This window comes from Takifugu flavidus, chromosome 11 (genome assembly GCF_003711565.1).
Source record: "Takifugu flavidus isolate HTHZ2018 chromosome 11, ASM371156v2, whole genome shotgun sequence".
In the NCBI taxonomy this organism is placed as follows: domain Eukaryota; kingdom Metazoa; phylum Chordata; class Actinopteri; order Tetraodontiformes; family Tetraodontidae; genus Takifugu; species Takifugu flavidus.
In genome coordinates, this window is record NC_079530.1 from 2204185 (window position 1) to 2482286 (window position 278102).

At 42.6% G+C, this 278102-nt stretch overlaps 22 protein-coding genes, 6 long non-coding RNA genes, 13 other non-coding genes and 4 pseudogenes across 52 annotated transcripts; 30 read left to right on the forward strand and 15 right to left on the reverse strand.

The window, feature by feature from the left end:
* Positions 1 to 491: 491 nt before the first annotated feature.
* Positions 492 to 4864, reverse strand: zic2b (zic family member 2 (odd-paired homolog, Drosophila) b). Its single transcript, XM_057047570.1, has 2 exons — positions 4082 to 4864; positions 492 to 2859 (listed from the first exon to the last, which is right to left on the reverse strand). The coding sequence occupies exons 1-2, from the start codon at positions 4602 to 4604 to the stop codon at positions 2228 to 2230; spliced, it is 1155 nt and encodes a 384-aa protein (XP_056903550.1). The 5' UTR covers positions 4605 to 4864; the 3' UTR covers positions 492 to 2227.
* Positions 4865 to 6492: 1628 nt separating this feature from the next.
* vps8 (VPS8 subunit of CORVET complex) lies at positions 6493 to 24041 on the forward strand. 3 transcript variants are annotated; one of them, XM_057047551.1, is made up of 45 exons: positions 6493 to 6647; positions 7578 to 7646; positions 7816 to 7946; positions 8256 to 8352; positions 8761 to 8793; positions 9077 to 9131; positions 12002 to 12126; positions 12553 to 12639; positions 12724 to 12791; positions 13020 to 13173; positions 13259 to 13318; positions 13721 to 13828; positions 13950 to 14030; positions 14441 to 14611; positions 15163 to 15237; positions 15350 to 15385; positions 15486 to 15576; positions 15729 to 15775; positions 15862 to 15951; positions 16074 to 16120; positions 16270 to 16492; positions 16564 to 16653; positions 17176 to 17227; positions 17311 to 17353; positions 17617 to 17689; positions 17896 to 18015; positions 18278 to 18349; positions 18651 to 18770; positions 19229 to 19285; positions 19387 to 19469; positions 19563 to 19647; positions 19826 to 19924; positions 20214 to 20303; positions 20416 to 20462; positions 20544 to 20688; positions 20798 to 20887; positions 21054 to 21200; positions 21272 to 21353; positions 21578 to 21660; positions 21948 to 22028; positions 22549 to 22724; positions 22841 to 23003; positions 23103 to 23156; positions 23404 to 23484; positions 23682 to 24041. In XM_057047551.1, exons 1-45 carry the CDS (start codon positions 6525 to 6527, stop codon positions 23799 to 23801), a joined length of 4224 nt encoding a protein of 1407 aa, XP_056903531.1. In that variant the 5' UTR covers positions 6493 to 6524; the 3' UTR covers positions 23802 to 24041. The 3 variants fall into 3 exon arrangements, with proteins under 3 accessions (XP_056903531.1, XP_056903532.1, XP_056903533.1); XM_057047552.1 differs by having other exon boundaries at positions 14441 to 14542; XM_057047553.1 differs by lacking the exons at positions 6493 to 6647; positions 7578 to 7646; positions 7816 to 7946; ... (1 more) ...; positions 8761 to 8793; positions 9077 to 9131 and adding an exon at positions 9807 to 11679.
* LOC130533851 (DELTA-sagatoxin-Srs1a-like) lies at positions 9116 to 10062 on the reverse strand. The gene is made up of 2 exons (XM_057047573.1): positions 9977 to 10062; positions 9116 to 9813 (listed from the first exon to the last, which is right to left on the reverse strand). Exons 1-2 carry the CDS (start codon positions 10042 to 10044, stop codon positions 9387 to 9389), a joined length of 495 nt encoding a protein of 164 aa, XP_056903553.1. The 5' UTR covers positions 10045 to 10062; the 3' UTR covers positions 9116 to 9386.
* Positions 24042 to 24172: 131 nt separating the features above from the next.
* fam98a (family with sequence similarity 98 member A) lies at positions 24173 to 28019 on the reverse strand. The gene is made up of 8 exons (XM_057047568.1): positions 27862 to 28019; positions 26885 to 27033; positions 26604 to 26738; positions 26175 to 26356; positions 25993 to 26073; positions 25803 to 25919; positions 25333 to 25500; positions 24173 to 25164 (listed from the first exon to the last, which is right to left on the reverse strand). The coding sequence occupies exons 1-8, from the start codon at positions 27897 to 27899 to the stop codon at positions 24610 to 24612; spliced, it is 1425 nt and encodes a 474-aa protein (XP_056903548.1). The 5' UTR covers positions 27900 to 28019; the 3' UTR covers positions 24173 to 24609.
* Positions 28020 to 28609: 590 nt separating this feature from the next.
* ctu2 (cytosolic thiouridylase subunit 2 homolog (S. pombe)) lies at positions 28610 to 34191 on the reverse strand. Of its 2 annotated transcripts, XM_057047565.1 has the most exons (16): positions 33931 to 34190; positions 33380 to 33454; positions 33207 to 33285; positions 33056 to 33115; positions 32725 to 32785; positions 31878 to 31987; positions 31501 to 31760; positions 30937 to 31072; positions 30697 to 30828; positions 30408 to 30499; positions 30236 to 30333; positions 29898 to 29996; positions 29454 to 29547; positions 29115 to 29181; positions 28939 to 28997; positions 28610 to 28856 (listed from the first exon to the last, which is right to left on the reverse strand). In XM_057047565.1, exons 1-16 carry the CDS (start codon positions 33984 to 33986, stop codon positions 28805 to 28807), a joined length of 1530 nt encoding a protein of 509 aa, XP_056903545.1. In that variant the 5' UTR covers positions 33987 to 34190; the 3' UTR covers positions 28610 to 28804. The 2 variants fall into 2 exon arrangements, with proteins under 2 accessions (XP_056903545.1, XP_056903546.1); XM_057047566.1 differs by lacking the exons at positions 28610 to 28856; positions 28939 to 28997 and having other exon boundaries at positions 29130 to 29244; positions 33931 to 34191.
* Positions 34192 to 34745: 554 nt separating this feature from the next.
* Positions 34746 to 35712, reverse strand: LOC130534102 (uncharacterized). Its single transcript, XR_008952801.1, has 2 exons — positions 35431 to 35712; positions 34746 to 35122 (listed from the first exon to the last, which is right to left on the reverse strand). It is a non-coding gene; the product is annotated as an uncharacterized LOC130534102 (long non-coding RNA).
* Positions 35713 to 35772: 60 nt separating this feature from the next.
* Positions 35773 to 43270, forward strand: LOC130534101 (E3 ubiquitin-protein ligase RNF166). 3 transcript variants are annotated; one of them, XR_008952799.1, is made up of 7 exons: positions 35773 to 36204; positions 37869 to 38025; positions 38119 to 38231; positions 38469 to 38583; positions 38848 to 38955; positions 39272 to 39655; positions 41141 to 43270. XR_008952799.1 is itself a non-coding variant. In XM_057047995.1 (6 exons), exons 1-6 carry the CDS (start codon positions 36011 to 36013, stop codon positions 39335 to 39337), a joined length of 753 nt encoding a protein of 250 aa, XP_056903975.1. In that variant the 5' UTR covers positions 35773 to 36010; the 3' UTR covers positions 39338 to 40979. The 3 variants fall into 3 exon arrangements, 1 of the variants encoding a protein (XP_056903975.1); XR_008952800.1 differs by lacking the exon at positions 41141 to 43270 and adding an exon at positions 40954 to 40979; XM_057047995.1 differs by lacking the exon at positions 41141 to 43270 and having other exon boundaries at positions 39272 to 40979.
* Positions 43271 to 45541: 2271 nt separating this feature from the next.
* LOC130533808 (protein snail homolog Sna-like) lies at positions 45542 to 51362 on the reverse strand. The gene is made up of 3 exons (XM_057047511.1): positions 51003 to 51362; positions 48918 to 49523; positions 45542 to 47228 (listed from the first exon to the last, which is right to left on the reverse strand). The coding sequence occupies exons 1-3, from the start codon at positions 51079 to 51081 to the stop codon at positions 47050 to 47052; spliced, it is 864 nt and encodes a 287-aa protein (XP_056903491.1). The 5' UTR covers positions 51082 to 51362; the 3' UTR covers positions 45542 to 47049.
* Positions 51363 to 52987: 1625 nt separating this feature from the next.
* On the reverse strand, positions 52988 to 56683 carry LOC130533807 (steroid 17-alpha-hydroxylase/17,20 lyase). Its single transcript, XM_057047510.1, has 8 exons — positions 56311 to 56683; positions 56079 to 56217; positions 55280 to 55515; positions 54761 to 54847; positions 54412 to 54630; positions 54115 to 54284; positions 53911 to 54014; positions 52988 to 53304 (listed from the first exon to the last, which is right to left on the reverse strand). Exons 1-8 carry the CDS (start codon positions 56629 to 56631, stop codon positions 53021 to 53023), a joined length of 1560 nt encoding a protein of 519 aa, XP_056903490.1. The 5' UTR covers positions 56632 to 56683; the 3' UTR covers positions 52988 to 53020.
* A 503-nt stretch (positions 56684 to 57186) lies between these two features.
* borcs7 (BLOC-1 related complex subunit 7) lies at positions 57187 to 58299 on the forward strand. Its single transcript, XM_057047513.1, has 5 exons — positions 57187 to 57347; positions 57609 to 57671; positions 57758 to 57801; positions 57886 to 57906; positions 57974 to 58299. The coding sequence occupies exons 1-5, from the start codon at positions 57216 to 57218 to the stop codon at positions 58023 to 58025; spliced, it is 312 nt and encodes a 103-aa protein (XP_056903493.1). The 5' UTR covers positions 57187 to 57215; the 3' UTR covers positions 58026 to 58299.
* Positions 58300 to 62123: 3824 nt separating this feature from the next.
* Positions 62124 to 74999, reverse strand: LOC130533806 (cytosolic purine 5'-nucleotidase). Its single transcript, XM_057047509.1, has 18 exons — positions 74880 to 74999; positions 72835 to 72953; positions 67900 to 67973; positions 67515 to 67632; positions 67329 to 67424; positions 66921 to 67012; positions 66558 to 66615; positions 66383 to 66476; positions 66258 to 66311; positions 66070 to 66153; positions 65899 to 65940; positions 65693 to 65800; positions 65017 to 65083; positions 64731 to 64901; positions 64529 to 64580; positions 64330 to 64390; positions 64055 to 64231; positions 62124 to 63969 (listed from the first exon to the last, which is right to left on the reverse strand). The coding sequence occupies exons 2-18, from the start codon at positions 72930 to 72932 to the stop codon at positions 63730 to 63732; spliced, it is 1686 nt and encodes a 561-aa protein (XP_056903489.1). The 5' UTR covers positions 72933 to 72953; positions 74880 to 74999; the 3' UTR covers positions 62124 to 63729.
* Positions 75000 to 77885: 2886 nt separating this feature from the next.
* wbp1la (WW domain binding protein 1-like a) lies at positions 77886 to 82287 on the reverse strand. Its single transcript, XM_057048003.1, has 4 exons — positions 82085 to 82287; positions 80523 to 80625; positions 80208 to 80369; positions 77886 to 79418 (listed from the first exon to the last, which is right to left on the reverse strand). Exons 1-4 carry the CDS (start codon positions 82148 to 82150, stop codon positions 78961 to 78963), a joined length of 789 nt encoding a protein of 262 aa, XP_056903983.1. The 5' UTR covers positions 82151 to 82287; the 3' UTR covers positions 77886 to 78960.
* A 6565-nt stretch (positions 82288 to 88852) lies between these two features.
* On the reverse strand, positions 88853 to 111339 carry fbxw4 (F-box and WD repeat domain containing 4). Its single transcript, XM_057047917.1, has 9 exons — positions 110984 to 111339; positions 108452 to 108547; positions 108138 to 108323; positions 107858 to 107990; positions 107441 to 107526; positions 95836 to 95901; positions 92344 to 92484; positions 89375 to 89516; positions 88853 to 89283 (listed from the first exon to the last, which is right to left on the reverse strand). Exons 1-9 carry the CDS (start codon positions 111166 to 111168, stop codon positions 89158 to 89160), a joined length of 1161 nt encoding a protein of 386 aa, XP_056903897.1. The 5' UTR covers positions 111169 to 111339; the 3' UTR covers positions 88853 to 89157.
* Positions 111340 to 119007: 7668 nt separating this feature from the next.
* Positions 119008 to 124413, reverse strand: fgf8a (fibroblast growth factor 8a). Of its 2 annotated transcripts, none has more exons than XM_057048185.1 (5): positions 123853 to 124413; positions 123713 to 123749; positions 122864 to 123011; positions 121520 to 121626; positions 119008 to 120126 (listed from the first exon to the last, which is right to left on the reverse strand). In XM_057048185.1, exons 1-5 carry the CDS (start codon positions 123882 to 123884, stop codon positions 119842 to 119844), a joined length of 609 nt encoding a protein of 202 aa, XP_056904165.1. In that variant the 5' UTR covers positions 123885 to 124413; the 3' UTR covers positions 119008 to 119841. The 2 variants fall into 2 exon arrangements, with proteins under 2 accessions (XP_056904165.1, XP_056904164.1); XM_057048184.1 differs by having other exon boundaries at positions 122864 to 123044; positions 123853 to 124409.
* Positions 124414 to 138298: 13885 nt separating this feature from the next.
* slc2a15a (solute carrier family 2 member 15a) lies at positions 138299 to 147376 on the reverse strand. Its single transcript, XM_057048191.1, has 12 exons — positions 147197 to 147376; positions 145554 to 145652; positions 144473 to 144633; positions 144049 to 144173; positions 143808 to 143953; positions 143478 to 143610; positions 142890 to 143077; positions 142667 to 142777; positions 141808 to 141909; positions 141109 to 141184; positions 140095 to 140222; positions 138299 to 139615 (listed from the first exon to the last, which is right to left on the reverse strand). Exons 1-12 carry the CDS (start codon positions 147239 to 147241, stop codon positions 139358 to 139360), a joined length of 1572 nt encoding a protein of 523 aa, XP_056904171.1. The 5' UTR covers positions 147242 to 147376; the 3' UTR covers positions 138299 to 139357.
* On the forward strand, positions 140421 to 144465 carry LOC130534194 (uncharacterized). Its single transcript, XR_008952832.1, has 3 exons — positions 140421 to 141931; positions 143455 to 143908; positions 144052 to 144465. It is a non-coding gene; the product is annotated as an uncharacterized LOC130534194 (long non-coding RNA).
* Positions 147377 to 162291: 14915 nt separating the features above from the next.
* On the forward strand, positions 162292 to 166010 carry lbx1a (ladybird homeobox 1a). The gene is made up of 2 exons (XM_057048332.1): positions 162292 to 164483; positions 164982 to 166010. The coding sequence occupies exons 1-2, from the start codon at positions 164156 to 164158 to the stop codon at positions 165512 to 165514; spliced, it is 861 nt and encodes a 286-aa protein (XP_056904312.1). The 5' UTR covers positions 162292 to 164155; the 3' UTR covers positions 165515 to 166010.
* A 27813-nt stretch (positions 166011 to 193823) lies between these two features.
* Positions 193824 to 198891, forward strand: tlx1 (T cell leukemia homeobox 1). Of its 3 annotated transcripts, XM_057046625.1 has the most exons (4): positions 193824 to 194953; positions 195192 to 195233; positions 195515 to 195752; positions 196643 to 198891. In XM_057046625.1, the coding sequence occupies exons 1-4, from the start codon at positions 194506 to 194508 to the stop codon at positions 196851 to 196853; spliced, it is 939 nt and encodes a 312-aa protein (XP_056902605.1). In that variant the 5' UTR covers positions 193824 to 194505; the 3' UTR covers positions 196854 to 198891. The 3 variants fall into 3 exon arrangements, with proteins under 3 accessions (XP_056902605.1, XP_056902606.1, XP_056902607.1); XM_057046626.1 differs by lacking the exon at positions 195192 to 195233 and having other exon boundaries at positions 193829 to 194953; XM_057046627.1 differs by lacking the exon at positions 195192 to 195233 and having other exon boundaries at positions 193832 to 194953; positions 195551 to 195752.
* Positions 198892 to 199532: 641 nt separating this feature from the next.
* On the forward strand, positions 199533 to 201527 carry sdhaf4 (succinate dehydrogenase complex assembly factor 4). The gene is made up of 3 exons (XM_057046634.1): positions 199533 to 199696; positions 200360 to 200473; positions 201238 to 201527. Exons 1-3 carry the CDS (start codon positions 199615 to 199617, stop codon positions 201345 to 201347), a joined length of 306 nt encoding a protein of 101 aa, XP_056902614.1. The 5' UTR covers positions 199533 to 199614; the 3' UTR covers positions 201348 to 201527.
* Positions 201528 to 201744: 217 nt separating this feature from the next.
* On the forward strand, positions 201745 to 206990 carry cep68 (centrosomal protein 68). 2 transcript variants are annotated; one of them, XM_057046619.1, is made up of 8 exons: positions 201745 to 202050; positions 203331 to 203600; positions 204099 to 205040; positions 205216 to 205387; positions 205507 to 205688; positions 205779 to 205962; positions 206061 to 206149; positions 206262 to 206990. In XM_057046619.1, the coding sequence occupies exons 2-8, from the start codon at positions 203382 to 203384 to the stop codon at positions 206304 to 206306; spliced, it is 1833 nt and encodes a 610-aa protein (XP_056902599.1). In that variant the 5' UTR covers positions 201745 to 202050; positions 203331 to 203381; the 3' UTR covers positions 206307 to 206990. The 2 variants fall into 2 exon arrangements, with proteins under 2 accessions (XP_056902599.1, XP_056902598.1); XM_057046618.1 differs by having other exon boundaries at positions 201746 to 202050; positions 206061 to 206167.
* Positions 206991 to 207499: 509 nt separating this feature from the next.
* LOC130533333 (ras-related protein ORAB-1-like) lies at positions 207500 to 211910 on the forward strand. Its single transcript, XM_057046630.1, has 6 exons — positions 207500 to 207914; positions 209267 to 209339; positions 209471 to 209566; positions 209962 to 210057; positions 210396 to 210527; positions 210969 to 211910. The coding sequence occupies exons 1-6, from the start codon at positions 207901 to 207903 to the stop codon at positions 211167 to 211169; spliced, it is 612 nt and encodes a 203-aa protein (XP_056902610.1). The 5' UTR covers positions 207500 to 207900; the 3' UTR covers positions 211170 to 211910.
* Positions 211911 to 213242: 1332 nt separating this feature from the next.
* On the forward strand, positions 213243 to 220082 carry hells (helicase, lymphoid specific). The gene is made up of 23 exons (XM_057046617.1): positions 213243 to 213577; positions 214040 to 214140; positions 214325 to 214434; positions 214585 to 214707; positions 214915 to 214956; positions 215029 to 215062; positions 215181 to 215239; positions 215321 to 215362; positions 215491 to 215718; positions 215903 to 216085; positions 216184 to 216327; positions 216500 to 216696; positions 216814 to 216907; positions 217140 to 217301; positions 217562 to 217704; positions 217797 to 217941; positions 218031 to 218114; positions 218199 to 218318; positions 218502 to 218618; positions 218742 to 218901; positions 219017 to 219113; positions 219199 to 219275; positions 219666 to 220082. The coding sequence occupies exons 1-23, from the start codon at positions 213570 to 213572 to the stop codon at positions 219752 to 219754; spliced, it is 2559 nt and encodes an 852-aa protein (XP_056902597.1). The 5' UTR covers positions 213243 to 213569; the 3' UTR covers positions 219755 to 220082.
* A 1155-nt stretch (positions 220083 to 221237) lies between these two features.
* calhm3 (calcium homeostasis modulator 3) lies at positions 221238 to 223456 on the forward strand. Its single transcript, XM_057046624.1, has 4 exons — positions 221238 to 221696; positions 221795 to 221922; positions 221992 to 222119; positions 222661 to 223456. The coding sequence occupies exons 1-4, from the start codon at positions 221410 to 221412 to the stop codon at positions 223105 to 223107; spliced, it is 990 nt and encodes a 329-aa protein (XP_056902604.1). The 5' UTR covers positions 221238 to 221409; the 3' UTR covers positions 223108 to 223456.
* Positions 221451 to 222784, reverse strand: LOC130533339 (uncharacterized). Its single transcript, XR_008952547.1, has 3 exons — positions 222118 to 222784; positions 221799 to 222043; positions 221451 to 221683 (listed from the first exon to the last, which is right to left on the reverse strand). It is a non-coding gene; the product is annotated as an uncharacterized LOC130533339 (long non-coding RNA).
* Positions 223457 to 224258: 802 nt separating the features above from the next.
* LOC130533338 (uncharacterized) lies at positions 224259 to 225360 on the reverse strand. Its single transcript, XR_008952546.1, has 2 exons — positions 225143 to 225360; positions 224259 to 224531 (listed from the first exon to the last, which is right to left on the reverse strand). It is a non-coding gene; the product is annotated as an uncharacterized LOC130533338 (long non-coding RNA).
* A 569-nt stretch (positions 225361 to 225929) lies between these two features.
* Positions 225930 to 227983, forward strand: LOC130533337 (uncharacterized). Its single transcript, XR_008952545.1, has 2 exons — positions 225930 to 226005; positions 227297 to 227983. It is a non-coding gene; the product is annotated as an uncharacterized LOC130533337 (long non-coding RNA).
* Positions 227984 to 231536: 3553 nt separating this feature from the next.
* si:ch211-250c4.3 (uncharacterized protein LOC100535981 homolog) lies at positions 231537 to 252876 on the forward strand. Of its 3 annotated transcripts, none has more exons than XM_057046621.1 (6): positions 231537 to 231797; positions 238848 to 239587; positions 243723 to 243884; positions 244835 to 244994; positions 249126 to 249253; positions 250342 to 252876. In XM_057046621.1, the coding sequence occupies exons 1-6, from the start codon at positions 231632 to 231634 to the stop codon at positions 250465 to 250467; spliced, it is 1482 nt and encodes a 493-aa protein (XP_056902601.1). In that variant the 5' UTR covers positions 231537 to 231631; the 3' UTR covers positions 250468 to 252876. The 3 variants fall into 3 exon arrangements, with proteins under 3 accessions (XP_056902601.1, XP_056902600.1, XP_056902603.1); XM_057046620.1 differs by having other exon boundaries at positions 244835 to 244990; positions 249119 to 249253; XM_057046623.1 differs by having other exon boundaries at positions 244835 to 244989; positions 249124 to 249253.
* On the reverse strand, positions 251916 to 254398 carry LOC130533336 (uncharacterized). The gene is made up of 4 exons (XR_008952544.1): positions 253096 to 254398; positions 252922 to 253014; positions 252091 to 252157; positions 251916 to 252025 (listed from the first exon to the last, which is right to left on the reverse strand). It is a non-coding gene; the product is annotated as an uncharacterized LOC130533336 (long non-coding RNA).
* A 7508-nt stretch (positions 254399 to 261906) lies between these two features.
* LOC130534383 (small nucleolar RNA U3) lies at positions 261907 to 262102 on the forward strand (annotated as a pseudogene).
* A 1625-nt stretch (positions 262103 to 263727) lies between these two features.
* On the forward strand, positions 263728 to 263801 carry trnai-aau (transfer RNA isoleucine (anticodon AAU)). Its single transcript has one exon. It is a non-coding gene; the product is annotated as a tRNA-Ile (tRNA).
* Positions 263802 to 264230: 429 nt separating this feature from the next.
* LOC130534376 (small nucleolar RNA U3) lies at positions 264231 to 264435 on the forward strand. The gene has a single exon (XR_008952885.1). It is a non-coding gene; the product is annotated as a small nucleolar RNA U3 (small nucleolar RNA).
* A 1184-nt stretch (positions 264436 to 265619) lies between these two features.
* On the forward strand, positions 265620 to 265693 carry trnai-aau (transfer RNA isoleucine (anticodon AAU)). Its single transcript has one exon. It is a non-coding gene; the product is annotated as a tRNA-Ile (tRNA).
* A 429-nt stretch (positions 265694 to 266122) lies between these two features.
* On the forward strand, positions 266123 to 266327 carry LOC130534386 (small nucleolar RNA U3). Its single transcript, XR_008952891.1, has one exon. It is a non-coding gene; the product is annotated as a small nucleolar RNA U3 (small nucleolar RNA).
* Positions 266328 to 267506: 1179 nt separating this feature from the next.
* trnai-aau (transfer RNA isoleucine (anticodon AAU)) lies at positions 267507 to 267580 on the forward strand. The gene has a single exon. It is a non-coding gene; the product is annotated as a tRNA-Ile (tRNA).
* A 433-nt stretch (positions 267581 to 268013) lies between these two features.
* LOC130534378 (small nucleolar RNA U3) lies at positions 268014 to 268216 on the forward strand (annotated as a pseudogene).
* A 1180-nt stretch (positions 268217 to 269396) lies between these two features.
* Positions 269397 to 269470, forward strand: trnai-aau (transfer RNA isoleucine (anticodon AAU)). Its single transcript has one exon. It is a non-coding gene; the product is annotated as a tRNA-Ile (tRNA).
* A 431-nt stretch (positions 269471 to 269901) lies between these two features.
* On the forward strand, positions 269902 to 270105 carry LOC130534377 (small nucleolar RNA U3; annotated as a pseudogene).
* A 1181-nt stretch (positions 270106 to 271286) lies between these two features.
* On the forward strand, positions 271287 to 271360 carry trnai-aau (transfer RNA isoleucine (anticodon AAU)). The gene has a single exon. It is a non-coding gene; the product is annotated as a tRNA-Ile (tRNA).
* A 427-nt stretch (positions 271361 to 271787) lies between these two features.
* Positions 271788 to 271998, forward strand: LOC130534382 (small nucleolar RNA U3). Its single transcript, XR_008952887.1, has one exon. It is a non-coding gene; the product is annotated as a small nucleolar RNA U3 (small nucleolar RNA).
* Positions 271999 to 273179: 1181 nt separating this feature from the next.
* Positions 273180 to 273253, forward strand: trnai-aau (transfer RNA isoleucine (anticodon AAU)). The gene has a single exon. It is a non-coding gene; the product is annotated as a tRNA-Ile (tRNA).
* Positions 273254 to 273682: 429 nt separating this feature from the next.
* On the forward strand, positions 273683 to 273887 carry LOC130534389 (small nucleolar RNA U3). The gene has a single exon (XR_008952894.1). It is a non-coding gene; the product is annotated as a small nucleolar RNA U3 (small nucleolar RNA).
* Positions 273888 to 275071: 1184 nt separating this feature from the next.
* trnai-aau (transfer RNA isoleucine (anticodon AAU)) lies at positions 275072 to 275145 on the forward strand. Its single transcript has one exon. It is a non-coding gene; the product is annotated as a tRNA-Ile (tRNA).
* Positions 275146 to 275582: 437 nt separating this feature from the next.
* LOC130534380 (small nucleolar RNA U3) lies at positions 275583 to 275785 on the forward strand (annotated as a pseudogene).
* Positions 275786 to 276961: 1176 nt separating this feature from the next.
* On the forward strand, positions 276962 to 277035 carry trnai-aau (transfer RNA isoleucine (anticodon AAU)). The gene has a single exon. It is a non-coding gene; the product is annotated as a tRNA-Ile (tRNA).
* Positions 277036 to 277466: 431 nt separating this feature from the next.
* LOC130534387 (small nucleolar RNA U3) lies at positions 277467 to 277671 on the forward strand. Its single transcript, XR_008952892.1, has one exon. It is a non-coding gene; the product is annotated as a small nucleolar RNA U3 (small nucleolar RNA).
* Positions 277672 to 278102: the final 431 nt, after the last annotated feature.

Sequence of the window (278102 nt, forward strand, 5' to 3'; positions counted from 1 at the left end):
GTGTGTATTCGGTGTAAGTTCAGCCATATGTAGTGTACATAGTCTGACGGAGCTGCACTTATTCCCTTGAAATATTTATGTAATGTCCAGACATTTTAAGATCATTAAAATCTATTTTTATTATATGATCATGAATAGAGACCCCATGAAATGGAATTGGACATGTGCGTGCGTGCCTGTGTTTTTATACTGAATTTGCCCTGTAATGAAAACTACCACTTTTCAACTTATTAACATTTTGGGTCGTTGTAGAAAACCAGCCTAAGTAACTAAATAAGAAATATTGTTTTGGTTTTGTTTGCTATTAATACGCTATTGTTATTAATAGGGGCTATGTTTGTCTAATAATGTCTTATGGGTTATTTTTATTTTCTATCCATCCATCAATCATCACAGGGCCAAAAATTACATTCGCGCTTAAGAACAATTTGAAAATAACCAATCCACCTATCTTCCAAAGTAGGGGGGTTACGTACGTTATTTTCAGTATATGATAATGTATTTTAGTTTTTATTACCTTTCCATAATTTAAACAAGAACATTCAGTCAGGTTCAATTTTACATCAGTTTCAAATGCAGCGAAATGAGTGAATGGATAATGAATGTATATATTGGATTCAATCACTTCAACAGACATTTTCAAGAAGAATCAAACGTAGCATTTTTGTTTGTGTCAAATTCATTTGAAACAAGATGTTTACACAGATTTTTTCATAGCTGCATTGTTTCAAAGCAAAAATACTCAACGTTTTCTTTTAATATACATTTTTTTATGTTAAAGTAATATGAGTATGGCATACATAGACATTTCAGTAACCTCGGGGTCTGAACAAAATTGCAAATCGGGAGTGTAAACAAATCCAGAGAATGACCTCACTGACAGGTCCATTGAGGTGATGAGGTTTTGCAGACTTCAGATCATTCCCACTGCCTTCAAAGTGCAGCTTCACTGTTGACCTCCACTTTGGATTATTTCAACCTAAAATTTACTGCTGTATAAGGAAAGGCCTCAATTTCCTTGAAACAAAGTGCTTACTGGATCATTGAACAACATCTAACTTTCCTACTGTAAAATTAAGAGTTTTTCTCGTTCGATATTTCAGTTTCTGCTCTTCAAGAAACAAGTAGGTCAAAACATGCTGAAGCTATAAAGGTCCAATGTGTAGGATTTGGTGACAACAGCTAAACATCTGTGGATCATCACATTAGAAATAGCCTGGATTGTTGTCTAACGTCAACATTAAAACATGATATTTGAAAGAACTGCTAAAAATTGCCACTCGGAGGAAAAATGCTCAAGGTTAGATATCAAATGGGAAAACTGAGAAATCTGTTTTTATGCAAAGCAGGGAAAGAAAGCTCAAACGATTGGTCTAAAAAACCAATCAAAGACAGACTGAAACGACGTAGGGCTTAAAGAATGTGTTGGGGGGGGGGACCACTGCTGCCGAAATTCAACTACTGAAATGAAGTAGAATTTCCCAGTTTAGACATTTGATGTAGTTTTTAGCTACGGTATTTAACCGATAAATATGAGTCCAATCATCACTTCCTTGTCTTGTCTAAGGTTTGCAAAGCATCCCGAGGTGTTTGATATTAGCATTCATTATTATACTGAAGTTCAGCTCTCAAATCATGCACACTGGACCTTTAATCCGCCTCTGTCCTATGTGCCTGCTGTGTCGGTGCTTGTTACAAATCTGGGTGATGCTAAAGTTTGTAGCAATGCAGATTTAGCCCTTGATATTGCTTAAGGTTGCACCTTGTTGACAAACTGGTCTCTAATCTGTCTCTAAAAGGCTTGTCACAATAAGTTCCGCTCTTCAACAGTTAGGGCAGTCACCAACATTCCCTGGTCCATTGGTATAAATATATCCCCTTTATTAGTTCACGTTAGATGGCAAACACTGAGTCAAGAACTTTCAGCTGTATGCCAAACATTTTGTTTTAGAACTATAAAAATGATTGAATTCCTCTAGTCCGTTCTCCTGACTTGTAAACCATTGTTTTCGGTCCATAGATGGTGACGTCCAAACTCGGTTTGCAACTTCAGACAGAGCGAAACCTCCCAACTGATCACAGCATTGTCTTGGAAGGCTCAATGAACCATAGAAGTGCTGGCTCTGGAAAATTACAGCAACTATGATTCTGAAGAGCATCCGCTAGCCTGATCTCTCTAGCCTGCGCCTGACATCTCACGAAGACCATATCTGCCGTCCCCTCGTTTCTACGTCACGTACTCCTCGTCATCACTAGGTTCTGACTTGATGTGGTCGGGATGGAGTAGAGGAAAGTGTGGAGCTGTAGTCCTGGTACAGACATACCACTCCTTAATGTTAGAGAACTGAGGTAAGGCTGGATTTACTGAACGTTGGCTCCTCCGTGAGCTCCGGCCGCTCTGCTGCTTCTGAGTCAGCCGATTCTTCAGGCCCGATAACGACAGATCCAGAGGCATCGCCACTGGGGACGAACTTCGCAGCAACATCTTATGGTCTACTTCGCTGGCTGAGCTAATATCCAACGAGTGTTTGGACAGAAGAGGTAAATGAGTGTTTTTGTTGGCAAGTGATGGTGAGAGGTGGTTTATTTTAAGGTCAAGGGGCTCAATGATGGCCTGATGAGATGGCTGGAGTTGATGTGGGATGGTGTCGTATGGATCCTGGGGCTCAGAGGTAGGTGATGATTTGATGTGAACCTTCATGTGCTTGCGCAGAGAGCTGGGGTGGGTGTAGGACTTGGTACAGCCCATGGCCTTGCAGTCGTAGGGTTTGGATGCCGTGTGAACCTGCGAATGCTTTTTCCTGTCGCTGCTGTTGGCAAATCGTCGCTCACAAAACTCACACTGGAATGGCTTCTCACCTGCAACACAGACAACAGTTTCACCGTTACAGCATTCACTTGTAAAGTCTTGGGTAGGTGCGGTGTTTATCTATAGGAAATATTAAAGAGTTTTAGGAAATTCGCTCAGAAATTGTGCACTTCAGACTCCATTGTGTGGTATCTGCCGACCTCAACGCTTCACATTTGCTTGTTGGTATGATTGGATCGTTGCTTTGACACAGAAATAATGAGAATAAATACAAGAAGAAAGGCACCACTTCATTGAATATGGCTTATTCTGCTCATTTGACAAGGAACTAAAGGCAGTTGCTGTCCGACAAGAGCCAATAGAGATTTTCCCCACAAACTGCGGCTTCGGTCATGCATTTATTGTGGATGTGCACGTTAGATTGAGCACATTTTCACTGCAGGACATCAGTTTGGGTGTCCATCAGTGGGATGACAGAGAAACAGTCTATACTTCATATCGGTCTTGCTACAAGCTTGCTTGGAACTTTGTAGTTTTTAAGTACATAGGCAGGAAAGGGTAGTTGCTATTTCTAGTTTAGAGAAAAATAACAAAAACATTGAAACAAGAGTATTTGAGTATAACTATAAGTTTAAATAGATGTCTTGAAGAACCTTCGTTTTTACCCCACCATCATTTAATCTACTGTGTTCTCATCAGGAAAATACAAGAGTTGTATTTCATCATTAGATTTAAAAAAGAATAAAAAATTATTTTAGTTCAGAAGAGATTTGATTGACAGATTTCTTTTTCTATTTGTATTTTAACCAGTTCTCAGTCCCCAACTCTCTCAGGAGTGGCAAAGACATTTTTACAACCTGTCTCAATGATGGCAAGCTCTTAACTTGACTTTTTAATCTGCCGCATCTTTGCTTCTTTTATGGTTCTGTAGATCTCATCCTGCTAATTTCTCTCTGCTCAGTTCTGTGCATTATTTCCTCACAATCCAGCTGCTTCTGTTGCTTCCTGTCACCTTGTATGACTCCAGAGCCGCGGCTCCGAGCATTGAATGCTTAAGGAAACAAGGTGGCAGCGAAGGGCACATGTGCATCGGTAGGGAACCGAGCCTCCATAAACATGGAGGGGATTCCAATCTGACTGGGAACAATCTCTATTAACCTCTTTCTTCTCCGTCAGGGAGCCTGCTGTCTCCGTGGATGATGCGGATTTACAGATTATAATGGCTGAATCACGGGGCGCCGTGTGTGGCCGCATAAACATGAGCACCCCTACCCGTGTGCGTGCGCGTGTGGATCTTGAGGTTTTCGGAGCGTGCAAACATCTTGCCGCAGTTGGGAAACGCACACGAAAACGGCTTCTCCCCGGTGTGCACGCGAATGTGGTTGATGAGTTTGTATTTGGCTTTAAACGCCTTCCCGCCGCGCATGCACTCGTCCCACATGCAGACGTGACTCAGGGTGTCGAGACCCGCCGCGACATGTTCGGTGGTGACGTGGTCCACCAGCTCGGGCATGGAGCTGAAAGTTTGGTCGCAGACGGATGTCGCCGTCCGCCCGAGCCTCTGTCTCGAAGAAGTTCGGTCTATCCATTTGCACACCAGCTCCGTTTTGACGGCGGGGCCTTTGGAGAAATCCAACAGGCCGTCCATCTCCCCGCCGGTGCCGCCGTCCGCAGCGGCGGTGATACTACTGGCTTTCTGCTGGGGCGGCGAGACGATGCTGGAAGCCCCCGAGTTGTTGTTCCCCAGCGGAGAGACGAGGCCATTGTGCCTGGCCACTACAGCCGCCCGTTTCATGCTAAGCGCGGCGGGCTGCCCCGCTCTTGTCTCCGAGAACAGTCCTCTTTCCCCCGAAAATGAGTTGAGTCACAGTGGGCAAAGGCTAGACGCCGTCTCGCTTCCTTCCCGAGTGTTTTGGTGTAAAGGAGAGCGCATGCGGCGGTGTCTTTACCCCCCGCTGAACGGCGTTATATCCCGAGAGTCAAAGCCTCCATGCTTTTATTTACTGTGTGAATGGAGGTGAACAGACTCGAAGGAATACAGCGGGCCGCGACCCAACACTGTCGAGTGGCCTCCTCGTCTCCTTTCCTTACTCGCTCCTCTCTGCACTCGTTTGGTTTCATTCATTTCAGTTCAAATTTAAATAAAAACTAGGAAAGGAAAATCTTAATCTCGAGTTAAATATGGCGTATGAATGAATTGGCCTTCTCATTAGGCTAAGCTTAGTGAATTAATATGAGTATTTAAAGTGACATCATTGATTTGGAAAATGTGGAGTGTCATTACCATTTGAGTTTTCACTCTTTCCCGACTGTGCATTATTTCCAGTTTCAGAGTGAATCCATCCTAGCTATATTTTTTTTACACAAATATCTATCAATCTATGTGTGTGTAAGACATTTAGAAAATAATGTTCTTAATGTCAAGTGTATTTAATGTTGTGCAAACATCTATGGGTGCACTAATGACTCCTGAGCAAGGAGACGTGTCACTGTAGCCTTGTGCCTGCCTTCGTCTGGCTGACTTATTCCAGGAAAGGATATCGAAAATTTCATCCATGGCTGGCACAGACACGTAAGTCTAAAGAGAAAATACATAGTTTTTTTTTAAAATAAAAAATTATTTACATAATTTGTGCACCTATTCTATTGTATACAGTATTGCATATTTAAAGCTACAGTGTGTGTGAGATAGATAGATAGATAGATAGATAGATAGATAGATAGATAGATAGATAGATAGATAGATAGATAGATAGATAGATAAAGGAGAAAATAAAGGAAATATTCCAGAACAGGTCAAGATTCCATTCCTATTCAACTGGTCAAATATCAAATCTTAAGTCTAAAGTCTTCACTAGCAGACAGCAATTCTCAATGGTTTTTCCCATTTAGCAAAAAAAAAAAATTGTTCCTCTGTGAAACTTTTCAGACGTTTAAAAGATTGAATTGCTATTTTGTAATTGCTGTCCTCTCATGATGGCTAGGAAACCGTGTGTTGCTGCTCATTAATAGACATGCATCTTGAATGTCGATCAAGGAGGTGTTTGTAAACACCGGCGTTGGTACGTCTGTTACGAGGACCAGCCAAAAATGTCCATACATCCCAAAAATATCCTCACTTTGCTAGTAAAATTCAAATTTCAGTAGTCATTATGAAACTAGTACAGGAAAACACATATGTGGGCCCTATGTGAGCATTTGGTACCTTGCTTAAGGGTACCTCGGCAGTACTCTAAAGGTATCCTGGCCAGAACAACTCCCAAGTTTTGTCTAAACTATATCTTTTTTTTTGTCAGATTTTCAGTTGTTTTTATAACATGAAACTATTGAAGGCTTCAAATGACCCCATTGTGTTTTTTTCCTTTTCCTGCAGTGTTTCATTATTATTTGTAATACTGTACAAATGTAATACAATTTATGCAGTCATATTACATCAAGACACGAAGAATCCTACTAAATATCTAGTGGATCTAAATGTACGTAGGATGATGTAACTGTATCTGTTAAAGTTTCCTCTGTCACCTCTGTACCAATGTAATGTAATATTTGCAACATTCACCTACATTTCAAAAGGCTCCTCCTACTGATCCAACCTATACAATAGCTCCTTTAATTGAGGATCTCTTTACTTTCACTTTATTAATTACCACAGCACATTCACAAAGCGACGGACATGACTACTATTGTGAAAATAATAGACCGGAAATCGTTGGTAATGTGCTTCCTGTGCGAAAGGGCGAGCTTTCGTCCATATCAACACACAGAAATGTCAGATTCTCCAGACGCCAGAAGCTTGCTGTCTGCCTCCTCGCAGCTTAATTTGATGGAGGTGGACGCGGTGAGAGACTGTTGACCATATTGATCTGTTTCTAACCTTTTAAAGAGCGAAAATGAACAGCAACAGGAGTGTCAACAATCTATCAAGCGTTATCAAATGAGCGGCTAATTGAAACCCTGATCTTTTATTTTGTCTTGTGTCCGGGGGAAAGACACAGTTATTTTTTGTTGTGTTTTGGGTTTTTTTAAATTAGTAAAATGGTTTAACCGTCTAGTGCATCCGGATGCTGTGACCACCACGGATGACTAAAAGAATTGCAAACCCGTATCACGTGATCGCCTGATGTTGCTACTATAGCTCCTTTTAATTGATTTAAGAGTCGCCGAAATTGATCATCAATTAATGTCGGACAACGATTTTATTCTTGTTTTAACGATTTTCAGTAAGCAAAAGTCCAAATATGCCACTGGCAGATGCCACTTCCTCTCGTCAACACGATTATAAACCAGCAATACGTTTAAAAGGCAGTAAAAGTAGAGGTCTTACTGAAGAATGAAAGAGATGTTCAAGCATGTGATGACTATAATGGATTAATGTTAATGGGATTTGATGCAGTGAATAGTAAAGTTGCTGCACAGCAAAACTATTCTTGGTTAAATCCAGTTTAATTACATTTATTTAGGTTTGTCGGACTTTTCTCGAGTTTTCTCCTTGTAGCTACCTGTGGTTTGTCTTGGTCGTCCACTTTCCTTCCACAGTCCAAAGATATGTGCTGAGTTTTTAAAGTGCCCATAGGCATGAATGTTTGAGTAAATATGTTCCCAAAGAAAGAGCAACTCCGGCAACCCCCTGATCCCCAAAACAGTTTGTAACTGAAAATGATTGTATATTTCTTTGCCACCAGTCCGGTTTACCATTGTTACTCATTGTGTGTGTGTGTGTGTGTGTGTGTGTGTGTGTGTGTGTGTGTTTCTCTAAATTAATTCACAGATTGATGATAAAGAGTTTGATATTCCCCAAGTGGACACACCTCCTACACTGGAGAGTATTCTTAATGAGGTAAAGTTAGACAACAATGCTGTATAGTTTACAATATATAGATACATTTATCAAAATGATGTAAACATACTGTATAGCGAGACAAGGAGTAACAGGAGGTTGTTTTTATAGTGGTAGATACTGTAATGACGAAAGGTGAGTTCTGTTTTGTTGCTCTGTGTGTCTGCAGCTGGAAGATGAAGAGGAGCCATTTGTTCTGGAGGACACGTGTGTGCTGAACACTGATAACATGGATGCTCACTCCTGTGACACTTCCTCTCTGGCCAGTTCGGACAGTGGAGATCCTGTACACCACAAAAGGTAAACACGCACCCACAGTACATACAGCTAATATATTAGCCAGCTAATGTGTCACTTTCAAGATGACGCCTTCATTTGTTTGATTAAACTAAATCCGACATACAGTAGCTAATATCCTATAGCATTCTGTGTAATCAGGTTATTTTTTGACTGTTTCTTTTCTTGTGTATTTGGTATTAAATTGTTTTCACATTCCCTCCAAGTTGACCATTACTATGTTTTTTCCACTAATGATTGAGTGCAAGAATAAAAAAAATTCTGTGACACATTAATGCATGCATTTTTTTTAAAATGTCGCTGCTGTTGAAGGAGGAGGAGAACAGTGGACATGAAACCAACACTTCATGGCTCTGTTCTGCGCCATAGCTTGCTAAAAGGCATCTCTGCACAGATCATCTCTGCTGCTGTAAAATGCACACACACACACACACACACACACGCACACACACGCATACACATCCTCTTAATTCTATCTTTGTGAGGACTTTCATAGGCATAACACATTCCCTACAACCATATAGAAGCATCCATAACCCTGACCTAAACTCAAGTCTGAACTCAACCTTAAAACCATTCTTTACCCTCAAATAGTCCTTTGAAGTTATGAGGACCAGGAAAAATGTCCTCACTTAGCTAGTAGAATGCAAATACAAGAGCACACACAGACTTGAAATCTGAAAAAAGTATTTAGCCTTTGTTGTGGTACATTATTTCCTCAAAATAAAATGGGACAAATGAATAGGACAGGAGAAACAATTTTTCTTTGTTTTTTACTGTCGCAGCATACTAATCAATAAAATGTTTTTACCCTAAGGACAAAGTGGATGCCGGACTCCCAACTGCTATAGTGAGTATTAATGAGATCTTTAATTTTGATATTTTTTGATCACAACTACAGAATTGTTCATATCAGGTAGCATGTGACACTGGATTTTGATGGCAAAAGGAATTTCAGCATTTCCACATTTCAAAAGCTGCTAAATCCCAGTCTCGTACAAATAAATGAGACTCTAACAGGAAAAATAATGAAGAGAGAAAGAAAAATGTTTAGATTCAAGTGTATGATAATTAACTATTAATCAATATGTTCTCGAGCCTTTTAATTCTGAATTGTGTGCTTCTGCGTGTAGACAATGTCAGGTGTGATTGTTGTGGGGACGTCTCACGGTCTGGCTCTGGTCTTTGGTAAGTTCCCTTTATACTGCCGTGGTGAAATGCAGCTCACATTCAAAGGTTTTTACAAGCACGACGCATTTGTTGTGTGGTATTTCACGTTTTATATCAAGACTCTCACTCTTGTTGACAACCAGCAATCGGCACCATGAGGGATGTTGAACTGGATATTTGACATCTTTGAGCTTTGGATGTTTAGGAACCTGGAGAAACATGAAAGAGTAACCTTTCTCCCAATATTAAGTTGGTCTGTTTTCTGCTCCTGAGTTAAATCAGGCCCGTGTCACTGACCTCCACCTTCAGTATCGCTTCAGCTGAGTCTGACATGGAGGCCCGGACAATAACGTAATCGCCCTCATAAGAAATGCTGGAACCAGTAGCCTTTGCTCTCACAAAAGTAGTTTCACCACCATTATACATCATGTTATAAAGACTGAAGTCACAGTTGTTCCCCCTCTCAAAGATCCCCACAGCAAACCAGTTAGAGTAGAGCATTCTGTCAAATGGCACAGAGAACATGACGGCCAGAACGTGGTTGTAGTCATTTAGATCAGCGTTGAAAAGGTCGTAGGTGAAGACGCCAACGGCGCCAGTGGCCGCTCCAGTGGTCTTGTTGAACATGGTGATTGCTGGGGAGCAGGGGGCCACCATGGGTGGCAGGGGGTCCTCACATTGGCCACTCTCCACGAATACCCTACACACAGGTATTAGCCGCATTGAACATTCCGCAACACACACAAATCATTGATTTGTTCATAAAAACACCGTTCAGAGTAACACCAGACGTTTAAAGTAGCTCTTGGAAATAACAAGTGTCACAAAGCACTTTGGATGTGACATTAATGTGAGCGTCTCACCGTGGATTGGCAAGAGTGTAACAGTTGGACTTGTTGTCGATCTCGATGAAGCAGTGGCGATGAGGCATCGTGATGCTGTAGTGAGCAAAGGCTGTGAAGGGAGGAGAGGAGTTTGATTTGATATGTTGACAAGAAATATTTAAGTTGTAAATCTGTGGAGGTGCAGTGCATCCCATAACTTTTACAGTCTCACTGAGTGCACACAATGCAGATAAGCTTCTATTATGGATCTTTTTTCAACCTTATAATCTTAATATTCAGGATCAATACAGCTGCATTTTAAAGTTGTGAAAGAAAAGAAAGGTATTGTTTGAATGTAATTTTTTTGGTCCAGAAGTAACTTTTAAACACCAAAGTAACAAAACAAGAATCTCTGGCATTCCAGCAGCACTACAGGGTTACACGTATTGCTTTTAATTAAACATAAACTCGACTTCGAGGCTTCTTACACCATCCCTGTGTAGTGCACTAATGTCTCAGAGGAAATTAATTAAAAGCAGGAGAGATTTAATACTTCACCACGTTAACTGCATATAGAAGAAATAAGTTAAAAGGTCAATTCACTGAGAATGACAAAAGTAGAAAGCTTTAGAAGTGTCCTTACCAGGTAGCGACAGTGGTGTGACGGTGTAGGAAGTGATGGAGGCTTGTTCTCTGGGCTTTATTGGCTGTTCAGTATCAGCGTCGCCCTCATCTTATCATCAAGGCATGATTGAATCATGCTGATTGCAACAGTGGACTCTGTGTTTGGAGGTTTTTCAATGTAAATAATCATTTGATTCGTTCAGTGAAACGTGAGATTGCAGTTAAATGCCAGAAACTCAGTTATTGAACTCCATTCTATAAAATGCTGTTGTGAATCATTATTATTGAATAGCGTCTGTTACTATCAAAATTGTCTCAAGGCGCTTTACAGAATCCCGAGGCCTGACCCCCAAAAGGCAACAGTGGCAAGGAAGAAAGAGGAAGAAACCTTGAGCAGGACCAGGCTCATGTAGGGGGACCCTGATGGTGCGGTGTGCAGAGAGGGAGGAGAAGGGGGGAGGACAGGTAGAAAAGAAAATAGGCAGAGATCATGCAAATACATAAATTACAACAAGCTATAGATATAATAGCTGAGTGGGTCAGAGGTCAGCAGGTCAGCGCACAGCTATGAAGTCAGTGATACCTGTAGATGGATACAGAGAGAGGGAGTGGAAGAGGAGAGAAGCAGAAAAACTACACAAGAAAATGTGTTCATGACATCATCTAAAAGAGCTAAAGTTGTGGTTTAGTCTGTCCTTTCTGTAGGTAACACTAGTGAAGGTAAATCATTACAGTAACATACAGTACATACTTTACTGTTACTTTAGGACTTGCGTCACAGCTAATGAACATCAGAAGAGGCAAAATGGATGTGAAAGATTTGACAGAGGGAAGCAAAAAAGTTCTGTTTGATTATTGCCGCAGGTCACCGTCATGATTCTCTCCAGAAATGGTTACTGGTTTGTTTAAACAAGTCAGTTTTGAGCCTCACAGCAACAAAGTATTGAGCGCTTAAAGTGTGTCCGTCAGTATAAATGATTTTAAAGAAAGAAAAACTCTTTCAGATACAGAATAAATGTTTTCACACTGCTGTTGTATTTTGTGGTAAATATGGGCCTGATTACTGCTGATCCATGTTTCTTCATATCGCTGACATAATGATGCCTGTGCAGGAAAAGGTATGAAAACCTCTGTCCAGCTGGTTGCTCGTCCACTATCAGCACCATTTATTGTCTTTTGTTTTTTGCTGCCTTTTTTGTGCTCAGTTTGCGTGATTGTGGTTTGAGAGGATTCTTGACAGCTGCTATTTTTCTTTTACGCTGCGTCATTTTTAAGTGTTGATGTACCGTTTGGTTTATTTGAAGACTGTGGGAAAACCTATACATAACCAAACCCTGCAAAAGTTCCATCTAGTTTTAATTTCATCTCATTATCTAGACTCTCCTCAAAACTCCCAGCAAGTTTGGTAGTTAAATGCAAACATGTCATCTTTCTTTCCAGATACCAACCAGGCTCTGCGCCTCTGCCTGGGGAACAAAGCAACCGGGGCAGATTACGGAGCTGTATCTGCCCTCAGCATCAACCATGACTGCTCACGTCTGCTCTGTGGGTTTGCCAAGGGACAGGTATACGAGTCCATTTGTCTGTCCGCCTCTTAATTCAGGTTTTATTATCAAACAGCTCGTAATTTACTTTAGAAGCTTAAAATAAATGTGTTGATTTGAATCAGGAAATGTTGGTAATGGGCCGAGGAAGAGCTGATTAAATTTTGGTGATGTTCATTTTTCTGCAGGGACTTTGACCTTTGTCCTTCCAAAATTTTGGAAGATTTGGCTTTGATCTTTATGTTTACGATAAAGCAACCTTCTACGTTACGTAACCTTATATTACTTTCACAATATGTGGAGAAACGGGTTGATAAAAAATTCTCAAATAACTCTCAACTTGTTTTGTGGATTAGCAAATGCAATTACAGTCTTTAGCAACCATTTGCGTACCATACAAATCTGATTGTGATTATTCAATACAAAAATAATCTTTGTTTCGATTAGATTACAATGTGGGATCTCGCCAATGGAAAACTCCTGAGAACTATTACTGATGCACACCCCCCAGGGACGGCTATACTTCACCTGAAGGTATAAACAAAACTGCACTCTGCAAAATGTGTGAAATGTATGGACATCTTTATTATTTTAGTGTGTGTGTGTGTGTGTGTGTAGTTTACAGACGATCCAACTCTTGCAGTTTGCAATGACAGTGGAGGATCCGTGTTTGAGCTGGCGTTCAGGTAAACATGTGAAGCCAATTTATACGATCCTAAAGCCCCTCACTGTTAACAGGAGCATTTATTAATCCTTATTAAATATCTTTTTTTTAATAAAAGTTGATTTGTGAGTTAGTCATACTGCAGCACCAGTGAATCATCTCAATTCTCTGAGATTGTGAGATTAACCTCATATGGACTTCAGACTTGAGATGCGACTCTGGTGAGTGATTCGGTGGTCTCTGTTTCCAGGAGAGTGATGGGGATGCGCTCCTGTGACTCTCGATGTCTCTTCAGCGGTTCCAAAGGGGAGGTGTGCTCTGTTGAACCCCTGCATGCTCCTCCAGAGGCCAGAGATCACCCCATCACCCACTATTCTCTCCTGGCCATGGCCTCTCTCACTAAGGTCTCTCAGACAACAGCACAGCCTTCCAGCCACGAGACATACACCATATTTCCCTCCTCATTTTTACAATGTTTTCTTTCACCAGATTCTGGTTATTGGCCTGAAGCCCTCACTTAAAGTCTGGATAACGTTCCCCTACAGTAAAGTATGTATATATCTGTATCTAATTACATCTGCATAACTCCTACCTTGCCAATATTGTATGAACCGGCATGTTCTGTGGTCATTTTGGGGTTTCTAAAAAACCCAAAACACCAGGAGACAGCCTAATAGAGGCTTCATCAATGAGAGTTGTGCTTAAAATGGATGTTCCAGGCTCCAACAGAGCAAATCTTACTAAAGTTCTTCATTTTTCTTACTTAAGAAATACCTTTGAATCTAGTTTCGAAAGCAAAATAGTGATAGAAAGAAGAGATAATGAGAAAAAAATGTTAAATACAAACTGTTGAGACACGTCACTGATGTTTAAAACTGGCAACTGATGAATGGAACAATAGAGTCAAAGTGAAGTTGAAGTGACATTAATGTGTTCAATCTCTTCCATCAGTCTGATCCGTCCAGTGTTCCCCAGCTGGCCTGGCAGTTTGTTCCAGTCCAGAGAACCGTGAACCCCGTCCTGGCCTTTTCCAAAGGAGATACAGTTCACTTCCTCTTGGTACCTGCTCAAGTGTTGAATTCAGAATGACCAAATCCAGAAAGAAACATTTCAGCATACTTATGTTTCCTCTATAAAATGAATTTTCCTCTACTTTATTTAATCTGCTTTACCTTTTCAGGTAAAAAAGGAGGAAACGGGCACCATCCATGTCATCAAACAAAGGCAGCTCCATGTCAGCTGTGACATCATCAGCCTCTGTGTAAGTTGTGCCGCAGGGTTTCAGTCATCAGCATGTGTGTTGCGTTTTAGCTGCATGCGATTAAATAAATTCCCTTCTTTTACATTCTGGACAAATGTATGCAGACGCCATGGTGTGGCCAATACTGGTCCATCTAGTGAACACACACATTGTGTTTACATATACTGCCCCTCAGCTGTCTATATTACATTATAGACAAACACACAGTCAAGTCAGTCTCCCAGTTTTACATAAGATCCAGAATATTTCTAATAATGTAAATCTTGAATTCTACATCATGTATACTTAAATTGAGGTCCCATATGATCAGGTTCACAAGGAGCCATTGAGGATCCACTTTGGAGGTCTTCCTTTTATCAGTCACATGTGTAGAGGGTGACTGAAGATCTTCCTCTTTACTTCCTCCACAGTGGATCAACAGCCGCACGCTGGTCTTGGTGGACAGCCATGAAAAACTGCAGGTTGTGGACCGACCCAGTCAGGAGGTTTTGGAGACCCTCGACTTGGAACAGGTGCAGCTGGTTTATAACAGCAGACATTTCAAATCGCTGGCCACTGGAGGGAATGTCTCCCAGGCTCTGGTGAGGAAATAACAAATGGGTGGTGAAGCCCTACCTCACAGTTAGAGCTTCAGGGGCTACGTTCAGGTTTTAGGTCAATGTTTGTCAACCAATGTCTTCATCAATGCCATAGCAATCTTTGTCTTAAATCATGCCAAACTGCACATTTCTTGTGACCCAGCAGCAAGGATCCAAGAGAAATCTCCTTTATTTTTATAGGAACCATTCTAAAACCAGGTGCTTTTTCAAATGACGCTGCAACATTCAAACCCAAGCTGGAAATATCGGCTTGGGTTAACTTGGGCTTTAATATGGGTGAATATTGAGTCTGTAAGTGCTGATATGGCTGAAGCAAGAATGATTAGGAAAGTAATTCCATGTCGCCGTGCAGAACTGTGAGAAAGCAGAAACAGGAAGGCTTTTGTAGTGACTCTGTGAACCTTGTGAATACTTTTCATTTACAGTCACTACCAACATGTAAAACTTGTGGACTTTCTCCTTTAACTCTTCATCTCTGAAGTGATGATAATGCACTTTCAGTTGACAGTGTGTGTACCGTGTGTCTTTTTCAGGCTCTCGTTGGAGAAAAGGCCTGTTACCAGTCGGTCTCCAGCTACGCGGGACAGATTATATATCTGGGCACCAAGGTACTGACACGCACATTCCGGAAACCTTTTGTTCCGTTTGTGGTCCGTTTTAACTGTAACCAATGCGGGCGACATTCAAGTGATAATGTTTCTTCATTCTCTAATATTGCAGTCTGCTCACATCATGACTCTCAGGGCCTGGAGGGAGGTATGTCTGATGCTGTGTGGGCTAGATATGTAAACGCAGCCGCGTGTAAATCAGTCCCCATAAAGCAGAGTCAGTCCTGATCTAATGTGTCCCTGTCCAGCGGATCGACTGTCTGCTGAAGCTGGAACATTTTCCCGAGGCCCTGTCTCTGGCCTGGTCGTTCCACGAGGGGACAGCTAAGGCTGTGGTCGGTGAGTGTAATGCATGTTCCCGTCACCTCTCTGGCCAGGTTAATGAAGGCGTTAGTACGCATGATCTGCTTCCACACATGAAATGTAGGGTTACTGATGTGGTTGACGGTGGAAAAAACACCCTTGAATAACAAAGGTTTCCCGTACTGCAGGTCTGTTCGGAGACCCGGTGAAAAGAAAAGGAGTCGTGGCTGACAAGGTGGAAACAGAAAAGAATGACTTTGTTTAACTGAATATTTTTATTGCAAATGTGACTAATCTTATTTTTTGGTGGCGGGGGGGCAGATGGTAGAGATGATTTTCCAGTTTGCAGACTTTGCCCTAAAGAAGTGTCCAGAACAAGGAAAGATCCAAGTGCTGGAACAACACTTCCATGTAAGCCAGAGCATAAACCTGGAGATAAAGCACTGTTTCTGCCCTCAGGACAGAGTGTTTCCACCCCTCTGGGTTATCTCACTCTGTCTATTATAACATTATATGTCATTTGGTTTGTACAGGAAGTGGTTCCAGTCCTGGTTGATTACTGTTTGCTGCTGAAGAGGCTGTAAGTACACTGTGGTCATCAGAAAGACTGTCGGGAAGCTTCTGTCTGATATCTCTAACATTCCCTCTCACAAATCTTAAAAGGAGTTGGTGCTACTGTGCAGTTATATTACAGGATGTATAATTATCTATATATGCGTACGTGTGCAGTGACCTGCTGTTTAACCAGCTGTACCCTCAACTGGTGGAGAACATGGTGGCTAAAGGCATCTTCTTGGAATCCCTGGAGTCCTACATTATCGCAGACCGCCTTGGTCACCTTCCCACACCGGTCATGAAAGACCTTCTCACGCATTACCAAAGCAGCTGTATGATGGAGAGCCTGGAGAGATGCATCGTCCATCTGGACATCACCAGCCTGGACATACAGCAGGTGCGCATCCAGGAGCAAATAAGAGTGCTGCCCAAAGAACAATTGTCCTTTAAAAGTTTGTGTTTTTGAAGGTGGTTCAAGTGTGTTGGGAGAACCAACTCTACGATGCGGTGATCTACGTTTTCAATCGTGGCATGAACGACTACACTACACCTATGGAAGTGAGCGCTCGTCCATCACGTGGTGCATCTCTGCTCATTTCACACTTATAAAGAGCAACAATCCTCACAGCAGCAGATCAGCAGAAGCTAATCTGTAGCTACAATCAGGCCACTTGATGATTTAAACAAGTATACTATAATAAGTTATACAGTTATAGAATGATATAAATTCAAGATAATCTCAAACAATCCTGATGAAATTCTCTTTAATTCACATATTGCAAATGAAATTCACTTTAACGGCCAAACACGTACAGTAAATGGGTAATAAGGACCAGTGGGATGAATGCGTGTTGTCAAGATTCTGACTTATTTCTGAAGAAATGTTTGATTTTAACTTGTCTGGTTCAAATCTCAAGAAAAGTCGCTGATTAAATGCTGAACCAAACAAATATTCTTGTAATCATGTAATTTAAAATGGACTGATTCATATGTAATAATAATAATAATCATAATAATTAAAAAAGAGCAACACAGTCGACCATATTCCTCAGCTGTACCTTACTCATACTTCTGTTTTAGAAACTCTTTGCAGTAATTGTCCCACCAGTAAGGGAGGGGAAGAGTCTTACAGGTATCTGCGTCACATAAACATTTCAGAGATAGAAAAAGTTCAACCAGCTCTTACTAGAGTGTGATGATTGTCTTCTCTGACAGATGTGGAAGTGGTGATGGGAAACAAACTCCTGGTGTATATCAGGTGAGTTCACAGCCACTCCTCAATGTCCGATACATACTGATATGAAACGTGCACAATAGGTGAAAGGACAGCCCCAGAATTTCCATCCTTGGTTAATTTGGTTTTCCAGCCAGTGTGGGGACATTTTATTTTGTTCTCAATTAATTGATATGTAATTAGTAATGATTTTTAAGTGGAATAGAGAGCTGAGATATGTGATTTAAATGGTCAACTCGGTATTTAATGCTGCAATCGATACAGACGACATGAATGTTTTTCTACAGCTGCTGTCTGGCAGGACGGGCATATCCATTAGGAGACATCCCTGAAGACCTTGTGGTCCAGGTAAAGCATCAGGTATGTAGATGTAGCTACACTGACAATAACGGAGATGTTTCTTAAAATTCCGCCTCTTCATTTGGCTTTTCAACTGCACAACCTGGTCAATGTTCACCATTTAGGTGTCAGAGGACCTGAAATTTGTGCCATAACTTGTTTTATAGCTCATCGATTTGAACGAAAGTAAATATGCAGCTAAATATGTGCGCGTTTTTTGTGGCCAGGTGTTTGAATTTTTGATCCGTCGCCATTCGGCGGACTCCTCAGAGGAGGAAGAAGTGTTCCCGTTTATTCGCACTCTGCTCCACTTTGACACTCGAGAGTTCCTCAACGTCCTCGCCATGGTGAGATTGACCCACCAATAAATGCACTTTTGCTGATGTGTATTTCATTAAACACTTCACAGGAGAGCTCAGCCGTCTGGTTTAGTGGAGTTTTGGGAGGATAAAATAGATTCAGTCCGTTGGGTGTTTAATAAATGGGCCGATCTTTGTGCTGCCTTTAAGGATTTGGTTTAAAGTTGAGGAGCATTTAAAGGTGGAGATCTTTTCTCCTTCGACTTCAGCAGCTTTTGTAATGTAGGATTTTCTTAAAAACTCCTTCTAGACATTCGAAGACTTCAAGAACGACAAACAGGCCCTTGAATACCAGCAGAGGATCGTGGACATCTTACTGCAGGCACGTGAGCATGGCTTTGCTTTGTAAGAGGCAGCTCTAATATTCAGTCAGTCAAACACACACAGACACACACGGGAGCGCCCGTAGGGACGTGGCTCTCCAGCCCACGTCCCTTCAGGGACTCCTCCCAGCGTTGAGGCCCTCAACACCTCCGTTTTGGGCAAAATCTGTCTGCATTGCTGAGGTGGTAGAAACATTGTTGCCTCATTAATTTGTGTAATAAAAAGTAATTGTCATTCTTGTCCTATGTTTATTCTTTGTGTGTTTGTTTATATTTAAAGATGTGTTTCTGCCAACTCAGGTGATGGTGGACAACCCAGACTTTACTCCGTCCCAGGTGGGAGGACTCTTCACCTTTTTAGCGCGACAGTTGGCCAAACCAGACAACACACTTTTCGTAAACAGGAAGCTCTTCGATCAGGTAACAACTTCAGGGTAACGTTTGTCCTTTCTGTAGTTAAGCTTTTTGTTTTATATTAAATTACCGTCAGTTTACCTGCATTTACAATATTAAAACAACAATGTCATAGCTTAAAGTTAACAGTAGTTAATGATGTTGTGTTCAATTCAATTCAGTTTTATTTGTCTAGTATTTGTTACCATCACAACCATCTCTGGGCCCGTGTTTCTAACTCACCATGACTCTAAGATCATGACAAGATTAAAATGTTATTTATTATAGATTTTATCATATATTTATTATACATTTTCTTATATTTGACTCTAGTTTTATCTCAGCATTCTGCTCATCTCATGTTTAGTATAGTGAGAACCAAAATAGTAACTTTACATTAAATGAGCTTCCGTCAGCACAGGAATAATAGCTGAAGTTCACTCTTTGGCCGTCGATGCCCCATAAATGATGTTTAATCTTTCCAGGTCCTGGAGTTTCTGTGCTGCCCAGATGACGACTCCCGTCACACTGAGAGGCAGCAGGTTCGCAGCTCCACTGGTCTTAATGGGTCCTCATCCAGAACGGGAGCGGGTTGTCATATTGTCACTGTGGTTGTAAAAAGACAACAACTGGTTCTGTGCAGGTTCTGTTGGAGCTGCTGCAGGTTGGGAGCGTGGTCCAGTTTAATGAAGAGAGGCTTCTGATGCTGGCCGAGAAAGCCAAATTGTGCGTAGCTGGAAGCAGAAGTGTGCATCTTTTTACCGTAAATTCAAAACATTCTCGCTAAAGTGCTTTTTGTCTCACTGTCTTGTCCTTCAGCTACCAGATATGTGAATTTCTTTATGAGAAGCAACATCTCTACGACAGGATCATTGACTGTTACCTGAGAGACCCCCTCAGAAAGGTCACACGCTTCCCACCTTTACCTGAGCTGAATAACATTTGCTGCACTGTGATTGTTGGTCTGTGGTTCCCAACAGAGGAAAAATTTCCTGTGCACAAAAAAAACCTTAGCGAAAATGTCAGTTTGAAGAGATTGGGGACTTTTTCAGGTGTTTGTAACAGCAACTTGTGTCTTTTAGGGAGAGGTCTTCAGCTACGTCCACAATCTGCTGTCCATGCCTGGTTACAGCCCTGAGGAGAAGCAGTCAGTCAAGGATAAAGTTCGGCAGCATATGCATGTCAGTACATACATAACTGTTGGTTCAGTCTTTGAACTGAATGTACAGATGGAATAGACTATAGCAACCTAATAATAGCATGAACGTAGAAAGAAACCAAACATTTGTGACTGTCCAGACTGTGGAAGCCCGTGCCAGTGGTATAAAACATACATGATAATGTATTGTAAAAGGTTTTATGATGATAATATAATTGTTAGCGTTAAGGTTTTCATGGTAGTTTAGCTTTGTGAGCCTCTTTAGTTATGTCTGGAATTGTGCCAGCTAATAATCTGACATATTCCCACAGGAGCTGGTGATCTTTGACCCCAATAAATCAGCTGATTTAGTGACGTTTCACTTTGCTGAAGAGGTCCAGCAAATAATCTCTGAGCTTCAGGTAGAGTCGGAGACTATCTTGCTTTGTGATCAGGTGCTAACGGATTAGCTCTGGCCTGTAAAGTGATTGAATTAGCAACAGAATTTAAATCTTCCTCCGTCTCTCTCTGCAGGATGATCGGCTGCTCTTCAGGTTCCTCAGCTGTCTCTTGGAGCAACAGTACGGTTTTAGTCTGGTTTGAATCAGAACGCTGTGACCTTTCCTTTTGACCTCTCTTCACGGTTTCCCCTCATGTTTCAGGGACGGCCAACATTCGGGCCCCGTCCTACTGCTGCAACCTGAACTCCACGAGCTTCAGCTGGACCTGCTCAGCCGTTTTGACCCCAAACACATTTTGAATTTCCTCCAGACCTCCCAACACTATAGACTAGAAGAGGCAGTACAGGTGATGTTTGTTTTATTGCCATATATATCAGTCCAATAGTATATATCACTAGCTGGGCTCTATGGAGATTATTAGCATATGGGATGAGTCTGTGTGTGTTTCTGTGTAGATAACACAGAAGTATCACCACAACAAAGCTACAGCCTTTCTTTTGGAGAAGAGGGGCGATGTCGAAGGAGCTTTTGCTGTGCTGTTGGAGGTACTGAAGCTACGAGATCTACAGTACATGGACATTAGTATATGATCCTCTTTTTCCAACTATTACCAATCCATTGAACTTTTTTTCTTCCTTCCACGGCTGCTTGGTTGTTAGTTATGATGCTTCATGTATGTTTTTTTTTGTCCTGTTTGAAATCTATTTGAAGACGCTAAAGGAAAACCTGAGTCTTGTCACAGCTGAGAGAGCAGGAGATGATGAAGAGGAAACCCTGACAAATGTCAAGGATTCTCTAAGTGACATCATCTCCTTGTGTCACCAGAGCTCTCAGAGCCTTAACCAGCAGCAAAGAGAGGTACTGTGAGAGCACGAGGAGCGGCCCTACAATGTCGTCCATAAGTCTTAGAGTCTCTGTCCTCCTCCCAGGTCCTGTGGTTTCCACTGCTGGAGACCATGATGGCTGCACAAAAACAAGTGAAGGGACGGGACAGTAAACACACATTTGAGGGTAACTACACAACCCACACATGCAGACATTTGAACATATACATTATACATATACTGAAATACAGGTCGTGTATAAGTGTTTATATCCATGCAGGGGTCAGTCATTGTGTTATCCAGATCATGGCACTCTGTAAAGATGTGCTGTAGCTGCAGTGTTAGCGACCAATAATGGCGCCGCTCACGCAGGTGCTGCATTTGATGTCAAGATGTGTGTTTGCGCTTTAGTGCTGAAGGAGCTGACGATGAAGGTCCTCAACCGTATGAGCAGCTTCATTTCTCTTCCTGCCATCATCCAGCGGATACTCCAGGTCTGTGTTTGAGCAGCCTTTTGTCATGTTTCTGAAGTGATCCTTCAGGGTTCCGTCTGTCTTCCACTGTGAAGTTTCTTCACCGATGTTCTTTCTTGAGCCACAATCATGCATCCACCAAGGGCTGACCGTCCATCCAGTAACTGCAAAATAAATACCCCAAACTAGAAGCTCTCAGCTTATATTTATTTCTAATATGTGCATCTTTTATTCGTATATCCAGCCTTTGTTCTGTGTAGTAAGACTATAAAATAAGATTGTGACTTTTGATGTGGGATGTTCGGCAGGATCCAGTCTACGGGAAAGGAAAGCTGGCAGAAATCCAGAGCCTTATTTTGGGCATGCTCGACACTTTCAACTATGAGCAGGTAATGTGGCAGATTATGGTTTATGATCCACTGTTGCCCCTAAAATACACCGGATGCGGATTTGGTGCAGCTCCACTCTGAAATGACGGCGGAGCTGATGCAAACGCGTCCATTGAATTTGGAATGAGAACCACTGATCTGCTGATTGTTTTCACTATGAATGAATACAATATACATACCAGAATATATAATATTCAGATTGTGTTAGTGGGCGTTATGTTTATTGTGGAGTCTGACAGCAGCCGGCAGGAAAGATCTGCGATACCTCTCCTTCACACAGCGAGGGTGGAGCAGCCGCTCACTGAATGAGCTGCCCAGTGCTGTCAGGGGGTCCTGTAGGGGGGGGGGACGTGTTGTTCAGCATGGAGGACAGCTTAGCCATCATCCTCCCGTTTCCCACCACCTTCCCTCAGATACTCATATTTAAGTTATACTCACATTGCTGACTTTAAACAAAGTCCATTTTGACTTTTTTAACCCAAGCCTGCCTTCTGGGCACCCTGCACAACTTGTGTTGCAGACGCTACTTGAAACAACCACCAGTTTGTTGAACCATGACCTCCACTGGTCCCTGGCGCACTTGCGCGCAGCGGTCACTAGGGGGATCCACCCACGACAGGACTGCTGCAACATCTGCCTGCAGCAGTACAAGAGGAGGCAGGATGCAGCAGCAGCAGACGAGATCATCGTGTTCAGGTAACGGACGTCACCTGCTCAAGCTTTCCACCCCAAATCAAGTCAGAGCGTTAAAAAAAGACGGCCCCTGACGGACAGCTCGGTAGGAAATTCTTTTCTTTTTGTTGTCGCGGCAGCTGTGGGCATCTGTACCACCTCCAGTGTCTGCAGCAGAAGGACTCCGGCTGGGGTTTTACGTCAGATGTTCAGCAGCAGTGGAGCTGCTACAAATGTTCCTCCAGCAAAGGAGGCCGAGCGGCGTCGGCTGATTCGAGAGGCCGCAGCTTGTCCCTAGCGCAGGTTTGTTCCTTAAATGGAGACGCAATTCCACACTCTCAGGGCAACATGTAGTTTGTTGTGATGTTTATTCAGTTGTGTTTTGCCCTGCCTTGTTACCAGACCTGCGTTACATCATTACAACACGATGGGGCAACAGAAGCTGACGGGAAGAAGGTGAGACTCCATCTAACCTCCCTCAAATCGATCCAGATCGGATCGGTTGATCAGTAATATCTAACTTTGATATCATCTGATGTGCTGCCTTTATTATTGTGGCCGTGTTGGTTCCATCTGCCTTATTTGTTTCTTGTCTCTGGGTTAATTGGCTTTCAACCTGTGACGATTGTGTGTGAATGTGTGCAGCAACCTCAAAGCAGTGAATTTAACCTTTGACCCCGTGTCTGCTGGTTCCTCTCTCCAGGGGTTTGTCGAAGTCACCTTAGACCATCAGCAAGAACAGTCCTGGGATCAGCTACGCTGCCTTTTAAGAGGACCGTCCAGGGTAACGGACACAGACAGAAATGTCTTTTACATCAGCTACATATAGAAATGCAAGAAACTACCACCTAAATGGAGTTGTTTCATTCACTTCTATTCCAACTCTGACGGGGTTTTATTTACTGATTTGATTTATTTACTGAGCTAAATTGTGTTGGAAATGCTGGCGTATTTGCTGTAATGCTTGTTTCTTCCTGGCAGCTGTCCATCCTGTCCGAACTTTCACACAGTAACGAGAAGACGGGCCTTCTGATCGGCAGCCAGACGGGGACAGATCACTTCCAGCTGAAACTGGCCCCCCCGCCTCTGTTCGAGGAGTAGAACCATGAACATTCCGCTTCCTGAAGATTCCCTCAAAGGGGAAAATTAAGATGTCTGTTTAAAACAGTAAAGTCATGTGAGATAACTTTCTTATTTTGCTGCTTCAGTGTTTTTTAGCTTTACAAATGGCTCCTCAGCCACGATACGGAGGAAACGCTGCATTGAATAAACAAAACATACAAATAGAAGCAACTCTGGCATTTTAAATAATGTGGAAAAAGTTGCATCTACGTACTGAAACTGTGAGGATTTTGTTGTATTCTGGGGCCAGACTCACATTATTTTGATTCCATCCCATCTATGAACGTTTCATAACGTTATACGATTTATATGATCACGCAACTGTCCGATAATGAAATGAAGAAAAAGCATTCATTTCACATTTTATTGCTCACTCACACATCCATGCAAACAAACATTACCAGCATTCATATTTGTATGCACACGATCTCCCCTGGACAGTTTCAGGTGGATCTTTCCCCCCTTTTAAGTTAATAAAGTAGTTTCCACTCAAACTCGCTAAAGTAAAACACTCGAAAAAAAATATAATTATGTTTTCAAGTCAAATTCAATAAAATAAATCAATACAGTAAAACAATAACAATGGCGTGCACCATTCTAATGATGGACACGGTGTTGCTAACATTTAGAACTTTGGAAATTAAAGTCCAATATAAGGCTTTATTAGGGTGAAAACACTAATTCTAGCCGAGGATCACACCGGTGCTGCGTGGAGCAGTAACATCTGAACCTGTCGTGGGGAGAAGCCGACAGCTTGAAGGCCTTTGAACTGAAGATCTGGGTCTCGTTAGCTTGTGTAATATCTGGGCTGATTGAAGCCAGCCTGGCTGTACTGCTGCCCACCATATTGGAAGAACTGTTCAAACTGTCCGCCTTGGTTTAAATTCTGCCCCCCTCTTCCTCCCCAGCCGCCACCTCCTCCTCCACGACCGCGTCCCCTCCCTCCCCGAGATCCTCGACCCCCGCCCCTCTCGTGATGCCAGCTTCCATCCTGGTGATAGTTGTCATGGTGACCACCGCCTCCATAGTACCCAGGGTCCTGAAAGTTGCCCTGGTTGTTTCCTCTTCCTCCACTCTGATGGTAGCCCCCTCTTGCTCCTCCGCCTCTGCTTCCCCTGTCTCCTTGCCCTCCACCTCCTCTCTCGTATCCCCCTCGGCCACCTTGGTAGTGCTGCTCGTAGCCCCCTCTCCCACCCCCGTGCCCAGTTCCGCCATATTGCGCTCCGTAGTGCCCTCCCCCGTGGGGAGCATCCTGACGTTTCTGCCAGGAAGGCATCTCTGGAGGCGGAGGCTCGATCTCGCAGGGACGCCCTCCTCTGTCGGGCACGCGGCCCATCAGAACCTACAAGAGCAGCAGATTCAGACAATGATCACCAGAGATTCTAAAGCTTCCCAGTTTAGTTTGCATGAGAAGAATCTGAGAAGATCGCGGCTGAAGATGCTGCTACTACACGGCTCCCTGGCCTGTGCTGCGTCTCCACTGAAACTGGGATGAAGAGTCCTCACCAACCTTATTAATAGCACAGGCAGTCTTCTCCCTGATCTTGCCACTGCTTGTTCGGAGGATCTTGGAGAAGTCTTGCCGAGCAGCCAGAAGGTGAGCGACCGAGATTCTGCTTCTGCTGACGAGCACAGAACGCAGCGGCTGGTAAACTTTAGCCAGCTGCTCGGTGCGTGTCTGGAGAAAAGGTGAAAAGGGGACAAATTCAGTCAACCTGCAAATATTCTGTTAGGTCCTCTGGTGACCTTGGATCATAAGGTGAAGTTCCTGCTTCATAAATCAGCTCCAGCAGAGATGCACTTAGATAATTCCGTCTTTCCACCTTCCTAAAGTTGCTTTAATCTGCACGTTGTACCTATTCAGCCTGAATTCAGATTCAATTTCTGGTTGCCTGCAGCAGTTTCATGATGAGACGAAGATCTCTGAGAGGATGAGTGTAAGAGAAGAGAAATAAGATTATAATAAAGCAAAAGAGGTACCTTCGCTCTGTCAGACCAGCCAAAAGACTGAACCGTCACATCGAGACGCTTCAGCAACATTTTCCTTCTCACATCATAATCATTAATCAGTGCTTGATTTATAGCTTCGATTTTCTCCTGCAAAACAGGATACGGGCAGTCAAGTTTTGTTCACTTCTACCACATCTCTAGACTGTTTCTGTGAAATTACCAAGTGTATTGGTCCAAGGGGCTTCTTCATCAAAGGATCTCCAATATGACTGGACGGGACTCTGCTCAAAACCTCCTTTAACTAAAAAAAAAAAGAGTTAAAAATTCATAGAAGAATTCTGCAAAGCCATTCACCAGCTCGATCTCTGACAACTCATGATGAATTCGATGCGAGCAGCTGACCTTCTTCTCAATGCCGCTGAAGAACTGGAACATGGTGATGTTGGCCGGAGGCTTGGACATGCCCAGCACCAGGCACACGGCCTTCAGCTCCTGGAACACGGCGCTGCCCGACTCCTGCGCTTTCTTCTGGGGTTTATTAACCAAGATCATCCTCGACGCTTCCAACTCCGACACCAGAAAAGCTGAAATTAAAACAACATTGGATCACGCAGGATTCCGGAATGGAATAGTGGTAAATCCACAGCTACCTGGTGATTATCCGATTAGAAATTTCAGCCATTTGACAGTTTTAAAATAATACTTGGAACATGTCTGGGATTAAATATTTTCATACAACAGTACTGAAGTTTCACAAGGCAACACTTTGGTTCCAAATGAAACTGAAACTTAAACTATGACTCAGTAAATGTCTGGTGAATGATGTCCTACTGAGGAGCAGCAGACAGTCGTCCTTGTTGAGGAACCTTTGGGTGATGTCTCCAGTGACGAGGACAGGGTACGGACAGGCAAGCTCTGACAGCAGACCGCTCATCTCCAGCTGGAAGCTCTCTGCCTCGCTCGGACCTGCGATGGACGCAAGCACACCAAACATGAGCCTACACACCCACCATATGCTCAATATTACGCACAGCTATGGTAATCTAAGGAACTCTAAGAGCAGTTTGGCTCTGTGGGGTATTTTCTTTGCTGCTGCCATTTCTGTGTCTTACTGTTTGTGGCATGAACATTCTCCTCCAGCTTGCAGTACAACTTGAGCTCCGAGACAATCCAGGCGCAGAGCTTGGTGTACTCCGGAGAAGGTGCGCCTCCCATGGCGGCACACTCCAGAGCACCATCCTCTAAAAGGGGGCCTTGGTACCTATAGTAACAGACATCCCAATCACCTTAAACAACCATGAAGAGCAGCAGTCGCAACAACTGACGTTTGTGCATTTGTGTGCCCGAATTTGGGCAAAACTGAAATAATGTCAAATAAATGCTCGGGGACCTGCATTAAACTACTTAAACCTGTATTTGGGTGGGTGATTCACCCAAACTTTATGAACACAAACAATGCAGCACTGGTCAGGAGAATTCAATAGATTACTGGTAATACTGGGGAATATGACACTCTACTACAATCATCTGTACTGACTTCATGGCCCATGACTTCAAATCATGTGGAAACTGTCTGAAAGGTTTAAATCTATATAATCTGTGTGAATGGTTTGGTTTGGTCTATAATGCCCTAATATTTAGAGGGATGTAGCTACTTGAACGCGTCAACTTATGGGTGAAATCACGTTCTTCGGCCCAGTTTATGGAAACCAGTTCTTCCAAACTCTCGCTTTAACGCCAAGTATGCAGAGGAATGTTGCTATTACACATATTTTTATTCCTAGTGTGACATATTCTGCACTTATTTCATTGAGTGACAACCAGTATTGTATGGTCAGTCAAGCGCTTGGATTAAAAAAGAGACTGAGTCGATGCTGACACACGCAGGACAGTGTTAAACAACATGTCGCAGATGTATTAAAAGAATCACCATCCTAGAAATGTTACAGTTACATATTTAGTAACTGCAGACACTGAGCTGACCTGCTAAATATGCTACTGCGTTGGCTAAATTTGGTAAACGCCGGTACGGCTAATCATCCTTCCTCTCTTATATTCCTACAGCAACATATGCGGGCTTCTGACTTACCCTAAATCCTCAAGCGAGACGAGAATTTCATTGTCCATCCCAATCAGAAATGGTTGTGCTCTTAGATAACAGATTTGGAAATGAGATTTTCACATCAGCCAGCTGAGCTGATACACGTTGAACTTCCACTGCTTCTTTGGAACAACAGGCGGTTGAATAAGTAGATAACAGGTGATTCATCGCCACCTGGCGGTAGCGCCGGTCACTGCAGGCGAGCGTCACGGTAAATACTGGTTATTTTTATGGCTTTTATTATGGTTAACAAGTCACAGTGAAATTTACTCTTGTACGACAAAAATATATATGTTTTTAAAAAAAATTCACATTACTATAAAGCATTTTACAGTCATCCAAACTGTCGCAGTGATAATGTAGTAACTATGTCTTTACATTTTAGTTTGTGAAAGAAAAGCGAAATTAGACAGTTGCCGTGTTTGTTGGAAGATGCCAGAAGTGCTTCAACCATTATTATTATAATCATGCTAAAAATCAGGCATCAACTGGTCCAATTTTGCCAGCCTTCATCTCTGGACTAGACCTTCCAACAACTGTATCTGCAAAATCCAGGTCAAAACGTTTTCCTGCCCTCAATGTGACCTTCAACAAGAACAATTCAGACAGACCATAGAACACAGTCAAGACAGTGGCTTTATCAAGAACAACATTCAACGTTTGGTCTATGAGCCATGATAGCAAAACTGAAGCCTTTGTTTCAAAAGAATAAGCATCACAAACACGCAAACAACTGTTTGCAGCATTAAATATCTGAGTTTAATTTAAACCAGCTTTTGAATTATGATGAGAAAAACATTCAATAAAAATTCAATCTATGGACAGGGTGGAAAGGAAGATAAATAATTCTGATTCCCACCACTAGAGGGTGATCTGGGATGGTGGATTCATTGTGATATTATCTACATTTCATGTTCGATATAATACGTTTTTAATCGCACTCATCCAACAGAAAGTCGCCGATTTCTTCTCTCATCCTGGACCTGTAGAACATGACAGAATGGGTCAAAACCAGGAAAGGAAACATTTAAACCAGTTGTGATTGTTCTTTCTGCTCATATTCACCTCCGTTGCCTCCTCTGAGCCTCTAACAGAATGTATGGCGGCAGTCGTTCCATGGATGACTGGAAAGACGGAAATGAGAAATGAGAGACTGCGTTGGCTGCAATTGGTGCAAACGTATTATTCTAAACATTTTGTGGGGGGTGGATCAGGATGCCAGGCAGGCGTTTTAAACTCACCATGTCTTTGATGGTCAGCCGACAGCTGTAGCATAACAGACTCTTCAGATCAGTTGTCTCCGGTGTTCTGTCATAGAAAAACCACCTATTTAGGTCTGATAAAGTTCAGCCGTGCTCCTACGTCAGATGGCTGGGGAGAAATATGTTCATCTGCGTTCTCATAAACTGACAAGTGGAATTATCTGATAAAACAGATCACATTATGCTGTTTACAAGATTTGATGGGTGTGTAAACAGGTTAATCGAACTTCATATCAAACAATGATGGAGGACACCGATTCTGGTTAAAGCTGAAAATATGTTGCATCAAACTCACAACTATTTCATTTAATCTCTTACTTGGCAGAAGAGCAGCAGCCTTCACCACTCGCTACACTCCCACAATCCTTTGCTTCTTCAGATGAGCAACACTGGCCGGCAGTAGCAGCCATTTCTGGACAACAAGAAAAATTATGGCTGGTGCAGCACAACCTCAGCTGGAGGCTTCATTCACGTCTTTGCCTCCGACCGCAACGCCAATTAATAGAGCTAAAATACAGCACGATTCCAATTTAAATAAGAGAAGTTAACTTATATGTTGACAGAAATGACTCCATTACCACTTTTAACTAATAATTATATAGAAACAGTGAGTGCATTTATGTTCTAGCTCTGCCTCTAAATAATCTAACAATAATGTAACGGCATGTCTTGCTATACTCCTCAATAGATCCTAATATGAATATAGGGTTTTCCTGGTTTAACAGAGGTCATTATTGTTGGTAATGATGGAGTGTGGATCACCTGGATTTGGACTTTGAATGCTGGTGCTGGAAGCTCGTGGAGATTTGGTCCGGGAAAGCTGCTCTGAGATCAGTGTGGCTTTAAAGGCAGAGGCTTTCTCTGGAAGGATGAAAAGGCAACGATCACTTCAGGAGGATGATTATAAGTGAAGAAAAATCACATTTTATTAACGCCCAGAGAGGAGAAATAACCGTTTCCACTCAGTTTTTTATTCTTGTAGCCGTACTATGTTCCAAACAATTAGCATTTCATCCACAAACTGATGCTTTGATAACAAATCTGTCAAAGTGGAGTTGGAATATTCTAATAGGAGAGATTCTGCTCTGCTGCAAACCGACCGACATCAGTATCCAGAGTGCACACGCAGAGCAGACATCTGTCACACTGGTGACCTGTGGAAGAGCCCTTCGCCACCGTCTGCAGCTTCTCACTGGTCCTACAGGTGGCACAGCGAAGTTTTAATAACAACATTCAACCTTTCTTCAAGGCGTTTGGGATTTGATGAGAGACCTGTAGATGGTGCTGACAGTGGAGGGAAAGTCTGCCTGCAGTTTAGTCACGAAGCTCTCCGTCAGACGCTGAATACTCGCCTTTTCTGTTGTCTACAGCACAGAAACAACAAGACCATCATCAGTAGTCTGTGGATGGATGTGCGGAGTCTACGTTGGGATGACGGTACATCACCCCACACAGTAGAAGACATTCATCAAAGGAACCATTATAGAGCGCTGAGCACGATCTGTTGGGAGTCTGATTCACTCTGCAGGTAAAAGCTGGGTGTCCTGAGGTCTAAGCTCACCTTAGTTTCCAGATTTGGTGTGAACACAGTGGGGACGCTGAACATGTGGTTGTAGTAGGCTATTTCTTTAGCCGAGTAGTCTCTCATTGGTTTCACTATTATAACGTCACCAAACCTCAAGTCTGCGAAACCCTGTGGACACAAACAGGTGCAATAAAATCCTAATTTTATATCATGAGGTGGTTCATAAAAAGCAAAGGCAGACATTTCGATGATTCAGATTGACACAACTTTACACACCGTGTCCTGAGCCAGCTGTGCTCCTCTGCCCAGTGATATGCTGGTGAGCAATTTAATAGCTAGTCTGGTGCAATGATCTCCCAGCATCAGTTTACTGTAGCCCTCCGTGCGCGCTGTGTGCACCAGCAGATGCTGCCTATAAAGAAAACGCATCTCTGTCAGGGCAAAATAAACGCCGTGCTTGATGAAGACTAAACATCGATGTCTTTGTCAATGTTCCCCCAGCGGTAACATTGACAAGATAGTTGAAAGTCGGGAGCACTTGGCTGTGTGAGTTCATCTACGTACTTGTTTTATACTGGGTACCAAAATATACTGTACAGTCAGGACATTTTTGGGAAGTGAGGACATTTTAGCTGGTCCTCACAACTTGAAAAGATGTTTGAAGGATGTGGGTTTAAGGTTGAGGTTAGGTTAGAATTAGTGGGTTAGTTTGGATGGTTAGGGGTCGGGGAAGGAGCTGGGTAATAAAGTCCTCACAAAGATAGAAGTACAAGAATGTGTGTGAAGTGTACAAAGCAAAATGAAGTAAATAAGAAAACAAGTGAGAGTCGTCAGTCTAACCTTAGAGTGTTCAGAAGGTCCTGTCTTGCTGTCAGAGTCTTGGCAGATGTTATCAGTTGCTGTAGTAACTGTGTCTCGGACTCTGGAACATCTGGAAATAATGTTTCTTTCTCCTCCTGTTCTGTCGCACGGCTGTTGCTGCTCTCGCCGATGAACTTGAACTCGTTCGTGAACTTATCCACAGCTGCTTTGTAGGCACTGGCTGTTCTTTGGGAAGACGGTGGCACTGTCGTGATAACTTCACTGGGAAGGGCCAGAACCTGAGAGGCATTTAGCATATTCCGTTAATAACGCACAAGACATCCTACTTTCAAGTATCAGGGCATCATTTTAAAGGCAGATCTTGAAATTATTCAAAATACCTCACAGGCACTGACCTGTTCCAGAGGCACAATGTGAAATGGGAACCCAGTGGCTTTGAAAACAGTCTGCAGCTCGGCTACAGTCTTGCGTCTCTCCTCCACTGACTGACCAACAGCACCGCCCTCTGAGAACAAAGACAACCAACTCGTGCTGAGTGGTACTTAATACTGCTCAGAATAACCGTCCTCACAGCTGTCCACTTTCCCCTTCTTGGGTCGTGGATGGTGCTGGAGGAGAAAGACAAATAACCATTCACTCTCACATTCACACCTCAGGATAATTCAAACTAACCAAGTCACCTTTCCACCTAAATTGAGACACAAATATTAGCAGAATACATTCAACTACACCCCAGAAACACATTTTTCTACTGGGTATGAAGTAGTGTTGTCCATTGATTCTGGTCCAACTCTTTAAATTTCAGTCTAATGATTTCAATTTGCCATATTTTGTATTATAAATGTAAGAGTGACGCCCTCCGTGGGTTGGAACCCTTCTATTATAATCAAATTTTACTGTTGGCTGAGATGGGGGCCCATGACGTTTTGGTGGCAGCTTGTGTCAGGATCTGCCACTGTTTGATGCACCCCTCCTATAAAAACTAGCACCTCCTGATCTTCTCAGCACCGGCTCAAACTGGTACGGCTCTGGACCACCGTGGTCATGATAAACCCCCCCCCACCCGTGGGAAGCATGTCTGCACTACCAGTACTGATAAACTCGCTACTAAGGGCCAGCTAGTAAGTGTTCATGTTTTTTTTGTTTTGTTTATGTGCCTGGTTTCCATAAAGTGGGCCTTTTTTTTCTTCTTTTTTTTTTAAATTTCCAGCCTCACTGCACATTACACTTTCAGTAGTTTACCGTCAATGAAGACGATTCCAGGCACGAATCTTAACTTCTTGTGGGCGTTTTGACTCAGTCCCTGTAACACAAGAAAATATTTTAGTTGGATCGATATAATTATATTGACGGACAGCTGGGATGTGGCTCAAAACTACTATTATTATTCATCACAAGCTTATGTCGTAACATTTTTAAGACACACAGAAAATGTACACAATTTTTGTTTTAGGAAACTGAACAATTTCGAAATGACAAAGGTTCTTGTTTCATTCTGCCAGAACTTTGGGTAAACACTGCTACATGAAGGGTTCATAATGTCAAAACACAAAAAGGTGGAAATAGCAAAAACCTGTTGAACTTGACTGAGCATTGAACATGAAGAAGGACCTCCAGAAACAGCCAGCAATACCTACAACCATAAAAAAACAAACATTTAAGACCAGGGGTTACAGGAAGAGTTAATTTACCAATGTTTAAATGTAAGTCCAAAAACAATTTACCTTCTCACCGGGAAAAATGATCCGATTTTTACCCAGCATGGCTCTGAACTTATGAATGAAGTACTCCTTAAAACAGTCTCTAACCCAACAAAGAAAACAGACAAACAAATTCAGTTTCTGATAATCAACATTCATTTTATACAAATGCAATAAATGCTGGAGAAGCTGCGTACCTGCAGTAGGGGTCTCCAGCCCTGATGACTACAGCTGCAGTCAACTCCTTGCATTTGAGGCATTTCTTGGAAATGCTGATAAATCAAAGAAAAACACATTTTAAAAGCTAAGCTGTCTCTTAGAACTGAAAGCAATTCCACTACCTGGTAGTTAAGACTCAATATGCATATAGTGATTGTTTATTCTGAAGCCTGGTTCAAAATTTAGTGCACACACATAGACAACACACATTTACACGTATTATTAACATGTACTGTGACATTACATTACAAAATACAAGAACATTAACAGCTGATCAACCACTGGTTAAGCGTTTAACGGGATAATTCTGGGCTACAATTATCTTGTTACTTTGCAGCCGAGGTTTTTGAATGTATTTGTTGTTATTGCTGAATGAGATCGTACATCATATTATTTATCTCTCCATTCTAATGTTTGCCTGTTTTCTTTGCACGGTGGGCCATTACTCTGTTAGGCCATTACACTTTTCTGTTTTACAATAAATATTAGTTATGTGGAACATGTTAAATTAGATGGTAAATATACGTACCAGGGCACATTTTGGTGCTCCAGCGCATCGTTGTAATCTTCTTCCACCTGGCACATCAGGAAACCAACCGTTTAACACAGGTCAGGACCAACTGAAACAAAATTAAAAATTAAAAAGTTAACAAAACCTTAACCTTAAAAAAATGATTTGAACTACGAACTAGGTAGTTTTACAGCGACTTTGTACTATTTGTCAGACTGTACTGAGGCATGAGGCAGACTCCGCCTTTTTTCTATATACGTCATTTCCTGGTATCTACGGATGCCGAGCTGGGACACTTTACAATGACGTTTATGAAGCAGACACTTGTCTTGTCTCTAAACATATCACATCAAAGAGTACAAATACATTTCAATACATTTAAAATATGCAATAAACACATCCGTTAACCACCACACTGGGGTAATTGTGCTATCAGTCGGATGTGGTATAGTTCCTAACTTATGTGATCATTTTTAATAATGTATCATTTTATTCTCCATATATATATAAATTATAAATTCAAATCAGAGCTTTACCAGATTTTTTAAGGACCACACAGATCTGGTTTACTATGAGTAAGATGAAATTGTTTAAAAAAAGAATACATGTTTAAGTAAAACACGTGCAATAATAAAATACTGAAAAGATCCCAATTGCAAGCGATATAAAAAAACATGTATGGTCCAGAACTGAAGAAGCCTTCTGGATAGAAGGCGAAACGTCTTCAAAGAGAAGAAACACAGTCCAGTTGACAGAGGAAACTACCTTGGATGTATGGTTAATATTTATCCTTGGCCATTCTTGTATGGACAAGTTTCAACAGATTTCCAAGGTTTTCTATAGCAATCAGTTTTTATTTGATCATCACTACAGATTTAAGTTATTTGGGACAGTTTACACACTCCAAGCAGACCAGGTTAGGTATTGAGGCCAGTGTGGATCACGCATTCAATACGTTGCCTTTTCATACCAGTCTGTCCAGTCCATGAGACCACAGCTTTACTGCCCATGTGTTGCATTTACATATACATCTTGCACTGGATCTTGCGTATCATGTCTCTCTGGCCATCTTGGGTCTACACACTTCACGTCAGCTCTTTTTGTTGTTGATTTTGTTGCTCAAAACTTGATGACCTGCACGAGAATAACCACCATCCATGTTGTCCCAGGTTCCCTTCTTACACTGGCAGCCATGCTGTGCAGGTCATTTCTTGGGCAAAAAGAAAATTCAGGTTCAACTTTTTTCTTTTTTGACATCCATATTTCTTCCCATGCTGAGAGGCAGGTTCTGGAACAGTTAAATAACTTTTCTCTTGATGGTCTCCAGTGTCCCAATGAAGCACCTCCCCTTAATAGCGCAAGAGGCCAAATGGGTCTTTTCTTACAAAACTCTAACCAAATATTTAATACATGTGAATGAAGGCGATATATCTTTCACAATCAGACAACAGCTTTACTAAAATGGAATTCAGTGGGTGACTGGAATTTCTAAACGCATTTTATAGGTGTATATTTTACCTTGTGGTTTTGAGAAGTGTAAAATAAAACATTAATCTCCAGTAGTCGTCATCGTCATCTTCAATAGTTCGAGCCTCTGCTATACTGTACCAGTAGAGTACCTCATAACTGGCCTCTGGGACTGTAGTTTCAAAGGAAGTACTTTCTTTACATGCTTCAACTGTAGGACTTCAAGTCCCACAATGCCTTTAGCGCTGTTGTAGGCTTCCTTTGCCTTCACTGCTGCCTGTCGTGAAGCGCTGATCTCAGAACCATGTGGATGTACCACGCGCTTGTGTGTGAGCATTTGGAGATCTGCGATTTTTATCCGGGTCAGTCCATGTTGACGCTGCCTGACGTGCACTGGTCCCAATGTTTACTTCTCTGGCATGTCTTCTCCATCACGGCAAAGTAATATTTTGCTCAGCCGAAGACGACCTATGTGGTTTTATGAAACACATGTAAAGGGCACCATGTTTGACCGGCGTGTGTGTAAATGTTGACGATGCGTTAGCTATCCGCAGCAGAAAAACAGCTGGAAAGGCTCCTCTCTCCTTCACCGAGCTTGTTAGTCGACAATTGGAAGATCGTCCTCGGCTCCATGATGGCGATGTTTTGGAGCTTTGTCTCGGCGAGCGCACAACTCCGCCAGCAGCAGCAGCAGCCGCAGCAGCAGCCCGGCAGCGGCCCAGGCTCGCTGGCAGCGCCGACCGAAAGCATCGAGAGTCAGTTCTCTTGTCCCATCTGTCTGGAGGTGTATCACAAACCTGTCAGCATCGCCAGCTGCGCGCACACGTAAAGTCCCCGCTTGTGCTTTCTGTGTGTTTTACTGTGTGTTGCGACTGGACCTTTAGAAAGTTGCGCTTTCGTTGTCGAGTGCACATTTCAACATGTCTTTGGTGTTTGTTTTGTGTTGTTTATGACAGTAGATTTATCATTATTATTGTTGTTATTATATACAGAACAAATATAATGCGTTTAGGGTCATCGTTTAGAACTTTTTGTTTTACACGGTAATATTTATACTCTTATTAAATTTGCATCACATTAAGGCGATATAAATAAAACAGTGTCTAATTTCACATCTATATACAGTTTTTTATAGGTCTGTGGCTGATTTATGCTTAAATTAATAGCTAATCAGTTTAAAAGTGAAATTAATTGAGTTATTTTCATATGTATTTCTTATTTCTTTTATGCTTCACTTACTGTATATCAAAAATGTCCAGATGGAAGTGTTTTTTTTAAAATTTAAACTGTGTTTTCTAATTGTATTCATAATCTATTTCATTGTACATATACAGTATCACAGCTCACAGGTATTTTCAGTACTCATGTGCACATTAGTTATTTACTGTATGATTTAAATTGTAGAATCTGTTCCTATTCCTATACATTGATTTCTCCCGTGTTATTTGCAAAGAGGTTAAATCACAATAAAAGTTTGATATTGACAGGCAGGTGAGCTGTAGCTGAACTGGGCTTCTCTTTGATCCCCACCTTCACTTGATGTGCTGAAGGGTAAAAGTAGATTTTAGCCATTTTAAGATTACAAGCAGAGGAGAGAACAGAAGCTCTTTTAATAAATGAGTGGAACTTGTGTAGCCTTGAGTTTAATGAAGCCTGACTTTCTTGTCATTGCTCATTTTCAAACCTGTTCCTGTTTTATTTAAGTGAATTATACAGTCTTGATTGTAGTGATTATAGACTGTAGCCCTGTAAATAGTTAAATGTGTGACTGAAGGGGAATGGCATTATTTTCTCGTGCCATTAGAGGCATCTTACTATATGTGGAGTTCTGTTGGAGAGGAGTTTATTAGATCCTTTTTAATGTGTCTCAGTGGGGGAACTGAAACGAACAACAAAGAGCAGAGAACTCAGGTAGCCTCAATTCTATTTCTAGTTAAAGGAAATCTGCAGCTATTTTTACGCTGAGCTGCTGATGAGGATGGATGAAAATGTTGGAAACTCTGCCAGGAATAATGTTCACTCCTTCAACCACTACGGAAGGGACACAGTTGGCCATCTCAGTGTCTGCAATACCCACTTTATCAAAGTCAAGTGTTTTCATTTAATTCCACCTCTGCACTGTGGCCGTCGGCTTCACAGCATTGATTATACATTAGTTCGACACCCTAGAGATTCATTGGATGGCTTCTGATTTACATTCATCCCCTTTAAAGTGCATATATTTGTGTGTATTTGTCAAAGAAATAGGAAGATAATGCAACACATTTTAAAGTCTAAATTTTAAACCCACAAAACAGAGTTTGATTCAATGAATCCATTTAATGTAAAGTCTTTATTATTATTTAGATTTTCAATAGTCTTTTTGCCTTCAGTGGAATGATATAAAGTGAGTGTTTGCTCAGGAGGCTGCAGACCTGTTGGCCATGCTTGTGATTTACTGGAACATATAATCATCCTCTGCGTTCTCTACTGCTGCTCTGTTACTCCAGGTTCTGTGGCGAGTGTCTTCAGCCCTGTCTCCAGGTGACCTCCCCCCTCTGCCCACTTTGCCGCGTGCCCTTTGACCCTAAGAAAGTGGAGCGCTCCTCCAGCGTGGAGAAGCAGCTTGCCTCATTCAAAGCACCCTGCAGGGGCTGCAGCAAGAAGGTAGGTGCTCGACATCGGTTAGCCGTGCTGTCGGGTCACATGTGCAGCGCTGTCTTTGATTGGCTACAGTCGCCGTCGTGTGTCTGCTCTCAGGTGACTCTGGTGAAGATGAGATCCCACATTGTTTCTTGTTCTAAAGTACAAGAACAGATTGCCAACTGCCCCAAGTTCGTCCCTGTGGTACCCACCTCCCAACCCATACCAAGGTACGCAGGTCCCACAGATCCAGAGCAACAGAGACAGAGGTGCTGTCAAAATCTCTGTCCAAGTCCTAATGAAACCATAAAAAATAATGAAAATTGTAGCTGAACAGACACTCTAAAGTCCTACATTACACCCCCTTTATCTCTTACTAAATCATTCTACTGACGTCAGATTGAATCTTGATGTCCACCTGCGTCAGCCATGAATTCTCTTGTGTATATTTGCTTCCTTATACGCAGCAATATTCCAAACCGATCTACATTTGTGTGCCCGTTCTGTGGGGCCAGAAACCTGGACCAGCAGGAACTGGTGAAACACTGTATGGACAACCACCGTAATGACCCCAATAAAGTGGTAAGAAACAAGCAGACAATTCATTATGTGTTGTTCACCTGTAGAAAAGCGTTTAATCCTGAAGCAGATGAAGAGCTTTGTCACAATAGTCCTGGAAACAAAAAGAATTCCCTCAAAATTCTCGGTTGAATCTCCAGGTGAGACTGTCCGTTACAGCTTTAACAAGTCTGCTTCAAGCAGCATCTTCAAGCAAGCACTATCATCCACAGACAACAAACAAAACACGTGTCACCGAGCCTCATCAAACCGCGTTTGTGTTTGCAGGTGTGTCCCGTGTGTTCAGCTATGCCGTGGGGAGATCCCAGCTATAAGAGCTCCAATTTCCTCCAGCACCTACTCCATAGACACAAATTTTCATACGACACATTTGTTGTAAGTTTCATCTTGTCTTCCACCACGAGGTTTCTGGAAGGTTTCATCTACTCCCAGTTTAATTAACAATAATAATGACTCCCAGTTCCCAGTAAAACACGAGTGAACAAGAATGTGACATTTAATAATGTATAGTATGCATTTGCTATGGGCAATAGGTAGTTCCTCAACATCTGTGGAGGCATCTCTGTAGATATTTAGCCCCTGACAGCAACAAAGGGCCACACCTGAACCCATGTTTTCTAAAATACCTTTCTAAATGAATCAATTTAAGCATGTAAACCTGTGCTGATGTTAAATGTTCTTTCTTTTCCAGGACTACAGCATTGATGAAGATGCAGCCCTACAGGCAGCTCTGACGTTGTCACTGGCTGATAACTGACAACAGTTCCCGTTCTCTCACCAACAGACGACAGAATGGCTGCTGCCTCTCGGTTGCTCAGAGGGTTTCACGCAGCCGACAGACACAAACCGATCCGGGAGGATTCACATATTCTGTCACCTGCTTTCCATGCCAAGGACTGCGAGGCATATTTGCTATGTTGCGAAGCAAAAGCAGGACAGAGGTGACATTTTGAGGGTTTCAGACCACAAGAGACAAACATTGACCCAAACCATCCACTGCTTTGGCTCGCACAGAAGCCCTCATTTGGATCACCATAGCATGAAGGGCTACCTCCATTTAAAACGTCTCCACTCTGTGAGTATTAACCCTCCAAACGCTTCATCGATGGCTCAGGGCTGTGACTCCCTTTGCTTGAACGTCCTGAATGCCGTCCCTCACCGTCGGTAACCGTCTAAGGCTTTTTTATTTGCTGTACTAGCCAACTTCATGGAAATCTACATTAATCTAAATACAGATGACCCATAACTCCTCAGATATGTAATGTTGTTTTGCACTTACCTGCCCAAACGTGGATCGCTGTGAAGTTTTGACCACAGATTCCACCAAGCATGAGTTTATGCCACTCAGCTATGTCGTATTCTGACTGTACGTATGTTGGCTGAGGTGAGTGTGTGTGTGTTGCACACACTTGTATTTCTCTGTGGTCCAGCTTTGGGGCGAGTTTTGAATATTCTACCCGTTCTGTTGACCTTCTTGTTTACATGACTGTGTACACTTTGTCCAATGCCAGTGGCTGCAGCAAGGATGCTCAGAAGCGCAACGGTCACTAGAAATTACACTGCTAGCATCATCCTAGGGTCTCCAAAACATCTGGCAAAGAGAGAAATAACCTAGAATAGGATTATTGAGGACATCAACAGAGAACTTTATGTCTAAATAAAAGCACAAAGGCCAGTTGTTGAAAGTAACATTTTTCATTGTTTTTGGAAAATCTCATTTGGAACTTGATTGCAACGTCCTGTTCGAATGGTTCCAGGGTCATACCATATCTGTTGCTTAATCCAGTTCAACGCAGCGATGTTGGTTGGGTCTGCCGGCTTTAAATATGTCTAAACACGTGCTTGTGAACTGTCTTTGTTGCGTCAGACTTTCTGCTTCAGGTTCTGTGTTCACATGAAAAGTGACATTTTGTGCGTTCGACGCCTCAACCACACATGAACTAATCACACCAAAATTCAACGACAGAGCTGTTGAACCATGTGCATTATGTGGCTTGATCTTACTGAAGCAGTCCAAAAAAAACGTATTACCAAGCCACGTGCACGAATGCAAGCCCCCAGACCTGGAGCTCACAGATCCTAAGGAACGACATTCAGTGTCACGTTCACTTTTTATTTTTATTTTATCCTGTAGCCTGTATTTTTTTGGAAATTGGCCCATAGTTTTAAGAGAATATACTGATACCTCAGTAATGCGGTGCTGACAGCAGTGACATTTATATACAACAAGATTACTGTTAAAAGTGTCTGCGCCTCACATTTATCTGTGTTCAGCTTATGAGTAGGTATATACAGTAATATATCAATCTTTTAAAATGGCTGTCTGTTGGATATTTTAGATGAATTCCTCCATTTTATTGTCTATGCACACAGGAATAAACTGTACCAAGTAAAAAGAAGGCTTTTGTCCTCATTTCTTCAGCAAGACAGTGTTATTGATGGCATCAGTAACTGACAGGTAGCTCAGTCTTGGAGTGATCTCCACCCTCTCGGTCCTGTTCTTCCATCCGGGTCTAATGCTGCTGAAACTGAAGTCAATTATTTCATGTGTCATTCACAGAGAAAGTACCTGAAGCAGAAATCAGCATGGTGCGATTCTCTCCAGGAAGGACGACGGGCGCCAGTTCCTGTTTTTTTTTGGTTTCTCCGCTGGTCAACTTTGAAAGTCAGGCATTGTTAACTGGACAGTGACTAAACTCTTAAATCTCTGTCTCCGTCGCTCACAGTTGTGTCATTACATTAAGAATTATCCAATAATTCCACTGATCATATCTGTGATGTGGAGGTGTGACTTTTAAGAGCTTTTAAATTTGCACCTCGTGTCCATCAAAGACTCCAGAGGTGTCAGACAGATGTGCTGATTCTGTGACCACATGGTTAAAGATTAGATTACTCATCGCCGTCATTGTTTACCTGTTTTCTATCAATGTAAATATTTGCATCTCTCAACATTGATATATCCTCGTTTGTCGCTGAGGTTTGTCGCAGATATGAAACCAGCCTAAAGCTTTGACACACCTTCTTATTCCATGTATTTATTTTTACCAATATCTCTCCATACTGAAGACATCAAAACTATCAAGCAAGATATATGGAATTAGGCAGCAAACACAAACATGTGAAATAACTTGTCTATCTTATATTTTTAATTATTTCCCAAACTTTTGTCAAATCAAATGCTTCAAGGACAGCTTTGCAAACCCTCGGCTTTCTCTCAAGGAGCTTCGTGAAGCCTGAAATGAACCTTTTCAAGGTTAATTTTCAGTAATTCTTGCATTGTGATGTGTTGTGCAGGGGTCAGCTTGGTGCACAGCCTTATTTAAATGTTATAATCCGCAATATGGCAGGAACCAATCAGCCATTCAAAGAGAAACAACAGCCCATCATTACAGCCAGTCCGCAAAAATCCAAGTCAACAAACTCAGAAACTGCAAGTTAACGGATCCGTCCGTCCGTCCGTCCATCCATGCGTCACCTTGCAGTATAGGGAAGGAGGTGTGATGTGCAGCGGTGCTTTGCTGGTGACACTGAAGGCACGCTGAAGCGTCATGGCAACCACAGCAGCGATAAGCCAGCCTATCTGGTTTGGCTGGACCAGTATTCATTTTTCAATGACCCCAATGACACCTCCAGGCTGTGTGAGGGCGATTTATCAAAGGAGAGTGAGGAGTGTTGCCTCAGGTGACCCGGCCTCCACAGCCACCCGACCTGAACCCGACCGAGATGGTCTGCAGTGAGATGGACCGTAAAGGCAGAAGGGTCAACAAGTGCTCAGAGGCGCTGGGAACTCCTTCAAGACTGTTGAAAAACCATTTCAGGTGACTCCCCCTGGAAGCTCATGGAGAGACTGCCAAGAGTGTGTAAAGCATTCATCAAAGAGAGGCTATTTTGAAGAATCTAAAATATAAAACATGTGCTTTGGTGCCTTCCGTGAGAAGTTTAAATGGAAATAGTCAGGGAAATACAGAAAAACCATTAGATGAAAAGGTGTGTCCACATTTTTGACCAGCAGTGTATATATTCAGAAATGACCATGAAATGATATAATATCAGACATCAGCCACTTCTCCTTCTACTTCATTTGGGACAATGAAGTTGTGAAAATATAAATGACTCTTGCAGAGTGATCCACCACCAAGAGTTATATGTGGTTGCATCAGTGGAAGGCAGCTGTTCTACCCCCCCGAAGGGCCATAATGACCAGGCATGGAAATCATGTTTTTATGTGGAGGAACAGCAAAGCAGAACCAGCAATAAATGATGCTTTCATTTTTTGCACTTTGTCCCCTTTCCTAAACACGTAAATGAGGAATTTACATTCTCATCCTGCCTGTATGCTTTTAAATCCTACACTCCTTTATATGGGCATGTGCCATTATTTTTCATCTAAATTCTAGAGAGGAGGAAAACCTTGTTCTGAGGAGTTAATGTACAGATACACTGTATTATTCCAGGGTGTGCTTGCATATTATTTATACATTTTTTTTAAATGAAATTGGATTTAATAAGAGTAAATGGTGGCACAGACAGATTTAGGGGGTCACTAATATAAATTTCATGCTGTTTCTTTTCCAGATCAATGTAATAATAGCATTTTTTTAAATAAATATTTGTTACATTTTTCATGTGTAGCACCATTGTTCCTTTTTATTACTTGGATTCTTCACGATAAACAGCATCCTAAACTGTTCACTCAACTCGTTTTTCTTTCAAGAAATACAAAATAACTTTGGTCAATCCTGTTGTGAAAATTCTCCTCCTCTTTCCCATGTATGCACGCACGCAGGCACACACACACGCACACACGCACACACGCACGCACACACAGTAAAAGGTTGGAGCCTCTTTTGCCTTCCGAACTGCCTGACTACTTCATTTCATCCTTTCCACCAGGTGTTGGAAACATTTCGCAGAGATTTCCCAAAGGTGACCTATTGGACTGAGACCTGGTCACTGTGGAGGCCACGAGCTTTGTGACGTGGTGTATTATCCTGCTGGAAGTAGCCACAGGGAGGCTGCAGAGTTTAAATGATGCTTAGTTGGTACTAAGGGCCAAAGAATACATCTGTTACACCACCACAGGCGTGAACCGTTGCTACATGGCAGGATGGATTCCTGCTTGTCATGTTGTTCTGACCGACCATCTTAATGTCTCAGCTGAAATCCAGACTCATCAGACCAGGAAATGTTTTTCTGATCTTCTACGGTCAGGGTTTGGTGAGCTTGTGTGAATTGCTGCCTCACTCTCCTGTTCGTGGCTAACAGGAGGGGCACCATTGTGGTCTCCTGCTGCTGTAGCCCATCTTCTTCAAGGCTGGAGGTGTGGTGGGTTCAGAGATGGCGCATGGAAAAAGCAACAGTGAAGAGGGAAGTTCTTTGCTCCATCACCACCACGACCTTTGCCTGTTTGAGGATCCGTTCAGGCTTCTTGGTACCTTTTAGTTCCAGGTCCATGTTGCTTGGATTTTGTTGTTCTTCCTCAGATTGGGTGCTTCTTGAGCAATCTGCTCTTCTTGATGAGAGTATCATTTATGTAGACCCGAGTCGCCTTTCAGTAGTTGACAATAGTTCTGATTTGTGTTTCAGACTTACAAACCAAACCATGACGGCAGGCTGAGACTCAGAGTCTCTTCTGAGAAGGGTATGACAGGCTGAGATATTGTTTTCATCGACAAGAATGTTTCTACCATCAAAGAACCTCAGGACCTGGATCTATTCTTTCATGTTCTGAAAGAATAGATCCAGTGGTGTGGAGTATCTATATATTTCTGCCTACAATTTAATGCAACAGATGATGGAAAATCAAGTACACACACACGCGCGCGCGCGCACACACACACACACACACACAGAGGCACAGCTTAGGGTTGATGTGGAAAAAGGAGGGGGGGTATAAGAGTGTAGTGCTTTGGTTTGGCATAGTTAGAACTTTTAGCACCTGCTTTGCCACTTTGACAGCATAGACATATTGAGCTCTGTGTGTGTGTGTGTGTGCATGTATGCATGTTTTCTTTTGCATTTTCTGTGTCTAGCTCATCTACCAATTCTGTGAGTGCCCTTTCTTACAATTAGTCATCCCTGTCTTGGATCCCAAGCCTAGTTTATGCCAATTATAAATAGATTTCCCAGGTCTGCTGCACTTGTGAGGTCACTAGTGTCAGAAGCTGTACAGTGGACCTAGGAAATTTATTTATGCCAATTTTTACCAAATTTGCCAGGTCCATTGTACATAGTACTGTTACTGAAACTAGTGACCTCACAAGTGCAGCTCATTAGTGCAAACTCACATCCGTGCCAGCTGAATGTCCAGAACGTATGGCTGCAGATAAAAAGCAAAATAAATCAAAACAAAAAACCACTAAGGAGTTAGTTTGATCTACATCTTGGTGTCAAACTCAGGAATGAGCTCAGGTATCAGTGTAACCAGGAGGATTACTTGAGCCTTGTCCTTAAGCCAGGCTTCGGAACGGGGTCCTTATGAGCGCATGATAGCAGGGCTGATTGTATGAGCACAGTATCAGTCAATGGTTAAATGCACCATATGATATATCAACATGATAACAAAAACCCCCAAAAACATAATGTATAGATGTTGTTAGTTTAGCTACCCACTAAAATGCACATGGTGAATCTTTTAAAACTATGCTCCACCTGTCAATACCAGTATTTGTGTGTCATTGTGTAAGGAACATTTTATATTTGGCACTGTTCCACAGCATGGAAAATATGACATAATCTCATTGCCATTAGATCTCATTCTAGAAATTGGCCCTGATATTGTAACCTAATTATAGGCATCTTGTCTTGAAAGCAGCTAAATCTGGCAGTGGAGTCTTGTATTACTGACACACTATGAGCTGGAGATTGGCGTTCATGCCCAATATAACAACTTTCCATGTATTTATAGGCCAGCGGGGAGTCAGAATAGCATCTGTGTGGGTTGAAAATGAACCTGGCTTGGTGCTTGGGAATATATTTATTCTTGTTCCAGTGATGGTTCCTATTCATAGCATTCCATTACATCACTGCATTTCTATTCTGCTGGGCAAACAACAGGTGCCCAGACTCAGTACAGGTGTAGGGCAGGAAGTGTTTGGGACAGCAGGAAAAAAGGGTCATCCTTTCTCTTTCTATTACTTTCAGCATCACTGAAAAGATCGAGAAGTCAGTTCTGTGTCTCCATCAAATGCATTTTTAAGATTCATTGCCATTGTATAGAAAATTAAATCAAAATAGCAGAGATATTAGAACAATCACACATGTAATTCAGCTGTTCCTGACATTGATTTAACCCCCCTTTTATGAAAAATAAGTTAATAACAATAAAGGCAGCAGTAGTGGCTTTATATTGCCGTTAATTTTTGATTACACAAAATTTGTTTTTCACACAAAATAAAAATACTTCATATTTTTTATTAATGTTCATTCATCTTGAAATATATCCCTATTACTTATCCTTAATGTTGTTTCATATTGTTAAGGAAGAGTAGATGCACAATAACTAAAAGTCAAATGATATAAGTGAACAACAAAAACAGTTACATGTAATAACAGTAGTTGGGAAAATGTCACTCTGACGTTTGCAAGTACACATTTAGTTTACAAACAGCTTAATCGTGAAAAGCAAATGGAAGTTTTTCTATTACCAAGTCAAAATGATTATGACGAGGCTGAAATGAGTGCATGCTTGGTTTAACTGAAACGGTAATACAGTGGGACCTCTACTTACGAACGTCTCTACATGCAAAATTTTCAGGTTACGAAACGTCTCAACGGGAAAATATTTCATCTTGTTACGAAATAAATTTCAGGATACGAAAGTCAAAAATACGCTACCGCTGCTACTCACAGCTTGCGGAGTTTAGCGAATGCAAACATGCTTGTAGATGCTCTGCCATTGGCTATCGCCTAGCATCTTCCTGTCATCCCATTGGCTAGGAGGGACGTCAATATGTACAAGTTTGTGTGTATCCCAGCGTCGCCTTCGTTTAACTTTTATTTATTGTGGGTGTTCGTATGTTTGTCCATTAGATGGCGGTGTTACCACAAGTGTTAACGTTCGTTGCTAGTAATGAGGCTAATGTAAGATTAGCCTGTAATACAGTTCATTTTGTTCCTGGAGAAGCCTTGCACTGAATTCCTACATTTATTGTGCGGTAATCTAATTGTAACATGTATTTGTTACATCTTTTGATGCATTTTTATGATTTGTAAAAAAAATTATGTCCGAATTTTTGGGGGCTTGGAACGGATTAGGTCATTTACATGGAAAACGTATCTCTACTTACGTAATTTTCAGGTTACGAAACAACTTCTGGAACCAATTAATTTCGTAAGTAGAGGTCTCATTGTACTCTGTTTCTTTGCACGCATGCAGAAGCAACAAATCTGATGTATACCAAGTTCAAATATTCTCCTGTGGACCTGTCCCAATGCTACAACAGAGGAAAGTTTGACTCTAACAGGCGGTCAGGACACTGGACAACCTGCCTCCTGGTGCTTGGCTAACAGTGAAATCCTGGAGAAAGTCTTGAGGCAGCATGCACACTGGTACCTTTTCATTTCAGAGTGGGTCTGAAGGTGGGCCCGCAGGTTGGAGCGGTCAGCGAAGGCTCGGCTGCAATGGAAGCAGGAGAACGGTTTCTCTCCTGCAGAAGTAAAGCAGACAGATTACCAGGAGCCACTGCCTTAAATGTACACTGAAAAAGAAAAAGACTTGGAAATTCAGTGAAGTTCAGTGCATTTATTATAGACTGTATGTAGGAAACGTTGGAACTTTTGCTGGAGGTGGATCGACTTTACATCGCTAGATTGATCTTCAACACGCCAACAAAGCAAAAATCTCAAGGCAAAAGTTAAGGTTCCTGGAAGTACTGGTCGTTATAATTCCTAGTGTTTGTGCCACTTCTGATTTGGAAGTACTTGAAGAATGGCTTCTATCACCACAGGGTCCCAGGAGTCAGTGAGGGACATGTCCAGCCTCCCCATGGGGCACTTGAATGCTTCAAACAGGCCATGGTCCGTCGCTGTAGATATGAACACCGCTGAGGTGTTTGGAAGTCCAAAACTGTAGATCCCAAAAGTAGCTCTTGACCAGGTCTGTGGAATTGGCGTATCAATCACAAGATTTTGTGAGGGACTGAACCAAAGGCATTGGCAAGGTCATGCATCAATGGAATATGGAGAACCTTTGGGCCAGGACACTGCAGAAGATCTTTCCCTTTACATTTAGCAGGTCGCTCTGACAAAACAGGCTGAAGGTTGACGAGTCCTTCTCTTTGGGAATACCATTGAACACGGGAGCTGCTGCCTGCCTGCGTCACTGCCTTCTCCATCTGGCTCTGTTTGGGAGCCTTATGTTCACTTGGTGTTCTGGTGCATTAATTGGTGGCATTTCATTAGGGATGGTGACTGGCTCAAGCTTCCACTCATCAGAGTAGATCTTCCTGAGGTGCTCTACCAGAACTTTTATGTCTCCCACTCTTCTCGGTTAGAGAGGCCTTTAAGAAAGCTGTAGGGGTGCTTGTCCATTGCTTCCTCTTATGTTGTCTTCTGAGGTGCTCTGCTCTTCTCAGCTTTTTCACTCTGCTTTATTTCAGCCAGCAGATCACAGAGTACAATTTTTTTGATCTCTGTGGCCACTGCTTTCTCAGTTGACATCTTCTTTCACCACCTGTCTTTCTCCCACTGACTTCTGGACATCAGCTAACTTAAGAGGGCCTTCCTGCTGGCTCTGTATTTTGGCCTTTTGCTGACCAGGTCTGCATCATTGATCTCCCCACTCACTCTTCTAGCTGGATTTGGGCCACAGGATCTGAGGCTTCCTTCCTTACCCTTTCTTCTCTGTTGCTGGCAGCTGGATACTGCTGCTTGCTATTGCAGGCTTGGCTCAGAAAATGGTGTTGGCTATGACTGACTGGGCTTATGAAACTATCACCTGTTACCCATGTCCCCTTAACCCTAATGGAATTTCAATACGCTTCAGCTCTCTTCATAACGCATTAGTAGAAAAGTAGTAGAAAATGGATGGATGGATGGATGGATGGATGGATGGATGGATGGATGGATGGATGGATGGATGGATGGATGGATGGATATACATGTAAATCTGGGCAGATAAAAATCAAACCTCCTCCAGATCATAATTATTGCAAACTTGTAACCACATACTTAAGGTGTATCCTCTCTGAAAGTGCGCAAAGCATCAAATTGTTGGCATTTGATGGCCATAGCAGAATCTGAATATCACTCAAATGATAAGCTCTCTGGAGGTTTTGGTGCAAAACCAAAGAAGACCTTCCAGGTGGGTATTCTTGCTCAGTGTGAGTATTGCTGACCTGTGTGTGTTCGTATGTGTCCCTGAAGCAGCCAGGGCCTGGAGAAGGCCTTCCCACAGAGTTTACACACACAGGGAAGTGTGTGCGTCCTGATGTGCATCTTCAGTGCTCCCAGGCTGATGTACTCTTTCTCGCAGTACTTGCAGTTGAAGTACTTCTTGCTACTCCACTCACAACGGAGCTGCCTGCATTTGGCCAGACCCATGAAACTCAAGTGCTCATTATGACAGTCCAAACACTCAAATCTCTCCAGGCTGCTGCAGTTGGGAGGGACAGCTGGGAAGATAGTCACCAGAGGTAAGGAGGGTGGGTGGAGGCTCTCTCTCCTCCTGCTGTCCCCTGCAATGTGCTGGATCTCCAGGTTCACCTCAGCAGAGGATTGAGCAAAACTTCTGCTGTAGGGTCCTGAACAATGGCCTAAAAAGGAGAGTGTGGGTGAGTCTGAAGGAGTAGGAAGGTGCAATTCTGTTCTGATGGGATAGGAGCAGGACGAAGGCGAGATGGTCTTGGTCGCCTTTTGCAGCTGTGGGCTTGACACAGGGCAGTGTGGGTGAGGGGGGGTGGTAGTGTGTAGCAAAGAGTCTTCGTTGTTGTCGCTGTGGCTCTCTGAAGAATACACAAACACAGAATGAAACATAATGATTGGCAGCTGAAAAACCTGGGTTAGAGCAGCATGTGCAACTCAGTAGTCAATCATGTGTCCCCACTTCTGTTTACTGCAGACTGTCCACAAATGATGCTACCAGCACTAAAGGGAACAACAAAAATCCTACAATCAAGATTGACATTTCTACAATTGGACAATCTGGCATCCAGCAATGTTACACATGTGTTTGTCTCAATTATGTGTCCTAATGTACACATATGTGGTTCCCTCTTGAGATACACATATTGCAGTCAGTCCCCAAAATAACAATCGGCAGAAAATGGTGGCATGATAATCTGGAACACTTTGGTTTTAGAGATATTTTGGGCACTAATCAGAGGAAATTTTAAATTCACACAGAAAAGGCAGTTGAAATGACATTTGAAGTTGTAACATGCTACCTGCTCAATGTCAGAAAAGTCTTAAACTATCATATTCTAACATATTTTCACAGACTTTCTCACATAAAATATTTGATAAACAGTTGAATAAATGTTTTTATACCTCAACGGTATAATTTCCTTAAAACTAAGTCTGATTTTTCAGCAGCTCTTGTCTGTCGGCTCTTTTCTGATGGTAATGGTTGTTCGAAAACACAGTGGGGGGGGGGGGGGGGGGGGGGGGGGCGTTCAAGCTCACTTTAAAGGGTGTATTGCAACAAATCCAAGGGTTGAAGGAGGGATTTGTCAGAAGGGGCCGAGAAGGCTGCTACATAGGCTCTCGAGGCTGCTTAATGGGGCCCTCCTTTTTCTTAAGGATCTGGGGACAATGCTGGAACTCTCTGAGGATGGATTTTGCACCTGCTGGACACAAACTAGTTTGGTTTGTGCTTGGACAAATCTCCCGTTTCTCTCCCTGCAGCACAACTTTCTGGTAATGAGGTAGAACAAACTGAATATTTTAAATTGTTAAAGCCTGCAGAAGCTTGCTGGTTTGATATATTCAACAGAGACGGTTTCACAATAAAACTGATATGGTTCACTGAAACAGCCAAGACGTTATTGTCAATTAAAGATTCATAAGAATGTAACTTTTCTTTTCTTTTTTTAGGAATAACGTTTTTGTTTAGTTTTTTTTGTTTTTACAAATTATTTTGGTCTAAATGAAAAGTTATAATGGTGTAAATGTCCAAACCTGGATGTTCGAATTACTGAATTTGTGCCGGCATCATTGTGAGAATGACCATGTTGAAACCTGTCACATGTTTTATTCATAAATATTTTGATATAGAAATTACAACCTCCCGCTGTGCAGTCACCTATTAATAACCTGGCAATATATCAATTTCTCAGTTATTTCTATTCTTAGGTGTCCTCATCTGTTGGGACTATATATCCTAATCTAAACACCTGATTAAATTCAAGTCTCTGGAGTTTTGTGTTTTATTTATTTATTTTACTTTAATGGCTTAATCAATGAGAACAGAATAATAATCCTACCTTCTCTTTTTGGCTTTAGTTTGCTGTACTTCCATTTCCTGCCGTTGTGATGATTCTTCACCAGGAAGGACCGCGGCATGTTGGACCCGCTAAAGGGGAGCGCAGCCGCCGGTTATCGGTGTGACGGTGGTGGTGGGAGGGGTCCGGTGGCTCCGTGCGGGACTCAGACAGCCAAGCGTCTGTCCGCGCGCAGCCTCGCGCATTCTTACGCTGACGGCCTGTGGTCAGGTGTGAAGTTAGGGTCGCGAGGGGAAATTTCCATAGATCCAAATGTTGAACCAATAACAACAAGTGCAGGGGGCGGAGCCATCGTGTCAATCAGCGACCCACCAACAAAACAGGTGTATGAAGGAGCACAGACGCTCCAACCCGGGGCGAGGGAAGGGTAGAGGGTAGGGGGTGGGGGGCATCACTGCTCACCAGCAAAAGCCGACAGCTACTTCTGAAGGAGGGGGCAAACACTCCTCGTCTTTAACTTTACCCCACAATAAACAGAATAGCGTTCAAGTTATTCGAATTTTGAGTTGAAGTTATCCGAATCTTTTGTTGAAGTTATTCGAATTTTGAGTCGACGTTATCCGAATCTTGCGTTGATGTTATCCGAATTTGGATGGTCAAAATAAGTTGAGAACTTGGAGAAGAAACACTGAAGACACGGTTCCCCAAGGGGACGTTAGACTGTAAAGATCCAGGTCGGATTTGTATTTGTTCTGCGTTTGATTGATTTTTCTGCTGGTTAAAATTAGATCCAACAATTGTTTTAAAATTAAGCATCCAAAATGGAACATAACCTTTATTTGGCATAATAGCAAACAGAAACTGTGCCAATGTTTTCAAAATAGGAGTGTCTTACATTGATCATAAAGCCACAGAGATTAGGACGATGATGGAGACACAGAGGACACATCTAGACATTCAGTCCACTACTGTTTTTTACACTATACATTGAATGTTAGTTGTGATTTGTCAAAAAACAAACAACAAAACTTGTTTAAGTTAAAAAGTTAGATACTGTTTAAGGCAATTTCTACTGTATAGACATGAACATAAATGCTTATTAGCTGTGTTGGTTCATATTTCAAGTGTTGATTAGTTCTTGAATATTCTGCTGATCGGAGATAGATTTAAAACAACCAGAACCCCACTAAGAATCACTGAATTGCAAAATATTATTGTTGTCTTTTCCAAAACACACTTCAAAAACACTTTTATTACAACTATGGCTACAATAAACAGCTCTGAGAGTGTGATAAGTGCTGCTGGACATTGAATAGGTGGTGTTACATGGTGTCTGGTGACTCAAACGTGCCCAAGCTGGCTTGTTTGGCTGCCAAAGTGGTGTATTCTCAACAAAAGAAGAACTTTTTGATCAATATAATTCATATATGGAGCAAATGGAACAAACAAACATAAACAAAAGGAAACAAAATGACCCAAGAGCTTTTGATCCTTTAGATTTCCTGTTTATAAGACTTCATTACAAATGTCTTGTTACAGGTAGGCTAATAGTTCCATCAATGATGCTAAATGTGTTATTGTATGAACGTCAGTAAGCAAAAATATCTGGTTTAATGGTTTCTATTGTGAAAGAATCATTGATGATGATTGTAGACTGTAAAATAACTTTTCCTTAAGTAGATGTTTGCAGCTCATTTATAGTGTCATGGAAAGCTGATGCTGGACTTTTAAAAAAAATAATTTGATTTTTTGAATTGTGCTCAATTAAGTATAAATTATTAATTTCACTGTTGCATATACATTGAATAGAAGGTGATGCAAAATAGTGGACAAGAGTGTCATAGAACAGGTTCCTGGTATGTATCATAGGGGCATCAACCAGCATTGGGGGGACAGAAACACAACCCTGGATGCACTCTGAGCAGAAGCTCTTTATGGTCACAATAGGTGTCAAGGGATTAATAACAATAAATTAATGTCAATGTGTCCCATTCTTGCTGCATTCATGCTAATTGGTGTATGATGTATATGTAAAAAAAGACTTTTGGACTAAAACATGTTTAGTTCCAACATGCCTTGCACTTTCCCTCCCAGCCTGGTCTGGGTGTAGCATTCACCTTGTATTTGGTGGGTTGTAGCACCACACCAAACTTGCCCTCCAAACTGGGCAGAGAGTGTCCTGATGGTACAGTGAGGGTGAAGCGCTGCAGGATCCAGGACAGGAAGAGGAAAAGCTCCATCTTGGCCAGAGCCTCGCCCAGACAAACCCTGACACCGGCACCGAAGGGCAGGTAGCTGGACGATGGGATGACCAGACCGGTGCCTTCACTGTTCAAGAACCGTCCTGCGGAGAACAACAGGTTTGACTCAAACGTGCCCAAGCTGGATTGTTTGTCTGCCAAAGTGGTGTATTCTCAACAAAAGAAGAACTTTTTGATCAATATAATTCATGTCTGGAGCAAATGGAACAAACAAACATAAACAAAAGAAAACAAAATGACCCATGTTAACAGCTTTTGATCCTTTAGATGTCCTGTTTATAAGACTTCATTACAAATGTCTTGTTACAGGAAGGTTAATCGTTCCATCGATGATGCTAAATGTGTTATTGTATGAACGTCAGTAAGCAAGAATATTTTTTTTCAGTTACAGATGTTTGTAGCTCATTTATATGGAAAGATGCCAGTAACATCAAGATAGAATAAAAGACACGGAAAAGTTTATTCAGGTCAAACATAAACAGAAATGGGACCTGTGTGAGTTATTAGCAGGCAAATTATAAACAGCGATATTTCATAAATTGTCAATGATGTCATTAATATAATTGCAAACAAATTTCAAGGGGAAAATCTTCAATTGTTTTCAGTTTGGTTGTAGCTGAACTAGTGTCTGAAAAGGAAGGTGAAACAGATGTCGTGTAGAAAGGCTTCACCATGTTAGTTCCTCTCACCTGGGTCAAAGCGCTCTGGGTTTTCCCATTCTTTCTCATCATGGTGCAGAGACCACAGATTGATGACCACCCGAGTTCCTTTCTTAACAGCAAAGTCTCCAATGCTGCAGAGAAAGACATGAAGGCGCAGTGAGGAACATGTCCTCCAGCATGGAATGATGCTGGTGACAGTGGCTGCCCCCTCCATGGCACTGATGCGTGTACCTGGTGTCACTGAGGGCAACGTGGGGGATGAAAAGAGGGGCCACAGGACGGATCCGTAACACTTCCCTGATGGTGGCTTCAAGGTAGGGCAAACTGCCTCTGTCGCCGAGCTGGGGGGAGCGGTCCATCCCCACGCGACTGTCCAGCTCCTCCTGGATACGACTTTGAATCTACAAATCACAGAAATCCTGATGAATTCTCTCCAGCGAACCGTTAAAAGCTTCTGGCTTACATCATCTTAGATCGGGTGCAGTCTGACTGCCTTGGAAAACACCGCAGCACCAGCGCCGCCCTCACCTGTGGGTGGTGGATGAGATATGTGATGGCCCATTTCATTACAGTGGTTGTAGTTTCCACACCAGCCCCAAAGATGTCACCCACAGTCATGAGGAGATGGTCGTCAGTGAGGCCCACCGACTCGGCATTTATTCCCGTTGTGTTGTTGTTCTCCGCACTGCATTTGGCTCTTAGCAGAGCATCCAGCAGATCTCTCTGCACGTGGTCACTGTAGGCTGCCTGAGAAGCGAGGAATGATATATGATACACTTAAAAGTGAGTTTTAGAGGGATTGGAGAGTGCTGACGTGTCAATCTGCTAAAATCTGCTCACACTCCGAAGCTTGATGGATCCTGATGGCTGGACGTACCTTGTGTTTGTCATATTCCTTCTGAAGAAGTTTGTCTCTCACTGAAACGCACCGTTTTAAGAGACGCAGGTCTGCATTGGGAAAAATCTGCGGCAGAGAGGCAGATTTCAGATTCCTCATCAGGAACAAACATCCTATTGCTGCAAATATGCTATGGAGAGAAGCTAATGGATGCTACGGCTGTGCAGCATCTTCTGCAGATGCTCCTCAACACTGGAAACACATTTAGCCCAGAGCTTTATTGATTTTATTCATTTTAAAAACAAATTCTTGTTACATTTTCCTACCGATCTACAGATCATTGCAAAGGTGATCTTTCGTAATTGTTAGTGTTAACAGTGCAGAGGATTAGGATTATATATTAGAAATACATCATTGCTGGACAGAGGTGTGTAAAATACTGCAAACTCATGGTGTTTGTGATGTGTGTGTCACTAGTTAATAGATGAGTTGCCTGCCAGGTGGGTATTTCAAAGAGATGCCTATGCTGCCCCGATAATTGTGTGTGTGTTTTCCCACCTGTAACCAGGGGAAGATGTCCACCAGGCTGTCTTTGGCCACAGTGTCCACGATGCCCTGGCTGTAGTGCAGCATGGCCTCAAACTCTGCGTCTCCTCTGCGGTAAGATGAGCTGAAGCAGAGCGAGCAGATGACGTTGGTGACAGCCCGAGTCAGTTCTGGAGACAGATCCAGAGCCAGTCCCGCAGTCCAGGCCTCAGACAGAATGGAGCACAGAGACGCCGCCTCTGCGCAGACTGAGCAGGACACAGGTGACACACCAGCTTCAGTTGTTTAATATTGCAGCCACTGATCATCATGGCCTAAAGTAATTCATAGATAAAACTAAAAGTAACACGGCATTAATACCTTAAATAGCTGCTGTGGAATTTATTTCTGCTGTCTGTGTTAATTTCTTATAATAAATAAAACAAACACACACTTCCTTGTGCTTCTATCTTGTGGGGACTCTCCTTACCCTAACCCCATCACAACTAACCACAACCCTAATCCTTATCCCTAAACCCAATTCTAACCTCAGCCTTAAACTCCTAACCCTTAACCAGTCCTTAGAAGTTAAGAGGATTACCCTAAATGTCCTTACTCCCCAAAAATGTCCTAAATTTGCTAGTAGAATAAGGATTTTAACAAGTACACACGCACACACACAAACTCATTTGTTAATTACAGAGTCTACTGGTTAGACGGTGGTTGTTATGTTACCAGTAGAGTCATGGGAGGAAACAGCCAGCCAGCATAAAGAGTGGTTACACATTTGAACTTTTCCAGTACATACATGAAATGACACATGCAGACTTACTGATCTTCTCGATGGAAGCGGAACCCTCCCCAAACATACACAGGGCTCCATGGACAATTTTCCTATGGAATCTCCAGGTGGCACTGTAGTCTCCAAAAGCGATGTCTTTGCCGTCTCTGCTCAGCACATCTGTGGTAACCTTCATCACACACATTACAGAGATGAACAGGAGAAAAAGTAAGACAGTGCTGCCGGAACAATGTAGAAGGCGAAGAAGACTTAGACTACCCACACTTCTGGGTCTCCCGGCGAAAATCTTTCCTTTTTTTAGCAGCACTTCTTTGGCGTGTGCGTGATGGTTGACGATGATAACACGGTGGGAGCCCATCATCAGAGAATAGGTTTGGCCATACTTTCCCTGTAGCTCTTTGAACAGCACGTGGGGAGGATGTGGGCTCCTCAAACTCAGGAGACTGCCGATCAGAGGAAGTGCTGGGAGGCGGGGTGGCCCACGAGGGCCAGAAGCAGGAGTCCTGAATTTCAGATGCAGTGCTAACAAAGCCAAGCTCACAGCAGAGAACGCATACACAAAGAGAACCCAGTCCATATCCATAAGCAAAGGGACTCCAAGAGAGGGGTCAGCAGACACTGGGCATCAGAGAAGAGCAGAGGAGGAGGGCCAGGTGCTGCTGCGGAGCCATGTTTATATGGAGCGCCTTCAATGTCAAGTCCTTGACTCCAACTGTTTCAGGCAGAGCTCATGATAAGATGACACGTGGTTCACTGAATCTTTGCAAAGTAATGTGAAAGAAACCAGTAATCGGAGCAAAGTACACAACCAAAGACACTGTGGAACATAGTTCTCTAAATTCTGAAAAAGAAAATGACACAACTTCATACCTTTGATCCAATAGTGGGTTGATGTTGGTCTAATATACTGTACTACATAATCATGCATCAGGTAAAGCCCTTTTAATAAAGTGTAACTCTGACTGACTGGATTCATTCTTTGATCATTTTCCCACATCATGTATTGAGATCCGACCTTCGGTTACATTTTTATAAAAAAAATTTTTACATCCAAATTTAAATAATTCGCTTTAATCCCAGTTTCTAGTATCTACGATCGTCTGGAAACGAAGCGCGTTAACGTTTGTTTTGACCGTCGCCGCCCACCGTCGCTGATCAAAACAGAAAATGGCGTCGGCCGAGTCTCAGCCGCGGTTCGGCCAGTCTGTCAAAGGTTTATTATCCGACAAAGTGGGCTCATGTAGCGTAGATGTGATCGCTCTGACTCGCCAAGTCCTGAAGGGATCCCGCAGCCAGGAGGTAAAAGAATATGACCAGTGTTGCCACAGGAAGACGTTTTAATTCTGCCCGCGTCTCATATGTCTGAGCGGAACCGCTGCAACATAACCCCAGTCTACTATAAACAAAAGCAGTTTATCTTTTCTATTTTATGTATTGCATTTAAATCAGTAATTCATTGTTCAGGTAATTAGCAAACTAACGCTGGGGATAGATTCAGGGCGTTACTTTACTAAAGACATGTATTTAACCTGACCCATCCCCATGTGTCTCCTCTCCCAGCTTCTTGGTCATGCAGCAAGAAATATGGTGATCCAAGAGGATGCAATTCTGCACTCTGAAGATGTGAGTTTGCAAACAGAAAGCATTTCAGTGACATAATCTCTACCCTCGACTATCTCGACGCCCTCACGTGTCCTCTGTTGTTGTAGAGTCTGAGAAAAATGTCAATCATCACCACACATTTGCAGTACCAGTGAGTATTATGATGGGATGGCATCCATGAAAGCTTGTGTTTGCACTAAACCTATTTCTCTATGTGTGTGTGTTCATCACAAAGACAAGAGGCCATTCAGAAAAAGTAAGTGAACAAATGCAGACATTTATAGCTGTCACACGGAGTTTTTGACCTTTGACCTGTGTTCCAGCGTGGAGCACTCTAAAAATCTTCAAGACCAGCTTAAACACCTACTGAAGTGACCCATCGAGACAAAGGTTGCGTTCCTTTTTCAGTGATGTAAATGTGACATGGAAAACATCTATGAAATATTTTTTTGGACTTCTCATAACTAGTATGTTGTGCAGTATTTGTATAAATGTTCACATTTACCAATACATATTTATGTCATGCTGTCTATTTTGGTTGATCACATCAAACAGCCTATGTGGTGTAAATTTTGCTTTTAATTCTGTATATAATGCAAAGTAACCTGAATGTAAATGAGTAGAAATAAATATTTGCCTGAAATTTAAAGTGGTGAAATGTCTTGTGGTCTTTCGGGCAACATTGTAAAGGCTTTTAAAACAATATGTCTGTGTTTGGAAGCGAAAGAGCAGCTGCTTGTGGTCAGCATGTTGTCCAGACTCCAGCGTGAGTCGGCTCTGAGGATGCATTGGTGCTGACTCATCATAAAAAGCACCATTAATGCAGAAAACGACGCAGTAGCTTTAAAGCAACGTCCTCTTGAGTTGAAGATCTACAAGAATATACTTTTTTTTAACTGTGTGACTTATTTTAATGTGATGTTAGACACTATAAACATAACCTACAGCTCAGATTCTCTCTTTTTTTTTGTCTGCATAATTCAATTAGTGAATAATTTCAGATTTAGAAGGTTAATTATTTCCGTCACACTCTCACCAGTGTTCCCTCGGCACATGCTGAAAATGGCTGTTCCTCCACCATTAAGAGGACGCGTAACTTTAGGGCTGCGTGCACCAACGGCTCCGACTTATCAGCAGCCTGAAGGCCAGGCAGCTGCTTGACCCTGACTGCGTCCCTGGGATTTGTTACCCGAGTCTGCACGTGTTCCACAGCAGAACCGTCACTGCTTGAGCTTCCCCAGGTTATGATGCAGAGCTGCACCGAAGATGTTCTGTACCAGCTTTCAATGACACGTACAAAGTCCACTTTGTACAGCTACTGTACAAAACTGCACATTTTGGGTGAAATTCTTGCTCCAGTTATTGGTGAAAACTTAAAATCACCATCCCTCATGAATGCAAATGTTGTAAGCGTCTCTATTGTGTTAAAAGTTCATTTCCAGGAACAGATGTACATAAAAGGTGAAAGTAAAGTTAACACACTGAATATATGGAGTACAAGTGGTGTAAGAAGCCCATGAATAATTGACCCTCTGGGGTCCCGCGGGCTGGTCGGGTGCCGACTGTTTCACCTGTTGCACTACAACAGGTAGTTTTTGTAACGCACTGCGGCCCATCCACAGACTCAGGGAGACCCGCACCCTGGCTCCAGGTGCCTGTCTGGTCATGGGATGCCTGCCTGGAGGGTAATAATGGACAGCAAAGGGTCCATCTCAGCCGTTAAATGGACTTCAACTTCATTTGGTGCATCCAGCTGGAATCTTTTCCCTATTGTGTCCCGTCTTTAGCGTCCTATGTGACAGCGGATACGGATTTTTGTTTAGGGAGTCTGGTAGCACTGGTACGCTCTGCATTTTTGGAGCGTTTGGGGCATTTTTGGAGTATCTCTGAGGGGTAGTCGGGGTCCAACTGGATCCTTGGTTGCTTTTCAGCAACTGCTCCACGTAGCTGCAGCGGAGTTCCCTTCAATATTTTCAGGTAACCCAAATATGCAAATAATCGTTCTCCTTGGCCTTGCTTAGTTTAGTTGTTTTGTCTTGCATTTGAGGTGTTTCTTTTATCACCTTCTGGATCCTCGCCATCTGGAGCCTCGGTGTTCCGCTCTTCTAGTGCAGCTACACAGCTCTGAGTTTCAGGCAGACTCTTCTTCTGTTCTTCTACCTCTTCCTTGTGTTCTCCAAACTCCCGTTCCATGTCTTGTCTTAGCACGGCATGTTCTTATCTCATGTCCATGTTAAGGTTTTTGAATGTTGTCAGTTCTTTGAGGAAGTTCTGTTGGTTCTCTATCATAGCTTTGCTGATGCTAACCAGACCAGGTCCCTTCTTTCCTCGCCGTATCGTCACCAAGTTGGAAGCCAGTCAGCTCAGGACTCAATTCCGTTATATTCTCTTGCTGGTCTTGATGTGTTTTCTTGTCCTGCTGGAATTTATTTTCAACAAGCTTAAAATTAAACTGCCTTAATCTCAGCCATCTTAAAGGAAGTCCAAACTTTATGTAATCTATACGGCTAAAGCACATTATTATTTTATTCACTCAAGGGAAAGTTGATTTAAGGAAGGTAAGAAAAGTCTGTGAAGAATCGGCTCTCAAAAATGGACGAAGACTGTAAACCTATACAGTAGCTGATGCCAACATTTATGTAAGTATAATCAGTCCATAAAACCAACAGTGGAGAGTCCGGCACACTACACAAGTGATCTGGTAGAGGGGGAGCGCAAGGCTGGGTTTAAATACTGGGGAAGACACCTGTATACTGGTTTCTCCTGATTGTCACAACACAGACGAGCACCTACTCAAGTGCTCTCATGTGTGTGATTGGATGTTCCTAAATTTACATTTAGGCGTTTTCACAGTGACAACACATCGTCTGGCCTCCTGCTGAGAGGTGCTCGGCTGTTTTCTTCCTCCCTCTCATACGTCACCGTGTTGACAACGTCGCCATTGCACCTGTATCTGAGCCAGGAAACTGTGAGCCAAACAACGGGCAGAAGGAACGTCAGCGTTGTCGTTTCGTACTCTTGCTGTTTCACTAAAGTATCAGTGTAATATTTCCAGTTAATGGGTTGTTTTGCAACATCAGCGGGGATTTCCAGAGCTGGGTGACCTTCATGTCTGCGATTCCATACAAGATTGTGTAGCTACACATTTTTTTTTGATTGACACGAAAAACAGAACATTAGCGGCAGTGTCGAGAGGTAAATGGGGTAAACCTCTCAACGCTGCCATTAGCTTGAACGTGATAGAAAAGCCGTACGGATATGTTTTATCCCCTCACCATCAAGAAAGAAACGATGTTGGCTGAGATGAAATGGGGACCTGTTGTTTGTGGTGATGCCATGGTCACCATGTTCCCTCCAGAACAGGCCCTTGCAGCATTGCTCCAACTCCAAGCGGCATGTTCCCTCCGGGACCTCAGGACCACCGTGCACAGCTCTCTGGCCACTGGGAAAGCGCTCTAGAGACTAGAGGCATTTCCGGGGCGCTTTTGGTGCAGGACAAAAGAGTTTGGGTAACTCCAAGACAGGGTTAGGGTTAGGGTTGGGCATGACATGAGGGGATTCGTTAGTGGCCACGCGTGAACGGCCTCTTCTCCTCCCGGGGAGGTTTTTCACTACTGTATTGTAAACAGGTGAGAGGTGATGTCTCAGAGCCTCCTCAGGAGAAGAGGCCATTCACACGTGGCCACTAACGAACCCCTTCTGATGCTGAATTTTGTGGCGAGGACACGTGAGAGGTCCTGGAGGCCACATTTGTGCCGGTTGAACAGGAATACACGTCTCCAGATTTTGCTCCTGACTGCTCCTAACTCCCATTAGGAGTTTTCTCTGGCATTTCTTAATTACATTCAGAACTGAGGATACAGGGACCCGAAAAGACGTTGCTATCACAGCATCTCAGGATTGAAGGGTGTCCATCATTTTAATACTTTGGGAAATGAGAGCTATCTTCCTTTCTTCCACTCTAAAAACTGTACAAAACACACATTTACTCCCCCTTGACCCACATTGAAGCGCCACTGCCAAACATGTTTACGGCGCCGTTATTGCACGACAGATGAAATAAGGTGTTTTTTTGTTATCTTGTTGACACATTGCCGTCCCTATCAGTCATTTTTGTCACTTATTTCCTCCCAGACGACAGCCCATCATTTATCAGAGCCCTGTGAGGACAGTTTCAGGGACAGTGTCACAGCAGGCAAACACACCACCTTCGCATGTTTATATTTGCATAATCTCCCACATGAAATCATAAATCCTGTTTTCCAACAAATGGACCCTGGATCGCTGGAGCGATCGCGTAATTGACCTATTTAATGATCGAATCCACAGAATTTCTATATAATTTACTGAAGAGGGAGATTATAAAATCACTGGATGACATAAATCTCCTTTAAATGATGAGAAATCATCAAACGAAACCGCCAACCCGGTGAAATTGTTTGAGCTCTGTTTTTGGAAGAAAACACCCCAATCTGACATTAGAAATGTATTTATTTTTTTTAGAAAAAAATCCAGGCAAACACTTCAAGAGCAGCGTCACTGCTGTTGGCATCTTTTTCACATGAGACATGAAATGAAACGAGCTCACGTGCACGAACGACTGTGGCTAAAACAACCGAAACATTCATTCGGCTTACAGTTGATACGCTTGACAACCAGTATCAACATTAAAAACAGGAAAATATTGACAAAAAAAAAAGATTTTACAGCATTCTTGACACAATATTGCTCCCTTACTGAAGTACAAGACAGAAGATGAACAGTTGCATTTAAAAAGGCCCAAATTGTCTGTTAAGTTGAAGACAAACATCAGAAACACACTGTGGGGATGAATCCACACCTATAGATCAACACTGACAGATCCCTTTAAGTGATCAACCTCATGGTCTTTGTGGTCCTTCAACAGTGAAGTCAGTAAAACATCCCCATCGAGGCTAAAATAGACATTTGCATGGAAACCTTTGACCCTCTATTCCTAAAGGGAAACGGTGTAACAGTGATTCTCTTTCACTCTCCATCATGAGTAAGGCAGTAAGTGTTTCCCAGCCTTCTGCTGGGGAGGGGGGGGGGGGGGGGGTTCTGTAACAGTACAGACAAGATGGAGCCAAGCAGCTGTTCACGGTTTCTGGGCTTTTAGCAGGTCCGACAAATTAACAAGTATCAAATGGCTGTAATATACCACCGTCGGCTTCCAGTGACTCGGTTCCAGGATTCATTTCCATTTCCAGCATCCAGAGAGTGGACTGACAAATATTTGGGTTGGGACTTCTTAGCATTTAACGCTCACTTTAAAGGCGTCACCAGATGACTGAAATTCTTACAAACATTTTGTAGTTTCTGATATTTTGGGGCCTTTAATGTGTTGCACGATGCTATTTCTTATTCCTCATCTGCTCCCTTTCAGTTGTTTCGATTACAGTAAAAATGGATTTGTGGGCAGATTCATACTTGGACAGAAACTGTAGCTGCAGTAACGGCAGCAGCATCACAACAGGAGACCACCAACAAATATATTTGCTCTTCTGAGATCTACACTGATCTCCCAATATGATTTTTTTTTAAAAATTTTGCTCAGCATGAAGCACCATATGTATGTGAGAGTTCGCTGATAAACCCAGTATATTACTAATAATATACATGTGGTGCCTGTTGGTAAAGAGAAAAAGACATTTGACTGAGTGGAGCTAATGAGCTAGCTAGTCTAATGGAAAGGATTTTGGCAGTAAAATGTATTTCCCTAACAATCAGGGCTAATTATAGGAGAGATGAAGGTAAGAACCGCCGGGAACCAAATGACACTGTTGGAGGGGAAGAAACAATTGTAATTATTCCGAGTTTACCAGCATCTTATTCGCGTTCGCGCATTCATCCGTTTGTGTGTTACAGCAGCCGCGCACGGCTAACGTTACTCATTAAATGATGCCGACTGGTCTGAATGATGAACGGCGTCCTCCTAAATGACAAATCCAAACTTGAATCTAGATATCAGCGTGGGTCAGGTGAAGGTTCTGCCACAACAGACTCCATTATAAAAATCTGACAACATACTACCTCCAGCTCAGAATAACACAAAACAGCGCTACTCCTCCTCCTCCTCCTCCTCCTCCTCATCATCATCCTCATCGTGGCAGTGGGTAATCTCCTGTGGCGTCTGCGGGTATAAATGTGGAGGCTGGATCTCGCTGACAGACCGAGTCAGCTGGTGGCGTTTACACTCCATCTCCTTCAGGTCAACATCGTGGCGGTTCCTCGTCGCCAGCGGAGACTCGGTATCTATGAAGCTGACGTGAGCGTGCTCCACCGTGGACTCGTGAGGCATCTTGGGTCAAAGCGGGATGCAGACAAAAGTCAGCAGTTGACAGACTAGTGAAACCTTGAGGAGTGGTCGGAAGAATGACGCTCACCAGCACGTGCGCGGCTCTGAACAGGTAGCTGAACGGGTAGTACAGCAAGTTGATGAAGGAGGCGGCATACAGGTCAGCGTAGCGCATCACCTGGGAGGCAAAGAGGGTCTGTCTGGATCCACTGCGGAACAGACTCCCCATCATGCCGTAGCACATGTCCATGTCATGGGTGATTTTCTAGGAGGGAAAAAACAGACAGAAAGGATCAGTGGAAACTAAAGCAGCAGCCAGAACACTCAACACTCACTTTCGAGGAGGAAAGGAGGGAGACGCACCTTGATCCGTCTCTGCAGCGAGCTGATGTCAGGCCTCTCGTTACTGCTGCTGTCCAGATGTCTGGAAACGTGAAGACGCAATAATTAGGCAGAAAAAATGAGATGATGCTCGTCACAAAGACAGAAATCCAACATGGTTATGATGCATTGGTTTTCTTAGGTTTGCAGTTGGTTCCAGTAGAAAAAGTGAGCAACTCACTTGTAAAGTTCTGCCAGAAAACAATCCAGAGACTGAAGTTCCTCAAATATGGCTGAAAAACACAAGAAGTATTGATTGTGGCTGCCTCCCCACAGAAACAGAGGAGGTCAAAGAGGCCAAAGTATCGTCAGATGAGACACTTTCACAGGTTGGAGACATTTAATGTAGGAAAATGTGTAACTCTGTGTGTGTATGTGCTCACAGCTCTTGTCGGTCCAAACGTGCAGCTCCTGGGCAAGCTCAGGTATCACCAGGAAAGTCCTCCAGCCCTGACGCTTCTTGGATTTAAGAATGTCTCCAAAGATGTGGTCACCAATGTAGATGATGTCCTTTCCTTTGATGCCCATCAAATCGCACACAATGTCTGAAGAACCTGCAGGAACAAATATACGTCACACCCTCGTTAAATAACGCTCAATCTCTCGGGCTGAATATCTGCCAACACAATCCCAAAATTCCCAGAGAATTAAACAACTACACGTATTTACCTCCAGAGTAAACGATTCCGTGCTGCAGAGGTCCGGTGTAGGTCCCAATCTTCAGCCGACCCGTGGTCTGAAAGAGCCGCATGTTGGGAAATATTAATATATGTGACCTCAAATAGCCCAGGCTGTCCACTACGATCCAGCAGGACCCCAGTGACGTCAGCCCTGACCACCATCATGGGGGTCCCAGAACCCCTGGTCTCAAGGATGAGGTCCACTTTCTCTCTCTATACATATACACACACACACACACACACACACACATATATATATATATATATACATATACACACACACACACACATATATGTATATAGACATTATTATTAGACTTTAGCCTCCTATTGACTTGGAGGCTTTTTATGTCCACAAGACCTCGATCTCTAGCGCCCCCTCGTGTTTAAACATTTGAATCAACCTCACCCGTATATAATTGACAGTAATTAACTGTGTGCCAGACCCCGAAGACATTGGTTGATGCCTGAAGGTCTGTGTTGTTGCCTGAGTTTTGGCTTCATGAATTTGCTGTAGAGCACCTGTCCAGTTAGATTTTTGTTAATCCAAGCATTGCTTGCTTTCATCCGTCTTCTTTAGATTAATATAGCTAAACGTGGTGACCAGAACCCCGTGTTTGACCAGGAAAAGGCAGCAGAGTTTGGGAACCGCAGCACAGACTCACCGTGTCAACCTGCCGCAGGACTGTTCCCTCTGCAAAAAAGACGGGCTTCCGGGCGTCCACCAGAATCAAGTCAAAGTAGGACTGCCAGGGCCGGTGTGGCATTCCAGGCTGCAGGTTACACACATATACGTCACTTAATAATAAAGTACATCTTAATCTTAATCTTAAGCATTGATTCTAAACATTACATGATGGGGTTCCTTTACCTTTGGGCCATGAGCAAAGTCAAAGAGGTAGGTCATAATTTTCTGTGAAAGAACAAAGATGGTTAAAAATAAAAAAGAAATCCATTTGTCATTAGTCTCAATGTTTGTGCTGGTTGAAATGTGCCAGTTAACCAGCAAACACAGTAAAACAAGCGGTTCTGTGTCTCTAACCTCTGTATATTTATAATCGCTGTTCGTAGCCAGAAAGACTTTGGCGACTTCTTTCATGCGACTGAGGAGGAGAGGAAGCTTTGGCTTGTTGGAGGGGAGGAAAAAAGAAATATTAGACTTAATAACAAGAGAGTGACCACAGCTACAGATATAGAGGCTAATGTAGCACGCAGGTACACTTTACTTACATCTTTCACCACATATTTCTCCAGATTTTCAACCGTCTTTTCTTTTAAGGAGCCCTGTGTAAAGAAGCATTCTGATAGTAAATACACGTTTTCTTTTATTTGGTCTGTTTAAAGTGGAAAGTGACCTTGAAGTGAACCCAGTCCACGCCATCGCGGACATCCTGGAACATGCTCTTGTAGGACATGAAAAGGTCCCCGTCTTTGAAGCCAGTCTCACAACTGCAGAGGTGTGACAACATTAAAGGGGAGTTCTGCACATGCGTACTGTCAGAGCCTTCAACGACGATGCCACAGTCGTACCTTGTATATCTTGAACAGTTACTGAAGAAATCCACCAGACATGCAAAGAGGTATGTTTCTGAGGAGGAATTAAACAAAAAACACACACAACGCAGTACGGCTGATTAACAAATATTGCAATAAAAGTAGAAAACATTAAGCCTAGATGGCAAACTTCAGCATAAATGATGCCTGATTGCAGCTCTATTCTTAAATCTATAGGTTTTATTTTGGCGCAATCCCGTAAAAATGAAACTGGAAGGAGTTTATCAGTTAGATATTTACAATTTTTATGTTACTAAATTAAATGGAAATGACCAAATAACAATCAATGTCACACAAGGTTCAAGTAGTCTTTTCCACTGGACTGTTTTGATTTGTTACCAGGCAGGTTGAAAAGCGTGTTGAGGATGTAGAAGCGCTCCGTATCTCCTCGCTGAATGAACTTGTTGGGGTACTTTTCTCTGATCTCGGGTCTGTAGACACACCGTGAGAATCCCGGTTTAGACAGATGCGACGCTTCCGTCCAAGAAGCCTTATGAATCCTAAATGCTTTTGAACTCCTGCACTGACAGTTTTATTCTGTAATGTTCTGAAGGTTCATCATTTCACTGTGAACACAGGAACACGTTCTAAATCATGTTAGTGGTAAACAACCCTATTCTGAATCGACCCCAAACTCTAACCAGCATTTCCCACGTCCCTTGGATGAAGCGTCGTCTCAGAGGTCCGAACGCTTAACAACAACAACAACAATAATAATAATTTGCTGAACTATCAGATCTCTCTCACCCCCTCAGGAAGTTGAATCCGTGGACACACACCAGGATGTTCCCGTAGGTATCGACCTTGAGAAGGTTTCCATACAACGTGTCGAACACCAGGCCTCTGAGGAGAATGCACATGCACGTCAACAGTAACAACAAATGAGCTGCGTTAGTCTTCATGGAGAGGAAGGGGAGACACTTGTGAACCGACCTGGTTGGGAAGGACGGGTCGTAGACAAAGTTAAGCAGCTCTTGTGGATATCCGATCGACACCAGACGCTCCACCGTCAGGTCAAAGCCCAGCGACTCGTACTCAGGAGACTTGTACACTAAACCCACACACAGAATCATGTCAGCCCCATCTGTCAGGACGTTACAGAGTCCATGGGACACGAGTTGAAACCTTTAGCATGTTTCCTTCTGTGTTTCCAGTGCTGCTAACAAGATTATCGCATCATAATAGAGAAAGTGTTTGATATTTGATTCACAGAGCGAGAGAAAGCAAAGCTGAGCAAAACGTGCTTAGAAATGGAAATCTGTGGACAGAAAACTATTTTCGGAGGACGGCACGAATGGTGAACACACAAACCACTCACCTGCCAGAGTGTAATCCATATCAAAACCAAAGCACTTGATCTTCTCCATGGCCAGACTTCGGTTGACAAACACTCTGGAGGGGGGAACAACACCAACACGGTCAATAAGGTGGAGACAGCTGGGGCTGATGGGAGGCTTCTCTGTACAACTCCCCGTTTATTAGAGGGGGAAACACGTCACAGCAGCGATGGCAAACACACCACCAGGTCACGATTTGATGCATTTGAGCACTACTGATTCAACCAAAGATAAGAGGCACACTGTGAGCATGCATGTATCTGAAAGGAATCCTCTTCACCCTTGCAGAGGAACGAAAACAGCACGCAACAAAAGGAAAACCAATTATTTCAAACTCGATTAATGCCGTCTACCACCGGAACAAACCGACATTAATTTGGAACGCTGGGATTGGAGAGTGCCACCAACTACAGTCCACACAACCAACAAATCAAAGGATCCGGACTTTAGGAACTATTTTCCTGTTGTGAGCAGCCAGTGTGACATAAAATGAAAGGAGTTATGAGGGAAACATTTGACAAATGTTAGAAACAGATCACAGTATTTAAAGCATTACAGACATTTTTGCTCAAAGCCCCTCCTCAATTTCTGCGACAAGCAAAAATAAGCATTTTAATAGACTGCTATAAAACAAACGATAGGACAAAATGGTCAATGTAGGGTCTCGTATGAAGTTTCAAAGCACTGGGTTGTTAGCACCAGTCCCACCAGAGATTGGGGGGTTCTCTGGACCTAATAAACCTCTCTCTAAAAACAAAGATATGGCGCGATGTGGCAGGGTCACTGCTTTGACCTCAAGCTACCAGTCGAGTCAAGGACAAACTGGAATAAGAAAAGGGCAACTTTCTGTTGCCACCACATTGAAAATCAGTCCCTTTTGTGGTGGCTGGTGGCTTTTTCTTTGCATTTGTTGTCAGGTTCAACTCACTAATGCAGGAACAAGAGAAAGTGTGGCCTCCTCACTCTTCTCCTATCGTGGTAACACCGCTGGGTCTTCCCTTCATGTGCCCTGTTCACAAAGGTTTCCTGTAGTTTCCACGTTGCCTTTATGTTTAAGAATGTATCATTTGATTTGATGACACTCTTTCCTTGTCCAGAGTCTTCTGAACTTGACCAGAAGTTGCTCGTTCCTATAGGTTTCAGCATAGCTTCACTTGAGTCAACCAATAAAGTCAAGTTTAACAACAACAGGTCAAAATATCTTAGGTAGCACGCAAATAAACCACATCTGTTTTGGTAGAAACGATGGAATGGGAAATTGGTGAAAAATGTCTGTAATTCCTGAAAGGTTAAAATTCACACGAGAATTCCTACTTTATTTAAATGTACTACTATTTTCCCTGCTACAATATGTGTGCCAGATTATTTTAAATATACAGCTCAGCCCCGAAAGAAAGCTGAAAACAGAATAGTAGAAAATGTTGGAAAGAAAACGGAAGTATTTCAGTGGCAGGAACATTCAGAACCTGTAAACGGTACAGAAATTACAGCTGCTGATGTTCGTGGATCTGATTCCACAGGCTTTGCACAGCTGGGAATATTCTGCCATTCCTCTCAAACCTTGTCAGGCTGGATGAGGAACCATTTTCAGGACCTAATTGTATAGTTTGAACTGAAATGTTGGAACCTATAGAGACAGATGTCGTTCCAAATGAGGTCTTTTAATACTTCTATTTCCTTTCTGTTTTCACCGTGTCCATCTGGCACACCAAGAATACTTGCCTCTTTTCACACAAGATTTCAACCTAAGGAACTATTTATATTATATATTATATATATATAACTATTTATAACTTACATTTTCAGGTGCCATCAGACTGTGGAAACAGCTACTCAGCATCTTCACAGTCACCTAATTCCATCAGCTGTTATTTCAAAAATGGCTTTAAGTTTCTAATCGGACGGCATGAAAGATGATATCAGCTTCACTCCAGCAAGATGAGGATTAAAGGATAGATGCAGGAGAAACACGCGGCGAAATCACCAGCTGCTATTTCCCACAATCAGTGTCAGTATTGATGGAGATCCGTGAGGGTTGGATGAAGGCTCATTTTATATCATGGACGTAAAAAGGGAATGTCAGAGTCAGTATTCGCAGGCTGCGTTAACAACAAAAAGATACCATACCTCAGTGCAGGTTGGCTTTGAGCCTGATCCCTTGGACAGCTTTGTAATAGAGAATACATGGGATATTACCACCGATGGTTGGTTGGCATATCAGTCAGATACTTGTTTCTGATGCTAAAGGATTACTGTGTATTGTTTATAAGGGCTCCTGGGTCATGAACTCTATCCTTTACTCAAAATAAATCAAAATAAGCACATGGCAGGACCCTATGTGAACATTTGAGGGAGGTGTGCTGGCACCCCAACTACCAGAAGACCACACTGGGACTGGAAAACCCCTCCGCTTCTCAGCCCAGTCTCCTCCAGACTGAGCTACCACCAGCCATGTGGGTGACATGCAAGTGTTTATAGGAGGATTGAATCAGTCCTCTGGTCTGAAAGGTGATGAGAATGGTGGGAGACAGACAGAAAACTGGAACTAACAAAAGAAAGAAAGAAATGTTAGTGAATGATTTTATACTATTCTCTATTTAGACCAGGGGTGGGGAACCCCGGGCCTCCGGGCCGTATACGGCCTGCGAGACCATTTCTACCGGCAATACGATTTTTATATTTTATATGTGCACTTATACAGTTGGACCGTTCACTAAACTCCGCGGTAGCGTATTTTTGCCTTTCGTATCCTGAAATTTCTGTTGTAACAAGAGGAAATATTTTCCCGTTTTCTGAGATAAAACAGACGGTTTTGTTATGTCCGAGTCAAGGTCAGGGTCAGTGAACACAGCATGTGATGTACGTAGTGGGCTGGACTGATTGACACGGACGAAAAATTGATGCATCATGGTGACTGTCAAGAAAAGGAAGGTGGATGCAGAATGCCGTGTATTCCAGGAGAAATGGACAAGTGATTTTTTCTTTGTTGAAGTAAAAGGCAAGCCAGTGTGCCTAGTTTGTGGTGAGGTGCTGGCAGCGATGAAAAAGGCAAATCTCGAGCGCCATTACAGCTGGAAACACGCTAAACTCGACGAGTTGAAAGGACAGATGCGTTTGGATAAAATTAATGCTCTTCGTCGGAGTTTGGAGGCTCAACAAGCAGCTTTCACACGACCATGTACTGACAGAGAGAATATTACGCGTGCAAGTTTTGTGGTGAGTGAATTAATAGCCACGAAGCTGAAACCTCACGCCAAAGGAGAGTTCGTGAAGGAGTGCCTCGTAGCCGCCGCTGAGGTGCTCGCGCCGGACAAAGTAAAATTGTTTCAAAGCGTGAATTTTTTTTCGTGAATAACTATTGAACTAAGACATATATTGTTATGATTCCAGTGGCTAACGGTATGTTTTTATGGTCAAGGAATCTGAATATGTAGTCAAAGTATATGTGGGACTAATATTTATGGTGGAAATCACAATATGCCAGGAATTGTTGCGCTTGGCGGAGGTCTGCGCTCTCCGGGTGCTTTCTAGTTGTTATTATTATTGTCTTTATCTTTCTTTCTTTCATTTATTTTCTTGATTATCTTGTTGTATTGCAGTTTTTGTGAGTAGAGGCCTCGAACAGGCCCTTACGGGTCTCTTGCCTCAACTCTGCGCCTCTTTTTTTTTATTGTTTTGTATGATCATGAAAACATATTTTACTTGTTTGTCATTTTATTCTATTTTTTTGGTGATTTTATATGCATGTGTGCTAAATAAATAATTCAAATTCAAATGCAGCAATCATGAGACTTAGTAACACAGTGGTTATAGACTCTTTTTTTTTTCCTCTTTTTTTTTTTGCATCCCTAGGTATGTGTTCATAATAGTATGGCCCTCGGAGGACTTTATAAAAATTGAAATGGCCCTCGATATGAAAAAGGTTCCCCACCCCTGTTCTACATACTGTTTATTCCCCCTGTAAATACTGATTAAGGGTCAGATTCACGTCATGCAGCTGCAACATCTGCATGTTGACAACGACTCTGACTCTCTCGCATCAAGCAGCAGAGGTAACAATAATGACATTTCACAACATTTCAAAAACTACATTTGCAAATGTCCATGTTTATAACACACACACAATTTTGTTATTCTCAAAATATCGGTGCTCAGCCCAGCGCGTGACATGAGCAACAGGCCAACACACAAAGAAATGAGTCCACAACTGTGCCAAAAGTGACTAAGAAAGCATTTGGCTGTAGGAAAATAGACATCAACAACCCAAAAGGGGGGGGGCAAAAAAAGACTTTGAACATTAGGATTTAGTTAGAAAAGACCCTCAACTACGTCCTGTAGAAAAGCAGCGCTGGCGTTGTCTCAAAAATCACATGCAAAAAATCTAAATAGCACAAACAGAAGAGAAGAACTGCAGGAGGACATCAGAAAACCTGATAGATATCTTTGATAAAACGTGGCAGGTTAAATTGTTCGCTGAGCCTTAGATCCACCTACAAAGAGGACGAAGTTAGATGCTTCAGTGGATCCCTGTTCCCTCAATACAAAACATCCACAAGAGTCCTTGTAGAAAAGCTCCCCTAGAGGATGAATTTAACTATCAGTATTTAAACAGATGTCACAAATATCTGAATGGGTAAGTCAAACAACTCTGTATGACAGGTATTTATGAAAACTGAAACTAACCCCCCCCCCCACACACACACACACACACATTACTGAAAGACGTTTATGAAGACTGAGTGGAACAAACTAACTTGTCAAGATCTTTGTCCTTAAAACATATAAAATATTATATAATTAATGTTATAAGTAAAACAAAGTAGTGCAGCCATACAGTCAGTGTCACACTGATATCTTGTTAGGACTGCCCAAGATTTGGCTTCGATTAATTTTGGAACGGTCTGAAGAAAACAAACCTGTGGTGAGCTTCACGTCGGTACTTTTTCAAAGCCAAACCATCCATGTTGACTGGAAGGTCAGCATAATTCTGCAGACGGTCACTCCATGAAGTCATCTTGAACTGTAATAACCGTTTCTGAGAAGAAAAAAGAGGCTAGCAATTATTCCAGAATTCCCTTTATTTGCGTGTTGCTATATCCTCAGTCATTTTTGGCAGGACAAATTAAAAATTGCCATAAATTATTTCTCACAATGCTTGCCATGCAATCTTTTTGTACTTTCTAAAAAAGGACATGTTAAGAGAGTGTTGATATTGAAAACATCATCACATTTAACCTCATGTTTGGTTACAGAATGAACAGGTCAATGTCAAAGCACAGAAAAAACATCAAAGCAATAGTCAAATATTTTCTTTCCTAATTTAAAAAAAAAAAAAGACCAATAAGAGAAAAAAAATACTAATTAACGTTTGAGTGAAATTAGACAAAACTGAATAATATAAGTCAAATTCCACAAGTCTGATAAACCTGCAATCCAGTCATTTCAATGGCAAATTTGATCCCTGTGATCTCTGATAAACCATTTATTGGTAGCCAATCAAGATGATTGATGACCCTTGCCCTTAAAACACAACTAGTTTCTAAATAAGTAGCAGAAGCAAAATTTGACAAGCAAGAAGAAATTGAGGAAAAAAAATAGCAGTTGAATTCGACAGGTAACCGGAAGTACAAAAATAAAAGCCCTAAAACCTTGCACTATGTTTACAGGACCAAACAACGAATTAAACCCAGGATTTAGCGGGAAACGTACATTTTTACATTTACTATCAGAATAATAACTACTTTAAATAATCCTGTTTATTCTCCCGTTGTTTTCTACATTTCTGCGTTCGCCTTTTCTGTTTTGCTTGTCTTGGTAGTATCGCGTCAACTACGCAGGCGTATCAAAGCAACAGTGACAGCACTTCCTATTGGTCAAGAGAGCCGCACTACCGCAGCACCATCACGTGGTTTTATTGGTCAATGAGAAGCCTAATTTAGCCAGTCAGAAGTTTCGCGTTTCAGTACAACAGAAATGGCCCAATGTGGATTTTCCGTAAGTTTTAAAAAGGGGCCGCATCTTTTCTTTTCAGACCAACAACTGCCGTCAGCCAACGAGATGAGCCGCATTGGTCAAACTCGTGTCAGAGAGCAGAAGAGAGCTGATACTAAATAAAGCGCCGCATCTTTAATCCCAGTGACATTTTACGGGCTATTTCTGATTATCACGATAAAATAAAGTGAGTCATACGGGAGGATTACGTCCCCCCCTCCCCCCTCAAAGTACTGTTGGGAACCCAACAACAGTGTCACCGGGAGGGGGTAGGAGAGCGCAGACCCTCGGGAAAACAGGCAGGATAGGCCGGACACAGCTCCTCATAGCTGGCTGCTCACGAGTCGGGCACCCACTCGGGAAGGGACAGGAAAACATCCGAGTGGGCTACATGTCACACAAAATCCTCCAAACTCGGTTTTGTTGATATTATCGTGAGTTATTAGTTGTTATCATCATAATAAATGTACAAGTGTTCATTCCCCCCGATAAATTGAGTTTAATTTAGACGCATATAATTCAGTAAACACAGCGCAAAATGTTGCTGTTATTTCCACCGTGACCCGCTTTGCAAACCCCTATGTTCGACTTGTTGGCCATCCATTACATCTTTTCCACAATGGATAAAATGCACTATTTGTCTTAAAGGACATAGAGCACCTATATACGCACATATGTCGCGCAAAATAATTTTCTAAAGAGCTCTAAAAAAATAGCAATTTGTGTCCAATTAATGCTTCACGTAAACAAGGGGTAAAGTTAGCTAAAGGAAGTCTAGCATACAGACTCAAGTGACACTCAGTGTATTTTTATGTTAATTTTCATGGCTTAAACAGCCTTCATATGTATGTGACAAGCCAGGCAAATCGAACCCTCTCTTTTAGTAGCATAAAGCCCAACAGACGGTTCTGTGACGACTAAAACAAACTCCCAATCGTGTATAAACTACGCTCGAGTGAAGTGCAGATACCTCTTTTCACATTCGCTTCTGATTCTTCTTCTGCGACTGGTTCTTCTCTTCTTCTACCGTTTGTGTTGCTGTTAATGGCGCCACCGTCTGGCCTGGTAGGGAAGTACAAGCAAGCGCCGGATAAGTTAGAGCGATCGTTGGTAGAGCAAATTTACAGTGCACATTTCTACATAAATGTAACAGTAAAAAGAAAATATTATCGTTAAATTACGAACATTGTTTTATTAATGACCCCTTTGACATATTTCATTATTTGCCCTTAAAGCATTTTTTTTTAAAATAGGAAAACAAATAGATATCTTATATCTTTTGTTTTCTCACTACTTCTGCTTAAAGGAAATTTGCAAAATGTTTGAGTTTCCAAGGCTGGTCAGTGTGAAACGTAAAGCCGGAACTATGGAAGCACAGAGTAAATTATGGTTTATGAATTATTTGATTGGGAGGAACGGTCTGCCCGATCAGAACCAGAGTTGTGTTCAGTTATTGGACTTCTGTGCTAGTCGCAGTTTGGCCATAACTAACACTATGTTCGAGCATAAGGTTGTTCATCGGTGCTCTTGGCACCATAACAGCCTGGGCCGTAGGTCAATGATTGACTTTATAGTCGTGTCAGCTGATCTGCGGCCATATGTTTTGGACACTCGGGTGAAGAGAGGAGCAGAGCTGTCAACTGATCACTACCTGGTGGTGAGTTGGATCAGGTGGGGGGGAAGCCACCGCGCAGACCTGGCAGGCCCAAACGCTTAGTGAGGGTCTGTTGGGAACGCTTGGTGGAGGAACCCGTCAGGCTGGTCTTCAACTCCCACCTCCAACAGAGCTTTGATCATGTTCCGAGGGCGGTAGGGGACATTGAGTCTGAATGGGCCATGTTCCGCTCCGCCATTGTCGAGGCGGCTGTCGCGAGCTGTGGCTGCAAGGCCGCTGGTGCTGGTCGTGGCGGTAATCCCCGTACCCGATGGTGGACACCAGAGGTGAGGGGAGCCGTCAAGCTGAAGAAAGAGGCCTACAGGTCAGGGCTGGTCTGTGGGTCTCCAGAAGCAGCTGACCGGTACAGGTTGGCTAAGCGGGTTGCAGCCGCGACAGTCGCGGAGGCCAAAACTCGGGCATGGGAGGAGTTTGGTGAGGCTATGGAGGAAGACTTTCGGTCTGCTCCGAGAAGATTCTGGCAAACTGTCCGGCGCCTTAGGGGCGGCAGGCGGCAACTCGCACACACCGTGTTAGGTGTGCGTGGGGAGCTGCTGACGTCTCCTGGGGCAATTATCCGGCAGTGGAAGGAATACTTCGAGGAGCTCCTCAATCCTACCAACACGTATCCTCGAGGTGGAACAGAGTCGGATGACCAGGAGGTGGACCATCCAATTTCCGGAGCGGAAGTTGCCGACGTAGTGAAACAGCTGCCTGGTGGCGGAGCTCCGGGAGCGGATGAGATCTGCCCGGGGTATCTTAAGGCTCTGGATGTTGTAGGGCTGTCCTGGTTGACACGCCTCTACAACATTGCGTGGACATCGGGGGCAGTGCCCTTGGACTGGCAGACCGGGGTGGTGGTGCCTATTTTTAAGAGGGGGACCAGAGGGTGTGTTCCAACTATAGGGGGATCACACTCCTCAACCTCCCTGGGAAAGTCTATGCCAGGGTGCTGGAAAAGAGGATTGACTGATAGTCGAACCTCTGATCAAGGAGGAACAATGCGGGTTTCGCCCCGGTCGTGGAACCACGGATCAGCTCTTTACCCTTGCTGGGGTGCTTAAGGGGAGTTGGGAGTTTGCCCAACCAGTCCACATGTGTTTTGTGGACTTGGAAAAGGCTTATGACTGGGTCCCCAGGTGCACCCTGTGGGGGGTGCTCCGGGAGTATGGGGTGGAAGGTCCCTTGATAAGGGCCGTCCAGTCCCTGTACCAAAGGAGCAGGAGTTTGGTCCGGATAGCCGGTTGTAAGTCAGACTCGTTCCCAGTGAGGGTTGGACTCCGCCAGGGCTGCCCTTTGTCACTGGTTTTGTTCATAACTTTTATGGACAGAATTTCTAGGCACAGCCGGGGAGTGGAGGGTGTCGAGTTCGGTGGGCGGAAGATCTCGTCGCTGCTTTTTGCGGATGACGTAGTTCTTCTGGTGCCATCGAACAGGGACCTCCATCAAATGCTGGGATGGTTCGCAACCGAGTGTGAAGCGGCAGGGATGCGGATCAGCACCTCCAAGTCAGAGTCCATGGTCCTCGCTCGGAAAAAGGTAGAGTGCCTTCTCCGGGTTGGGGAGGAGGTCCTGCCTCAGGTGGAGGAGTTCAAGTATCTCGGGATCTTGTTCACGAGTGAGGGTAGGATGGAACGTGAGAGCAACAGGCGGATCGGAGTGGCGTCAGCAGTGATGCGGGCGCTCAACCGATCTGTCGTGGTGAAGAAGGAGCTAAGCCGGAAGGCGAAGCTCTCGATTTACCGGTCGATCTACGTCCCAGTCCTCACCTATGGCCATCAACGCTGGGTGATGACCGAAAGAACGAGATCGCAGATACAAGCAGCTGAAATGAGTTTCCTCCGCAGGGTGGCCGGGCTCAACCTTAGAGATAGGGTGAGAAGCTCGGACATCCGGGAGGAGCTCGGAGTAGAACCGCTGCTCCTCCACATCGAGAGGAGTCAGTTGGGGTGGCTCAGGCATCTGGCTAGGATGCCTTCCGGACACCTCCCTTTAGAGGTGTCTGGACATGTCCCACCGGGAGGCGGCCTCGTGGCCGGCCCAGGACTAGGTGGAGAGATTACATCTCTCGCCTGGCTTGGGAGCGGGTGGGGGTTCCCCCGGAAGAGCTGATGGAAGTGGCCGGGGAGAGGGCTGTCTGGGCATCCCTCCTGAAGCTGCTGCCCCCGCGACCGGATCCGGATAAGCGGGAGAAAACGAAACGAAACGAAACGAAACGAAACAAATTATTTGATGTTCGGTTTAGCATCTCCACTAGAAGCTGCATGTTAAAGTTTGAAATATGAAACCTTATTGTACAAAACTGTCACACAAACACATACAGGAATGTAATCAGTATATTTCGTGCAAAATTTGACAGAACAATAACATTTTCAAGATAATGCAGCAGACATTTGTGGAAAAATGATTTAAGTAGTGAACGCTCACTCACTGCTGCACCACTGCTTCCCTTTACTCAAACAGCGGGACACATGGATGTTCTTCAACAATGATATAAGTCTGAGCATGCTGGAGCTACCTCCAGAAGTCTACAAAAATACTTTGTCAAAGGCATCAGGAGGCTTCACATTATGGCACCAACACATGTAGTCAGTGTGAATCAACCATAAATGTTGTATAAGTACATGTTTGTTTTTTTAAAATGCAGTTGACCACTAATATCTATATAAAGTAGGAAAGAGCAAAAGGCACCAGAACTTACAATATATTTTATTATTCTGGGGCGGTTTTTTTAGTAATTAATGTCATTACGTCATGTGCAGCTACCATCTGTATTTTTGGGAACTGTACAAACCTGTAGATTTCTGTGATAATCTAACCTGAGTGAGTTTGCTGTGAAGCTCTGGGACGAAAACCTCAGAAAACTTCACCGGCATTCCATTATTTTTGTTTCAAAGAGGTTCAAAAAAGAAATGCTGCATATAAATGATGCCTCTACGGTGTAATAATGCTGTTGGCTCCCATTGTTGCAGTCGCTGGTCCACCCTGTCTGGGGCGCGGTGCAGAGAAGACGTCCACCCTCAGCGTTTCGCCTCCAACCTTGTGACGCTTTGATAAATGGCAGCAGAGACCCATGTGAGTGGCTGGTGGGTGTCGTAAACCTGATGTGATCCAAGTGTCAACATTCAAACGTACTTTGGCAGCAGCAGAGAGCAACAGCTTTAGCTACACGGAGCACTTAAACTCCAGAAACCATTAAATGAATTTATAGGAGAGACGCACGCTTGAAGTGTGAACTAGACTGATTCCCATGTCAGGAGAGGTTCCGAGGCCGGAGTGAAAGGCACCACACCACTACGCCCCAGCTTCTGTTAACCCCCAACAGCTGCACATAGTGTCTGAAGCCCTGAGCGCAGAGGCGTTCATATTTGTTTCCAGGCCTGCAGATACGAAGACATCATTTCATAGACTTGGAGTCAGCTTCAGTGGTGTTCTCAAGAACTGCGTCATCAGCATTGCTCTCCTCAAAGCTCTGTGAATCACAGTGATCGTACGGGTCCGTTTCCTCTTCTTGAGTTCCTTCCTCTCGTTCCGCAAATCTGTGCTGATCCAGAAGTTCCTGGCCATCGCACACTTCGATCCCAGAGTCCCCAGTGAAGCGCCGGTACCTGCCCGGTGTCAGTTCCTTGTTGGGGTTGTGAGCACTCTGAATGTGGCCGTGTGCAATATCGGGAGCAGCTGACATTGGTGAATCACCGTTGATACAAATGGAATCTGCTGAAGGGAGGCAAGGAGATTCCTCTCTTTGGTCTGTGGGTGGAGGAGCTGGGTGAAGGGAGGCGTAAGGAGGGGGAGGCATGACTGGAAGGTCAACCACTTCTTCATAAGCTGGCAGTAAGTAGGAGGGCAAGAATCCTGTAGGAAACACAAGACACGGGACAATTTAGAGCTTTAGGTGGCATTATCTCAGAACATTTGGTCTCATTTTAGCTAATGTCTAGAATTGTACTCATCAACATTAACAGCCACATGGATGATCAACAAACACTGGGCGTCTATCTGTCCCACACCAAACAGCAAAATCCCAGAAACAAGCTGAACAATAATCCAGGACGTACAATGAATACAATGTGCATGTTGCGCAATGCATGAAAACTAGCGTAAAGTTCGCACCATGAAGTTTTCTGAATTTGAATGGATATTTACGGCCACCAGGGGGCGCACAACCAGCACAAGAGCAAGACAGACAGGTTGAAGAGATAATGCGCTGAGGAAGACGCTAGTGTGGTTGTGTTTTGTCTTTTCGCACCTCATGTCCACACCCTCGTCATGGCTAACGCACAAAGAAATGCTGACAATGCAGCTTTTAAGTTAAAGGCTAAGGATCAACAGCTGGCAGACTCGTTCGTCTTTTTTTAACTGATGCGTGACCTTTACTGCTGTGTTACAGTCATTTAACGATGAAACATTTAAAAAGATCATTCTGTGTACCATACAGATCTCATGTTTCAGGGTGGCCGCCTGCGGCTCACACTCAGGTGCGCTATCTAATGTGGAATTTACAGAACACTCCTAGTGGAATTTATTCAGGCTAGCAAAGTCCACAGACACAAGGGATCCTTGTTTAACAGCATGTTTCTAATTACATCAAGACAACCTCTATTCTGGGAGGTAAGAGAGTAGGGCAGAAACTAAAAGACTTACTGAGATAAATTGGCAGCTGAGAATTGTTGTGAGCCTCTCTGTAGGCGATGAGGTTGATCTCATTCTGGCGGCGCTGCTGCTGGAAGCGCTGCTGAGAGCGCCAGTGCTGGAAAATGCAGCCGCATATCAGGACAAGGATGAGCGCCCACACCAACCAGAACCCTGCAAGTAAACCTCAGTTAGCGCGCAGGCAGGCAGCAGCAGTGACCACATGTACATGCACAGCGGACGGATCGGGTCTTGAACACATGGGTAGTTTTATGTTTGTTGCCATGACACCGAGACAGAACCATGGTGACGATGAGGAGAACTCACACCAAAGTTCATAATAGTAGCTGCAGCACTGGGTTTCCCCGCAGCAGTGACCCCAGTCACACACGTAGCTCTGGTTGTTCACACCCTGGCACACCAGCTTGCCCTGTGGACACACAAATGCATCAGCCTTTCACCCGCTGACACAGCTCGGGGTTTCTCTCCAGTCATTTCATGTGCAAAAACACTTCCTACTTTTGGTTATTCAAGGTCATCAAGAAGGTTTCAGCCATGTGTTATGGCTAAAGACCTTCTATCTTTATTTCATGGGCACACGGCGCCTGTACCAGTTGACACCATTTCCCAGTACGGCCATCCATCCTTCATGCCCACGTCTTTCATGGTTAACTTAAGTCTGGCTTTTTCTTCAAGGCTTTGATTTTTCCTAGTCCAGATCTTTTTACACAGTTATCTCTCAGCCAGGGCACAAATGTTCCCATTCTCAGCAACGTGTAAAGTTTACAGTGTGTTACAAGAGCATTTCTCTTGGTTTCTGTGAGTTCCATTATTACACAGACAGGTGGGAACTATTTCCTAGTATTTTAGATTGTGTGTCACACCCAGAGCATTTTTAAAAGCCAGATACCATCCTGAGAAATACAGTGACCTCATAGTACCGCGATAGTAGTTAGGCATGTAGGAGACGGACTTAAAAACTATGTAGAGGTAAACCTGTAATCATCTCGCAGCATATGAATCAGAGCAAAAGCTTCATTAAAAAGCTTCTACAGTCACAACATCACCTTTTCCAGTCGGTCCAAGGACGCAAACTTAAAGCCCAGCGTGGATGTGATGCGAGCCACCAAAGCTTCATTAATCATCATCCACCAATAACAATAATATACTGATTTTGTCCTTTGCTGAGCTGTCATGAAACTGTCAAAGGTTTGAGGATTGTCCATATAACTAGTTACTTGTACGCAGAAATTCTGAACTATTCATGAGGGTGGTTATTATTTCAAAGGAAAAGAAAGTAAAAGGTGAACTTCCAAGCATGAAAATGAGCTTTATTTTAAAACCATTTAAAATAAAGCTACAAGGACGTTATTTTAAAGAGGTGCAGGGATGAGGGAGGTATTGGCTAGCTGAGGCTACTAGTTTTCTTTATTTTTATTTATAACACTTACTTTCTACTGTTTCATTTCTTTTCCATATGTGCATGTGTGTTATACACGCAAGTCTGAGGATATCTATATTTTCTACTCAGCGTACAGGCTCATAAGGTTAGTTCATAGCAAAAAAAAAGACTTTAAGGGGAACCATAAATCAGATTGAGTGGTGCCAATTCCTGCTAATGGTTGTTAAATAAGTCCGATCTAAACTAATTGACTAAGCTGTCACCAACTTTGTCACTTTCGTACCGCATCAAGAGTTGAGACTTTCCAAACAGCTGGCTTTTGTAACCTAATCCACAATAATAAGAACACGATCTAGTTAACTATAAGCGCACGAGCAAAACTGAGCTAATTTGCGTATGAGTCAATATTCAGCTAGTTCTGTTCTAACAAGCTAACTGTTGGAGTACGTAATCAGGTAGCTAACGCTGGTCGCTAGGCTAACATTACCTCCGCCAATGTCGCCGCCGTAACCACATTTTCTTGGCCATCGTTGACGTGGAGTGACACCATCATCAAAAGTGTTTTCGAGGCTAAACGTTACTTTAAAAACAGCAACCTGTTAATTCTACATCACATTGCTGAACCCCCCCCGAGCCTCGGTGTCTACTGGCTAACCAAAACATAACAAGCCCGACAACTTTCACAATCGCTCCACCAGCTCGGGCTCGATTCTCGGGCAGTGATTGGCTGATTTAAATGTCAATCAAATATTCCTTTTGACGTCATTCCAAGATAGATAGTTCGACTGGTAAATGGAGAGATGATTCCATAAGTACCATAGATTCTAAGCATTGTCCTTTAGAACATAGTTCATGCTGTAGAACTTGTTCCTCATCATTGGCTTTGCCTTTCCTGACTCAGACTTGAACAGAGTGTGAATTAGATTCTCTGATTCCCCCAGAGTATTCTTTAGGTTGTTTTGTTTTGTTTTGTTTTCTTTTCTTTTTGCCAGTATCACATTAAGCATGTCAGTCAAATCTCTACGTCACATCCAGCACCAGGACGCCTTAGGCCGCAGATCGATGATCGACTTTGTGGTCGTATCATCACTATAGGGGATCACACTCATCAGCCTCCCTGGTAAGGTCTATTCAGGGGTACTGGAGAGGAGGGTCCGCGGGATAGTCGAACCTCGGATTCAGGAGGAGCAATGTGGTTTTCGCCCTGGGCGTGGAACGGTGGACCAGCTCTATACCCTCAGCTGGGTCTTCGAGGGTGCATGGGAGTTTGCCCAACCAGTCCACATGTGTTTTGTGGACTTGGAGAAGGCATTCGACCGTGTCCCTTGGGGGGTCCTGTGGGGGGTTCTCTGAGAGTATGGGGTGTCGGGCCCCCTGATATGGGCCGTCCGCTCCCTATACGATCAGTGTCAGAGTTTGGTCCGCATTGCTGGCAGTAAGTTGAACTCGTGAGGGGTGGTCTCTGCCAGGGCTGCCCTTTGTCACCGATTCTGTTCGTGACTTTTATGGACAGAATTTCTAGGTGCAGTCATGGTGTTGAGGGGGTCCAGTTTGGTGACCTCAGGATCGGGTCTCTGCTTTTTGCAGATGATGTGGTCCTGTTGGCGTCATCGGCCCGTGACCTCCAACGATCACTGGATCGGTTCGCCGCCCCATGTGAAGCGGCTGGGATGAAAATCAGCACCTCCAAATCCGAGGCCATGGTTCTCAACCGGAAAAAGGTGAAGTGCCTTCTCCGGGTCAAAGAGGAGATCCTGCCCCAAGTGGAGGAGTTCAAGTACCTCGGGGTCTTGTTCACGAGTGAGGGAAGAATGGAGCAGGAGATTGACAGGCGGATCGGTGCGGTGTCAGCAGTAATGCGGACTCTGCACCGGTCCGTAGTGGTGAAGAGAGAGGCAAAGCTCTCGATTTACCGGTCGATCTTTGTTCCTACCCTCACCTATGGTCATGAGCTTTGGGTCATGACTGAAAGAACAAGGTCACGGGTACAAGCGGCTGAAATAAGCTTCCTCCGTAGGGTGGCTGGGCTCTCCCCTAGAGAGGGTGAGAAGCTCTGCCATCCGGGAGGAGCTCGGAGTAGAGCCGCTGCTCCTCCGTGTTGAGAGGAGCCAGATGAGGTGGCTTGGGCATCTAGTTAGGACGCCCCCTGGACGCCTCCCTGGTGAGGTGTTCAGGGCATGTCCCTCCGGTAGGAGACCCCCGGGAAGACCCAGGACACGTTGGAGAGACTATGTCTCTCGACTGGCCTGGGAACGCCTGGGGATCCCCCCTGGATGAGTACCTGGGGAGAGGGAGGTCTGGGCTTCTCTTCTTAGGCTGCTGCCCCCGCGACCCGACCCCGGATAAGCGGTAGAGGATGGATGGATGGAAGGATGGATGGATGGATGGATGGATGGATGGATGGATGGATGGATGGACATCCAGCACGTGGCAGATCAACTTTATCTCCCCATTGCGTGCTTCATCTGACAGATTTGTGGTGACTTGAACAGACAGCTCATTTATTCATCACTGAAAAATCACTGAAATCTTGAAAAGGAGTTGAGCTAAAAGTACTTTACAATTTTAAAAGCAAGCCAGAAAACTTTACATTGAATGTTTGGCTGATCATGAGTGTTAGTGTAAACATACAATACGCTTTAAAAACTGTCTTACATCCTTTAAAACTGTCTTACATTCGTTGTTTCTGCGAGTGAAAGATACTTTTTTTTTTTGGTCTTGCAAATCGATTTAAATCCTTTTCAAACCTTGGGCCCATTTTCAGGGAACAAAAAGCAAACAAGAGTCATTGTTCCATCAGGAATTTTGTCCTGTTCTTTTGCCTTTCATGACCTCTTCTTTAGGTACCTCTCTGCCTATCATCATTCAAAGGTCCCCAAGAAAGTCAATGGTTCCTTACATCCCAGTTTGACAAGTCAGGAGGATACACGCTAATCCCCTTAATCTGGCCTTTCTCCCGCGCGCAGCCACAGAGAGAGAGGGACCACAGTGAGTAATCCTGTTGGAGAAACAATAGGATTAAAGGGGCGACCCGTGAGTGACAATCAGGTATCCACTGACTGATCTGCAAAGTGGGAGCCCGGGCCACTCTCACTTCACTCGGACTTTATGTGTGTTTGGCGGGCCCAAGAGGGATGGGGGGTGAGGTAGGGGAGGAACGGCTGGGTTGTGACAGGAGGAAGGCTATTTCTTTGAGGGGCTGCTGGAGGTCTTGAAAGGCCTGTCATCCTTTAAGCACCAGGAACCACGGAATGACTGACAGGTGAGGTCTGAGAACTGGGAGGTGGGAATTTTCTATCCGTGAGGGGGTGTTTTTTTTTTCTTTTTTCTTTCTCGATGAAAGAACAGCCACACAGCCATGCAGGGATGGGAATTTCAGGTAGTTGGTACATAAATACATTTATTTCTTCTATGTTTTTATGCTATTAGAGGAAAAGATGTTGATGATGTCATGCATCAGTTTTAAGTCATAAACAAGAAGTCTTGATTGGAGATAAATGCAATAATTAGAGTTAGAATTTACACAATCAATAAATAATCAAAGAATTCACATATTGATGGTCTTTTGGACCCCTGCAGACACCTAAACACACACTCATGGTCACTGACAACTATTTTAAATATGGATATGAATCTGTCTGACATTATAAATATAATATAAACTCCATTCTGCACATACAGATTTACTGTATCATGCTGCCAAAAATGTCACACTCAGATATAAGAAATCATATCCAGACAGCTCAGAAGTCCCCCACAAAATAGTGGATTTTCCCCAATAGTTCTTTCCTGGATTTAATTAGAAATCCTGATTTTACATTATTTATGTTGGTTAGAGGTGGTTACAATTCTGAAGTCGCCCTCAGATTTTGATGATTTGTCTATTTGCTCCAGCTCTGGTAAAAGATCTATCAAGCTATCACAAACTTGCTGGCAAAGAAAGTTCCAAGGGAGAGTAAATCTCCTTTGGAACAATTGCGGAACTTTCCAGAGAAGTCGAAGAGAAACCGTGTCCTCTGGACGCCAGGTGGCGCCATTGGCACAACTATATGGGAGGTTAGAAGGGCGAAACGCAGCCCAACTCGGGGTCAGAGTTCACGGCGCCGACTTTAAACAGAGCTATCTGTCCAGAACACACAGAAAGTTTCCTCCTGATATCCGATCCTCGGTGGCTAGAGCTGAAGGAAACGAGCCTCGCATCCATGGAAAAGAGACTTCTGTCCCATTCAGCTCCAGTGAACTTGGTCAAAGAAAACAGCGCCGGATACCTCGCATCGTCTCACGTTGCAGTGGCCGAGCTGTTAAGTGCTGAGGGTAAATTACAGGTTAGTCCTCGTGTGAAAAGGCATGATTCACAGGTTGCAGACCTTGGGTGTGACAGGTGCCTGGCTGCTCTGTTTGTTTAAGAGCAAGTTTCTGCAGGAGGTCTCGGAGCCCATCAGGTGGAAATGCTCTCTCAACCACGTGACCAAAGCCAGAGTAAAGTTGGAGAACCGACTTTAATTCCTTTGCTGCTTTCCTCCATCAGACCTTCAAGGAAGAAAACGGTAAAGTAACCAAGAGGGTTGAAGAAGGGTTGGCAACTATTTCCTCTCAGTGGTGCGGGACCGGAGCAGAGGGCTCCCTTTTCTTCAGCATCCACTGCAGTTCGCACCGATCAACACCTGGTGGCGCAGTGTGCGCAGCTTTCAGGGGCTGTTTTCACCTCGCGATCAGATCAGAAGATGCTGGTTCGGCCTCTGGAACCAGGACGGGTTTGTCTCTTTCCTCCTCTACTTATGTCGTGTAAAATCACGTTTAGTCCCCTTTGATTGCGTCGTATTTTCATTTTGTTAGATGGTGAAAGCAGACCAAATATTTGGAAGAGCTGCATTAAAGAAATAAGAAAAACGATCAGCAGGTTGTTAAATATTACAATCTGAACCATAAGGGATACTTATTATTTTATTCTTCTATTGTGTTTTCTCCCTGAAGGAAAGGTTGGAATGAGGCGGTAAATGGAAGAAATAAACTGTGTTCTAATGACAATAGTTGATACATTTTAAAATGAAGTGCCTTTAACAGAATCATCAGGGCTAGTTTGTGTGTGTGTGTGTGTGTGTGTGTGTGTGTGTGTGTGTGTGTGTGTGTGTGTGTGGAGCTGGACATCTCTGGGATCAAAGGTCGTCCTTCTCCTCTGTCCATTTAATGGCCGACAGTGGCGGTGACCTTTTGCACGACATCCCTTACGGAGTTTTATCCATGTAAGAGGGACACAGACAGTGAAGCAACATTTTATTTTTGTGCTATTGATCGACGTTGAAACCGATGAAAGGATCAATGTGCTCTGTGGGCTGCGGCACCAAAGCGTCACAACCCCATGCTGGGATGGTTCCAGAACCCTGATGGGGAATAAGAAGGATGAAAAATGTTGGCTGAACCTTTAATATCATCGTCTTATACGCTCGTTCTTATGTTTAAAATCACACTCTGTGTCAAGAACATGAAAAATCTCCCCGCTGTGAATAAAGCAGCTGGAAAAAGTAGTCCCCCCCCACCCTCCCAGAGTAATAAAGTGAATAGAGATCCCTCCGGTGGGTTTGCAGGATCGCTCCCTGATGATGCAGCACCTGGATGATGTCATCCATCACCTCACGGATGGGAAAGCAAACCAGGAGGTCTGAGCGCTCCAACCTGAGTGACACTACAGAGGAGGGGACATGTAGAGACAAGCCAAGATCAGCCGTCTATCCAAGGGATTCTGGACGCCCTCATCTGTTATCAACCGCCCCAAACTACGGTTTATACTCAGCGTTACTGTGTGTGTGTGTGTGGCTGCGCGTCCAAAAGTGATTAACAAGGCACCGCAGTACATTTTGCATCTATGGCTAAATATTAATTGAGGCTCACTTATTTCCTTTGAAGCATCCGTAAAAATGTTTCTCAAATTTCACTGAGGTACAAAATGGCAACATTGCCCAAAGGTGAATGTTTCATCCCCGGAAATCCTGGACCCACCTGTTGAGTTGAGTTGTCATAATCAACTGCTGATACAAGTGCGTAAAAAACCGTCAAGGAATATAAAAAGATTTACCTTGAATCTTCCACCCTGCAATTCTGCTGTGCGATGTGTTGTTGTGGTGACCCCCCCACCCACCCACCCATCAACGCCCTCTATGATTAATTAAACTATCAGCAGTCCCTGGGGCTCTCATCTCTTGCATGGGTGTGCAATGTCTGTATGCACCCTGGTCACTCCTCTTAAGTGGCCCCGTATATTAGCTAATGGATAGCATATGATCTAATATATGCCATTAATGGCATGTAGGGAAGGTCGGTGCCCAGCACCATGTGTGCTGCTTGTGGCAACATCATAATTTAGCATCGACCCAGCACAAAACACCACACAGAGCACATTTAGAATAATAACAACAACAATAATACTAATACTATTCCTACTGCTAATACTACTACTACTAATAAAACATGCACTTGATTCTGAAATAATTTAATTTAAAATAATAGATTCATGAGCTCTGGAGCCAGTTCAATTTTTTCAATTTTGTGGATTGTTTTGAAAGGGAACAAACGTCGTATAGTAAAATGAGTAACTGGCCACCCACCCACCCACCTGGTCTGATCTGCTCCCCGGGGGGTGTGAAACGCCAGGTGCACTGTACGTATTTTTATTCTCCGCACATGCGATCGAGCAGATTTGATCTCTGTCCATCAAACTGGATCCAGGCTTTGTGCGGAGTGGAGTCTCTAAAGACTCCCGTCCTCTGATGTGTGATCTCAGGTGCAGGGGTCAAATGTATGTAAGCCAAAATAGTTTGTTTCCACAGCGTTGAGACAGGTTTGTCAAAAGGCTAATGTGCCCTAATCCTGTCAAAGACCTCGGCTGGGTCCAGGCAGCCGCTCCGACGAGCGGAGGGAGAAAGTTTGCCCGTGTTTTTCCAGAGCTGGGTTCCTCCAGCGGCTCGGCAGACAGTGAGCACGTGATTTTTATGCGTTAAGCATGTGTGCTCGAAGTGCCTCGAGGTAATGGATTTACTGACAGGCTCCGGCATGCCCCCCTGCCCCATGAATGGGAGCCGCTGAGCCACAGTCAGTGTTGTGGTGCATCTTCACAGGAAATCCTCGCTGTCCTATTAAGGTGACTGTTCCTAATCTGACCAAAAACAAAACTCAAATTAAAGCATAGTGGGTAAAAGCTGCGGCTGAGGTTGTCCAAACAATGGCAGCAAATGAGGAAGTCCACGCGAGACACGTCCGATTGTCATTCAACCCAATCCAGTTCACATTTTATTGATGATAAACATGCCAGTGTTACAATGGCCCACTAGTGTGGGTTGCTGGGTGGACTAACAACTGAACATATATAAGATTTGTAAATCTTAAGATGAATCTTCAATAAAAAACAATAGAACTATACCTTTACCTTGTCCTGAATTTCCAATAACTTAAAATGTCAAATCTCAATATTTTTTCATAGACACAAAAAAACACTGATTGAACCGTCAGATACAAAAGTCATGATAACATATTTCCCAAAAATACAGCTTTAAGAACAGACGTTGTTTAGAAGAGGCTCTGGCTGAAGTCCAGAGTCTGCAGCGTGTTTGCCAGGGCCGCGTACAGGTGGGAGCTGCTGAACTGCAGGCAGTAAACCGGGCTGGTCACGGGGTGGGCGCACAGCTGGAAGTACTGCCCAACAAACACAGACTGAGGTCACCACCGCGGTCACGTGCACAACATCACATTTCTGGCATTTCCCTGAAGGATGAACTCTACACACCTGAAGACACTTGGACTGTCGCTTGTCCCAGAAGCGCACAACGCCGTAGTAGGAGGAGCCACTGGCTATCATGTGATTCCCATCCGTCTGGATGCAGTACAGCGTACAGTCGTGAGGTTCCTCCCACTCTTTAACACACTTTCTGTTGGATACAGTTAAAAACTGTTAATATCAAAAGGACAAATGCTCAAATGTTTACGGTAAAAACAGGGCTACGCATTATCTCCTGTAAGTCTGCGCTACACTGGAAAAAGGTCAAAGGTAAAGTTTCCCAAAACTTTATACACCATTTGGTGCAAATAGAGAAACAGAAAACTGCCACAAATGTCCGGGACGCCTCTGGGTGGGCGGATCTGGGAAAATGTGTAAAGCTGGAAACTCAAACTGGATTCAAAGCAAAATACGTGATTTAAAAATAGGTCCCATTAATGACAGAGGCCACTTCTTTGTTTACAAGTTCTAGTTAACAAGAAGGTTAAAAGAAAGCGACAGACAGGGAGAGAGCGAGAGGCTCTGGGGTGGTGGCTGTGGTCAGGATGAGGGGAAGTATTTTAGGAATACTTCCCCTTTATGCCAATCACCATCGATCCTCCATTAGAGCACCTTCATCAATAAGTGATGGGGAGACACTTGGGGCAGACAGTGGGGCAGCAGGGATGTCTGGAGCTCCCTCTCCCTCACACACACACACCACACACACACACACACGCACACACAAACCTCTGAGCGAAAGGTCACCTATAGTAATTGTATCGCTCATTTAGTTAAGCAGCCTTCAAATACTCACTCACTCACTCACTCACTCACTCACTCACTCACTCACTCACTCACTCACTCACTCACTCACTCACTCACTCACTCACTCACTCACTCACTCACTCACTCACTCACTCAAAAGACATATTTCCCCTAATATGTAAGTTTTTAATAAACAACATAATCAGAAGTTCACTGAGCAGGAAACTTGATTATTTGACTATTTGGATATTGTTCTATTCTCGATTGATTTTCCAGAAATACATTCTTGAGGCATACATGACCTTAACCCATGTTTTACGTGTTGTAAATTATAAAGTTACTTCACTTTTCTTTTTTCTTTAAATCTCAATATCTCCAGATCTGGAGGATCTCACAGAAACTGAATGTGTTCATTGTTTCTTGCCTCTGCTGCTGGTGATGAGCTGTGACTTCCAGACATCTTAAACCTGCTTCATGACCCTGGGAGCATTTTGAGACTGGTAACATTTGACCATATTAATTATTAATATCTAAAGAGGGACCCCTGCCTGCCAATCTTCACCCCAGCCCCACTGCTTTCATTGTCCCCAGAGCAACTTGACGATCAGATCGAATTTGTCTTACTTGACTGACTCCTAGAAATACAGCCCAAACCCATCTACCCCCTAAATACACCTTGCCTTTTCTAACCAAGTGCCCTTTTTGCATTTATTACTGCAAGGGAGCTGCAATAATATGATGCCCCATCAAGAAGCTGGTGAGAAAACCTTTCTAAAAATAAAAAAAATCATTGACTTTTAACGTCCTACTAAAAACAGTCTGTGATGGAACATTTATAATGTCAGGGTGTATTCAAGACAGAATATTCACATTTTAAAAAGTGAAGAGCCCGCAAATACTGTTTACATTTGGTGTTTTGGTCTGTAGCCCCGCCCTCCTCTGATCGACCAATCACCATGTCAGCAGCATTTCAGCACCCAGGTTGCCAGCTAACACTGAGCTTCTGCTACAAACGTATCGGATCGCAAATGTCTGACGTAATAAACCCTGACTGGGATCTGTACAGGAGATACCTTTGAAAGATGGAGACGGCCGAAAGACCGACACAGTAGTTGCTGATCTTCTCCTGGACAAGTAAGAATAAACTGAGTTTGGCTAACTTGATTCTAATTGATGTTGCCTCTACAGTCGAATAAGGTTAAGCGTGTTCGTTTATAATACACTAGCACGTATGCAGGCGTGTCATTACATTAACGAAGTAGGAAATCGTTTGAGAAATAAAAATGCTAACTCGCCATTGCTGACATTAGCAACACATTAGCAGAGCCTATTATGGCAATAAAAAAAAGGTAAATACAAAAAAGATCTCTGATCTCTTTACAAAAAGAGATCAAGGTGAGAAACACTCCAGTTTTTAAATAAATAATCTGTTTTTACTTTTGCTAGATTTGACCGCTTTATCCCTTTTGGGGTCATGGAGGAAGCACGTATGGGCAGAGGCAGGTCCACCCCTGGATGAGACGTCAGTTCATCGCAGGGCCCTACATGAGCATTTGTGGGTTCAGTACCTTGCTCAAGGGTACTTTGGCAGTGCTCTGTGCTACTACCAGAACACCTCCCTTGTTTTGGGCACACCGGGACTTGAACAGGAAACCCTCCACTTCCCCAAAAGACCGAGCTACCACCACCCATTGAACTGAATACCGCATGAGTATAAAGAGAATTTTAAAAAACAAAACAATAATTGACTTTTCAGTTTAAGGCCAAAAGTCATTTTTTGCAGACCAAGCTTTAAAGTTTAAAGTTTTGACTGTGTTTAAATGTGGAATGAGGGCGAGGAGCATGAGCACCATCGGTAAATGTGAAGTTCTTTGGCCAAATGTGTTTGTTTAGAACGCTTAGATGCGATATGACACATAACCAGCTGTCAACGTGGTACCTCCACAGATGTTACTGGCAACAACACATAAAAAATGGAGGAAAAGACAGACAGAAAAAGAACTGTGTTATCAGTAAATGTATTTTTCCTCAAACCCCCCCACAGTAAAAAAATCCCCCAAAAAACAGAATCACATTTACAGAAAGGCTCTAAAAAACAAGGTGCCTAATCTGCTCGAAGTAATGATGATGTATGGAGCGAACGCTTCACTGTGCTAATAATATAGTATAAATCATTGTATTTAATGCAGTAAATTTGAGCCCAGCCTGACAAACATATAACGCTGACACACCTTGGATTGAGCCGAAGGTCCCACATTCTAATGAAGGTGTCGTAGCCACACGTCAAGAGCTGGAACGGCGTCTCGAAAACGATATCCAAAACGCCGGCGCCGCGACGGAACTGGGAGCCAAGACTGCACACAAACTCCAGCCTGAGGAAGAGAGAGCATTGCAAAGAAGGAAATTCATGAACAAGAAGGAAAGAATCAGTGTTTTCAAAACATTTTGAACTGGTGATCGATGAACAAGCGGCGACAATGTTGCATTTACACCCATCAGATATTGAACCGAGCAAGACAAACGTAATCCATAAAGCTGTGTGGGGAGATCGTGACTTGGTAGGTGGAAGTGAGCAAACACAAAATCTTGTGCAAGCGATACAAGTGATAAATAAAGAATGTGTCTGGTTGATGCGGTGTGACCTGTGTGAATGTGTATACGCTTGAAGCAGCAGCATGCTATTGTGATCACAGCGCTTTCCCGCTTGCTCCGAGCCTCTTGATTATTGGAGAATAACTTGCACTCAGCAGGGCAGATTATTGCAGAATAACTGTCTCTTTGTTGCCATTTAATACCCTCCATGACCGTGACTGTGTGCGACTCTTGCATGTTTGATACCTGCCCCGTAGCAACCATTTACAGGAGGCCACTGGCCTTGGTGACCAAGCAGTCTTGTGCTCCGACTCGTGCCCCCTCCCTCGCCCTGGAGCTCAATCCACAGGCTCAGGCTGGTAATCCTCCGGCCTTACCCCAGGGGGCCTTCTTATTGTACCAGGGCTTTCCCCACAGGTTGCATTATTGGGTGAGCGCTTTCTCATTGCCAGGGTCTCAACACTAAGCCCGGACCAATGGGGAGTCTGTGATAAGGCTGATTTTATGTCTGTGTGGGGCAGTGACCCCTCATTTTCCCTTTACCAGTAAACCAAATAGCTTAGCACATGCCACACTCGTTCAAACCAAAGGGTTAGGAGCTCGTCCCAGCAGCCTCATCACTCATCAAAAAAAGATATCATTAATTCATATCCAACTAAAACACGTCAGAGTGGGAGTCTTGGAACTGGATGCGGTTCTGGGACTGAAAAAAAAGGCCAAAAAAGCTTGAGAATAATAAAAACTAGGCTTCCATAAAATGGACCTGACATCTGTACATGGATCTTAAAGTCGGTAAAGCACTGCACGATTAGCAGGCGCACAGCGCAAGACAGCAGGGAGTCTCAAATTGGTAGGTCACTGACTTTTATGGATGCGTGTGATTACAGGATGGAAGCATAAGCATGTAATCTGTCAAAATGACTGATCTGTTAGCCAGCAGCGGCACAGGGGTCTGATGTGACCGTTCTCTCCTCTGCTTGTCTAGGTCCATAATGGTAAACACCTGAGAGTGGCCTCCAGCATGCCTGACTAGGAAGTACCGCGCGCAGGCGGCAAATAACAGTTTTCCAGCCGTAGGAAAACAATGCAGTCGGGAAAATGCCGACTGAATGAGAGTCTGCGTTTTACTCCCATCCCTGGCTCTGTTGGGGACCGGCGGCTATAAATGACTTGTGTTCTGATTCTCACAGCCAATTAAAAGAAGAGAGAAAGTGCAGAAGAAAGTATCCAGAGAAGAATTCTGGCCCAGAGGTTCCATACAAGGGGAATTTATTCACTGACCTTGTTTTTGGAGCAATAGCAATCAAAACTGACCTTTGACCCCAGATATATAGACTACATTTGCATTGTGTGGTCTGTAAATGTGTAGGTCACAACGCGATGTCTTGGAATATTCTGCAAGAAGACGTTCTGATGATGTTCTGATTTGGACTCACACAGAACGGTAACACCTGCCGGCCACTTTATTAAGGCCAAAATGGCCAAATATCACAATTATTATAATCCTTCCTACTCCATTTGGACATGTGGGCCTTTTTTTTGGTTAATTTCATACATTTGGCTTTACTATATTTTATATGTTCTAATTTTCTCTATATTTTACTGATTATCATGCATATTTTTTGACAGGTTGGTTGGTTTCTGCCATATTCAAGTGACATGTGTGTATTGACGATAATGACACCATGTACCTAGACAGACATCGTGTGATTTGATTATTTTTCCTAAAGCAGAACCTATTTCCCAAAATGAAAACATGCATTTGTCAGCCTCATTCAGTCCCTAATGAGAACTACCCTTAAAGCCCGATGCGACTTGCTGCTGGAATGAATGGCGACGATTCAAATGGAAATCATCGTTTTTGGAAAGAAATAACCTTGCTGATTGAGAACAAAGCAGTTTGAGCTGCAGTGTGGCAGTTACTTTGTAAGGTGTGTAGACTGCTGGCCTCAGGGGGCACAGACAGTGATTGTTCCGATGGGGCTTCTGGCTGTGGGACATACAGCGTCTAAGTCCTGATTCCAGGCTGTCCTGTCTCACTGCAGGAGTCAGGTCAGCTTCAGGGGCCACACACACATGCACAGGTTCTGAAAGGAATCATTAATGAATTGACAATGTCGAAAAAAATAGCAGAAGCTAAGGGAATTATCCTTTATTGTAGAGAGAGGTGGTTAAGTCTGAGCTTTAAACGGGAGCCTGGGGATGCACTGGGAACAGGCAGCCTTGTCAAAAGGCATCTGACATGTAGAGAAAAGACGTCCCGCTGAGGTTTTTGTCAAACCTAAAAACAAACAAAGAGAAGCCACCAACCTGCTGCATGTCTACAAAACTGAGGCTGCACTCCAAGCTGAGAGACAGCTGACAGAGGCGTCACCCATCCACAATAACCACCTTAACACGTCGCACACTCCCGCGCACCGGAAACAATCCCGTTTTTGTATAACGGCGTTAACTGGGTTTCACAACCTTTTCAGCTTCAACTATTTCAGGAATTCAAACCAAGACAGTTGTATTTAAAAAAAGAAAAGAAAAGAAAAACAGAGGGGACTCGGAGTCACGTGCTGGTGGTCAGGCTCTGATTCCTCTGACGCCTTTTCTCGCCATCTGTCTTTAATCAGGATAAATGACTGAGCGAGTGTGGTGCTCAGGACACCCCCCCCCAACCCTTACTGGCCGATCATGATCACAAGACAATTGATACTGATCAGGAATATTGATAGGAAATTTGACAGGAAATATCTTCATAATCCCACAAACTCTGCACAACAGTTGTAGCTGATGGATGGTATATAAATATATAATATTTATAAAGCTGCTGCTGACAGGATCATGAACCATGTTACAAATTATTTGGGGTATTCTGTGACAAAAACAGTGGATTTGCGTCACGGCTGTGTAGCCAAAACCACCCGAATATGCAACCAAGGATAAATAGTTCTATTCCATAGAGTCCTCCCAAAATTATTAAAACATTCTAAAGACAAATGGGGCCCAAATCAATAATAGCAAGTTCTCAAGTCAGAAGCCAATGTTTGCAAGTCATTTGTTGATGATAGAATCAATACCTACAGATATATCAGATAAACAAGAGACAGAATCCATTTTTTCTCTTCAAGAAAAGTCTGACTTACCGTTCAACATCCCAGATTTGCAGAGGAGAAATATTTTTACAGCAAGCAGTTCCTGTAACGAAGGAGCTGGAAATGAAAAAGAACAAACAAAGTTACATGTAAATAACATGGACACACACACACACACACATAATCACTTTCTAAATCAACTTTTTTGTGAATTATAGGGGGAAGGTGTTGTTTCATCTTTAATCTGAAAAAAGATCAAAAAGGTAAATTTACTAGTTTTGAAAATTTTGGCGTGAGGAACACACCCACCCCTACACACACTCGTGTCAATCCACAACATACTGTGTAGGAATAATAGGGGCAAATCCAAAATCACCGGTGATCCTTTGATTGGGACGGCAGCCTGGAAGTCTAGGTATGCAGTCATGCATGTGGAGAGGTGGGAGCTGTCAAAGGAGAGGGGAGGTGCTCGCTGGGAGTGCGTTGATGAGGTGTGTTTTGGTGTTGCATGCGATGTAGAGGGTGGGGTGATTGTCAGGGGTGCTGGTTGGTAGGGGGGCTTCAGTAGGGTAGGGCTAAAATCTCAAGGCTTATTGCCCTCCTACAGGGTTGACAGACAGGAGGAGGACCCGCCCTTTGTCACTTGGGCAGATAGTGATGAATGTCGCTGGCTGGGTGAAAACACCGTATTTTCACAATTCCCACCATCCCTGCCTGAATCTCCAATGTATCCGTTTCAGGGAACATTGTGTGTCGTTTTGAAGCTGCAAAATCAAAATGGAGTTGCAATAAAGAAAAAAAGTTTTGAGAGAGCCAAAATTGAGAATAAAACTTAGCACAAAGGAGTCTGCTGCAGCCGCCATATTAACCACTATAGCTGTTATACACTGTAAGATTTTGGGGTGTCCCAGATGAAAGATGACCGTCGTGGACCAAAACACGGAACTATGACGTTGCACAGGTTCAAGGACAGACATCAACGTCTTGAGACCAAACATAACTTGACGCCAGCAACAGAAATGGGACAGGAAGTAGTAGTAGCGGCGTTACATGCTAAATGCTAGTAGATGTGCAATATAAGTAGCCCACCTCCAACTCCCTCCAACCTTCCTGAGCCACAACCAAGTGCACATTCCCTTTCTCCTCTTCCACCACAGACTTTTCTGTGCACGTGACTATCAGTGTTACAGGAGTTCAAGTCCCATTCCTCATTGTTTTGCAGAGACTGTCAGGCAATCGTCTAGATTGCTAAAACTGCACAGTGCATACTGGCCATTAGGCAAAATTTGGGAGAGTTGAATTCCAGAAATTCCAAGTATGCCTATTCAGCACAGGATTTATGTCATTTATGCTGACCCCAGCGCTTGTAACCCAGAGTTACTTTCATTTGAGGCCATAAGTGTCTGTGCAAAAGTTCCCATAGGTAGGTCGTCTTTATGTTTCAGCTCCACTGAAACTAAACTGCTTGATGATTTTTGGTTTCCTCCAATATGAAATATGCGGCTCTACCTTCAGCACCACTGGAGGAAACTTATTTCAGCTGCTTGTTTTGCCATCTTATTCTATCATGTGCTTATTACCCCGGGTGGAGGTTCTGAGCTAACGTGACTGGAAAGTTGAGCGTGTTCCAGCTTCCGTTCCCTCCCTTGACCAGCAGCACCTTGCTGACCTCATCCACACTCACCCATCCACTCTCTTTGCTCCCAACGGATCCCACAACACCGAGTTCCTCATTCCAACTTGTGGAATGTGGAAGTCTTCTATTACAGGCCCCAATACTTCCACCACAGTACCTCTACACTGCCACCACTCAAGACCCAGGTATTCCATATAGCTGTACCGCCCATTTCTATCCATTTACTTATTGCTTTCTTTTTTTGGAGTAATGGTACTCTTATCCTGGCTGGTTGATGTTAGATGCACGCCCAAAAGATTAAGGTCACTGAAGGTTAACTTTATGACCATATGACCCATGCGATGTTGCATGTTTAAAACTTATTAACATTTCTCAATATAAACACGATATAAACATCACTTAATTGATCTTTTATTTTAGGGTTAGTAAAATTGAACCACTTGTCATCAATAGAATCATTTTAATACTTCACTCTATATATTTTTTTCATCCAGGGGCCGTTAAGATCCAACAGAAGTCTCAGGTAAGTGATACAGTAAAATAAATGTGGCTTTGCAAATTCCTGGAAAAAGACAAACCAAACGTCCAGACAGCACCGAGCCGATCTTTGATAGAGGGATGCCACACACAACAATGTGGGGAGGGAATGTGATGTCCTGAGTTGGGGGTAGGTAGGTTAAAGGGGTAGGACAGAACAGGGGATGGGGGGTGGTAGCTTAATACGCCTGACAGGCAGCTGTCAGGACCATTAGGCAGCACAGTCCATTGGCAAGCTCCCAGTAATTAGTGTTGGGTAAACTCATTTATGGTCCAAATGGGTCGGGCAGGGCCAGGACCAATATGCACAGTGGTTGACCCCTGACCCCACTGACACAGGATACAATAGGGTTGTAGTCACACTCAATATCTGGACCTTATTACTCTCCATTACTCACATTACTCACCCCTCACTGGGCCATGATGCTGGCAGAGGCAGGACAGGGGACAGCAGCCATACAATGAAAGAGCTACACCCCCTTGTCTCATCCCAGCCACTTTCGCCTCTTCTGAAAAAACCACCAGGCCTGATTGGAGGTCAGAATTTGCACTGATATTATAGCTGCTAAGGTCAGAGCCTCTCTCGCCTAATGTGGGGTAAGCATGTCCCTCAATACCAGTCCGTGCACACACGCACGTCTATTGGAAACCTACTGGACTTTGCACCTTCTGTAAGAAGATTAGATTGTTTCAAAGAAGCAGGAAAAACAAATCCAGTTTTCTCATTTAAGACATACGTACTCGACGAGGGGTCAGTTTAGATAAACAATAAATCTCGGCAAATTGGGATATCCGTTCTGCAATTAACCAAAACCGGAAACATCCCTCGACTAAATCCTGGTGAAACCCACTGATTAATGAATTAACTCCTAAAGAAAATGTCTGTGCTATTAATACACTCACACTGACCAAGCAGGGTCACCATTCTCTCCTTCTTAGGTTCCTCCCCTCTTTCCTTCTGTCATCATTAGCAGCCTGCTGGGCCACTGCTGCCGTTTGGGTAACCTCATCGTCTAGCTGTATTATCTAAGGGCCCATGTGACAGGGTCACATAAACTCACAGAGTGGGAAAACACACACACACACACACACACACACACACACACACACACACACACACACACACACACACATGTGCATACATGGTTGAAACGTAGACAGGGACACACATATGCACACATACAAGGTTTGCCAGCCCCTGCTGAGGGTTGAAAGCAACAGTACCAATATTGTTAGCTCTACATCAACACGATGACCCCACAGAGAGCGCCACGCTTGACCAAAAGCTCAGCCACGGAACAAAGCTGCACCCTTATTCTTTATTTGATATCTCTAGTTGCCCCCCCCAATATATCATTGCATTACATAAATACATCCAATGCTTGATTAGAAACTCGTGGCAAACTTGCACACACACACATTCACGGTGAAAGGCTACTGGTTGGGGAGGTGTACACAGATAGGACAGTGATCTACGCAGATCCTGCAAGTGAGCCAGCGTCTGGCGAGATACAATCATTCACCAGAATGTGCTACGGTTTCTAATCACTAATACTAGCGCACACGATTACGGCTGCGGCTATCTCGCTTTTACAATTCCAGCCTGAACACAACCAAAGTGAGGTGGGGAGGGACCTAACGGGATCCTCCTGGTGACAAGCAGGGAGGCTAGAGTGGGACAGAGTGGATGGCGTTCATGTGGAAACCACGTTCCCACGAGAGGGAGTCGGTCTGTTGTAAAGAGGTCATGCATAACAGTAATACCTTCTTAATGTGACCATAAGCATTATTATATTACTGCAGAGAAAGTAAGTCCCAAGTGCAAATACGTAGAGAGTAATCTGATGTAGTCGGCCCCTGGATGCAATCGACGAGTGGTGTCATCATTATAGCATTAAGAACGCAATTCAAAATCGAATTTCTATTGCAAAAAGATTCTTCTTCAGTGTGTAGTAACCTGGCCATAATTGCCCTGACTGACAAATGATTGAAATTCTTGCCTTTAATAATGACCATCTTGACTTTTGTTGGAATTACGGAATTCCCAACAAGTCCTCTGTTGAGAGGATATAATACAAACACAAAAAGTAAGTCAGTATTTATCTCAGCCTCTGCCCCAAGGACCAATTACACATGAATGCAAGAGAACAGCCCACATCCCTGCTCTGGGAATGTGGAGGCATTTCAGCTGTGGACTCCAGGGGCGGTTTAGCTTTGCCCAGCCACCCTCCACCCCCACACCCCAAAGCTCCCATCAGAAAGAGGGTTGTTAATTTGTTGCGCTTGACCCCGGGCTTTGTGCCTGACGTGTATCTAGTTTGTAAAAAGTGCTTTTATCTGCTTTCTAAATATGCTTGAGCTCAAAGGGTTATGATGCTTTAATAGCGGTCAGGGATTTAGACAATGGTCAAAGGGTGCAAGTACTGACCCCTGCTGACAAAGACACACACACAGACACACACATTCACACACAGACACACACACACACACACACACACACTTCCTTTTATTTCCCTACTGTTCCCCTGCTAACCCTTTTTTATGCATTGATATACATGGACACTCATATGCATCATCACAGAGATGAATGTTAACTCAAAAAAGGCATGAAATTAAAGACACACACACACACACACACACACACACACACACACACACACACACACACACACACACACACCACCCCGTCATAGCCCTTTTGGCTTCTGTTTGTCACTCCTGTGTGCAGGGTCACCAGGACATTCCTCAGCCGGCCTCTCAGCTCTGCCCATCCAGCTGGAACAGACCAGGACCCAACATAGGACCATTCCTCGTTGGAAGTTTACGTCAGACACAGCACGCCAACGGTCAGAGGGGTCATCGTTTAATTATTTTTATTAAAAGAGTCAATATTTAAGGCAGAAAATGAACATTTGGATTAGATTTAGATGTTAGCTACTTCGTTATTATCAATTAGAAATGGTGCTCACTTTTTTTGATAGTTGTCCTGTGTGCGAGTGATTGAGCTGCTACTTGACAACCATTAAAAAGCCTTTTTGTACAGATACAGCATGTGTATGTTCAGGATGATTTAAAGGCGTTTCGACCAAAAAGGTCACCACATCCATTTGACACTACTTGATTTGGCAAGTGAAAGAGCCACAGGTTAGTTAGCAAACGAGCTAGAAGACATAACTGCATTAGTCAGTGTTACAGTTAAGGTTATTTATTTTGTAGCATTATGTTAGGACTACTGTAACGTGCAAGCTAATAATCCAGCTGACACTGAAAAATGAAGCAGAATACAGATAAGACTGAACACAGATGATAACTGATGTAATGAGATCTAGTCCATCACAGAGATCTTACCAACGGTGTCGGTCCACTCGGCGCCAACTAGAGTTAACAAACTGTACTTTCAGTTGACTTTAAAGTCAAATGCACGCTCACACTCTCGAGTCGGTAGTGACTTGTTTGAAAAATGCAAACCCAAAAGTAACACCGAACTTTGTAAACTGTAGTAAAAACTTCAATTCTAAATTCTAACTAAAAGCTTGAAGCATTAGTTGACAGTGAACCACAGCCAAAGCTGTTAGTAATTCTTTTAAAAAAAATATTTGAGTAATGTATGTTTTACCAGAGCTTGGTTTTAAAACAGTATTTTTTCACACAAAATGAGGGAAAGTGCAGTTAAACTTGAGCTGCAATTGTTTGGAGATATTTCTGGTGCAAGTCGGTGAAAAGAGGAGTCTGTGACAAGTGTTTGCATGGCTGGGGCCAGCAAAGAGCGCGACTGACATGTTTTAAATTGGGAACCACTAGAAGCAGAGGCTCAGTGATCACAGAGCTTTGTCCTCCTCAAAATGTGGTGGGAGTGACGCTCATTAGGATAATGTGCTGTATGGATAACACTGCCATCGCCACATATCACACACTCCCACGCTAGTGGGTTCTATACACAATGCACACATACACAATATGTTAACAATTCACTATATACAGTTGAATCTGCTTCAAATAAATATGCACGTTGCACCAATGGATATTACTCATTAATAATCAAGTTCTATAAAGCAGACAATGCCTTTTCTCAAAATGCACCATTCAAAAGCTTCGATGAGCTTCATGTGGGGCTTCCAAAATTAATGTTTTAATCTAGATTAACGCCTTTGCACGATTATTCTGACTTTTAGAACATTTTAGTGCAGTTAACGTGTGCAGCACATGCTCAACTCCATTCCCTGGTGAGGACTGGTGCTCTGACCCGTTTGTAGAACATCGTCAAATAAATCGGCAGATAAGTCGCAGGAAACTGAAGGGCGAAGACTTTATGAAGGTGTTGCCAGTTGGCTCTCATGATATTTCCTTATTTTGATATCTGGACACCACATTTGTTCTACAGTTTTAATCACACGAGGTGAGTTTATACATCACCTTCTATTAGGCTTTTTTTCCCTCCCACAAAATGTAACATTTAACAATGAATGGAAATTAATCAAGATTGATGTAAATCATCATTCACATTCAACCCTAAGGTCATTTTAAAGTAGTTCACCGGTGGATTACTAGCAGAGAGCCCGGGGAGACCAAGCCAGGGGAACACAACGCCAGATCATGTGAACCCCGAAACAGTGGTGAACACAGCACCACTGACCTGCCCCAAAACAGGTGTCACAATATTCTTTTTCACTGCGTAAAACGTATACACATGGTGCGTTATGGCAATCATAAAGCACCAGAATTTATTTTGAAAGTTACAAGGCTGAAGGCTGTCTGAAATCATGACATAAATCCACTGTTTTTCATTTAAAAAGAGGACAATTCAGCGTATTTGTGATTAGTCTTTAAGATATTTTCCTTAAAAAGAAATAAATCTTTACATGTTTAATTGAATGTCACCATTTGAACCGTGTGAGATGTGGGACAGTTTCAGAATCTTTCATGTACCAATTAACTTGCATCTTGCATGAAAATGCTTTTCCCTTGTAAACTTAAGACCCAAGAACACCTGTATGAGGCCGTCGCATAATGAAAGGTTTTACATGGTGTGTGTGTGTGTGTGTGTGTGTGTGTTGGAAGTTTCTTTCAGTGCGTGTTTATGTGTGAGGTGTCTGTAAGGTGTGTCGCTCTCCATGAGAATGTCTGCCTGTAATGCATGTCTGCTTGAAGCTATCTGGAATGTAAGGTGTGTGTGTGAGTGTGTGTGCATGTGTCTGTGTAATGAGGGGGTTCAGAGGGAGCTGTGATTATTCTCGCCTCCTGTGGTGTGGGTCCTCTGGCTCAGAGGGCCCCAAGGAAAGCGCCCTGTATTTAGGGTGTGGGAACGCACATTCTGCCCCCTTATTTCTGCATTGTTGCAGCCTCACTCTTTTCTTCTCTTTTTTTAACTAATTGAATTCTTGACTCCTGAGCCACGGGGACGGCTCGGGAGAGACCAAAGAGAAAGACATGAATTTCAGGCTTTTTCTTGCGGTTGAGTGGGGCAGAGCAGTGGGGGTGAAATTGGAGTGTGTGGGGTTGGTTGGTGGAGGCAGCAGTAAGGAGGTAGTGGGTGGGTGGGTTTTGGAGTCAGAGAGGGGAAGGCTCTGGCTGGCTGGGTGGCTGCTGTGGCGTCACCCTGTACTTTGATATTGGAGGTTAAAGGTCGTCCTCCCCCAGTGGTGCTGAGAAAGTGGCGAATTGGGGATGGTTTATCCAACAATAAATTTCTCCTTTTGGAAACTTTCAAAAGCGCTTTTGGCCCCTGCAACATCTTTGTAGTTGTGCTTGAGGAATTCTAGACAAAACAATTCTAATCCCCTCCCTGTTCTCACCTCTCTTCAGGGTAGCTTCTCCCTTCACTAACTCTATACCCCCCAAACCCCAACTGAGATCCAAGTCAGAATACCTACCCAGTCTGGCCAGAAGTTGACACAAAACAATGTACAGACATTTCTGTCTTTAAGCTGCTTTGTTACAGGAGCAGCGACTTGTCAAACATACCTGCATTAATGCTTTTAACTCAAGAGAACCATCTGAAGTATTTGTGTGGACTTAAAAACAAATACCATTATAAAACCGTTATCTTTCGGGATTTTCCAGAACCGCCCTTACTGACAAATGACTTTAAATCATTTGACTTTTGTTGGAATCACGGAATTCCCAACAAACGGAACCAGCCTGATGGAGAAGAGGACAGGAAATAAATAAACAGTCAATATCTGACTTGAGTCCTGTCAGAGACACGTTATCAAACATTACTGAAGTAGTAAAGTACTAAACTCTGACCTGGTCATCCTTGTATAAAAACATCAGAATATAAGGGTTGACATTATGTCTGACACTCAGCCCAACATTTTTGGCGACATTGAAAAAATAAATAATAATAAAAAAAACCTCATTATTTATAAATCTATACATTTTGACTGAACCAAGCTTGCAGGGCAAATCAAACTGCGTTCCCGCTGCCTCAGCACGTTTTTCCGTGCAATTACCACTAATCACAATTACTAATTAATGCAGCCATTTTAACTTGTGCCATATGTCACCAAAAAGTGAACCATAGCTGGACAAGCGCAGCCTTGTCTGAGAAATCCTCCCAGCCTCGACACGGAGTGAGATCTGACCCCCCGCTACACGTTTGCAGTAACCCTGCCAACACTCCAGCCTGTTAGGTCTTGTTTCAATGAGAACGAGGTTAGTGCCGAAAACCCCAAAGTCAACTATTAGCTAACGATGTGCCTCACATCCAATGGCCAACAGACAACAAGCACGTAACATGGAAGGGAAACCAAAAACAGAGGGTCGGGGAGAGGTCTCCGTGTTAGTCAGGTATAAACACAAAAAAAAACCTGAATAAAAAAACAGAGTCTGCCCGATAATGTGAGCAGGCTTTGTGGTCAATCCTGTGCAGATTATTGAACTGTCAGAAATAAAATAAAACTGAGGTGATGAAAGCATTGTAATGGTTCATAATGGCGATTAAAGAAGTGACGGATCTCGTAAGCCCTCCTCGTGTTTCATCGTTGGATGCGTAGCTGTGTTCAGAGATCACATTAGCAGGTCATATCACGACTGGACCAGGGATATAAAAGAAAAACAAGGTCCAGGTCCACGACAACCTGACGGGATCAATATGTTTCCAAGGCATCGGGGAGAAAAGGTGTGGGCGGCTGTCTGGCGCCAACCATGGCATTTCACTGAAGCCATAATAATCCTGACCAACAGACCTTGAGATGATATCAGTGGAAAATGATAAAGGCAGGGATGGAAACGGAGCACAGACGCTTTGTGTGCGCGTGTGGAGGCTGGATTATCTGAAATGTATTGATGATCACATAATGTGACACCAAAAAGGTTGGGAGCTCATACTGCTGAAGAAACTTTGGTTCCAAGGCCAGGCTGCTTTGTAGAGACTATTCATTTGAGCTGAAATGAGCTTTTTTTTGAGGGGGGTGGTGTGCATCTCTTACATTTACTTTTTACAGTAACCTCTCCTCACTGAAACTCAGTTATTTATAAAATGAGGTCATTGTTTTTTGGCCTAATGCAGTGCTGTAATGCACACTAACGGTTGGTTTGTGGTCAAATAAAAAGTACTGTTTTCTATTAATCATCCAACATTAGCATCAAAATACCTCCATGACAGAAATGGTCTTTATCAAAAACATGTACTCTAGTTTCCAGGTTTGGTCTAGCGCATCTGTCGTGATGTGAGGTGTTCCCATGTTGCGTGTGTTTCTAATCTGTTGTCATGACTACTGCAGTCTGGTCTTAACAATTCCGTTTCAGGCCATTTATACGAATGTTGACTGGCCAGTTCTGTTGCCAGCACGACAAAGTGACGTCCAATAACACCATGCTGAGTGGTCAGAAGCTCATCCCTTATATTAGAACAGGTCTATTTTATCTTTTTTTTTTTTTATGGAGTGGAACATGTTAATGGTACTGACCAGCAAGGTTACATTTAAAAACATTGATGCGCATGTGGAATAAACACATATTAATTCTGAAAAGAGGCCATTTCGGTGAGTGATCAAAGCAATCTTTAGGGTGTGAAGCTCAGGCAGTAACATTTCTAACACAAGCCGCTCTTCCTCTCTTCCCTCTGTTCTGTGCTTGAAGCCATGCTGTGCAGGCAGCCACCATTTACCAGACTCACTCCAAAGGAGCCTTTAGGCATCTTACAAACTGTGTGACATATGCCACAAGCAAATGCCTCTGATTGTTTAGCACAATGAATTACGACATCTGTTTTGAGTTGTACATCTGGGAAGAAAATCAGCCTGTTGACTGGAAACCACACAGGTTGCAACTATCTGTTGTAAGAAAACTGTATTCTTTTACATTATTCATTACACTGATTTTAACACTTTGAATGCATAAACCAACTTTCCATTTAAAACAAATTACATATGTGCTCTTTTTCTGCTGTTACACACAAATCCAAGCATGTTCAAACTATGCTAGATCAAGATATACTACCGTAGATAGGGATACTAGATAATTGTAAAACCTGTTCTTTCAAGTGCCCATCAAGCATAAGACACAAAAATACAAATGTTTTTCCATCAAGAATTGACTAAAAGAAGATGTGCTTGGGTTTGTTTGGTGTGTGGTGCTGAAGTGTGTTGAACAGGTTTATCAGTAAGTTGACACCTGGTCTGCAGGAGAATTTTAATTAACCAGGTCGTTGGTCAGTAAGAAGTAAGGACTAAGTTCCCATTATCAGAGGGTGGCGAGTGGACTATTTCAGGCAGTAAATTGGAGAATTAATGATGTGGATAATCTGCCTGTTCCTCTCAGATCTGAGCGATGCAAGTGCCCTGATAAACTGCACTTCCTATTTCCTTGTCTCAGCAGTCACAGATTTCAAGTCAAAGCCAACACTTTACTTGCTGCTTACTAATTTACAGGATCTTGAGAGAAGTTCAACACCAAATCAAAATGAGATTTTTACAGCAATCACATTTGATCAGCTACAAACAAATCGGGCATTTTGTGTCTAAACTGTAAAGTTTCTGGTTTATTTGAAGCAGATTTACAAAACCGGTTTCCGAGGACCTTCATTTTTGACAATATATAGAGCGGAAGGAGAATTCTTTTTATTTCACTCTATTCGGGGTATTTAGGAGTGGGGGTCAGATAGAGGTAGGATAGTCCGGATCAGTTACAGGTAGGTGTGTGTGTGTGTGTGTGTGTGTGTGTGTGTGTGTGTGTGGACTTGCTTCTGTGTGGATTATCAAGTCTGTCATATAGTAGCATAAATGTACATTGGCATGTAACAGAAATTCGACTTCACGAGAACACTATCCACACAGAATAAAGACTCTTTTTGCAGAAAAATGTCAATGTGTTCTCAAAGCAATGCACAAAGACAAACCAAACTGAAACATAGCAAATTTAGGCACCAACAGTTCAGGAAAGACAAGCTGGGTCAGAAGGCATAAAAAAGGTTCTCACAGAAGGTGACAGCAGGATTCTTATTTCTGTCAAACATCAGCCAACGAAGCATTAAATTCTTACTTTAGCGAAGGATTAATGGCAACAGACCACACTCTGTCGTTCATATGAAGCGTCTCTCGCGGGTACGTGGAAGCCAAAGTCCAAATCTAGAGCAAAAAAAAGCAACATGCTGGATATTTGTGGATTTTACTGTGGATTTTATGCAATATATTATATATTGTATATCAACAGAATGAATGGAGACCAAGTTTAGAACATTTACCAACACCAAGTCCATCAAAATTTGTATCTATTGTGGTGAAAGTGAATTTATCGCCACTTCTCTATGACAATTAACCATTATCATATATATCATACTGTAATTGTGTAGATCAATAGAGTTGACATTTTGTTGCTATAGTGACAGGAAATTCTTTCAGCAACAATAGTATTATTGAATTCAAAACACAACATTCCAGGGTTATAAAATGATCCTACCCGGGTTGTTTGGTCTCTGGATCCACTGATGATCAACCCATTCTTAGTATCCAGGCAGTTCACTTCCTGTTTATGACCTGAAAGTTCCACGGACTTGTAGTTGCCCCTGTTGTATACCAGGATCTTCCCATCACTGGAACAAAGGAAGGGGGTTAAACTCTTAAAAATGAATCACTATTGAACTCCTCCAAGTCTTCAATGACCAAATGGAACCAAAGAGCTCCACAATAATTCCTGCATGCTATTTCATAAACACATGTCGCAGGGGAGAGGAAGTTACCTTCCACCACTGATCAGGTGAGAGTCAGTCAGCGAAAAGCGACACACATCTCCTTTGTGGCCTGAGTAGGTTTCCTTCGGCTTCCGAGAGAATTTACTGGAAGCCTGACGCAGATGGTACGCTCCGATCTCCCCGGCCTGAGACAGAAAGAGCGTGTCCCCATCCAGCTGCAGCCATGGCAGTAGCCTGCAGAGAGGCCACGTGATTCATGTAAGAAACAACACTAGCAAGGGCGAGAATGCTTTGTACGTTCTAAAATATGTATATTAAGGGATGGCGTGCAAGAAAGGTACGGCTGGAAACAATTTACTTACTTTGTCTTCCACTTGAGAGGAGTAGCCCTTTTACAGATCCCGTTGTACCAGTTCTGAGCAGTTCTTACTCTGTTCTTCAGTGGGATGTGACCATATCTGCAACAGGATTTAAACTATCACTTGACCGAACTTTAATCAATATAGGTGTTTCTGTTAACTAATTTAACCTGTATAGTTTCAGAAGTGAGGGGGAAAATGGCAGCATTGTTTTAAAGCTAGAATCTGACAACAATGACAATGACTAGACAACAATGGAAAACCAGGACTAGTCTCCAAAAATAAAAGCAAATAAAGCTTTAGATAAAACAAATATGTTAAAGCAAAAGAATAAAATTTTGCTCTAACATTTTTCTCCTAATAAACAGTGAATGATAACATGTGTAATCAAGATGGTTTCATTACATATAAATAGAAAATATAAAGCTGATGGAACGGGCCAAGCTTCAATAATATGGCACGTTGTTGCCGTAGCACAATTGCCTCACAGCAAGAAGGTTGTGGGTTCAATCTCCAGCTAAAACAGGCCTGTCTGTGTCTCTCCACGTTTGCACGGATTTCCTCCAGGTGTTCCAACATCAAATATCCCACAGATTAGGTTGGCCCACAGTGGCAGCGGCGGGGCGGATCAGGACTGTCCATCTCCATCTTTACTCGAACATCATTGTTCACCCGATATAAAATAACAAATAAAAAAGCTGCTTTTTCTTCTGAAACCGTGATTCTGGGAGACAGACACCATAACATGCCTCTGTACGCCATTTCAATGGATTTAAAATCAAGAAGTAAGACGTGATCAGGAGCTTTGAGTTCAGTTTACAGAGGGTTCATAAAACACCAAGAGAGACATTCTATTTAGGATTAGTTCACTGATCAGGGGCTAAAAAACATTTATACATACTAACCTATCAAATCTACAAGATTCACTGACTTCAGTTGGGGCCTGTTTGTGAGTTTCATATTCAAAAATGTAGATGCAGACGCTTCAAAAAAAAAGATTGACTTCTCTCACAGTGACATTTTAGGGTATGAAATTCTGTTCATGTATAAAAACTATTCGATTCAATTCTAAAAGCAAGCGAAAGTGTTTGTAGCTACTAAAATAGCTCAAACAAATACCAAAGACTGACTTTCGAAGTAATAAACCAACGAATCGTCTATTGCACCCAAAAATCAAAGAGGGTACTTTCAATCATGCTCCCCAGAATCAGTTTAGTGCACGTCATCCCTTTGCTGTCTGTCTCCACTGTATCTCTCCAACAAAGGCTAAATCGACCTCCCAAAATACATTTACCACTAATCACAATATCATGATAATTATAAACAGCAATTGCTCCACCACCAAACAACACAAGTCACCAAAGGGGCAGTACAGGAGGGGCTGTTAGCTAAAGACAGTGACCTGTTATTACACAGAACTGTACACAGTGTTGCAGCATTTCTGTTTGCTAAAAAAAAATCAGGTTTCATGCAATCTAAATACATGGATGATCACTGGAAATCTGAAATATGTGGAGTTGCAAATATATTATTCATCCTTGTTGGCCCTGCGATGAGCTGGCAACTTGTTCAGGCTGGGCCCCATTTCTGGCTGGAAGGCACCTGGGAGAAGGCTCACCCCCCCCCCCCCCAATCCATTTCAAAGCCAATGGGGGCAGACCTAACTTTGGTGCCTTACACAACACAGAATATGAGAAGGGTGTATGAACTGTGTATTTCTGGTTGTACCTATGTGATGTGTGCAGTATTTATAGGTGTGCATATTGAATGATTGTTTTAGGTCAGGCACTTGTACCTGTGTTTAGACTACATATATTAGGGGTCCTGACCAGTTACTTTGGGAAGTAGGACTGCCACATGACAGTGGCCCTCTTTAAAATAAAGCCTAGCATTCAGATAAAGTTGTTGAACACTTTTCTTATCACACTGAGTGACTGAGTAGAACAATGTGAATCAGCCTCTTTCAGCTAACTTTTGTAAAGAACAAGAACAGAACACACCTGGCGGACACTCATCTACAAGAGTCACTTGGAACTTTGTAGTCCAATTACGCCACAGGTGACAAAAACTGTACAACAACATTACAACAACAGTACAACTTTACAACAACTGTACAACAGTGATGTAGCTGCAGCCCCCCATTAAGCAACCTTTAAACAAATAGACATTTATTTAGTTATTTATTTACAAATATTGACCAAGAATGCAAATGATTGTTTTATTTATATTCATACATTTCTATGAACCGAAATGATTGTAGTTCTTGTTCAGGAATATGACAGGCCTAAGTTTTTAAAAGGTGAGTGACCCCTCGGGCTCTGCCCCCCCACCCCACCAAAGCAAAACATCCAGATAGCCTGAAGTCAAACGGGGGACTGGAAAAACAGAACAGGGGGACAGAAAGTAGACATTCAAACAGGTTATGCGCATTAAATCAGCACCAAAAGATGAAATGTTCCTGATCAACACTTGTTTGGTCAAAATTAAGCTACAGAAGCAGCAACTGCCCTCCTCAGCGTGTAACTTGTATCTTACTTGTCGGTCCCGCTCCAAGTAATCCCAGTGTTTAAAAACTCTTTAGCAACGTTCCTCCAGACAGCATCGCGGTTCAAAAACTGGTAAGTACTTTTACAAACTTGAGATAGGCGACCGAGAGACTTGAAGTCCAAATATGAGAGGATGTGATAAAGAACATCATCCGGCAGCTGGAGGAACAGCATGGTGGGCGCTGTGCCCGCACGCCCGTTCCCTCCTCGTACGCGCCGCCACCAGAGATTTTCGTTTGTAATAAAAGAGGGTTGTTTAATAACGCAAACATTATTCCATTTTTTAGAGAGCAATACGACGAATGAAACAGGAAGCAGGAAACCAGTGAGTCTGTGGTGACGTCACGACGCACGCCGACGTGATGACGTCGGTCGAGGGTCCGCGGGGGTGACCGGAAGAAGGCCTGACGTTAGTTACTTTATGTATAGATATTCATCATAAAAACGGGGTTTTTCTAAATGTATGAGGGTGTGTGCACTTAAAGGAAAAGCGTTAGGAGAGGAATGACAAAATGCTGTTCTTCCAACAAAACAATGATTTAAAAACAGATAAATCCGCAAATATGTTAAACACAAGGTTCAACATCATATCCAACACTATTTTATACCTCAAACCGTGTTCTATCACCCTCATGATACACATTTGTAAAAATACAATTTCAGAACAAATGGTAGACCTAACCCTTAAAAATAGAAATTCCAAATAAAATAACTTTCTGTGTGATAAGGTTTCCCCAATGTATTTATCTTTATTTGTATCTATAATTCAGGCATTCATGTTTATTTTATCATTTTCATAAACATCAATTACAACAGGTCTTTTATGAAATACAAACTTTTTTTTGTAAGATATAACATTGAATAATGAAAACACTAAACTAAATGACTTGACTATCAGTCATTCTAAAGGGAAAGTTACATTAAATCATTGAAATCGACACAGGAGCATCACAAGGACTGGATTTTCTTGAGCCAAGAGTTCTTTTCCTGATCACTGGATGACTGAGAACACTCATCAACAAGCATCATGATCCTCTTTCATTTGCACTTCTCTGTTTTAAATAAATAAATGTTGTTTTAAAAAAAAAAAATTTTTTCACAGTTTGTGAGAGACAATGAACAAGCATCAACATCTCCTATATAGAGTCTGGTGAAGAATGGTGAAGAGACATGCCCGTGGCGAGGTAGCCGCTGTTTCATGAAAGGTATTCCGAAGTCCGAAGTAGTCCCGAACGCAAACAGCTGTTCTAACTTCCTGACAGCAGCTGTTTTGTTCCTGTACATGTGGAACACCTGCACAGAGCAGAGTGCATATCTGCTGCCTACGCTTGCAAGGAAAAAAGAGGAGGCTTCACCCTTTTTCGACATATTTTATAAACCAAAGTTAAGGTGAGAGACGAGCATACAAATGTGATGCTCCAGACCTTATATGCACGTTGAGTAAATGCCAATGTTGAGGGTGCAGCCGGAGGTTTGTGATGTGCTGAATTCCTGCATCCAGGATCAGTCTCCCACACCACACTCAGGTTTCATTGCTGTATTTACCCACAAAGAACAGCGCACTTGGCTAAAGAGGCAGCCAATCCAGCCGCCATGCAGTTGAGACCTGGAAATATTTAACCCATCCTTCACACACCAGACAGGAGCAGTGGGAGCAATGGGGACCAGTTGCCAACCCAACCAACTTGGTCTCTGCACGTCTCATACGATTTCTGCATTGTTTCTTTCCACTGTTAATAAATCACCAGCTTAGCAACATCTCATTACATTGGTAGAGCTTCTTAGCTGAGTTTGAAAAGAGTTGTAAGCGGAGCGGCACCTTCTCCTCTGCACTCAGGTGATATAAGTCTTGATGAAGGCCACGCTGAACCATACAATCACCATTGAAAAAAAAGGCTCCCGGCCATTTCAGCTTTTCCAATGAGAATTAACATTGACATCTCAGAAGGGTCCCGTTTGGTGTCAAGAAGCTGGTCCGTGGATCATTTGGTCCTGGGACGCAAAAAAGGAAGAATAGCGTGTTTAAATACGATAGACTGATTTTCATTAGACCTATCTTATGTTGAAAAAAACCCCCCACCAATTCCATCCTCAAATCATTACCACACTTCACTGTTTGGTGCATCTTTTTCAGGCATCAGTGACAAAAAAGAGGAAAGGAAAGGAAAGGAAAGGAAAGGAAAGGAAAGGAAAGGAAAGGAAAGGAAAGGAAAGGAAAGGAAAGGAAAGGAAAGGAAAGGAAAGGAAAGGAAAGGAAAGGAAAGGAAAGGAAAGGAAAGGAAAGGAAAAACCATGCAACATTGAGGCAGGTTGAGGCTGCTCTGCATAAAATGTGGTGACCTTTATGCTAGTTTAGGAAGCCATGGACCCCAACACCCCTACCTGGTTAAGGAACACTGTCTTGCATGACACTGGTCGCTCGTGCAAGAGATATTGGGGACAGCTGGTGTAGAGGACTCCTATGGAAGGAGGTTACAGCAGCGTCTGTGACTAGTGCACAATCGACGACGGGGGTGCGTCACTCAAGCTTTGTGTGATGCCCTGTAAATAAAACCACAATGGATCAGTGAGTCTATGCAAGGTTATGCTATATTGATCCAAATAGGGATGTAAAAATACATGATGTGGCCGTAAAGAAGAGGAAACAAACAGTCGAGCGATGTTTGAGCGTTTTTTTTTTGAACCATTGAGTGGGTTGATCAATGCATTGCAGCTCATCGCAGCAAATTTCAGTACTTCCTCTGTAATGGTTTAATGGTCGTGGATGTCTGGGCGCCTAAGAACAACGCACAAATAAAGTAAATTTCTAGATTACGAGTATACAGTCAGCAACTACAGTAGCAGTGTATTTAAAGCAGTTCATATCAGCTATAATTTAATGTTGGGCCTTTTTGGAGTCGGGCCAACACATTTATTTAAACTAGCTCCCCGTTTACTGGGACCAGTCCTCGAGTGGCAGTATAAAGTGAATTACTATAAAAATAGCCACGCACTTTACTCGTACTCCTGAAATTACACTTGCTACAGTTAGAAAATGATCGTTTTTAAGACTGTGGAGTGTGTTGGGTGCTAGGTACAATGTTGGTATTCTTCACAGGAGCCCTGCTAGAAAATAAAAGTGGGAATGTGCCCAGCATGGCCTCGTGGCCTGTTTGGCCACTAAAACTGCCAAAGTTGTGTTACGGTCAAATGACTACCAAAAGTTGATTGACCTTATAACATTTTGCGAAGCGCTTGACCGTTTAGCATCAGTAGCATCAATTTGTGCTCATTCACATCACGAGGGCCCTGGAGTCTTCAGTTGTGAGTGGCATCCCCGCGGCCCTTTGATCAGCTGAGCACAACGGCACATAATTAAAATATGCAGATCGTTCTCCTCCCTTGTTGAAAGCTGCGCCCTCTGCGAAGCCATGCCCCAAACACTGGGCCGTCGAGAAAAATCATTTATGGTTGGCTTTCCAGCTGAACTGTCATGGCTAAAAGGAAATGAAGAGGTTGGGAGGAGGGATACTGGGAGCAAGGGGGATGTTTGGGGGGGGTTCACAGGGGCTATGAAAGCAGGGGGGTCTTTTCTTTTGATCTTTTTAGGGCAGCAAAAAGCAAGTGGGCTCTGCCTGAGCTGGCAAACACATTTAGCTTGTAATTGTTCAGATCAGACAGACAATCAGTCTTGGAAATGCGTGGACAAACAAAAGTTTACAGCGTCGATTGGAAAAGTCAACAGGTCTCGCAGAAGACCCGTACATAAACAAAGAATCTGTTGAGCTGCAGCTTTGGTTTGATCTGTTGTTTGCATTTCAATTATCAAGCCTGCTAAGACTGCCAGCTTCCAATTCTTCTGAACTGGGGGGCCTGGATTTAATGGGCAGGCTGTTTTTTTCCTGGAGAATCACTGAACTCATCCCTGACAATGACAAGGAAATCTGTAGTTTAAATCTGATGAGTTAGCTTGTGTTCCTAAAAAAAATGAAGAAATTTCTCTCTATTTCAGAACCAAATGTAACTTATGATTTTATTTAATTAAAAAAATCTGTTCACCAGTTTGTGCTGCTTTCCTAGGTCTTTTACATCAAAGGGAGGTTTTTCCACATCCTAAATGGTAAATTAATATCAATTAGCAGGATTAATATCACAACCTGTATCAAAATGAATTAAACTATGTTGTTCTCAAAATCTCAAAAACCATAAATGTACATATTTTTAGGAGTATTTACAGTGTTATACAATTCCAACTGGACTTGAGGGAAATACTTTTAATATATTCACACTAGACAAAAATAAAATCTACTTCTTGACTGTTTGAACTCCTTCAGATGGTGACTGCCAATATTTGGTGGTGAATAACTGGGATGAATTGTGCTGTGGAGCGCCGAGTTGGTTTTAGTAACCATGTGTTTCACTCTCAGACAGTTTTGCCTTGTAGAAGACATCAAAGTTGGACTCAGTTGTGTTTTGATGAATTCAGACCTAAAATAAGAGATGGAAGCATCTCCTCAAAAACGTCATGATACTAATTTAAAGGAGTACTACTTTGCACTTACATAATATTGCTTTTTGTGTATAATTACATATAGTAATTTTAGATTAGTATTTAAACATTTAAATCTGCTGTTTTGTTCTATCTGCCATCTTTAATTACACCACAGGCTCAAATACTCTTCTATAAATATAACTGAATTGGATTATGCTGCATTCACAAGGCAGAAATGTTCATTCATGTTATTTGGCAATTACTTCCTTCATTAAGGCTAAAGAATTACATTTCCTTCATACATACATGTTAAGTGCGTGCACTCATATCTAGATATTTTACATGTAAATCTCAGACTTTTATTTAGGCCGTCCATCTGTCCACAGGTTTCACCCAAAAGATGATACGCAAGAATGAGAGCCAGTCAATTATATTTAAAAACTATTTCATGATCCTTTTAATTGAACCCAGAGTAATATCATGTCAATATATACATAAATGTTAGCATAGCTACGTTAGCACAAGATAGTGTTGGCGCTAAGTCTTCCTCGCAGTAGTGACGAATGTGCCGCCTCTCAGACACCGGCCGGGAGGTTCTGTTCCTGGGAAAATCCTCATGTTTCTCAATGTTTCCGAGCAGATACAAGTGGCTGGAGGTTGTAAGTGCTTTCTGATGGGGGCAGTCACTGTGTCGGCTGGTGGCATTTGAGGCTGCTCAAGGAGGCAGGGTCGCGTTCTTTGGTCACCCCTGCTATTCTACGGCCTCCACAGTGGGGGTCGAGGCAAAGCTTAAATTGCTCCCTAAGCAAATGAAGAAGGTAGCTCTGTTTGTTTATCCGGGGTTAAGGATGATGGCTAAGGCTCAATAAAATGGATGAAAGTGTTGCCCCAGTTTTTTCTGCACCGCAATTGCTCTACATTTGCATGGTAGCACTGGTGACACAAAAGGTGTGATTTTTCCCACAAACCAGTTCTTCTCTGTCTTTTGAGGCACCAGAGGGTGGGGGCTGCAGAACAAGGCCCCAATTTATTTCGTTTATATCCTGAACTTTCAGGGAGGGTGAACCAAGAATTTAAAATCTAAACTTTAATTTGGAAAAAAACAACTGTCTTTAGAGTTGGATAAATTGCATTTGACAAATCTGTTCCTCTTGTTATCATTGAGTTATCACAATGAAGCAGCTTTAATTGATTGATCTGGTGTCTGCAAGCTCTTGGAGGAAGTCTGGAGGGACAGATTCTTTAGTTAATCCAATTTGAAAGGAGTTAAGAAGATTAATGTCAAGTATTGTCAAGATCATTTAATTCACTGCTTTGGGTTACACAGCCTTTCATAGGTCAGTATTAACTGAGGGTAACCAGGGTTTTATTTATGTGTTTATCTTTATGCCACCACTCTTCTCAGTTAACAGGAAATGTATCATCATCAGGAAAGTTTCACAGACTGGACAGATGGGATGAGGGTGGTCGTCCAGGAGCAAAGATACCAATACAACATGTGTCTATCACATACCATAATATGTCATATGATGCTTGAGGTGATCACCATTTTCATTAGCACCTCATTAAGAACAGAGGCTTGAATAAAACAATCACAACATTTCACCAGGAACATGATCCTGGTGAGCTGGAGGTTTGTCTTTTAATGTAGTAATGAATAAAATGGGATTTTCTTCATGTGAAGCTCGGTAAAAATAAGATTTACCTCTGAGGAAGATTTAGATAAATACCTGTTACACACAAACCTCCTGCTTCACATTTCCTTCTGTAGGAATTTCTGTACAGTTTCTGAATGTCAGGAATAATAATAATTGTCAAATTCTTGTCAAAATTTCCACATTAAAGTGTTGTTTACTCTGTATTGTTGGGGGAGGGGCATAAAAACATAAACCCTACAGAAATATATCAGTTGTACACTGATTTGAAAAAAAATAATCTTCAAGCGAACAGGTTTTCTTTTTTTAAATTTTGATACATAATAGAAATGTTTTAACTCTCATGTTTTTTTAAACAAAGTTAGTTATGTAAAGTTGATTTACTTATTAAGTATAATTTTCTCATACCCCAACAAGCAATAAATGAAACAAAATGAAAAAAAAGATCCATGCAAAATGACAATTGCAGCAACCCCTGTCACTTATAACTGCATTGACATATTTTTATAACGATTAAGACCAAGACTACGCGAGGTTGGACAATGTCCTACACAGGAAGACGCCATGGTCCACATAACAAGAGTACGCTTTAACTGCTAATATACAGAACACAGGACACAAAGGACAAACATTTCATCAGACAGGAACTAAATTATTAGGAGTTACTTGGTTCACAAGACGGGACAATGTGGCTTCCTGAGATTGTCCAATCAAATTAACAGTGGCAGAATTACAGGACCTGGAGGAAGTTAAAGCGTAAGAAGAAATGGAGCAGCGCCATCAACGCAACCGAAGAGCACTCTGACACTGACATGTTGTTATCTGCTAAAGAGGAAGGAGGGAGGGGGACCTTCACGACTTCAAATGACCTTGTTATCCCTGTTGGGATCAGACTAGAATACCCTCCCTGTTAGCTTTCCCTGGTCAGGTTTCATGTGGGGAGAAACCAAGGCCGCAGTGTTTCCTTTGGGATCAGTCGGGAGGTGCTGCTTTACAAGGCCGACACATACATCAGACATGTAGGGAAGAGACGTGTTGGACTGTGGACCCGTGGTTGGAGATGTTGTTGCTTTAACCGGCTGCACCCTGAGCATTTTTCTAACATTTGTGCGGAATGCTGTGATTGAACAGTCAATAAGTTCCCATAAACGTTCATACGGAGCGCCGCAGATGTATTCCTTGAGTAAACGTTCCCTGGTCTTGACGCGCTGGAGGACAATGATGGATGGCCGACCACATACGGTTGACCAACAAACAAGCCGACATTATGTAAACACCAGTTAAATTAATCCTGGTGTAGGCGGCAGCGGCGTCGCACTCGCACGCTGCTGTATTTGATGATCAAGGATCGCTTCTTTAGGATAACCCTGATAAGAAACTAGTGATCCTCAGAAACTTTAGTCTCAGGACTCAAACCTGCTACTGAAGTTGAACTATTTACTATTTATTGGATTTCCGGGGATTCGGTGTGAAAAGAGTGTCTCAGCCTGGTATCCACCCTGGTCAGATCTGGATCTGATGTGGGCCAACAAGTGGAAACATGGACGAGACACGAGTTTGTTGCCGCAGCAACAGCAGATGATATTCAAATTTGGACACAATGCCCAGAATGTTTCATCTGCACACAGATTATTAGAGAAAATTAGAGATGAGACCCACAAATGACAGCACATTACATGTGTGTGTGTGGGGAGGGGGGGGGGGGCAGTTTTTGATTTGTGGAATCAGTTTGAATGACTTGTAGTGCGGGCTAATATGCAGGATGCTTTGAACCTGGTGACATACGATCAATCGTATTCCAACAAATGTTGACTGTGGGAATTCAGGGCTAAAAGTAAGACAAGTAAATTAGAAAACAGTTTGAAGGATTCACACAAAGCAAGCAAATTACCAAACAGGAGTTTTAATATCATTATTTAATGTACATTTAATACACATTTTTAATAAATACTCCATCCTTAAAATTATTTTACACTTCCTCAAATAAAAATATATTTATATATGTATAAAAGCAGACATTCAGGGTGATGACATAAACACAAGAGGGTGAGGGCAGTGGGCGAGTCAGGGGGTTCCTTACACTTCAACGCATTTTTACAAATCAACATTACAGTCGGAACAGGAAATCTATGATTATCAAACATAGCTGCCGCACTGTTCCATCAGTTGCTATTAAAGCTCTGCCACTTGGACCATTTAAGAACTTTAAAGGATGATCCCCAGGCTGAATGAAGTATCAAACAAACAGTAGGAACACCTCCGTGTCAGCACCTCAGCATGATCGCCACATGCTTGTGCAACCACGTCTCCAATGCAGTGTGTGACAGTTTTGTGTCTTTGAATGCAGCGTTCCCTGGCAGTGCCGTCAATCAGGGCCCTTCAAGTCTCCTTGAGCAGCAGGCGAGAGTCCAAAAAAAATGACTCCACTGGTCGAAATTAAACAGAAAAAAACCAAGAACACCGAGCACTCTACTAGTGAGTTATGTGCATCTAAAGACAAACATCTCTATTTACATAGATCATTTCTAAGTCTGAAGTACAAAAATATATATTTCACTTTTTTTGTCTATGAATAGCTTTGGTGGGGGGGGGGGTCTAACTACATGTTAAGATATATAATGCTGTATATATAAAAAAAATCACTAGAGGTCTTTTTGGGAGGGAAGATGAGCGAGTTGGCTGCTAGTAAGTCCATCTCTCTGTCCATCAGCCTCTCCGCCCTCAGCTTTCCGATGAATGTCGCGTACGTTTAGTCCTTTGATTGAAAGGGTAGTGGATGAAATCGAAAGGACGGTGGTGGCTCGGATGGACCGGCTGCTGCCCCTTCGGTAGCCTCTTCATGAAATGGACTTCCCGTTGGTGCTGCCGTGTCCGCGAGCCCTTCCGTGGTCGTCCGCGGCGGGTGAAGGCCATGTACCAGCCCTCGTAACGTGCGTTCCTCAGTGCTGTGTAGTTGTTCTCCAAAACGATCTCGGTGAAGATACAGTCACGACCCTGCCCGTTTTTCTGGGGGGGAGCGAAATCGGAGACGTGCGGTTTAGTGCTGATGTTCCAAAACGAGAAGAAGCGTTAAACGTTAGCATCGTCAAAGGATTAGCGTGAGTTCTATCTGCTTGGTCAACAGGTTTAAAATGACTTGAATAGATGAAAAGGTCTCAGGATGTGTGTGTGTGTGTGTGTGTGTGTGTGTTTGTGTGTGTCCTTACCAAAATTTACAACATGTGAAAATATCAGCCTGTGCAGCCTGGCCCTTGACACTCACAGCCCTCCCCACATGCAGCATATGCTACAGTCATTACAGATCAGAGAGAGATGAATAACAGTAAACCGCGACTCTTCTCCCCCTTTAGAAAAAACATTCAGCAACTCTTGTGGTGCCGGGACTGATTCTACGGCCATAAAGCCTCAAAGTCGGACCCTCCACCCTTGTGTCCCCTCCGCTTATGAAAATTTAACCAGTCAGGTCAATCAATAAATCCACAAAAACATCTCTCCATTGCTCACGATCACTAATGGGCCCCAATGGGTGCTCAGGCAAGCAAAGGGGTGTGTAAGGTCTGACCCACCCCCGCCCCAGGTCCCCTGGTCCTGATATCAAATCAAAATCATCCAACTCATACATACAGGTCTGAAACCCGTTGTTGGTCTACTCGATGGTGTTTCCACCTTTTTAGACAAATCTAAAAATAGTCTACATGGATTTATGCAAGCACCCTGTCCAGGGCAGGCTGTCACTGAGCTGGTAGCTAGGGGCAGATGGTGAACAAGGTGGGGTGCTGGGTGGACTCGAATGTTGCTGGCAGACTCTGTTTATTAGATGTCACAGTGAGAGAGGGTCAGTGGGGCTGAAACACACACCTATACACTCATATAAGAGGAGCTGCTCCACCTAAACCTGCAGACTCGTGTTGTGAGCTTCCACTTTATGGACATCGCAGACATGCACAAGACGCTTTAGTCCTTGGACTTTACAGAAGTTCTGCATTTTACGGCACCTCATCATCTAGCTGATCACACACATCTGAGATGAGGTGCTGCGGTTCACAGGCGCAGCATCACTCAAACAAAAGGAGCAGAAAACCCCCAGCCATTTCTAAGCTGTCCTAACTAATGATGGCGGTGTTATAATTGATTTAGAAGAATATCAAGACTCTAACGTTGGAAAGAAGTATGTTTGTAACAAAATTTCACATGTGGCCCTTTCAATGGTCTGAAAATCTGACTGGAATGGTTGAATGAACACGTGGATCCACAACAGCGACGCCCTCAGCAGTGGCTGAGATGCTGAACCTCTCTCGCTGTGCTGCTACAGCCGTTAACATTTTGACCTCAGCTACATCGAGGTTGCCAACCTTTTGCTTCTCTCTCTCTGCTGACTGAGGTCAGCTTACAGCCTTACCTTGCCAACGAGCTTCCCTCTCTTGTTCATACAGATGTAGAAGCCGGTCTCGGCTCCTTTGATGCGCACGCGGCTCCCAAATGTGTCCGTCTCCACGATGAGTTTGGCTAAAAAAATAAAATCACACAAAAATAGATTCTGTTAGCTTGAGAACAAAGTTTTTTTTCTTAGCTTTTTACCCCAGACACACATGCATGTTTTTACGTCAATCCATGGAACAACTCTTGCTATATAATCTTTAAAAAATGGTTTTCAAAACTCTCAAAAAAGGTAAAAATAGACATGAGAAATATCTTAGAATTCACTATCATCCTAATATGTAACGCATCTTCTGAGAGAATTAGGTAATACAGCAGTTTTTTGTCCCTTGATCCAGCAGATGTCCTCTTGATCAACTCCTCATTACCATGTTAAACCATGACAAAGCTTACAGTTAAATCAGAATGAATGCTGTTCCTTCTCTGGTTATAGTGAACTGGTAAATTTATTCTGACCGCAAATGACAGAGCAGGATCAATGGGTCCTGTCGTTCATGAAATAAAAAATGGGCTCCAAAACTCTGCATTTCAGCAATTCAGAGAATCAAAGGTGGGGGCGGCGGGTGGCGCTATGCAGGAAATGTTCTGGAGTTAGTAAGTAAGATGACTTTTAATGGTTCTTCCAGACATGCAGGATCTCTGGAGGCTCACCTCCAGCAACATCTTCAACCGTCCAGTGGACGTATCGGTGTCTACCTCTCTCAACTAATGGATCACAAATGGTGCCGCGTTCACCTCCACTGATCAACTGTTTGCTTCAAGGGGAAAGATGAAGCTAAACAAGGCTACTAGGGAGTGGGTGGTGCTGGGGAGACTTTTGTCTGGAAATTCCAACATCTTTGAAGGCAGATAAAACTCTCAGCGACATCAATATCTCTCTCCCTAGCTTTAACGACAGCATTTTAACTTATTTTAATTCATCTTTGTTGTTATTTCACAATCATTTTGGCCATTATAAAGATTTCGAAAAGGTAAAAGCAATGTAAAATCATTTTTAGAGACGAGAACTAACGCTGGACTGTTCACTCTGACACATTTAAATCCTAAAATGTGCCTAAATATATCGCGCTCTCAGAAACAGAGTCTTTCCTGAGAGTCCTGCCCTGGTGATAGATCACTGTCAGGAAAGGTTCGAAATATAAGCTGAAGGGCATTAAAAACATCTTCATTCTTGTTGGTTGAAAAATAAATTATAAACAGGATTTAAAGCATTCTAAGATCGCCGCTGTCGATAACGCCGAAACAAAAACGGCGTCTCACGCGTCGGTGGACGCTGCGCGACCGTGTAAAGGTGTGTCTCTCTTACCGTGGACGTCTCCGTCATCGGCCATGGCGTTGATCTTCTTGTTGGGCAGAACCTGCACATGCTTGCCGCTGGTCCGACTGTACAGCTGGTAGACCCGGATCAGCCTGCGGCTCACATGGTCCGTCACTTTGCTCTGCTCGCTTACATGCTGCGTGAAATTAGGCGGGGACTGATTGGTTACCTGTCAGAAATTAGATGTCACCACAATCATCAGTACGTGTACACTTGCTTAGTTATTAATTTAGACTATTTGTTGAATGGTATTATAGGGCCGAGTTTTGGCGAATCCAATTTTATGGCATTTTGTATCGAATTTATTTAAAAATATAGATATATTTAATAAAAAATATTCTGAGAACGACGGCCTGACGCAACAATAGACTGTGGTGTATGGTCCCTTATAAAGATTGCAGCGAGCTCCATTGAGAACTCACGCCAAGTCGGATCAAAAGCTTCCCAAAATACGCACGGCACCATAAAATGCTGTGCGTAAAGCAGGGCGCGCGCCGGAAAAGTCTCAACATTAAATTAAATCGTTGTAAAACAATTATCTTTCTGGAAGGTTGTGGTGTGATAACTAGGCTGTTGGTAACATTGGCCACGGTTTAAACCCCACTAATGAAACCCTCCGCGTTCCCCCGCGCCCCGTCTGTGTTCGCGCGTCCGGTGCCAGGGCCGGTATGTTCACCGGCAACCTGCCAGCAGGCCGCTCCGTGGGCGAAATCCCATAATTGTGCAGTATTTTATTACCTATCTTTACCTGCATTTTTAAGAAAAAAATACGTTTAAAATGAAACATTAACATTTAAATTACAGAATAAAACGGAGAAGAAATTAACAGTGACATACCTGCGCGTAGTAGCAAAACGCAAACAAGTGTAGAAACCTGAAATAAAGACACATAACATGGATTAGGTTAATGCAAAGTGAAAAAGCAGAAAAGTAATAGGAGTAAAATAATGTAAAACGGACGGAGGGGAAACACTCACAAATAGCTGAGTCTGGATGGGATGGGTCGCATGTTGGATGATGGTGAAAATTCTCTTCCAGCTGATGCGCAAATCCAAACAATCGGATGTCCAAACCCGCGGAGAAATCCACACAAACAGAAATGCTCAGAAACGCTCAGATGGAGACATTGCCGAGCAAATCAATGTCCATCGTCCGAGTGGAAGTGTTTAATGACAAGTTTCTAAAGAAGGACGGTTGTGTCAAGAGTTTTCGGAGACGCGTCCTGTCTTTTAACAAACCAGATGGTCCGCGTCAGACTATTCCAGGTTTGTAATCCCCGTGGTATCCTTCAGGTGTGGTTGTTAAAGTGTGTGATCCCCTCAGCTGCTTCTGCTCTGCTCGGCTGTGGCTGGACTGCTGGCTGCACTACGTCGTGTCCCTCCTCTCTCTGCTCCCATCCTACAACCACAACGCTGTGCCGTGTCAGGCGTCTCGCTCGGCACTCGCTCAACCCCCGGTTAAAAATGGCAGGCTGATCTACGAAGAACTAGCCCCCCTTTTTCTGCAGAACAAAAGTGGACGGGCCCAGCCCCACTCCCCTCGACACCCCCCCCCCCCCACTCGCCCCCCTGATTTAAATCATCCCTTTTACCTGAGGAGCGACCCGCACATTTAGCAAGGGGGAGAACGGGACGAGGAGGAGCAATGCATGGGCAGCCCTGCGCAAACCCCTGCGCCCCCCGACACACGCACACAGACACACACACACACACACACACACACACACACACACACACACAGACACACACACACACACACACACACACACACACACACACACCTAAAAACCGAAAAAGAAATCCCAAAACAACAAAAACTAATAAATTGAATGACTGACCGCGATGCCCCCCCCAGCCCGTCTCTCTCGGCCCGCCTGCTCCATCAGCTTCGGGATGCTGCTTGACTTTTGTGTATTGACAGAGCCAAGTGCGAGACATATTAAAAGGATTACAGACGATTAGCGTTTTTAAAACACCCCCTCCCGTCATTTTATTAAAGAGAGCAACTTCTTTTCTCTTCAACTCAAGACAAACGGCACCTTAAGGACCTATTCATGAGAGCAATACATGATTTTTCTGGAACACAAAGACAACGGCGCAAATCTTAAAGTGCTTAAAGCTGGAACGTGATATCAACGCCAACAATAATCTGAGCCATTTTTGGCGTATCGTAGGTGGCACATTAATTATCTGCAAACTGCGCCTTTTGTTTAAAGAATAGCAGCCCAACAAGCCCATTATCAGTTACAGTTTATTGATTGATTTGACCATTAATTAGTCCCCTGGGTATCGGCCGCAATGAAGACACTGAAACTCTTTTGATTAATAAAGCCAATTCAATTTGTCACTGAATGAGACGTGAATGTGTGAACCACGCACCGGGAAACATGCGGGAGGACGACTTGAATGATTACAGATTTTTCCACGTCATTCTCTTCCAAATAAGCCTGATTTAGTGGAGCACTTGGTGCCCGTTCCTCTCTGTCTTACAACAGGCAACCACCAGTGTGCGCTCGAGAGGAGGCGCTGCGTCCTGGATGCTGCAGCCTTTTGTGGACTGACTTCATCTGTTATCTGCTTCAATGACAGGCTTCATGTTGTCACATGATTTGCTGTTCTGTTTTCTTTCCTCCCTCCCATTAGTGTTGTGTGTTTGTATGTTTGTGTGTGTGTGTGTGAGACAGAGAGATAAAGGCAGAGGATACACATTAAACATGTCTCATGTGAACACATATAGAGACTCCTAGAATAACTTACATGCAATTGACTTCATTTTTATGATATATTTTCCATTTCAAGGCATTTTTAACTGTGTCCACAATGGATAAAGGAGCCACTAAAATTGGATAAAACTTCTATGCACATTGCAGCAGGTTTTTCCCACTGGGAGGTTTCCGAAGCAGTGGCAATAATCTTTAACTTACTTGAATATAATTCTAAAATGTAAGGGAAATCTTTGAAACATGACACAACTATAAGTGCATAAACACTGTTGAGAGTGGTACAGTTTTGTGGGGGGAGAGAGAGAGGAGTATGTGATGAGCGGCAGGTAGCTGCCACTCTGTACCTTGGCTCTGGGCCCGGTCGCCCTCCCCTTAACCCCAGGAGCCCTGCATCCATCAGCAGCACTGCGGGGGGCACACACCCCTCCCCCTGCCTTCTCTCATCCTCTCTCTGCTCCACCACTCATGACTATTCAGATCCATCAAAGTGAGCGTTATGAAAAATGAATTGATTCAATGATGATTTTTCATATCTGAAGTATTTATTTTAGCCTGGAAGAGTCATCCCTTCGTGAGCGTTAAGCCATCGCTGCAGGTGTCGTAAACATGTCAAGACAACATTTAATGCACATTCTATAACTCATGCAGAGCCTAAACAGTCCTGCAGTATCTCCCTCCAACTTAGTTAGGGTTAGTGGTCCCTCAGATCAACGGACTGGCTCAAGTCTATTGGCGGGACTTATTAGGCACAACACCTAGCTTGTATAATCCGCCCACCTCTGTAACTGGTTTAATCGGTCGCATCTCAACTCTCCTCAGTAGATATATTGCAGGCAACATTATTATTCTCTGTCATGTTTCTAGGACATCCCACTGATGTTGCCGTACATGTGTACCAAACTGTAAGTAGTTCAACTCTCTTTTCAGCTCCTAATTACTCAGCACTGGTTTTAAATGGTATTCATAAATAAATGTAAAATCTACTTTTCACCATATAAATCTGAATGTGTTCCAGCTGCTACACCCCAGCCTAGAATCTCCATATAACTGCCAAGCTCCACTTACTTAGTATTTATGGATTTTTTTAAACACAAGATTCAGGATGCCTGTCCTCCTGAGCATCCTTAAACTGTTTTTCTTTTTAAAAGCCCTCCCCAGCCAGATGTAAAGTGATCATTAATATTAGAATCTTTGCATGACAAACCACTGATCCAGTCACTGGGGCAGAGGCACTAGCTGCTGTTGACGGGGGTTTGATGTGTAACCCACAGGGCCTGGAAACAAACGCTCCAGTTCCTGGGACGCACCAACGCCGTATCAATATCACACCAACAGAGTTTGTCAAGCTGATTTTGGACCGGCGGTGTTATTTCACTTGTGGCGAAAGCACATTTTGCTTCTCGTTACCTTATGATTCAATGGCAAGATGGTCAGGCAAGTTAAAAGTCTAACATTAACCCAAACAGAAGTAGTGACTCCATCTACTTCCTCACAGTATAGAAATGATGTGTGTATGCCTTCAATACTTTATCCATCTGGATGGACAGAGAGAGAGAGAGTGAGAGAGAAAAAGTCCACTGGCACTAAGACACAGACGTTTCCAGTCTCAAATGGTCGAGGCAGATGGTTTGGCTTTTGCTTTGCTCTTTGGTTGAGTTGACCCAATGCTGCTCAGTGCTCTGTTAATTATATCCATTCCTTATGAACACGTAGACTCTGTACGTTGGCTTCAGCAGTGACCCCAGTTAGCCTCAGATGCCTGGACTCATGTCCCAGAATGATGCATCATATAAGTGCTCGTAACTCACACATGAGTGTTCTGTCCCGTGCTGTTTGTATATTTCAAATGTAGTAATTTAATTTGATTGTTTTTAAAAAGTCACTTAAAGGACCGTTCTGGGAGCTCATGGCTCATTGCGACCACCCTTCTTCAGGGATGCTACTGGTTCTGTTGGAGTGCTCAAAGGCGAGGGCTCCACCTGAACGGGAGGTATGTGCTGGGAGCTCGGCTCAGTCCTGGAGACGAAGAAGGAGCTCAGACATCTGAGCATCACACTTGAGCTGCTGCTCAGATGTCTGAGGGGAGCCATTTGAGTTGGTTCGGGCGTTTGGTTGGGATTTCTTCCTGGGGAGGGGTTCCTGGCTTGTCTGGCTGGGAGGAGACCCAGTAGCAGACTCAGAGCAAGCTGGAAGGGGGGGAGGTTCCTGTCCAATCTAACTCTCAATACCAGGGTGTTTTCCCAGAGAAGCTGGAGGTGGTAAATGGGAAGTGGGTAGTCAGGGCTTCCCTAGTGATGTCACAGCCTCCATAGTAACGTCAATTAATACAATGCGCACACACACACACACACACACACACACACACACACACACACACACACTTTTCTGAGTCGAATCAATTCAAGACATCTTTGTGTGAGCAGGACACTGAAAATTGGGTTGCAGATTAATTTTGTTAGCTGAAACGCGACACCTGACTTCCTGCCTTTTGTGTGCAAAATCAGATTACAGTGCATCGTGGGGAAAGTGCACCTGCAGTCCTCATCTTTACACCTGAGTGTGTGTAACAACACGTATTTCTGCAGTGACACAAAGTGGGCTTCTCTTTGGAAGGCAAATCCACAAAAATGTATTGTTGTCTACGGACACATTTCAAAATTGTTGCCTTGACGTGTCAGTCTTGTGATTTAGCCACAATGTTTAGAACAAATTCAGAACCTTTAAAAACAATTTTTTAACACTATTTTACACTCGAGGTTGAAGGGCAGTGTTAGAAGTTGTGTAAAATGTAATGTGAATTATGTGTTACCACAATTCAGGAACAACTTCAACACTGACAACAATATCAGCGTATTTTATTCTTTGGTTTACTGGCAGGAATAAGTCTGTGGAAGAGAAACCCAATATTGTGGCGCGACAGTGACATTAGTGAGCACAAAGGAAAACACGGGTTGACTGCAGTCTTCACATTCCTGAGAGGACGACCACCAAATGGACGGATGCTGAATGGAGCAGCATGTGTGACATCTCTGACATGCACAAACACACACAAATTGGTCCCTAGATAATTAGAATACTTTCAACCGCATTATTGTAGCATTCCTTGAGTGATGCTGCTAGTTGATCTCCAACCAACGGGGTCAAGGGAAGACGTACACACCCAGTGGAGACTTTTTACTGTTTAAGCTGTTCACAAATGATTTGCGTGACCTGTAAGCAAAAGGCCTCCGCATTAGTGTGAAGATTAGTGCAGCGCTAAGCAAAACCAAGAGGCAGGTTAGGGTTAAGTGAAATGTGTGAGAAGGTGGGAGAGACCATGCAGTGACCGAGAGGGGAAATAAATTGAAAAAGCAGATACTAAAAGAAGGTCTTGCAGGAATTTGTAGAGGTGGAAAAGAAAAAAAGGGGGCTGGTGGAAAAGGGAGATGCAGCATCGTGTTCTGAGCTGTTGTGTTTCTTTCAGTCCCCTTCTTCAAAGGGACCCCGTGCCTGATGTCTTTAGCATATGCTGCTCTGGGGGTTAGAGCTGGAGCACAACAGCACACAGTACCTGCAGCAGCGGAGCTGCAGGGGGAGAGCAGCTCAGACAGGATTTAGCAGAGAGCTCTCGCTCAGCCCTGCAGGTGAACCTTACGCCATGCTGATGGTATCCTGGCAATGACGGAGGGGCCACAGCGCCAGGAGGGTTTGAACAACGGTTAGAATATCTGCAGCCACGGGACTTCGGGGCTTGGATCTCCCAACTATGGTGGTCTCTGAAGTTGTACGCTAGTGTAAATAATACTAGATATGTTTCACTACCACAATCATAATAACAAAACTTGGGTTTAGGCTTAAACTTGTAAAATTATGGTTCCAATCACAACAACAATAAAGACAAGTAATTTTTTTTTTTTACCCTAAATATCATAAGAACATACCTACTTGTGTTTTTATCCATGGTGTAAAAACTGCAACTGGATAGACTTTTGATGATGTCACACTAAATAGAAAATAAACTGTATGAATAGCAAATGATCTGCTGGAGGGATGGAATGCTCAGTTCATTGAGTGAAACATAATATGTAAATTAGTTTTAATGGAGGCCTCCAGTGACAAAGTGTAAATAAATGTCTTATTTACATTGGCCACTAACACAGGCTGTTTGACGTTGCTATTGATCAAATGACCTATATCGTTTACTGAATATTCAGTATGAAATTTAAGAAACCAGTCATGGTAATAAAAAGGTATCAGTATTAGTGTTGCTGCACAACCTTGACCTCTGACCTTTTCCCCATTCATGTCATTCAAAGTAAATAGGCGCGTGAGCAGGCCCACAGATATACTCTGAATCTTCCATCTTTTCATGCCCTACTTGGTCGCGGGCACATATTTAGGCAGCAGCGGAGAGGCGGTGGAATGCTCTGTGGAACTGGGTGGTTTGTTGGGAAGTGTTTAGTAGGACTAGACAAGGCTGTCAATCGGACGCATTATCTCCGCTCAGCAGTGTCAACGAGCCTATCACCTCTGGGTGGTGAAAAAGACGGCCGCTCATATCTGAGAAGGACTGATAACCTCCAGTGACCCTAAGAGCAGGGACCCTGGCTCCCCTGTTAGTGGACTGAAAGCACATTTGGTCCTTCATGCACACCTTCTCGTCTTTCTCTATGTCTCAGTCTGGGAGTGTTCAAAATTAAAGTTCCCGCCAAGCAATTACTTGAAATTGGTTCAACCCTCATTTTAACTGTAGCAACACAAGTGTGATTAATCATGTTTGTGGTAAAAAATCATTTTCTCAATCTTTTAAAAGATTTACTGTACAATATTTTAAAAACGGAATTGGCAGATTGTCACTTGTGAAAAAGATGTTGCTGATGACAACCTGGAAATGAGAGTTTAAAAAAGATTCTACGGAGAAAGAGAAAGCTCACCTCAGAATAGCCAAATCAGTATAATAGTCACATATTTAAATGATATAAATCCATCCATAATTAATTAAATTAATTAAATAACTGAATATTTTCCCCATAACAGGAAATTACGCTATATTCCTAAGTCAAAATGTTCAGTTTTGTTAGATGATTTCAATGAATCTTTATGGGAAGTAAAAAAGTGCTTTTGATTTCACGTCCAGCTTCAAATGCAACGTGGTTCAATGTCTGTGACTTCCACTGATTCCAGAAGCCATAGCAGGAATTATCCACTGAGAACAAATTTGGTTGGCTTGTTTCCAGCTTTTCCATCACTGCTGGAGCCTTTCCCCCCCAAATCTTCTCCTCATACAAGATATTTGTTTGAATTTAGACAGTAAAATGTTGCCACCTTCCCAGAACGTGCTGGACCGTCTGTGTTTGTGCTTATCAGCCGACTGAAATAGCTACCAGGGTTAACAAGGAGCACTGACAACCGGCCTGGCCGTCCTCAGCACTGGAGCACCAAAAGACTGCTGTCCTCCATGTCCACCATCATTCACAAAACCATCAAATTAAAAATGACCAACAATGACTCCGTATGTCGCACTAACAAGCCGACTTCTGCTCAAAATAGCAGGCTGCAATTTAATTTGTTCATGGAAAATTAACAAATGAACAAGTTAAAATTTGAGGGGAAAAAAGACTTTTACATTCTCATAACATTATACATAACATGAAATATAAAAAACACACAAACCTTTTAGGGAAATAATGTTTAGTTGACTTTCTTTAAGAGAGTGAAGTGAGTTGTGTCAAAACTAATGTGTGGCAGTTGTGTAGCTTCCCAGGCGTGAACCAGCAGAACATTCTTCAATTAGTTCTGTTCAGTGTAGAAAATCTTGAATGAGCATCACCCCCCCACTAAGTAGTGGTCAATTAGATGTTTTGGCTGTTCTCTGTGTGTGTGTGTGTGGTGTGTGTGTGTGTGTGCCTACACATACATCGGGGGTGGGAGCGGGCTGTAACAGTTGATACATGCGATGTGAGATGAGTTGGCGCTCTGACAGGAGCTGTCACTGGAATAGCAGGGGGGTCCTTATCAATCAACCCCCCAGCTGCCAATCAAATCCCCTTACCGTGGCAACCAGAACCTTCTATCTGCACAGCTGTCATCTCTCCCTCTCTCCCTTTTTGTAAAAAACAACAGTATTGTGTCTGAAACACACTCCGATCTTTCTAAAACACAATTTCATGGGATCCTACATACGTAGCCTGCTGTGTATTCCTGATGGAAATATTGTGATATTGTAACTTTCACATCATGACAATTAAGTTTCTCCAATAAAAATCCAATACCTGAACGTTCTAGAAGATTATCAAATCGGATCAGGGAGAAAACTGACTGGAAATTGAGGCTGGTGATGGATGTGGATTGGTTAAAAATTGTAAACATGCTTGTTGGTTTCAGTGATAAATTGGAATAAAGTGGCTCAGCACACACACACACACACACACACACACACACACACACACGCACACACTGCGCTACAGTCACAGGGGGAGAAAGGCAACCTATGGGCTTTGTTTAACAGTAGCAAAATGAATATGTAAAGGAGAGCTCATAAATAGAGAGCTGAAAGACACCCAGCTGAGCCTACTGTTGGCTGGCCTCTGGCAACACACACACACACACAACACACACACACACACCACACACCACACACACACACACGGAGGTTCTTTAAGGCAAAGAGAACCTGCACTCAATCAAAGGTCTGTAAGGGAAATAGTTTTTAACAGATCAATCACCTGTAGGATGAGACCAACAGAACAATCCATCTCTGGGTGAAGCTTCGAGTTAACGGATGAGCCGCTGCACCACAGTTACACACACTCTGCTACTGTCACTCACTTACTTTTGTTTGGAAATAATAAAAGAAACGAGTTTGAAATGAGTTCAAAGCTCATAAGAATATAATAATACGTGCCAAAAAAATCGGACGATCCCAACTCCTGTTTATGTGAACTTGTGAAGTTAAACTTGATTTGACAGTGTTGCATTTTCCATTACTTCACTAATAGATAGAAGGAATTCCCTGTTCAAACTACAGCTGAGCTCAACCTTTGTAAATTGTTCACAACCCCTTCTTTATTTTGAAGCAGATTTTGGTCCATTTGTACAGAGAGATGGACGCTTTCATGCCCACTGTCTCAATACCAAATCAAAAAGTGTTCAGACTGTAAATTGTAAAAAGTGTGTGGACAAAATTAGATGGTGGAAGAAGCTTTTGAATTTTGAGTTATTGGGTTCCTCAGATGAGCAAAAGAATCGATTCCGTCAAGCCACTTAAATTTTCCAAAAGCTACAATAAATATAGGAAATTATTTCATTTTCATGTTAAATTCCTATTTATTGTCAAGGGAAGGGACATCTAAATAACACTGAGCTGGTGCACGCCTACAAATATCTAGAGGTCATCGCTGGACTGTTCCCACATGAATGATACCCTTGGCATGAAGGGGCAGAGCAGTCTGTCCTTTCTGTGGACATCAAGATCCTTTGACATGCGTGAGGAGATGATGACCATGTTCCACCACATGGTGGAACAGCAGCAGGGTGCTGGGGAGGCAACCTTAGACAAAAACACCGATCGATTGGATAAGCTGGACAAAAATGACGAGACTTGACCCACTACACTCTGTCGGGGCGTGGACCACCCTGAATCAACTGAAGGATATCAAGGTTAATCATCTCCTGAACTACGCCATTTTGGACTTTGCACAATTTTAGTTTATGTCATATTTTCATTCCAATGTGCTCTTGTTGTCTGGTTGTAAGTGTTGATGCTGTTTTTATGTTTTGATGAGGTGCGACGCAGTTGAATTTACTTTTGGGGATGAATGAAGTACCTGCCTGCCTGCCTGCCTGGATAGAGTCACCGACCTGCCAGTGGAACCATATTAAGATTAAGATTAAGATGTACTTTATTCATCCCCGTGGGGAAATTGAATTAAATATGTTGTCAGTGGGAAGTGTGGCATCTACATTTAAAGGGATTGTGTTTTCAGTGTGAGGCTGTCTGGTTCCTACCTGCAGTGGGCACCAACAATGCCCAGAGAAACCTGAAATACCAGTGTTGTAAGAGTCCATCAACACCTCCAGGAGTTGCGTTCTTTAGCTTCACCTTTGATCAGTAGTCTGGTGCTTCTATGAGAACCTCTAATGGAATGATGTTATTTACATTTATTATTATTATTGCTATTAGAACTATCAGCCTGGTTGTAGTGAAAAAGCAAACAACTGGTTTTTCATTGGAAGAGTGAGTAGAAACAATGCAAATGAAGGTACAGCCAAGAATTGTGCTTGTTTTTATGCCATAAATGAGCTGCCCCATGCAGCAAATCTTTACAATAACGGATTAAAGGGGAGAAAGGACATTTAAAACCAACGTCTATTTAGAAGCAACAGCTTCTGAGATGGCGAGAAATTCTGATATGAGATTCAGATATTAACAGTAATAAATACTGCATATCATTCTTTCTGAACCTGTTATTGTACTGTTGATGTTACAAGAGCAACATATCAATGTGACCTTTCCCAAAGTTTGAATCCATTGATCAGGGAGGATCTTGTATTCTATTCCTTCTGCTTGCAGTCTGCATGCATAATTAGTATGAAAAGAAACATGCTATTGACATATGGCTGAAATATCTGCATGTCTGCTCTCAACATTCCCTTGGTTTTGTTTATTGCTCCCTCAAAGACCTCAAAGCCTTTGACCAGGTTTCATAGATGCCGTGAATGCGCAAGAAGTCTGCAAATCCTGCCTCACTCGACCGGTCTTCTATAGATACAGCATTTCATGGTTTACAAAGCCAATACATGGATCTAATTCTTTCAATTACCAATATATGTCAAATCCTTTACGAGTGCATTATAAGCCAATGTGGAAGAAGAAAATCCATAATTATTAGGGCTGAGGCCTCTTTACATCCTCTGTACTAAATACAAAAACAATAATGTTTACATTTAAATGACATGATAAATGCATTTCTAAGTTAGTTTCCCAGTAAATCGTCCTCAGATCTGGGGTGGGACAAATGTCTCTCCATCACCAGTCTGACTTTGTGTCAATTTGAACGTCATTTTGAATTTCTTTGTACATGTTTGATTGTTATGTTACATGTTTGATTGATGATTTTCCACCAAATGATTCAGCAAAACAAAACAGCATTTCTCCTCTGTCAGAAGTGTCCAATGTAGAGGAAATATGTTTGGTCTATGACTGGATAACCATAATCGATTGTGCATTTTAATCCGATCTAAGATCAAGGTTAAATGTTATTGTAATTAAATCACATCATATTGACACTTTGAATAAAGGTATTATGTATTCTCTCCATATAAAGTCAGATTGATGTTCATGTTTAAAATAATCTTGTACAGAAATGCACAGTGAACAGAGCAGGAGTGACCAGTATGGAGGATGTAACCATCACAATAACTGAGCAGAACTCTATCATGTTTCCATCAGCAGCTCATTGAAACTCCGTTAGTTGTGGACGGTTACTTCAAACAGGCTCAACTGGAGATCTGCACCCAACAAAAAGCTACTGAGCTCCCCAAAATCCACAGCTGAGTGCATTTTTACAAGCCCGCTCGAGTCTCAGGAGCAAGTGTTGGACCTGCCATTGTTGCGTTTCGTGTATTAGCGACCGTAAAAGAAGCCTTCATAGGGCCCCATAGAACAGTGCACCGTGAGATCCCAGGGACCAAACACAGAGGCCGCAACTGGGAAACTGGTGCATTGTTATTCACAGAGGCAGACACTCTCCCTTTTGAGCTGCATTGGGGGATCCACCATTGCAGGTAGTTGTGAACTGTTGCTTCTTTTTGAGATGAGGGTCGGCTACACAATGAGACACTTCTGATACAATGACTTCAAATAAGTTTCAAGGTAAACTGCCCCTGCACAACAGGTCACAGACACCGAGGGCGGCCTTGCGTATTGAGCCACGTATTGGTGTATTGGCTGTTTTGGAGGTCGTAAATGAACAGAGTAATAACTTGTCTGCGTCGTGTTTGCCAGTGAATGGAGGCGGGTGGCTCTGACGTCGTTGTGAGCCTGCAGAGTAATAATTGTTGTGATCAAACGAGAGGAAACTCCCGGGAGCCAGGGCAAGTCTGAGGGTCCGGGCAGGCCCCCAATCTGACGGAACTTTAACGACGACTTCTCGTTCCCACATTTGTCTTTGACACACCTGCTGCTTTGTTCTGTGGTGGTGAAAACGCAGGTTTCCAACACACCAACAGTGCCCACTAGTGGTGCTTTCATCAGCAGTCGCATCATAGCAGGATGTCGATCCTGGTGCTGATCTGAATGTTCAAACGGTGAAATGGAGCATCTACAAAGGTAGTAAAGCAAAGCACCACCTTACAGGTGAATATTGTACTAATGCTCTACTGCACGTGTAATAAGCATATCTATCTATCTATCTATCTATCTATCTATCTATCTATCTATCTATCTATCTATCTATCTATCTATCTATCTATCTCTATCTATCTATCTATCTATCTATCTATCTATCTATATCTATCTATCTATCTGTCTATCTGTCTATCTGTCTATCTGTCTGTCTGTCTGTCTGTCTGTCTGTCTGTCTGTCTGTCCGTCCGTCCGTCCGTCGTCCGTCCGTCCGTCCGTCCGTAATGCAGTGGCAGTTAAAAAAACATACCTGGCATTGTTAGGGACCTCTTAAATGGTTAATCATTAACCTTTGACCCTGACAATAACCTTATTTTCACACACACACACACACACACACACACACACACACCACACACACACACACACACACACACACACACACACACACACACACTGCTGGTCTACATCAAAGCCAGCAGGTGGAAAAAGCCCTAACTCACATTCATTGAGGAATAAAAGGCCACAATCCACATTAGCCCAGATTTAATGATGTGGGAGAATAAACATGTGAGTAGCGGAACAGTCGACAGAAACTGGCCCAGTTCTGGATGCTTATTGGCCCTCTGCATTAGCATTCAAGCATCTGTGCTCCTGTCTGTAGCCTGGGGGTGAGGTGGTGTTGATTAACATTTAAAACAGGCTCACGATACCCCCTCCCTCACCCCCACCCTCTGCTAGCTCTGCAGCACAGCTCTATATTTGGGGACAAACCATACACCGCCTTTGATATGGAACTTTCAAGTTTCACTAATAAAAATAGTCATTAATTTACTCTATGGAGACATTTGCAGCAGATGCACCGAATGTTCTTAGATTATGTAAAATAAAAGAAACAGAACACAATTCACAAATGATTATTACCTACTGTTATTACAGTTCTTCAAAATCCCTCAACCAGCAATGTGTCCTGAAGAGCAGAGTCCATCTTTTACAGTCAAAGGGGCACCTGAAATACGCCATGAAGGAGCTGTGTGTTCTTTTACTATTTCTTTTACATTAACAGGAAGCTTGTGAAGAATTCCTCTGACTTATAAACTTCCTGAACTGTGGAGACTTCTGAAGTCCAACTGTTCTGACCTCATTCTGATTAGAGCTCTACACACAGTCCTCTTGGCAGTAGCCGTTTCTTGTCACAACACACACCTTTGAGCATCCAACCTGCAATTCATAGCAGCTGCTGCTGCTGGGTAAAGCTATTGTGGTATCTGTACTGTGAATTCTGATACTTTCTAATGATGATTCTTTAAGCATGAGTTACTCCTGCAGCCTCCGTGGGCTGGCCGGAGGCCTCATCTCTCCCCTGTACTGTAGGTATTTATATGGGGCTATAATGTGTAACCACAGAGCCGTTTTTTGTGACGCTCCATCATGAATAATCATGTGACCTGGCTGTACGACCGCTAACAACCTGTGGCACAGAAGTGTCATGTTTAGCAACTATCTGCCAGAGACACACAGGCTGTACCGCCTGTAATGTGTGAGACACGAGGACTGATTTGTTCTTTGTTTCAGAGGCGCGAAGCAGTCTGTGATCACCTTAAAGGAACGTGAGACTTTTCTAGCAGCACAACATAAATCAACTTTCGACCTCGATAAATTGCTCTGCAGACATGAACCTTCGTTACTGTTACGCTCAGGATCTGTTCAGGTTTATTGTAAATTCGTGTTTCATGTGTCAAGTTTTGTTTACCCCCAGTCTGCTGACATATAACCTGAGTCTTGTTTTCTAGTTTTGTATTTGGATGGGTGTTATTGCAGTGTGCACATGGACCAAAGATGCACCCATGTTTTTTATTGTGTTTGGATCGTCTTGAGACTGATGTAAGTTAGAAGAAAAATCTAATGTAGCCTTAACATAAGCTTTATGCAGTAAAAACTCGTCTCATCCTCAAGTTTAATAGCTGACAGGTGACAGATGACGCCTCTTTGCTGGGACAACTGGTTCTATCATTATCGGTAAGCGCCACCTGTCGGCGACGCACGGTAACAACACGTGTCAAAGGTTGAGGAAGAGGCTCCCTCCCTCGTGTCCTCGTCTAAATGTATAAAATGGCACAAAAATACAAAAAGGAATTGATTATGGATTATTTATAAGAATGTTCCTTTTGGGGATCATAAATCCCAAAACGTACATTAAATAAAATGACCATAACAGTATTACGTTACGTTCACCCCACTAACAGCAATTCAAGAGAGATTTAATGACAGTAAAACCGTAAAATAATACTTTCTACATAAAAGAAACATGTGACATATCTTCTATACGAGGACAGGAAGCATGCCATCTGATCTTTAGCTATTACAAAGTTAAAAGTCCAATATTATTTATTTATTTGTTTGCATCAATATCTCACACTTTCTGTAATATGAAACAAATGATGTTTTTGATGGGAACGAGGCAACCAGAGGAAATTCAAAATATCTCCCAGTTCTACAGCAGACATATAAAGAGTGTGATTAAAGTCAATTTGACTCTAAAGCTCGTTGACTTTTCAGCAATCTTGAATCAAATATTAATGATAAATTTTAATCATGAAAAAATGTTAAAAAAAACCAGAACAAACAAACAACCAAAGTAGTTTTTTTCTGAATGTTAAAGCCCAATGAGTTCAAATATTTAAAGTCGACTGTGCATTGAGGAGCAAGTTGAAGGTCACGTCTACTTTTAATGAAGGCTGAAATAATATAAAAACAACTGAGTCAAAATGACCCCAGTTCAACACACAGGAATATAAACCTGGAGGTAGGCGAGAACATCCATGAACATCCAATGGGAACTGTTAATGAAGAGGTAATCTCCAAATAATCCGACAAAATGCTCCGATGGGGTGTCACGCTCATATGTGTTGAACATGCGCGGTGTCAGTTTCCTTTAGGCGCTTCCTTCCTTAAGTTCAATTATATTTGGAGTTAAAAGCTTGAATAAATATCTTTAATTTTTTAACCATATTTACAGAAAAGTATAGGCATTTAATACATCTAATAGTGTTAATCCTTAAAATAATGTGTGGGGGTATTTTTCCATAGGATTTCCATTAATGGTATAATATGGAAAAAATTAGGACTGAAAAACAGAATTGACGGAGAGGTTGTGTTTTTCCTTTGGAGTATTTTCATCTCTACAGGCTGCATCCTAGTGAGACCATAGTAAGTATATGTTAAAGGGTTAAACTTATATTTATACTCTCTCCAATTCATAACGACAACAGTACAAGAGCTTCAGATCTCAATTTGGGGACATCGTGTATATAAAAGAATTTGTGCAACTCGGTCAGTTGAGGCAGGTTTTTTCTTTTTTTTTTTAGATTCTATGTGCAAATCAGAAGAGTGTGATATAATTTAGGGCCGTTCAGCCACAGGGAGAGGCGGAACGTCAGTTACGGTAAGAGGAAGAGCTGTTGAAGTCCAGGGATGCGTTCTCGAGGCCTCCGTAGCCGTTCATCTTCTTCAGCTGCAGCTGGTCCCCCAGGATGAGGCCCTGGGTGTCCATGATTGGCTGCTTCCTGGAGAACATTTGGCTGATTTCCATGAAAGTTTTGTTTTTGGTCTCTGGAATAATGAAGTAGACGTAGATGGCCACTGAGAAGCAAACAGTGGCGAACACCAGGTAGCTGTAAGCACCAGCACTCATCTGGAGGGGCAGCGAAGAGGAGACAAAAGCAGAACAGATCAGCAAAAGATCAGTATTTGATGTAGGAAGGCATTAAATGTTTCACAGAAGCACATTAAACTGTGGATCTGAAATGAAGTTGAAATTAAACCACTGCACCAACACCAGCACCAGTCACCCTTTTTGTCCTGGAACCAATAAACATGAATACACCCAGAAATTGGGATTTTTACCATCATTCCTCACAAAATGTTGCATTTAAAAGCTCTCCCGTCCATCTGCTGTCAACATTTTTAAACACCTTTCACAGCAAACCAGATGAGTTACATTCAAACAATTCAAGAAGTTGTTTTGTTACAAGGGTTACTTCCTATCTGGAAGACAAGGTTGCTTGATGAGACCACAACCAGCATGAGTGTGTAACAGAGAAGGGACACGACACATTTCAGGCATCCTGGAACCTGCAGCCCACCTGTTTGGTTTGGAGTCACGGCTCTCACCTGCATGAAAGGGAAGATGAAGCCCACAGTGAAGTTGGACACCCAGTTAAGCGAACCTCCAATTATGTAGGCTGCTGGGCGGTGGGATTGTTTGAACAGCTCCGCAGTTATCAGGAACGGGACCCCCGCTGGAAACAAACGCAACAGTGATGCTGAGAACAGACAGAACCCCCTTCTCTGGTTTGGATGAATAAAGCAATCAAACACCACAAACTGAAACCTTTTAAAACCATCGCAAACCCAGATGAGGCTTATAAATCACATGTGTGTAGTCTATAGGTACGATGTTGTCCACAACGGAACTGGCTCATTATGCTGCTTGATAGAGCATCAAATATTCTCTGTCCATGTAAAACATTGGTAGAGAATCATATGTAGATTTCCTTTCAACAACAGAGCTCATGTGATGCCAATTAGAGAAGCAAAATGAACCAACAACGCTGCCTAGATGAGAATCAAATATATCAATGACAGCGTGTTCGCCTGCTCCTCTTTCATTATTCTGTTATATCATTAAAAACGCATTTGTCTCTCTTTTATAGAGAAAAATGAACGCGAATTACCCAGAAAATGCATAATTGCATACATTAACATTTATGGGCGTATTTGTCACTGTGGAAGAAACAGTTTTAGGTCCACAGAAGGCGTCATTGCACCAATTGACCTGAAGAGAGAGCCATTTTATAACAAAGCGCCTTCAGGGGCAGTTTTTCTGCGATAGTAGTTCCATCTGTCTCCATTAGACATTAGGCTTTAGTCTACTTGTTACCTTTGGATTCCTGGATTACAGATATTCAAGCAACATGGAAGGTTTGACAACCTAACTGCTAACTTCACTTTACCACATTATTCTCACGCAATGTTAGGAGTGGAAAGATTATTTGTATTTGTGTATGTATAAGAACCAAACATTTTCAGGATTTTTCATTATATACAAAGCTAGCATATTATTTATATGATAAGCAATTCAATTCTGATCATTGAAAATAGGGTTAGGGTTAGAGAGCGACTTGCCTGGACCAATACAGAAGCCAGCGATGATGCCGATCACACAGCAGACACTGATGTAGCGCATGAATGACAGCTGAGCCTGCGGGGAGATGAACCGTGAAGAAGCAATGAATATCCAGCTCTGTTTATCTTCATGGGAATCATCAGATCTGCGGGACTGCAGTGGAACGCGTCCTGCCAGCTTCAAGTGAAGGAGACAGATGTTCGCGGATACTCTTCCCCCGATAAAGGAGGTGTCATTCGTCTTTCTTCAGCTCCCAAACTGCCATCTCTGCAGCAGCTAATAAAGACGGCGCTTCTGTGTAGCTTCGCTTCATCACTGTTTCATGCAGGACGGACGCTGTAGGCTTCAACGGCACCACTTGGCACAGACCAGGTGACTTAAGAGCTCTCTTCTGTTCATATTAACTTAACACTGTCAATCACCGGTGCGGACAGAACTTGAGACTCTGGTTCTGGTTAGGGTTAGGGTTGGGCCAGGAAGCCTTCAGAGCACTGCCGAGATACCCTTGAGCAAGATACCCAACCCTCAAAAGCTCAGACAGGACCCGGTGATGAGCTGGCAACTCATTGAGGGGTGTACCCCGCCTTCATCCACATGCTGTGCCAGCCTCTCCGGGCCCCCGAAAGGGTTAAAGCAGTCAAGGAAGAGACACTGGAAAGCAAGAACATGCGCAGATATGGATGCGAGCATGAACGCGCCTGTAAACTGAAGGCCACTGTGATTCCAACGCTGCACACGCCCATCACTGCAAACCCTCCAATCATCAGAGGCCTCCGCCCCAACTTTTCTATGGTGAAACACTGCGGACAGAGAAGAACTCAGGTCAGTTACACAGAATATTATTAACCCAAAGGAAACCGATGGGGGTGCACCACAGGCCAGGTCTTTATGGGCCGTGAGGTTATCAAAATGAGACTTTGTACACATAAAATGCAAAAAAGCCCCATAACAAACACATTTGAATTATCAAAATTCTTTATAAACAATGTTAAAACTTATTTCTGGTCCACATTTGAATTTATTAAGCTGTTCTCTGCTGTGACCGAGCAGGCTGCTACATATCGACCAGCATTTTCCTGTGACCTTTGCTATTAAAAAAACATCCGTTTTCAATGAGCGACTTAGTTCAATTTTCACATGCAGGCGATTACACCATTTTCCACCAGGACACTTCCTGTCCCAGTCACATGACTGTCACCTGATCACCACACCAGGATGTTTAATACATACTGCTGAGGGCTGAATGAGTTAAGGGCAAATGTAAAACTGAATGAGGTCAAGTTTGGGGATTTCCTGTAGGTTAAATTAACAGAGGTTTTAATTTTATTTAACATGGGACCTGTGAGCACCAGTCAGGACCTCATCTTAAATTTCCAGCTGGATATCTTATGTTTAAGACACCCCGTGTGGGAGGAACTTGTCTGCTTTGACTTCGCGCTTTACACCTAACCTTTAAGTACGATGTCAATATCGAGAGGCATTAGGCAGTTAAATTCCCTAACACACACACACACACACACACACATCTATGTTAAATACTCTAATTTTCAGGTTTACCCCGACGAGTGCAGCGACGATCTCGATAATTCCTGTTCCTGCCGTGGTGTAGGGGATCTCTGGTGGCGGGATCCCTGCATTCTCAAAGATGTCGTTGGTATAGAACCAGATCTGAGACATGCAGAGGGAAAGAGAGGGAATTCCTTTTTAGATCCTTCCTTCTGCTTTGCTACAGCCAGATGTGAAGGCAGGAATGAAGCGGGAGCTGTTACTGTTAACTCACGGCATCGATGCTTGACAGCTGCATGCCGATGTTGATGACCACCACGCTGAGCACCTGCCAGCGGACCGTGTCGTCCCGCACCAGTTTCCATACTGACAGAGTCTCCAGCGTTGACAGCGAGCGCTGCTCCTCCTGCATCTCCTCGATCTCTGCCTGGATGTTGCAGTTGGCTCTGTACCATTTCAGGGCTGAGAGACAGGACAGGGAGCAGCGCGGTTCGGACACGGAACTGAGAACTTGGGTTTACAACCGTGGTTACTACAATGATGCCCATTGTAGGGGGAAATATTAGCATATTGAGTTGGCTCTCCCTTAAAAATAGCTGTTTTATTCAGATTCAGAGGACAAAATGATTACTTTCTTGACAACCTCAGATCCACGTTGCACCATGCACCATGTTGCAGGATGCAGAATCCCAATTAAGCGTTATTTACTAAGTATTATTTACTAAGTATCTAATGCTAACAACCATATCAGAAGTTGAAACAGAGAGACAAATACAAATGTACGCAAGCACTGATTTTTATCTGAAATAATCTCATTTTCTTCCCTTTCTCCTCTAAAGCCTTCCTTATCTTGCATACTGACCTGTGATGGTGGCATGGATATTATCCTTTTCGATCAGGAGGTAACGTGGACTCTCTGGGAACCATGGCAACAGCATTAACTGGACAAAGGTGGGCACCACCACCACTGAGAGAAAAAGGGGCCAGTACTCCTCCTGTAACACATGTCAACTGTTCTGGTTCACACAGAAAAGATGAGAAATGTGGACTATTTGAAGCATTTGAAGTGATCCGTTATGTTAGTTAGAATGTTTTCCTCAATAAAAAAAATACACAGATGCTATTCTAAAAGTTTCAGCTTTATTTGTGATCGTTTCATAGGCTGATTGATTACTTCTCAGGGCTGGATTACCTTCCCCAGCAGCTCATGTAGGCCAAGAATCTGTGCGAGGAAGACGCCGGTGCTGATGAATATACAGGGCACCAAACCCAGGAAGCCCCGCAAGCTCTTAGGTGCAATCTCCCCCAAGTACATTGGAACAACACTTAATGAAATACCTGCAGTTAAAAGAGAACATTTCATTAATTGACTCCTCATGAGATACCTCCCTCTGACTCTGTGTATGTGTGTGTGTGTGTGTGTGTGTGTGCACCAGAATGAATCCCTGTGATGAAGCGGCCAATGATGACCATCTCAGGTGACTTGCAAATCCTGCTGAAGCCCATGAGGGAACCAGCAATAAACACCAGCATTGTTGTCTTTACCACCGTCCCTTTCCTGATGGGACAGAGCGAGGAGACTTGTTGGAACTTGATTAAATCTATTCTTTAACCCTAAAGCACGATGGATCCCCAGCAGGCTTTGATGCTGGTGGAGGTTCACTGAGAGGTCAAGTCTCCTGGGGTGCCCAACATTTAGCATCTTATCATCTCCCCCCTTTTCAAACCAAAATAATACACTAACATTGATTAGAATATTGAAAAGAGTGTTTCTTGTTTCACTTTCTGCTTTTTGGAGATCACTGCACCTTCCACTTGCTGACCAGAGCTCCCACACTTGTGCAGCTCACGTCTCACCTGCCAAAGCGGGTGACCAGCATGCCCACAATCAGGGAGCCCAGCAGACCTCCGATAGCGAAGATAGATACGGTCAGCGAGTAAATGATGGTTAGGGTCTCTTCAGTGAGCGCCGCTCCAGTTCGATTTATCATTGTCTTGTTGTAAAAGTCCTTTATGTACTGAAAATTGGTGAGGCAAAGGTGAAAAGCAAGATTATTTGTTGATGGCTGTGTGATGAAGAATACACATGGTACCTGCATTGTGAGGACAGGGTTTGATATTCAACACACTCATAGAATCCAATAAATCCAACAACCCCCAATTACGAGATAAATCTTAATTACAGTTAAATTAAATGATGTGACCAAAGTGGTTCATTTTGGTGCAATGGCAGGCTGGTGACGGGATCATTACCAGAGATTTACACATATTTTTTGCATTGGTTTTTTTTTATAGGATATTGACTGGACCTCTAATATACATGTATAATTTATGCTGAATAGCAGCTGTAACTACTGTATAATGAACTACAGAGTAGTTTTAGCCACTCTAATTATGTTCTATTAGATGCTATATGGGCCTAATGCAGATTTGGTAGGTCACCCGGTTGAGAAATTCAGGCTGCATTCCTTTCTTTTACAAGAAGCCGTAGTTTGTGCATCATGTGGCTCACACAGGACCAAGAACAAGGTCTTTTTTTTAATCCATTTTTGGAAATATTTGGCTCCTTATCTGGTAGTAATGACTGTACCATGTGAAGGCACGAGTTGTTCAACACTGATTCAGTTCTCAGGTGAGAGCCAGATGGACTTTATTCACATAATCTGTTCCCTGACTATTTACTACACATTATCAGAGAGCTCACAATAATTAATTAAAAAACTTCCCTTAAAGTTCTGAGGGTTTATGCCACAATTTTATGATTTGGGAACTTTTAGGTTTCACAACATCAGACATATTTCGGGAAAGTTTGTCAAAATCACTTTTTTTCCAGATTTCTGTGTATTTGTCTAAGGCAGTGAAAGATTGTGATCTAAACTGATTAGATGATCTGATTCAACATCAGACCATCTTGTCATTCTTAAAATTCCAGACGTACCCCAGCAGGAGAGTTGACCACAGCAAGATTGTAGCCATACAGCATAGAGCTCCCGAAGGAGGTGAGGAATGCCACTGCTAACAAGGAGGCAGTCAGCTGCTGTAAAACACAGAAGAAGAAGAGTTCACCCAATGGAGGACACGCTCCTATAACTAGGAGATGTAGCAGCACAGCAGCAGCAGTGGCCAAGGTATAGATCAGTGGAAATATCCATCCAATAATGGTCCAGTTTGACTTTAGTCCAGACAGGTCTCAGGGAAAATGGCTGAAATAAGGAAAGCATCAGCTGTTGCTTGATCCTGATGTTAGTTAAGGCTTTAAAACAGGTATAAGGATAATAAATCAGCTTCAGACCTCTACTCATACATGCTAACGACTGTTGGTCCATATTAACTCTCTGCGTCAGGAATTTATACGGAGCTTGAGGCCACCGATGTGTCAGCCAGCCCCTCCAACCTTTTGGTTTCATCATCATCATCATCATCATCATCATCATCATCATCATCATCATCATCATCATCATTATCATTATCATCATCATCATCATCATCAGACTCATCAGACTCATGTCAGAAAAAGGGAAGCATCTAATTAAAACATGCCGTATATTCGCTTCACCCACTGGGAAGAGTAATAATAACGGAAATAAATGGTCTTTTTTAAAATGCACCTTCAATATTCATCTACATTACAGATGTTTTCTATAGACAGCTATTTAAATTGAAGGAGGTAAAAAGTTAAACTAATCTTGCCTCCTGTTAGCAGTAAATGCAGGCCAGGTCAAACCCACCACACATTTTACAGGCCACAGCCGGAATCACACTTTTAATGTAATGTTTTAGTTTGTCCAATATAAAAAGGCCGTGGGTGGACTCAAATAGCACATTACAATTCATCCAGTCAACTCTTTATTGTCAGCTAGCTTCAAGGGAATTTTACACACTGATCCATACTACGTCCTGAGGGGGTTTGATGATGCCTCCAAATCCTCCAAATCCTCACCGCCTCCGGCGAAGATGTTATGTGACAGCCTGCGTTTGTTTCTGTGCCTGTTTGTCTTGCTGAAATTATCAACAGATTTTAATGAACTTTAAGGAGCCCGTTAAGTTGCTACAACTCTCCATCCTCTCTTGTATTACTACTGTACATATCTGTCTATATATAGACTGGGCTGAAGTGGAGGGTTGTTGGTTCGAGCCCCGGTTCAGACAAAAAATGAAAGGTAGCAGGGGGAGGTGCCAGAACACGTCCAGAACATCGCCGAGGTACCCTTGAGCACAGTAACCAACCCCCAAATGCTCACATAGGGCCCTGGGATGGACCTGCCTTCACCCCTATGCAGCTGGGATGGACCCCAGCACCCCCTCATGACCACAAACGGGAAATCATGGTCAAGAATCATAAATAAATAAATAAAACAGTCATCTTCAGTTTTTCAATGTGTAGTTGGTCACCTAGTTTGAGACAGAGCAGTAGTTCACTCCGAGTATTCTATTTGACGGCTATGATTCAGTGCAGCGACTCATCTACACTGAAGATACTGAGCTGTCGGTCATAAACCTCAGCGGATGCTGTCACAATGGTTAGAAACAGTGAGTAAAAAGACCTTACGTATTTGCTCATTGCAGTTCGTCTAAACTTACCGATGTGATTCGGTCAGATGGTGGAATAAGGTGCTCCTCGGCCATTTAAAAATATCCCTGTGATATGATTCCAAACATCAAAATGGAGTTATCTCACTATGCAGCACAGCATGTCATGGATCTTGTAGGAGGTCCACACACGATGGTTGAACTTGTCCTGCTCATTCACTTTCCCCAAAACAACTGCACACACACACACACATACACACACACACACACACACACACACACACACGACGTCACACACATCACATGACGGAGAGCAACGTGACACACCGAGAGAGAAGCTTGTTGGAAGCAATTAACTCTTAAGTGAATTTGGAAGGAAAGAGGAGAAAGAGGGGAAGGGAGGGTTGCAGAAGGTGATTTATTAAAAAGAAAGAGTTGAAGAGGAAACAGGGAAAACATATTAAAAGCTTTAAAAAAAAATCCAGGATTGTGATTTTACTCTATAATTCACAGAAATGGTCAATGGGATACAGATAATTTCACTAGAATGGGTGAAAAACATGTAATAAAGTAACTTATCACCTTAAGGTAACTTTATATGCAGTAAATATTATCCGATTTAAGCTTCATTTTTCTGCATCCATATAAAGGAGCTTCATGTAACTCAAGCAGGCAAATGCTCACAACCTGATGGACCTGCACACATGTTGGGAAAGAATTGGTTCAGTAAAGTCCTGAGAGTAAAATGGAGCTCTGTAGTTAGTTGAAAGAGTCAGAAAGCACTAAAAATAGGTGAGAGTGGGTCCTGTACACACAAGCAACACTTCTGTGGCCAAACATGGTGCAGTGCAGGACACTGTTGGATAGAAAATGAACTTTAGGTTAAAACTTCGGATCAGCAGCATTTCGGATCACTTACTGTGTGTAGCATTCCACTTTTCATAATCCAGTAACTTTAACCCCACTGTTGCTGCACGAAAAGCTGTTTTCCTTAGCTTTGTTAGCAACATTCCTTAAAAAAAGACTTAAAAGATTAGATTAGATTAGATTAGATTCAACTTTATTGTCATTACACATGTCACAAGTACAAGGCAACGAAATGCAGATAAAAACAGATAAAACAGATAAAAGATAAAGATAAAAACAGAACAGCAAATAATGAAATAAGAAATAATGAAATAAATGAAATTATCGTGATAATTTCTCACCAAACATGTTTGAAGTAACAATAAACTATTTTATTATAATATGTTATTTGGAACATGTGGAATAAATAAAACGGCATATAACAAACTAAGAATACGTTTTAGGTTCAGACACAGAGAGTTTGACCTCTGTTTGACAGTCATCTAGGACGTTATCCTACTGTAAATCTCTCTCTTGTCCCCAATCTTGATAAGAGCGTCGTCCCAGTGGCCGTGTGCCAAATATCATCACAATGTTGCCAGACGACAATCTTACGACTGACCTGCCTGGAGCATTTTTGGAGATGAGGCTACAGAGACTCTCTGAACAGACCAGGTGATAAAAGATCTCCTTACAGATTCCTCCCACTTGGCTTCAGTGTCCAAATATGTATCATTGAAGCTTCTGGGTCAGGTGGCATATTTCAAACATCTGACCCATAAAGAGCTCCAGGGCAGAGCCTGCTTGGGCTGTTGTTCTTCATCGCTGTCTTACGGGCCCACGTGCACCCAGGCTTAAGCCCCTTTGTTCCCCATCCTGCTCCTGGTTTGTCCTCTCACTGTGGGAGGTGACTGGTAAAGGGTCAAAGGGTCGTTCCAGGCCACCAAAGGATGCAGGAGTTTTTTCCAGGTTCCCTTCCTATTAAAAACTGCTTCTGTCTGTCAATAATCATATAAACTAGAATTTAAAATTCAGACACAAACCAATGAGATGAAATTGATATACACTCATGAGTAGAATGAAATATAAGCCTTCATATAAATTTGGGTGGAAAAAGCTTTCAAGCAGGAAGTTGGATCATATCTGAGACACGTCTAAGACTTCCTTCTCCTCCTTCATGTGTTGAGCTTCGGGGGCCTCAAGAGTCAGCCGAGCGGACTAAATTTACAGCAGCATGGCTCTGGTTAAATCTAAGTCAATATAACTACCTCATCCAGTCAAATCCACATTTTATTGAACACGTTGTGGTTTTCATCAATGCAATATATACAATTATATTATATATATATTGTACAGACAGATAAAACTATCTTCCAGAAAATATTAAACACACGTCATGGTGGACAAAACCATTGTTCCCTTTCAACTGATTCACAGAATGAATGATGTAGCTCACAAAAACTGAGGCGTGATTGACAAAAGACGTTGATTAGAGATTTAACAGCTTCAGGACCGATGAACAGGTGATCCACAGCAAAAGATAAACCCACACAAGCAGAATTTACTCCACTGGCAAGTAACCCAAGTCAATAAGTCTGAGGAGTCAGGAGATCAGACAGAGGAAAACCAGGCGGGGGAGCAGGCAGACAGACGGTCAGACAGAAGGTCAGACAGACAACTCGGTGAGAAGCGAGACAAGCAGGTCAGGTACAGGCAGGGTCGGAAAACGGTCCCAGAAGTTACACTGAAAGTCTGGCATTGAGCTCAAACCACTCTGGCAACAGGCGCATGAGGAACCGTCACCTGAATCCTGGGACTGATGCAGGTGAATGAAACACAGGTGTGACAACTGTCAACAGCTGACTGATGTAACAATTCAAAATACAAGAAAGGCGCGACCAATGTGGTGTTTGGAATAAGGACAAACCTAAAACCCATGACCCAAACAGAGTCTTGCTCTTTCTCCGAGACCCTGCAGAAATCACAGAAGTCCAGGCTTTTCTAGAAAAACCTCCAGACCCTCGGCAGGACAGACCTGAGAGCTACTTGTCAAAGCTGGTTTCAGCCTCAAGAGAAGAAGATAATGCAGCGTGAGAGGTTCCAGGGTACCAGCATCATCTGAGAGCCGGGTGGTTGGACGATCATTCGAAACGTCCTTCACATTATTACGGTTTGAAGTCCATCTTCATCCAGCTTCTGCTGATGTGGAACAGAACTGAAAACGCTTGGCGGATCAGCTACTGCTGAATTAAAGCTCCAAGCTCCATGAAAAGCTGTGCTATCTGTTTCCTGGACCAAGGAATGTTTCCTTTACACACCTTTAAAATACAGTTTTATTTGAACATTAATGGCTGGAGACCTCGCAGTACAAAAGTCACATAAAATTCTCATTTCTGGAGAAGTTTATATGCTCCGTTTGACTCAGCAAACTGCAGAGGGTCAAAACTCTTCATCAGCCCTGGCGAACTCTGGAGCGACGAGGTTAAAGATGTAGCGATGACGGCTGTTGCAGCATTAGTAGCTACATTGTATAGTGCTTATTATTGATGTAGGTCTACAGTAATAACAGTAGTGATAGTGCTTTTACAAAGGATGGCACATTACTATGTTTAGTGATGATAACGTTGTGGTAGATGCTGTTTTATTTTATTTAATCCCAGCAGGTCAGTGGGAAGCCATTAGGAGGAGGGACCAGCTGCCAGGAAGGAAACGGATGGCTCTCATTTGTTGCCAATATTCTGGTACGAGCCATAATAATACTCAGACACACACACGCACCACTTGTCACGGTGTCGCCATCGTGAAACATTGTCATTACTTATGCTAGAAGATGTGTTTGTGTCTTCCTGCATATGTGTGTGTGTAAAACATGACACTGAAAATGTGTACGCTTCCCACTGCTGACAGTTGACTCCATACGTAATGGCCTTAAATGTGCTAAAAGACCGACTCTGTGGAGAAGTGCCTGCGTGCACGTCTTCAGATCTAGTACTTCGCTCCACGTTACGTGTTTGTTTCCTTGTCACAGTGAATAATGTAAATGCAAAGTGACCCAAATCCTCCTGTCTGAGAGTAGAGGTGTCGCCTCAGTGCAGCAGCTGAGATGTGATTACAGAAGGAAACCATTAAAAATGCATGTTGCGAAGGTGTGTTTATAAAACTTCCAATATAATTCAGGTTAAAGCAGCACTTGTGAGGACATAGTGAGAATCTGCTTAGTGAATTAAATACAGCAGTTGAACTCGTCAAACTGGTTTCTATAGTTTCCCCTTATAGAACATCAACTTACAAATCGAATGTATTTATTTCCAAATAAGGAGAAATGTAATACAAAACAGCACTCTTTCCAATACTAATTGTAACAAATATATAATATTGTAAATAATATTATAATAATCTAATAAGCCCCCTTAACCCGCTTTATATTGAAAATGAAACTTGTGATGCTCAGCACTTATTTAGAAATGCTGTAAAAAAAATTGTAGCTTTTTAAAAATCAGTACATTTAAAAGGGGTGTTGATCAAGTGTTGATTGAAAAGACCATTGTAGAAGTTTTGGGATTTAACATCAATTAGTGCCTCATAACCGACCACAAGGTCATTTACATCTGTTTTTTATTTGTGAGGAAATCACCGCGCAAACCATTAATTTTGTTCAACTGCGACACCTCGTGGGAGATAACCTGTAATGCAGAGTCAAAAATAGAGCAATCGTTACAAAAATGAGATATTTGTTGTGATTTTGTGTCGCTATTTTTCTTATAACCATTTTTACACCATATTCACACCCAGCCAGCACTGGTTTAAAAAGAAAAGCTTATTAAATGTTGGCGATGTTCTGGATTCCTGGGGATACAATGATACACACATTGTATATACATTTTATTCATATACTGTGCATAATTAATGAGTGTCAGTTAATATGTGGTTGAATGACGGGCTTGGAGGAAGTCAGTCATCAACGTCCAATAGATGTCAACATGCCTTGAAACACATTTCCTGGTGTATTTATCAGAAATCAGAAACTATACATTTTTGGGTGTCTATTCAGTGAAGTGGGCAAGATGCACAAGAGGCAGAGGAAGGAGGAGAAGTAATGGATTAATTGATAAATGTATTTGCACATTCACATCAAGGTGCGTATGTGCCGAGGCAGCCTGAAGCTCCAGCAGTGGGAGTTAACTGCTGCTGTAATCTGATTACCAGAGCGTCTGTGTCATTTGTTAGACGCTTCTCATAATGTAACGTTATTTCCCAATAAGATGTGGCTTTAATAACTGCAGAGCCAGGACATAAATCTGGCAGCTTTGGGGCAACGCGTGTGTGTGTGTGTGTGTGTGTGTGTGTGTGTGTGTGTGTGTGTGTGTGCACCTTTATTCAGGAAACACATGGAGCATCATTGTCACTAAAAAGCTTTTCTACTTTTTCCAAATATTTGTGCTTAAAACAGGATATTAAACATTTCAGTCCAGGAGGCAGAACCATAGAACCTGTGAGGTGACTGCAAAATGTTCCAGGATGTAATAAAATCATCTGGAATGGGGGAGATTTTTCTTTATGTAAATATGATGTGGTCTGGATAGAGGGGACATGATTTGGGTTTAATAATAGAGAAATGTTCTTTTCTTTAGTTCAGGATGAGCCTTGTTTGCCTGCGATGGAAAGTAATCTCTGGAAAAGACCAGAAATAACATTCTGGGCACAAATAGGAGATAGAGATGCTAAATAGGTGAATAGTGAGCAGATCTGAGATCATATATCTGATAGGTTGAGACGTCAGGTCAGTGTAAAACTGTGGGACGACACCATCTTTTATCCCAACACCACTTTGCTGTTTTATTAGTCTGAGCTGAAGGCCGACTCTAAGCACCGATCCCAGTCCAGACTGGGAGGCCGACAGGTTTGGCTTCTACCAGTCTGCCCACTGTCTCCTTTCGAAGGACCTCAGATCATTTGCCTCCATCCACTGTGGAGATGAGGGCAGTAGTATCAGCATGAGGAGCCTACGTGGATCCCAGCACACGGATGGATTAAAGGTGTTAGTGGAGCTTTGAGTGGAGCCATAACAGTAAAGAACCTGCACAGGGAGGTCAGTTAATCCAAAGAAGTGTCTGAGAGCTGGCTGGAAGCACCGGACGAGACTTTTACCATAAAGGAATGTCGGGAAAGTGAGGAGAGCTAGACGGTGTTAGGGGGGAGGACTGTGAAGGCCAGAGACAGACATAGCAGGACATGATCAAGAATTAAAACATCTGAAAGAGCAATCGGACGCTCAGGCAGGGTCCCGAAAAACCTACTGGTCAAAGAGAAACGCCACTGTGGGAGCACTGGTTGGTCAGAGGTGTACAGGGCCAGACTGGGATTAATGAGGAGACGCTGCTCAATGATAAAGGTGATCTGTCACATTAATCTGGTGCTCCGGATGAATCCACAGATACTCTGTGATTAAGCCAATTAAACCTTTTGGCAGCTCCCTTGTTGCTGCATTTACAGCAGCGTTTGCTTCTGCAGCAGGCTGAGATTCAAACTAATGTCCACCGTCCAGCCACTCGTTGCCGTCATGGCGACGGGGTGAAGCATGAACAAAGGGCACCAGCCTGGTGCAGCGACAGCAACTGCCCCGGGGCCCAAACATCTGCCCCCAACATGGATCCAGTGACAACGAGGACAGGAGGAAAGCGGAGAGAAGCTCTGTGTTTGGGCAGCAGAAACAAATAAATGTATATTATGACGTTATGTTTAAGTCATTTCTGCATCTAACACTTAATTTACTGTCCTCGTCGGAGACCTTTAATGGGTTCACTTTGTGTTTTAGATTTTGTTGCCTTTGATTTGGTAAAGAGTGGTTTCCAATTTTAAAAAATATGGAATTTTACAGGATGGATCTCTAAAGCTGTTGCCTCTTAATGACTTCTTACCTCAAACTATGAACAATTTATAATTATTTTTTTCATAGTTACACAATCCGATTTACAAAACATTGTATCACTTTATGGCTTTTTAACAGTATTTCCTAATTTATGGAGCAATTTCCCAAATATGTGAAAACTGAAAAATGAAACTGGATTGAATCGAAGTGAATTTAAGAAAAACAGAAATTTTAAATGTTTGCTAATAACTGATTGGAAAGGCAAAAGTAGTCAACATAATCTTTGCATAAAAGTAGATTATTTCAATAATGGATATTCATTTTTGGGTGTAACAAGCAATAAACTAGTCAATATCCATAAGATTTAGAGTTTTTAGTCATAAGAAAAAGTCTAAAATGAATAATTTCAGACTCGTGTGTTTTATTAAATGTATTTAATGTATCTAAAGTTGATGAGATTTCCTGAAGGTCTGATGAGCAACAATTTGACATTTTAATGAAGTAAAAGTACGTTATTGAAGCTTTTCATCCATAATAGTAATGATTCAGCCCAAAATGCAACAATAAACTATAACGACCACTAATGCTTGTCTTAAATTAAGTGCATGGTTAGTCAGACTAGAACTAAATGAGTGAAGCTGCGAGTTAAACACTAATCAATGAATCCAGTTTCAGTGCTCCGCTGCAGTGATGTTGGTCCCGGAGATGTTGCAAGTGATCAGTTTTGGTGTTGCCGTAAATGGCGTGCGCGGTAATTATGGTTGAAGTTGTTGCGAAATCACCAGCAGCAGGAGGGTGATGGCCTCCCCGCCTTCATGGCTTCCTGTCCTGACATACCTCAGCACGCAGGCACACAGGCGGGAAATTAAGGACAAAGAGACTCTGATAGCTCTCACTAATGGTACAAGCATACACACACACACACGCACACACACACACACACACACACACACACATATATATAAAAACAGAGAGAGAGAGAGTCTACACCTATTTTTTGGTTCAAACATTTCAGTGCATATAGGTTTTTCTTGTTTTGCTCTGTTTTGTCGTAACTCCAGCGCACGCTAGCTGACCACCAGCAGCGTATACGGAGGAGCGCCAGTTAGCAGACTGAATGTCATCAGTGTAATGGTCAGCCATTGTGACACTCTGTCTCTGGCCCATTGGCTGTGGTTAGAATCAGTTTGAACGACCGTGGGCCTCTGCGCCATTAGCTGGGCGCTACACTGGCTCTCCCTGCTCCAGACTTTAGGATTCTGGCCAAATTTTAAGGCCAATTGACTTTTAATATGAATCACACCGGGATGCCCAGGACTCATCCCGTTCCTGAAAATTAACACCCTGAAGCACTTAAAAATGGGCATTATATGTGTGTTTGTGCATCACACACACGCACTAGCGCACAAACAGTTATTAATGGCTTGACTGAGTATTGTGATTGTTTTCTCTCCAACTAGACAAGCATCATGCGGCGTGGCCTACGACGCCGTGGCGTGCTGGTCATGAGGGCTTTTCCTTTTAAGGCTATCAGAGCCTTTTCCTGTTCGTCCGTCACCGCTGGCCTCCTCCTCTCTCTCATGTTGGTTTAATTGCCTTCCTCAACTTCATCCTGATGACAATTATTCATTTGCCGGTCCTCCATTTTAGTTTAGTCTTTTTCTTTTAATGGTTTTCCTTGAAATGATGTGTAACAGGTGTAAAAATCCTGGAGTAAATATTTGCCCACATAAAACTCCCCTTTGATGGGATCCGCTCAAAACTCTCAACTAACGGTTGTCAAATTCAATAAGAGGATGTTTGACGATGTTTATTCATGGTACAGAGGGACTATTGTCTTCTTTTCTGGTTGTATCAGCCTCATTTTATAGCAGATATTTATGCTCCTGTTCTCTTTGGTGCCTCCTTCTTCATCACGTCTGCTGTTCTCTTGCCGATGGAGGCTGGTCGCGTCTCTATCATTCTTCCTTTTGTATGTGATTCCCTTTTATCCTGCAGGGTTAAAGTCAGACCTAAAATGAAGGCCTGACTGCAGCTGATGGTGAACATGCTCAGATATGAGATTAAACTGTCTCATCCTCCTCCATCCTCCTCCTCATCATCATCATCTTCATGAGCAACATCACCTCTTAATGCCTGAATTTATCTACAGTTATATTTTGGCTTTCCAGCAGATGCTAAATGAAGTGGAAAATTTGACTCTATGTTACGTTTAGAATAAAGATTAGAACAGAACAATTAGAATAAAGAGAGTGTATTAACAGTAAAAACAAACTACCAAAAAAATCTGTTTGGGTTGGTCATATTTTATCTGCTGATGAATCTTTACCACCAATAGCAACAATCTCATTTTCTCATCTTTCTGTCATTTTGTCATATGGGCAAACTGTACACGGTATTTCAGCATTCGAAGAGTCAGGAAAGACATTTTTACACACTGAAATTATTGGCTGCTAACGCTAATTGGTGGCAGGGTGTGTATAGCAAAAGCGGCCTGGAGATCCCACTTGTGAATCAGTCACAGTAGAAACACAGAAAGTTACTTATTAAAAGTTGAGTTAACAGGCCAGCTGACCTATAACTGATTATTGTTTAGCTTTTAAGCTAAATAACATTTAGCTATTAAAATACTTGCACACTTGCGTGCACGCTTGGATTGTGAGTACTTCTTCCACAATTGTGCACACATTTACATTTACAGGGTGAATTGGGCATTTCTGTGATATCTCACATTTAAACAGTTTGGTTGCCCTCACCTAGGCCAGATTTCCCCGACCAAGGTGAGCAGATGCAGGACTAAAATAGATCCTCAGAGCCTACAAACTGTCTCCACAATGGTTTATGGGCTTGCTGGCACGGTAAGTTATTTTTAATATTTATTTTTAATTATAACATGTGCTGAAGGTTTATTTTCAGAATGACATCTAGTCTCCTGAGAGGAAGCTCATTATTATACATGTGTTTAAACGTGAAAATGTATCATCATATTTCCTTTATGTGTCTGGATTTGAGGTGCAAATTGACCCCGGGCGACTGTTGATTCCGATCTCTCTAAGTGAATATCCATTTAAAGCTAATTTGCGAATAAATAGACACTTCGGACATCAGCTGATCGACTCCTTTCCGACAGCGCCCCTCCCTCGTGTGTGTTACTGACGTGTGAACTACATAACTTGGCAGGAAAAGTTGCGTGACCTCCATGTGTGGCCTTCTCCTGGTTTCCTCACATTCCCATGTTGCCGTTAAGAGGACGGAGGGAACGGCCACTGTGCAAGGCTGTGGAATCCTCATCCAGCCACTTTAATCCCAGCTCATAAAATGGAGTGACAAGAGATATGTTTGGACAGGAATGAGCCAAGCAAATGTTCCCGAACCAAATGGCCCGAGGTTAATATGTTGATCGAGCAGTTGGTTCATTTTAGCTTCAACCCTTTCTGACACAAACACACGAGTGAACACTTTATGTTCTGTGTTGAAAGAAGCTCAAACTGATGCCGTTTCAACAATTTGAAACGATGAGCTCATGATGACTGATCCTGTTGGCAACAATTACGTAGCATTCAGGCAGGGAAGAGACCAGCGGGCTGTCTTATCCTCTATTAATATTACCAACAAGGCACAGTTTTGAAAAGTGATCACTTCATAATCGGTCTGTTAAGAAAGCTCATCTGACAGGAGTTTCTCTGCATGCTAATGCAGAACCGCTACACGAATCATTCTCATGTCTTCGGACTATTTTTTCTTTTTTTCCCTAAATCTCTTCTGGCTGTTAAGTACAAAGCTGGACCATTGATGCCAAAATCCTGCACCTGTTCCAAGGACACAAGTTGGGATAAACGCTCCCTTCTTGTGGCAGCTTGAGCTCAGTAAAGGCACGGATGGCTGTGAGAATTGTAATGTGACATTATCTGTGAGGTATGCGCACTGGTCCAGGTGTCACATGAAATCCAAACGTCAGCGACTGAAAAAACCCCCACAGTCTTACTTAGTCCTTCTCCACATTGCTGGTTCCATTACTCTTTTCCCTCAGTTATTGCTTCCCTTTCTCACATCCTTTGTTCTCTTTTTACCTGCCCTTCTTTTATTGCTTGTGTTCTGTTTTGCCCCCCCACCACCAGCCCAGATCTGCTGTCACCTTCTCTGTTGTGGGTTGTTGTGCTGATATTTTGGCAAGAAAATAGTCTCATATGAGCGCACGTGTGTTGTGTATGTGTGCTTCGCCAGCGAATCTACTGACTCTCAACGTTCAGAACTAAAATCCTGGGATAAATTTGGGATCCATGGATGAAATTGTGTTCTTTTTTTATATGAAGTTACATCTCTGAACTGCTTTACTTTATTAAAGTGTTCCTGTCGCTAACCAAAAAAGGAAACGAAGCTAAACACATATAGAACAGCTTAGACAAGAAAGAACTTTGGAAAAAAAATTCAAAAAAATTCACTGGCATTCATTATCTTTGTAATGGCTAAATAACAGAAAAAATGCTACATGCTACATCTGATTGTTTCCCTTGGTGTAACTTTTAGTCCTTTCCAAAAGCTGGTATAAAATCTGTCATTTTGGATGCAAACAGTCATAAAAAGTGTGGCGGGACAGTTTTATAGCTTTGCTTTAAAGTAGAGCTCTGTATGAACCGAACCAGGGGTATTAGGTTCAGTGGCACATTAAACCTCGTTCACCATTAAACCTGGTCCACATGTGCATTGGTGATCAGTACCCAGGTCCCCATGAAATCAGCTGTTTCAGTGAAACAGCACAGGAAGTCTGCACATGAAGCACAATCACGCTGATAAAAACAATAAACAAACAATTTAGAACAAGCTTTAGACATTTACTCATAAAACAAAAGGCCTTTTCAAAAACCGACGTGATTGTCACACTTATGTAGATCTTTAGATCTGGGATCTAATGACTTGGCTGTAACCATAAATGGGGACAAGCTTCTGGGCTAAAGGGACGTTTTCGCAACCTCGGCTACTTGGTTTCCCTCTGAACATACTAGATCTGAGTAGTGTTAATTGCTGAGCTAGCGGCAGACACTTGGCCTGGGGAGTCCCCCAAAAGGGATTCATCCAGGTGTTGGATGGGTGTGCCTTCAGCCGGTTCAATCAGCCCTACTCAAAATCAGGCGCATCACTCAGAGTATTGAATATTTATAGGGGGTCTCTGCTGAAGCACCAGTCCCAACGTTCAGCCCCGTTAAGTGAAGACCTTGTGTTAATGCCTGCAAATCTACCTGGGCAAGTACGCTAGGCTCACCAGGGAGCTGAACAAGTAGGTCTAGGTGCACTACTGCCTCTTCACTTGACACTGTGTCAGCAGCACGTCTCTGTTCCCACTTTCCCCTGCGCCCTCAGTAGGGAACGATACCCTCACAAGTTTCCCTTCGCTAAGACAACAATCGCTTACACAAGTGTGCCGCTTTTGAATATCACCTCATTCTGGTGATTTGTCTAAGCTCTACGTTGTTGTTATCTAGAGCCCATAAGGGCAACTGTCAGGGTAACTATCATCCATCTCCTAGTGTTTCAACAAGAAATCAGCAGGACATCAGTGATGGTAAAGAGCTTGAGCTCATCCTTGCTCAAAGCTGCTCTAGACACCCACACAATTACCATCTCTCGGGCCACTTGTTTGCCACTTTTGCACTACGAACTCAACACGATATGATTACCGGGTACAAGCAAGGCGGTACTCTGCTCCAACAACCAGGTGGAGACGACTTTGAGCTGTGTGGCAAACCAGAGATGGAGCTACACAGTGGGAACAGAAATGAGGATGACCTGGAAGTTCCCCTCTGATGGCCACTCAGAGGAACCGGTGAGCAGAGGAGGGGACAGTTGCTTGGACTTGGCCACAAAGGTGCTGAAAACTATACAGATGGTGGGAGCGATGTGTGAGTTTTGGCATTTTTTCGGTACTTATTCAATTCATGGTGAGCTGACTTTGAACAAATATGCAACGTGTTGTTCCCTGTATACATTGAGCAGTCTGGATCCAGGAGATGAGCGTGGCAGGTGAGGCTGGAACCAAAGACAAAGCCAAACAACCAGCTTCAATCAGTAAGAACCAGCACAGGAGCCAGTACACGAGTTAAACACAGCTGCTCCTGATGAGCTGACAAGCAGCAGGCGAGGAACTCCGGAGGAGGGATCGGAGAAATCTGCCTGCCACACCCAGCCCGCACAGATGAGGGAAACGAGCACAAAAAACAGGACAGGGAAACAAATCAAAGCTGTCCTCCACATCCCAACACTGGCTAGTTAGCCACACCAGCGCTGAAGAACCCAGCTTTCATTGCTCTGTTCATGAGAAAGACATAAATGGTTGTCAGCAGCATACGATAAACTTGTTGATTTTTGCTTATTGATGTTTTGGTGTGTTGTAGTTTTGGTACGTGTGCGTACGTACGTTGTGTGTGTATTTTTTCATTGAAATCTTGCTGCATTGTGCGTGTTTTAAATTATTGTGTCATGAGTTCTGTCTTTTCTGATCTGACTCTGGCAATAAAAGAGCCAGCAAAGGTCAGCATACTGGTCGACCATGTAGGTCAACCTGAAAGAGCACTGTAGCAACCTACTGAGAAGAAAAGTACTGCCCCCTAGTGTTGAGGAGGAGGACGTGTTTGATTTTCTCCGTACGTAAATTGGGACAAGGAACGAATACCAAGGGGACACCAGTCTAATTTTAAGCAGAGCTCGATTAAAGTGTGCACGTCATGAGATAAGGCAAGCCCCCGTCAGCCAGGTTACATGATCGTTCTGCTGCTGGAACCAGAAACAAACAGTCGTGCAGGGGAAAATCCTTTGGAATCTTTGTAATTGTAAACGTTTAGCATCGGGAGCAGTTCGGGCTTCAGTACTTTGCACTGACACATTTGTGGGGCTCCAGAATTTAACCACCAAGCACATCAAAATTAGATTGTCACACAGACAAGCAGATCTGTGAGACTCTGTTTGTCAGACTGGTTGTGAGGACAGAATACTTGGAAGAATTTTAGTCTAACTTTACACCTATTTTGATTCATTTATGTATCCATTTTGTACCCAAAGATTCCAGTGACCTATACTATACTGACCTAAGCAAACACGCACCAATGGGGTGGGGCTTATTTAATTTTTGGCTTTTTAAGTTTTGGCTTTGAATACTGCTTTTAATCAGGAAAAAGCAAATATAAATCAGGTTGTATTTTTAATCAATGTTTAATATTTCACTGTGGCATTACAAGTCTAATATTTAATGTACGGTAAATGTAAAGCTACAATCCTGGATTTTAAAAAAAAGTGATTCTGTGAGAAATATTAGCATGAAGCCCTCAAATTCCACAGGGACTCGATGCGCTGATGTCACATGATGTTGTAATTGAGTAAAAGGACACTCTCCACCCAGCTGGAACCTCTCATTGACAGTGAGCCTGCACTAATGGAGAAGTCAACGCACACACACACGCACACACACGCACACTCACACACACACACGCACGCACACACACATTTAACATCAGGTGAGACTGATTGTAGAGGCTCTGTTTTGTCCAAAGCTGCTAAACATGATGCCTTTAATGAAACATTGATTTCCTGTTAGCTCGACTGGAGAAAAAATGTTTTGTCATTATTACTTTTTCGCAGTCATCACACTCCCTCCCTCCCTCCCTCTCTCTCTTTCTTTCTTTCTTTCTTTCTTTCTTTCTTTCTTTCTTTCTTTCTTTCTTTCTTTCTTTCTTTCTTTCTTTCTTTCTTTCGCTCTCTCTTTCTTGTTTTATGGGTTGTTCTACACCACATAAAGAACCATTGAGGCTCGTTGACCGTACATGCAAGGCCGCAAAAATAAAGAAGAGCCTGAAACTGGAGTAGCCTAACAAGTTTCTCTCTCCCACTTGCTGATTTGTTCCAGTCTGCTGCCGAGGAGAGAGAGGGCAAAGGCTAGGGTGGCTGACCATGCTCACTATTAATGAACATGTCAGGCTACTGTCATCAGTCATCAGTAATGAATAAATCACTTCAGTCACGGTCAACAACAGCGGTCTGGCAGGGAGAGGAGCTTTAAAATCCTCTTGATGCAGATTATTATTAATACGATTGCTTCTGTATTGCAACAGTGCCCATTTACAAAAACTAGCTGAGAAAATCTATTACGCTGCCAGAGGGAGGCAGACCATAATGATTTTTATGGGAAAAGACAACAACAGTTAGGAGGTAAAAATCTTGTGTGTGTTCTTGTGGTAGTCAACGGTATCATTCGAATATGTTAATACAATATAAAGTCTTTTCCATCGCGCAGACAAAACTTCTGATGTCATAATTACAGGAGTTTGACAGCAGTAATTAAAGTGCACTTAAGAACATACGAGACACCTGCTCCTCCCAATAACCGACTAAATAGAAAACAGAAAAATAAGGGAACAAATATGCCATTTTTTCATTTATTTAAACATCTTCAAATGTTTTTCACAGCTTTTTAAATTGTATTTCTAAAAACTGAGATAAAAAGTATAAGAGTTTATTTTATCCCAGTGAAAAATATAGAATTATACTGTATATAGAATAGTAAAACATTTGATATATATATATATATGTTTCAAATTGTTTCTATGCTATAGTTGCATGTTAAATATAAAAGCTTGCACCTGCACACATGGATTCTTTTACAACACAACTTGTTTCTTGGTTAATGTAAGACCAACGGAGAACAAAATAATAAACATTACCAAAATATTTGGGGATCATAAACTGAGCAATGATTGAGGTAATAATGTCTGATATGAATTATTCTTCTCCAAAAGTGTTTGCAGCATAACATTAAAAACTAAAATTGGAAAAGTTCTGAATGTTTCAACAAAAGTCAAGTTCCTATGATTATTATGATGTTTATTATTACTGTTGTTATTATTATTATCGTATCATTATTATTGTTATTATAAATCTTTTTTTTAGTATCACTAAAAAGAGGATTTTCCATGGTGTGAGATGTTCTTCCTTCCTCTCCACTCATCTGTGCCATTTTCCATTAAGACAGGCTCACAACAGTGGAGAGTGTTCCTGCGTCGGCACGACACACACTTCCCAAAGCTGAAATTCAAAACCTACACGGAGAAATCCACACTTGAGAGCTGGGAGATGAAGACATCACATCCATCAGATCAGCTTTTAAAGCTCTCTGATGGAGGAATGAGAGGGGGCAGGAAGCCTCTGAAAAGATCCAAGAAACAGCGTAAAATCAAATGTCACAGCATGACCAATGCAGACGTAAATTATGAAATAAAACTGTCGGAGGACTTTTCCAGAACTGCAAAAGGATTTGACTCCAGTTGCTCTCCAAAAACTCCGTTAATCACTTGCCCAGCTTCTGCTGCGCTCAACAAACAAAGACGAAACTCTTAACTATTGCAATCAGTTCCCCGTTTGGGTAACAACTGTGACCCAAACAGATATTAGGATCTTCTTTTCTTGTTTTAAGCAGCACTGTAACATCACCACTGTTGTGCATTTCACCTTAGAGGTCATGCAAACTCCATCTACTTCTCTTTTCGACATGCTGCGGTTAGCCCAAAATGAATTAGTAATGGTATCAGCACTGCTGTGATAGTAGCAAATGCCTGAAGCACACGGAGTGCTGGCGGAGGCCCTGAAGTTTGTGTTTGCACGCTGCTTCAGCTTATTAGACCATCACACCTTGCTCTTGCAACGACTTCATTCAAAGCTTTCGGGTGGAAAATTGTCGAGTCGGCGAATGGCAGTAAAGCTGAACCCAAGCCATATGCATATGAGCTCGTTTACATCCAGCCAAGAACAGGCTGAAGATGGACGCAAGCTAGCCGGACAAACAGCATAGTGGTGGAAAACAGTAGAACATTAGGCTAAAGGGAAGTGGCACCTTTTCCTGATTGTCTAATTTTGGTAAGAAAAGTTAAATGGGATGGTCCACTGTACTATCGGAAGGGGGGGGGGCAGAGAGAGAGGCAGAGAGAGAGAGAGAGAAAGGAGCAGAGAGATAGTTTGCCTTCCAGTCAGTGAGATGTTCCTGGCGGTCAATCGCTGCTGCTCGGCTGCATCACTGATGGACTCGCGTCGCTTCTCTTCGTGTGTCACTCTAGAAAAGGGTCCGTGGGTCTTCTGAAGTGTCCCCGCTGTCCCCACCCCCCCACCCCCCCGCCCCCGGGTGTCCAGCATGCGGCTCTAAAGAGACACCTGTGATCCAAGCTGCGGGCTGTTATCACCATCTCTGCGCATCTTTGAGTTTCCCGTGCGAGTCATTTGTGGAGGAATAAAAAAAAAAGAATCAGGCGTGACCCGACATGACCTCTAGGGAGGACGCGACGTGCCCGGTGGAACAGGAGGAGAGAAGGCGCAGTCCGCTGGATCAGCTTCCTCCGCCGGCGAACTCCAACAAGCCGCTGACGCCTTTCAGCATCGAAGACATCCTTAACAAGCCGTCCGGTCGACGAAGCTTCTCCCTGCACGGAACAGCACAGCACGGCTCCCGAGCAGAGAAGCTGCCGTCGGCGGGCTACAGCCTGTCAGGGCGGCCGCTGCTCAGCCAAAGTTCCCCGCTGTGCGCGCTGGAGGAGCTGGCCAGCAAGACCTTTAAAGGCCTGGAGGTGAGCGTCCTGCAGGCGGCTGAAGGTAAAAGACCCACTTCTCTCCACTTATTCCCTGTAAATAGACAAAGGACCCGATCGCAACATTGTTGCGTTAAATTCAAACCGAAAAGACAGTGGACAATTTACTTGTTTAAGATAGTTTTAATAAATAGTTTATTAACAATACTTCAAATTTTTATACCGACGTTGAAAAAAAATCAAAAGTATATTTTGCCATTTTTATTTATTGTCGAAGATATTTTGTCGTGAATAATCGTACCTTGTAAAATGATATTCGATTCAACGTATTATTGTGGTCGTGTAAATTATTGTTTAATATATTAGCGTTATTATTTAATATCACTGTTAATACTATTTATTTTTGAAAATGAAAACTAAGAGATTCGAGGCAGTTTCTCGACACTATTGTTCTCTTTTGGGAGGATTTTAATGAAACTGTTTGCTGGCTGTTTGCTCGTGTTTCACGCATTATTTACTGGCTGATGGGTTCATTTGACATCTAATTCTTCCTTCCTGTCAGGCCGAGATGGGATGACTCTCTTCGGCCAGAGGAACACACCTAAGAAGCGTCGGAAGTCGCGCACAGCGTTTACCAACCACCAGATCTACGAGCTGGAGAAGCGCTTCTTGTACCAAAAGTACCTGAGTCCGGCGGACCGGGACCAGATCGCCCAGCAGCTCGGTCTGACCAACGCGCAGGTCATCACCTGGTTCCAGAACCGACGGGCCAAACTCAAGCGGGACCTGGAGGAGATGAAGGCGGACGTGGAGTCCGCGAAGGCTGCGGGCAATGTTGCTTTTGAGAAGCTCACCAAGCTCGCCGAGCTGGAGAAATGCGCAGCTGGGGTTATGGGTGGGGGGACCGTTTCAATACCAGGCTACACAGACCCTGAACAGGCGTCCTCCGTGGCCCCCCGTCACACCACGGTGGATGTCGCCTCCCAAAGGCCCCAGTTGTCGCCTCCGTCCACTCAGTCTTCGTGGCACACGGCTCGACTGGACATTCAGTGCTGCTCGGAAGACGAAGATGAAGAGATTGACGTGGATGACTGAGGTGGATGGGGGGTCTCCAGGGCAACATGCACGATAGCGCGATGCGTTCAGGAAGAATCTCTGCAGGATTTCTGGAGGATTTCTTGGTTTAAGCGCGCACAGGAAGAGACGCGGACCAAACATGAGCCGTGACAGAGAACCTGGGAGATGCAGGTGCGCGATCTCAGGCCGGTCGGCTTCAATCGCGAACCTCTGACACCCCCCGTTGCTTTCCCGAGTTTTGATATGACCTGTCAGCACTTCTGAAGGATAATCAGGCAGAAAAGGCTCCACGCTTCTGATAGTTGATTATTTAATATATTTGTAAATCAGTTTTAACACTTTAAGTGCCTTTTGGAGCTCTATAAACAAACGCAGAAAGTTTAATCATGTAATTTAACACTGCAATAATAAAATTCGAAATAATAAAAACATTTTCAGCACATTTAGATGAACTCAGGCGTTAAATTGAACAATTATGGGGCAACTCCGGGGTGGACATTCGTGTGTGTGTGCGTGCGTGTGTGTGTGTGCGTGTGTGTGTGTGTGTGTGTGTGTGTGTGTGTGGTGTGGTGTGTGTGTGTGTGTGTGTGTGTGTGTTAGCCCCAGGGGCTTGCTCTCCAGCAGTGTGCAATACGGAGAAAAACGTGTGTCCCCTCCGAACTGGCCGGCGGGTCTCCGAACACAATGGCGGACGGAAGAGCCTTTCAGAGGGGCCATATGGTTTAAGGGCCCTCTTTCTCATTTATCAGTCATTTTGATGGATGGATCTAACCCGTCTTTTCAACCACGCGGCCTCTTTTGAATCGCACATAATGTGGACGGAGTCCGTTTTTAACACGGCCATGACTGTAAACTGGGAGCGCTGGTCGGTGCAGCACTGGGAAATAATAATGGAGTTGAAGACCAGAGACTTCACTCCATCTTCTCGTGTTGAACACGGTCAAACTATCTAAGTATACTTTACAATTAAGGATATTGGTTAATCGGTTGTTGCTTCTGCTCTTTAAAATCCATTTTGATCAGCCTTCAAACGCTCCAACGTATAGAAACGTGAATAAATTCAGAAACAAACGGCACGGGTTCACTCAGCGAGTCATATTCATGTATTTATGACAGCCGTGCACACAAACGCTGCACGCACAGGTACACGCCAACGCCTCACGTGCGCGCGGAAAAGATTTTTTATTCAATCAGCCGGAAAATTGAATTTCGATGCATGATGACCCCTGTTTACACAAGTGAACCAGCACCGCACGCCCCCCCGCAGATGGACCTCGAAACAATTGCCCGTCACCATCTGGGACCTGCCAGCACAGAATATATGACAAATATGCTTTTAAACCGTATTATCATTATGACGATTGCAAATAATATATTTTGATATGTATGTATGTATGTATGTATGTATGTATGTATGTATGTATGTATGTATGTATGTATGTATGTGTGTGTGTGTGTGTGTATAATTATTCACAGCGCAGGGGTTATTGTTCTGTTAGTATTATAGTATTACAATAATAATTCTCATTGTTATTACTGCAAACAAATTATATTTGGAGTGTTATTATGATTATTCTTTTTATTATTATTATTAATATCATTGGTATAAATATTAGTATTAATATTATATATTATTATACTATACTACTATATATTATATATGCTAATATTGCTATTAGTAGTAGTAGTAGTAGTAGTAGTATTATAACATACTCCCGCGCGCCGAATTTTTGTGTTATGATCACTTCGACACTGTTGAACTAATTAGAGTTGTGAGCACTGACGAGTGGTGTGTGTGTGTGTTGTGTGTGTGTGTGTGGTGTGTGTGTGTGTGTGTGTGTGTGTGTGTGTGTGTGTGTGTGTGTTCAGCAGCCATCTGCAGTGTAGGGGAGAACCGAGCTGTCCCTGCCGCAGGACACAGCTTGATTGATCACTAAATAGGGTTGATTTGAAAGTTTTAGTTTACTGTAGAGCCTTTTAACACTTTAAACTTCAATTTTACGGGCTATTGAACTAAGCGTGTCCCTGACAAAGTTGATATATGTTTTAATTTACTTTAACAGGTGATTAATTACCATCCACAGAGAGATATTCGGCCCGACTTTCTCCCTCCCTATCCAGTCTGTATATTAATCAAATTCTAGTTGATAATCCAAATGGACAAATTGATTTAGTAGCGCTAGAAGGCAGAACTGTTTACCTTCTGCTTCCTTCTTCCATACAAACATGCGGCCTGGGGCGGCAGCCTCTTCTCTCCCCAGCAGCCAGAAGCTGCTTGTCAATTTTATTAAACGCAGGGAAGCGGAACCAGCTCGCCAGGCTATTAAAAACACAAACTGCATGTCCATTTTTATGATGTGTTCATGCTGCGCTTTGGTCTTCATAATATGACCTGGTGTGTGCGTGCGTGTGTGTGTTTGTGTGTGTGTGTGTGTGTGTGTGTGTGTGTGTGTGTGTGTGTGTGTGTGTGTGTGCGCGCGCGTATCTGTGACAATCCAGAGTTTCTGTTGACACGTTGACTAAAATTTCCAAGGGTAATATCACTATTTGTGTCATTTTACTACTATTTATGATTTGGATGCAAGGACACCGCCAAACTGAGGAGCAGCAAATATTAACCTCGAAAATGATATATTTATATACCTTATTAGGTCAAACTGTTCAAAACAGCACCAGAATGTACTGGGATTTTCACCACCATTTTAAGGCGATAGAAAGGCAACGGTAAGTCAAATAACCACTGGTTACAACGCAGAAATGTAGAACACCATCTATATATAAATAAATAAATAAGTTAATTAATTAATTAATTAATTTAAGGCAAGGAAATGATTGATTTATTAACCCACTCGTTACATCTGCTAACAGATAAATGCAGTTTATTCAAAAACAAAACTATTTAACACAAGGTAGAAACCGCACATCTGAAGGTCAGAATAATAATATAATAAAATTAATTCAGGGAAATTCATTCTTTACTACGACACCATTTGCAAAATGCCAATGTTGACAAGATTAAAGACAAAATAGTAAAAAATTAAAACTGACAGATTCTGCGGCAGGTAATGTTTTGCCGGGCAGACCTACGATAACTATCACCGAAACTTTTACATATGTGCAGATGACCTGAGTGCGTGACTCTCATGCACTTGCTGGAGCCGCAGAACTCCAAATGTGGCGCATCGAATCAGTTATTGTTCTTTTACTGCCACCGTGTGGTGGAAGGACAAACTACACCAGAACCTATCGGTCAAAGGTCAGAAGGGATGTCAGGGAGGACCTCAGTTCTGCCCTCAGCGCTGGATCAAAGATAAAGAAAAACCCCACTGAGAGCAGTGAAAAAATCACCCCTGTGTTCCAAGAGTCCCTCAAAAATTATAATAAACAAGGATGTAATGATAAAAACATGTAAACACGACTCTAACCGGGTTTTCATTGGTGACAATAGATCATTTCAAGATTTAAACGACCTGATTTTAATCGAGTTCCCTTAAATCTACAGGATTTCGTAGAACAAACCCGGGCCAATTCACCAAGCCTACATATGTGTGTTCTGAGTCACCACAGGAGGGCGCCATCCGTCTGAAAATCCCTTTGTAACCGACCATCCATTTCAAATTCTTAACTTTATTTTGGTGGCTAAAAAGAATTATTTACTGTACAGCAGTATAGTTAGTTCCGTAGTGGAATTCATTGATAAATGAGACTCATCTAAGAACAACTGTACACATCTTTAACAGGGATTTCTTCCTATTTGGCTGGATTTATTGAGGTTTTCTGGGGGCTACTTCAGAGAAGCATCCCCACATTACGGATGACCATCATGGGTGTCTGATGAACTTTTTAAGTCTTTCATTGAAGGAGCTGTTCCCTGATGGTGTTCAAACAAATTCAACCCATAAGGGATGGAACACATGCACCAGGACTGACCTAACTTTCTTAAAGGATCTGCTCTTATATGATGGGCATTTAGGGGCACTTTGGATTTATTTATTTTTCACACTGGAACTCTTTTCAGGGTTTATCTTGAGTTAATGTGACAACTGCAAAAGTATAAAAAGGAGCATTTTTATAAACCAGTTGTCAGTGTTAGGGATATGCATAGCTTTAACTGACATTGCTCATGAGGTGCTTTTTGACACAATACATTGATCTACATTTTTCACTAAATAAGATATTATTCCATACACAGATCCTCTATTCCGTGCCCTTGTCTTGGACACTATAAAAGCATTTTAAGACTGTGCCTGGATGTCAACATTGTCAACACTTTTAAAAACACTGAAATTTAAACAATAATAAAAGGAATTTGTATCAATAGATCTATCATTAGGTCCACATTTCTTTCCAACCAGGGAGTTTTAACAACTTTTCAAGAGCCTTTAGTGCTCCTCAATGTCCCCATTTTGTGCTCGTATTTGCGCTTTGCAAGTTTTCCTCTCCTCTCCTCTCCTCTCCTCTCCTCTCCTCTCTCTCCTCTCCTCTCTCTCCTCTCCTCTCCTTCCTCTCCTCTCCTCTCCTCTCCTCTCCTCTCCTCTCCTCTCCTCTCCTCCTCACCTCAAGCCTCAAGTAGACTCGTGATGTTATTTCTTGTAGTTTTTCTGCCCCCCGTATTCATCTACAGGTATCGCCGCCTTCATAGCTGTATGCTGACCTACTGACCTCTGACCCCGCTGACCCACCCAACCCGACAGCTTATTTTAATTAATATAATGTATTTCTATGTTCTTTACCTATTCTCTCCTCTACCTGTCCTCCTCCCTCTTCTCCTCTCTCTACCCAGCCGGCCATCAGCAGGAGGGTCCCCCTATATGAGCCTGGTCCTGCTCAAGGTTTCTTCTTGTTAAAGGGGAGTGCTGTTGTGTCACCATGGGGCTGGAACCATGTGGTGGTTTGAGTCAGTGAGCTGTTTTAGAAGACAAGCAGCAAATTTACAGACATGGGTAAAAATGGTTACCTTCTGCAACCATCCGTTCTATTTCATATCGGGTCAGAAAGCCGCCCTCTGGGTCTTGCAAATAATGTCAGGCAGACAATGCTAAGGAAAATTCCTTTACTGATGAGAAATAGTCTTGAGGCAACAATGTGTTGCAAAGCAAAACAACGTCCAATTCCTGGTCTGCTTGTTTGAACAGAATAAGGCCCAAAGCAAACAACATCAACAACATCAACCCTGAAGCCATGACCCAACATGGCAGGGATCTCACACCTCACTGGCCTGCTTGCAGGACAGCAGAGGATATCAAGGAGCCAACATTCCGCCTGTAGAACCTTTCAAATATCCCAGAAGAGGCCCAACCAGCTGACGCACAAATGTTCTCCTTTCGTGCCCTCTTGAGTAGTGCCCAAGAGGCAGCCCTCCTTGTGGAGGAACAGGCCACCCCCCTTTCAGGTCTAGTGGCTTCAGCAGCATCCTAGGCCAAGGCTGTAGTCTGGATGTCCCACTGGGCCAAACGCCGTTTGGACAGGCCATGACCATGCCTGACACCTCTAAAGCAGACAAAGAGCTGGTCCGCAACCCTTGCTGAGGCCCTCTAGGGGATGCAAGCCCCCTGGGACAAAACTGAATAATCCACAGAGTCATAAGGTGGAGGGTGAACCAGCTCAAAAACACAGCGCCACACCAGGAAGGACTGCAGGAGTACCTTAGACATTCCATGGAAACATTCCATCAAAAAAGTACTGACTCCCAAAACCAATTACAGTAGAGTAGAGTCAAGTAGAGTAGAGTTGATTTGATTAGAGTCGAGTAGAGCGGATTCGAGTTCGGTCACATAGAATCGAGTAGACTAGATTTGAGTCGAATTGAGTATAGTCGAGTCAAGTCGAGTTTAGTGTTTGTCCCAAACGTTAAAAACGCTGAATGAAGTCAGTATAATAGTGTCCTCCTGAAGGCTACACATTCAGTTTTGTCCACTCACTCAGCAACGCCATGGGAACTATGATTAGGGAACACTGCTAAAATTTACCTGCTGTTAGCTCTTCAATTACCATGACATTACACACGCGTCCGTGCACTGATGTGTGCCTATAAGTGCAGGGCTTTTGTCTGTGAAACAACGCATGTTGAGGAGTGACAACAGTATGAATCGAGAGCTGTAATGAAGCCATGATATTTTTGATATACAGGAGAAAAGATCACATACTCAAACCCATCTGGAATATCTTATACGTGGACACATAAAAATGCCAGTTTTACAACCAAAAATACACTTCAATTTTGCCTCTTGTGTTTAATAACAATTTGAGTTGTGATGCAGAACCACAGAATAGCACTTTTTGATAGGTGCTCCAATAAATCTGATGAACTATCGATAGATTCCGCATCCAAAAGGACACCACCATTTCCTCTGTCCCCCGGTGGACGCAGGACCCTGTGTGACGTGGACGATAAGAATGTTTTGAAAGAACAAGAATTTTTGGAGTGCTTTAAAAAAAGAAATCCACAAAATTAGCTCAGAAAATATGTATCTTTGTTGAAATATGCATTTATTGTAAATAAGCGACCAGGAAATACGAGTTGGGAGTGTCCCATCAAGAGTCTACAGCTTCATGAATCTGATGTTTCAAGAAGTCTAAAGGATTTTTTCTACCCTTACAACAGATATTAATTTTAGTTAATTTTGTCTTTCAGTTAAACAAATCATTTAAAGTTTAAGCAAATAAATATCAGACAAAACACCTTTATGCTGGTAATAGACAATCTAAGCCCTCAAACATTGCAGATTTGGGATCAAATCAAATCAAATCAAATCAATCTTTATTTATATAGCGTCTTATACAATCAAAATTGTTTCAAGGCACTTTCCAGAATCCCAGGGCCTGACCCCAGACAAGCAACAGTGGCAAGGAAAAACTCCCCTTTAACAGGAAGAAACCTTGAGCAGGACCAGGCTCATGTAGGGGGATCCTCCTGCTGATGGCCGGCTGGGTAAAGAGAGAGGAGAGGAGAGGAGAGGAGAGGAGAGGAGAGGAGAGGAGAGGAGAGGAGAGGAGAGGAGAGGGAAAGCTAGAGGGAGAGAAGAGGAGAGGACAGGGAGAGGAGAAGGAGGGGGAGAGGAGAGGAGAGGAGAGGAGAGGAGAGGAGAGGAGAGGAGAGGAGAGGAGAGGAGAGGAGAGGAGAGGCACAGAGCACAGAGCACAGAGCACAGAAACACAGAAGGCGGCAATACCTGTAAATAAATAGAGAAGGGGGGGGAAGTAGAAAAACTACACAGGAATCAGCATAACTAGTCTGCTGATGAGGAGGAGGAAAGGAGAGGAGAGGAGAGGAGAGGAGAGGAGAGGAGAGGAGAGAGAGGAGAGGAGAGGAGAGGAAACCATGACCCAGTGGGGTGACAGAGGCCTGTCAGGTGATCATGTTTCCGGACCCCGGCAGCCTTGGCCTATAACAGCATAGCTAAGATGTGACCTAATGATTAGACGACCCCCTAAGTATGATAATTTGTCTATCTATGATAGTAACTGGAACTACAGAATTAGTAACAATAAGCTTTTTCAAAGAGGTAGGTTTTAAGTCTGATCTTAAAAGTAGCGATGGAGTCAGCCTCCCGTACCTGGACAGGGAGCTGGTTCCATAGCAGGGGGGCCTGGTAGCTAAATGCTCGGCCCCCCATTCTACTCCTAGAGACTCTGGGAACCACAAGTAGACCAGCATTCTGAGAGCAGAGCAGTCTATTGGGCTGATAAGGTATCACTAGCTCCTCCAGGTAGGATGGAGCTAGGCCTCTGAGGATCTTGTAGGTCAAAAGAAGGGTTTTAAAAATGATTCTAAATTTAACGGGCAGCCAATGAAGCGACGCCATTACAGGAGTTATGTGATCTCTTTTGTCAATACCTGTCAGAACTCTGGCTGCAGCATTTTGGATCAACTGGAGGCTTCTTAAAGAGTTGTTTGGACACCCTGATAATAAAGAATTACAATAGTCCAGCCTGGAAGAAAAAAAAGCATGAATTAACTTTTCAGCATCAGGCCGCGTCAGTAGCTTCCTGATCTTTGAGATGTTCCTCAGGTGAAAAAAGGCACTTCTAGAGACTAATTTAATGTGTGAGTTGAAGGAGAGGTTTTGATCAAAAGTTACTCCTAGATTCCTCACAGAGAGACTAGATGTTAATGAGATACCATCTAGAGTGATCATGTGATCTAATCTATCCCTGAGAGGTTCAGGACCAAACACCGTGACCTCAGTTTTTCCTGGTTTAAGGAGGAGGAAATTTGAAGACATCCAGGACTTTATGTCTTTAAGACAAGTCTGGAGCTTTACTAACTTCTCTGTCTCCTCTGGTTACATGGATAAATAAAGCTGAGTGTCATCAGCATAACAATGAAAATTTATCCCATGCTGCCGAATAATGTTCCCTAAGGGAAGCATGTACAAGGTGAAGAGGATTGGTCCAAGTACAGAACCTTGAGGAACTCTATGGCTAACCCTACTGTATGAGGAGGGAACACCATGGACATGAGCAAACTGGTATCTATCAGATAGATACGATCTAAACCAGTCTAGTGCTGTCCCTTTAATCCCAATCACATGTTCCAGTCTCTGTAACAGGATGCTGTGATCAACTGTATCAAATGCAGCACTGAGGTCCAGCAGAACCAGCATAGAGACCAGTCCATCATCTGAAGCTATGAGAAGATCATTAGTAACTTTAAGAAGTGCTGTTTCTGTGCTGTGATGAGCACTAAAGCCTGACTGAAACATCTCAAACAGGCCGTTCCTCTGCAGGTGCTCCAGTAACGGAGTCACCACCACCTTCTCTAGAATTTTAGAGATAAAAGGAAGGTTGGATATTGGCCTATAGTTTGCTAACACATCAAGATCCAGTGATGGTTTTTTAAGCAACTGCTTAATCACTGCCACCTTGTAGGACCGGGGTAGATAACCTGTCACTAAAGAACCATTGATCTGGTCCAGGATAGAACTGCCTATCAATGGTAAAACATCCTTCAACAGGTGTGTGGGGATGGAATCTAAAGGACACGTGGTGGACTGAGATTTCTTAATTAGCGATGATGCCACAGAAAAATATACAGGGCTGAAGGAGCTTAAGGGCTCGTTGGAGATCCTGTATGTTCCCACAGTCAGCACATCTGGTGATGGTCCAGTTGTTGGGATGGCCTGGTTAGCTTTCTCTCTGATAGCTAGAACTTTATCAGTGAAGAAGCTCATGAAGTCTTCACCACTAAGGGAAGAAGGGATACGTGGATCTAAAACACTTTGACTCTTGGTTAATTTGGCCACAGTGCTGAAAAGAAACCTGGGGTTGTTGTTGTTTTCTTCAATTAAAGAAGAAAAATAGGCTGTTCCAGCCTTACGGAGGGCCTTTTTGTAAACTAATAGACAGTCTTTCCAGGCTACATGATAGCTGTCTATTTTACAAGAATGCCACTTCCTTTCTAGTCTTCGTGCTTTCTGCTTGAGGGTCCTGATATGTGAATTATACCAGGGGGCACACCTCCTCTGATTTACTATTTTCTTTTACAGGGGGGCAACAGAATCAAGCGTGATTCTCAGTGAGGTTGCTGCACCTTCAGCAATAGAGTCGACCTCAGCAGGGCTAAGATTATAATGATTGATCCCTGGGGAAACACATGGTGGTCCTGGGATCAGCACAGGGATCACTTCCTTAAACTTAGCTACAGCATTATCTGAGAGACATCTGCTACAGTAAGACTGTGCTCTGAGCATAGAAGAATCCTTAATCATAAATGTAAAAGTGTTCAAGGAATGGTCTGACAGGAGGGGGTTCTGAGAGGAACACTGACAAGTTCTACCTCAACGCCATAAGTCAGGACGAGATCTAAGGTGTGGTTGAATCTATGAGTTGGTTGGTTTATCTGTTGAAGGAAACCAACTGACTCAAGTAATGAAATGAAGCCATTTCTCAAGCTGTCATTGACAACAGCTACAATCTGGTGGTTTACTTTGAGTTTTATTGTTTCTACATCATAGATCCAAACATAGAACATAAACAATGATTATACTGTAAAATAAAATTGATAAAGACAGGATGCTCTAAGGAACGGTACAGGAAATCATTCCTGCCGTCCGCCATTAAACTCTGTAATTCATCCAAACCCACCCAATAACAATAATTGTAATATTTATATTGTAATTTTATTTCTATTTTATTCTATATTTATGTATATATGCTTATAACATGTATATATTATATTATGCATATATTATATATCTTCTTTTAATATATGCTGTATATATGCTTATAACGTTCTAATCTTATTTGTATTTATTTATTCTATTTCTATACATTGTAAATACAAAACCTATACTACAGTTATATTAATCCACGTTAGGCTGCTTCTACAATTCAATTTCCCTACGGGGATGAATAAAGTAAATCTTGAATCTTGAATGTGACGCTGTGGAAGTCAGGATGTAGAGGAGGAGGAGGGGGGGAGAAGGAGGAGGAGGGCTTTGGGAGCTCTGGAATTGTTCTTTCCTTCATCTTTTCCAGAACTTCATCTTTTTGCAGATCCATCTACAGAAGCTTTTTTTCTTCTTTTTCTTTGATACCTGAAGCTGCAGAAAAGAGAGATTGGGTTTTAGATTTCACTGAACATCATCTGAAATCTTCTGGAAGAGGAACAAAGGCGAAAGCATCTCACCTCAAGTTGTAGGATTGCTTCAGAGAGCCTCTGGAGCTCCTCTTTGGTCTTCTCCTGCTCCTCTTGCCTCAACCGTTGGCTCTCCTGGATCTTCTGCTCCAGCTCTTCCCTCATCTGGACCCATTTTTGAGCGGTCCTCTCCCACCGCTGACAAACATCAGCCAGCATCTTGTTATAGGTCTCTTCTTTAGTCAACAGCTGCTGCTTTATTGATTCTTCTTTTTCAACAATCTTCTCGTAATATTTGTGCTGCTCTTCCTCAAGTAGTTTGTTGAACTTTTTTTCTTGTAGAAAGAGCTGCTGCCTCAATGCCTCTTTCTCTTCATTAAAACTTTGTTTCTCTTCCTCCAGCTTCCTCTCAAATTCCTCCTCAATCACAAGATGCTTCTGATTGAAACCTTCCTCCTGCTCCATCAGCTCTCTCCTGTGTCGCTCCTCTTTCTCCTGCTGCTGACTGTGGAGGGTTTCCTCCAGAGAAGCACATTTGAGGTTGCGCTCCTTCAGAGCAGCTTGTGTGCTGTTCAGCTGGGTCAGGGTCTCCACACGGGCCACAGTCCTCATCTGTTGCCTCTTCACTGCCTTGCTGAGCTGCTCCTCCTTCTCTGCCAGGGCTTCTCTGAGCTGCTGGACCTCTTGCCTCCAAGTCTCCATGGATGATTCCAGTGGTTCTTGGTCTGCCTTCAGCTGCTGGGTTCCTCTCTGTGCCATTGATGCGTCTGCTGGTCACCAGTGTGGTACAAGAGTGTTGAGCTCCTCAGGCGTGTGCTGAATGAGGTAGAGCTGATGTGTTTGATATAAAGGAGATCAAAGACTAAAATGCCAACTTAAGATCAAAGAGAAAAATGCCAACTGACTAAACCACCTGACCCAAGTAATGAAATGAAGTCATTTCTAAAGCTTTCATTTACAACGTGTAAAGTCTCCAATAATAATGACTTTATCTGATCTAAGGACCAAGTCAGATAAGAAGTCAGAGAACTCAGACAGGAACTCTGAATGTGGCCCAGCAGGGGGCCGATATACAACTACAAACAAAAGTGGCTTTTCTGTCCTCCAGTTCAGATGGGTGATGCCAAGAGTCAGGCTTTCAAATGAACTGGAGCCATGTTTTGGTCTAGGATTAATTAATAACTTGGAGTGATAGATTGCTGCCACTCCCCCTCCTCGACCAGTAACACGAGGAATATGATAATTAAGATGGGTAGGAGGAGTAGATTCATTTAAGCTAACATACTCCTCCTCCTGAAGCCAGGTCACAGTAAGACAAAATAAATCAATGCGATGATCCGCTATCAGGTCGTGTACTAACAGGGATTTACACAACAGAGATCTAATATTTAACAGTCCACACTTAATTGTGATATTAGTTTCCCCAACTTGTGCTTTAGTATTAATTTTACGGTGATTGACCGCTCCCCTGCTCTGTGCTTGGTGAACTTTTAACCGTGGAACAGAGACTACCTCTATAGTGTTAAATATATTATTGTTGGTGGATGAGGGTTCTATGGAAGCAGCAGAGAGGTGTGTAAGACTACAACTCTCTTTGGGTCTAATAAAATTAGCTAAGTTACTAGAAATGAGAGAGGCACCATCCCGTGTGGGATGGACACCGTCTCTCCTAATCAGACCAGGTTTTCCCCAAAAAGTGCTCCAATTGTCTATAAAGGTCACCTGGTTTTCGGGGCACCACCGTGACATCCAGCGACGACATGCAACTAAACATCTCATCGCTGGCCAGATTGGGGAGGGGACCAGAGAATGCTACGGAGTCCGACATCGTTTTTGCGTAGCTGCCCACCGACTCCAAGTTCATTTTGGTGACCTCCGACTAACGAAGCCGGGTGTCGTTGGCTCCGACGTGAATAATAACTTTACCAAATTTACGTTTACTTTTCGCCGGCAGCCATAAATTTGCTTCTATGTCGCCCGCTCTGGTCCCCGGAATACAGGAGTCGGCTTCACGTAGCGCAAAACCAGTCGAGTCGCCAATTACCAGGGTCGGTTTCTCAGCGGGTGTGTCGCCGAGTGGGGAAAAACGGTTAGCCACGGGAAGCGGGTGGTGGTGGATCGTGGGCCTTTGTTTTGGGCTACGCTTCCTGCGAACCGTCACCCAGCCAGCCGGCTGCTGCCGGGGGACCGCTAGCTGAAGCTACGCTAGGCAGGTGACTAGAATGTCCCAAGTGTTCAAATTTGAATTAAAGTGAATACAACACACCAAGTGTTCAATATTAAGTGAATACAACACCCCGTGGTTAATGCAACCAACGAACGATTGAGAAGACAGGAAGTGACGCAATACGTTACCAGGTCACATGAAAGATACTGAACCAGCCAGGGATGAAGAGAGTCTCCATGTCAATGGTGCAACCGCTCTCATATTCTACTGTTATTACTCAGTTCTTTTGAGTGAATCTGTAATTATGCTTTATTGAGTGCCATGTTCTGATTTTCTACAATTATATTGAATTATAGTTCTGAATGAAATGTTTGTTTTATCACTCACTGTCATTGACACGTCATAAACAGATCCTCAGCTTTGGTTTCTTGTGGGGGATGGCACCAGCCACTATCCCACAGTCCTCAACACTAAAGGTCTAAAAGTATTTGACAACCTGGAATGTGCATTATTTTACATACAAGGCTAAATTAGTTCCATAAAGCTCCACATTTCACAGCCAAATCTTTCTCCTGGTGAGCAGTACAGCGAAACACTTTCAGAGGTCCCTGACCGCGTACAGAGAGCTCAGAAGTGTTCTAACAGCACGAAGGGGAACAAATTTTTCTATATTTTTCCTGTACACTACACAGAGTGTGATGTATGTGCTGCTCTTCCACCTCAAGTGGTGTTTATATGGAGCACTTGTGTGTGTCAGCTAAGCTTTGCCTGCAGTCAGACCTACTCTGATTTAATCCAAACCATTCAGTCTGACTCAGGAAGAATATTTACTCCCAATGTAACCATGGAGGTACGGGAGAGCAAGGGGGGAGTGAGGTGGGGGAGGTGCAAGTGCTGAAAACAGAAGACCAGAGAGGACGTCACATGTGTATAATGGGGAGGGGGTGGGGGTGGGTGTGCATGCAGGGTTACCTGCGCTCTGTCTCCATATGTCAGAGTCTCTGACACTGAGATCTATCTTGCAGCAGTGGGTAGAAGAGGACAATAATTAAACCTCTTGGTGAACAGTGTGTGTGTCTGTGTGTGTGCGTGTGTGTTATTAATCACCGATTAGACTGCTGTGTGTATGAAGTCACATATTTATGTGTTTATTTAGATGTACAGAATAGTAGCCTACATGTATCATGCTCTTCCACATACACAAAATATTTGTTTCTCTGCACTCTCTCTCTCTCCCTCTGTGTGTGTGTGTGTGTGTGACATTTTTATTGCCAGAGGATGTAAGCAATATCTTGTCTACAAAGCCAGACATGGTTGACAAAATGGTGTCTTAATTTCCTTCAGGGAGCCGAGCCTTCCTCCATCAACTCCGCATCAACATAAAATTCAATCACCCAGCAGGCCGAGCATCATGCCCAAGCCACGTTCCACATTTCCATTAGCCTAATGTTTATTTACAGCTGCGAACCCAAAGCAGCTTAAGGATATTACACGCAGATTCCATTTCATCCCGTTTGACAGGAATGAAGTTGAGGAGTGGAGTAGTGTTTTTGTGAAAGCCGTGTCAAGAGGATGAGTGTTGGAATTTGTTTAAGTTTCATTTAAGCTTAAGAAATGGTGCTCCAGGCTCTGAAGGGACTGCAGTGCACTTAAGACAAAGGCCTTCACTAACCCAATACAAACCAACAAGTGGAGAATTCAAACAGCTGTCAGCTCTTGTGCAAATAATTTGCAGTAGAATGCGCTAGAAAAGACAATATCAGACCTCTTCCCAGCAGGTAAATTGGGCAAATCTTTTGTGTCAGCAGGATGTGTGAAGAAAAAAGTAGCTATACTGTACTACTATAAAAGTCACATACACGTTTGTTACAGCTCTGCCTGCTTTAATAAATATCCATAAAGTACCGTAGTCAGATTCATCCATCCTAATATAGAAACCACAAATTAAATCTCATTTTATTTATTTTTATCTCATTTTAACATTACAGAGAATAATAGGCTACACACACACAGACACGCACACACACAGACACGCACACACACACACCCCTTTCCCCCGAAAACATGTGATAGTGTAAATTACAATAAAATGAAAAAAGTTTCCCCACTTTAAGATTGTTTGACAGATTAAATAATTCATGTCTTCAGGAACCACAAGAGTTTATCTGTGATACATTTAACCATAAATACTGTATGGATTTGATTAATACTCTCATTTAAAGGCAATTTCTCTAAACACAGCACTTCTTGGGATTAGATCATGGCTGTCTGAGGGTGGGGACAACAGCGTAATGGCTTCTGAGTTGTAAGCTTTACCAATCACAGTTGATCACTGTCACACTTAGCTGTTTTTAAGTAAGTTGTAAATGATCGACAGGTGTGTGTGAAACACCAGATAAGAGCAGTCTATTCACCTGAAGTTAAGGCTTGAATTAAATGTTCCTTCCTCCGTGAGAGACATGATCAATATAAAGGAAAGAAGGCATCTTGCTTCTAATGTCATTTTCATTTCAAACTAGTGAAGGAAAACAAAAAACATGACTGATCACATTGTTAGTCAGATTAGTGGGGTGTTTTGGGGAGACTTGTAGTTTTGGTATTTTCAAGTTTTTTTTAGAAACTAGTGCATCTGGTAGGTGCATAATAATCATTCAGGACGCCAGCTCAACACAGGGCACAGTTAGGAATTCTCTGCTAATATTTTGGTGGGTTTGAATTCTTATCTTCATGTGTGTTTACTGGTTCTACAGGGTCAATCGTTCCTTTGTTGTGCACTAAGATCCATCACAAAAGATATAAACGTTCCTTTATATTTCAAAATTTAAGAAATGAGAATAATTTTTGACAGCTTAAATAGGACAAGATGTACAGACCAGAATGAGATCATTAATGGTTTTACCTGCACTTTGAACGGCAAAATAGATTTTCGAAATATCAACAATGTGCTTTGCTAACACAAAAATAAACGATGACTTAAATTCAGGAAAATAAAATCCACACTGTTACTTGTACGGGATCAAATATCGGACTTTACTTTTCTGCTGGGTCAATTCTTGTTATCAGTCATAAGGTTTTATCAATCGGATGCAGCACCGTAATTGTGAGGAAAAACAGCCAGAGAAAAAGCCCTAATCTTCTCCCCATATTGCTTCATTGTGTGTGTGTGTGTGTGTGTGTGTGTGTGTGTGTGTGTGGGTGGTGGTGGTGGGTGGTTGCGTCCAGCTTTGAGAGGGTAATCTATCTCCATCACTTAAATGATTATCCCCATTAATCTGCTGTAAAGTAATAAAGTAAACACCACTCTCTCCCACCCTCATTCTGCCCCTCCTACTTTGCTTTGGATGAAGGTTCATTAAGTCTTTAGTACATTAATATGTCTTCATGTCCCCCTACCATTCCTATCACCTGGTGCTGGCTGCCCCAGGAGACCCCCCCCCCCCCTCCCACTTTCCTCCCTCTCTCTCTCTCTGTCTCTCTCCTCTCTCTCTGTCTGTGTGAGAGGTGATGAGCTCAGTGGATTTAATTTCACAGTGTGAGACTCAGATGGCCCTGGTGGTTGCCACGGTAATTTGTTTGATCAGGTTAAAGAATTATTGCTGTTGGTGATCAATCATCCACATTGTCACAGAGACTTGGAGCGTTTTCAGCATGGAGCCACTTGTAATTGGCACTGGATTGATGTGGCCACGCTTGCCTTCATGTCGAACAAAACTTTGGCCAATTAAAGGTTGTTAAATCAACAGCCATGCACGTGTACAAGGGAACGGCTCCTTGGTCCCTTCTCTTTGTGTGTGCATGACATATAAATGGCCCCCAGTTCAGCTGATTTCATGTAGCGTGAACATGGATTCAAACTATATGATGTGGTGCTCCACCTGAAATTAATTCCATAATTTATTCCTTATTAATCCTTTAAAAGTGGAGGACATTTCTATTTGATTGACATGCATGATACGGTATTATCCAACAGTTTTTGTTGTGGCTAGTTCTGGCTCCAAAAACTCAACATGGCAACATCCAAATACCACTCTTCTAACATGGTCCTTCACAAACCAATGGCTGATGTCACAGAGCGTTGCCACTTGGGAAGTCGCAAATCTCTCCAGCAAAAGTCCTCGTATAATTCTTACAATGCCAATACATTAAGTTTTGTAAAATTGTTAGTATTTTGGTGATCCTTGCACAATCAAAACATGACAGTTGCCGCATTTCTGGTTTGTGTGTTTGTGTGTATGCGGGTATGAACCGGAGGAGAAACGGTGTCTGCTAGGGTAAGGCTAGGCTCTGCTGGATCCACATCACATTATGAGGTGTTCTTCTACCATATGAGTTCCTAGTAAGTCCGGGGGGCAGGATCTTCACAGGAACGGTTCTTCTCACTTGGTCCTCTCCTGATCGTGTCTCTACTCCAAGGTAGAACCCCTGGGTGTCCTGAGTTTCAATTGTCGTGTAGCTGTTGTTATTGACAGTTTTGACTATTATGTCACCCGGGCGAGCTGCCAAAACCCAAAATAGTAACAAACAAAACAACAATGACAAAGGAGGTAAACATGAAAGGAGCTGAGGCGATGTGGTTCCAAGCTGTAGAATGACTCCAGATACGAAGACATCAGAGTGCTAAACACCCCCACTGACCAATGATCCTTTTGGGTAAGAGACAAATCCCCAACATGGCCTCCACACAATGATCCACCCAGTTACCCACCAAAAGCACGGCACGCAAGGCCTCATTGAGCGACAACATTGCACAACCCCGAGGATGGTAAGCTGTGGTGAACCCGCATGTCCAGAGTTCTTGTCAGTGCCGACCAAAGCTCTGGGAATAAACTGAGAACCTCCATCAGAGGGGATGTGAGATAGTGAGCCAAAACGAACAACCTAAGCTGAAAGAAACACACGGGACACATCCAGAGACATTGTGGAGGAAAAAGGTTCCGCCATCCGGTTATTCCACCAATACACCATAATGAGCAGGTGTGTAAACCCCTGGGAGAAGTGTAGAGGGCTCGAGCAGCATCTCGGTGGGCTAACGCATTAGTCGAAAAGGCAATGGATGCACCGTTTGCTAGGCCAGACTTTGCTCTGTTAAATTCCTGGATTAATTTGGGAATTTAGTCAATGTAGTGGCTGGTCTGGTTCAGTCTGAAGACCTCGTAAAGTGGCTGCAGAAGGATGTCTGTGCAAGGGAAGAAACAAGATGTCAATTACTGGCAGTCCAACCTGGCACTTTGCTAGGTTGACCATCAGGCCATGTTCTTCAAAATGCCTAAAACCTGTTTAAGGTGCACCAGGTGCTTGTCAGCCAGCACGCTGGCCACCAAAATATCATTCTGACACACAAATACACATAAGAGGACAAATACAAATAGGAGGCAACACAACACCCTACCAGCCTCTGAAAAATGTCTGCTTTCCACTTCAGGCCAAAAGGCAAGTGCAGGAACTCATAAAATCCCAATGGAGTCATCACTCTGGTCTTGGGCACACCTTCCACGTACAGGAACCTGGTGACAACCATGCATCACAGACTGGTCGAACACCTAACTATACCTGAACTCTCCATCGCATCAAACTACGAAGTCAGCAATACCCGATCTGCTTCTTTGGCCAAACCATGGAAATCACCAGCAGCCCTGGCAAGGGTAGTTTGACAGGACTGTACGTACTGGAGGCAGGATCTGGCACAGGAAAATTGGTGGAAAAAAGTAAACCACCTTCATCTGAGCCCAGCAACGACAGTACGTATATTGTCCATAAGATCTGCTGCCAAACCATCACAGAGAAAGCAGCTGTTCCTCTGGAGCAGGAGCTGCCTGACACAGCATGTGGACTGTTGTTTCACAGCTGCGACCACCAAGCAATACCTGGAGTCATATGCAGTCATTCCTTGCAGGTGCAAAACTGCTTTGGTGGGTCACTCAGCCAGATCTTGAGAAGCTAAACAGAAGCAGCCAACCCGGGCCAACCCGAGGTTTAGCCAAACAGTGCCAAGTAAACCTGATGCCCCACTCGGGACTTTTTTGGGCCCGATCCAAGTACCTATCTTGAAGCAGAGACTCTGTTAGGCCCCTGAAAAGGTTCCTGTAAATGTCTCATTGGGAAAGATTCCTGCAGTTGAGACACACCTAATGTCCCCACAAAAGACGTGCATGTGTGCATGCATGTGTTTGTGTTTATATGCTTCTGTGCCTGCGTGCGTATGCCCACATGTGCACATATGGAAGGAGGTCTGGTCTGTTTAAAACGCTGACACTATTTATCTTGTTGAGTGTTGCCTGGCTGCCTCCTCTTCTTTCTACTTCAAACACAGAAGTGTCATGCTGTTTGTTGAACAGCATATGTACTGGTCGTCTCTGACAGTGGTTTTAAGTTAGTGAACAGCCATAAAAACAGTGAAAGGGTCAAAACAAATGTGTCGTCTGTACTTTGAGTGAATATGATTGGCCTGATTTATTTAGTCACATGTACTACATAATTAAATATTAGCTCACTTTGGTAACTGCAATTATCTGTTTTAGCTTCATGCAATCAGTCACGAGGCAAGTTAGGAGTGCTCAGATCATGATGATGAGTTTACATCATTAGCTCACGTTATTGTATCCCCTCCATCCTTCTTTGTCAGGAGCGATATCAACAGCCCCCCACACACCTGTTATATTCAGTAGTAACAATTACAACAGTTTTGTTTGACACCGTTTAAATGAATAGTTAAATCAAGCCATAGTTAGCACTTGAATTTGCCCTTTATTGAGACTAATGTCTCAAAAAATAAGCAAAAGAAGACAGTTGATTTATTTCAACCAAAGTAGGTTTGACTTCACTACTGTACGTGTTCTTATACCATAACCCCCTTTCAGCGGCAGCTACTGACAAAAATTTGGTTTAAATTGCTTCTCCATGCTTATTACAATGTATGGAAATGTGTGAAGTTGTAGTATCTGTGCTGTAGCACTTAATAACTATAATAAGTAATAGGTTTTCTTGTTTTGTTGGTGAAATAATCAAACATAAAGAAATTTGCCATTATTGGGGAAATTTTTATATTTCCCTCATTTCACTTGTTGATAAAATTAATGTACTTATTTAAAACTATATTCTACGTACCTACTAAGAGCTATGACAAGACCAAAGATAGTGTGTAAATATGTACGTGGCTGAACAACTGCATGGCCCAACAGTCAGCACAAAAACTAGCTCCTTTTCTGATGCCCATTCCTGCTGTTCAGCTTTCAGGTCAGCGGATTATGAGGAAGATGGAGAGTCTGGTGTAGAGCAACATCAGCTTGTGAAGTTGATGCTTCAAAAACTCCATCAACTACCATAGCCAATCATGAAGCGAGCTGACCGGGGAGCCAGGAAGTAGGCGTAAATAAAAATAAGTGTGTTCATGCTGTCTTTGGATTTTCTCCAAAGTTTTCTTTTTCTTTAGTTTGGGATTTTTTCTGTTACAAATACTCCCAAGCCATTATCATTCCCTCTTCACTTGAGATTTCTGTCCTGGAGGATGAGATTCTGGATTGGTGGTGAAACAGAATTATGGTATGTGTTAGAAGCAGCATGTTTCTGGAAGACGCTGGGTCAAGGGTGAGGAGTTAGTGCATCTCCGGCCTCCTGGAGCTGGTCGGAAGCTCTTCACCGCTTGATTCTTGTGTCTGTCACACAGAGAAATTTATGCTCTGAAGAGCTCAAAGTTCACACACCACAATAGCCTGAATGAATACAACGCATGATGATATGTGACACAGCTTCTAAACGCTCCAAAGTTCCTCAGTGGGGAGTCTGAAAGTTGCAAAAAGTAGCTATTTTCTAGTTCTTGTCATATAAGAACATTCATTCTATGAATAACACAAAAACCGTGATAGCTTGTCCAGTGGTTTTAGGCCTTGTAATATACCGGTAATCCCACTAAAAGGTCCTGGAAGAAATGTCAGCCTGGAATAAATTTTAAAACAAAGATTTGGGGTTTCTGGTTCACCTGAAAGTTTCCTGAGGTGGATATATTATGCAACCAAAATAATTAATCAAACAAAATACTGTTTTCTTTGATAGATGAACAGATTTAGGTTATTTTTAGCACCCTATAGGCTGTGACCTCAGGTATAAAATTGTCACGTGACAAATATCAATAACAAGTGTGTTTTCAGGGAGTCTTCCTGTGTTGCATGAACAACAGCACATGGAGTCAACACTTTCTTTTGATGATACAGTCCTCTGTCCACAGCTGCAGAGTAACCCACTGGCTGTTATGTCTGACAAAGGTCTGCTTCACTGGTTTGTCCTCTGAGGACCTCTGTGGCCTCTGATCCAGGCTGTTTTAGGTCACAACAGTCCATTAGGACAATTAGTGCTGACCTTTGACATTTAAAAAAAAAAGAACATTAGAAGAGAAGGCAAAATATTGTCCTTCACATCTAAGACACACATGAATTATTCACTGGTTTGCTTCAGTGATGATGAACCTGAAAGGTTCTGATGTACTTACACACAAAAGGTTTGGATATGATACGTGCATCACTTTGTAAAATGCTGAACTTGTAACACATGCTGCTCATTCAGCATTTTGCTGATGCCGTATCCAGCGATGAAGTGTTCAGCTGAAAATATCGGTCAGAAACCTTCACCACATGAGACAATGGAAAAAACAACAGGGACCGCTGCACTTGAGTTTGTCAGTATGATTGCAACTTAATGAAGTGCCAGTGAACTCAGACAGATCAGTAAAAATGGTCAAAGGAGGAGAGGAGAGGAGAGAAGGGGAGGAGAGGAGAGGAGAGGAGGTGAGGAGATGAGAGGAGGGGGGGAGGGGAGAAGGGAGAAGAGGAGAGGAGAGGGGAGAGAGGAGAGGAGAGGAGGGGACGGGATGGGAGGGGAGGGAGAGGAGAAGGGAGAAGAGGAGGGGAGGGGAGGGAGAGGAGGGGAGAGGGGAGAGGAGAAGGAGGAAGGAGGAGAGGAGAGGAGGGGAGGGAGAGGAGAGGAGAGGAGAGGAGAGGAGAGGAGAGAGAGGAGAGGAGAGGAGAGGGAGGAGAGGAGAGGAGAGGAGAGGAGAGGAGAGGAGAGGAGAGGAGAGGAGAGGAGAGGAGAGGAGAGGAGAGAGAGGGGGGGGGGCTGTACCTCTGTGGATCTAAGCATGTCATTAATGCACCAACACACTTACATCCCTGGGGCAAACCAGGCACCAGTCAGTCTGTTTTTTGGAGTGCCTCCCTGTGTGTTTATGTGTGTGTGTGTGTATGTGTGTGTGTGTGTGTGTGTGTGTGTGTGTGTGTGTGTGTGTGCTCGCGGGGGTGTGTGTGTGCTCGCGTGTGTGTGTGTGTGTGTGGGGGGGGGGGGGGGGGGGTGCTGATTTCTGTATTCCTGGTATTAAATATTTGATAAGGAGTCAGTTTATTTCTTGAGGTGGTTCCCAGCAGTCTTGGCTGCAGCTCTGAGAACCTTTGTTGGTTTGACTGTGGAGACTTTTTAGATTCAGTCCGTTAGAGGTTAAAGGCTGAACAGCAGCTTCAGCCTCAGGCTGAGAGTAAGACTGGCTAAATGCATGAGCAGATCCCAGGAAGAATTGGAAAAAAAGGCACACAGACTTCCTGATACGGAAGTGATCCCCTTATTGTCGTTTTTAATGTTTTTAAAGGAAATATAACAGTTTCCTTAATGTTGTTCATTCATCATGGTTTGTCAAGTCCATCAAGTGGGTGTAGACAAAGACGTGAGCCTGTGGACGACCACAGATTTACAGAGCATGTCAATAAAGTAAAGGATCCAGCTCATCAAGGGTCCTATATGAGCCTTTTTGGGGGAGTTTGGTACCTTGCTCAAGGGTACGTCGGCAGTGTTCTACTACTAGAGCACATTCCACTTAACAATTTGTTCACCTTCTACAAACGACATGCTGTCATTGTGCACTTGATTTTAAAAGTTTTTACCTCGGCTGGTGTACAGACAGTACAGCAAATAAAGATCTAAGATTGTTTTTTTAGGGTTTGTGTTGTTGTCTGTGACTAATCTGTAATACAGTAATACTAATAATACCAAAACTGATAAATAAACAAAACAACCATTGGGAACAGATAAAAGAAAGGATCGAACTAAACTAAAGGGGGCTGCTTGTATCTGTTGTGACTCGTTCCTCCCCTGTGAAACTGCATAAATGATTCAAGCATCCACATATTGTGAAGCTGACAGATGTCGACGTTGGGAAGTGACCCGCTGTCTGCGGGACCTGAAGCAGTTTCAGATGTATGGCAACGCAGCAAAGGCTTTGGGAGTCCGAGGGAGTCCAGCAGGATGATCCCATCTGTCCCGCAGGAGACAACGTCTCCCAGCTGCCTTTGCTCAAAGGGTGGATGAGAGCTGGAAACCAGAATAATCACCAGTCCACCCATATGATCTGACAGAGATGGCAGGAAGTGCACACTCGACCTACAGGACGTAGGTCTGGAAGAATGGTGGGGGTCGAAGGGGCCTGGGACGCTGACAGGGCCTACCGCTCCTCCAGACGGAGTCCACCTGTTGGGCATGTGGCTGTGCTCCATACATTTAAGCCAAATCTTGGTTCCTGGATTTTGGTTTTTAAAGACAGTTTCATAGGTTTTTCACCTTTGTTATGAAAAAACCCCACAAAAAGTCTTTGGGAAAAAGTATTTCCCTCACAAAAATTAGTGTTTGACCACATCGCACGTGGAGCCGACTTTTGGAATATATACGACAAGAGTCTCTCATCGTGTTTGTCTGAGAAAATGTTGGTAAATATCACAACATGATCACAGCGGATCACAGTATGAACAGATTAAGATAGAATACAGAAATATATTGAAATCACTGCTGCAGACACATGGTTCTTCCTGTGGGAAATTAATGAAAATTCTGTGGGGTTTTTTTAGGCCATCGGTTTAAGCCATTGATACATAAATGGAGGATCAAGTGATCCGACAGATGATTAGTGATGATAAGGGACGAGATTCCATGCAAGCAATACATTTGTGTTTAGCCTGGATCATTTTTCCTGTGTGGGTGTCTTCTCAAGGAAACATTTGAAAGAAAATTCATTTGCATGCTTGAAGATCTGGCAACAATCTTTAGGTTTGTTTTTGTTTTGCATTGTGTCGATTCTATATGCAACTGAGGCAACAAAACCTGGTGTCATGCAGAAAACGGTGTTGAAACCGCTGACGACTGTGCATGAAAAGGGTTAAACATGGCATTCAAATCCATGACAGTAGGTTTTGAGGACAACCGCCACAGTCAGTGGTGTGTTTACTGACACCGATGCTTTAATGGCGTCACTGCGTGATGGATTGTGTTTGGTCTATAAGGGACATTTCACTCCGACTCCAGGGAATCCAGTATCACAGCTCTGTTGTTATGTCTATCACTTCATATAGATAGTGTATGTGTGTGTGTGTGTGCGTGTGTGTGTGTTCAAACATAAAATACGTCAAACATTTTAAAAGTGCTCAAACATACCGAGCAGGCTTAGGTATTCATTAAAGTTAATGTTTGTGGAACCTGCTGATGAGAACGGTTGTGTTGAGAGGGACAGGACTGGGGGACAGGGGACAGTGGAGCATCATGGAAGCTTCTGGCAAAGTTCTCTTCATATTTAGTCAAAATGATTGACGAATGCCAACACTGCTCTTCCTCTGTGGAGACTCTCACAGCAGCCATCAGAGATCACAGCAGAAGATCCTTCATTTTCCACTGCAGGGAAGAGTCTCAAGTGTTCCCAAATTCCTCCTCACTCCTCCACACAGATACCGGTTTCTCCCAGCAGCCCTTCAGTCCATTTTCAGGAGGTCAAATATACTGATCCTGGCTGTCCTGCTGCCTTATATGGGAAGAGTTTGGAAACTCCGCAATCTATTACAATAAAACCAAAGACGGAACTCACACGTGAAAACAACCATCACGGTACTTCATTAAAAAACCAATGTTGACGCAAGATGGAAAACCGTTCAGAACGTTACAGTGACGAGAACTGATGTGGAACCTCCAAAAAAACCTGGAAATATCAATTTCTAAAACTGTTTTTTTTTTTCATTTCTTGCTCACATTGATCAAATGACTTGATTTGGTGAGAGCTCAAATACTGGAAATAAGCACACATCATGCTTCTGAGCATTTTCAAGACAAGATAATTCTGATGTCCAGGATGTTGGAAATAGGATATAAAGCAACTGAATACTTTGATGTTGCCACCGGAGTGATGGCTGATTGTTCCTAAATAAAGACAGTTGGAAATTACAGCATGAAGACACATGTTAGGACAACCTGTTATTAATATTGATAATAATAATAAGAATAATACCTGTGTTGCACGTGAAGTTAAAAACAAACACATTTAGATGCTTTGATTACATCTTCCCAGATTTACTTTTGTCCTCTTTGACCCACTTTTTCCTACCTTTTCATTTGTTAACTGGCCTCCATCAATCATCTGAAAATGGGATTTCTTTTAAAGGCACTTGACATTCAGGTGATAAGTGCACTGATATGGAGCTGTCATTCGCACATCAGGAAGGAAAACAGCAGGCCTCTGCCTGCGAGCTCTCCCCAGTCCCCAAACTAGAGTGTCGGTAAAAATGCTGACGAGTGAGTGGCCAGTCTCTGCCAAAAAGTTCTGCCATATAAAAGCAAAGGTTTGGGCTTTTTCTTCCGATGCAGTCCCGCAACCCACCACCAGGAGAAAACTGTGAGGGCTGAACTAGAAGCCCCCATTTGTGTGCGAGATGATTGTGGGTCAGTGCTTCTCAGAGCTCAGCAAAACCACTGGTGAGATGATGGGATGTACATTTTTGTAGATTGAGAATTATTTTATGTCTGTATTTTTGGATATGCAGCCCTTCAACAGGTAATCTTGTCTCAAACTATATAAACATAAAAAACACAAAAAAGACACGACGAGACAATTCCCCGTATGTAGCTATTTGATGGTGATTTGGTCTAAAAATGAAAGTTACACACTTGAATTTTTACGAACCCGGATGAGGAAAAACTCATCAGTTTCAACTTGTCCAAAACATGTGGAAGTCCTCAGGACAAAATAAAGACTCATTGCCTTCTCAAATTTCTCATTAACACTACATCAAACACAGGCTAATGCACACCCGTGTCTGTGTGTGTGTGTGTGTGTGTGTGTGTGTGTGTGTGTGTGTGGGTGGGTGTGTGTGTGTTCTTGTAATTGCTACATATTGCAAATCCTCAGTTTTGCTTGTCCTCACAAATTCAAATGGCTGTTTTAGGGTTGAGATTAGAGTTTAGGTCAGGGTTAGCAGGTTAGTTAGGATGGTTAGTGTTAGGAGCTGGGTAAGACATTAGGCCTATGAAAGCCCTGACAAAGACAGAAGTACAAGAATGTGTGTGTGTGTGTGTGTGTGTGTGGTGTGTGGTGTGTGTGTGTGTGTGTGTGTGTGTGTGTGTGTGTGTTTCCTCAGTGGAGCTAACGATGCTGTGGGTTGTGAATCTGGCTGGTGGCTGCTGTTTCCCTCTGTCATCTAGGGCTGATCAGTAAATTATCTCCCTGCCTCAGGTTGTTATTTCAGGACATCTTTATTAACCTCTGTCAGTCCACCGACCCAGCAGCTCTGGGCATCCTCTGGCTCCGTCTGCAGAGATATACATCAGTCAGGCTCATGCTGGATTCACTTTACAGAGGAAAAAGGAACACAACAGCTCCTCTGGACTTGCTGCCAAGTTTGACACCAGTAGATTTTTGTTGAGTATCAGGTGGGAACCAACAGCACTTGTCAGCCTCCTACGCACATTTCTTTATCACAGACGATATTGAATGAATGGGGAGGTGCTGAGGTTAAAACTGAGAAGTCTCCAGACTCTCATGAGGTTCATGTTATGGGAAAGTATTGAGAGGAAAAGCTGAAGCTGGCGCCAGAGAGTTGGTAGTCAAAGGTCAAGGACTGCTCAGGTAGGCCCCGCCCCCTCAGAAGACTCTCTACCCCTCCGTGTGTTTTGACTTGCGTGACGTGTTTTAAAACTATGTTATGTAATAATTTTGAGATCTTGAAAATGATCAAAGTTCTGAATTTGCAGAACTTTTTATTTTAGTCAATGGAAAAATTGTCTGGTTTCAACCTACCAGTGATCTGAAGCTGAAGCAACAAAAACCTCCCAGATTTTAGAATAAAATAACAATGCTGGGGAAATGAGATGGAAAATATGTCTCTCTCCACAAGACTCTAAAATAAACATTAAATAGAAAAAAGTAGTGACATGGTAGTACCAATTAAAATAATCATAGCTGAATACTCTTGGAGATGATGAAAGTATTTATATTTCCAATATTTTTGCAAGAATGATCATTTTATTATGGAATCTTAATGACTACCACATTTATCTATCAGTCTGTTCAATTTTTCAGTTAGATTTTTAGAGGGCTTCCATTTTCATTTACTTTTGAAAAAGCCTCCAGAAAGCCTTTATTTCCATCAGATTATACTTTAATTCCTATAGGACAACAAAATTTGCTTAAATATTGAAGAGGTTTCACTATTTACATTATTATTGTTGTTTTCGTTCCTATTTTTATCATTATTATTATGGTTATTATTGTTATTATTTAGATATTGACACATCTAAGCTTATTTTTGTGACAAAACTAAATTTATGTAGTATTGTTCAATAATGACGCAGCTGTCGTCTTTTGAACGCAGCCACGACGCTCTTGAGTTAATTTCGTCCCTGGTTTTTGGTTCATCCTAACATTCATTAATCCTCTCTACGTTTATATAAAAGAGTCTTTTGCGCGCATTAAACTTTAATTTCGCGGTCAAGCGTCCAATGAGAGCAGTTGGTATCACATGCAATATTCATCGGAACCAGCATCATGTGAGGTAATTAAGTCCCGATGGTTTTTAGGAGGAGAGGAATCAATGAGCTGCGTGCTTTAATTTTTCATTTAATTGTTTTGGTGTCGGTAAAGAACGCTGCTCGTATCTTTTTATGATGTACGATTACACAGAGTTACACCCATTTGTTATCGTGCAGGAAACGCACTTCTGGATTCAGTAATATCTGTAATGAATGTGGGGTTTATGTGTTGCAAAATACTGACCGATTAAAATGGTCTATTCAGTTGGGTGTTTCTGCATTTAGTAGCCATGAAACTCTACACTATACTGCTGTTTTTTCCAAACCAACAAATTAATTCGCGTCAATATTTGCAGCAACCTCATCATTCTGAGCATGAATTAATAATGACGTGGGCTGTGCAAAAATAAATGAGTCGCTATTAGACGTCAATATTTTTCCATTGATTCATTCATTGTTTTTAGAAGCTATTAAAGGGCGGTTTAATCACCAGCGCAAAAATGTAACAAGAATATATCATAAAAGATTTAAACTTCTGAAATGATGAACTGCGGCGCAAACCGTGTGTTTTCTTTCCCCCAAAATATAATTTTGCAGTAGAACAGATATGATTATCTCACACATAGTTCTGCGGGTATTTCAGTCGGGTCTCTGTGCATGAATTATTATTATTATTATATTATTATTATTATTATTATTATTATTATTATTATTATTAGTAGTAGTAGTAGTAGTAGTATTGTTCCCTAAATTATCCTGAGTCATATTGGCAGCTACCTTGTTCCTCTAATAGGCCGCACCGTTTTAATTCTGGGCTTGTCCCAATGCGGTTGCTTTTATTACCGTCACAAAAATGAAGGACTCTTAGCTCATATTCAGACACAATCGCGATTAAAGGAGTCAGAAGAAATTATGAGGGAGCCTTAAAAACTTCCCGGGCGAGGAGGTTAATTACTGTAAAAGTTGTTAAGCAATTGTTAAAAAAGAAAAAAATCCCTGTGGCTACAGCTAAATTATACTGAAAATTGAGTTTAACTGTTGGTCCGAGTGTGTTTAACAGTATGTAATCAACTCATATTTTGACATATTATATTATTTCGTTCTGCCTGCAGCCTGTCTGACTGTCTTTGTTTTTATTTGTGCTTTTTTATCCATCTCATTTACATTTAAAGACATACAAGCAGCCTCTCAGGCTTAATCCGATTGTGATTCTACTCCAAAAATCTGTTCTTGGTCTCGCGCTGTCTATTTGGCGCTTTGATTGATGTCCTCGCGCAGCAGGAGGCGGGCGGTCCCGCCTCGTTCTCCTCCACGAGCACTCACAGATAGTCCTAGATAACAACCGCCTCGAGCCCATCAAATCCCAAAGTCAAGAGTGCAGGAAGCGGCGCGTGGAGGCGACTGTGTTCCTCGCGCGGGAGCGGGGGGAGAAGGATCGCGGGAATCATGGACCACATAGGAATACTGGGACCACATCTGCAGCAGCATACGCACGTGGAGCCCATCACCTTCGGCATCGATCAGATCCTGAGCAACGTCGAGCACAGCTGCATGCTGGGAATGAAGATGCACGAGCCGGACTATGGTCACACGGCCTACAGCGGGAATGGCAGCGCGAGCGGTTTCGCGTACGGTAACGGTGGATACAGCGGCAACGCCAGCTCGTGCGGGATGGCGTCACTTAGCGGGGCTTACCACATGAACATGTGCATGAACGCAAACGGGACTAACGGCTCGACGAACGCCGCGGGGGTCATCCGCGTCCCCGCGCACCGGCCCCTGAGTTGCGGGAGCGCGTCTGTGCCGCCGGTCGGCGGGAACATCGGCAACATGAGCACGCTGACGTTCCCCTGGATGGAGAGCAACCGGCGTTACACCAAAGACCGCTTCACAGGTACTTTCTGCCTTAAAATTTCGTTAAAACGTTAAAACATGTGCCGTTCCCTAATGTTCTGGGGGAATGTGCGAGTCCTCCTCCGGCCCTAAAGCTGTACTTCATTTCCCAACAGATTCTCATCAAAGACAGACAAATTTTTATTTTTTTTCTCTTCACTGTCAGAGGAAATTTTAAGCTTGTCATAATACATTAATAATAAATGTGACAAATTCCCTTGTATTTTCTTTCCAAAAAGATAACACGCTCTTTCAATTGGTCAAGAAAAAAGCCACCATAGGTCTGTATTAGTTGCTGACTCTACACAAACCAAATAATAAACACAAATTAGCATTTATAAAATCAAAAAAAAAAAAATATGGTAATGAATTGTAATAGGTTTATTCTGACGACATATCTGACTTTATGTTTTATAGCTTTGAACCGTAGTTGAGATTAAAGGCCCACTGTTCTGCCTCACATTCCTCCTTGCTTCACATTCTACTGCCTGTTTTCAACTGTCCTCTTCTTTCCTTTTCGCCTCCTGTCCTGTCCTGTGCTGTCCTGTCCGTTCTGGTCCAGTGTCCCTCTCACCCCTCACTGTGACACGTCGCATAGGTCATCCGTACCAGAACAGAACCCCTCCTAAGAAGAAGAAGCCGCGGACGTCGTTCACACGGCTGCAGATCTGTGAGCTGGAGAAACGCTTCCACCGGCAGAAATACCTGGCGTCTGCGGAGAGAGCCGCGCTCGCCAAGGCTCTGAAGATGACGGACGCGCAGGTCAAGACCTGGTTCCAGAACAGACGCACCAAATGGAGGTGAGGGCCACAATGTTTACAACAGTTTGCAACATAAACGGATTTGGTTAAAGGCGATACTTTGTTCCCATTCACCGTTATTGAAGGAACACGTGATGTTTTTACTGGGCGCGCGACGCTCGGAGAAGCTTTAAAGGTTCTAGAAATGTGGTTTAGAAGAGAAAGTCAATTGTCAGTTAGTCAGTGAGGACAACTCAAATGAATCTATTTCTTTTCCTTAATTGTTTAAAAAAATAGTTAATCATAGAAATATATGGATAAATAAGTAGGAGGTAGGATTTTTACAAAATTCAAAACTGGTTTAAGGGATGAATCCTTTTTTTCTGTGCAATAACACAATTTGGGGTTTTTTTGTTTATGTGTTTTATTATTTCTTTTGATAGATATTTAATCTATTTATTGCATTTTATTAGAATCCTTTAGAACATGGACAGAATAACAAATTTGAAAAGAAAGCGGAGGTGAAAATTACATTATAATTGTCTTTTCATTTAAAAAACAATTTTGTACTTTTATTCGATATATATGGCCATTTATATTGAGTTATACAAAGATTATTTTGGACCCTATTAGTATTTCACATCTTCTTAAATACTCAAAAATAGATTATTATTCCAGTGGATTATCACACTGTTGTGTTTGAAAAATAACATTTCCTCCTGAAGATAAAGAAGAGATAAAAGCTCCAAAAGATCATTTCATCTCTTTAATGAAGCTGCATTTGGCACACCATTATAAAAATGACAATAAAGGCCAATAATTGTCACTGAAGAGAAAAGTGAAGAGAAAAGGAGATTAACGTAATAATGGAGGTGTTAAAGCCGCTAAAATGCTTCTGTTCCAAATGAAGAATCTCACTAATTGAAACGCCTCTCTGTGCACTTATTTAGGCGGCAGACCGCAGAGGAGCGGGAGGCAGAGCGCCAACAGGCCAACCGCATCCTGATGCAACTACAGCAGGAGGCGTTCCAGAAGACTATCAACCAGCCGGTCACACCAGATCCTCTGTGCCTACAGAACACTTCCTTGTTGGCCCTGCAGAACCTGCAACCCTGGACTGAAAACACAGCCAAGATCAGCAGCGTGTCCACCTGCGAGTAAAAACTCAGCCATGGCGCCGTCAGATGACGATTTTCTTACACGTGTTTTGGATAGGGTCCTCAGCACTACGCCCATGTAATGGGGGTCCACATCTGGATGTTTCAGAGGTGTGAAGTCAGACCCTGATGCACAGACCAGACTGATATTGGACCATTTTCAAGGGCTTTTTGCCCATCTGTGTTCTCCAGGAACCTGCAGGAAGCCCTAGACAGACAGCTGTAATATATTGACCCATAAAGACTTGATGTTTCAGAAACATATATGTTGTTTCAGAAAGCATATTTTCATACTTGACGTCTATATGTGTATCATTTGTGTATGTCTGCCATGTTAGTGGACTTTATACTCAACTGCAAAAACAACAGTGCACTTGTTTTAGCACCTTTGAATTAAAACATAATCTGACTGATAAGATGACAGACTATAATGATTTACAATAACATATCGAGAACTTCTGTTCTGTACAGAAAAACAGAGTCTGACCCCCAACAAGCAACAGTGGCAGGAAAAAAACAACGTTTTAACAGAAGCAAACTGGGCAAAAATAATTACAATGTAATACTGCGTATATCTTTCCAATATTTTTTTTTAACTGTGGAACTGCTGCTTGATAATTCCTTCACTACATAAATTAAGAATGCAATTGAAATAAGCCTGAATATTTTACAAAATACCATCAACAAATTGATCTGTACCTACATTTTAGGTGTAATTCTTTGCAATGGCCTTTAGAGTTTGTTTTCCCATGACAGACATGGGATGGCATTATCCAAAACCAAAAAAGAATGGTCATAATATGTTTGATAGTATGTTATATCACACTATCATAAACACTAAGCAAATAAACATTAACATCCATCATTCTGGAATGGTAGAAGTTTGGAAAAGGACCAAAATGTAGCACACAAACACTGAGGAGTAACTGATGACAGAACTTTACTGAAGACAAAACAAAAGACAAAAAGTTTTTCAGGATAAAGGACGGATGATCGCGCAGCAGGATGTAAATTCCAACAGGAAATAATCGTTGGGACGATTCCCTCATGGAAGTGATCTAATTCATCCAGAGTCAATAAATCCGGGATCAGGAAATCAGGCAGACAACTCCAGGCAGGCAGCAGGCAGGGACGAGGCCAGGCAGAATACAAGGAGACAGGCAGGTCAGGAGCAGGCAGGGCCCATCAGACGGGAGGTCAGTCCAAAACAATAGTGTTAACAAAGATTTAGCGAACGGTGCGTGCATGGCTGGGGTTTAAAAGCTGGGAGAAAATGGTATGTGTGGTTGGCTGAGGGAAGTGTCACAAGTCTACAGGATTGTCCTTAGCTTTGTTAATTTCTTTTCTCCTCGGTTCTGTTTTACTAATCGATTGACCCACCTGGTCCTGTCCGCCAGGGGGCAGTGTTTCCCCTCTACGTTGGTTACCAGCCGCCAATCAACTCAAAAGAAGAAGAACCGTCCTGATTGTTGTAGCAGACTGGGACAGAAATGCTGCCTGTCCCAGCTGAGCAGGTCCTGAGTGCAGATGGCAGAAAGATCCAGTTGATCCACCTGACCGGAGCCATGACACACAAGATTCTCCGGTTTGATAAAACCAAGATTGAACTTTCTTGTGTTTTTTCTGTCATGCTCAGAGGAACCCAGGCAGGTCTAATCACCAGTTTAATACCATCCCAGGATTCAAGCACAGTGGAGGCAGCGTCCTGTTGTGGGATGGATGGGACATTTTCAAGGTTGAAGGATAGCTAACTGGATTAAAGTAAAGAGATATATTTAGTAAAAGATTTATTCATCATCCACCAAGCGGATGATTTGAACAATTTTGTATCAGTGGCGTCTGACGCTTTCATTAAATTCAAGTGACCTTTTGAAAATATTACCTTCTTTTGATGGACAGCTATTTAAATAAAATAAAATCTGTCATAAATGTAGTTCAACTACTGAAACCGTAATTTACTTGTTCAATATTTTATGCTCTTATTTACTAATTAACTGTTACTTTCTGTTTCTGTATTTATGAAATAAAATTATTTATTCTGACCCCTTGTCTACTAGTCTGAATGAATGCGTTTTGAATCAATACTACATATAATTTTCATAGTATGTCCATCAGTAATACATGTGTTTAAAATGTGAATTATTATCTATAACCACTTACTAAATTAAATGTAAAGTACAATATTTGCATCCATAACGTAATGAATGATTAAATTTAAACTTAAGAAAACAACCCAGTACTACTAACTAAACTACTTGAAAAGTTGACATTATTCCAGTGACCCAGTGACAAATATTAACTCACTCACTGAATATTGGATGATCTTCGCAGTACAACCATTTGAAATGCAGGACAGTAAAGGAAAATATGAAAATGTAATATAATGCTTTTGAAAAATCAATAAATCTTTGAAATGTTTCTGAAAATAATTCGCATATTTGATAGAGCATAAATTCCTGATAATGGAATTGTTATGGCCACAAAATGCGATAGAAAATTTTGACTCAATGGTTCACATTTAATTTCTGTCATGCGCAGAATGAGTTCTTTCTTCTAGATTATTGCATTTAAAATAGTTTGTGATAGTCATAATGAGCGTTATGAGAATTAATGCGTTGTCTCCCCCTGTTGGTATATAAAAGCACTACACGCTCCCTCCGGCGCCTGATGATGACGTACTAAATACGCCACAGTTACGCGTCAAAAACAACTATAGTTGTGTAAGTGCCCTAACAGCGTCTTCTCTTATATTTTCATCTCCAGATATGTTTCTTTCGCGGTCGTTGGTACCTTTGTTTTGCAGACAAGGACTTCTTCAGAGTCGAGCGGTCGAATCTGCATTTACAGGTCAGTGTGTCTCACTAGCCTTACTTTTAATCTGTGCTTTAAGAGCCACTTACATTGATCATAATTCCATGTAAAACTACTGATATTTACTTAGGCATTATTTAAAATACCGTAAAAGGCGGTGGCGGTCCGTGCGTTATAGCAATTTAGTGACGTTTTACTTATTCCTACGTAAATAAATAGACCTCATAATAGCATCAATATGAATCCAGGACTCGAGAATCTAAACAAAATCACACGTAAACATTACATCGCCTTAATATAAACAAGTCAAGCAACAGTGTAGCAAGTCAATAAGGTCACGTTCACAGGAGTAAGAAGGTCACCTATGCTTTTAAACCTCAAAAAATAAAAGGGGACTAAAATTAGGTTATGTTAGCTTAAACAAGTTTGTCCAACAAACTGCACATGGACAACCCTTCATATAAGACACCACAGATAATGAAACAAACTGTTTATTGAAAATAAAAATAGTTTTTGAGAATATGCAACAGCAGCACAACTGAACATGTTGACAGAGCTGTTACTGAAGTTCAAATACTGGTGCAGGAGTCCAGGGGCCAGGACAAATTCACTGGGAGATGGAGAGCTAGGCCCCGTTGAACACTGCTTGCAGCTTTGATTATTATTAAAACATATTTCTTTTTTTGTCCCATCTTTTAGGAGCTTTGCGATCAGCCAGCGGAACAACAACTAACAAAGAACCGCTGAAGAAAGCCAAAACCCCGCAGGGTCGTTTTGACCGGCCTGATGAGAAGTCTAAAGATGTCCTGCAAAGTGAGAATATGTTTTTTCAATGTGTGTGGCTAGGTACATAGATTAGTACTAATACAGTGGGATCTCTATTTACGAAATTAATCCGGAAGTTGTTTCGTAACCTGAAAATTACGTAAGTAGAGATGCGTTTTCCATGTAAATGCCCTAATCCGTTCCAAGCCCCCAAAAATTCGGACATCATTTTTTTTTAATAAATCATAAAAATGCATTAAAGCATGTAACAAATACATGTTACAATTAGATTACTGCACAATAAATGTAGGAATTCAGTGCAAGGCTTCTCCAGGAACAAAATGAACTTTATTACAGGCTAATCTTACATTAGCCATCATTACTAGCAACGAACGTTAACACTTGTGGTAACACCGACATCTAATGGACAAACATACGAACACCCACAATAAATAAAAGTTAAACGAAGGCGAAGCTGGGATACACACAAACAGTACATATTGACATCCCTCCTAGCCAATGGGATGACAGGAAAATGCTAGGTGATAGCCAATGGCAGAACAGCTACAGGCATGTTTATGTTCGCTAAACTCCGTGAGCTGCGAATAACAGCGGTAGCGTATTTTTGCCTTTCGTATCCTGAAATTTCTTTCATAACAAGAGGAAATATTTTCCCTTTGGGACATTTCGTAACCTGGAAATTCCGCATGTAGAAACGTTCGTAAGTAGAGGTCCCACTGTAATAAAGTTGATGAGATTGTTATGGAATTAGACCATCATTGATTTTGAAACATTCTGATGTCATCTCACAGGGTTCCCTGATGATGTGAACCCTGTCACCAAGGAGAAGGGTGGTCCTCGTGGTCCAGAACCCACTCGATATGGAGACTGGGAAAGAAAGGGCCGATGTGTCGACTTCTAGTTCACCGCCTCAAGTGGCACTTAGTGACTACAGTATATACACATATTTATCCTAATGTTTTTTTTGTCTCTTATTTTGCACCTTGATGCTAATCTTATAGATTGAATTTTCTGTATCTGTACTGTGTTGTCATTTGTCCAAAGAATGTAATATGAAAATCATTAAAGACATAGATGGTTATCTACTTTATTTAGTTTTGTTGTTATAATACCTATTAACAATTCACTTCCTTATTTGGTGTCTATCCAGCTGTGGACGGTGGACGGATTTGAATGCCATTAAAAAAAAAAAAAAAAAAAAAACGAGCGTAGTTCATGTTTTGGCCGCTAGAGGGGTGTAAAAACCTCGTTGAATCGAGTTATTTCTTCTTTATTTACTGCCCTCTAGCGGCCAACGCGTGAACTGTTACCATCGAAGCGAAACCTGTCGACTTCAGCCGAGTCGCTCGCTGCCTCCGACGGGAACAGTCGCCCCGTTTTTCTGCCAAAAATAGGTCCGTTGCGGAGGAGCTGTGTGAAAGTGTGTGCGCTCAACGTCAACAGACTACGTAGCATTTGCGATCAAAAAAAAAGAAAAAAAATTGGGGAAGAAGAAAAAGGACCGTCGCTGTGGGCGGCGGACACGTCGCGTTGGAAGAAGGCTGCAGCCGCGGTGCTGACAAGAGGGGATTGTTTCAGCTGGGCGCCTCTCGCCGCTGCGCTCCGTGAGTATATTTCTGTCTTTTCCCACATCGAAACAGGGGAATAACGGTGACTTGACTTTCCCAATAGTGAAGTTTGCAGGCGACGTGTTGTGGTAAAGCAGGCCAAGCAAAATGATGAGGGGGGGTGTAAGGACTCTAAACAGATACGCACGAATTACGCACAGGTTTTCCGTGAAAGCCGAGCTGTGGCTCCACAGGGGGCGAGGGGGGTGCTGGGGTTTCAAGTTTGATCTGCTTCCTTCCTCCCACCCAGTTATTGGGCCCGAGCAAAAGCTCAAAAAAGCCCCTTTGTGTGTGTGTTAATAAGGTATTTGTGCCTCTGCTACATCTGAAATACAACCACTGCATTTTTTCTCTTTTTGTTGTCGTTTTTTTGTTGCAGTTTTCTTGATCTACAGTGTTTTGGGTATTAGCTGCTAAACCATAGCTAAGATTTTGTTGTTAAAAGAGCATAAAAAAGAATTGGCCTTTGTTGACCTTGATTGACATGTCCCTCTTGTGTCCCGTGACAGTTTCAAACCATCACCATGGAAACGACGGGCAGTATTATAAACCTGATAAATGCATGAGCCAGTCAGATGTCATACTGGTGTTTCCAACACTTTCTGAAAACAACAACAACACATCTAGCAGTTATTTTTAAAAATGAGACTCATGTCTTTGGTCACTAAGGCCCAGTAGAGCTCTGGGATCAGTCTGACTGATCTGTTGTTCTGTGTTGGGTCAGTGAGCACCGACAGGTCTGAGCATGCAGTCCTGGTGAGCTCAATCAGGCAGGAAGCGTATTATTCCTGTAGAAATACTCCGGACAAAATTGCTGCCACAGTTTAATTGAAAAATCTATTCGACACATGTAAATTATGGAGTTGTAAAGAGAATCTCCCCTCGGCTGTGTGGCTGTTTTCATTATTTTTGTAATCTGAACATTTATCTCGCGAAACAGACCGTGAGAACGTTTGAGCATCTCATGGCGGCACTCTATAGCCCTGATTTGCATTTTTTTTAATAAACCAAATTCCTTGGAAAGAATGAATAGAACTACAGAGACAATGTTTTACACTGTACAAAATGAACGTTTAGCATGGCCTGGAATGCAAAGTCCTTTGTTTGAGCATTCAGCCTCACTTTGTCCTCAAACCCTCACATGAATATTTGAATCTTCCAGCTTACAATGATTGTCCTTTGTTGTCTATCAGGCTCCAGTAAAAACTGTCCATGCTTTTTCCCTTTCTGCCACATTTGCTGCTGCGTCTGACGTCTCCGTTTGCTGTTTTTGACAGGACCTGCCGTCATTTCCGTCCTCCCATAAATCCCATTCACAATGATGGAGGATGGAGGAGCCGAAACACAGCAGCACGTTCCCGCCGAGACCCCCGGCAGAAGAAGATGATAAAAGCAAGTGGAAGCCAGCGGGAGACAGGGGAGGGTCGCGCAAACACGTTACCATGGCAACGGCCTCCAGGTATCTGGGAGACAGGCGCTATTTGGTCCGACGGCCTCTGGTCTCTTCAACACCTACATCTATCTTAAAGAAGACTGAAACAGAGGAGGTGAGGAGGACTTCCATAAGCTCGAATATGATCTTTATTTCAGAATTTGAAACTTGTTTATTGATTGATAAAAAAGGAGGTTAAAACAGTGAGTTAATTAATGCGTTTTAAAATGTCAATTTCATACCAAGAAGCCCAAAGTTACTTTCAAACCTCTCTGATATGTAAAGACATCATGACAAGCCTGGAAAGTACAGCCAAAACTGACCAAAACGAAAGGTCAATTTATGTAAATTTATATGGAAAAAGATGGTTTTGTTTCCTTCATGCCTTAAATTTCCATGCACCAACTGTTAGAATATTCAAATACCATGTAAATATTACAACGTTCTGATTAGATCAATAATTTCTTCGAAAATTAGAGCCCAAATTAGGATTATTGCCTTCTATTATTACATAACAATGTTAATGATGCTAGTGTAGTAGTAGCGGTGATGTCTGGATGCTTCTCTAAGACGCAATGTTCAACCACGTTACAGTCATTGTTGTCCTTTGCAGGACGTTTCCAGGAGCGAAGGAACCCAGAAAGACACTGATGTGAGCTCCTTGACACCATTAGAGCTGACTCTAGAGAGCTTTGACCGCTCCCACAGTGACGTCTCATCGTCCAGCCGAGACCTCAGCTCACCTGTGGGTGTTTCAGACCTCGGCACCAGTGTGCTGCACAACCCGCGCACGTGCGAGTCCCCCTTTCCTGTTAGGACATGGCCTCAGCAGAGCTTGTCCAGCTCCATCCTGGAGGTTCAGAGGCTGAACACGCCTCTCCGGCCACCGCTAACCTCCACCGTCTTGTACCCCAGCTACACCCCTCGCTCAAGATATTCCGGGACGGGCCTGACTGGCGTTGAGGGGCAGCAAAAATCCCGTTTCTCTGGAAAACCCTCAAAAGGACATCTGCTGTCTGTGCACCAGCTGAACTACTGGGCCTGCGCCATCCCCAAGACCTCACCTCCGTCTCCGGATCGACGTTCCAGAGCCTGGGATCCAAACCAGGAGTACCAGACCCTGCTGGATTACACCTACCCTCTGAGACCAGAACGGGAGCTCGTTGAATGGAACAGCAGTCGGCTCCAAACAAAATCCAGTCTGTGGGACTCGGGGATTGAAGTGGACCGCCTCTGTAGCTCCAACAGCCTGTCAGCACCGGGCTTCTCAGCTCGTGAAACAGAACAAAGCAGAGACAGAAACTCTGAAGGTCAAAGGTCACGTGATCAGCAGGTGCTCACCGATTCCTCAGACGGGCTCCAGTTCTCTCAAACAGACCCTCTCAGGGACAGAGGAAGCCCGTCAGACGGTCATCAGCGCCGATCTCCGTCCTCCTGCCCGGCTTTTATTGGTTCCACCAGTGTTCTCCCGCGTGGCGATGAGGAGGACGAGGATGAGGAGGAGTTCTGGCATCTTCCACTGGAGCTGGAGGAGCTGAAGCTGCTGTCCAGACAGGTCAGCCCTCAACATACACAAAGCTGGCGTGGTCCAGAATCATCAGGCATCTGGAGGACGCACACGGATGTCGCGGGACACACACACGTGATAATATATGAAATTATCAGGTGGCATTATGAGGCTTTGAGGCTGGATCCAGCAACGCGCCGTAACCGTCTGTCCCTCTGCACAGGTCAGAGAGGCGACCACCCAGCTGGCCCAGCCGGTTAACTCAAGCTGGGGATCTCTGGGACCACACACGTCCTCCGTCCACTCCTCCACCTCTGCACCCGGGGTCCTGGAGGCAGAGGGCCGAGGAAACTCCGAGACAGCCGGGAAAGGGACGAGTCGTCTCCGTCAAATCGGTATTTATACTAGTTTTATGGGGACAGAGGGATGCTTCTGTCCTTGTTTCTCTCCCCCCCCTCCCCAGAACAAGAGAGTTGGCTAGAATATAGTTTAATGTTCAAATGTTGTCTGTCAGGAGCCGATCGCGGGGCGTCCGAGCCTTTGAGACGGAGCTTTGGAGAGTTGGTGGCGCCTGCTGGACGGAGGCCAGGTGGCGCTTGCTTCCAAGAGGAGGATGTTCTGGCCGAGCTCCTCAGATCACCACGCAGCCAGAGGGGCAGTCGGGAAGACAGCGGCTCTTTGCTTCGACATCTCCAGGTAGCCTCTCGTGTCTACATCCCAAAATAATGTGGTAAAAAGATCAAGAACATTGTGAACCCACATTGTGTGTGTTGTGTGTTGTTCCAGACGTTCTGCTCACAGCTGGAGCAGCTCATCCAGCAGCTGTATGCTCTGTCAGAGAGGACGGAGCTGTGGAGCAGAGCTTCAGTGGACGGTGACCCTGTTTCTGATCATCTCCATCAGCCACTGACGTCCTCCGTCCTGCACACGGGACACCGTCTTCTCAACTGCATCGACGCCACCTCTCCATGTGTGTGTGTGTGTGTGTGTGTGTGTGGGCCGAACACATTCAGAGTGCGCCAGTTTCAGTGCCAGTGTCTATAATGCCACCTCTGCGCTCCTCTCCAGTCTTACGGGACACGCTGCTGATGATTGAGAGGACTTCCGGAGCTGTGGGACAGCAAGAGGACGTCCGGGAGCCCTCAGGTCTGGACCAGGTCAGGGGTTTGCTCGATGTGAGTCTGCTTCTACTTCCTCTTAAACTGTGCTGCCAGCGGTTTAATGGAGATTTTCAGTGCTCGTGACGTTTGTGTCATCTCTTATTTGCAGGCACGTGACTTTATCCAAATGACAGTAGGAGGACCTCTGACATGATGACGGAGGCCATGTTTGACCTTTGAGCCCAACGAGGATTCACAGAATTAACGTCGCGTTTACACTCTAGATAAACCATTATTTATTCCCTCGACTGGGACGATGGGGAGTGTGCTGGTTCTATCCCATGGATCTAGCATTTTGGAGGTTGGGTTCCAGGCTCAGTGGTACCTCGGCACTGCTCTGAAGGTGTCCTGGCAGCTCCCCCTGCTACCAGATCACCTATGTTTTTGTCCACATCAGGACTTGAACCGACAACCTTCCGCTTTCCCCCAGTTCCCAAGAAACTGAGCTTTATTCTCGTAAATGGAACCTTTGGACAGCTGTCGTTTGAGCTAAGAAAATGTGGTTCCTGCCTTTATTTCTCCTGCCATACTGTCTCTCCCAACAGCAATAATGTTTCCAGGGGCAACGCTAACCCAGGAAGCAGCTCAGGCCTCCATGACAAAACGACATAGAGACGTTATTTCTGTCGTCACCACGGTGCAATATCTGTTATAACAGCAGAAAATGTTATAAATGACACCAGGAATATCAGTTTTGACACATCAAGTGCTTTTAATTCACCTCTTGCCTTAAAACACTCCAGCTCTTCCTCAGTGACGTCACAGCTGGTCACCAAAGCACTCTGCCTGTCTTTGATGTTTACCACTGCGATTATGATTAAAAAGAACAACTTTTCCAGCTTTGTCCAGGATGTTTATTAATCACTTCCACTTTTTTTTCTTAATGTCATCAGAAGTGACGCTTCAAAATAGCGAAGTTGTCGAAGCGAAGCACATTTTCAGCTTAGTCAGAATGACGTCATTTCCCATGAAACGTCCGATCCAACCAGACCAGTGAGCTGGTGCCGAGTTTAGAATGTCGTCCCCCACGAACAGACCCAGATTTCGGTCTTGCCTGTGTAAAATGCCCCACACAGACATAAAAACTGACCATATTGGTGATCTGGTCGGATTTAAACGGGGGTTAGACTCGCTGATCCCGGTCCTGGTTACCGGCACCAGAAGGGGGGGTCCTGCAGGTCCAGGTGAGAGTCTACCTGAAACTGGAGCAGGTGATCTCAGATAACTGGGGTGGATCCACAGATCCGACCTGGGACCGTTTAAAAGTCTTTTAACGGCTCGTCCAAGTCCGCTCCGGAAGTCGATCGGACTTCGGCAACTCCTTCTTGCCACGTTTCACAAAATGACGTAGTCTTTCCCCGAGCTTGACAGTTGACCGAAGCGGCAGTGAGCGACCCACACGCACATCAAAGCGGGGATAAAAGGATCGCTAGCTAAGGTGTTCAGCCGCAGATATTGATTAGTCGTTTGAAGCGCGTAGATCTCCAATTAAACTACCGCTGGTTGCTTGTCGACAACTCATCCGCATAATCTAGCTACGTATTTTGCATTTCTCCTGACGTGGCCAAATCGGCCGGCTAATGTTAGCGGTTTCCTGGTTGGAATTGCAGCCATTTTGGGGTTGTAGTGTAGCGCGCAGCGTAAGCTAGCCGTCCGTCTTGTGTTCACAGCTACACAGCGTTGGTCGCCTTTCGACGGGTGAAAACAAACATCCATTTAAAGGAGGTACATAACTCAAGGAGGCCGCGATGAATCCCGAATAGTAAGTATCCTTCATAGCCGGGCTCCGGTTCGTCTCGGTCCGCTAATGTTAGCCGTGCGCTAACGAGCTAGCATCTGGCTTGGCCAACAACTTCATGTTAGCAGTTGAGCTAGCAACATCAGCTGACGCTAGCAAATGCCAGCTGCTAGCTTTCTAACAAAGTCTGCATATTGATATGACTACTAGGTGTTAAACCCTGTCAGGTGTGTGGTTCAGGTTTGGCCCAGAAGTATCTTTCTGGTGCCCAGTGCCGGTGGTCTACAGACAGCTCTGGCCACGGTTTCGATCTCCTGCTCAAGATAAAGTTGTAAATACAGTGTAATGATGCTGTGTGCAGTCTGTAGCTGAGAGGTACAGGTGCAAACCTTGACCGGTTTGTTCATACTACTTTAGCTACGCCACAATGATTGTCAAGGACGTCGCTCCGGCTGAATTAATGAAATATTTAGCATTTCTGAAGCGCTCTGCCATGTGTATGACGACACGCTGTTAATATGCACTTGGTTGTTACTGTAATAGCGAGTGGTTGTTTACGTCCAACAGGTTCTACCCTTTCACCTTGTGATTCACCTGACTGTCACTCATATCTGCCTGTGGTGGTGCAGGAGCCCATCCCGACTCTTAGTCATGTGTAGGTCACATGCCACCCGTTTCGCCACAGCAGTATTGAGTAATCGGAAGCACTTGAGTACTTCTATTCTTCTCCCCATTCCAAAATGTCCAGTGGACACCCATTAGATGTCCTGTGGACACCCATTAGATGTCCTGTGGACACCCATTAGATGTCCTGTGGATGTCGTATTGATAATCTCAAACAAATGGCTCATATTTATTGTATTTCTTGGGTTGACAAGCATCTGGAGGGACGTGTGACGGACCCACCAGGTCCGACTTGCACAGATTATCCGTGCATCACCATTTTTAGCCACTGCGACCTGTTGATGTTAGCGTCCCGCAGGGTCCTTGATGAAATAAGCACATGCTGATATTGTCATCTGTAAGTACTCTGCATATAAAAGTGTGGGTACGTTAACGTAGGGGTCTAGACACCTCAGTGGAGACGGGACCGGCTATCTAATATGTCCCCACTCATATGATCCCTCTGCTGCCTGCACTTCCTCCTGTAATCTGCTGAGTGCTGCAGGTTTCAGGAAATATTTCCTCTCACAGCTGGTGATGTCGTGGATTTCGTGGACCAACTTGTTCCTGTTCCTTGGTTTTCTTTTCTTTTTTTTTTTTACTTTTCCATTTATTTTTTCCTCTCTTTCATTTTTATTTTCACACGTCTATAGTTTGTTGGTTATAAATGTGCAACTATCTAACCAAGGTTTGTCTTTAATGTCCCCTCGCAGTGACTATTTATTCAAGCTGCTCCTAATCGGTGACTCTGGGGTTGGAAAGTCTTGCCTCCTACTCCGATTTGCAGTAGGTTTCTCCGTGCCTTCATTTTTAGATTACTTTAATTATATGCTGATTAATAAAAACAACTCTGTTAATTGGATTTCTGTTTCTATGGAACAGCAATGGCACCAAATGTCTCTGTTCTCTCTCTGCAGGATGACACATACACAGAAAGTTATATTAGCACAATTGGTGTGGACTTCAAAATAAGAACCATAGAGCTGGATGGAAAGACCATTAAGCTTCAGATTGTAAGTGAACGACAGGCTGTTGGTGTCCCACAAACTGCCTTTAGGATTATTTAGTTTTATAGCAGTGCTGATATTACCAAGAAATGTACATTTCTATATGTTTCCCCTTCTTTTTCAGTCCAGAGTTTGACTGTATTATTGGATATTGATTCCGTTTATCATATAAATGACAGCCTGAAAAAATCCTGATAGCTGCCAAAGTGTAACATGTTTATATCTTTTTTAGAATGTTTTAAAAGTATACCGGTAGTAACAATAGTGTGTGTTAATCTACTCAATACATCTCAGCAAAATTAGGCAGCCTGACTCAGGTTGGGTGATTTCTGTTGAAAATACACATTAAAACACCACTTTTGTATATGTGTGTGTAACCTGTGGTGTGTTCCTGTTGACAGTGGGATACTGCAGGCCAGGAGAGGTTTCGTACAATCACATCCAGCTACTACAGAGGTGCCCATGGAATCATTGTAGTATATGACGTCACAGACCAGGTCTGTAGAACGCTGCCTCGCTCCTCATTACTCACGACTGTAATCACATTCACATGAGCCGATGGGATTTGCTGTTAAACAGCCGCACAATGGAGTCATTCAGCTTCCATTTCTAACTTTTCACCAAAAATATGCTTGTTTGGATCTCTCGGAGGGAAGGAATTGGTCTTTTAATCGGAGGTTTGCAGGTTCAAATCCCAGGAAGCCACACACACACACACACACACACACACACACACACACACACACACACACACACACACACACACACACACACACACACACACACACACCAGTCCAATGATGAAAGCAGCTCATCTCCACGCTCTCGTTCTCAGGAGTCCTTCAACAACGTCAAACAGTGGCTACAGGAGATCGACCGCTACGCCAGTGAAAACGTCAACAAGCTCTTGGTTGGAAACAAGTGTGACCTCACGACAAAGAAGGTGGTGGATTACACAACGGCTAAGGTGAGGGGCCCCGTCCATAAACACCGCCATGTACACGTTATAGCCTAACTTGTACAGTTTTGTCAGCTATTAGCTTCCACTTTCTTTTTCAGTGTTCAGACAAGTTAGGTGGATTGTGGCACCTGAATTAGCTGCACTTGCATGTGGAAACATGTCAATTTCCTGTTTTCCTGCCTCCCGTCCTGTAAACTAAAGCTGAGAAGCTTGTGCTATCTGGATTTCAGTGGTGCAGATGCTAATATGCTGCTGTCTCACGTTTCACAGCTCATGGTTACGGTTGAGGACGCAGTTAAATTGACTTGTGGGCCCAAATCTTGAGTCTGATCACTGTTGTGTTTGGCGTACAGCCACACGCTCCCCGTGGTTCGTGCTGTTTCATTAGTCGCTGCTATCAATAGGTCAATGGAGACGGTCTCACTTTGGCTCTTCTGTTGTGTCCAGGAGTTTGCAGATTCTCTGGGTATTCCCTTTTTGGAAACTAGCGCCAAGAACGCCACCAATGTGGAGCAAGCCTTCATGACCATGGCGGCTGAAATCAAGAAAAGGATGGGGCCTGGAGCCACAGCTGGCGGTGGGGAGAAGGCAAATGTGAAGCTGACCCCCGGCACCACCGTCAAGCCTTCGTCAGGAGGATGCTGCTGAGGGAGAAACCACTTCCACTCTGACCCCTTAAACTCCATCATATCCCAGCAAAGTCCTCTGCAAACAGACGGGACAGAAGAGACACGATTGACAACCACACGTCAGCGTGAGAACCAGATGAAGTCGCCCGTCTTAGTATTGTACATAAAATAGCCACACTGAGAATAAAATAAAGCCTCCTTCTTTGACATACTGTCTTGTTATTGATGGTCATTTGTTAGGCGGGTCAGAATTGAAAGTGGACCTGGCTTTTTGCGTCACCAGAATCATGTTTCTCCGAGGCAACGCTCTCTTTTGGGTTTTTTTGTGGCTCTCTTACAACTCTGTGTGATTGTGTGAGACTCTTTCTTTGCATTCCAGCCGCCGGCCATCTAATCGTTTTTTTTTTTTAATTTTTGTTTCGGTCACGAGGACCTGTTCTGTTGCTCTTCTATTTCTGTGACGGTTTGGCTTTTTGTGCCGGCATTGCTCTGTCAGTCTGTCTCTATTTAAAGTTTTAGTTCAGCCATGACTGCTCTCACCAACCTCTGCACATGCAAACGTATCTGTAGATCCATAAAAATCCTGTGCAACAATATATGTACATCGACGATATGTATATATGTCCCATCTGATTTGCCAGTCCTGTAGTGTTCTTTATTGGGATATTCTCTGTTGCTGCATATAAACGTGTGGCGGAAGACAAATGTGAGTTTGTTGCTCAACATGTAACACTTCAAGAGAAATAAACGTACTACCAGACTCGTGTCTAGGGGGGGTGATTTTCTCTGCAGCTCCCAGTGAGACGTGCAGAAGCAACTGTTGGGATTATTTATTCCACGTTCATCATATCCGAGTAGAGAATTGCATCTATATGAACACAATGTTCTCATGTTTTCCTAATAAAGGTGATTGAAATGACGTGAACAGAACTGGGCGGTGTTATGTTAGAGCAGCGCTGCACCACGGGTGCATGTGAATCTCAGGTGTGCACGGTGCCACCACTTGGTGTGTTAGCCATGTTCTTTGGCCCATTTGTACTAAGAGGGGGGAATTCCGCTTTAGGTTCTATATAAAGGTTCTGTAAAAAGAGAATATGGCTTTTCAAAACCAAATTTTCTAGTATTATTTAACAAATTTGATTATTCTGTGTCAAAGTAATGCATTTTCAAACACTGGTAGAGAAAAACACCGCAAAAATAAATTAGTATTTTGTTTTATTGCAAATGCACCATTAACCTTGAGTTAAACCCTGAAACATTTCATAAGTATTTTGGGGAAGATTTAAAAACATATTTCAAGACGGTTTCTGTTGCCATGGTAATGTCATGAAATGTCTCTAGTGTGTTTTGAAACATATATTGATTAAATTGATCAGATTTATCATAATAAGATCAATATCCTTTACTAATGATAGTGATAAAGAAAAACAAGGTCACAACAAAACTGTGTGTGTGACTAGATTTTAGTTGGAGGGTTCATTATTACTAATTTTCTTTTGTAGTCACCATGACAACCACTTTGGCTAAAATTAAGATAAAACAGCTTCTTGTTCAGACTATAGTAAAGAAAATGAAGTCTTTTCAAGTCTTTATAACCACCAGATCTACTCTTGGCCGGACATGAAGTTTCCTGTTTCCAATCGCGGGAAATATCAGATTAGGTGTCTTGTTCTTTGCCATTTAGAGGGGTGCTGGGAAATTCTGCTGATCTATTGTTTATATTTGAAATGATTTGCAATCTGTACCTAATTGTTTTCCGTTTTAATTATGTTATTTATCTTAACTCGACTACAACATTTGCATTGATCTCTTATATAGCCCATTACTTTACGCTTCAATCATTTATCGCCCCCTATTTTAGGAAATAGTTTGGTCCGTATTGGCGCGAATTTAAAAGTCCCGCCTACAACAACCCCTTCTCTCAACTGTGTCAAGAGCTAAATTCACAAAGGAAATGAGTGACGGAAATGATGTTTCCTTCACAATAAAAGATAGTTAAGGCGTGTCGAAAGAACCTTCTTCAGTGATATTCGTGCCATATTTGTTTTATTTTGAAGGTTTTTTTTTCGGACATACATTACTTATCAGCGCTCCCGTGTGCTCAACTTTATTGCCGACAAACTGTTTGCGGTGTTCCTATCAACCTGAAATTAAAACTAGATTTTCTTTACACTGTCGCAGAGTTTTAAAATAGACAGTCGTTTTTTGTTTTACAATTGATAGCAGAGGTCGCTTACGCTCACCGGACACTACTTTAGTCAATATTTACCGGTTATGTCCATGACTGGTACCACCGGGTTTCGTAACCGTTTTATTTAACTTGGATAATTTTCTTTTACCGACAGAAATAGGCGCATTCTCTTGACTAAGAGACCCTTAATTGCCTCAAAATCATCACCAACCGTGACTGTTTGCAGAAATGAGCTGGTAAGTTATTCATTAGGTATGTTAAATGTTGCGACTTTGCACAAAATCTGTTAATTACCCACATAAATGCACCTTTTCGTTAAAAGTATCCACATGGGACACGACACACACGCATGCCAACACACACATATTCATACACGTTCATATGTCTAAGATAAAAACGCTTCTCTTATGAAGTTTAACTCATTTTCAGCTCAAAAAAGCCACATTAGGCTTATTTGAAAGATCAAAGTTGACCCAGCGGAACATCACCAAAATGAGCGGTTCCTTTGTGCATTATCAACGCTCCTGGAAAAATTAATGAAAATCTGTTCTTAAATGTTTGAGTTATGCTACAGACAGAAAGAACCTGGAATTTAAAGTCCCTTTGAATTAGAGCTGAAATTTGGACTTTAATTCTTTTTCTAATTCTGTCTGTCCAGCCGGGTCGCTTTAGATTTCTGTCCTTTTTAATGTTGACAGTGTGAACGAGGAAAATCGCAGTTCCTCTCCTAGCTGCCCCAAACCAGATGAACCAGAGGAGCCGCTTGGTACAGCCATGGAGACCAGCGGGGCTTTAAAAGGTCAGTCCCCTACGATATCAGGGGCCCCACGGGAGCTTCCTGAAGGGTGTGATTTGTTCCCATCATGGGTGAAAAGTCAGGTTTATAAATCAACTTTTAAACCGAAAAGTCCAAATGTCTCTTTCCATAATGGAAGCGTCGGCTGTTGAAGGCTTAGAAGTACCTCTTATTTCTTTTCAAAAAGCCAGTGCAAACTTTGCTGCTTCTGAAGTTGTCATCACGAAGGAGATGGAAGAGGAGGAAAAACAGCTGATGGAAGAAAGGGAGCGAGAGGAGCAGGAGATGATGATAAAGGTTTGTCACTCACTAATCCAGCTCATTTCTCCATCAGCCTGCTCCAGGGGTGTGTTAACTATTTAAAAAAAACAACTATAGTTTTAAAAAGATACTTTAATGAGAACTGATCCCTGTCTCGTTCTTTCTTTAATCCACCCTCACCATTAGGCGCGTGAGTCTTGGGAGAGGGACTCTCATGAGATGCGCTACAAGAGGCTGCAGCACCTTCTTCAAAAGAGCAACATTTATTCTAAGTTCCTCCTGACTAAAATGGAGCAACAACAAAACGAGGTACGCCACATCTACAAGATTTTATTTATCTTATTCTAATGTTGTCTTTTTTATGTTGAATGTCGCAGCGTCACACCAGGACAAATTCCTAGCTTGTGTAATACTGTGTATTACATGTACAATGGCAATAAACCTGATTCTAATTCTAATTCTGTGCCTCCGCGGCACCGCTCGATCACTCAACGTGCTTCGTTCTGTTGCATTCAGGAAAAAGTCAAGAAGGAGAAAACTGACAAGAAGGCCAAGAAGGTGAGGCAGATTTCAGAGAAAATGACTTTATTTATGAAAGAATCGTGTAGTTATGCATGTTTTTCAATTTAGGCACCGGTGAAAAATAATGCTGACTTGGAGAAAGGTATTATTATTATTATTATTATTATTATTATTATTATTATTATTATTATTGTTGTTGCTGTTATCTTTTTCCTTTTGTAAGTGAATGTGAAGTTTGACTTCTTCCTCTGTTCAAACAGACAAAAGGAAAAGAAAGAGGAACGACGACTACAAAATATCAGATGTGATGTCAAAAGAGGTAAAGGATTTGGCAGCTTTATTTCTTTAGGATAGCTCTTGTTCAGGGAGTTTCTCACATCGGTTGATTTGTGCCTTTCAGGAGATCATGTCCCAAGCTAAGAAAGCCAAAGCAGCAGAGACGGTAGTGGCTCATTTTCTTTCAATGTTCTTTTCTGTGTGTGGAAAAGCCGTAAAGACATTTTGCAGAGGGATGCATCAGTTCAACTGAATATGAACTTGCAACATAATAAACTGCCCCTCTGATGTTAGGAAGAAGCTCGGGCCTCAAAGAAAATAGAGGCCGAGGATATCGAGAAGATGAGCGACTCCAACCAAGACATCAAGAACCGCCTTTCAGAGACGGTGCGGGACAATGCCAAGCATCTTTTGGACCCTCACAGGAAGGTTAACGGCGAGCCGGTTCCTGCCCAGCAGCCACAGCTTTTCACTGGAGGCGTGATGAGGTGGTACCAGATTGAGGGCATCGAATGGCTGAGGGTCAGTATGGCGTTGTTGTCTGAGTGCCTTCTTCACTTTGCTGTTTTATTGTGCTACTTTTTAGCTAAATTGGACACTTGGACCTTTTTAAAGGGCAAAAATCTGATCGAATCCTTTCTATCTTTGTTGGACTTTTCCCTTTCAAGCCAGTTAATAATCCCTCTCGTGTCCTGTGTGACTGCAGATGTTGTGGGAAAATGGCATCAATGGAATTCTGGCTGATGAGATGGGACTGGGAAAGACCATCCAGTGCATCGCTCACATCGCCATGATGATAGAAAGGAAAGTCATGGGCCCCTTCCTGGTCGTGGCCCCCTTGTCCACGCTGCCCAACTGGATCAGCGAATTCAAGCGATTCACACCTGAGGTGAGCGCATGTGCCTCTGAACCCTTGTGCTCTTCAGCCTGGCACCACTGGGAAGCCATGCCAAAGCTTGACTGTCTTGTCTCCTGTGTTTGTCCCAGGTGTCTGTGCTGCTTTATCATGGCTCCCAGGCCGAGCGGGCCAAGCTAATGAAGCAGATCCGCAGGCCTCAGGGGCCCCTCAGCACGTGTCCTGTCGTTGTCACCTCCTTTGAGATCTCCATGATCGACAGAAAATTCCTACAGGTGAGATTCCAGCTCAGCCAATGGGATGAACACACTAATATATATGGTGTTTTTGGGGCTGCTGCAATAGTCTGTGCTTTAGTGCATGATTTTATACCTGTATCCCTGATTTATTAATGCATTTGCTTCATGGTTTGATCCACAAAACAACCAACATTTGTCTCGTGTCCAGCGCTTCCAGTGGAAGTACTTAATTGTAGACGAAGGCCACAGGATCAAAAACCTCAACTGTCGGTTGGTGAGGGAGCTGAAGCGGCTGCCCACTGACAACAAGTTGCTGCTGACGGGCACACCGCTACAGAACAACCTCGCTGAGCTCTGGTCCCTCCTCAACTTCCTGCTGCCGGAGGTTTTTGATGACCTTAAGAGGTACGAAGACGAGCATCCAGTGGTCATTGGTGACCGATTGCCTTCATCTCTCAACGGAGCTGTGTTGTTGTTGATTATTAAGCTGTACCTGCTTTGGTTGTTGTCTTTGTGCTGTAGCTTCGAATTGTGGTTTGACATCGACTCCATCAGCGAGGCAGAGAATGTGGTGGCTGCGGAACGTGAGCAGAACATTCTGAGCATGCTGCACCAGGTCAGTTCTCAGGCCAGCGCCGCTGTTGCACAGCCATTGAAACCCTCATTAAAGCGCGAGATGTGTGCTTCTGCTGAAAACCTGAACTAATTATTGCTTGTTTGGCCTCTCTGGCCTGGCCTGGTTTGGCCTGATTGCCTGATTTAAGATTCCCTGACACAGAAGTCACAAAAATCCATTTTCTGTGCTGAAGCTTGCTCGGTTTAATAAACGACTCTTATTGCTATTTCAGATCTTGACGCCATTCTTGCTGAGGAGGCTGAAGACAGACGTGGCCCTTGAGGTTCCTCCTAAGAAGGAGATTGTTGTTTACGCTCCTCTGACAGCCAAACAAGAGGCTCTTTACACCGCGGTAGTTAACAAAACGATCGCCAAGATGCTGGGCATGGAAAAGGTAATGCTGTGTATCACAGCACCATCGATGTGTGTCTGAAGTGTTTGATGTTGTCTCTGCAAAATACACGTGGCTGACTGGTTTATTCCCAGCCAGACATCTGAGAGTGCAGAGGAATAATGGAAAATAAACTGGTCGATTTGTGAAACTTTTACCTGATGAAGAAGGTGCTGCTAAAAAAACTCTCCTGGAAACATTAGCTTCCATCATTGCAGTGACAGAAATTTGCTGTATCTTGTTTATTATCATTGTTTATTTAGGAGGAGCGACCTGCTGATCTGACACCGAGCGGCAGGCCCAAACGACGCAACCGAAAAGTGGTGAGCTATAAAGAAACGGATGAAGACACACCGCGTGACCTGGAGAAGTACCTAGAAGACGTCCGTAAGGAGCATGAGCAGAGGTGAGCGATGCACACTTTAATTTGTTTTGTGGGGTGTTGGGGAGAATGTTCGGTCCTCCTTTCACGCGAACCTGCGCTCCTGTGGTCCCCAGCTCCCCTTCAGTACTGCAGGTCCAGAGCCCGCTAGATGCTCAAATCAACATGAAGCTGCAGAATATTCTCATGCTGCTGAAGAGATGTTGCAACCACCCCTACCTTGTGGCGTACCCCCTGGACCCCGTCACACAGCAGTTCAAGGTCACCTGCTTAATTTTCCCTCTGCCGATGTGGGTCGTCACACGCTCCGCTGGTGTTTACCCCCCCGTGTGCCTTTCAAATCTCTGCAGATCGATGAACAGCTGGTGCAAAGCTCTGGGAAATTTCTCATTCTGGACCGAATGCTGCCGGCTCTGAAGCGACGAGGACATAAGGTAACTGCACATCAGAAGAGCATCGTCATCATCCTCACAGTCGATGATGAGCGGCTAACGTGGGACGTGATCGTCGTTCTCTAGGTTCTCATCTTCAGTCAGATGACGTCCATCTTGGACATTTTGATGGATTACTGTTTCCTGAGGGGCTTCCAGTACAGCCGACTGGACGGAAGCATGTCGTTCGCTGACAGAGAAGAAAATGTGAGCGCACAAAACAAGCCATGACTCCTACAGATGGGCGGCAGTCGCTTCACTGAAGCTGTCAATTTTTTTGGAATGTTTTAATTTATGTGATGTCGTACGAACTTAATGAACCACATAATTGTCATCTTTGTCCCGACTGTTATCCTTATTGTTGCATCACTGCTGCTTTTTCCTTCACAGATCACAAAATTTTCTAACGACCCCCAAGTGTTCCTGTTCCTGTTGAGCACCAGAGCAGGAGGACTTGGAATCAACCTGACGGCAGCGGACACGGTTATCATCTTTGACAGTGATTGGGTGGGTGCCGATCCCGTCTGGCTGTCCGTCTGTCCGTCTGCATAGATAACAGTCTGATAACGAACCCAGAGTTTCTAAAATAGTTTGACTGTTTGATGAAAGTGTGTTTTGCTCCTCTGTCAGAACCCTCAGGCAGACCTGCAGGCCCAGGACCGGTGTCACCGCATCGGCCAGACCAAACCGGTCGTGGTGTATCGCCTGGTCACAGCTAACACCATCGACCAGAAAATACTGGAGAGGGCCTCCAACAAGAGAAAGTTGGAGCAAATGGTCATCCACAAGAGTGAGCCGCTTCACATTTGTCAGAGGGAAAAATGCCCGTTGGCGTGATCAGTGTCTGATTCGTGTTGCGCCGCCGTCCTCAGACATTTACTTTACTTTGCTCATTTCCTCACCAGACAAGTTCAAAGGTGGGAAGTCGGAGCTGAACCAATCCAAAAGTGGCATCGATCTCAACGAGCTGATGGAGTTGCTGAAGACCAGACGCTCCGAGTGGTGCGAAATGCTCCAATTTTGAACCCTTTATGGAAAAGCTAAAGCGTTTTTCCAGAGAGTAACGCGGTTCTAACTGTTCCGACAGTGAAATGAAAGTGTCGAAGGGGAAGGTGATCAGCGACAAGGACCTGGAGACTCTGCTGGATCGCACTGACCTGCTGGGTGAGAAGATGCTCCGTTTTTAATGTTGTTCAGAGCTGCTGGCACATATTTAATCCCTTTAATTATCATTTAGTTATGAGGCTGCAGCAATAGTTATGGGAACAAATGCAGGTCTGAAAAGAGCCAAAATTCTTGTTATAATTACAGTTTTGTGAAGAATCTTGACAAGAACTCATGACATAAATGCTGGAGATATTGAGTCGCTACAAGTTTTATAAACTAATTTTCAATAGAAGTGGATAGAAACAATGTGCACAGATTTCTGGCTCGTCTTTCCCCCCCCCAAAAATAGTAAATGAATTAAACTAAACCTGCGACACCTTTGAAAGGTGATTTCGTTGACTATGATTCGTCCCTAATGTTGACTTTAACCCACATTTACATTTTCAGAGAACGCAAAGAAGAGCACAAAGCAGGCGAAGGTTGGAGTGTTCAGAATAATCGACACCGACGAGTCTTCAGAAATCCGCCTGACCTGACATGCTGACGGAAGAAGGTCAACAAGCTGTCAATCACTGAGTTCTTCCCAAGCTTTGTTCCGTTGTCTTCAAGGCTGTGCGATTCACCTTCCCCAAGACCTGACTGACATTATTAGGCAATGATCATTTTCATAGAGAAAATTACTTTGATTCTTCATTTAGGATTCTCCATTCTTTGTGACACGTTTTTCAGCCATGAAAAGAATTATGGTGCTTTTCCATGTAGTTTTCACTCCTGTTGTGTTGAATCTTTACTTGTAAATCTCTTTTCTGACTTTCTCTTTTCTTCTGACTATTGAATAAAATGGTTCCATCCTTAGTAAATATATCCAGTCGTTGTCCTCTTCATGCTCGTAGCCCAACAAACTGTATCCCATTAAAACTTGGTCAAAATGTACTCCTGACTGATACTAATGACCACTGCTTTATGAGCTAGACCAAAGAAAAGAAAACATCTCTTTGAACACAAAATAAAATAAAACTTAAAAACAAGTTAGGCTACACCGTCAAAACTGTTCTGTATAAACAGCCTTCTAAATTCACATTAACACTTTGAATGATTACACCATAAAACTATATATTTTGTAAATAATATATATATATAATTATATAATTTTATCATATAGTTTAAAGCTATGAGCTGTTTTACATTTTTTAGCAAACAGTTAATGCTCTTAATTAGACTTTACAGCACTGCAGTTTTATACAAGGCTCCATGTTCAAATCATGTAATGGAGGGATAAAATATATATTTTTCCTGGGGCACTTTTCCAGGATGTGTGCCTCATTGCTTTAATTGCTTAATACGTTGGACTTTTTCCGTACAGATACAATGTTAAAATGCTAACCTTAATGCCACCTACATATGCATTGCACAAAACCCTGACATCACATTCAAGGTGACACAAAGAAAAACAGAAAAGGAGAACATTTAGGCCCATTTACGGACAACGTCATCAAGAAGATGAGAAAGCCGGGTTTTGCTAAACAAGTGTGGTTTGTAAAGGCTGCACCCACAGTTCAATGCACTCACATTTTAATGTACAGCCTAAACAAACCTGTGTGCTGCGAGGAGTCGCTGCTCTGGCATGGCCTGGTTTCATATCTCGTGTGTTTGTGTACGTTAATGAAGCCAGAGACCAATGTTAAATGCATTAGCTTAGCATGACAAGCCTATGCTCGTGCACTGGGTCTACAGTCATCAGACCTGCTGTCACCAGTGTCAAATCATGAATAAATACAAGACATATTAGCCTTTGCAGCAGATCACTGAACAAGTAAAAGTACTACAAGTCTTATTGTAGGTCGTTAACAATTCTTGATTTCATAGACTGCCTTAGGATTGATGATGATCTGTTTTATTTCCATAGTGTGTAACTGGATCCTGCTTGTGTAAATAAAGGTCCTGATTGCGGCCAAACACGGGGGGAAGTTTGACTGGCTGCAGCTTTGATGTTTTCAACTCGGCGGTGACACAATGCTGTCAGGAAGTGGAGTTCCTTTTGTGACGGCCGTGCTGCTTCCCCAGCAGACTGGGTGTGTCTCCGTCACCAGCTCAGGTGTGTTTTTGCATTCTGTCTGTGATCGCTGCGGCTCCCTCTCAGGATTTTTACCTCTCCAGCTCTCGCACATTCTGCACCTACAGGACAGTTAACATGGAGCGTCTAAAGATAGTTCTGCAGTACTTCCAGTCCAACTCTGAGTCCATCTCCAATGGGATCTGCATCATCCTGGCTCTGGTCAGCGTCAAGCTCTACACCAGCTTTGACTTTAACTGCCCGTGTCTTCCTCAGTACAACAAGCTCTACTCTCTGGGAGTGATGATTGTCCCACCGATCATACTTTTCTTCCTGGGGGTTCTGGTCAACCGACACACAGGCGTCATGATGGACGAGTGGATGAGGCCCCTTGGGAACCGATCTAAAAACCCTGCGGTGGTGAAGTGAGTCAAAAAAGTTGCTTATTTTGGTGGCTTTTATTTGTGAATCTATTTTAAGGAATGTTTGATGTGAGAATGATGTTGCTTTTGTCTTGCTGCAGGTACCTCTTCTCTGCCATGATCCAGAGGGCCCTTCTAGCACCTTTGGTGTGGATCCTGGTCACCCTGCTTGATGGGAAGGTCTTCATCTGCGCCTTCAGTATCAGCGTGGACCCGACACTCTTCTCTGGTACTGCAAGCATACTCTGCCAAGAGTAGCCCAGACGGTTCAACGTATGATGTGGGTTTGTTTCCACAGGTCAACCCAACAACACAGGTCTGGATGTGGTCAAAATGATGGCCAAAGTGCCCTGCAAGGAAGACATCATTTTTAGAAACAGCTCATTCCGCAAAGCAGTGTCTCGCTATGTTCGCTGCTACTCACAAGTAAGTATGAGGTGAGAGGGAACACTCCCTGCTTTGTTTTCTGAAGCACCAGCCCAGATCTCAGCTGATTGGTTTGGTTGGACAACGTTAAAGGAGGGTCCTCGGCTACTCTCATGATTCCACCCATTTAACACACTTTATTCTTAATTTATATTACGTCTTCACTGACATGGATGGACGTCTTCAGCTTCCACTGCGATTTCCCCTATTGAAGGAAGGAAACTTTAGTTTGCTCATCTGGAAAAGTCCTTCCTACCAGGCAGATGCATTGATTGCATGTGGGTTAGGAGCATTAGCCCGGGAACACCTGGGTTTCATCACAACTGTGCATTTATTTCAGGGAGGTTTAAAGGGAAAGAAGGGTTTGAGGCAAACACATGACTGCAGCAACATTAGTGTTTGTAAAAGAAAAGCTGCCATACTTGTTCACCACGAGAGGAACAAGAACAATTGGTACCGCTGACAGACTGGATTGTAACAATAACTGCAACCTTGGACCTACAGCGTTTGTTGACTTTACCCCTTTTCTCACCCTGCTAAGGCGATTGGCTGGTCCATCCTTCTCTTTCTCATAGTGCTGGGAGCACTGGGGCGCCTCCTCAAGCCCTGCTTCGAGGATCACGGAAGCTTCCTTCAGACCCGTTATTGGAGCAACTACCTCGACGTGGAACAGAAGCTCTTTGATGAAACCTGTGTCCTGCACGCTCGCGATTTTGCACGGAAATGTGTAGTGCAGTTTTTTGAAGACATGAGGGAGGACACTGTCCTCCATCTTCCCCACCCACTGAATTTCAGATGTGCCCAGGAAGAGGAGGAGGAAGAAGATGACAGGCTTCACGGGATTTCAAAGCAGGACCAAATGAACCAGCTGCTCAACAAGTGGTACTTCAGTAAACCCGAACTGGACGTGACCAGGATGGCCTACAGACCCAGGACATGTGTCACATGGGAGGATGGTAACGGCAAGAGTTTATACTCTGATGTATGACGTCTACCTGCCTATAAAGTAACTATATAGAACAAAAGTTTTACTTCATTTTTAAATAGAGATATAATAGAGATCTTACAGTAAATATGAACATACAGGTGACAGTATGGCCACAATCTTATCAACTCATTTAGCAGCATCATATCTGTGGAGATTCATTTGTTGAATTTCTCCTTTGGATGTAAAAAAATGTTAAATCCTTGGAATGATGGTACTGATGGAATGTTGGAATGTTGTATCCGAATCCTGAGTCCGTCAGGTGGTTGTTAGAGCGCAGCCTGTTTTGAGCCTCATTTGACTACATGAGGATTGACCTATTTTGCATACAGATTGTGGATATGGAGCTCACCCACTCGGCCTGGGTACTACTGCTACTGGGTACAGTGGCTACTGTACTGAACTAACTACTGCTACTGGGTACAGTAGCTACTGTTCTGCTACTAACTACTGCTACTGGGTACAGTGGCTACTGTACTGTACTGAACTAACTACTGCTACTGGGTACAGTGGCTACTGTTCTGCTACTAACTACTGCTACTGGGTACAGTAGCTACTGTACTGAACTAACTACTGCTACTGGGTACAGTAGCTACTGTTCTGCTACTAACTACTGCTACTGGGTACAGTGGCTACTGTACTGTACTGAACTAACTACTGCTACTGGGTACAGTGTTGCCAGGATACTGTTTTTCTCTGTAATTTATGTCATTTCTGTTTGAGTTCTCATGTTTAGTTCCCCAGTTTGAGTTCAGAGACAATAATGTTAATCACTTTGAACATTCTATTTTTAGATGCTCTTCTGATTCTCTGAATTGGGGCTTTTCTTTATGTTTGCTTTAGTCATTCCTTTGTGTGTAAGTGTATTTCTTAACTGTATATCCCCCCCCCCCCTCATCTAGTTACTGTTACCTACCATTAACACTTCTGTGTTGGTAGATCCTGACGAGTCCTTGCTTTTTCTTCTGGTTTTAAGTGTATCAGCTGTTGAATATGGTTTTTCTTGTGCTAATGGGATATGCAATGTGCTTCCTGTCCTCTTTAATTTCTTCCTGGGAACAGATTTTGTGTTTCTGCAATGAAGGAATGAGTGAATTCATTAAAACTAATATGTCTCGGAATTGTGTCAGCGTTGAAATAAGGAAGTCGCTGGAGTTTTTGGCACAGAACATTTCTGCTGTCAAAAAGTGGCAAAATGACATTCTGGACATAGTTGAGGAGGCGAAGGCTCTCCTGGTGATGAACAGCACAAAGGATCAGCATCTGGTGGAGTGGGAGAGCCACAATGCAGAGCCGCAGCAGCGGTCCAGGATTGAGGACGTCATTGTGACTGGGCTCGGTACTGGACCTGGGCGGTGACCAATAGAGGAGGAGAGCTTTGTTGAGCTTTTGTTGAGCTTTGTCAACAGAAAACACACATCTGCACTCTGGAAGCAAAGAAGGAAGCTGAGGGTAACAAATGTGTTCATGAATGTCAATCTAACAAAGCAAAATGCCAAAAATCACCAAAAAAAGTACACAATTTAAAAATACAAGTGAAAATTCAAAGCACATGGACCACAAGCCAAAAGACATTACGAGGTATTCAAATATTTCAACATGATACAGCTTCCAACAGCATAAAGTGAGATAATTTAAATCCCTAATGGCTGCTTATGACAGGTTTGAGGCTAAATATAATATATATTCCTGATCAGTTAACCACTTCCAGAAGATCCTGCACCATCCACAATTTGCAATTCCTCCTGTGTTGCCTTTGTTCTCCTTTTTCTGCACCTTTCAGATATTGGTTTATAACTTCAGTCGCACAATAAAAAGGAAGAACAGTAAGCCGTACAAGCAGCTACGTAATCCACACACACACACACACACACACACACACACACACACACACACACACACACACACACACACACACACACACGCCCTATACTGTGTGTAAGTCACACGGTGTAGGGAAATAAGCAAGTCAGTGGAGGTCTGTGCTAGCTCTAGTTCATTTATTATCACACATGCCACTACCTTGGTCCTTTTTGACCTTTCTCTCTGCTTCTTTTCCTCCATTTTGCTGTGGATGCCAATTTTCACACTGCGATGATCAAAGTGATATCTTAGCCGCAATCAAAGCACAGGGATTAAAAGGGATCAAAAGCAACAAAAACAGTGCCATCAAAGGACAACAGTACAAAGCAATGATCAAAGACCGAAATTCAACTTAAGTAAAAAGGTGTTTGGGTCCGTGGTTTCCGGGTTGTGTTTGTTTTTTCCTGCAGGGGGCGTGGAGGAGTCATTATTGGCAACAGCTGGCGCTGAAGGCAGGCGCATCTGTCGGCAATTTCCATAAGGCCACCTACGTATATAAGGAGGGAGCGCCTGCCTACGAGTGTTTTGGTGTCTTCCCTGCTCGTTTGAGGTCTCCACCTATTTTGCTGGACTAGTGAACGTGCAGAAGCCGACTCCTGTGTTGGCTCTGTGCTGGAGCTCTCTGTGCGCCCTGGAAGATTGAACGAGTGCTTCTCTGCAGTCCAGGAGAACTGTCGGTTTGAGTTGGTTAAATAAAAGCTATTATTGGACTTTTTATCACTGTGTTCTCGAATGCTTTCGGGTCCTGTAAAAACCCAACCTTAACAAAAGGTGGTATAAATTTACAGGAACCAGTCTCTCACAAACCAAGCAAACTGATGGACACATTTTGTTTCACTGCAAACATACAAGGTCTGTAATGTTGCTTCATAATATTGTTGCTTATCCCCCTACTTTAGTTCTTGCTATAATCTTTACAATTAAATCCTCATTTTAATAATAATACACATTTGATTACCTTAAAAAAGGTTCAGGAAGATTCAACAATAAACTCAAAAAAGGGGTAAGAGAAGAATGGCTAAAAGAAAGTGTTGTGAGGTAATATTTCACCACTATTAAAATCAAAGACAAGCTTTTGTTTACACTTTTTTGTTAAGTGTTGGTCCGACCTGCAATAACCTTTGCATGTGTGTGACCCCTGGAGGAGTTGGAGGAGTTTTTAACCTGTCCGTGGTGCCTGAGGATACCATCATGCAAGGCATACAGCTGTACCTTTTTTCATTTGTTCTAGTGCTTTGTCTTAACTAGTGGATTTACCCTCTTCCCTTTACACCGCCCAGTTCAGCAGGGTTCTCCTCTTTCCCCAGCCCATTTCGTTGGCTCTCTCGAACCCTTTTACCTTGAAAATATGAGCACATCCAGAGATCATTGGCCTGGAGGTAGGAAAAGCAGACATGCTCATCAGTCTGCACAAATCATATTGGGCTCAGGTCAATTAGAAGTTTATTCTACTTCTACCCCACCTGATAAGTGATAACAGTCTTCAGACAGTTGTCCGACTATACTGGACTAAGAGTGAATTTGTGTGTTGGGAGCGCCAAACATGAACTGAACCTTAAAAAGCAGACACACACAGGACTGAGGAGATGTGACTAGACCAGACTTTACTGAAGACATAGAATCCCACACAGAACTAAAGTTGAAAAACTCTTCAGATCACAGAGGGTTGAAACAACAAATTGGCACCATGCACCCTCCTGTTTTAAAAGACTGGAGGCCGGTGTAGATGATTATCTGGAGATGAGTTGCAGGTGTGTAGATTGCACGATGGGCGTGAACCAGGAAGCAGCCCCACACAGCCTGGAAACAGACAAGGGAAACAGACATGGAACACAAGGGGAGGGGGCGAGAGAAAACATTGTGCCTCTTTCCAATATCAGTCCAGGCTTTTGGGAGAGTCTTGTCTTGTCTTCTTAACTGCTTTATCCCTTTCAAGGCCCTATATGAGCATTTGGCACCTTGCTCAAGGGTACCTCAGCAGTGTTCTGAAGGTGTTCTTGCACCTTCCCCTACCACCAGAACACTGCAATGTGGCTATGATAGAGAACCCTCTGCTTCTCAGCCCAGTTCCCAACAGACTGAGCTACCAACACCCACAATGCCTTTGGGAGAGCATTCCCAAAGAAAAATACCCCCCAAAATTTCCTTTCAAGCTGATTTTTCTATGCTGTCAAGCTCAAGCAAAGTATAGATGTTAGGCAAACTCTGCATGACCGGCTGAAATAATTCCATAAAGAATGTTTCTCCATCCCTGTCAGAATCTTACTATTACTCTCACGTTTGCCTATTTTTGAATTAATTTGATTCTGTAATTGTGTCTTACATGTAGGGCAATAAGAATCTCAAAGGCTCATTTCCAAAGCCCAAATCAGAGGGAGGACTGGGATTGCCAATAGTCACACACTGCCAATGGGCAGCGAGTGATGCGGCCCTGATGTTTTGGCAGTGACTCAGTGGTTGGATCCTCCCTGCCAGCTCTGTTTTTCTCCAAGATGGGGAGTTTTTGTCATTAAACCCTCTATTAAAATCAAGGGAGGCAAAACTTTGAATTATTTGTCCCTCACAATCAGATATCAGAATCAAGTGTTTTTGTGGACATTTTGCATCCTTCAAAGAACTCAGGATGAAATTTGGATTGCCACATGATTTCTCCTACCCGAAAATTTGGCATTATGCTTCCTCTAAAATTCCCGATTTGAAAACTTCCCTGATGGAGGATGTGTTCTTTGATATTCTGCTGAAATCACCCCAACTCCATAAATCTGGCTGTTCACAGGCCACAGCAGGCCTGCCTCCAACAACATAACAGGTCACTCTTAATGACCTCTAGGGACATATTGAGTGCCCTGGTTAACGCCTTTTATTGGTGCATCTGGCGCCTTAATTTCATTCTTTGCTACATACGTGATACTTTCCCCCGCATGTCTAAACCGAGTCGTTGTTGTTATGACTGTTGATGTGCTTGTTTTTATGTCTTCCCTTTAAAACTTGAAAATAAATATTTTTAAAAAGCTAAGGGGCTTGATCACTCTCTGTTATGAAACCTTGTATCACTACTGCCTACACTCACACACACACATGCGCGTGACTGCACAGCGGCCTCATGGGGGCGTACTTGCCCTCTGACAGGCTGACATTGGTAAGATCCCAACAGACATGATTTTAGCAGACAGCTATTAACAAGTAGAAAAAGGGCTAAAACAATTACATGTTTGTCTTTTCATCTACTGGTGCGAGTCCACCCACCGCTCGTAAACTCTATTATAAAACACCCAGCAAATGCAGAAAATACCACAGTGTTACAGTATAAAGGCAGAAAACTGTCCTTAAAGTTATTTTTAGGTCAAATCAAGGATAACTCCAAGGCTGTTCACAACAATGCTGGAGGACAAATGATTGTTGTCAAAAATAGTTACATCTTTGTGAAGTAGCGCACTTCAGAGATGTTTAAAACCAGCACAGTAACTTCAGTTCCAACTAAAGAGTCGCAGGATGGTTTTGTGATGACTTCGCTGGCAAAACATGAAAAGACATTGTTCAGGTTTTGTTCCCTATGATCTCACCTGTGAATGCTGCTGCTGGCGGCTGGTACCCGTTTATAGGGGGAGGCGTTGAGTCGCAGCCAAAAGCTGATTGAGATGATGCTAAACTGAAACAAGGAGGTACAATATGTGCGTTTTATCAGATGAACCATTGAAATGATCTTTGGTCAAATGGTCTTTAGACTTCACACACAGAATCGGCGATGGGACAGAGCTCCCAGTGCTCAGCTGTCAATCCAAACGGGATCTTTCCACTTACCCTCATGGAAAGCCAAATATATGAGAAGTTACTTTTGACAAGTAGCTGATTCTGAATAAACTCGTCTCCCAGATAATAATCTTCCAATGCATTTGTAGTCAGCGACAGAGTCAAAGGAACATAGTTGACCATTTCATTTTGGACATTTTAGGGGAAGCTGAGTTTGACTTGCTAATGCTAATGCTGCCTGTCTTTAATGATGCCCTCGTGTGTGTGTTGAGAACACGTATGTGATGAGATAATGCCATGACTTCATCTGTTTCTGAATGAGTAAGAACAACAGTAACTACCAGCTGCTGGGTCATTTTTTTTAGGCTACATTGTGTAATATTCCTCACCGTCTGAGCTCCATCTGAGATCTTCTGTGATGCAATGGTAGCACTGCTCATTTGCATGGATATTAAGTATGTAAAATTAATTTATTGTGAATTTAAATGTAATCAATAAAACAAGGTAAGGCTGGTTTAAGAGTTGTCTTTATTCCTTGTATCAAAGAAGAAGAACATGGATCAGAAACAAATGAAAGATGGAATAATTCAGTGCAATGCTGTACTGCTTATTCATGGTTTGACTGACTGAGTGTTTTTGGATTAATATTTGCTTATTAAAATGCTGAAAAATCAAAAACCGTTGGTTGATCTTCTGTAGTTTTCCTGAATTACTGGTTGGGTGTTTATGTTCCATTATTTATGCCACTGATGTAGTTGAGCTGCTGTTTTGGCTGCTGATAAGTTGCCAGTTGTGTTCTTTCTGACAGAAACCAGAGAGAGGTTGTGGTGTTATTCAGTTTGTAATTCAGGACCCAGTCACGACAACAGGAAACGAAGGTGGAAAACTCCAGCAACCATAGCGGCTCCAGTCTAAACCTGCACTGTTTTTACTTCTCCGCTTTACAATTATTAATTCAAGACATGTGACCCATTTGGACGAACAATCTCGTCATTCACTGTTGCCTAAAACTGAATCAGGTCTGAACAAGACTATACTGGGTTCCACTTACCTCCAGTTCTCAGGAAGATGGTGAACTTTAAAAATATTATTATATCACCACGATTCCCTCACAGCAGCTCTCATAACACAGGATACGCGTTTTTTTGTATCACCATCAGGTGTTTCTCTGTGTAATTTTATTTGCTGAAGAAATCTTGAAAAGTACTTTCTTAAAAAAGACAGTGTAGGTCACTGGTTTCCTGTCGAGAACTGAAAACAGGGAGTCTCGAGAACTGAAAACAGGGAGTCTGAGTTGCTATAGTTGATGTCTACAGGGTTCCTTGTCTACAGAGTGTGCAGACTAAAATCAGAAGTGGGAAAACATGAAGCGACCCTTCTGCAGTCACCGGGGTCGTCTTCCTGCTCAGCACCGCCTGTCTCTCTTTCATCCGCCTTTTTGCTCCTGCTGAAAACAAATGTACTCAGACACCATTTAATGACAGACCACCGAGTCAAGCAAGCTCACACATGTTGCATCGCCACACGCTGGCCTCTGATGTCGCCCAGCCTGGGTTCCTTTTGATCGTGTTTCCATGAAAACACCCCCTCGGCAGTGCAGAGCCTTTAATTTGATCCGGTACAGCTGCGTTGACATGCATCCGTACGGCACATTGGGGTTCTGCATTTCATATTTTTATCAAGTCTTGTTGATTGATGATAACAAAGAGTAGATGCCGCTGAGGGAGGTTTCTACTGACTTTGATGCCAATGTTTGCCATCATGTGTACAGGCGGTTGGCTTGTATTTTATGTACTCGTCATAATAGTTACTTTAACAATAGTAGCAGTTACTTTACCTAATCAATCATTTGGTTTATAACAAGAATATTGTTGTTGCCCCATCTAATCAGACCATTTACAAATACGTGTTTGATAAGAAATCTGAATCCAAACCTTTAATATACGCTGAGTCTAATGGGTTCTGGGCTAAGGAAGGTTTACGGTTTGAGACCCGGTGCGGGCGAGATCTGGGAGGTGTTTTTTGAATTTTTTTCAAAAAATACAAGACCTCTGGTCGTGTCAATAAATGTCTTTAAAATAAACAGCTATCATCAGCTCCATGCTCTGGTATTTCCTGGCCTGTGTGAGCTAATGAAAGACAGAATTGCTCATTTCCCCCACCCCAAAATTTAGCTGTTTTCACTAAAATCAGCTAGCAGCTGCTATGAAGAAACATTAGGGGGGAAAGAAAGCTTTCTCCTGAGTGATCAGGTGACAGACACCATGTTTCCATAAGGGCTTTTTAGAAAAGCCACCTCAAAGTTGAGGTGTGTGCATACAGAGGCATCTGCACACGGATGAACCACATTTAATCCATTAGCACAATCCATGGAAACTTTGAACTGGAAGATAAATCATTAATTTATTTTATGCTTAAAAATAACTTTGCTATGTTACGTGACTGTGCATCTGTTTACATCATAAATACATCAGAATCTTGCTCACTGCAGAGTTTATGACTGGAAAGAGACCTTTCCATTCAATTTAAATGTCTAAGATAAGCTACTGAGCAACAACGTGATATGGCAGAAGACAAATGAAGATAAAACAACCCTCATAAAATCAAATCTCCCTTTAAACCATATCATTATTTAATAGAGCTTCCAGGAATCTGAAGCTGGTGAGAAATGTAACCTTATTTCTCATCATCAGGCGTCAGCCCTCACTGCCGTGGCTTCAGGCTGTGTCCTTAGCTCTGTGATCCTCCTCTTTCTTCTCCTCCCCTCCCCATGTTTGTGGCAGGAGCCCAGCCCACTTTATTTTCCAGCTCCAGGAATCTGCTGCAGACTCAGACAGGCGCGCTGAGGCAGGCGAGGAAGCAGGTATCATGACCCTGCTGGGAGATAACTGCCAGGCTGTATCCTCCAAAGACAATGAACTTTGAAGCCGCACAAGGAAGTATCTGGTCTGGATTTTGGCTCATTAGCACTGTCCTCATCTTCTGGGAGTCTTATATCAACATGAGTGTGAAGGGAAAGAAGCCTGGTCTGATAATCAGCTGGCACAGGTCTTTCTCCATCCTGGCTCCATGGAAAAAAGGTTAGCCCTGTCGCTATTTTCAATTATTTCAGACTCTTTTAATCAGAACCTTGAATTTCTCTGTGTCATCACTGCTTTTACAAACTGATTTGACCTCCATCCACCAAAAGACGCTTCCTCTGGTGAAACTGTGACGTTGGTTGAAATTTCGTTGGAGAAAAACACATCCTCCGGAATTTACTCTGGTTAAACAAATATAAATACTGGCAACCCTATGGCAGATGTTAACTGATAGTAATGTACTTGGATAAGAACTGACACTTCTTCAGGAAACCTCAAAATCAGCTGACCTGCAGATTCGCCCATGTTTTCTCAGGACTGATCGCTAAACTTCTGCACATTCTCCAATTAAAAATGTCAAAGGTTCTGAAATTCCTCTCTGTAGAAATGTTATAAAATGTTCTTGATTCCATCTGATGTTACTAATCATTTAAATAACTCAAAATAAATGACTATTTTTGTTTTTTACCAATATTTTGCACTGATATTAGCAACTATATTAACATTTTAGTGTTAGCTTGATGCATTACTGTTAATCTGATGAATGTGATTACATTCTTCCGATATTCAATTTGGCCTTGGACTCGGTTCCCTGTGAACTTTTCTGACACAGCCCCTGTCATCCAACCCGCACATCCTGCAGTGGAAACAAGCCAAATTTAATGTTCAAATATCTACATACTGTAACTTTGTATGTAACTTTATTAGTCAGTCATTTGGTTGAGCTGTTATTGGCATCAGCTGGTGCTTCGGGGTGGAATGAACAACAGGAACTCTGCTTCTTCTTTTTCTTTACTCAGAGTTTTGATACACAGGCCTCAACGTTTTGTGGATCTTCCACATAGAAAGACAGATGAACAGCTAAATCTTACCATTGTTTGGTCATTGTGAGCAGCCTCTATGCAGCCAGTGGTCATGTGATCCTCAGGATGACAGAACTGGAAATGTAGCTGCCAACATGCACAGGTTGAGTTGTTTGTGTTTACAGGGGATGCGATTTAGCATAATGAGTTGTGTACATCTATATAAACACAGCACTGACAAAAGATATACCATAGTCATAACTTATATATTTTAAGTCTTGAACAATACTGATGTATAACAGTGAAGTAACCCTTGTGTTCTTGTGAATTCCTTTGATGCTTTAGGCATCCTTCTCATGTACCACAGTAGCTGTGGGGCTAGTAAATGTCACTGTGAGGGGTCGTGAGTACAGAAATGGATGGAAAAAAAACATGTGAATTCATTAATTGGTCCTATTTTATCACTTTAAATACAAGTTTTGAATCGTGAATGACACAGTGGTGACCTATGTTTTCATCCAGCTTGGACATTTTAACTTATTGAACATGTTGATGTACCAGTTGGTGTTTTTTTTCTCTCTCTTTTTTTTTAATGAAACAAGCTTAACAGAAACAGAAACAGAAATGACCAGTCAAGATGAGGGTTCTAACACGAAAGATGGGATTCGATTCAGCCGTAGCATAAATGTTTCGAGAGGCGACGTTTTACTTTACATGATGTTTTTAGATAAGTTAGTTACTATTATGTCATTCATGTAACAGCAATTCTGTGGCCAAACACGGAGGAGTTTCCTTCCCTTTTCTATTCCTGTTCTAATCCCGGCGTCAGGTTGCACTACATTCCATGGCCGAGCCTTGCTCACACATCACCAATAGCCTATTTACAGTATGAGCCTCCACACCTGCCAGGCAGCAGATCTTCCTGCCGAGTGTGGGAGGGATGATAAATCTGCTCATTGTTGCAGTGGTGTGGGAGCCCCCTCACCCTGAGAGCAGTCACACTGGTTGTAATGTTGTTCTGAGCGGGAAGAAGGGAGCAATTGTGGAGATAACACTTACATTGTGTACAGTACAGCAGGGAGCAGCATTTCTTTGGCCTTTTCGTGTGCCTCTGTGTTATCGTTCCATCTGTGTTTAGGCTCGTAAGGGAGCAGCAGATTGTTTTGGGAGGTGGAACTGTACGAAAAACTACTGATGTGAAAAACTCCAACATGGCTGACATCTGATGGGGCTGGAAAAGTTGAGAACGGCTGTTTTTGCTAAGCTGACCTACTGCACATATAGTGCTAACAATAATCCAAACATGCTGCAAAAATGGCTTTTGTATCAGATTCTGCCTGAACGTAGGGACTGCACTTTTTCACGACGCAGGTGAAGCACAGGTGGTGTGAAGCAGCACTGTGAACACTGAGAATAAATCAATCCTAAGCTTTAAATCCGCTCTCTGGTGTAGCGCCGTCTCTCCTCTGGAGGCTGTCATGCCCCCAGGGTTGGTCTGGAGATTTAATATTCCCCTATTGTATGATTTGTTTATATTCTGCCATCTTTGTAGCCTTTTTTTAGCCTTTGGACTTCTTTAGGATTCTCAGTATTATCTTGGTTATCATAGTTAGTAGTAACATATTTTGATTCCATTCGTAAAGAAATACAGTGTACATCCATCCAATGTGTTATTATTGCTTAAGCTCACTGAAAAATGAGCTGTACAATCTTCCCACCTCTATCTTGTATTTTAGAGGGACGTGAAATTCAACTGTTAAACATGCGTGGAAATTAGGCTGAAGCCAGTTTGAGTGGACTTACAGTACTTCTGTGCATTCCTACTTATCTCCCTGGCTCCTGATAAGACCGGGAGGCGTTCAGAGCAACTCTAAACTGCTGCTCATTATTTGGGCTGATGATGCCCCAGTGAACTCAGAGATTGGAACCAGAGCGATGATCCCAGCCCAGCCATGTGCTGACAGATGGGTCTTCTGCCTCATCTGGCTTCAGTCCATACGATGGGGAGATGGGGCAGGATGGTAAAAGTCCTTATCACACATCTGTTCTCTGTCACCTGTCCCTGCTGCTTACAGAGGCTAATTAGCTGCCAGAGGGTGAGTGACAGACTTTGGCTTTATTTCTATAAAAAACTTTGATTTCCCAGTTCTTTTTTATATATGGTGGTGTTACAGGAGGTAGAATGGGTGGCGTAACACAGATATTCCACTTTTGTTATTTAATATACTTTAAAGTTCATGCTATTCGGTGTAGAGCAATAACTTTGTTGTAGAGGGAACCTTCTTTTTCATTGAGCATATGGCAATAAATGACCTGAATCCTGAATCTTAAATGTGTGATAAGGATTTGCCACCACCTTCCGACCTCATCGTCCATCTGTCACTATTATCTGAACTCAGGAGTGATCCCACCTTAATGGGCTGGTTGACAGCTCGGGTGCAGGATTACGGTGTTTTAAACTGAGGATGACAAACTAAAATGTTCATTAGAGCCCTCCACTGATTTGGGGTTTTATTCATCAGTAAACAAAATATTATTGATATTTCATATGTCATTTATGGTTTTCTCGCAGTATTATTATTGTGTGACTTCCTTGTGCTGCCAACACGTCTTAGCTGTTTTTATTTGGTTTGTAAATTTTTTTTACATAATTGCATGAATTGGTTTCCTGTTTTTATGTTAATTGTTTTATACACACACACACACACACACACACACACACACATATATATATATATACACGCACACACACACATATATATATAATCACAGAAAATAAACATGTGACACCTACGCTACACAAATGTCTCACAAACATCTCTGAAGGCTCCACACCCACAATAACTGTATTGTGTATTGTGGTTCCTCTAAAAGTCTGATTATTTCTGAGAAGATTATAAAAAGGTTTTGGACTCCAGTATATGCAAGAGCAGAAGTGTGTTACATGATTCACCACTTTACATCACATCATGCACGTTTGAAGGTTGAACACCCTGAAACAAAGTCATTTAAACTGGAGCAGCCCAACAGCTCAGTTTTTCCAGTATGACTAAGACTCTGGACACCCCCCCCATCAATCCGCACTTACTCTTCCCTCTTCTCTTTATCATAAATGGAGTCTACCAGGCCAGAAGCTACACCTCCTTCTTCCCTTGCACTCATTAATATAACTCAATTCTCTCTTTTGCTTTTGCATCTCGGTGGAGCGATGGGTGCTTGTGACGCACCTGTCTGTGTGTTTCCCACCTTATGCAGTGATGTTTAGGTGTTTAAGTGCTTCTGAACACCAGTGATGTAGGGCCTTATTTTGGACTCTCATCACCGTCTTTAACTCCCTGGGAACCTGGGCGTTCCCTCCAGCTGCCCCTCCAGGTGGCCCAGGGCTTTGTTCTACAGCAGGACTGTCAAAGGAATCTAACACCTGGAATCTCCTGGTTTAAGAGGATGACTGGAAGGACAATGGTGGGGATGGGAGCAAGGGAAAACAGCTGTAGGATGTTTACGAGAGAAAGGGGGATGTGGAATGAGCAGGGAGCAAATGAAGACGTAATTCCATGCTGATGTTTGCCGGGTCAGGTCATCAAGTGTGGATATTCACAGAAAACAGAACGTGTTGACTGACAGCTGCTCGACTCACAGTGGCTGAATCACACCAAATTAGGATCTATGTCAGGAGGATGACTTCAGCATGTAATTAAAGTCTATCCGGCTTCTTGTTCATGTTCCAAAGTTAAATATTATCAGCTACTGTGTGTTTAGAGGGTATGGCGCAAACATTACATGTACAGCTTCTTAATAAAGGACTGTTTCATTTGCTGTTTTGCTGAACTACTTCATCTGCTGCTGTTTAGTCATCACAAATGGGTTAAAGTGTGTCTAAAGAGCTGTTTTATTTATTAACTTGTGCTTTATATCTGACTGTCAGAACATCTCTTGAAGGCTGTGTTTTGTAAGGATTCTAGGAACGCCACATTCTTGAGTGATCTGGGGGAAGGACCATTGCAGTTAGGGGCCCCTCAGTAAAGATCCCGTTACAAACAACAAAGAACCCTGAGTGTAAATGAATAATATTTACAAAGCAGCATGACCCTTTAGCCCTTTAGGTAACTTTTAATAATTACTATAATGTTCATAGATAACTATGAATATAGAAGCCTCAGGGACGGGAGGCGAAAGAGTATCTTTTAACTGCCCATGTGCGTTTCTCAAGTGTGTCTTCTAAATTGCTGGTTTGTTAAATCAAACTAACACTCTAGCACACAAAGTCTCCATTAGGATCTAAGCTACTAGCGACATTGAGATCAATAAGGATTGTTTCTAACAACAATATCACAAAGGTGTTACGGCACCTTAGACTGTAAATAACAGTAGATTTCAGACGACCATTAAATAATGTATTTTTAATTAACAGGAACCGATTGTTATAATCTGGAATATGTCTTTGCAGGAATAGATAAACATTTTTGTAAATGCTACATTCCCAACAGCATCTCTCCTCCATCAAGGCCAGACAGGGCTCACATCCATTCTAAGCTACTTTTATACCTTATTTTCTCCTTTTGACTGTATACTCTGTTATAATAAAATATTCCCACTTTGATCAGGTTCTTACAAATTTTTCTTCCACAAAATTCCTCTCCAGGACTCTCTTGTGCAATATGCCCTCAGAGAGGATAAAAGGTTTGGATTTACCACTTCAAAGAACTTTTAATCTGTTTTTCTTGGCAGCATCTCCAATTCACCCAAACTCAAATAACAGTGCAAGTTAATCTCTAGAATTGTAGTTTAAGCTCCTGAAATGATGCAGAATGTGCACTCTTTAAACAGCATTACTGTTATAAGCTTACAACAGTATGCTTCTCCTTTAATATTGGTCTGTGACTGACAGTGAAACATATCAAATTGCCACCAGTCAGACAAAGAGAGAGAAGAGGTCACGTATGGCTGCCCCAAGTAATGCCTCACATCAAACTGCACAGTCAGGCATGAGACACTGACAAATGATGTGGTTTGTCTGGTATTTGTGGTAAAGAATGTTGGATTGCATAAAAACCGAATTAAGTTTTACTGAGGCATCTGATCACTATATTACGTGATGCTGATAGAACTGTTGAACTACTGCCACCTCCACTCTGTAATTTCCATGTACTTGGAACATAGAATGTATCTGTACATCTGTAATTGAATGATTGTTGAAGTACTAAAAGTCAAGCAAACCCAATGCAACCAGACGCACTTAAAATTTGGCTGCAGCTCTGGTATTTCAAGGATTTTTGTTTCTTTTGAAGCATATCTGGGATATTTCAGCATGAAAATATTACAATGTGTAGTTCCAGGAAATGGTTCCAACCAACCAACCAACCAACCAACCAACTAACTAACTGAAAGCATAAAAAAACGGAGACTGAAAAAGACGTAAATTGTTAATTTCTCTGGATTATTAATATTTTTATTAATAGCCTTTTCCTTAAATGAGTAATTATCAGCTCTTCCAGCTCTCTTCATCAACCCAGATAAGAAGTTTAAAGTTTATTTTATGTTTCATGAGCAACCTGTGAAAATGAAGCATATGAGGTGAAATCTAGTCTTCCTTGCTAGTTCCTGTTAGCATCCCAGCTTCACTATTTTTGAAATATTTTGGATATTTCTGAATATAATATTTAAGAGGCTTGAAAGAAGAATCCAGGTATTATAAATATAATAAATTACAATAATCTAGAAGAAAAAAATGCCTGAAGGAGTTTTTGACAGACAATACACATTTAATCGAGAGACTATCAGTAACAACTTGGAGAAGGTAACAAATGTAATAAAAAAGACAGTCCATGTCTCATGCTTCACTCTCTGTATCCTTTTGGCTCAAAGGATGAATTCCATTGACATTAGTTTTTCCACTGTTTAGTTTCAAATATTCAGTAAATAATCTTAATATTAATTACTTTGTTATGCTCTGTCTCTCTCTCTCTCTCTATATATATAGATACACACACACACACACACACACACACACACACACACACACACACACCTGTATATATATAATGTATATATAGATATATATACAGTATATAGAGAGAGAGAATTTTGACAACATAACTTATGATTTTATTTATCATATTTACTTTTGTGTCTTCCATAAACACATTATTAAGCTTTCAGGGGTTAAGGGCCTTGTCGTGTGTGTGTCATGTGTTATAATTAGATTGGAGCTTCTGAAATAACCTGCAGTTCTTTATCTTTTCAACAGGAAGAGGTAACACACATCCTGTACTGGATAGTGAGGTTGTCCTTACAAAAATGAAGCTCTTAAACAACCTCCATCAGAAGCACCTCGTGGAAGATGCCACCAATCTCTCCCTAAAGTCATGCTGTGAGCAAGAATCCACCAAAGCCTCTCAGATCAATCTCCACCTCGATGAGAACTCCACGGAGCTTCGGCCTGAATCCTGCTCGGACTTCATCTCCACAGTTTTCTCAGAACCTGAGCTGCCGAGGTTGTGCAAGTTTGAATCAGAGGACTCTGGAGTGGAACTACCAAGTGGAGCTAACTCACCATCCACTCCGTCTGCTTCTGAGCAGAGCTTTGTGGTCCACAGTCGAGAATCCTCCTGTGATTCCTGTAATTCAAAGCCTGACTCTACATTGTGCCCATATACACAGAACTCTGACACCAAAGAGACGGAATATTTGGTGGCAGCAGATCCTCAGGACCTACAGCCAGAGGAGCACAGTTCTTCAACTACAACAGGAGATCTGCAGGAAGCTGAGCCCATGGACATTAAGGCCTTAGTGATTAGCCCAGAAAGAGGTGAAGACGTGCCTGAAAAGCTTAGGGAGAACAGTGCTGTGACTGAAGGGAGTTCCTGTAAATGCACAAGGCAATGTGGGAAAGAATGTGCTGAAATAACTAGTCATCAGTTTGAGCCAGAGCCCTTAAGCAGTGAGAGCCTCGAGGAGTACATGGACCACTGCTGCAGAATAAGTCAGGTAAGATGGTCAACACCCTGCGTATTCTTACAATTATTAACTTGACACATTTTCTCATACGTAGATCCAACTCAACCATCCTCATTAATCCCCTTCTGGGTGGGCTTAAGGAGTTGAAAAGCCTCTCTGTCATCTAATTTTAGAGTGTATCCAGGAGTTTTTGTTTCCGTAGATCTAAGGAGTTGATATTTTTTGCTTGTCCAAGGGGCTCAATAGAAAGAGCACCTGACAGCTGTGGGAGCTGCAGAGTCATAATCACCTGTTTGAAGTTCCTAAATCATTGATGTACAACACTGTCAGGCTTTCAGACCGTCTTTCATTATCAGGAGCTATTAGAGTCAGAATGTGACACACGAATGCCTTTGAATGACCGGAGCACGGCAAAATGTGCAAATGTTGCAAGCATACAAAAATGACCACATAAAAACTCTCACATAAAGTATATTTGAAGTGAGCATTATTGTGATAATATATATAAAATTTCAATCTATAGTTACTTTGCTACAAAACCCTTTGAACAACCCCGGAGTCCAATATCGAGCTTTTTTGTATGTTGCGTCCACATGATGGGACCCTGCTGGTTCAGAGGCGGTTGGATGGTGAAGGCATGTGTTACAGCCTCTTTCTCAGATCCACATGTCATGCAGCACCTGTTCATCTGTACCGCAGAACAAGAGATTCACTCAGTGATACCGTTGCTGGCTACAAGCCCCTCACTTATCCGGACCCCTTGGGTTTTTTCACAGCATACCTCGATTCATCACATTAGTGTCCATTAAATAAGATTCATTCATATGCAATGTCTTTGATGGTTCCCCAAGTTCCATCATTACACACACACACACACACACACACACAAACACACACAGTATACTGTATATGGATACTCATAGATGAATAGATAGATAATGGCATTAATTCTTGAAGCTAACCGAGCAGTTGATGGAGGGTATTCAAGAATAAAACTTTAAATCTGATAGAAGGCCCGTGCTGACACACACACACACATACACACACGGATAAATACCGGTATAAAGTATCCAGTTAATTTTCATAACAGGCACTAAATCCAATACAGTTAGTTTTTCAGTAAATAATAGCATCACCTATCTATCTATCTATCTATCTATCTATCTATCTATCTATCTATCTATCTATCTATCTATCTCTATCTATCTATCTATCTATCTGTCTGTCTGTCTGTCTGTCTGTCTGTCTGTCTGTCTGTCTGTCTGTCTGTCTGTCTGTCTGTCTGTCTGTCTGTCTGTCTGTCTGTCTGTCTGTCTGTCTGTCTATCTATCTATCTATCTATCTATCTATCTATCTATCTATCTATCTTTATTTATATAGCGTCTGTTACAATTAAAATTGTTTCAAGGCGCTTTCCAGAATCCCAGGGTCTGACCCCAGACAAGCAAGAGTGGCAAGGAAAAACACTCCTTTAACAGGAAGAAACCTTGAGCAGGACCACGCTCATATAGGGGGACCCTCCTGCTGATGGCCCGCTGGGTAGAGAGAGAGGAGAAGGGGGGAGGACAGGTAGAGGATAGAATAGGTAGAGAACATAGAAATACATTATGTTAATTCAGTATACAGCTTATAAAGGAGGCGATACCTGTAGATAAATACAAAGGGGGGGGGGGGGCAATAAAGTCAAAAAACATTTTTAAAATATAGGTGCCTAAAATTTTAACCGACTAGGTGTTAAAAATCTCTATTCTTAGTGATTCCACTCATTCTGGGGACCATCAGAAAAACTGGAATGGCTACAAGCAGGAGTACCCCTCAAAGACAGCCAAGAATAAAAATGTGCTTAGAATATAAAAAGCTCGATCCCAAGAGGCCAAAACAATCTGTACAAAGAAGAAAGCCTGTATGATGTCCATGTTGAGTATTTTTGAAGAAATATGAAGTTTTCTGTGGAAATCTGAGGCCGAAATTATTTGTTGAGAAGATGGTGTCTGACTGAGAAGACCAGCATGTGTGGTCTGAGCCCACCCTCCTCCTGGTGTGAAATCTCCGTCATTCCTTTCTAACACTGTCATATTTAGGAAATTATTTTTGTTGACAATATAAACATCAATGAATGAGGCCAGAGAAAGCCTCCGCTTCTGTGGGGATGCGTTAGGACCTGAAGACCCTGAAGTCTACGGCTGTACCCTGAGCCACCAGTCGTAGCCAACATAACAAGAACAGTTACAGCCAAAACAGGCGACGACCCAAAAACATCAAAACAATCAATTAAAAAAGTCTCCTATGCAATGACCGTTGTATTCTAAAGACAACCTCCAACCTTCAACCTACTGTCAGTGACTTTTGCTGCTTTGACATTTGCATTAGCGGAAACTCTGAGGAAGTGCAGCAGGCCACGTGTTTGTTTGTGTGAGGCTGCACATTACAATGAATGCATCAGTAATCTCTGCGGGATCGTAGATAAAATCTGCACCAGCCCTGCTAATCTAACAGTTACGGTCACGACAGCTCTGATTACAGACACTCCCCCTCATCAGCAACTGCCCCTCAGGAAGTAATGGTCATCACTTTAAGATAAGGAAGGGATAGCCTTCCTTATCTTCTCAGTCTGGATACAGTTAAAAATAAAATCCTCTATCCATCAATCCTGATTTACAGCTGCTGGATGACCTGAGGGCTGCTTTCAGTCTCAAAAGGTGCCATAACTCCTGTGGAAAACCTGCTTGCAACGCTGCATTTTCTAGATGATTTCATCACACCGTCACAGTTAGTGCCGGCGTCTCCCAGAGTAGTTTATAGTGTGTCTCTATGGTGACAGCCTCTACCACGTGCAATCATGCCCACTAACGTTCTTTTTTTTTTTTTTTAAACTGTTTTAGCTGCACTGCGTTACAAGAAATTGAACAAATAGAATGATAATATTATACTGCACCTTTCTGCTGGTGAGCTGCCAGTGTGAGCTGGCTGGATGTGGGGTTGTTAGAACAAAAATACAGTGATTAAAACATCAAAAGAATGTTGAAAAGAACAGTTGCATTGTTATGGAACCTGAGCTGTACAGTTTCAAAAACAACCTTTCCATAGTGTGAAAAGATTTGTGATCTAGGGTCTGTGAGTAGTTTGTTCATCACAGGAAATGAGTAATGTCAGTTCTCCAGTGCGTCCGTTCTGCTGCTTTATTGTTTTGGCCAGTATTTGTAGCAAGAAAGCAAGCAAAAAAATAACCTCAATTTAAGCTCATATCCTGCTTTTGTTGGGGCACTTTTCAGAAGGTTGATGATAGCGTAAATATTTCCTTTAAATTTCCGTTTTGTGTATCTGCTGAAATCGCCAGCATCTCCTGTGTGGGAAAAGCCCAAAAGCTTTTCATTTCTCATCACTTTCAAATTTTCAAACGCAGACATTACGTATCCTGAGCCGCAATTATATATATATACACATATATTCGAAAGGGAGACGGTTAATCTGGACCTACCAGAAGGGTGTTAGGAACCTCGTGTACTTAGCTGATTCTTGAGTGAGGGAGAAGACCGTGTCAGAAGACCGTGTTAGAATCCAGTCTGATAAACACTTTAGCTCCAGCAGGTCATCCAAGGTTCCAATCATGGCAGAATGTACTTTTCTCGGCACACAGATACTCACTCAAACCACTGAAGTCATTTTGGCACAAGTTCGAGTATTTGCATTAGTTCTGGGGAAAAAAAGCAATTTATTTTCACAAACCCAATCCTATTAATTTCCCTTGTCTGAATAATATCTTTGTCCTTACCTGACTTATGCATACCCTGTGGCCAGGGTAAATGTTTCATATCATGTCAAAATATGGGCTTTAATATAAACCAAAATATTTTCTTGTGTTCTTAGACTTTTCTGTCTATGAAGAAATATTTTGACTTGAGGTAATAACTCTGATACTACTGTAAATAACCAGGAAAAGACTGGATCAGAGATCAAAAAAGTAAACAGAATTGTACAAGTCACTGGAATTGTGGAACTTTGAAATGACCAATTTAACATTACATATTATTTTAACATTTTAAGTTATCAGAATAAAAATACATGATGTGCATTCTGCTTTATAAAACACTGAAAATGTTAGATTTGTTCCATTAGTCATAGTCACAGAACAGTGCTTTCAATCTAATTATTGTATTTTTTCCAGTCACAGCAGGAGAGTTCCAGCCCTCTGGGTTCAGGACTGGGTTACCTGCAGCACATGTGCCAACTCATAGAGAAGATCGGTCAGCTGCAGGAGACCAACCTTCGGCTGCAGAGGCAGATTAGCAGCCTGCAGAAGGACAGCAGGATGACAAAGACCAAAGAGGTTTGTGCTTATTCTGTATTAGGGCATTTATTAGTTAGCTGTGTATATGTGTGTAGACGTGTATATGAATAAATGTGATATACTTCATAATAGTTCTATGAGGGGTGCAAAAAACTATAGTTAAAAAAGTTTGAAAAAATTGATTATGTGACATTTGGTATCTGTTGTTTAATAGTTAATAAAACATTGAAATGAAAAACCCCAATAAAAGTACAACTAGCTGTTTACGCTTTGTCCCACTTTGCTGTAAATTACAAAGTGTTATATAATAAAGCTGAAAGAGGGGCCTTTTGTCTCCATGTGGAGAGGAAATTTTGTAGGCTGATTTGTGCTCTGATGTGTTGTTTTAGGGGCCCATGTGGACTGTGGCTCCACAGTTCCCAGAAGGTAGAGACCTAAAATCAGGGAATTAGGGAATTGAGGCATCCGTGTAATGTGATGAAGTGCTATGAGTGTGAATGGCACATGTTGTGCAGGGTTACCATAAAACAGTCAGGGAGGACATATCTCATCCTTTGGCTTTAATCTCAGTCATATGACACTCCTGCTAGATCTGCTGCATTCCACAATTACACTGTGGGATTTTCCAGGAAGCGATGTTTTACTTTTTTGTCGTCATGGAAGGATGTGAAAGTCAGGTTGCTTGTTTGTATTTTACCGGCACAGATGCTGCATATTCAGAGCTATTCCACCTGTTTCTGGTTGAGCTCAGCATTATAGTTGCATGTGATCTTACAAATTAATACTCATGTGAAGCATTGCAAAACTTTAAGTGATTAAAAACAACTTCATTTTCAAGTGATTGTAAAAAGGATTGTAAAAGGTTGTTAAACTGTCATTTGCATCACATCTTCATTCTAATTTTTACTTCAGATTTGACATTTCATGTGGAAATTTCATTTTTGTCATATGAAACCTTTTATATTTTCCTTTTTTTAAATATTTTACAGGTTTTCTTTCAGCAGCAGTGCAGCTGTGGCGCAGCCAGCTTGGCCTTTCAGGATGTTCAGAAAAGACACTCCAGAAGCAGCCATCCGTCATCCAGTAATACCCTGTCTGACCTGTCCACCATCAGCGAAGTCACCCGACATCCACTCAGAACAAGAAGAGGTGCTGATATATAACAACACGATATATAATGTGTATTTTACCAGTATTAAGGAAATTATGAAATTATTAGAGTTATGGAAAAACAATCTCCTCCCCTCAAATTTAGTATTTAGATAACTTTATCAGGTTTAGCTGGTGGTCAAGATTTTGCACGGTGTTCAGAATGGCATCCAATAGTAGGGCTAGAAACAATGTGGATGGTAAAGAGAGCAGATTATGTTACAAAAACATCCTTATTAAATGCAACATTAGCATGTAAACCTGGGATTCTGTTTCTGAGATACTGTACTTATTGTAAGTCAGGGTTCTGCTAAGAGAGTCATCCAAACAGCTAAGAACAGCCTCAAACTGCCTGACTCCTGCTAAGCCTTAATGTGCCATCGTTACGCCAATTGCCGCACGGGGTGAGTGGCGCGAGTCCTGCACTAAAAAAGTAATTTAATTACAACATCTAACAGAAGGATGCAGCAGCTAAGGAAGCTTACAGGTTCTTCTAGAACCACAGGCATTCAGCTCATCCTCTTCCTGAGCTACACCCAGGTCAACACATCAGGGTGAAGCTCGACGGAGTCAAAGGCTGGAAGACACCTGCTACAATCATCAGTAAATCAAAGGAACCTGGTCTCCTTCCGCTCATGACATGGTGTCAGAATTGTGGACTCTACACCAGAGACGATGGCAACAGGTTCTCCTGTTTTCACATGTCATCACAACTGGTGCAGGTCAACGCTCTCCTGTATTCTATGGAGAGAGATGTGGAGCTTAACAGTTCATGTGTATTTCCTGTCACCACAAAGGCAATTCTTCACCTCAAGTTTGACATTAAGATTGCAAAAGTTGGATTGGAAAAGTTTGAGGGCTGGCGATATCATAGAGGCGTTCCTCTGGAACAGGCACAAGCTCGCACAGCTCTGGGATTTTGGCAAACGGCAAGAACAAACAGATTTGGGACCACATCATGACAAGAATATTGGACAAAGAGAGAAATATCAATACTGTCAACATTTAGTAAATTACTGGGCTTGTCTGTGGCGAAGTGAATGGGACTGGTTGCAAGAGTGAGTGAAATCGACCACAGCAGATGTGTTCACAGAAATAAGGATTACTAGACTTTAAGCCTGTTAAAATAGAACAGGCTGACGACAGTGCCATACAGTGAAAACACCCAAACTAGAGTTCCCTTTCCACTTCTAAAAGATGAAAAACCCCCACTTCTGATTAACTATTAGCTTTTACTTACTAAAGGACTTACTAATGCACTTGATATTCGAAGATGTAAGCATACAAACAACTTTTGAATTGCTGTTTTCAGTGAATCTCATGTTGCACAACCAGGCTCACATGGTCAGCAGCCCCCCTGTGATGGGTGTAATTGGGACCCAAAAGCAGCACTCTGGAAAGCTGGGACCGTTGGAAAGGACCTTTATTAGTACAAACAAGGAAACAGTCTGTTCTTCAGGCTCAGGGCCCACACAAAATCTTTGGGCTTCAGGCTCGAGGAGTGGGTTGAGCTGAGCCAGAATGCGGAACCAAGGGGGAGGACAAGAACCCTTGGAACCGTACAGTTCTGTGTAGAGCAGGCAGGGGTGACAGAGAGGGGCTTACAGGAGATGAGGCCGATGATGCAGCAGAGCAGACTGGGGATGAGCAGCAGCGAAGTCGGGACCAGGTGAGCAGACAGGAACCAGAAAAGCTGAGGCAGAAGTTGTGGTCAGGGACTGAAGGCTGGTGAGTTTACCGGGAGACAGGCGGTGCAGGAACCTGTCAGAGGCAAACAGGTTCGGCAACAGGAGGTCAGGCAGGTAAGAAGTGCTGGAGAGTCTTGCATGGAAATGCAAAAAAGAACAATCTGGCAAGGAGTGAGACTGCAGGGGAGGCTTATAAGCAGGGCTGATTCGGAATAATCTGCAGCTGTGCTTGCAGGTGAGTGGAGTTGAGGCAGGGAGAGTGGAGCGGAGGCAGGGAGAGTGGAGCGGAGGCAGGGAGAGGGGAGCAGAGGCAGGGAGAGTGGAGCAGAGGCAGGGAGAGTGGAGCAGAGGCAGGGAGAGTGGAGCAGAGGCAGGTAGAGTGGAGCAGAGGCAGGTAGAGTGGAAAATTACTGAGGCAGAGGGACAGGAGGGAACTGGGGGAATGGAGCTGTGACACCCCCAGTCTCAAGGCCTAATATAATATGCGTAGCCTGTCGGCAGCGTGAACGCACTTCCTAAGCAGATGAGGTTGTCAATTATGCTTCAGCGGACTGTTGTCAGGTTGGCTCTGCGACTTTTCACTGAAGTGACAGAGGGCGCTGTACTTTAGAGGACCTTTGCTTGGTTCTTTATATAACTTTCCAAATTTAATTCTGAATGAGTGAAGCGAGACAGCATCTATTATTTACAGCTAGTTTTGGTTAAATGGGTTTATCTGTGCCTCATATAACCCCATTTAACCTAAACAAATAGAATATCTTTTGTTTGCTTTGGACAAAAAGAATCAGAGATTCATCGTGCCAGGAAAGATTAAATTATAACTGGGACCTTATGGAAATTCATTGTTTCCCATGCCGGTGTTCCTGGTAAATAGTGGGGGAAGGTATAAAGTGTATCTGTGTCTACACCAGTTCAGTGCATTAATAAATATTAAGTACAGCAAACAGCATGTATTGTGTTGTGATAGTTATAAGATACACAATGCATCTTTGTGGCTACAAAGAGGATGCTATGCATGTGAGGAGAAGTGAGGAGAAGTGCTTGCTAGGCTAATGCTCCACTTCTGCTCCCTGTCACATGCTCTAGATTGAGCCATTTACTGCCCAGTAAACCTCAAGCCTCACCCACACTTTTTTTGGGATTGATCTAAGTACCTTCCCCAGAGCAGGGAATTGGTTAGGCCCTGTAAAAGTTCCTGTCACTGGCCATTCGGCGGAAACTCCTGCAGTAAAGACATGCACCAATGGTCCCGGCTATCCAAAATAACCCCAACTTCCTGCAGTGGAAACACACCTCATGGTATTCTGCTCATGACAGGGGCACATAATGTCCTGTTGACTGTGGAATGCATTCGCTCTGACGAGTGCCTGGTAAAGAGGATGAGAAAGCACAGAATCATGTGCTGGTCAACTGGCTGTAGTAAACTCTGTTGACCCCATGTGGACCTTTAAATTAATTAAACCCTGGTGGAAGAAGTTAAATTTACATCACCTACACTTGGTGTTAACCAAGTTGAATATTCTCTTAAATATTCCGTAATTAAGGCTGCTATTATATTGACTTAGAGTTTGAACTGTTGCTGATGAATTGAATAAATACTAATGTATAATCCGTCTTGAACCTAAACAGTTTATTAACATGAGAAAAGATTTAGAAAAGATTATTATTTTTAACACCTCCATTCAGGCAGTTGTGGATGCTAAACACTGCTTCAGTGTTGTTGTCAGCAGTTATAGGAGGCCCAGTGATTGAGAGACCCTGGCAAAACTCCATCTTTGTTCAGGCATTTATCAATGGCCCTCTCCTACTCCCTGAAGATGGCCTGCTTCCAGGAGCATAACATCTGGGACCTCAGCCCCATGAATTTGTGGCAGAAAAAGCCATTTCCTCTCTGTAGGGACCTCAGGAGACCTTTTCCAGGAGTCAGGCTTCCTCCAAGGAACAGAGTCTTCATCTACCTGTTGTCTAGCACAAGGATGATAATTGTGAACACCTTTGGAAGTACGGTACATCAAAACCATTGGTGCCTGTACTGTAAGGTTATTATTTTGAACCCTGAAAAGGTGGATTCTAGTGTGAAGATGACCCTTGTCCTATATAATTACATCAGGAGAAACAGCATGACCAGGAAGGAACTAATGTCAGTGTGGGGAGATTTATGCCTACTTGGCGACCTGCGTTCAAGGTTCAATGAAAAAACAAAAAAGGTCTTTTTAAAGAATCAACAACATTGAATTAAACCATGTTCCCCTCCACCTTATTTTTTTTCTTCATTGTCTCTTCCAGAAATAATTTTGTTCACACCTTATAGTTTCTTATAGAATTATTAGTAAACACACAGTTGGATAATACAGTATCACACACACACACACACACACACACACACACACACAAACCATACAGGAACAGTTGTTTTAAAGCTAACAGAATATTTGCGTTTCAGACCTGAGCAGCGAGGATTTATTCCCCTTCCCTCTGTGGAGGAGAGACTTGAATCGCAGGAGCTACACTGAGGGGGAGGCCCACTTCTGTGAAGACAGCAGTGAAGGGCCCCCACAGCCCCAGCACAGGGTACGTCCGTTACATGGGACGCAGATTCACTGCAAGCATTCCATTCAGTTGGAGTCTTCTTGTTCAACAATGGTCCCTTTCATGTGAAGGCATGTAATACTACATATTTTCTGGTAATATTATCAGTACTGGTGCCACTTTTGACTTCCGACTTCATTCCTTTTAGTTCATCGCGTCCCCATTTTCCTCCCACATTTAATAGTGAAGACTTTATAAGCTTCTTTAGTAATAGAGTTATTAATATTAGAGAAAAAGTTAATCAGGTTGTGCCATCAGCTTTTACACCATCATCAGATATGTTGACTGTGGAATCCGACCGGGTCTCCAATGAGCCCTTAAACTCCTTTAATCCTATAAACTTCTCTGAGATGTCCCCTTTAATATTCCCAGTCTACCACATGCCTTTTAGAGCCCATCCCAACAATGAAGCATATTTTGCAACTCATCGGCACATCTGTTCATGGCCAGATGAAGTGATTCAGCAACATATTATGTGGCCCTGACTTCCAAGGTTGCAGTAATCACACCATTGCTTAATACTGATGTGTTTGCCAATTATAGGCCTATATCTGACCTTATGACTAAAATTCCTAAGCTGGTGGTGGTGACTCAGTTACTGGAGCACCTGTAGTGGAACAGTGTCTTTGAGAGGTTTCAGTCAGGTTTTAGAGCTCATCACAGTACAGACTGCGTTCTGTATGGTTCTGTATGGTTCTACTGGACCTCAGTGCTGCTGTTGATACAGGTGATCATTACATCCTCTTACAGAGACTGGAATATGAGATTAGAGGGACTGCACTAGGCTGGTTCAGACCATATTTACCAGATAGATAATAAATAGTTAAAAGAGGAAAGAAAGCTAATTTAATAGCATATATCTTCTTTTGTCCTAATCTGATAATATATAAAAATGTGTAGTATTAACAAGATGACATGCAGTAGTTGTGTATGAGAAACTCCACACATTATTACTTTTTCTTCTTCTCTTTCCTACTCATATTTTCTGTCAGAGGCAAAAGCTGAGACATTGTGGAAATGTGCAACATTTTGAACATCGTGTGTTAAGTATCCTCTGTTCTTGTGTCCAGCTGTGTGAGAGCTACACCTGGGGACGTGCCAAAGACCTGGTAAAAAAGACAAGGTTAAGGAACCAGAGCAAGCTCAGACTGTCTTCCACCTCTCTGAAGATGTCCTGTCCTCAGCTTTCCATGTGAGAGATTACAGTGCAAGATGCAAAACTCTGTTTACTTATACAAATGGTTGGACACTTGATATATTCAGCCTACTTTAAAAAAATAAAAAATAATAAAATAAAAAATGTAAAGAGTACACACCATTGTAATTTGTGACAAGATTTACATTATGTTAGACATTTTAACACAAAGTTTTTTATTGTTTTTAATTTAGACTAGGCGCTATAAGCACAACAGACCTGTATACAGATTGCCAAAAGATGTAACAACATGTAACCAGAGATATGTCAGTGTAAAATTGTGTAAATTCTTGGATTAGGAAGAGAGAAAAGAGGTGATGTTTTTGAGAAATTTGAGTCATGAAAACTCTTCATGAAGAGCCGTGTAAGAGGTTTCTGACAGATTAGGACTGTTGAATTGAATCTGCTGAAAGGATGGGTGAACTGTGGCCGTCCATTTTTTTCCGTTGTTTCCATTTTGCTGCACAGTGACGGAAATTGACGGCAGGGGAGGACACCTGTCTCGATTAAGGCTCCACACAGGCATGTCTGGAGGAGTGAGAAGACTCACTCTTGCCATCCAAGACTCATCAGACCCCAATGCTTTTGAAAAAAAACTTATTGTTACTAATTCTGTAGTTCCAGTTACTATTATAGACAGACAAATTATCATACTTAGGGGGTCGTCTAATCATTAGGTCACATCTTAGCTATGCTGTTATAGGCCAAGGCTGCCGGGGTTTGGAAACATGATCACCTGACAGGCCTCTGTCACCCCACTGGGTCATGGTTTCCTCTCCTCTCCTCTCCTCTCCTCTCCTCTCCTCTCCTCTCTCCTCTCCTCTCTCTTTACCCAGCCGGCCATCAGCAGGAGGGTCCCCCTACATGAGCCTGGTCCTGCTCAAGGTTTCTTCCTGCTAAAGGGCAGTTTTTCCTTGCCACTGATGCTTGTCTCAGGTCAGGCCCTGGGATTCTGGAAAGGGCCTTGAAACAATTTTGATTGTAAAAGATGCTATATACATAAAGATTGATTTGATTTGATTTGAAATGCTAAATAATTTACAGGATTGCAGATTGGAAGAGCAAGTAACACAGTGAATATACTATGTTCTAATTTTAAAGGCCTGAACTGGGACCAGAACTGGCATGCAGACAGAGAAACTCAATGCTTGTCTCCGATTAACACAAATGTGGTTTTATTGGCAACAATAAAGATGCAGGTAGTGGAAGAATTTTTTAATTTTTTTTTTTTTTGGGGGGGGGGTGTGTTGATTTATGTTTTGCTGTTTAGTTTCAATCCTTAGGGTGGTTAAGTATTAAATTCAAACCCGAGTCACCATGTTAAAACATGCATTTGTGTGTTTTATTGGTACCCTCCTCACTACAATCACAGTCCCCTAATTTAAAAAAATAAAAAAATAGAAATATCATCTGCGGGTTTACTCAAATACTCAGATTAAATTCCCGGTGATAAGGGATCAGAATTTCTATGACACAAGTTAACTTTTCATTTGGTGCAATTGTTGATTTCTGAATGCCTTCAGTCTCGTGTCCATAGTTATTCCTCCTATGTGAGTGAACTGCAATGAGAAACATTCGCTGATTTAAAAATATTATAAATAAATGCAAATGTTAGTGATCTTACCTTAAATGTGTGTCTCTGTGGTGTCTTTGGGTCAGAACCACATTGTTTTCTCTGACAACTCAAAGATCTGCAGAGGTGAAGAAGATGGGAACAGAAAGAAGTGAGGAAGCAAATGGAAAGAAACAGAAAGTTCATGCAATTAGAGGAAAGTTGATTTGTCCTTGGCGGACGCCGTCTCAGCGTCAAGGGAGAATTGTGTTGATGTCCCAATATTTATGGATGTATACAGTGTATACACACACACATAGAACACAATACTTTTCACTGGTAAATAGACCAGTTTTTAGTTTACCATTTTTTTTAATTATCATGTTGTAAACTATTATAACATGCAATTTCACTATGAGAGATTCTTTTATTGATTTCTGGGGCTTATGACAAACAAATGCTGACTGCTGCAAACATTTTTATACAAGATTTAAAATATAATCAGAAAAATGACTGATATTCAGAAAAGGTCACACATTGATGGAGTGATATAGTTGCAGTGCTGCCTCAAATATTCTGTTTTATATATGAGTTCTTTGTCACATCTAAAATAAGGAATATATGAGAACTTTATAAAGAAAATAAGAAATGAGCCTGTATATGTATTTATTGCTGTTTATCTGTAGTATGGCAGTAAACAAGTATTCTGTGTACTATATGATGCTGTATAGATGTGGCATCAATGCAAATGTATTTTTAATAATAAAGTTAAATGTGAATAATTTATTTGTGTTCTTTTTCCCATTGAATGAAAAAAAATGTCCCTATTGTAAAATAAAAAAAAACATGTGAAATGCAGTGAATTGTAGTGGACGTCTGTGCCAGATACAAAACCGGACCCACGGTGCAAGAAAGATTGTGCAGGAGACTGGAGCCGCAGGGCCACTGGGAGCGCATGGCAGGCGTGGCTGAATGGAGTTGAAGCAGGATACTTGGCTAAAAAGAAACAAGGGTGAGAAAGGCAAAAGCTAGGACAAGGAGGAAAGTTCTTAGTCATCTGATTTAGCCAAACATTACCACAATGTCGACGACTTGATCTGGTGAAAAGTGCTGGTAGCTGGTTTTCATAATGCACAGGTAGTTGAGATAAGGCCGAGTTGAACTTCAGGTGACTGTGAGGGCGGAACAGAAAGCAGGTCAGCCTGTTCACCTGGGAACCCAGTGACAGTCCTCTTAGCTACCACTGCATGCATAAAGTAAATATATACCCCTTTAAAAGTTACTTACTAACTAGAATTCAGGCAACCTTAATCATAAGCATTGCCCACAATGATTTCTCAAGTTTAGTCAGATATTTCCATCATCTAATAGCTGTCCTGTGTTTGGGAGGGGGCAGGAGCCGTATTGGTTATTAGCGTAAAACTAAATTGGCTGAATAAGTGATGATACTTACTGTATTCAATGAAAATTATAATTAAAACAATTTGGATGCCATGCTAGTGCCAGTCTGTATAATCTGTCTCAAACAGAATTCACTACTAAATGTAAAAAATGTCTTTAAGGTTTCCCAAAGACCACCCATGCACAGGTAAATGCAGAAATGAATACAGGCACCACGCACAGTGAATTAAACTTCATCTAGCATTTGATAAAATAAACATTCCAATGGTTCAGTTCTAACCGAGAAAAAAAGGATGTCTAGTGCAGCCATCACACTAACCTTTCAGGGGGACAGCTAACTAGAGAGGAGAGACTATGCCAACTAGCTGTGGCAGAGGTCACTGCAACTTTAAGGACTAATAACACAAAAAAGAAATTCACCAAAATAATTATATACAAAGCTACAAACCCAAACCACAAAAAATAAAGAAACGGTACATAAGTTTAGTAAAACCTCCACACCATTGCTGTACTAACCTTCTTCCCCCAAAACCCAACAGGCCAGGATCTAGCTAAACACAACCAAACCCCCGTTCTCTAGGCCAAAAAGGATTGTCTAAATAAGAAAGCATTATGACTAAATTGAGAAGGCACTAAGAAAGGCAAACGAAAACTAAGAGCCAAGGCAGGACAACCAGTGGTGCAACACCAGGCAAACTGGGGGGTTTGCTGTAGCTTGCATGCATCAATTTCATGTAGCTGATGGCAGCTAATCAGAAGGAGGCCACATGCTGGACTGGAGTGATCACTACCACACAGGGACACCACAGCTTTGCCAGAGAAGAAAGAATGTGAATAACCCAAAATTCAAAGGCATGTAAACCGGACACACAGAGTTATTAACCATCCAGTTACACTATATATCTACAATGCATGCAAAAGAGATGTGTGTAAGTGTGTGGGCTGTGTGGTGTGTTTGTATGTGGGCATAGTTAAAGAGGGGGCAAGGATGGCGACTTATCTCCAAAATAGCGGCATGTCCAGAGACAGCACAAAAAGGCGGATGATTTCATGGATCTTCAGGATGGTGGAGAAACCCATGACACATAAATTTGAGAAAGGATATGTAGAATTACTAGTTCACCATAACAAAAGATGGCAATGAGAAAGAATTTTATCTCATCTGTCTCATCTATCTGTTAATATCAACACAGTCAATAAACTTACAAAACACAGAACTTCAGGTACGAGAGTCAGAAGTCTGGCACATCACTTGAATCTTTGTTGGTAAAAAACCTTACAATAACTTATTTCTGCCCAGATGAAAGCCTCTTATTTGTATATCCCTTTGAGAGCAAAAAGTTGGCAGGGCAAGTGTGGGATACGGTAGTCAGCTGGATGAGAGAAAACCTAACACATGTTTTTCTCATGTAATTCTGAAGAGTCACAGAAATTATGACTGAATCAAGAAGGTGTTCTGGCACCTCTTCCTACTGCCTACTACCTTCGCCATGTGCCACCTCATCAGTGGTGTAGACAAGATGAGACATTGCCACTAGTAGTGGGTCTGACCTCCTGCTGAAAGGTGTGTGGCTTTTTTTCCCTCCCTCTCACACGTCACCACATTGACAATGTCATCATAACACCTTCTACATACCTTCTAACGCTGCCAGGTAAACATTGGACAGCACAGATGTCAGCGTGTGGTGATTGCCAGTGTTGTTGTTTCATACTTTGCCATTTTGTTCCTATTGCAAAATTTTCAAGCTCAGCACAGATTGAACAATGTCCGTGTGTTAATTAAGCAAAGGGGGATGGAATTCGTAGCTAATCTGGAAAGATGAATTTAATTTGACTATTGTATTTATTGCTCCAGTGGTTAGGTGAAGGAGTATCAGCTATTATATTCAACCTTCACAAAGTATCAAAAAACTGAGAATATATTGGCATTATAAGGCAATAGTGTCATCTTATAATATGTTCAGTGTGTATTGGGACAAAAATTGCCATGGCTCATTTGGCATTGTCAACGGGGCTTAAAAATAGTGGAAAATATGGGTGGCACAGCTGGCAGGATGGAGGCGCTCAGGGAGTTTTCCAGTGCTGAGTGATTGGTAAAAATGATTGGTTAAAAAGCTTCATACATCTACACACTGTTGGTATATAAACATTTCCCGAGCATGACGTACCAGACATATACCCTTCCATTAAAGATTGTGTAACTACACATTTGATTTGGTTGAGTGATTGATTTGAAACAGAGGAGAAATATCTCTGCCCTTTCAGTCTCTGTGGAACATGACAGGCATGTACATCATCGTCATTAGGTGATATAAGAGACACCTTTAATGCCACAGGCGAGGTGAGGCGAGCCACTAATTTCCTGGTTTACTTGCAGGGTCATTCGCCCTGGCACGAATTGCTACGACAACCTCTGCACAGTGCCAACCCAGGACAATGCAAGAATTAAATGCAGTGTGAAAGGGGCTTTTGTGACATCACAGGGCATCTGCAGAACCCCTGGAGGCATACTTTCAATGATGCTCCAGGTTTTGGATTTAAACCGAGGTTACAGGCTCCTCTGGTAGATGTTAAGTGATTTATGGCACCTTGTTGAGTAAGACTTTTGTTTCCAGTGTAGGCCTTTCATTGTTCGGACCATGTGTCGAGATCCCAATATCCTCCCACTGTTATTGTTGTGCTTATTACAAGCAGGCACAGCCTGAACCCAAAGCACAAAAGCAGGAGCTCAAATGAAAGCACGAACAGGTGGAGAACATAAGGAAGAAACTGGCTTTTCAATGGTTTGTGATCTGTGGTGATAGGATGATTATCTGGTAAAGCAGGTCTGCAGGTAAAGTGACAGCCCATCCTGGATGAGACACAGAGAGGCAGGGAGAGTGAAACACGAGGAAGAAACCTTAACAGTAATTCTGAGTTGACAAGCATCCTACTTTCTGTGGTCTGAGGATCCCTGGACAGCGAACCCTAAAACCGAATGGGGGAATGGAGTGGATACCAGGAAAAGTATGGCAGGTAGTCCACCCACACTCCTGTTATTGCTGTCAGTGTGTCTGCCACATGTCTTTCAGGCCTTGAGTCGCGGTTATAAAAACATAGAACTCTTGAGAAAATCTTGATGACTTTTAGTTGTGCAGAAGATTGCTCTTTCACAAATCCCAGACTAGATGTAGCATTGCAATCAGGTCTGTGACCTGTTGGGCATATTATTTACTGCACTCTTGGCTTCGGCAAGAATTGAGGGTACTCTGATCTGAGCACCTTTACAGACTCTGATTGCAATCCCCATTAGTTAATAATGCATTAAAGAAATGTTTATTATCTATTTGAAATTATTTAAATGTGCCTGATGCAGCACCTGCACGTGAAAGTTGCATTTTCACCAAATCAATCAGTAGTGCCTTCTCAATCACCCCCCCGGGTGTATGTGTGTTTTATATATGAATGTGAGTGGAGTCACGGATGGGCACCTGCACGAGGAAGTCGTAGATTTTCTAATGTCACTCTCAATCTCAATCTAGTTGGTGCATTTTTCTGTGTCTTTTTGTCATTTATAACTTACATCGGGTGGGACAAAAATGATCCTAAGGAAACTAATGTTCATTTATGTAAATGGGAACTTTTCTAATTTTAAAAAAACCTTTATTAAAAATATACTTTGTTTTTTGTAATGTTGGGGGTCACTTTAGGAAAAGTAATTGAATTTTAAGTCCTAAAAAATGTTAATCACGTACAAATACTTGGACAGGATGGATTTATACTGATTCATACTGAAACCTGGCGTACACTCAAATTCAGAAAACACAAAATCCACAAAGCACAAAAAACTCATATGTATGAAACAGTGTGTACGCCTGAATCTGAGCATATTTAATTTATGCATCCCAAGCAGCATGGAATTGATACGCATGTCAGAGTACTAGTCTCCTCCCTCACCTTCAAATAAATATGCACATTAGTACCAACAGGGCCTGCAGGTGGGCTTCTCCTGCATGGTCAGATAATGGATCCAAGCCATTTTTGGCATGCCGTCCTCTGGTATATATAAAAATAAATGGTAAGAAGCACCTGGTATCCACAGGAGGAGAAAAGGCTATTAACACGTGGCAACTAACGAATCCCATTGTGTCAGTGGAAGTTTCAACGACCTGCATAGGGGTGGAGCGACCAACAACCAGGTGACTGAAGCTCCAAATGTGTTAATGGCTCCTGAAGAGTAGGAGTATCTGGAACTCCCCAACAGTCAGTTAGAACTGATGAAGAGGTGAAACATCTTCATGGAACTCAAACAGTCCAGTTGCTGTGATTCAACTACCAGAATTACTCTGACCTGAATGACTGAGAACCTTCACAGACATAACGTTCTGACAGACAGCAATAATACAATAAATGCATTCAATAAGTAAATTCTGTGTGCCAATGTGCCACCTGCCATTACAAAATGGCTCACCTTCCCAAGGCTATAGATCAACGTGCACTCAGTCCAGTCCAGGCAGGAGTTATATTTCAAAATAAAACAGGAAGTCACAAGATGAAACTTGACTACCTGTTTTATTTTGAAATATAACTCTCCTCTCATTTCAGGTCACTTGCTCTTCCCTCGTGTGTCCTGTCTTCCCTGATTCCGGATTTTCCCACCTCTTTCCTGCTACTCTCAAGTCTCCTTAGTCTTCCCTAGTGCTGTGCCAGTGTTTTTCCCCCCACTGTGCACCATAGCCATTTTCAAGACCTTGTCTTTGCGCCACAGCTAAGTTCGTTCATGCTATTGTTTGTTTCGAGTGACTTTTTCTTTTTTTCTTGGTAGAGTGAGATTATCTTGGGAGTTCAAAAGAGTTTAAGAGTTCCAAAGTGTTCAGTAAACCCTAACAAAAGACAATTCTTTTTATGATTTTATTTTCATGGCCTCCTTCAACCCCTCCTTCAGGAGTGCTTTTGCTTTGCTTAATTTTAATAGATTTTTTTCTCCAGCAGGAGTGACTTTTTTAAGGTCTTACGCCCTGTTTTTGTTTTCACTCTGCCAAAATGCAATTTTAAGGTGTTAATTGATCTTAGACTTGCTTAGAGTTCCAGCCTGACACAGATTTTCCTCTTGACGACTAATTGAGTGCATGAGTGGACATAAATGTGCCTCTGCTCTCAGTCAGTATGGGAGTTGGTGAGAGGAGTCGGCAGGCAGGTTTTCAGTGGGTGGCAATGGACACTTAGGGGTCAAATAAACAGAAATGACCTCACAAAAATAAAATCTGTTTCCCTTTGAGAATTTTACATATCAGTAACATGGATTACACACTGTTGAAAATGAAGGCAGCTGTTCTTGTTGGACGCAGAATTATAGACATGCTCAACGCCGGGGGGGTCATTTTTGGGACTATTCAATGATTTACTTGCCATCCCATACCATGCTAGCTTCTAGCCTGTTGGGATCATGCATTTGTGCATCACATATGATCTGTATATTGACTGAGCGAAAATGCTTCCTATTGCCATAAATAAATTCACCTTTTGATGTGTCTTAATAGCAATGTGTGTACAGTCGATAGCTCTGATTACAAATTAGAAAAGCCAGCTCTCACTGTAATGACCCCATGGGTTGGAAACAGAGTGCGGTCATCACCTGTATAGGCACAGGTAGGGCATGGCCGTGTCACGCTCCAAGTATGGCCACAGCTCTGTGCATAGTTAATGAGGACTGTCCCAAAGATCCTAAAATGGTTGATGAGCCAGCAGTTGTCAATAGCCAAAAGGTCAACACAAGACAACACAAGGCTTCAAATACATAGATTAACAAAAGTAATAGCAGAACAAACTAAGTCTCATTTTAAGAACTGTTATATATGCGTAAGAAAAAGTGTGTGATTTTTTGGATAAGATCTGCCATGAATCTGTGTAAACTAATGTTGCTTCTTGAGAACTGTTTGTTACATATGCACGGTTAGAGGTGGATAGTGCGCTGGATCATTTTCTTTATCAACAATAGTGGTGAGAGAGTATATGAATTGCATATTGAATTTATCGAGATGAGAGCAATGATGTCACGGAGCTGAGAATGATGTCACAGCCGAGTTGTCAGCATTCCAGTTTGTTAAGCATGTGCTACCTACACAAGAGGGAATCACTTTGCTGACCAGGGGCCTCTTTCATAAAGCAGGTTTAACAAACTCTTGGTCAAAACCTGAACTCTAGGTTGTCCAACTCCGAGCTGTCAAACTCAGAGTTTTGATTTCATAACAGAAGTTAAGAGATTGGTTGCTCTCTGCTATTTCACTTTGAAAATACCCCCCAATTCATGTAAACCTTTATAGGGAGGGAGGGCCAAGGGGTCTGAGAGGAGGGAGGAGGCAGGCTTGCAAACACGCTGGAGGGGAGTGCGTGACATCTGCTGTACTCCAAATGAAATACACTTTTAGGCCCTCATATAGCAAATTTCTAATTCCTTTCACCTAAAATAATTAATTTTGCTTGTGTGTATGCATGCAAAGATATACATAGATATGGTCTGTGTTATTGTTTATGTGTGTTATATTATGTGTGTGTTAGTCTGCCACTCGGTGTACCAATGAGTGAGACTGGGACAGTGCAACCCCACCACACCTGTGACAAAGCTAGACAGAATACCCAATGGCCCCCGCAGGATAGAGCTGACAAAGGGCCAAAGAACCCTGGGTGTGTGCACAAGATCTGATCAGCTATATCAGATTGGTCTATACTTCACATATGATGTAAGGCCCTTATGTCTTGAATCACCAATGCGAGACGTCAAAACGTCATTGTTATTTTAAAACTGTTACGGATGTGGGACAGGTGAAAACATAAACGCCACAACAGCGTTATAAACAAATTCAAACCAATATGACATCATCACTTTTGCTACTTAGAAACAAACCAAAATAGACAGGTGTTATTGGTTTAAAGTGTTGGGTTTTTTGGAATGTGGCATTTAAGTTTTGAAGTTTTTTAAACATTAAATAAGTTTGAGTTAAACAAACATGTCATTGACATAGAATTTGAAGTACACTTGTACAAAAAAGTAATTTAATTGCATTAAGTGAAGCTGTTGCTCCCATTAGTTCCACTTTTAATTATATTTTTTTCAAATTCAACGCAGCTCCTGCTATTCTCCAAGGCCCTCTAGTGGTCACTGATATGTAACCTTTTCATCTAAATCAATTTGGGGCGAAATTGTCAAACGCCCAGAAAGCAAGTAAACACACATAAACGTAATGTTAGATGGTTAGAGCGTGGTGCTAATAATGCCAAAGTCATGGGTTCAACCCCCATACTGGCCATCAATACTCTCTCTTTACACACTCAACATCTTCTGTCTCATGCATTTTGCTTCTATTTGGAACTTTTCACATTTTTCTTATACTAAATATTCTTGTTGCGATATAATATCTTGCTTTTCTTTCAAGCTTGAAGAAAGTCGCTCTGACTACTTTTCGTCATCCACAGACCTTTAACTTCTGACATGGTGGCTTTAACCTCCAAACAAAACGCAAGTTGTCAGATGTGAATATGCCATAAAATCCATTTTCATCCAGATTTGGAGCTGTCTTAAAGCTGCCTTGTTTATAGATGACTTTCAGGAATGATAGTGAGAGTGTCGGACGAGACCGTTCATCATCATCATCATGATCAACAAAAACACAGGAGCTCACCAAGACTCAAACTTCTCTTCTCCAGACATAAGAGCCTGAGATCAATGAGAATAAAATTAGACTATACTTTCAAGAGTCATTTTGCTCATTAATATTGAACCAGTTTCGTTTTCACAATTGTAGGCCCCAATCTTTTTTGTAAGCCAATTATCGAGACAAATTCACTCTTAACGCACCTCAGAGCAAAGAATAATCTTATATGACATAAATTGTCAGGAATGGGGACAGAAAACGCCCCAATATCCTTCTGTTTGTACCCCCAGCTTTGAAGAATGTGGCAAAAGACATTATATCCAAAAATGACTAGAGCTATCTTCTGTCTTCGGCCAGTTAGCTCAGATGGTTAGAGTGTGGTGCTAATAATGCCAAGGTCATGGGTTCAACCCCCATACGGGCCACGAAAGCTCTCTATTTACACAGTCAACATCTTCTGTCTCAAGCATTTTGCTTCTACCGGTATTTGGAACTTTTCACATTTTTCTTATACTAAATATTCTGTTGCAATATATCTGGCTTTTCTTTCAAGCTTGAAGAAAGTCGCTCTGACTACTTTTCGTCATCCACAGGTCTTTGACCTCTGACATGGTGGCTTTAAACTCCAAATAAAACACAAGCGGTCAGATGTGAATATGCCAGAAAATCCATTTTCATCCAGATTTGGAGCTGTGTTAAAGCTGCCTTTTATAGATGACTTTCAGGAATGATAGTGAGAGTGTCGGACGAGACCGTTCATCATCATCATTATCATTATTATCGAAACACAGGAGCTCACCAGGACTCAAACTTCTCTTCTCCAGACATAAGAGCCTGAGATCAATGTTAATTAAATCAGACTATACTTTCAAGGTCTTTCTTGTTTATATGAGAAATTGTTTCTTAAAAGTTTGGTCTCTCTGCCCATGATGATGAGCTGAGATGTTTTCCTTCACAGCAAAAACTGGTGGGAAGATTCTATTTCTTCACCACTGTTGATGACTGTTCAGAGTTTCATGGAGACTTTGATGAAGGAGACATGACTGAGTGGTCAGCATGCTTAAAAGAGAAAAAAAAGAAATGTTTTATGTTCTCTTAACCTGCTCTCAAATCACCACTGTGAGTGGGCTTTAAAATAATGTGGTTTCAGTGCTAGCAGAGTCTGGCAAAGATCTTTGGAGCAGTGTGAAACTACAGCTCTTCATTTGTACAGTTACCAAGGGGGTCAGCAGCAGCAGCAGGTGGTCTTGTTTTGTATTGGATATCTTTATTTAAACTGAGCAGTTTTGACAAAAATATTTAAAACAAGGATGTTCAATATCAGCTTTTAGCAGAGCTGCTATTTTCCATCTTTTAGATGTTGATGACTTCCACCTTAACTCTGAGCAAAGGTCTGATCAGCTTCATCCGCGAGGATGTCAAGGAGCTGTAGAGACCTGTCCACTCCGTTGTGTTTACCTGTCTGAGAAGCTCTCCTCTAAACTTTTATCGACACCAATTGGTGATCTCTTTTTGTGGCGATAGCTGCAGACAAGAGTACAGGAGCTGTTTGACTGGTCTTTAACACAGATCCTGACACACAAACCACAACTCAACTGTCATCATAAGGGATGGCAATGGACCCATAAAACTAGGCAACTTACAAGTTATTGTTGGACAAAACCTGCTTTTGGAACACTCAGTGAGCAGGGTTATATCAGTCCTTTCAACTACTCGGACAGGGACGGAAAGGATGGACAGACTGGTAAGCCAGCTCTGTCCTGGGATGTCCCCTGGACTCAGTGGAGGTGGTGGGAAAGGGAGGATGATGGCTAGCGTCATCCAGTTGAACAACTTCCCACCCCTACAGACTGCAGCTGGGCAGCTCCTTCAGTGAGCGGCTGCTCCATGTGTGAAGGAGAGGTATCGCAGATCTTTCCTGCCAGCTGCTGTCAACTGCACAATAAACATAACAACCGCTACACATCTGAATATTATATATTCTGATATGTTATTGTATTCACCCTCTGTACTATGTACAGACACGAGGCCGAGTATCCATTTTCTGGATATTGTAAATATTCACCCTCTTGTATATTCCATTTGATTTCTATTGATTCTATCTTATCTCTGGTCTCTTGTTGCTGTTGTTGCACTGTAAATTCCCCGTGTGGGACAATAAAGGATCTGAATCTGAATCTGAATACTCGGTTTGTCTGTTTGGACCCATGGCAAACCATAAAGCAAGAGGATATACAAGAAGATGGAATGGGTGGTCTTGGGACTCTTTCTAATGGGCAAATCCCCAACTAAATAAAGAAAAAACTTTGGAGAAAATCCAGAGACAGCACGAGTGTGCTTATATTTATTTATGCATCTTTCCTTGTTCATCGCTCAGCTTGCTTCTTGATTGGCTACATTTTGTTTTCCTTCACAATTGCTGGTCTACGTGACTCTATTGAACCAGTTTCGTTTTCACAATTGTAGGCCCCAGTCTTTTTTGTAAGCCTATTATCGAGACAAATTCACTCTTAACGCACCTCAGAGCAAAGAATAATCTTATATGACATAAAATGTCAGGAAGGGGGACAATGGGGACAGAAAACGCCCCAATATCCTTCTGTTTGTACCCACAGCTTTTAAGAATGTGGCAAAAAGACATTATATCCACAAATGACTAGAGCACTCTTCTGTCTTTGGCCGGTTAGCTCAGATGGTTAGAGCGTGGTGCTAATAACGCCAAGGTCATGGGTTCAAACCCCATACTGGCCACGAAGGCTCTCTATTTGCACAGTCAACATCTTCTGTCTCAAGCATTTTGCTTTTATTGGAACTTTTCACATTTTTCTTATACTAAATATTCTTGTTGCAATATAATATCTTGCTTTTCTTTCAAGCTTGAAGAAAGTCGCTTTGACTACTTTTCGTCATCCACAGGTCTTTGACCTCTGACATGGTGGCTTTAAATTCCAAACAAAACACAAGCGGTCAGATGTGAATATGCCAGAAAATCCATTTTCATCCAGATTTGGAGCTGTGTTAAAGCTGCCTTGTTTATAGATGACTTTCAGGAATGATAGTGAGAGTGTCGGACGAGACCGTTCATCATCATCATTATCATTATTATCAAAAACACAGGAGCTCACCAGGACTCAAACTTCTCTTCTCCAGACATAAGAGCCTGAGAGCAATGAATAAAATCAGACTATACTTTCAAGGGTCATTTCTTTAGTTTATAATTGAGAAATTGGTTTCTTAAAAGTTTGGTCTCTCTGCCCATGATGATGAGCTGAGATGTTTTCCTTCACAGCAGAAAACTGGTGGGAAGATTCTATTTCTTCACCACTGTTGATGACTGTTCAGAGTTTCATGGAGACTTTGATGAAGGAGACATGAGCTGAGTGGTCAGCATGCTTAAAAGAGAAAAAAAAGAAATGTTTTATGTCTTCTCTTAACACTGCTCTCAAATCACCACTGGTGAGTGGGCTTTAAAATAATGTGGTTTCAGTGCTAGCAGAGTCTGGCAAATCTTGTACGAATTCCAGAGATCTTTGGAGCAGTGTGAAACTACAGCTCTTCATTTGTACCATGACCAAGGGGGTCAGCAGCAGCAGCAGGTGGTCTTGTTTTGTACTGGATATCTTTATTTAAACTCAGAAGTTCTGATAAAAATGTTTAAAACAAGGATGTTCAATATCAGCTTTTAGCAGAGCTGCTATTTTCCATCTTTACGAGATGTTGATGACTTCCACCTTAACTCTGAGCAAAGGTCTGATCAGCTTCATCTGCGAGGATGTCAAGGAGCTGTAGAGACCTGTCCACTCCGTTGTGTTTACCTGTCTGAGAAGCTCTCCTCTAAACTTTTATCGACACCAATTGGTGATCTCTTTTTGTGGCGATAGCTGCAGACAAGAGTACAGGAGCTGTTTGACTGGTCTTTAACACAGATCCTGACACACAAACCACAACTCAACTGTCATCATAAGGGATGGCAATGGACCCATAAAACTAGGCAACTTACAAGTTATTGTTGGACAAAACCTGCTTTTGGGAACACTCAGTGAGCAGGGTTAATATCAGTCCTTTCACACTACTCGGTTTGTCTGTTTGGACCCATGGCAAACCATAAAGCAAGAGGATATACAAGAAGATGGAATGGTGGTGGTCTTGGGACTCTTTCTAATGGGCAAATCCCCAACTAAATAAAGAAAAAACTTTGGAGAAAATCCAGAGACAACACGAGTGTGCTTATATTTATTTATGCATCTTTCCTTGTTCATCGCTCAGCTTGCTTCTTGATTGGCTACATTTTGTTTTACTTCACAATTGCTGGGGACGTGACTCTGACTATTGAACCAGTTTTGTTTTCACAATTGTAGGCCCCAGTCTTTTTTGTAAGCCTATTATCGAGACAAATTCACTCTTAACGCACCTCAGAGCAAAGAATAATCTTATATGACATAAAATGTCAGGAAGGGGGACAATGGGGACAGAAAACGCCCCAATATCCTTCTGTTTGTACCCACAGCTTTTAAGAATGTGGCAAAAAGACATTATATCCACAAATGACTAGAGCACTCTTCTGTCTTTGGCCGGTTAGCTCAGATGGTTAGAGCGTGGTGCTAATAACGCCAAGGTCATGGGTTCAAACCCCATACTGGCCACCAAGGCTCTCTATTTGCACAGTCAACATCTTCTGTCTCAAGCATTTTGCTTTTATTGGAACTTTTCACATTTTTCTATACTAAATATTCTTGTTGCAATATAATATCTTGCTTTTCTTTCAAGCTTGAAGAAAGTCGCTTTGACTACTTTTCGTCATCCACAGGTCTTTGACCTCTGACATGGTGGCTTTAAATTCCAAACAAAACACAAGCGGTCAGATGTGAATATGCCAGAAAATCCATTTTCATCCAGATTTGGAGCTGTGTTAAAGCTGCCTTGTTTATAGATGACTTTCAGGAATGATAGTGAGAGTGTCGGACGAGACCGTTCATCATCATCATTATCATTATTATCAAAAACACAGGAGCTCACCAGGACTCAAACTTCTCTTCTCCAGACATAAGAGCCTGAGAGCAATGTTAATAAATCAGACTATACTTTCAAGGGTCATTTCTTTAGTTTATAATTGAGAAATTGGTTTCTTAAAAGTTTGGTCTCTCTGCCCATGATGATGAGCTGAGATGTTTTCCTTCACAGCAGAAAACTGGTGGGAAGATTCTATTTCTTCACCACTGTTGATGACTGTTCAGAGTTTCATGGAGACTTTGATGAAGGAGACATGAGCTGAGTGGTCAGCATGCTTAAAAGAGAAAAAAAGAAATGTTTTATGTCTTCTCTTAACACTGCTCTCAAATCACCACTGGTGAGTGGGCTTTAAAATAATGTGGTTTCAGTGCTAGCAGAGTCTGGCAACATCTTGTACGAATTCCAGAGATCTTTGGAGCAGTGTGAAACTACAGCTCTTCATTTGTACCATGACCAAGGGGGTCAGCAGCAGCAGCAGGTGGTCTTGTTTTGTACTGGATATCTTTATTTCAACTCAGAAGTTCTGATAAAAATGTTTAAAACAAGGATGTTCAATATCAGCTTTTAGCAGAGCTGCTATTTTCCATCTTTACGAGATGTTGATGACTTCCACCTTAACTCTGAGCAAAGGTCTGATCAGCTTCATCTGCGAGGATGTCAAGGAGCTGTAGAGACCTGTCCACTCCGTTGTGTTTACCTGTCTGAGAAGCTCTCCTCTAAACTTTTATCGACACCAATTGGTGATCTCTTTTTGTGGCGATAGCTGCAGACAAGAGTACAGGAGCTGTTTGACTGGTCTTTAACACAGATCCTGACACACAAACCACAACTCAACTGTCATCATAAGGGATGGCAATGGACCCATAAAACTAGGCAACTTACAAGTTATTGGTTGGACAAAACCTGCTTTTGGGAACACTCAGTGAGCAGGGTTAATATCAGTCCTTTCACACTACTCGGTTTGTCTGTTTGGACCCATGGCAAACCATAAAGCAAGAGGATATACAAGAAGATGGAATGGTGGTGGTCTTGGGACTCTTTCTAATGGGCAAATCCCCAACTAAATAAAGAAAAAACTTTGGAGAAAATCCAGAGACAACACGAGTGTGCTTATATTTATTTATGCATCTTTCCTTGTTCATCGCTCAGCTTGCTTCTTGATTGGCTACATTTTGTTTTCCTTCACAATTGCTGGACGTGACTCTATTGAACCAGTTTCGTTTTCACAATTGTAGGCCCCAGTCTTTTTTGTAAGCCTATTATCGAGACAAATTCACTCTTAACGCACCTCAGAGCAAAGAATAATCTTATATGACATAAAATGTCAGGAAGGGGGACAATGGGGACAGAAAACGCCCCAATATCCTTCTGTTTGTACCCACAGCTTTTAAGAATGTGGCAAAAAGACATTATATCCACAAATGACTAGAGCACTCTTCTGTCTTTGGCCGGTTAGCTCAGATGGTTAGAGCGTGGTGCTAATAACGCCAAGGTCATGGGTTCAAACCCCATACTGGCCACCAGGCTCTCTATTTGCACAGTCAACATCTTCTGTCTCAAGCATTTTGCTTTTATTGGAACTTTTCACATTTTTCTTATACTAAATATTCTTGTTGCAATATAATATCTTGCTTTTCTTTCAAGCTTGAAGAAAGTCGCTTTGACTACTTTTCGTCATCCACAGGTCTTTGACCTCTGACATGGTGGCTTTAAATTCCAAACAAAACACAAGCGGTCAGATGTGAATATGCCAGAAAATCCATTTTCATCCAGATTTGGAGCTGTGTTAAAGCTGCCTTGTTTATAGATGACTTTCAGGAATGATAGTGAGAGTGTCGGACGAGATCTCGTCTCATCATCATCATCATTATCATTATTATCAAAAACACAGGCTCACCAGGACTCAAACTTCTCTTCTCCAGACATAAGAGCCTGAGAGCAATGACAATAAATCAGACTATACTTTCAAGGGTCATTTCTTTAGTTTATAATTGAGATTGGGGTTTTAAAAGTTTGGTCTCTCTGCCCATGATGATGAGCTGAGATGTTTTCCTTCACAGCAGAAAACTGGTGGGAAGATTCTATTTCTTCACCACTGTTGATGACTGTTCAGAGTTTCATGGAGACTTTGATGAAGGAGACATGAGCTGAGTGGTCAGCATGCTTAAAAGAGAAAAAAAGAAATGTTTTATGTCTTCTCTTAACACTGCTCTCAAATCACCACTGGTGAGTGGGCTTTAAAATAATGTGGTTTCAGTGCTAGCAGAGTCTGGCAACATCTTGTACGAATTCCAGAGATCTTTGGAGCAGTGTGAAACTACAGCTCTTCATTTGTACCATGACCAAGGGGGTCAGCAGCAGCAGCAGGTGGTCTTGTTTTGTACTGGATATCTTTATTTAAACTCAGAAGTTCTGATAAAAATGTTTAAAACAAGGATGTTCAATATCAGCTTTTAGCAGAGCTGCTATTTTCCATCTTTACGAGATGTTGATGACTTCCACCTTAACTCTGAGCAAAGGTCTGATCAGCTTCATCTGCGAGGATGTCAAGGAGCTGTAGAGACCTGTCCACTCCGTTGTGTTTACCTGTCTGAGAAGCTCTCCTCTAAACTTTTATCGACACCAATTGGTGATCTCTTTTTGTGGCGATAGCTGCAGACAAGAGTACAGGAGCTGTTTGACTGGTCTTTAACACAGATCCTGACACACAAACCACAACTCAACTGTCATCATAAGGGATGGCAATGGACCCATAAAACTAGGCAACTTACAAGTTATTGTTGGACAAAACCTGCTTTTGGGAACACTCAGTGAGCAGGGTTAATATCAGTCCTTTCACACTACTCGGTTTGTCTGTTTGGACCCATGGCAAACCATAAAGCAAGAGGATATACAAGAAGATGGAATGGTGGTGGTCTTGGGACTCTTTCTAATGGGCAAATCCCCAACTAAATAAAGAAAAAACTTTGGAGAAAATCCAGAGACAACACGAGTGTGCTTATATTTATTTATGCATCTTTCCTTGTTCATCGCTCAGCTTGCTTCTTGATTGGCTACATTTTGTTTTCCTTCACAATTGCTGGGGACGTGACTCTATTGAACCAGTTTCGTTTTCACAATTGTAGGCCCCAGTCTTTTTTGTAAGCCTATTATCGAGACAAATTCACTCTTAACGCACCTCAGAGCAAAGAATAATCTTATATGACATAAAATGTCAGGAAGGGGGACAATGGGGACAGAAAACGCCCCAATATCCTTCTGTTTGTACCCACAGCTTTTAAGAATGTGGCAAAAAGACATTATATCCACAAATGACTAGAGCACTCTTCTGTCTTTGGCCGGTTAGCTCAGATGGTTAGAGCGTGGTGCTAATAACGCCAAGGTCATGGGTTCAAACCCCATACTGGCCACCATGGCTCTCTATTTGCACAGTCAACATCTTCTGTCTCAAGCATTTTGCTTTTATTGGAACTTTTCACATTTTTCTTATACTAAATATTCTTGTTGCAATATAATATCTTGCTTTTCTTTCAAGCTTGAAGAAAGTCGCTTTGACTACTTTTCGTCATCCACAGGTCTTTGACCTCTGACATGGTGGCTTTAAATTCCAAACAAAACACAAGCGGTCAGATGTGAATATGCCAGAAAATCCATTTTCATCCAGATTTGGAGCTGTGTTAAAGCTGCCTTGTTTATAGATGACTTTCAGGAATGATAGTGAGAGTGTCGGACGAGACCGTTCATCATCATCATTATCATTATTATCAAAAACACAGGAGCTCACCAGGACTCAAACTTCTCTTCTCCAGACATAAGAGCCTGAGAGCAATGACAATAAAATCAGACTATACTTTCAAGGGTCATTTCTTTAGTTTATAATTGAGAAATTGGGTCTTAAAAGTTTGGTCTCTCTGCCCATGATGATGAGCTGAGATGTTTTCCTTCACAGCAGAAAACTGGTGGGAAGATTCTATTTCTTCACCACTGTTGATGACTGTTCAGAGTTTCATGGAGACTTTGATGAAGGAGACATGAGCTGAGTGGTCAGCATGCTTAAAAGAGAAAAAAAAGAAATGTTTTATGTCTTCTCTTAACACTGCTCTCAAATCACCACTGGTGAGTGAGCTTTAAAATAATGTGGTTTCAGTGCTAGCAGAGTCTGGCAACATCTTGTACGAATTCCAGAGATCTTTGGAGCAGTGTGAAACTACAGCTCTTCATTTGTACCATGACCAAGGGGGTCAGCAGCAGCAGCAGGTGGTCTTGTTTTGTACTGGATATCTTTATTTCAACTCAGAAGTTCTGATAAAAATGTTTAAAACAAGGATGTTCAATATCAGCTTTTAGCAGAGCTGCTATTTTCCATCTTTACGAGATGTTGATGACTTCCACCTTAACTCTGAGCAAAGGTCTGATCAGCTTCATCTGCGAGGATGTCAAGGAGCTGTAGAGACCTGTCCACTCCGTTGTGTTTACCTGTCTGAGAAGCTCTCCTCTAAACTTTTATCGACACCAATTGGTGATCTCTTTTTGTGGCGATAGCTGCAGACAAGAGTACAGGAGCTGTTTGACTGGTCTTTAACACAGATCCTGACACACAAACCACAACTCAACTGTCATCATAAGGGATGGCAATGGACCCATAAAACTAGGCAACTTACAAGTTATTGTTGGACAAAACCTGCTTTTGGGAACACTCAGTGAGCAGGGTTAATATCAGTCCTTTCACACTACTCGGTTTGTCTGTTTGGACCCATGGCAAACCATAAAGCAAGAGGATATACAAGAAGATGGAATGGTGGTGGTCTTGGGACTCTTTCTAATGGGCAAATCCCCAACTAAATAAAGAAAAAACTTTGGAGAAAATCCAGAGACAACACGAGTGTGCTTATATTTATTTATGCATCTTTCCTTGTTCATCGCTCAGCTTGCTTCTTGATTGGCTACATTTTGTTTTCCTTCACAATTGCTGGGGACGTGACTCTATTGAACCAGTTTTGTTTTCACAATTGTAGGCCCCAGTCTTTTTTGTAAGCCTATTATCGAGACAAATTCACTCTTAACGCACCTCAGAGCAAAGAATAATCTTATATGACATAAAATGTCAGGAAGGGGGACAATGGGGACAGAAAACGCCCCAATATCCTTCTGTTTGTACCCACAGCTTTTAAGAATGTGGCAAAAAGACATTATGTCCACAAATGACTAGAGCACTCTTCTGTCTTTGGCCGGTTAGCTCAGATGGTTAGAGCGTGGTGCTAATAACGCCAAGGTCATGGGTTCAAACCCCATACTGGCCACCATGGCTCACTATTTGCACAGTCAACATCTTCTGTCTCAAGCATTTTGCTTTTATTGGAACTTTTCACATTTTTCTTATACTAAATATTCTTGTTGCAATATAATATCTTGCTTTTCTTTCAAGCTTGAAGAAAGTCGCTTTGACTACTTTTCGTCATCCACAGGTCTTTGACCTCTGACATGGTGGCTTTAAATTCCAAACAAAACACAAGCGGTCAGATGTGAATATGCCAGAAAATCCATTTTCATCCAGATTTGGAGCTGTGTTAAAGCTGCCTTGTTTATAGATGACTTTCAGGAATGATAGTGAGAGTGTCGGACGAGACCGTTCATCATCATCATTATCATTATTATCAAAACACAGGAGCTCACCAGGACTCAAACTTCTCTTCTCCAGACAAGAGCCTGAGAGCAATAACAATAAATCAGACTATACTTTCAAGGGTCATTTCTTTAGTTTATAATTGAGAAATTGGGTCTTAAAAGTTTGGTCTCTCTGCCCATGATGATGAGCTGAGATGTTTTCCTTCACAGCAGACAGCAGAAAACTGGTGGGAAGATTCTATTTCTTCACCACTGTTGATGACTGTTCAGAGTTTCATGGAGACTTTGATGAAGGAGACATGAGCTGAGTGGTCAGCATGCTTAAAGAGAAAAAAAAGAAATGTTTTATGTCTTCTCTTAACACTGCTCTCAAATCACCACTGGTGAGTGAGCTTTAAAATAATGTGGTTTCAGTGCTAGCAGAGTCTGGCAACATCTTGTACGAATTCCAGAGATCTTTGGAGCAGTGTGAAACTACAGCTCTTCATTTGTACCATGACCAAGGGGGGGTCAGCAGCAGCAGCAGGTGGTCTTGTTTTGTACTGGATATCTTTATTTCAACTCAGAAGTTCTGATAAAAATGTTTAAAACAAGGATGTTCAATATCAGCTTTTAGCAGAGCTGCTATTTTCCATCTTTACGAGATGTTGATGACTTCCACCTTAACTCTGAGCAAAGGTCTGATCAGCTTCATCTGCGAGGATGTCAAGGAGCTGTAGAGACCTGTCCACTCCGTTGTGTTTACCTGTCTGAGAAGCTCTCCTCTAAACTTTTATCGACACCAATTGGTGATCTCTTTTTGTGGCGATAGCTGCAGACAAGAGTACAGGAGCTGTTTGACTGGTCTTTAACACAGATCCTGACACACAAACCACAACTCAACTGTCATCATAAGGGATGGCAATGGACCCATAAAACTAGGCAACTTACAAGTTATTGTTGGACAAAACCTGCTTTTGGGAACACTCAGTGAGCAGGGTTAATATCAGTCCTTTCACACTACTCGGTTTGTCTGTTTGGACCCATGGCAAACCATAAAGCAAGAGGATATACAAGAAGATGGAATGGTGGTGGTCTTGGGACTCTTTCTAATGGGCAAATCCCCAACTAAATAAAGAAAAAACTTTGGAGAAAATCCAGAGACAACACGAGTGTGCTTATATTTATTTATGCATCTTTCCTTGTTCATCGCTCAGCTTGCTTCTTGATTGGCTACATTTTGTTTTCTTCACAATTGCTGGGGACGTGACTCTATTGAACCAGTTTTGTTTTCACAATTGTAGGCCCCAGTCTTTTTTGTAAGCCTATTATCGAGACAAATTCACTCTTAACGCACCTCAGAGCAAAGAATAATCTTATATGACATAAAATGTCAGGAAGGGGGACAATGGGGACAGAAAACGCCCCAATATCCTTCTGTTTGTACCCACAGCTTTTAAGAATGTGGCAAAAAGACATTATATCCACAAATGACTAGAGCACTCTTCTGTCTTTGGCCGGTTAGCTCAGATGGTTAGAGCGTGGTGCTAATAACGCCAAGGTCATGGGTTCAAACCCCATACTGGCCACCAGGCTCTCTATTTGCACAGTCAACATCTTCTGTCTCAAGCATTTTGCTTTTATTGGAACTTTTCACATTTTTCTTATACTAAATATTCTTGTTGCAATATAATATCTTGCTTTTCTTTCAAGCTTGAAGAAAGTCGCTTTGACTACTTTTCGTCATCCACAGGTCTTTGACCTCTGACATGGTGGCTTTAAATTCCAAACAAAACACAAGCGGTCAGATGTGAATATGCCAGAAAATCCATTTTCATCCAGATTTGGAGCTGTGTTAAAGCTGCCTTGTTTATAGATGACTTTCAGGAATGATAGTGAGAGTGTCGGACGAGACCGTTCATCATCATCATTATCATTATTATCAAAAACACAGGAGCTCACCAGGACTCAAACTTCTCTTCTCCAGACATAAGAGCCTGAGAGCAATGACAATAAATCAGACTATACTTTCAAGGGTCATTTCTTTAGTTTATAATTGAGAAATTGGGTTCTTAAAAGTTTGGTCTCTCTGCCCATGATGATGAGCTGAGATGTTTTCCTTCACAGCAGAAAACTGGTGGGAAGATTCTATTTCTTCACCACTGTTGATGACTGTTCAGAGTTTCATGGAGACTTTGATGAAGGAGACATGAGCTGAGTGGTCAGCATGCTTAAAAGAGAAAAAAAAGAAATGTTTTATGTCTTCTCTTAACACTGCTCTCAAATCACCACTGGTGAGTGAGCTTTAAAATAATGTGGTTTCAGTGCTAGCAGAGTCTGGCAACATCTTGTACGAATTCCAGAGATCTTTGGAGCAGTGTGAAACTACAGCTCTTCATTTGTACCATGACCAAGGGGGTCAGCAGCAGCAGCAGCAGGTGGTCTTGTTTTGTACTGGATATCTTTATTTCAACTCAGAAGTTCTGATAAAAATGTTTAAAACAAGGATGTTCAATATCAGCTTTTAGCAGAGCTGCTATTTTCCATCTTTACGAGATGTTGATGACTTCCACCTTAACTCTGAGCAAAGGTCTGATCAGCTTCATCTGCGAGGATGTCAAGGAGCTGTAGAGACCTGTCCACTCCGTTGTGTTTACCTGTCTGAGAAGCTCTCCTCTAAACTTTTATCGACACCAATTGGTGATCTCTTTTTGTGGCGATAGCTGCAGACAAGAGTACAGGAGCTGTTTGACTGGTCTTTAACACAGATCCTGACACACAAACCACAACTCAACTGTCATCATAAGGGATGGCAATGGACCCATAAAACTAGGCAACTTACAAGTTATTGTTGGACAAAACCTGCTTTTGGGAACACTCAGTGAGCAGGGTTAATATCAGTCCTTTCACACTACTCGGTTTGTCTGTTTGGACCCATGGCAAACCATAAAGCAAGAGGATATACAAGAAGATGGAATGGTGGTGGTCTTGGGACTCTTTCTAATGGGCAAATCCCCAACTAAATAAAGAAAAAACTTTGGAGAAAATCCAGAGACAACACGAGTGTGCTTATATTTATTTATGCATCTTTCCTTGTTCATCGCTCAGCTTGCTTCTTGATTGGCTACATTTTGTTTTCCTTCACAATTGCTGGGGACGTGACTCTATTGAACCAGTTTCGTTTTCACAATTGTAGGCCCCAGTCTTTTTTGTAAGCCTATTATCGAGACAAATTCACTCTTAACGCACCTCAGAGCAAAGAATAATCTTATATGACATAAAATGTCAGGAAGGGGGACAATGGGGACAGAAAACGCCCCAATATCCTTCTGTTTGTACCCACAGCTTTTAAGAATGTGGCAAAAAGACATTATATCCACAAATGACTAGAGCACTCTTCTGTCTTTGGCCGGTTAGCTCAGATGGTTAGAGCGTGGTGCTAATAACGCCAAGGTCATGGGTTCAAACCCCATACTGGCCACCAAGGCTCTCTATTTGCACAGTCAACATCTTCTGTCTCAAGCATTTTGCTTTTATTGGAACTTTTCACATTTTTCTTATACTAAATATTCTTGTTGCAATATAATATCTTGCTTTTCTTTCAAGCTTGAAGAAAGTCGCTTTGACTACTTTTCGTCATCCACAGGTCTTTGACCTCTGACATGGTGGCTTTAAATTCCAAACAAAACACAAGCGGTCAGATGTGAATATGCCAGAAAATCCATTTTCATCCAGATTTGGAGCTGTGTTAAAGCTGCCTTGTTTATAGATGACTTTCAGGAATGATAGTGAGAGTGGAGAGTGTCGGACGAGACGTTCATCATCATCATTATCATTATTATCAAAAACACAGGAGCTCACCAGGACTCAAACTTCTCTTCTCCAGACATAAGAGCCTGAGAGCAATGTTAATTAAATCAGACTATACTTTCAAGGGTCATTTCTTTAGTTTATAATGAGAAATTGGTTCTTAAAAGTTTGGTCTCTCTGCCCATGATGATGAGCTGAGATGTTTTCCTTCACAGCAGAAAACTGGTGGGAAGATTCTATTTCTTCACCACTGTTGATGACTGTTCAGAGTTTCATGGAGACTTTGATGAAGGAGACATGAGCTGAGTGGTCAGCATGCTAAAAGAGAAAAAAAAGAAATGTTTTATGTCTTCTCTTAACACTGCTCTCAAATCACCACTGGTGAGTGAGCTTTAAAATAATGTGGTTTCAGTGCTAGCAGAGTCTGGCAACATCTTGTACGAATTCCAGAGATCTTTGGAGCAGTGTGAAACTACAGCTCTTCATTTGTACCATGACCAAGGGGGTCAGCAGCAGCAGGTGGTCTTGTTTTGTACTGGATATCTTTATTTAAACTCAGAAGTTCTGATAAAAATGTTTAAAACAAGGATGTTCAATATCAGCTTTTAGCAGAGCTGCTATTTTCCATCTTTACGAGATGTTGATGACTTCCACCTTAACTCTGAGCAAAGGTCTGATCAGCTTCATCTGCGAGGATGTCAAGGAGCTGTAGAGACCTGTCCACTCCGTTGTGTTTACCTGTCTGAGAAGCTCTCCTCTAAACTTTTATCGACACCAATTGGTGATCTCTTTTTGTGGCGATAGCTGCAGACAAGAGTACAGGAGCTGTTTGACTGGTCTTTAACACAGATCCTGACACACAAACCACAACTCAACTGTCATCATAAGGGATGGCAATGGACCCATAAAACTAGGCAACTTACAAGTTATTGTTGGACAAAACCTGCTTTTGGGAACACTCAGTGAGCAGGGTTAATATCAGTCCTTTCACACTACTCGGTTTGTCTGTTTGGACCCATGGCAAACCATAAAGCAAGAGGATATACAAGAAGATGGAATGGTGGTGGTCTTGGGACTCTTTCTAATGGGCAAATCCCCAACTAAATAAAGAAAAAACTTTGGAGAAAATCCAGAGACAACACGAGTGTGCTTATATTTATTTATGCATCTTTCCTTGTTCATCGCTCAGCTTGCTTCTTGATTGGCTACATTTTGTTTTCCTTCACAATTGCTGGGGACGTGACTCTATTGAACCAGTTTCGTTTTCACAATTGTAGGCCCCAGTCTTTTTTGTAAGCCTATTATCGAGACAAATTCACTCTTAACGCACCTCAGAGCAAAGAATAATCTTATATGACATAAAATGTCAGGAAGGGGGACAATGGGGACAGAAAACGCCCCAATATCCTTCTGTTTGTACCCACAGCTTTTAAGAATGTGGCAAAAAGACATTATATCCACAAATGACTAGCCCTCTTTCTGTCTTTGGCCGGTTAGCTCAGATGGTTAGAGCGTGGTGCTAATAACGCCAAGGTCATGGGTTCAAACCCCATACTGGCCACGAAGGCTCTCTATTTGCACAGTCAACATCTTCTGTCTCAAGCATTTTGCTTTTATTGGAACTTTTCACATTTTTCTTATACTAAATATTCTTGTTGCAATATAATATCTTGCTTTTCTTTCAAGCTTGAAGAAAGTCGCTTTGACTACTTTTCGTCATCCACAGGTCTTTGACCTCTGACATGGTGGCTTTAAATTCCAAACAAAACACAAGCGGTCAGATGTGAATATGCCAGAAAATCCATTTTCATCCAGATTTGGAGCTGTGTTAAAGCTGCCTTGTTTATAGATGACTTTCAGGAATGATAGTGAGAGTGTCGGACGAGACCGTTCATCATCATCATTATCATTATTATCAAAAACACAGGAGCTCACCAGGACTCAAACTTCTCTTCTCCAGACATAAGAGCCTGAGAGCAATGTTAATTAAATCAGACTATACTTTCAAGGGTCATTTCTTTAGTTTATAATTGAGAAATTGGTTTCTTAAAAGTTTGGTCTCTCTGCCCATGATGATGAGCTGAGATGTTTTCCTTCACAGCAGAAAACTGGTGGGAAGATTCTATTTCTTCACCACTGTTGATGACTGTTCAGAGTTTCATGGAGACTTTGATGAAGGAGACATGAGCTGAGTGGTCAGCATGCTTAAAAGAGAAAAAAAGAAATGTTTTATGTCTTCTCTTAACACTGCTCTCAAATCACCACTGGTGAGTGAGCTTTAAAATAATGTGGTTTCAGTGCTAGCAGAGTCTGGCAACATCTTGTACGAATTCCAGAGATCTTTGGAGCAGTGTGAAACTACAGCTCTTCATTTGTACCATGACCAAGGGGGTCAGCAGCAGCAGCAGGTGGTCTTGTTTTGTACTGGATATCTTTATTTCAACTCAGAAGTTCTGATAAAAATGTTTAAAACAAGGATGTTCAATATCAGCTTTTAGCAGAGCTGCTATTTTCCATCTTTACGAGATGTTGATGACTTCCACCTTAACTCTGAGCAAAGGTCTGATCAGCTTCATCTGCGAGGATGTCAAGGAGCTGTAGAGACCTGTCCACTCCGTTGTGTTTACC

Excerpts from the sequence above, each read along its gene's own strand:
- ctu2 (XM_057047565.1), bottom strand. The coding sequence starts at position 33,986 with ATGTGCCAGGTGGAAGAAGATTACAACGATGCGCTGGAGCACCAAAAT. Across the intron at positions 30,829-30,936 it reads CACAGCTGGCTCAGGACACG|GGTTTCGCAGACTTGAGGTT; the intron begins GTGTGTAAAGTT and ends TTGTGTCCACAG. Across the intron at positions 30,334-30,407 it reads ACTGTCAGCACCATCTACAG|GACCAGTGAGAAGCTGCAGA; the intron begins GTCTCTCATCAA and ends TGCCACCTGTAG.
- fgf8a (XM_057048184.1), bottom strand. The coding sequence starts at position 123,884 with ATGCGACCCATCCCATCCAGACTCAGCTATTT. Across the intron at positions 121,627-122,863 it reads CGATGACGGAGACGTCCACG|CCAAACTCATCGTGGAGACG; the intron begins GTAAGAGAGACA and ends TTATTTTTTTAG. Across the intron at positions 120,127-121,519 it reads GAGGGAAGCTCGTTGGCAAG|AAAAACGGGCAGGGTCGTGA; the intron begins GTAAGGCTGTAA and ends GCTCCCCCCCAG.
- borcs7 (XM_057047513.1), top strand. The coding sequence starts at position 57,216 with ATGGCGTCGGCCGAGTCTCAGCCGCGGTTCGGCCAGTCTGTCAAAGGT. Across the intron at positions 57,672-57,757 it reads CAATTCTGCACTCTGAAGAT|AGTCTGAGAAAAATGTCAAT; the intron begins GTGAGTTTGCAA and ends CTGTTGTTGTAG. Across the intron at positions 57,802-57,885 it reads ACCACACATTTGCAGTACCA|ACAAGAGGCCATTCAGAAAA; the intron begins GTGAGTATTATG and ends TTCATCACAAAG.
- si:ch211-250c4.3 (XM_057046620.1), top strand. The coding sequence starts at position 231,632 with ATGAACTTTGAAGCCGCACAAGGAAGTATCTGGTCTGGATTTTGGCTC. Across the intron at positions 239,588-243,722 it reads ACTGCTGCAGAATAAGTCAG|TCACAGCAGGAGAGTTCCAG; the intron begins GTAAGATGGTCA and ends TATTTTTTCCAG. Across the intron at positions 243,885-244,834 it reads GGATGACAAAGACCAAAGAG|GTTTTCTTTCAGCAGCAGTG; the intron begins GTTTGTGCTTAT and ends AATATTTTACAG.
- fam98a (XM_057047568.1), bottom strand. The coding sequence starts at position 27,899 with ATGGACAATGAAATTCTCGTCTCGCTTGAGGATTTAGG. Across the intron at positions 27,034-27,861 it reads GTCTCGCTTGAGGATTTAGG|GTACCAAGGCCCCCTTTTAG; the intron begins GTAAGTCAGAAG and ends CTGTTACTATAG. Across the intron at positions 25,501-25,802 it reads GCTGGTCTGACAGAGCGAAG|ACACGCACCGAGCAGCTGGC; the intron begins GTACCTCTTTTG and ends CCTTTTCTCCAG.
- LOC130533807 (XM_057047510.1), bottom strand. The coding sequence starts at position 56,631 with ATGGATATGGACTGGGTTCTCTTTGTGTATGCGTTCTCTGCTGTGAGC. Across the intron at positions 55,516-56,078 it reads CGCTTCCATCGAGAAGATCA|TCTGCGCAGAGGCGGCGTCT; the intron begins GTAAGTCTGCAT and ends TGTCCTGCTCAG. Across the intron at positions 54,631-54,760 it reads AGGAATATGACAAACACAAG|GCAGCCTACAGTGACCACGT; the intron begins GTACGTCCAGCC and ends CTCGCTTCTCAG.
- lbx1a (XM_057048332.1), top strand. The coding sequence starts at position 164,156 with ATGACCTCTAGGGAGGACGCGACGTGCCCGGTGGAACAGGAGGAGAGA. Across the intron at positions 164,484-164,981 it reads CGTCCTGCAGGCGGCTGAAG|GCCGAGATGGGATGACTCTC; the intron begins GTAAAAGACCCA and ends CCTTCCTGTCAG.
- zic2b (XM_057047570.1), bottom strand. The coding sequence starts at position 4,604 with ATGAAACGGGCGGCTGTAGTGGCCAGGCACAATGGCCTCGTCTCTCCG. Across the intron at positions 2,860-4,081 it reads CCACACGCGCACGCACACGG|GTGAGAAGCCATTCCAGTGT; the intron begins GTAGGGGTGCTC and ends TCTGTGTTGCAG.
- wbp1la (XM_057048003.1), bottom strand. The coding sequence starts at position 82,150 with ATGATGGTGTCACTCCACGTCAACGATGGCCAAGAAAATGTGGTTACG. Across the intron at positions 80,626-82,084 it reads CGGCGGCGACATTGGCGGAG|GGCAAGCTGGTGTGCCAGGG; the intron begins GTAATGTTAGCC and ends GTGTGTCCACAG. Across the intron at positions 79,419-80,207 it reads TCAGCTGCCAATTTATCTCA|GATTCTTGCCCTCCTACTTA; the intron begins GTAAGTCTTTTA and ends TGTTTCCTACAG.
- LOC130533806 (XM_057047509.1), bottom strand. The coding sequence starts at position 72,932 with ATGACTTCATGGAGTGACCGTCTGCAGAATTATGCTGACCTTCCAGTC. Across the intron at positions 66,616-66,920 it reads CACGCTTTTCAACCTGCCTG|AAACATACCTCTTTGCATGT; the intron begins GTAACAAATCAA and ends ATTCCTCCTCAG. Across the intron at positions 66,154-66,257 it reads AGAAATATGTGGTGAAAGAT|CCAAAGCTTCCTCTCCTCCT; the intron begins GTAAGTAAAGTG and ends CCCTCCAACAAG.
- sdhaf4 (XM_057046634.1), top strand. The coding sequence starts at position 199,615 with ATGTTTCTTTCGCGGTCGTTGGTACCTTTGTTTTGCAGACAAGGACTT. Across the intron at positions 199,697-200,359 it reads GGTCGAATCTGCATTTACAG|GAGCTTTGCGATCAGCCAGC; the intron begins GTCAGTGTGTCT and ends CCCATCTTTTAG. Across the intron at positions 200,474-201,237 it reads GTCTAAAGATGTCCTGCAAA|GGTTCCCTGATGATGTGAAC; the intron begins GTGAGAATATGT and ends GTCATCTCACAG.
- LOC130534101 (XM_057047995.1), top strand. The coding sequence starts at position 36,011 with ATGATGGCGATGTTTTGGAGCTTTGTCTCGGCGAGCGCACAACTCCGC. Across the intron at positions 38,026-38,118 it reads GCAGGGGCTGCAGCAAGAAG|GTGACTCTGGTGAAGATGAG; the intron begins GTAGGTGCTCGA and ends GTCTGCTCTCAG. Across the intron at positions 38,956-39,271 it reads TTTCATACGACACATTTGTT|GACTACAGCATTGATGAAGA; the intron begins GTAAGTTTCATC and ends TTTCTTTTCCAG.
- slc2a15a (XM_057048191.1), bottom strand. The coding sequence starts at position 147,241 with ATGGCCGAGGAGCACCTTATTCCACCATCTGACCGAATCACATCG. Across the intron at positions 143,954-144,048 it reads CATCACAGGGATTCATTCTG|GTATTTCATTAAGTGTTGTT; the intron begins GTGCACACACAC and ends TTTTAACTGCAG. Across the intron at positions 143,611-143,807 it reads TACATGAGCTGCTGGGGAAG|GAGGAGTACTGGCCCCTTTT; the intron begins GTAATCCAGCCC and ends CATGTGTTACAG.
- calhm3 (XM_057046624.1), top strand. The coding sequence starts at position 221,410 with ATGGAGCGTCTAAAGATAGTTCTGCAGTACTTCCAGTCCAACTCTGAG. Across the intron at positions 221,923-221,991 it reads GGACCCGACACTCTTCTCTG|GTCAACCCAACAACACAGGT; the intron begins GTACTGCAAGCA and ends TTGTTTCCACAG. Across the intron at positions 222,120-222,660 it reads ATGTTCGCTGCTACTCACAA|GCGATTGGCTGGTCCATCCT; the intron begins GTAAGTATGAGG and ends CACCCTGCTAAG.
- tlx1 (XM_057046625.1), top strand. The coding sequence starts at position 194,506 with ATGGACCACATAGGAATACTGGGACCACATCTGCAGCAGCATACGCAC. Across the intron at positions 195,234-195,514 it reads CAAGAAAAAAGCCACCATAG|TGTCCCTCTCACCCCTCACT; the intron begins GTCTGTATTAGT and ends GTTCTGGTCCAG. Across the intron at positions 195,753-196,642 it reads AACAGACGCACCAAATGGAG|GCGGCAGACCGCAGAGGAGC; the intron begins GTGAGGGCCACA and ends GCACTTATTTAG.
- fbxw4 (XM_057047917.1), bottom strand. The coding sequence starts at position 111,168 with ATGCTGTTCCTCCAGCTGCCGGATGATGTTCTTTATCACATCCTCTCA. Across the intron at positions 107,527-107,857 it reads CCAGAGACCAAACAACCCGG|ATTTGGACTTTGGCTTCCAC; the intron begins GTAGGATCATTT and ends TTTTTGCTCTAG. Across the intron at positions 89,517-92,343 it reads GACCTTCGGCTCAATCCAAG|AAAGTGTGTTAAAGAGTGGG; the intron begins GTGTGTCAGCGT and ends TGTATCCAACAG.
- vps8 (XM_057047551.1), top strand. The coding sequence starts at position 6,525 with ATGTGCTTCCTGTGCGAAAGGGCGAGCTTTCGTCCATATCAACACACA. Across the intron at positions 12,127-12,552 it reads GTGGGTTTGCCAAGGGACAG|ATTACAATGTGGGATCTCGC; the intron begins GTATACGAGTCC and ends TGTTTCGATTAG. Across the intron at positions 15,386-15,485 it reads CTCTCAGGGCCTGGAGGGAG|CGGATCGACTGTCTGCTGAA; the intron begins GTATGTCTGATG and ends GTCCCTGTCCAG.
- LOC130533808 (XM_057047511.1), bottom strand. The coding sequence starts at position 51,081 with ATGCCGCGGTCCTTCCTGGTGAAGAATCATCACAACGGCAGGAAATGG. Across the intron at positions 49,524-51,002 it reads ACTAAAGCCAAAAAGAGAAG|AGAGCCACAGCGACAACAAC; the intron begins GTAGGATTATTA and ends TGTATTCTTCAG. Across the intron at positions 47,229-48,917 it reads ACACATACGAACACACACAG|GAGAGAAACCGTTCTCCTGC; the intron begins GTCAGCAATACT and ends TTACTTCTGCAG.
- cep68 (XM_057046618.1), top strand. The coding sequence starts at position 203,382 with ATGGAGGAGCCGAAACACAGCAGCACGTTCCCGCCGAGACCCCCGGCA. Across the intron at positions 203,601-204,098 it reads AGAAGACTGAAACAGAGGAG|GACGTTTCCAGGAGCGAAGG; the intron begins GTGAGGAGGACT and ends TGTCCTTTGCAG. Across the intron at positions 205,041-205,215 it reads TGAAGCTGCTGTCCAGACAG|GTCAGAGAGGCGACCACCCA; the intron begins GTCAGCCCTCAA and ends CCCTCTGCACAG.
- LOC130533333 (XM_057046630.1), top strand. Across the intron at positions 209,567-209,961 it reads AGACCATTAAGCTTCAGATT|TGGGATACTGCAGGCCAGGA; the intron begins GTAAGTGAACGA and ends TCCTGTTGACAG. Across the intron at positions 210,058-210,395 it reads TATATGACGTCACAGACCAG|GAGTCCTTCAACAACGTCAA; the intron begins GTCTGTAGAACG and ends TCTCGTTCTCAG.
- hells (XM_057046617.1), top strand. Across the intron at positions 215,063-215,180 it reads TAATGCTGACTTGGAGAAAG|ACAAAAGGAAAAGAAAGAGG; the intron begins GTATTATTATTA and ends CTGTTCAAACAG. Across the intron at positions 216,908-217,139 it reads TTCTGAGCATGCTGCACCAG|ATCTTGACGCCATTCTTGCT; the intron begins GTCAGTTCTCAG and ends TTGCTATTTCAG.
- LOC130533851 (XM_057047573.1), bottom strand. The coding sequence starts at position 10,044 with ATGCCTCATCGCCACTGCTTCATCGAGATCGACAACAAGTCCAACTGT. Across the intron at positions 9,814-9,976 it reads TACACTCTTGCCAATCCACG|GGTATTCGTGGAGAGTGGCC; the intron begins GTGAGACGCTCA and ends ACCTGTGTGTAG.